Source organism: Oncorhynchus tshawytscha, linkage group LG10 (assembly GCF_018296145.1).
Source record: "Oncorhynchus tshawytscha isolate Ot180627B linkage group LG10, Otsh_v2.0, whole genome shotgun sequence".
Classification (NCBI taxonomy): Eukaryota; Metazoa; Chordata; class Actinopteri; order Salmoniformes; family Salmonidae; genus Oncorhynchus; species Oncorhynchus tshawytscha.
In genome coordinates this window covers 67,059,929-67,291,421 of record NC_056438.1, presented here as the reverse complement: position 1 = coordinate 67,291,421, position 231,493 = coordinate 67,059,929, and the positions used below count along the sequence as shown (strand labels likewise).

General features: G+C 41.9%; 9 protein-coding genes and 1 long non-coding RNA gene across 32 annotated transcripts; 6 read left to right on the top strand and 4 right to left on the bottom strand.

The window, feature by feature from the left end:
- Positions 1–295: 295 nt before the first annotated feature.
- On the top strand, positions 296–6,814 carry LOC112260759 (TOX high mobility group box family member 4-A). 8 transcript variants are annotated; one of them, XM_042328885.1, is made up of 10 exons: positions 384–404; positions 2,362–2,421; positions 2,492–2,557; positions 2,698–2,991; positions 3,103–3,357; positions 3,496–3,843; positions 4,516–4,596; positions 4,755–5,525; positions 5,618–5,794; positions 5,923–6,814. In XM_042328885.1, exons 1-10 carry the CDS (start codon positions 399–401, stop codon positions 6,178–6,180), a joined length of 2,316 nt encoding a protein of 771 aa, XP_042184819.1. In that variant the 5' UTR covers positions 384–398; the 3' UTR covers positions 6,181–6,814. The 8 variants fall into 8 exon arrangements, with proteins under 8 accessions (XP_024291860.1, XP_024291859.1, XP_042184819.1 ...); XM_042328884.1 differs by having other exon boundaries at positions 2,695–2,991; XM_024436092.2 differs by lacking the exon at positions 2,362–2,421 and having other exon boundaries at positions 296–404.
- A 6,430-nt stretch (positions 6,815–13,244) lies between these two features.
- On the bottom strand, positions 13,245–17,037 carry LOC112260756 (zinc finger protein 540). The gene is made up of 4 exons (XM_024436083.2): positions 16,633–17,037; positions 15,667–15,806; positions 15,162–15,246; positions 13,245–15,029 (listed from the first exon to the last, which is right to left on the bottom strand). Exons 1-4 carry the CDS (start codon positions 16,895–16,897, stop codon positions 13,933–13,935), a joined length of 1,587 nt encoding a protein of 528 aa, XP_024291851.1. The 5' UTR covers positions 16,898–17,037; the 3' UTR covers positions 13,245–13,932.
- A 671-nt stretch (positions 17,038–17,708) lies between these two features.
- On the bottom strand, positions 17,709–33,777 carry LOC112260755 (calsequestrin-1-like). The gene is made up of 11 exons (XM_042328896.1): positions 33,384–33,777; positions 25,091–25,184; positions 24,282–24,382; positions 24,007–24,118; positions 21,503–21,576; positions 21,265–21,395; positions 20,543–20,588; positions 19,491–19,545; positions 19,266–19,366; positions 19,061–19,135; positions 17,709–18,689 (listed from the first exon to the last, which is right to left on the bottom strand). Exons 1-11 carry the CDS (start codon positions 33,618–33,620, stop codon positions 18,489–18,491), a joined length of 1,227 nt encoding a protein of 408 aa, XP_042184830.1. The 5' UTR covers positions 33,621–33,777; the 3' UTR covers positions 17,709–18,488.
- Positions 33,778–45,185: 11,408 nt separating this feature from the next.
- LOC112260754 (DDB1- and CUL4-associated factor 8) lies at positions 45,186–56,936 on the top strand. Of its 3 annotated transcripts, none has more exons than XM_024436080.1 (13): positions 45,186–45,246; positions 46,076–46,146; positions 46,306–46,395; positions 46,648–47,279; positions 47,455–47,595; positions 47,785–47,879; positions 48,077–48,187; positions 48,279–48,409; positions 48,656–48,763; positions 48,911–49,041; positions 49,217–49,336; positions 49,468–49,584; positions 54,120–56,936. In XM_024436080.1, exons 1-13 carry the CDS (start codon positions 45,191–45,193, stop codon positions 54,225–54,227), a joined length of 1,911 nt encoding a protein of 636 aa, XP_024291848.1. In that variant the 5' UTR covers positions 45,186–45,190; the 3' UTR covers positions 54,228–56,936. The 3 variants fall into 3 exon arrangements, with proteins under 3 accessions (XP_024291848.1, XP_024291849.1, XP_024291850.1); XM_024436081.2 differs by having other exon boundaries at positions 45,193–45,452; XM_024436082.2 differs by lacking the exon at positions 46,076–46,146 and having other exon boundaries at positions 45,193–45,452.
- Positions 56,937–57,703: 767 nt separating this feature from the next.
- On the top strand, positions 57,704–85,409 carry LOC112260753 (complement factor B). 4 transcript variants are annotated; one of them, XM_024436077.2, is made up of 18 exons: positions 57,704–57,869; positions 58,211–58,414; positions 61,308–61,493; positions 62,186–62,359; positions 62,479–62,571; positions 62,697–62,839; positions 63,245–63,377; positions 63,525–63,650; positions 66,600–66,695; positions 75,040–75,177; positions 75,285–75,394; positions 75,513–75,636; positions 79,027–79,168; positions 79,251–79,327; positions 82,340–82,440; positions 83,997–84,120; positions 84,350–84,399; positions 84,689–85,409. In XM_024436077.2, exons 1-18 carry the CDS (start codon positions 57,812–57,814, stop codon positions 84,866–84,868), a joined length of 2,259 nt encoding a protein of 752 aa, XP_024291845.1. In that variant the 5' UTR covers positions 57,704–57,811; the 3' UTR covers positions 84,869–85,409. The 4 variants fall into 4 exon arrangements, with proteins under 4 accessions (XP_024291845.1, XP_024291844.1, XP_024291846.1 ...); XM_024436076.2 differs by having other exon boundaries at positions 58,208–58,414; XM_024436078.2 differs by lacking the exon at positions 63,525–63,650 and having other exon boundaries at positions 58,208–58,414.
- Positions 85,410–92,807: 7,398 nt separating this feature from the next.
- Positions 92,808–142,342, top strand: LOC112260752 (complement C3). The gene is made up of 40 exons (XM_024436074.1): positions 92,808–92,911; positions 97,566–97,743; positions 99,203–99,365; positions 99,649–99,719; positions 103,191–103,282; positions 104,760–104,845; positions 104,963–105,050; positions 106,318–106,429; positions 107,780–107,903; positions 108,418–108,533; positions 110,614–110,967; positions 111,062–111,259; positions 116,462–116,623; positions 116,708–116,834; positions 117,043–117,117; positions 117,203–117,397; positions 117,544–117,658; positions 118,055–118,143; positions 126,117–126,256; positions 128,407–128,613; positions 128,719–128,779; positions 129,396–129,476; positions 133,487–133,690; positions 134,087–134,165; positions 134,560–134,716; positions 134,933–135,025; positions 135,393–135,555; positions 136,753–136,910; positions 137,065–137,238; positions 137,345–137,404; positions 137,569–137,653; positions 137,805–137,862; positions 138,213–138,300; positions 138,451–138,540; positions 139,072–139,183; positions 139,829–139,918; positions 140,530–140,610; positions 141,662–141,748; positions 141,864–142,005; positions 142,110–142,342. The coding sequence occupies exons 1-40, from the start codon at positions 92,841–92,843 to the stop codon at positions 142,213–142,215; spliced, it is 4,932 nt and encodes a 1,643-aa protein (XP_024291842.1). The 5' UTR covers positions 92,808–92,840; the 3' UTR covers positions 142,216–142,342.
- A 15,659-nt stretch (positions 142,343–158,001) lies between these two features.
- Positions 158,002–163,272, top strand: LOC112260750 (heterogeneous nuclear ribonucleoprotein C). 6 transcript variants are annotated; one of them, XR_002955049.2, is made up of 10 exons: positions 158,002–158,147; positions 159,854–160,024; positions 160,920–161,185; positions 161,391–161,475; positions 161,587–161,637; positions 161,756–161,913; positions 162,124–162,237; positions 162,417–162,553; positions 162,656–162,886; positions 163,053–163,272. XR_002955049.2 is itself a non-coding variant. In XM_024436071.2 (10 exons), the coding sequence occupies exons 3-10, from the start codon at positions 160,020–160,022 to the stop codon at positions 162,755–162,757; spliced, it is 918 nt and encodes a 305-aa protein (XP_024291839.1). In that variant the 5' UTR covers positions 158,003–158,147; positions 159,333–159,448; positions 159,854–160,019; the 3' UTR covers positions 162,758–163,272. The 6 variants fall into 6 exon arrangements, 5 of the variants coding, with proteins under 5 accessions (XP_024291840.1, XP_024291838.1, XP_024291839.1 ...); XM_024436071.2 differs by adding an exon at positions 159,333–159,448 and having other exon boundaries at positions 158,003–158,147; positions 162,656–163,272; XM_024436072.2 differs by having other exon boundaries at positions 161,391–161,463; positions 162,656–163,272.
- A 1,537-nt stretch (positions 163,273–164,809) lies between these two features.
- Positions 164,810–187,412, bottom strand: LOC112260748 (putative ferric-chelate reductase 1). Of its 2 annotated transcripts, none has more exons than XM_024436069.2 (7): positions 187,332–187,412; positions 167,560–167,660; positions 165,935–166,141; positions 165,645–165,749; positions 165,421–165,559; positions 165,196–165,318; positions 164,810–165,064 (listed from the first exon to the last, which is right to left on the bottom strand). In XM_024436069.2, the coding sequence occupies exons 2-7, from the start codon at positions 167,656–167,658 to the stop codon at positions 165,021–165,023; spliced, it is 717 nt and encodes a 238-aa protein (XP_024291837.1). In that variant the 5' UTR covers positions 167,659–167,660; positions 187,332–187,412; the 3' UTR covers positions 164,810–165,020. The 2 variants fall into 2 exon arrangements, with proteins under 2 accessions (XP_024291837.1, XP_024291836.1); XM_024436068.2 differs by lacking the exon at positions 187,332–187,412 and adding an exon at positions 167,855–168,009.
- LOC112260749 lies at positions 167,586–170,395 on the top strand. The gene is made up of 4 exons (XR_002955048.2): positions 167,586–167,675; positions 167,970–167,996; positions 169,777–169,917; positions 170,078–170,395. It is a non-coding gene; the product is annotated as an uncharacterized LOC112260749 (long non-coding RNA).
- Positions 187,413–207,718: 20,306 nt separating the features above from the next.
- On the bottom strand, positions 207,719–224,980 carry apol1 (apolipoprotein L, 1). Of its 5 annotated transcripts, none has more exons than XM_024436063.2 (16): positions 224,195–224,980; positions 220,652–220,729; positions 220,484–220,545; positions 220,294–220,347; positions 218,622–218,687; positions 218,198–218,266; positions 218,060–218,119; positions 211,621–211,701; positions 211,452–211,505; positions 211,258–211,374; positions 210,617–210,676; positions 210,379–210,435; positions 209,612–209,686; positions 209,394–209,433; positions 209,258–209,309; positions 207,719–209,116 (listed from the first exon to the last, which is right to left on the bottom strand). In XM_024436063.2, the coding sequence occupies exons 4-16, from the start codon at positions 220,327–220,329 to the stop codon at positions 208,213–208,215; spliced, it is 1,671 nt and encodes a 556-aa protein (XP_024291831.1). In that variant the 5' UTR covers positions 220,330–220,347; positions 220,484–220,545; positions 220,652–220,729; positions 224,195–224,980; the 3' UTR covers positions 207,719–208,212. The 5 variants fall into 5 exon arrangements, with proteins under 5 accessions (XP_024291831.1, XP_024291830.1, XP_042184822.1 ...); XM_024436062.2 differs by having other exon boundaries at positions 209,394–209,436; positions 224,195–224,979; XM_042328888.1 differs by lacking the exon at positions 220,294–220,347 and having other exon boundaries at positions 209,394–209,436; positions 224,195–224,962.
- Positions 224,981–231,493: the final 6,513 nt, after the last annotated feature.

The following is a 231,493-nucleotide window of genomic DNA, read 5'->3' as shown; positions in this document are numbered from 1 at the left end:
TCATGTGCTATAGTTGCAAGTACTGGTATGTATTAGCTCTACTGAATATTCACCCACCCATTACGTTATGTTGAATTATGTTGGGCAATATTTGTTGGGGTTACTTTAAATGGGCAACTCGTTCTTCAAGATGACAATGAAAATAGTGAATAAAGTATATATTTTTTTGAACAACCCCCTTATTGTTCTATTTTACTTAATTTGATTGTGAATTGTGTGTTCTAAATAAATAGCATTCTTATGGTATGTTTTGTTATCAAATACATTATTACCGATGATAACCAGTAAATAAGGCCAACGGAATCTAAGTGACGTCATTTCCCCGAATCAAGGAAACCCGGAAACCAAGTGTGTCAACTAAAACAATTAGAAAATAAGTGGACCGATGTAGTGCGAGGATGGAGGTAAGAGAGAGGATAAGAAGCGTAGGAATTTGTAAAAATGTTTTTACTGAAGATTGAGTGTGATTAAGTCTACTGAACGCCTTGATATTTTGTACCGTCTTTCCACTTTTAATAGCCTTCAGTCTATGCTAAGAATTAGCCACGCCAGGTAGCTTGTTAACCAAAACTTCCCCAACACTCATTTTTGACACGTCCATCATGCTGGTTGTCATTTGTAAAGCTGATAAACAACTATCACAGCTGTTATCACACCACGTTTTTACTATGACAATATTTAGCTAAGTACAGTAGTTATAGCCTCCCTGTAAACAAGGATGTATTCATTACGCCTATACTTAGGCAAAACTTTTTCGAAACCTATTCAGTCTGTTGGTGTAAATTAGGTGGTTTCCAGTTTCCACTATCACACCAATCCATTCCTTCATAATCCACGAGGGGGTGTACAGTCCTTTTAGGACAATGGTGACATAATTCCAAATTTACCTCTATCCCAACTTCCTAGACATGTTGGATAGGTCTCAGCAGAGTTATATATCGACGTCCAGTAGAGTGAGATTTGACGATAGACGTTCCCTTGATATTTTACTATCAAACTATTTATTGAGAGAATCCCGTCTGCTATCAAGAGCGTCGAGTCACTTACTCACTGGACAATGGGTGAAATACCAGTGTACAATCGCAGCAGCAAGATTGGTGACCTGTTGCCACAAGAAAAGGGCAATTTATTTCATCTTTACCTAAATACCTATTTGTTTATTTCCCCCTTTTGTACTTTAACTATTTGCACATCATTATAACACTATATAGACACATGACATTTGAAATGTACTTTTCTTTTGGAACTTGTGAGCGTAATGTTTACTGTACATTTTTGTTTATTTCACTTGCTTTTGCAATGTTTACATGTTTTCCATGCTAATGTGGCCCTTTGAATTTAAATGTATACTTTTGAGGAGATGGTAAATGTATGCGTCCGCAGTGTGCCGAGCATTCTGGAACAAGGAGAGCTCTCCTTCAATTAGTGAATAGCAGTCAATTGGGCACTAGCTCAAAAACCAAACATTAGCAATAATTTCGTCAAGAAGTACAACAATTCAAATCTTTTCCGACATATAAATAACTATTTAAATAACTTGTTCTCTGTGATATCGTATAGCTTTGGAATCGTAACATTACGTACGTTCGAGGAAAATAAATAAGCAGGTTTCTCGAAACCCTGATTTTGAGAAGCGATGGCGTGGCGATTAGCTTTGCAACCGTGTTGACGCAGCATGACAACGTGAACGCGATTGGTCTACAGGCTGCTTGGTTATGCGTTCTATTCATTGACCAATGGGATTCCTTTCTCCTCCTTTTTCTAATATATCTGCCTAAAATTAGTGGTCGAGCTCGCTGAGTAGGGACCGAATGAACCCTATCAACGTGATTTTGACACATTGCTTATAGCTAGCTAAATATCACCCGGGCACATTTAGGTTCTTATGGGGAACAAAGATTGTTCCCATAATTAGTTAAAAATGACAGCAAACGTGAGCTAAATCGGAATGATTCCCTGGAAGCTATCATTAGCATTGTTGGCTAGCCTGCCAGCTAGTTAAGTACTTTAAATTAATTTCGTCAAATACTTAATTAGCTCTCTGATAATGCTGAACAAATCCTTTACTTGCAATGTAATTTTGTAAATCAAAGTTACCTAGCTAACATTTATCAGCTTACATATATTGATGTACAGCTAGTGGTTAGCAAGCTAGCACACCAGTTAAAGTGAGGCGATTGATTCGTCTCCTTTGGCATGATGGTGCTCTCTAGCTAGTTTGGAGTTCTTATTATAGCTCAGTGGCTAGGAGACTGCATCACAAAGAGCTCACCACTCTTGGTTGTTAAATTGCACAATTTTGATTGGTCTGTCACGATGGATCTTCATTTTTACTCTGACCTCTCTGATGGCACCGATCAGAATGCCGACCAGGAGTTCTTGGAAGCACAGGGTTATAATGGATACGACCCAGTTAACAAGGTATGGGGCCTATTTCTAAACAAAAAAGAGAGACTATTCACACAACATGAAAACAATGTGTGTTTTGCAGTTTCCGGGAGGCAGTGATACTTACCTCACCATCTCTGGGGCAGGTCATCCTTTTCTCTCCTCTGAGGTGGGTGTCATGATCCTCAAAGCCTGCACACATTCCGCAATGCGTATTATTCACATTGTGCAGTGTATTCACACTGAAAATGTTCATGTAATCGATTTGTCCCATTAACAGTTGTCCTTCTCCTTCTCTCTGTTTAGCAGACATTCCATACCCCCAGTCTTGGAGATGAAGTGTTTGAGATCCCTCCCATCTCCCTGGACCAGGACTCGGCCCTCAGTGTGGGGGACGAGGTGTCCCATTTTGGGGAACTATCGGGGGGAGCAGGGGGTCCTTCTGGGGTTGGAAGCCTGGCGAGGAATGCTGTGGTGGGGGGCAATGACCCCTCCTTTGCCTCCACCTATGTGAACCCAAACTCTCAGGGCCTGGAGCACCTGAGTCTTAGGGTGATGAGCCAGTCTGGAGGGGGGGCCCTGCTCAGCTCAACACTGGGGGTGGTAAGTGGTGTACTTATGAATACTACTAGAAGACTTTCTGCATCAATAATGTTTTTTTTTCAAATTGTAATCCTTTAAGATTTGTGAGAACTCCTGTCTTTGTCTCTCTAGGAACTTGGCCACTCAATTGGCTCCCATTTCAGCAGCTCCTCTCCAATGACCATTGATGTCCCACTTGGTGACATGAATCATGGCCTATTGGGACACAATCAGCTAACCACTATTGATCAATCAGAGTTGAGTGCCCAGCTTGGGCTTGGTCTTCATGGCGGGAACATTCTGTCCTGTTCCAAGTCCCCTGACCAGCTGTCTGCCACGCCTTCTCCAGCAGGCTCCCTCCAGGATGATGACATGGATGACTTCAGGGTGAGTGTCTGTTTGTATGTTTATTTATATGTATAGGACTTGTTGGTTTGTCATGTGTTGCTGAAGTCTTGCTATGTCAACTGATCTGGCCTTGTATCTTTCCCTGTCTCTCTGTCCACTGGTCCCACTGTCACCCAGAAGAGTGTGCTGGTTGACTCTCCAATGTCCCTGTCGGTCTCCCCTGCAATTCTCTCCCACCTCTCCACCATGCCAGGCTCTGCCCCCATGCTCTCCATCTCCCCTGCATTAGTGAGGCGCGGCGGGGGAAAGCCGGCCATGGTGGCCGCTACGGCAGGGCCTGGAGGAGGGAAGAAGGGAAAGAAGAAGAAAGACCCCAACGAGCCCCAGAAACCCGTCTCTGCGTACGCCCTGTTCTTCAGGGACACCCAGGCTGCCATCAAGGGCCAGAACCCCAATGCCACATTTGGAGAGGTGTCCAAGATCGTAGCCTCCATGTGGGACAGCCTTGGGGAAGAGCAGAAACAGGTATACAATACACACTTTTACTAAAAGATATACCGTAAAACTTCAATGAATAGCCAAGGTGCTTATTTACAGGGGTGGCAGGTAGCCTAGTGGTTAGAGCGTTGGGCCAGGTTGCTGGATCGAATCCCGAGCTGACACACATTCTGCCCCTGAACAAGGCTGTTAACCCACTGTTCCCCAGTAGGCCGTCATTGTAAATAAAATAAAAATTCTTAACTGACTTGCCTGATTAAATAAAGGTTAAATAACAAAAATGAAAAATGTATTAGTCTATTTTCTAAACGCACACAGCTTATTCGTTGCGCTTTGTGCCCCCTGTAGTTGAGCCGAGCATGTCAAACCACACAGCTGTCTGATCCATGGCAATGATGTTGCTTTCCTTTATCATCTTTTGCCAATCTTTACGTTACACACTGCAGGAAACTCGTAAACAATTCATTTGAACCCGGCGTTTATTTGAAACAGGAATTTATTTGTTGAAATGACGGGGCTGATGCCCGGCTATTAAAAGGGACAGGCGGCTATTTGAGACTGCGTTTCATGGGAGTTTTACGGGACACTTAAAACAATTGAAGGACATTGTGGATAAAAGGATATACTGTAATTCATGTAAACAGGATTGGTGTTTACTCTTGTCTTCATCTACATAATTATACCCTCCATCACTATTAGGTGTATAAGAGGAAGACGGAAGCAGCGAAAAATGAGTATTTGAAGGCATTAGCAGCTTACAGAGCCAATCAGCTCTCACAGGTAAAATCTCTAGGCCTGTCTTTGCTTAGAAATCGTGTGACTGTAGCCATGACAATGTTATGTTGAAAATATTGTCATTTCTCAAATGTAATATACTCTAATCTCACCAATTCAATTAATTATATATATATATCTATTTTTTACTGTGTTCTCTTTAGCCCTCTATTGAGATGATGGACACGGCCTCTTCACCACCACCTCCAGTGCCTGAGCCAGTGAATGTGGCCCTCCTGGCTCCCACCCGCCCCTCCCGCCTCCCCCAGCACAACCCTGACCAGAATACCATCACCAACATCTGCACCTCCAACATCATTCTGGACGTCCCCCAGGTCACCACACGCTCCCGCACAGGGGCTCACAAGCCCCTCACCCTGGGCCCCACAGCCACCCCGACCCTGATCCCAAACATCACAGCCACCCTGACCCCCACCATCACCAAGATCATCATCTCCAAACAGATGCTCCAGGCCGGGGCTCAGCTCCACCAGATCCCCACCTCCATGGTGACTGTGCTCCCTGGCGGTGTGCGCACCCTGCTGCCCTCAGCCCCACGCCAGCCCCCACCTCTGCAGCAGATGCAGCATGCCCCTCCTCCCCCGCGGCTCCAGCAGATGGTACACTCCCCAGCCCCGCCTCCCCTCCAGGCCAAGCCCAGAGGAAGTGCTGGACCTGGGATTCCTGTGTCCATCACCGCGACACCTCCCCCTCCACTACAGATCACGATAGTCCCTGCTTCTTTGCAAGCAGACGCATCCTTGCCCATTATTGTTACGACAACAGCAACCGCCAACTCAATTTGTGTCACCAATTCCACTGTTCCTACATCTGCTTACTCCACCCCTACAGTGGCTCTGCAATTGGCAAAGTCCACTGACTTGACGGCCAGTGCAGATGAGGATGCGGTTACGGAAGAGTTCACGTCAGGAGAGGTAGGCTGAGGTTTTTCTTTGTAAATTGACCCAATGTGCATGTTAAATATGCTTGGTGTTTCAATCATCAACTTTTCCCCATTTTTCTTCAGATGGAAATGGAGTTCAATGTGTCTCCAGGTGCCACTGATGTGGCTTCTGGCCCTCTGACTATGTGTGTGCGCGCAGGATGCACCAATCCTGCAATAGAGAGCACGGACTGGGACAAAGAGTACTGCAGCAATGAATGTGTCGCCACTCACTGCAGGTGTGTGGGTTTGTATTTAAATGTATGTGTTCCTTTATTTCTGTGAGGAAGGTTGATGTTGTTTTTGGGACATTTAAATGAAAGTGGTATTGGAGTAGAAAAGGGAACATGTTAACTGACTTAAACACTTGTCTCCTTTCTCTCCTTCAGGGATATCTTCATGGCCTGGTGCTCCATCAGGAATCACAACACCATGGTTGTCAAGTAAAGACCAGCATTACCCAGACAAAGGGAGGAATGTGTCTTGTTGGGTTGAGTGATAACAGGCCTACTACGGTAGACCAATTGGGGCGAGAGGAAAATATGGAGTTCGGATGGGAAAAGAAAAGCACAGTGTACCACGAAGCGATCCATTGGAAATCATTTATGAACATTACACATGGGATTCATTTACAAATTCATGGATAGTTGAGACAGTGGCCGAGATGTTTTTATGTTTTATTGTTTGGACGTGCATACCTTTTAACAGGTCTAAGTCACACTGATAGTGTTGGAAGAGGATGTAGCCCATATGAAGGGACCTAAAGTCATAGTGGGATTCCAAAGGGTTCTATTCCAGAGGGTACATTGGAACATAGTGCCACTAGTTGTGACAAAGCTCCATTTGATAGGTTCATTGAAATCAGGTTTGACAGAGAGAAATTAGGATACAATATTTTTTTGTGAGCCATGGCAGCCAAAAGCTTAATGAAGTGTGCTATCTTAACTATTTGGATAAACATATATTTGATACCCACCTTTTTTTTTCTGGTTACCTTTAGGTCCTTGAAAAACATTTGTCAGTCTCTCTTCTTTTTAGAGAAACAGAATCAGGAATATACAAAACATTTCAGTGAAACTGAAAATATGTGATTTGGAGTAGTGTATCATACAATTCTCTTGTTTTCTTTTTACATTTAGTTTAGTGCCCTCTAGGGCCAATACTCTTACTTTTTCATTACTGTGAAGGAAATGTTCACTGTGTCCGTGGTGAGTAAACATCAGCAGAAATCAAGGTCAATTTGTTTTTACATTTTTAATAAAAGAGCGATGAAGATATGGAGCTCAAACTCTGGTCTCATTTATTGTGAGTAGCGGTGAATAGTGTGTTTCAGTGCTAAAGGGGATGCTTCAATCAAATCAGACAACAGACAGCATTTCAGTAAGTCATTTCTGCGCCTCACTGTATAATGCATTTCCTTAATACATCCTTTACAATAGACAATAAGCAATAGTTAAATACACCGATATTTGTACATAAACAAAACATTAAATCAAAATACTATGGAGTCATGTCAACATTGTAATATAAAAGAAACCTGAGACAACGGTACATTTGGTTCAGTGCTTGGTAAATAGTGTCATAAACCTCATTTACACCTTGTGCTAACGTGTTCTGTGATCTGATCAAGTTTTGTCGCTTGTATTATTAAAAGGTGTCTCTTATCCTTCCGCTGTGTCCACATTGTGACCAGATTAGCTGGTGCATCCCTGTATGCAAAATATTTGACAGATATTCTTTCAAAATCATGCATTTCTTTTAAGACAATCGCTTACAGTATGCCATTAGTCCAGCGCTTCCCAAACTCAGTCCCGGGGACCCCAATGGGTGCACAATTAGCTTTTTGCCCTAGCACTACACAACTGATTCAAATAATCAAGTTTTGATTATTTGAATCAGCTGTGTAGTGCTAGGGCAAAAAGCTAATTGGGGTCCCCAGGACTGAGTTTGGGGAACACTGCGTTCGTCAATGGTGCTTCCTGTCACCAATTTTAAAGGCCTGTATAATGATTTAAATGGTTTGACAATCATATGTTTACACTTGATATTGATGGGCTCCCGACTGGCGTAGCAGTCTAAGGCACTGCATCTCAGTGCAAGAGGCGTCATTACAGTTCCTGGTTCGAATCCAGGCTGAATCACATCTGGCAGTGATTGGGAGTCCCATAGGGCGGCGCAAATCTGGCCAGAGTAGGCATTCATTGTAAATAAGAATTTGTTCTTAACTGACTAGGCTAGTTAAAATGAAGGTTAAATAAAATATCCAGACAATGGGTTCTTGACTACCTCTGGAGGTTGTCAGGAAGATCAGATCACCATGTTATCTACACCGCTCTAAAAATGTGAGCACAATCAGAATGTGGGCAAGATCAGGACAAAGGGCACATGTTAGCACCAGGTAGAAGCAGGGCTAAAGTAGGACCACTTCCGGGTCTCTATAATTGTGACTCTACTGGGAGGATCTATGCGGTAGAGGCTGAATCCAAGTCACAGTCTGGCTGAACTGGTGTAGCTGGGTCAGTTTCATACCCACTTGAGAAAAAGTGGAAGGTGAACCAAAAGTGATGGTTCCCTTCCCAAAGTCTACCACCATCTGTTGCCCTTCAGGGAATTGGCGATCTCCCTCTTCATGTTGTGGTAGGCAAACTGATTGACCTTGTGTATGATGTTCCAGGATTCATTTTTGAGGCCAAAAGTGAGGCCCTAGCATTAAATGCTCTGGTAGGACACAACTATATCCCAGTAGCTCACGGCCTCCACCTCCCAGTAATGTCTCCCAGAGGAGTAGCACTGGGTGGTGAGAACCTCAGGTGCTTTGTCAAAGTGGGGGAGGGACAGTTTCTAACCCTACTCTCCACAGACTGGAGGTCAGTGTTGGAAAAAGTACCCAATTCTCATACACGAGTAAAAGTAAAGTTACCTGAATAGAAAATGACTCAAGTAGAGGTGAAAGTCACCCAGGAAAATACTACTTGAGTAAAAGTCTAGAAGTATTTGGTTTTAAATATATTTAAGAGCTCTGAGACAGGATTGTGTCGAGGCACAGATCTGGGGAAGGTTACCAAATTTTTTTTGCAGTATTTAAGGTCCCCAAGAACACAGTGGCCTCCATCATTCTTAAATATAAGAAATTTGGAACCACCAAGACTCTTCCTAGGGCTGGCTGCCCGGCCAAACTGAGCAATCGGGGAGAAGGACCTTGGTCAGGGAGGTGACTAAGAATCCGATGGTCACTCTGACAGAGCTCTAGAGTTCCTCTGTAGAGATGAGAGAACCTTCCAGAAGGACAACCATCTCTGCAGCACTCCACCAAATCAGGCTTTTATGGAAGAGTGGCCAGATGGAAGCCACTCCTCAGAAAAAGGCACCTAAAGACTCTCAGACCATGAGAAACAAGATTCTCTGGTCTCATGAAACCAAGATGGAACTCTTGGGCCTGAATGCCAAGTATCACTTCTGGAGGAAACCTGGTACCATCCCTACAGTGAAGCATGGTGGTGGCAGCATCATGCTGTGGGGATGTTTTTCAGTGGCAAGGACTGGGAGACTTGTCAGGATCGAGGCAAAGATGAACGGAGCAAAGCACAAAGAGATCCTTGATGAAACCATGATCCAGAGCGCTCAGGACCTCAGACTGGGGCATAGGTTCACCTTCCAACAGGACAACGACAAGTCTCTGAATGTCCTTGAATGGCCCAGCCAGAGCCCAGACTTGAACCAGATCAAACATCTCTGGAGAGACCTGAAAATAGCTGTGCAGCTACGCTCCCCATCCAACCCAACAGAGCTTGAGAGGATCTGCAGAGAAGAATGTGAAAAACTCCCCAAATACAGGTGACTTGAGGCTGTAATCGCTGACAAAGGTGCTTCAACAAAGTACTGAGTAAAGGGTCTGAATACTTATGTAAATGTACTATCAGTGTATGGTATTTTTTTTAAATATAAATAAGCAACATTTTCTAAAATACTGTTTTTGCTTTGTCATTATGGGGTATTGTGTGTAGATTGATGAGTGGGGTGGAAAGCAATGTTATCAATTTTAGGATAAGGCTGTAACCTAACAAAATGTGGTCTGAAAGGGGTCTTAATACTTTCCGAAGGTACTGTATGTGCACTATTTCTATGATTCCCGTTCTGAAGCTTCGTTTTTGCGTCTTTTACTTTCGGTTTATGTACATCAACGAGCTGACAATACAATATTTTTGGTTATGGAAAATATATTTCACAGCAGTTTAGATGGTACAATGATTGTCTACACTTTACTTGCTTATTTTGTCACACAAACTGAAATTTGGCAAACTATTACAATTTTAGCAACCAGGAAATGGTGGAGCGATTTCTACATAGTGCATCTTTAATCAAATGGATAGTCATGACAGTCATACCAAGGCAACCAAACCAATCCAGTGACAGATATATCTAGACACAAGACAGAAGTCTTGGCAAAAGTAATAAACCAGAACAGTGAACAAAGAGAGGAGCACCTTCAGGTTTTCTCTTTAGCCCTCTGTGATGTTAGCCAGGGGTAGCATAGCATTCCTGGACCCCAATGATGGCCCCGCAGTATGAGCAGTGGAAGGGCATATCCGAGGCAAAGTCTATCACACCCTCCAGACACACCATACAGTAGCTGTGCCCACAGGGCAGCTGGCGCCAGTCCTTATGGCACACTGGGCATATCAGCATCACCTCCAGCTGGGTTCTCCTTGAGGGAGGAATGGTACATTTATTGTCCATCTTGCTCCCTTCCTGTTGTTCAAAGACGATTGGAGCAGAAGGCAGAAATGTGGAGTGTAATCCCAGAGGGTTTAAGGAAAGGAAGTCTCTCTGCAGTCTGCTGTGGGTGGAGTTCAAAGTTGCCTGTTTCAATGGTAGCCACATGCTGAAGTGAATGGCATGTTAACACAGTAGGTAATGAGCCCTGGGAAGGTCTGTGCAACTAAATCAAACAAAATAACCTCCCTATAAGGTCGTCCGTGCGGCCTTGCCTGTGTGTATTTCTCTGGGAGAGTCTCAGTTGGATACTCCTCACATCCTCTGTCCTTGCCTCCTTCTAAAAACCAATTGGAGAAGGTCCGAGTGGAGAGACCTCTGCCTTTCTCATCCAATGAGTTTTGAAGAGGCGGGGAGAGAGGACGCAAGGAGTGTGAAATTGAGATTCTCCCTCTCTCGGTGTGCAATTCAAGCATTCAAAACTGAAAGCAAAGCTCACTCATATGTTGCAAAATGCATGACACTGGCTGTATTTCTGTATTTCGAAAGTAATACATCTTGAAAACTTATCGCTGACATACAAAACATTGGGACTATATCAACAATGAACTAATGAAACAAATACCTAAAGATCATTTTTGGGTGGAATTTTCCTTTAACCCTTACCATTTTAAACTTCAACGGGGCAGGGATGTCCCAAGGAAACCGGATAGCAAGGACCAGTTCTGACATCTTTGCGGCTGGAAGTTTTGAATATGCTATAAAATAGAATATGCTACTGTAACATACATGAACTTTTGGAACAAAGGGAACAGAGACTGACACATCAGAAGTGTCTGGTTGTGTGAATGTTTAAAAGTCATTAGTCAAACCAAAAATACAGGTGTTGTCTTATTGCCAGACAAAGGGCCAACTTGTGGCTGTGATTGTGTAACAATCAGGAATTCCCACAAGATTACTACAGTACTTACCAAAATCCATATAATAAAACACAGACCTTTGATTAGTATTTTCACGCAGATTACAAAAACTCTTTTCCAGTAAAACATGTTTTTTTTAATTGGATCACAGATTACAGCATTTTGGGTTAGAATTGAATACAATTAGTTGACAAAAAAAGCTATGAAGTAATATATTTCTAATATCTTCAGAAAATAAGCCAGAGACATCAGCTATAATTGCATAATACATATGAAATAACTTCGCACTACACATTAAAAGGAAACATCATACTTCCCATTTTGAACTAAGTCATGTGTTTTTAGAGAAACTTCCCTACTTCTATAAAGGAAAAAGTAAGGAGGATGTTTACCTGACAAACACAGCAGTACGGATAAAAAAGAATGAGAGAAAGTTGCTGCATTACTAAAGTATTTGGCATAATGGTTTAGTAAGAGTTAGAGATAAAAGTATCAAACTTCACACCCATCTCTAAAACAATTTATAAACAAAGATACAAAAGGAACAATCTGTTGGTATTTACAACAAAGTGATGATATGTATCATGAACACAGATCGTGGTCTGAAAATAATCTCAAACTAATCTCAGCCCAGATCCCTTGTGTTTTGTAAAGACCTAGAGACAGTTTTCCAGACCCAGATTAAAGGAATAATTTTGGCATTGGAGTCTCATCTACTTCCCCAGAGTTAGATGAACTGATGGATACCATTTTTACATCTCTGCATATACAGTTGAAGTCAGAAGTTTACATACACCATAGCCAAATACATTTAAACTCAGTTTATCACAACTCCTGACATTAAATCCTAGTAAAAATTCTGCCTTAGGTCAGTTAGGATCAACACTTCATTTTAAGAATGTGAAATGTCAGGATAATTAGTAGAGAAAACTATTTATTTCAGATTTGATTTCTTTCATCACATTCCCAGTGGGTCAGAAGTTTGAGCGGTATGACGGCTGCGTGGATCCATGGTGTTTATACTTGAGTACTATCGTTTGTACAGATGAACGTGGTACCTTCAGCCGTCTGGCTCCCAAGGATGAACCAGACTTGTGGAGGTCTACAATTTTTTCCTGAGGTCTTGGCTGATTTCTTTTGATTTTCCCATTATGTCAAGCAAAGAGGCACGGAGTTTGAAGGTAGGCCTTGAAATACATCCACATGTCCACCTCTAATTGACTCAAATTATGTCAATTAGCCTATCAGAAACGTCTAAAGTCATGACATTTTCTGGAATTTTCCAAGCTGTTTAAATGCACAGTCAACTTATTATATGTAAATTTCTGACCCACTGGAATTGTGATACAGTGAATTATAAGTGAAATAATCTGTCTGAAAACAATTGTTGGAAAAATTACTTGTCAAGCACAAAGTATATATCCTAACTGACTACAGTTTGTTAACAATACATTTGTGGAGTGGTTGACAAAATAGTTTTAATGACTCCAACTGTATATACAAAATGTGGACATCCCTTCAAATCAGTGGATTTGGCTATTTCAGCCACACGTGTATAAAATCAAGAACACCGCCATGCAATCTCAATAGACAAACATTGGCCTTACTGAAGAGCTCAGTGACTTTCAACATGGTACCGTCATAGGATGCCACCTTTCCAGCAAGTCAATTTGTCAAATTTCTGCCGTACTAGAGCTGCCCCGGTCAACTATATGTTCTTATATTATGAAGTGGAAACATCTAGGAGCAACAACGGCTCAGCCGCGAAGTGGTAGGCCACAAAAGCTCACAGAATGGGACCGCCGAAGCATGTAAAAAAATCACCTGTTCTCAGTTGCAACACTCACTACAGAGTTCCAAACTGCATCTGGAAGTAACGTCAGCACAAGAACTGTTAGTCGGGAGCTTCATGAAATGGGTTTCCATGGCCGAGCAGCCGCACACAAGCCTAAGATCACCATGTGCAATGCCAAGCGTTGGCTGGAGTGGTGTAAAGCTCACCACCATTGGACTCTGGAGCTGTGGAAATGCGTTCTCTGTAGTGATGAATCACGCTTCGCGATCTGGCAGTCCGACAGACGAATGTGGGTTTGGCGGATGCCAGGAGAACGCTACCTGCCCCAATGCATAGTGCCAACTGTAAAGTTTGACCATCTCATTCCGATATCAACGAGCAGGTGTCCACATACTTTTGGTCATGTGTTGTAGTTTCGCAAGCCAATTCTAACTAGCGTTAGAGCAATGACCAGAAATCTATGTTATCTACTAGCATACTAGCAGTTACTATAGACTTCCAGTCATTGTGCTAGTTAGCAACTTCCTTCAAACTGAATGCAGAGTCATAATAATGGTATCCATGAGTTCATCTGACTCTCTGGAAGTAGATAAAAGGGCTTCATTGCCAAAATCCCAAAGAGTCTCTTTAAGCCTAGTCCAGCATGCGCAATAGAAAAACTCCATTGAAATAACTTTTTGGTTTAAAATTAAGCATAATCTGTGTCTGGAAAACAGGCCCTTACCGTATTAGAACATTATGGCTGTCAACAACATCAGTGTCCACTGAAGCTTACACTGATGATCATTCTGGACAATCCAAACCTGATTGCAATTTACCATCATAGCACCTTATCAAAAATAACCAACATGGTTGGTTATAATGAGAAATGGACATTCAGTAGTTTCAGTTAGAGGTAGGACAGTTTTGTAAGGTGGCCTACAAAAGGCTGCTCATGCTTTTAGCACAGTTGTCTTTCGCCGGAAAATGTGCTATTTCGCTGTCGCTCCCAAGTGATCAATGCTGTGTTTCTCAAGATTCCGGAAGATTCTGAAGCTCTTGGAGCAGAAGGAGCAGGTGAAAGGTCTCTCACCAGTGTGAAAGCGCAGATGAGCCTTCAGATTGTCCCTGAGACGAAAGCTCTTCCCACACTTGGGGCAGCTGTGAGGTCTCTGCCCTGTATGGAACCGTTCGTGCCTGCGGAGGCTTTTCCGCAGGGCGAACGTTTTGGAGCACTGGGAGCAGGAGTAGGGCTTCTCACCGGTGTGGAAGCGCTCATGCCTCCTCAGGATCTTCCTGCGCTTGAAGCGCTTCCCACAGATCTTGCAGCCATGGACACGGCTTGAGGAGAGGACCCCTTGCAGCCGCCAGACACCGTTCCCACATTGAGTGAAGCAGCAGAGGCGTCGGCCCGTGTGGAGGCCTTGGTGGGTCTTGAGGTCCTTTGGTATGGGGAACCTCTTGTTGTCATGACAGTTGCTACCATTAGCCTTCTTCCCTCCAGAGTTCTTTCTTCCGGGCACCAAAAGCAGGTTCACCAGCTGGACAGAGCAAGGCCTCGTCAACTTCTGCTCCAAGGAGGTCTGGTCCAGCTTGAAGTCCACCATCTTCTTCTTTGTCTGGTCCAGCTTGAAGTCCACCTTCTTCTTCTTTGTCTGGTCCAGCTTGAAGTTTACCTTCTTCTTCTTTGTCTGGTCCAGCTTGAAGTTCACCTTCTTCTTCTTTGTCTGGTCCAGCTTGACATCCACCTTTTTCTTCATTAGAGCAGAGGGAGCGTTTGTTACACCCATAAATTTCAACTTACTCTTAGCCTGTACAGGAACCAAAGCCCCATCTGAGGAGGATGGGCTGTAGGCTGTTCCTTTGGCGGTGCTGTAACTGGCCTGCTGGGGCTCCATCTGGGTAGGCTTTTCTTTACATGTAGGCTGTCGTGTTATGTCCTCCTCTGCCTTTGGAACCATTTTGCTGATGACTTTATTCTCACATTCTATGTTGATTCCATTCTCAGTTTCTGTCTTGAGGGGCTGGGGTTTCTGCTTAGTTGGGGAGCTTTGAACAGGAACATAAAGGTGGATTGGATCCACAGTGGCTGGAGGACAGAAAATAAAATAGTTGTTAAATAGTACCCTCAACCCTTTATATACAAAGAGTTTATAGCAAATATATTTCAGTGTCTATAGCTTCACTACTACCTTATAGAATTTTTTTTTTTTTTTTTTACCAGAATAGATCACTTGTTCTTCTTCTGGCTCAGTGGTTGTTGAAGATTTTTTTTCCAGACTAATCCCCTCCACCATCTCCACAACCTGATGACAGATGACAAGCCAAAAAGACAACTACTTAGGTTCTGTAATACAGGTGTCAGCTAATCAAATTAGGGTGAAGCCTACAAGTCAAAAGGGCATTAGTCCTAGTAACAAACACCTTATGGTTCACAATGAAGCCCTTTATCTACTTACCCACAGTCAGATGAATTTGTGGATACTATTTTTATGTCTCTACATCCAGCATGAAGGATGTTTGAGGTAGTTTTGTGAGCCAATGCTAATCAGCATTAGCACAATGACTGGAAGTCTATGGTAACAGCTAGCATGCTAGTTAGCAACTTCCTTCAAAATGCACATAAAGACATAAATTATACGAGTTCATCTGACTCGAAGGAAGTAGATAAAGGACTTCATTGCCAAAATCACAATGTATCCCTTTAACCCAAACAACTCACTGACCTTCTCTTCTAGAACAGAGCACTTGAGTTCAGCAGGCTGATTAGCCTTCAGCAGGGGGATACGATGTGCAGGAACCTCCTCCTCATTGCTCCCATTCAAAGAACCACTGCCTCCCTCCAAGGACAAGCACTGTTTTGGGTCTGGAGAATGCATGGGAAAGGGGAGGGGTAAAAAGCAAAGCATACAAACATTCCATTTGTTAGACAGCATGGTGCAGATCAGTACTGACAATAATAACAATAAAGAGATTAAACAAATCAGTAATTGTGTATTTCTTTGTTATTTTTTGCCTCCAAAATGTTGTTTGTTGACATAAGTCATAAAAAGTCATACAATTTTTTTTTTTAAGGATTTCAACAGTCACATTCAGAGAGAAAGATGATAAGAGTCATAATGCATACTAAACCGTGTGTATTTACTCAAATTTGGAAAGTTTAACATATGGCTCTCGTGAGAACACGATTGTATACTTGCTTCAAAGTATCCAGAATAACTGTTTGTTGAGATTGTGAACAACGTTTCACTGCACTCTCTGCAGAGCAACCATGTTTGCTACAGGACAATGAGACCCGATGTTTTAATTTAAAAAATGTATTCCAAACAAAAACGATTGACTTCAAACCATACAACTCTATGCACAATGGCTACTTTGAACAATTTACAGAGTAAATACATAAACTGTGCAGATGCAGTCTGGTAACAGAATTATGGTAAAATGTCCGTTTTCATTCTGTTTACCCAACTTTATCTGCACAAGTTCTTCCTTGTAAATGTATTTTTGTATAATTGTCAGTGGAAATAGTTAAAATTAGTATTTGTGCATTGAGTTGTATGGTTTGCTAAACTTTGAAATCAATGTTTTTTGTTTGGTATACATGTTAATCTGGAAAACATAGAATTTCTGCGTAAATCCGTTACCATGGATTTACCAGTGTAATGAAGTACTACTAACGTTAGCTAACATACTTTCATGTAGCTCTAAGGACGTTGTTGTTTCCTCATCCACTTGAACTCCGATACTGCGAAGACATTTTTTGCTAGACTTTTTTACAGCGTCCACTGTTTGGAAGGTTTCATTTTGTTCACTCCGCCCTTCAATGAGAATAGTGGTTCCCGAAGCAAGGAAGCGACTCTCGAACAGTTTCGTTATTTCCACCACCGCCACCTTTGCAAGTGAATCCAAAACAGACGCAATCTGGGTTTCAAAATTCACATCTTCGGAAACAGACATGGTGACAGCTAATAGTGAGCGCGCGGTAAGAAATCGAACTAAAATCGAACAAATGTTAAAACCAAAAAGCTTAACATGGCGAGATATTAAACTGTGTTTATCATCAACCACATGGTCTGAGAAACCGGGGGCGTGTCTCTGACGTTGAATGAAAAAAAAGTACCTGTTTCCACAAGTTACCACAGCCACAAAGTATATCGTAAAAATAAATTAACTTTTCATTTAAGGTTAGGCATAAGATTAGCAGTGTGGTTAAGGTTAGGTTTAAAATCACATTTTAAGAAGATAAATTGTAGAAATGGGCGGGGTTTAGTATTTGGTGGCTGTGCTAACTAGTGACGACCACACGTACGCTTAGCGTCTTGTGCCAAATACATTCTATTTCCGGGGAAAGCGTGGTGCGTAATATGGTAATATCTCATTAAGTAATATGGGGGAAAATAAAATAATGCTAACAGTGAGAGATAATTGTTGTTATTATCTTATCTGAGTTTTATGGTACACACACACAGTATTGTACAACTAACTAAATCCTATTTTCCCTAACTCCTAAACCTAACCCATACTCTTACCCTAACCATAACCTTAACCCATAAACCTAACTCTAAAACGAACCCTGGCTCCTAACACTAATTCTAACCTTAACCCTAAACCCTAGAAATAGCATTTGACCTTGTGGGAACTAACATAATGTCCCCAGTTGGTCAAATGTATGTTTGTTTACTATTATTGTGGGGACTTCTGGTCCCCACAAGAATAGTTAAACATGTCCACACACACACAATAATCCAGATCACAAGTCGTTTTCAAGTCTTTTTCCAAGCTGTCATTTATTTTAAGCCTTTACAGTATGTTTAAGTTTTCTTGTTTAAAAAAAATGAATACTGTTGTTATATTTCTTTGTCAGTAGAAAACATCCATGTGATTTACAGCACATTTCAGTGCACAAGAAGAAAAAAAGCTTACCAACTAAAGTTACAATAATTCAACAGAGTAGGTTGGTATGACCCATGACCTGTATGTAGGAAAAACCTGCTTGCACCCTTGGATTTGACAAGTTAGGAGAGGGATGAACATTTAATCTAGAGAAAATAAAACAAAAATAAAATACATTCAGACGACAAGTTTACAGATGGACTCAGACTTAAAATGCATCAACAAAGTAACCCCTCTATTTTTTTGAAATATTAAAATCAGAAGCATCAGGTGTTTTAAGATTTAGTGCTAATGATTATCCAATAGTTGTATTTTGAAAGTATTATATTCACAATTGATTTTTTTTGTATCCTTTTCATAATGTATGGATGGCAAAGTTACAGGTGTGGTGTGAATACAAAAAATGGGGCTCTGAGAAAGTACTGTCTTTTATGGATTCAAAGCAAAGTGAAAAAAATGAAACAATATTTTGACAAGATGCTCTGAGCAAGGATGTTGAAAACATGAGGATGTCCATTTGAGCAGACATATTTAACTTAATGAAGTGTTACAACAGAGGACAAGGACAAGTTGAGGAAGGGGATGATGTGATTGGACAATTCTATTATATTGGACAGATTTAGACATAGGCCAGTGAAATGATGAGATCAACAATTTACTCATCATCATCATCATCGTCGTCGTCGTCTTCATCATCATCGTCGTCGTCGTCTTCATCATCATCGTCGTCATCGTCATCATCATCATCGTCATCTGGATCAATTTCATCTGAAAGAACATCTTCAATCCATTCCTCAAGCTCATCTGCGCTTGGTAGGTCGTCATCATTGTCGATCTCCATCCATACACTGTCAGCCTATAGAGAGACAAAAAGCAATTCAGTGCCAAAGATAGACGATTGAATGTTTTTTAATGCTAGTGGATCCATAGAAATAGAATTAATAGAACGGGTGTCCCCATTCAAGTCAGTGAAAGCATAATGGGTGCACTGCCGGCCATTGCGAGTGTACCCATAGCAGCAAAGCAGGAAATGTACCCATCAATCTGTGCTGTAATTTGTTGAATCTACTGAACAACACATTGACATTACAAAAAAATACATTCAGAGTGTACGCATGAGTTTACCAGTTAAATTGCCAGCGTTAGAGGTTCCAAGCCTGTTCTATTCATTCTATTTCTATGTGTAGAACCTCATGACTCCTCATACATGACAGAAACATTACTCACATCTTCAACATCCACAACACCGATCTGGGGAGAGCCCAGGTCAATTCCAAAGGTCTTCTCCCAGTATGGGACAAGCTAAAGAGGATGGATAATATTCCAGGAAGAAATCAACAGCAATCAGAATCTCATATCACTATCCCCCATATTTCATGTGGGAAATTGGATAGATGGATTATATTGTATTGATAAGTGACCATGATTTTACCAGCGGGAAGTCATCTGGATCAATCCAGACAATGCTGAGGTTGGGATTATCATTGTGCTCCTCTGCTACTTCCTTTAGGATTTCCAGGAACTCAAAACCATCTTGGAAGTCAAAGGTCAAGTGTCAAATGTACATAAAGCCTTATGAAACCCCTCTTGCTGACAATGGTTCCCTCCTCCCCCACCCAGCCCTATTGACTCATTAGCTTCCCCTTTGGTTCTGTACCTGGATCATCCTCTTCTGCGAATGCAATGATGTGCTCACCATCGATGTCATCCTCCTAAGAAAAGACAGACTCCTTAAATGTACTAACACCAGGTAAGAAAACTGGGATGGGGAATATAGACTACCTACAAGTCTATTTCCATCCTTGTTTGCACATTTAGGCCACATAAATACTCTGAACAAAAATATAAGCACAACATGTAAAATGTTGGTCCCATGTTTCATGAGCTGAAAAAAAATCCCAGAAATGTTTCATATGCAAAAAAGCGTATTTCTCTCAAATGTTGTGCACAAATTTGTCTACATCCCTATTAGTGATAATTTCTTCTTTGCCAAGATAATCCATCCACTTGACAGATGTGGCATATCATGAAGCTGATTAAACAGCATGATCATTACACAGGTGCACCTTGTGCTGTGGACAATAAAAGGTCACTTTAGAATGTGCAGTTTTGTCACACAAAACAATGCCACAGATGTCTCAAGTTTTGAGGGAGCATGCAATTGGCATGCTGACTGCAGGAATATCCACCAGAGCTGTTGCCAGAGAATGTAATGTTAATTTATCTAGCATACACTGGCTCCAACGTTGTTTTAGAGAATTTGGCACTACGTCCAACCGGCCTCAAAACTGCAGACCACGTGTAACCACGCCAGCCCAGGAGCTCCACATCTGGCTTGTCTGTAATAAAGCTCTTTTGTGGGGAAAAACATATTGTGATTGGCTGAGCCTGGCTCCCTATGCCATCCAAGGCCGCCCCATGGCTGCACCCCTATCCAGTCATGTGAAATACATAGATTAGGGCCTAATGAATTTATTTCAATTGACTGATTTCCTTATATGAACTGTAACTCAGTAAAATCTTTGAAATTGTTCCATGTTGCGTTTATATTTTTGTTCAGCATGTTGCATTTATATTTTTGTTCAGCATGTTGCGTTTACATTTTTGTTCAGTATACTTAATAAAAATTGGGGAGGCATGCTTACTAAGAAGACATCATCCATTTTGTTTTGTAGGGTGATTTTTATGGTAATAGTTGGTATAACTTACCCAGATCTCATACATGTTATCAGGCTCCATCTTCCTCAGGGTTGGTCTATAAAGAAATAGGACGTCAGATATTTATTTATTGTTCATTGAGCAAGGTTACACTTTTTAAACTTTGTGTCTTACTTTAATGGGAATAGCCAGTTAAGAGTAATTAACACAATGCTTAGCATATTTATATGTTTTCCCTTTCTGTAATACACATGACTTCCAGAGACCTATTTGCAACACTCATTTGTGTACGTACGGGTTGATGGTCACTAGACTTGTTACTGACTGTTATGGGTTGTTCTCATATCGTTTGATAGGGATTGACGCCGGAGCTACTCAAGGTACAAGGAACAAGGACACACTGATTAGTACTGTATTGATGACATTATGAACACTCTGTGATTCTGTAGGAGAAAAGTTACTGTCTTTTGTTTTGACTTTGTACAAGCCTCTTGGGCTGATGTTTAGAGAACATTTAGTCCTGTTAGATTAGAATGTAAAGGGGCCCGTCTCCAACAGTCCCGATTATACATTTTTTCTGGAGGTGTCTCCCTGTTGCAACTGTTGATTTTGATTGATATTATCAACGACTGCCCTCCTTTTGGATCACCTGAAAATTCAATTTACACCTAGTTATAGGGCTTTTACAAGTCAAATCACAAAGCCAGGAAAGAACACCTGACCCATCTCATTATGTATATCGCCATTCTGACCACTGTGGCCATGAATCTCACCTGTCGTGATCCTCAATGTACTCGACAAGCTCCTCCTCTGTGTAGGGCTTTCCGGGGATAAGTATGGGTTCATCTATAAAGGGTTCATAGAAGTCCACCTCATTCATCTTCAGGCCCAGATCCTTGGCAACCTGGAATACAGAGGATTGAATTGAAGGAACAATGGGATACTTTTAAAGGAGAGTAGAGCTCCAGTGTAATTTTGAGGATGTAGTTGTTAGTGGGTACGGTTCTTCACCTTGGGAGTGAATGTAGCGAAGAACTTGATGTGTGGATGGAACTCCTCAGCCGCGTCCACATAGGCCAAATAATCTGAAATGTTACAGGCATTTGTTAAGACCTTAGTAAAATCTAGATTTTTTGTTGTTGACAAATACACTGTTAATACACTGTTTTATCCATAAAATGTACACATAACTTATAATATACAGTAAAAACACAGAAATAAAATGTTTTAAATAAACTGGGATATGCTTAACACCCCGGCAGTCCTACAATCTGAACTATATGCCCTCAATCTCACACAAATCATCAAAGAACCCACCAGGTACAACCCTAAATCTGTAAACAAGGGCACCCTCATAGATGTTATCCTGACCAACTGGCCCTCCAAATACACCTCTGCTGTCTTCAACCAGGATCTCAGCAATCACTGCCTCATTGCCTGTATCCGCTACGGGTCCACAGTCAAACGACCACCCTTCATCACTGTCAAACGCTCCCTAAAACACTTCTGCCAGCAGGCCTTTCTAATCGACCTGGCCCGGGTATACTGGAAGGATATTGACCTCATCCCGTCAGTTGAGGATGCCTGGTCATTCTTTAAAAGTAACTTCCTCACCATCATAGATAAGCATGCTCCGTTCAAAAATTGCAGAACTAAGAACAGATATAGCCCTTGGTTCACACCAGACCTGACTGCCCTCGACCAGCACAAAAACATCCTGTGGCGGACTGCAATAGCATCGAATAGTCCCCAGAATATGCAACTGTTCAGGGAAGTCAGGAACCAATACACGCAGTCAGTCAGGAAAGCAAAGGCCAGCTTCTTCAAGCAGAAATTTGCATCCTATAGCTCTAACTCCAAAAAGTTCTGGGACACTGTAAAGTCCATGGAGAACAAGAGCACCTCCTCCCAGCTGCCCACTGCACTGAGGCTAGGTAACACGGTCACCACCGATAAATCCATGATAATCGAAAACTTCAACAATCATTTCTCAATGGCTGGCCATGCCTTCCTCCTGGCTACTCCAACCCCGGCCAACAGCTCCGACCCCCTACCCCCCCACAGCTACTCGCCCAAGCCTCCCCAGCTTCTCCTTTACCCAAATCCAGATAGCAGATGTTCTGAAAGAGCTGCAAAGACAGAGTTCAGTGTGTCAAATCGGAGGGCATGTTGTCCGGTCCTCTGGCAGGCTCTATGGGGGTGCCACAAGGTTCAATTCTCGGGCCGACTCTTTTCTCTGTATATATCAATGATGCTGCGGGCGATTCTCTGATCCACCTCTATGCAGACGACACCATTCTGTATACTTCTGGCCCTTCCTTGGACACTGTGCTATCTAACCTCCAAACGAGCTTCAATGCCATACAACACTCCTTCCGTGGCCTCCAACTGCTCTTAAACGCTAGTAAAACCACATGTATGCTTTTCAACCGTTCGCTGCCTGCACCCGCACGCCCGACTAGCATCACCACCCTGGATGGTTCCGACCTAGAATATGTGGACATCTATAAGTACCTAGGTGTCTGGCTAGACTGTAATCTCTCCTTCCAGACTCATATCAAACATCTCCAATCTAAAATCAAATCTAGAGTCGGCTTTCTATTCCGCAACAAAGCCTCCTTCACTCACGCCTCCAAACTTACCCTAGTAAAACTGACTATCCTCCTCGACTTCGGCAATGTCATCTACAAAATAGCTTCCAATACTCTACTCAGCAAACTGGATGCAGTTTATCACAGAGCCATCTGTTTTGTTACTAAAGCACCTTATACCACCCACCACTGCGACCTGTATGCTCTAGTCGGCTGGCCCTCGCTACATATACAGACCCACTGGCTCCAGGTCATCTACAAGTCCATGCTAGGTAAAGCTCCGCCTTATCTCAGTTCACTGGTCACGAAGGCAACACCCACCCGTAGCACGCGCTCCAGCAAGTGTATCTCACTGATCATCCCTAAAGCCAACACCTCATTTGGCTGCCTTTCCTTCCAGTTCTCTGCTGCCTGTGACTAGAACGAATTGCAAAAATCGCTGAAGTTGGAGACTTTTATCTCCCTCACCAACTTCAAACATCTGCTATCTGAGCAGCTAACCGACCACTGCAGCTGTACATAGTCCATCGGTAAATAGCCCACCCAATTTACCTACCTTATCCCCATACTGTTTTTATTTATTTACTTTTCTGCTCTTTTGCACACCAGTATCTCTACCTGCACATGACCAGTTGATCATTTATCACTCCAGTGTTAATCTGCAAAATTGTAATTATTCGCCTACCTCCTCATGCCTTTTGCACACAATGTATATAGACTCTTTTTTCTTTTTTCTACTGTGTTATTGACTTGTTTATTGTTTACTCCATGTGTAACTCTGTGTTGTTGTCTGTTCACACTGCTATGCTTTATCTTGGCCAGGTCGCAGTTGTAAATGAGAACTTGTTCTCAACTAGCCTACCTGGTTAAATAAAGGTGAAATAAAATAAATAAATAAATAAATAATACATTATATATTCTTACGTTCAGACTTTTCACTCTTAAAGTAGCCAACCAGTTTGATATCCTCCTCAATGTTATGGAAACCTTTAACCTCCGGATCGTTCTCAATGATCTCAACTGGGTCTTCAAGAACCTTGAACAGAGTAAAAGAAGGATGGATGGAGAGAGGAAGATCATGGTGTGGGAAAAGAGAGTGAAACAGTACAGAATATATTAGTAGTGGATAAATAGTCTGTTTCCTACAAATTGCAGCCAGGTAAAAGAGAGCATAAATAGATTACATTACTCTCACATACATCATAGATGAACTCCACAATTGTGTCTGCAGCAAGCTCCCCATCGTACTCAATGATCTCGTTCTCGGTGAAAATGTAGATGCTGTCGGCCTCCTCAAGTCCTGAGGAGACAACAGAATTTCAACTCAGGGCTTACATATCCAGTCATACCCGGGAATCCACTAGAGGTCAGGCTTGCTCATAGGTTGCCTTAGCACAGTGACACAATATATCTCCATCTCAAAAGTGTAGTGGCTTCTCCTTGTTTCCTTTACTTCATCATCACTGAGGTATTAAAAAGGTGATGTCTCAGTGGGCAATGGGCGTCCAGCATATTGCTTTCTCCTATAATATATTTCCTAATTCTGGGAGAGTGTAAGTCTCAGTGACCCCCTCCTTCAAAATAACCTTTTTGAAAAACAGTACTCCGCAAAACTGTCATCTTAAGAGTGAGGTATCTTAGTCAGCAGCCTGTCGAAGTGTGACCCGCACAGCAGCTCGTGCACATAAACAAGTAGAAATGGGAAATAGTGTTCTGCAGCGCTCTCCACAGGGGAAATAATCTACATTGATAGTTGCAGAGGAAGGAGACAAGACAAGGAGAGGAATCCACGTATGACTATTGAGATGCATCCATTGAGACCGGTCAAGCAGTTTACTCCACTGAGCACATACCTGGTCAGTGGTGATGTCTAGATTAGATTGTGACACTTTGACAAATGGATCATGTTTAAAGATGGTGACAATTTCACCATAAATGGCCTCAGAACTATAAATAATCCTGTGAATCTTGAATATCTGTAATAGTGTCTATTTCTGTGCGTATTTACCTAGTTTCTTAGCAACAACACTGCCCTTCTTCTCATCAACAAGGCCAAATCCAATATCCTCATCGTCAAGGTCATCAAGTACCTGAGCTGCAAGCTGTGAAAAAAAAAACACTTTCACATAACTGAAAACACAGGAGCAGCCTTATGCCTAAGCAGGAATGTCTTCTGTATGTACGAAGAACTTATAAGGACTTTTGGGGAGTTTGTTTTTAAGTTTATTTATGAGTATTCTGTAAGGAAATTGACATGCATTCACTTCACCCTCAGCTTTGTGGGTTTGCTGGAGGGACAGGTGTCATTCTCAGTGCACTGTGTACGCACTAAAGCAAACAGAAATGTTGTTGTTTTATTTCACACATTTTCATTCAGTTCCTCCACCATAAAAGCCTGGGACTCAGAGCGCTGTCCATGCACTTTCTAAATCTGTGTGAAACTTGACCCTTATAACTGACAACCGGCTCAACCAATGATGTCGCCACATCCATGGCCTGCTTATGAAGGGGGTGGGATAACAGTTCTGCTGACTGCGTTGGGGTAACTGGGTGATTGGATAGCAACAGGTGCAACCCTGCTTTCACATATCTCTTCTAGCACTTCATCAAGGAGGTGCAGGCACCCAAACATACATACACAGAGACACACAAACTGACATGAAGGATAAGTTATCAGTGCTTCTGTGCAGTTAATTTTATTGCATAGCAAAATCCCATAACCAGGCTGTCATGTTCCACACCATGGCAATGATGATAGCTGGCACTGATGGTAGGCCTAAAGATCCTAGCCAGAAACCACAGGATGCAAGCAATAGTGGCCCCTGCTTTATGTCTTGGTGTGCAGTTTGATATTATGTACCTTTTGGGGGAATGTTTATTTGTGATTAACTGTAAAACAGCGGCCCAAATGTCAGAGGTGAATTATTATACTGTATTATAATAGCAGGCTGTCCCAGGAAAGCTGATTTTTAGCTAAAGTCCCCACTATTTACTTGTCAGATTAATAGGTTTTTCCTCATAGACACTTCCCACTGTGTACAAACTGGTTTAAGCAAATTTGTTTCCATGTCATTTCAACAACAAAAAATTCAATCTGATGACGTTGAATCAACGTGGAAAATTGCATGAATTTAGGAACTTTTAGGTTTTTTTCACCCAACCTAAATTCAATGACATGGTTTGACTTTTTGGTGTTTTCACTTTGAATTCATGTTAGTTGACAACTCAATCAAATATCAATCAAAACTACACGCTGAACTGACGTCTGTGCACAGTGAGTTATGTGTCCATATTTGTCATGTGGGGAGTGGTATTCATATGAAGAGGTTCTAAGGGGGTCAGGATCTAGATCGGCCTGTTAAATAGATTGAGGGCTAAACTCAGCTAAAGGCTTTAAGCCAAACAGACTACTACAGCTATATAAGGTTGCTGTTTGGGGGCAAGTGTTGTGAAGCGGGCAGGTTTGTTGCCTGAGTGCAAGGGGAGAGTTTGCTTCGTGACAAATCAGGGGAGGGAGGAGCACATACTGTACATCTAAATGAGATGACATGCTATCCTCATCTATCTCATTGCCTGACCTAGATTATACCATAGAAATAGAATGAATAGAATGGGTGTCTCCATTCAAGTCGATGATGGCATAATGGGTGGACTGGCATCAATTCATGAGATAGCCCACTGCAAAGGACATGAGGCTCAGCCTTTCATAAATATGTGGGACTGACTCATAAATGATATGTAAAATCTGATATGGACAGTGTTGTATAACAGTCTCATCGGTTGTTCCCTACAAATGCTGTTTTGAATTCAAAATAAATTCTACCTACACACTGAAGAAGGCTGCAAAGCCGGATGTAGTGATTTTTTTCTCTCAAAACGAAGTACGTTTTATGAGACATCTTTTTGAGTGCAGACCCATTACACCTTTTGTTTGTCCTAATTTACAGGTTTTTTACCAAGCTACTGGGAGAGCGCGATGGTTCTCTTTTGATTAGCCATTGAGAGTGTACCCATAGCAGCAAAGCAGGAAGAAAAAGCAGGAAGTGTACCCATCAATCTGTGCTACGATTTGTTGAATCAACTCAACTGACACTACAAAAAAATGAATTCCATTCCATGAGCCACATCAGTTAGCATCATTTGAATGCAGTGGAGGCTCCTCAGATGAAGAAGGGGAGGACCATCCTCCTCACTGAATTTCATAAAAATAGTGAAACATTAAAAAAAGTTAAAATTTTTAGATAAAACCATATGCATGTCACCAAATAATTGATTAAACACACTGTTTTGCAATTAAGGTCTACAGTAGCCTCAACAGTACTCTCTGGGGTAGCTCCATGGTGTAGCTGGAGGACAACTAGTTTCCTTCCTCCTCTGGGTACATTGACTTCAATACAAAACCTAGGAGGCTCATGGTTCTCACCATCTTCCATAGACTTACACAGTAATTATGACAACATTCAGAGGACGTCCTCCAACATTTCAGAGTTCTTGCAGCATGAACTGACATGTTGTCCACCCAATCAAATGATCAGAGAACGAATCTGAAAGCATAAGCTACAACTAGCTAGCACTGCAGTGCATAAAATGGGATGAGTAGGTGACTCAATTAGAGAGAGACAATAGTTGAACAGTTTTGAATAAATAAATATTCAAAATGAAGGAGACACAAGAGATAGAGAGAGAGCTAGCTATATTTTGTTGTATACATTTTTCCACTTCAAGATGCACTATGTTGAAGTCGCTCTGCCATTTCCTTCTTGCTAAAAGACTAATAGTTCACTTAATTTCAGTTTGTAACAAAACAAGTATAGTGTAGAGAATGTACCATCTAAACCGCTGTGAAATAGTTAGCTAGCTAGCTAGTTTAGCCTACTGAGACACACGGCTCAAACAGAGGGATGCTATGTTAACTAGCTATGGCTTTCCAACACTGGAACTCTTCCAAGTCAAGGTAAACTTTTGGTTTTATTAATCTATTTCCACAGGGGCCTGTATAGCTTGCTGTACATTGTACTGCATGATTGTATCGGGTTTACTAACACGTTAGTTTTAGTAGCTATGGTGACAATGATGTAGGCCAGCATTTCCCAAACTCAATCCCTGGGAGCCCAAGGGTTGCACGTGTTTTTTTCCCTAGCACTGCACAGCTGATTCAAATTACCAAAGCTTGATGATTAGTTGATTATTTGAATCAACTGTGTAGTGCTAGAGCAAAAACCAAAACGTGCACCCCTTGGGGTCCCGAGGACTGAGTTTGGGAAACCCTGATGTAAGCTGTGTGTAGCGGTTATGGTATGAAGGTTTGGCTTGGAAAGTTTTTTTTTGCCTCGTCACAGAATAGCGTGTAGCTGCGAGAAGGAATTATACAATGAGCAAAGAGATCATGCTGTTTGTATGTGGCTGTTATGAAAGTGAGCTGTGGTTGGGGGTGATCATGGGTGTATTCATTTAGCCGATTCTGTAAAAATGAATCTTAAACGGAAGCAAACGAAACAGAGTGCTGATAAACATACCTGAACTTGTCCAATAGAAACACTTGTTTGCAACTGTTTGGACTAATGATTACAGCCTAGATCAGCTAGATACAGGCAAGAGTGTGCAAGGTGGTATTGAATAGGCACACAATGTGCTTACTTAAGTCCGATTTGGATATATTTGGCAGTTTTTGCTGCATAACATGTAGAAGTTGTCCCTTTTCAGGTTTAGAAGAAGTGATTAGTTAGAATAGAAGCTGATTAGAATAGCTAGCTTATATTAATCGTTTATGGTAGTCAATTTTGTTTTTTAATTTTAACTCTTTACCACATCTATTGCGAGTGTACACATCAGTTTACCAGTCAAATTGCCAGGGTTAGAGGTTCCAAGCCCGTTCTATTCATTCTATGTAATATACTCTCTCTCTCTCTCTCTTTCTCTGCAATAGACCAAAACAGAGTGCAGAGTGCACATTAATTTCACATAATGTCATGGCACTACTACCTTTCAAATAGCAACACAGCACTTTAGGATACACAAACATCCACAACAGCAGCACTTGATAAATATAGACCCATAGCCACACCAACCAAGGACTATTTTGGCAAGGTGCTGGTGACGCTCAAGTCTCTAGGATCCGCTGACAGGTACAGTACTGCAGCCGTCTGTCAGTCATCCCAGGTCAGTCAGCCGACACCGCAGTACTGGGGCCTGAACCTCCTGGTCTAGGCCTCAATGTCCCATAACATACAGAGGAGGGGGCAGGCAAGCATTCTCAGATGATGATTAATATATCATTAATCAAAACACCCTGCTGAGTAGACATATGTCTCTCACACACACGGACCTACATACATGCACACATGTCGGACCTACATACACACATGCACACATGTACTCCTATACACCCACATGCACACACGCAAGTGGATGTGTTCGTTTCCTGAAGCGTTTGTTTCCAACCTGGGAACCTGGTCATGGCAAAATTCTACAATAGACTTTGGTATATTTGTTCGTTATTCATTTCCCAGGTGATTAAATTAGTTAAAGTAAACCATACAACTCCTTAAGAGGCACCAGTCCCAAAATAGCTCTTCAGGCTTTCAGAGCTGTGTTGTGTTTCTCTTCAGGGAATCCGGAAGATGTAGTCCAAAGTGGTTAAATTGTAGTCCTAAGAATTTGGGCCAGTCCTGGCAGAGCTGGATTTGAGAGGATTAGCTCATTGGCCATCTGAAGAGCATTTATATTTCTTTATAAACCACCAGTCATTCACACCCCTTTGTCTTCAGTTTCAGGCCATCCAGGGGTACCTATGGGTTTCACTGCTGAATGAGATAACCTTTGTGCCTCCTGAGAAGGCTACTGATTTCACTGGAGATCAAGAACCGTTATCCCCTTTCAAGGGTGAGAGAGTGCAGGGGTTTAAGATTGAACAATGTAGTTAATTCGAAATGTAGGTTGTCACTTGCTTTGGTGCCAAAACTAATCAAAAAAGTGTCTATGAAATCACACAATGCACACATTCTTGTGATCCATATTGCTCAGATATGAGTGAATGAGGAATAGCTGCACATCTCTCACTGAACGTATGGAATTGTGTTGACAGTAGGCCTATGTGGAGTTCTCTAAGTAACAGATTTACAATGGAGTGGTGTAGCCATTGAAATGCAATGTACACATTTTATTTCTATGGGTGAATTATTCTTCTATGTACAGAGCTGTAGTCTGAAGCAGACCTACGGTGTAACTCTGTCAGACACTGTTGAAATGAGGCGATGACGCGTCTAAATGATCATGCTATGGATGTAACCCTCTCACCAGGCTGAACGGGACTGTTCTGCAGCTGAACGTCTTGAGTGACAGGATGGAGCTTTAACCTTTGACCTTTAGCCTATCGTGAGGGGTTATTGGGATGGCATGTTGGCTGGTAGGAAGGCCAGTTGGAAATCAGGGAGAAGAAAAAGGGCAGTTGAGTGTGTGATGGATGTAGCGAGGGGCGTACTTCAAAGAACCGGGTCATATAAACAGACACACACAACACACCCATGGCGACACACACATATCAACATGGACATATGGCCATGTACACACACATATGGATTTACTCCACACACCCTATTACAATCAATACAAGAAATGTAGGACATTTCTGATAGAAGTTAGGAAGTTAGAAAAGATTATCCTTATGGATTGTAAAATCAGATCAGTCAACGAGCTGATGACTTGGGGTCCTGCTACTTCTGTCCATGTCATGTTTGAGTCATAAATGGTTGACAGTACAGATAGCAAGTCGAACACCTGCTATCTGTACTGTCAACCATTTGCCAGGACTGGTGATGGGATCCCGTGTCCTCACGACTCAGCACTTTGCATGTGAAGAATGCTGTCTCACACCTCCTCCATGCCACAGGCACGTGACAAATGTTTTTGTCTCAGTTGTCAGTATTTCTTATGTCTCTGCACTAATTCCTGCCCCACGCCATTCCTTAAAGACAGACCCATCCCTGCCATCTCCCATTTCATCTAAGACCACAAAATCATGAGTCAGTCTTAAAACAATACACCCCAGGGATATTTCCAGCAACCCAGAGATTTCTGGAACAGCAGGTGAGTCAACACAGTACTCCTACAGTCCCCTCCAGGCACTAGCGCTTATTTAGCAATTTATAGTATCAGCTGATTATTAATTTATGTTACTATCTCATGTCTGCCTCTACCCATTTACCCCAATGACCAAATTCATTCACTAAAAAGCCTTTCAAATTCAGTAAACTGTCCAATCCATGCAATAGTCGGACCCTTTCAGCTTTTGCTTCTTATATATTGCCTTGAACATCTTAATTTAATCATTGTCTCTGTTGTGGCATGTTTCAAAGGCCACATTTGAGTTGCCTTACCCTTAACAACAACACTTAGTTACCTGTAAATACTGTCTGTATCCACGTAGCCCCTTAATACACACTATCATGCCTCATCCAGTTGATTCATTATAGCAGTGATGGTGCATCCCTACCCAGGCACTGTGTGTCCCACTTCTAACTCGCAGTTACCCATCCCCTTTCCTCACCATCCCCCACTCAGTTGCCCGAGTCCTTCCAGTCCCCTGACCCAGTCCTCTCAGTCCCCTGACCCAGTCCTCTCACTCCCCTGACCCAGTCCTCTCAGTCCCCTGACCCAGTCCTCTCACTCCCCTGACCCAGTCCTCTCAGTCCCCTGAGTCCCCTGACCCAGTCCTCTCACTCCCCTGACCCACCCAGTCCCCTGACCCAGTCCTCTCAGTCCCCTGACCCAGTCCTCTCACTCCCCTGACCCAGTCCTCTCACTCCCCTGACCCAGTCCTCTCAGTCCCCTGACCCAGTCCTCTCAGTCCCCTGACCCAGTCCTCTCACTCCCCTGACCCAGTCCTCTCAGTCCCCTGACCCAGTCCCCTGACCCAGTCCTCTGACCCAGTCCTCTCAGTCCCCTGACCCAGTCCTCTCAGTCCCCTGACCCAGTCCTCTCAGTCCCCCCAGTCCCCAGTCCCCTGACCCAGTCCTCTCACTCCCCTGACCCAGTCCTCTCAGTCCCCTGACCCAGTCCTCTCAGTCCCCCCTGACCCAGTCCTCTCAGTCCCCCCCTGACCCAGTCCTCTCAGTCCCCTGACCCCTGACCCAGTCCTCTCAGTCCCCTGACCCAGTCCTCTCACTCCCCTGACCCAGACCCAGTCCTCTCAGTCCCCTGACCCAGTCCTCTCAGTCCCCTGACCCAGTCCTCTCAGTCCCCTGACCCAGTCCTCTGACAGTCCCCCCCTGACCCAGTCCTCTCAGTCCCCTGACCCAGTCCTCTCAGTCCCCTGACCCAGTCCTCTCAGTCCCCTGACCCAGTCCTCTCAGTCCCCTGACCCAGTCCTCTCAGTCCCCTGACCCAGTCCTCTCAGTCCCCTGACCCAGTCCTCTCCCCTGACCCAGTCAGTCCCCTGACCCAGTCCTCTCAGTCCCCCCAGTCCTCTCAGTCCCCTGACCCAGTCCTCTCAGTCCCCTGACCCAGTCCCTCACTGACCCAGTCCTCTCACCCAGTCCTCTCAGTCCCCTGACCCAGTCCTCTCACTCCCCTGACCCAGTCCTCTCAGTCCCCTGACCCAGTCCTCTCAGTCCCCTGACCCAGTCCTCTCAGTGCCCTGACCCAGTCCTCTCAGTCCCAAGACTCAGTCCTCCCCACAAGAGATTGGTGACACCTTAATTGGGGAGGAAAGGCTTGTGGTAATGGCTGGAGCGGAATCAGTAGAACGGTATCAAATACATAAAACACATGGTTTGATGCCATTCTAGCCGCTCTGTTCCAGCCATTATTATAAGCCGTTCTCCCCTCAGCAGCCTCCACTGGTCCTCCCAGCCCCCTGACTGTCCTCCCAGTCCCTTGACCCAGTCCTCCCAGTCCCCTGACCCAGTCCTCCTAGTCCCCTGACCCAGTCCTCCCAGTCCCCTGACCCAGTCCTCCCAGTCCCCTGACCCAGTCCTCCCAGTCCCCTGACCCAGTCCTCCTAGTCCCCTGACCCAGTCCTCCCAGTCCCCTGACTGTCCTCCCAGTCCCCTGACCCAGTCCTCCCAGTCCCCTGACCCAGTCCTCCTAGTCCCCTGACCCAGTCCTCCCAGCCCCCTGACCAAGTCCTCCAAGAACCCCTTAACCTCCTAGACCCATGACCCAGTCCTCCCACCCCCCTGACCCAGTCCTCCCAGTCCCCTGACCCAGTCCTCCTAGTCCCCTGACCCAGTCCTCCCAGCCTCCTGTCACCTGACCCAGACCTCCTAGTCCCCTGACCAACTCCTCCTTGCCCCGTGACCCACCTCCAGGGCCAGTTCCTCGATTTCAAACTGTTTCTGGGCAACGGCATCGGATCCGGGATGCTCATGGTAGTACAGAACCATCACATTATGCGTCTTCATCACAGACTTGTAGTTCTTGGTAGTCAGCTCGATGACCCGGTCCATCCCATCGTACTCAGGGAAGTCCAAACCCTGCTCACCCCATGACAGTCCCCCGCAAGACAGAAGGACTGCCATAAGCACCCAGCTCCAATTCATGTTTCTTTGCTTATTTGGAAATTAATTGTAGTTTCAGTGAGTTAAAATGTAAATATTTTCTTAAGAATGAGGAAGGACTTCCGATCCCCACCATCCAGAGCAGAGCAAGACCAACTCCTCACACGTGGAGCTGGAAACAGGGCAGAGAGAGCAAGAGGGGGTGGGCTCAATTATGGATGTAGGTGTGTGTGTGTGTGTGTGTGGGGGTGTGTGTGTGTGTGTGTGTGTGTGTGTGTGTGTGTGTGTGTGTGTGTGTGTGTGTGTGTGTGTGTGTGTGTGTGTGTGTGGTGTGTGTGTGTGTGGGGGGGGGGCATTTCGGGCTGGACCATTTTTAGCTCAGTGCGCTTGTTTAACTTGTTTTGTTTTGTTTTGCACAAAATTATCATTATATGGCTGTGCACAAAATTATCATTATATGGCTGTGCACAAAATTATCATTATATGTGTGTGAATGTGGCAAAGAAGGTGGGTGGGAAGTAGAGTGGCTGGCGAGGTGACAGGGCTGACGAGAGTAAGACACAGATCCTGTGTGTGTGTGTGTGTGTGTGTGTGTGTGTGTGTGTGTGTGTGTGTGTGTGTGTGTGTGTGTGTGTGTGTGTGTGTGTGCTAGTTTTCATGGGTGTGTGTCTGCATCTGCGTGTTTGTGTGTTGGGTTAAAAGAAGGCGGAGTCAGAGAGGAATAACAGACTGCCCCCACCTCTCCTTCAGTGAAGAAGAGGACGGTGGGAGACAGAGGCGATGGTTTCAAATAGAAAGAGCAAGAGATCGATTGACAGCCCATTGGAAAAATTATGAGAGACTAGAAATGATGGGCGGGGGGATGGGCACAGATAGTCCTGGAACACTTTCCCCATACTTAGTTTGGATGGACTCCGATCCTGGCGAAAAATAATAGATTTAGGATAATGAGGGGACATGTTTGGAGGGGTGCTGGTCTAGTTTACTGCTCTTAGCACTGCCCGGTGATAGAATGTGGCACGAGGTCACACAGGGACAGGGGGACAGGGGCGAGAGATGAGAGTGACGCTTCTGGTTTGGTTTCACTAGAGTTACAGTACATAGGTCAGTTGGCCTGCCCTAGTCTTCACTCAATGATAACAGACATAGTTTTACCATTGTGAAAGAATTTTCATTTGTTTGCGCTCTGTGAATTTGTCGACTTGCAAGTGTGTGTGTGTGTGTCTGTGTGTGTGTGTTGCCTGTGATATAACTTTACAAATTGAAAGGGGAGAAGTGAATTATAAATAAAAGTCTCCTACATGATCTCCCCCTCTGTATTCAGTGACAAGCAGTGCTAATTCCTATTTAGTCACCCCCACCCTACCAGCTCTTGTAGAGGGAAATGAGGGGGAGAGGGATGTAGAGATGGCATATGTGTACTGTAAGGGGACAAGGTGACAAGGGGAGTGTTGACTGAGATGACAAGCATATTTGGTGTCATTGACTGTAGAAAATTAATGTTTGCTTAACCCATGGCCTGTTGTGTTTCATTTGTCTCTGTATCGGAGAGAAAGAGAGGGAGAGTGTTTAGTGAGGAGCTGTCAAATTAATACTTACACAATACGACTTTTGTAAGCATTATGTATTTCAAACAACTGTGGAATCCTATCCTAATGTGTCTTTCTGGGTGTTAGTTGTACAGGAGAAAAACAATATTTTAGCTACATGGGCCAAGTGTGGTTGATGCGTAAACTCATGCAACTGAAACGCACTGCCTACTCTTAGGCAACAGCAGCCTCTAGTGGTGTAATATGGCATGGCAGCAAATATGTGCAGTAATTTGGAGCAAAGCAGCCTCTCAGGATCGCTAGTTTCTCCAGCCTATGGACTGTTTTGAAATTATTGCTTTGATTGATGTTTTGATACATTTGGCACATTTACCATTGTGTTGTAAACAGAAACTGAAGACTTGGATTTAATTTAAGAACCTTTATTTTGGTCAGCAATTAACATAGAACAGATCAAAATTGGTTAAACTATTTTTAATATACACACACACACACACACACACACACAGTATATCACAAAAGTGAGTACACCCCTCACATTTTTGTAAATATTTGAGTGTATCTTTTCATGTGACAACACTGAAGAAATGACACTTTGCTACAATGTAAAGTAGTGAGTGTACAGCTTGTATAACAGTGTAAATTTGCTGTCCCCTCAAAAATAACTCACACAGCCATTAATATCTAAACCGCTGGCAACAAAAGTGAGTACACCCCTAAGTGAAAATGTCCAAATTGGGCCCACACTGTCAATATTTTGTGTGGCCACCATCATTTTCCAGCACTGCCTTAACCCTCTTGGGCATGGAGTTCACCAGAGCTTCACAGGTTGCCACTGGAGTCCTCTTCCACTCCTCCATGACGACATCACGGAGCTGAAGGATGTTAGAGACCTTGCACTCCTCCACCTTCCGTTTGAGGATGTCCCACAGATGCTCAATAGGGTTTAGGTCTGGAGACATGCTTGGCCAGTCCATCACCTTTACCCTCAGATTCTTTAGCAAGGCAGTGGTCGTCTTGGAGGTGTGGTTCAGTAATCCATGTCCTTAGTCTGCTTGTCTTCAGCAAACTGTTTGCAGGCTTTCTTGTGCATCATCTTTTGAAGAGGCTTCCTTCTGGGACGACAGCCATGCAGACCAATTTGATGCAGTGTACAGAGTATGGTCTGAGCACTGACAGGCTGACCACCCACCCCTTCAACCTCTGCAGCAATGCTGGCAGCACTCATACGTCTATTTCCCAAAGACAACCTCTGGATATGACGCTGAGCACGTGCACTCAACTTCTTTGGTCGACCATGGCGAGGCCTGTTCTGAGTGGAACCTGTCCAGTTAAACCACTGTATGGTCTTGGCCACCGTGCTGCAGCTCAGTTTCAGGGTCTTGGCAATCTTCTTATAGCCCAGGACATCTTTATGTAGAGCAACAATTCTTTATTTCAGATCCTCAGAGTTCTTTGCCATGAGGTGCGATGTTGAACTTCCAGTGACCAGTCAGTATGAGGGAGTGTGAGAGCGATGACACCAAATTTAACACACCTGCTCCCCATTCACACCTGAGACCTTGTAACACTAACGAGTCACATGACACCGGGGAGGGAAAATGGCTAATTGGGCCCAATTTGGACATTTTCACTTAGGGGTGTACTCACTTTTGTTGCCAGCGGTTTAGACATTAATGGCTGTGTGTTGAGTTATTTTGAGGGGACAGCAAATTTACACTGTTATACAAGCTGTACACTCACTACTTTACATTGTAGCAAAGTGTCATTTCTTCAGAGTTGTCACATGAAAAGACATACTCAAATATTTACAAAAATGTGAGGGATGTACTCGCTTTTGTGATATACTGTATATACACAGGACCAGTCAAAAGTTTGGGCACACCTCCTCATTCAAGGGTTTTCTTTATTTTTACTATTTTCTACATTGTAGAATAATAGTGAAGACATCAAAACTATGAAATAACACACATTTTTCTACAATGTAGAAAATAGTAAAAATATAGAAAAATCCTGGAATGAGTAGGTGTGTCCAAACTTTTGACTGGTACAATATATATATATATATAAACAGGTGGGGCTCTGTTCCACCTGCCCTGAATGACTGTTCGCCACCAAAACTTAACAAGAACTTGCACTTGACTTGCAGATGTTGTCATAGGTGCAATGAAATGCTAATGTTTCAAGCTCCAACAATGGAACAATATCTAGCAATACAATTACAATACACCCATAATCTAAAATATATTTTTTTAAAGAACAAAAAATGTAAACATCAGAACGAGCAATATCAGAAGGAGCAAAGTCAGAATTCTGATTTATTTTAATTTTAAGTATAATGTTTTTAAATTGCATTTATTTGCATCCTCATTAGCCAACCCCAATGGAATCCAAATATACAGTGCATTCGGAAAGGATTCAGATTCCTTGACTTTTTCCACATTTTGTTACATAACAGCTTTCATCTAAAAATTATTAAATTGTTTTTTTTTCCCTTAACACATTTACATAAGTATTCAGACCCTTTACGCACTACTCTGCTGAAGCACCTTTGGCAGCGATTACATTCTCCAGTCTTCTTGGGTATGACTCTACAAGCTTGGCACACCTGTATTTGGGGAGTTTCTCCCATTCTTCTCTGCAGATCCTCTCAAGCTCTGTCAGGTTGGATGGGTAGTGTCGCTGCACAGCTATTTTCAGGTCTCTCCAGATATGTTCGATCAGGTTCAAGACCGGGCTCTGGCGAGGACATTCAGAGACTTGCCCCGAAGCCACACCTGCGCTGTCTCGGCTGTGTGCTTAAGGTCGTTGTCCTGTTGGAAGGTGAACCTTCGCCCCAGTCTGAGGTCCTGAGCGCTCTGGAGCAGGTTTTCATCAAGGATCTCTCTGCTCTTTTTTCTGTTAATCTTTCCCTCGATCCTGACCAGTCTCCCAGTCCCTGCTTCCGAAAAACATCCCCACAGCATGATGCTGCCACCACCATGTTTCACCATAGGGATGGTGCCAGGTTTCCTCCAGATGTTAAGCTTGGCATACAGGCCAAATAGTTCCATTTCGGTTTCTTCAGACCAGAGAATCTTGTTTCTCATGGTCTGAGAGTCCTTTAGGTGCCTGTTGGCAAACTCCAAGAGTGCTGTCATGGGCCTTTTACTGAGGAGTGACTTCCGTCTGGCCACCCTACCTTAAAGGCCTGATTGGTAGAGTGCTGCAGAGATGTTTTTTTTCCGGTCACAACTTGTAGACTTGTTTACGTGTTTACGTGCTGCTGTGAGGTTTGTTGCTAACGTTTCTTTGCTACCTGCCAACTTTACGGTTTTTACTTTTTAATTACCATTTCATTTTTTTTTTCTCCCCTCGCTCAACTTTTTCATTCAACTTTTTCACCCTGGACGCTTTATCTGGACATAGTTCTTTATGACCTCCACCAAGCTGAAGCTAAATAGTAACATTAACATTATGCCTTCTAACGGCAGTCGCTGTACTCATAATATACAGGAGAACGATCGGCTTATGGCGATGATAGCCATGCTGCAAGCCCAGCTTCAGACACAATCGTTAGGCAAGGGTAATTTAAGTGTAGGAAAGGATGAAACAACGTCTGTGCCATCAATAAGTACAGATCGTAGTAAAAATCCCCTCGCACAGTCCCCGCAACCAGACAATGTACTCATGGCTTCTGGGAGGAAATGCTGTAGGAATGCTCAACCGTTGTCGCTCATTCAGCCTACAGAAACTTTCAACCGGTTCTCCCCATTAAGCAACAAGTCGGAGTCAGGAGCCGTCTCTGGTCTCTCCTCCACCCGTTACGGGGTCTGAGACGCCGAAGCCTCCAACCATTAGCTCTGACAAATTGAACACCCTAGTCATTGGCGACTCCATTACCCGTAGGATTAGACTTAAAAATAATCTTCCAGCGACCACACACTGTTTACCAGGGGGCAGGGCTACCGACGTGAAGGCTAATCTGAAGATGGTGCTGGCTAAGGCTAAACCTGGTGAGTGTAGATGGTATAGGGATATTGTTATCCACGTCGGCACCAACGATGTTGGATGAAACAGTCAGAGGTCACCAAGCGCAACATAGCTTCAGTGTGTAAATCGTCTAGAAAGATGTGTCGCATCGAGTAATTGTCTCTGGCCCCCTCCCAGTTAGGGGGAGTGATGAGCTCTACAGCAGTCTCACAACCCAATCGCTGGTTGAAAACTGTTTTCTGCCCCTCCCAAAAGATAGAATTTGTAGATAAGGCCCTCTTTCTGGGACACACCCACAAACAATACCGAGCCTGGCCTGCTGAACGGACTCCATCCTAGCTGGAGGGGTGCTCTCATCTATGAACATAGACAGGGCTCTAACTCCTCTAGCTCCACAATAAGATAGGGTGCAGGCCAGGCAGCAGGCTGTTAGCCACCCTGCCAGCTTAGTGTAGTCAGCTCAGCTACCCCCATTGAGACCGTGTCTGTGCCTCGATATAGGTTGGGCAAAATTAAACATGGCGGTGTTCGCTTTAGCAATCTCACTGGAATAAAGAGAGAGGTTGTGATATCTCACATCTCAAAATAGGGCTACTTAATGTTAGATCCCTCACTTCCAAGGAAGTTATAGTCGGTGAACTAATCACTGATCATAATCTTGACGTGATTGGCCTGTCTGAAACATGGCTTAAGCCTGATGAATTTACTGTGTTAAATGAGGCCTCTCCTCCAGGTTATACGTGTGACCGTATCCCCTAGGCATCCCGATAGCAAATTTCAATTTACCCCCCAAAAATGACTGCGTTTTCATCTTTTGAGCTTCTAGTCATGAAATGTATACAGCCTACTCAATCACTCTTTATAGCTACTGTTTTACAAGCCTCGGGGCCATATACAGCGTTCCTCACTGAGTTCCCTGAATTCCTATCTGACCTTGTAGTCATGGCAGATAATATTCACATTTTTGGTGACTTTAATATTCACATGGAAAAGTCCACAGACCTACTCCAAAAGGCTTTCGGAGCCATCATCGACTCAGTGGGTTTTGTCCAACATGTCTCCGGACCTACTCACTGCCACAGTCATACTCTGGACCTAGTTTTGTCTGTGGAATAAATATTGTGGATCTTAATGTTTTTCATCATAATCCTGGACTATCGGACCACCATTTAATTACATTTGCAATCGCAACAAATAATCTGCTCAGACCCCAAACCAAAGATCATCAAAAGCCGTGCTATAAATTCTCGGACAACACAAAGATTCCTTCCAGACTCCGTCCAACTACCCAAGGATGTCAGAATACAACAATCGGTGAACCACCTAACTGAGGAACTAAATTTAACCTTGCATAATACCCTAGATGCAGTTGCACCCTTAAAAACAAAAAACATTTGTCATAAGAAACTAGCTCCCTGGTATACAGAAAATACCCGAGCCCTAAAGCAAGCTTCCAGAAAATTGGAACGGAAATGGAGCTACACCAAACTGGAAGTCTTCCGACTGGCTTGGAAAGACAGTACGGTGCAGTATCGAAGAGCACTCACTGCTGCTCGATCATCCTATTTTTTCAAATTAATTGAGGAGAATAAGAACACCCCCCCAAATTTGATACTGTCGCAAAGCTAACTAAAAAACAGCATTCCCCAAGAGAGGATGGCTTTCACTTCAGCAGTGATAAACTTATTTGATGAAAATATCATGATCATTAGATAGCAAATTACGGACTCCGCTTTAAAGCTCAGTTGTCCTGAGTCTACACAACACTGCCAGGACCTAGGATCAAGGGAGAAACTCAAGTTTTTTAATACTATATCTCTTGACACATTGATGAAAATAGTCTTGGCCTCTTAACGTTCAGGTTGCATACAGGACCCTATTCAAATCAAATTTATTTACAGTGCCTTGCGAAAGTATTCGGCCCCCTTGAACTTTGCGACCTTTTGCCACATTTCAGGCTTCAAACATAAAGATATAAAACTGTATTTTTTTGTGAAGAATCAACAACAAGTGGGACACAATCATGAAGTGGAACGACATTTATTGGATATTTCAAACTTTTTTAACAAATCAAAAACGGAAAAATTGGGCGTGCAAAATTACTCAGCCCCCTTAAGTTAATACTTTGTAGCGCCACCTTTTGCTGCGATTACAGCTGTAAGTCGCAACCTACAAAGCATTACATGGGTTTTCTCCTACCCATCTTTCTGATTTGATCCTGCTGTACATACCTACACATACGCCACGGTCACAAGATGCAGGCCTCCTTATTGTCCCTAGAATTTCTAAGCAAACAGCTGGAGGCAGGGCTTTCTCCTATAGAGCTCCATTTTTATGGGATGGTCTGCCTACCCATGTGAGAGACGCAGACTCGGTCTCAACCTTTAAGTCTTTATTGCAGACTCATCTCTTCAGTAGGTCCATTGATTGAGTGTAGTCTGGCCTAGGGATGTGAACGGAAAGGCACTGGGGCACGATCCGCCCTTGCTGTCTCTGCCTGGCTGGATCCCCTCTCTCCACTGGGATTATCTGCCTCTAACCCTATTACAGGGGCTGAGTCACTGGCTTACTGGTGCTCTTCCATGCCGTCCTTAGGAGGGGTGTGTCACTTGAGTGGGTTGAGTCACTGACGTGACCTTCCTGTCCAGGTTGGTGCCCACCTCGGGTTCTTGCCATGGGGGAGATCTTTGTGGGCCTTGTCTCAGGGTAGTAGGTTGGTGGTTGAAGATATCCCTCTAGGGGAGTGGGGGCTGTGCTTTGGCAAAGTGGGTGGGGTTATATCCTGCCTGTTTGGACAGGGCCACAGTGTCTCCCGAACCCTCCTGTCTCAGCCTCCAGTATTTATGCTGCAATAGTTTGTGTCGGGGGTCTGTTATATCTGGAGTATTTCTCCCGTCTTATCCGGTGTCCTGTGTGAATTGAAGTATGCTCCCTCTAATTCACCTTTTCTACAGTATATGAAGTGGTAAAGCAGTATTTAAATGTTATTGAAGTTACCAGTGTTCAATGAAGAGCTCCAAAAGTTTTGGGACAATGAAACGTTTTGTTGTTTACATATACGTGAATTGGTCTCAATACTTTTGGTCCCATAAAATGGGGGGAACTATGTACGCAAAGTGCTGTAATTCATAAATGGTTCACCCAATATGAATGGAAACATCCTCAAATTAAAGCTGACAGTCTGCACTTTAACCTCATAGTCATTGTATAATTTAAAATCCAAAGTGCTGGAGTACAGAGGAGTACATTTGGAAATTTCAACACATTCATGTTTCTTATCAAAAGAAGTACAGCCAGTCTCTCCTCTACCTTTTGCCAAGAGAGACTGGCATGCATAGTATTGATATTACCCCTCTGATTACACTGAAGAGCAAGATATGCCTATCTCCACCTTTTACATAGATGCTAACAGGGTGAATAGGCCGTGGCTCGAGTGGCTGAGGTCCTTGATGATTTTCTTAGACTTTCTGTGACACCAGGTACTGTAGATGTTCTGGAGGGCATGCAGTGTGCGCCCGATGATGTGTTATGCTGACCACACCACCCTCTGGAGATCCCTGTGGCTGCGGGTATTGCAGTTGCCATACCAGGTGGTGATACAGCCTGACAGAATACATCTGTAGAAGTTTGTGAGGCCACATTTCTTCAGCCTCCTGAAGTTGTCAGTGTGAAGGGACCATTTCAGGTCGAGGAACTTGAAACTTCTGACCATCTCCACTGCGGCCCCATCGATTTGGATGGGGGCATGCTCTCTCTGCTGTCTCCTGTAGTCCACGATCAGCTCCTTTGTTTTGTTGACGTTGATGGAGAGGTTATTTTCCTGGCATCGCTCAGCCATGGCTCTCATCTCTTCCCTCTCGTCGTTGTTGGTAATTAGGCATACCACTGTTGTGTCTTCAGCAAACTTGACGATGGAGCTGAGCCAGAGCCCTGAGCTTAATGATGAGCTGGAGGGCACTATGATGTTGAATGCTATTCTTACATAGGTACCCCCCACCCCTTCTGTAATTTCCTTCAAAGTTACACACGCAGTTCACAGAATGCAATTGCATTATTCAGCCACTCGAGGTCACCCTTGACCTGTTTACAACAGAGAGGAGAAGCTCAGAGTCCTGTTCCATCTACCCCCTTGGGGTGTGCCGTGGCAGAGATCTTTGTGGGCTATACTCAGCCTTGTCTCAGGATGGTAAGTTGGTGGTTGAAGATATCCCTCTAGTGGTGTGGGGGCTGTGCTTTGGCAAAGTGGGTGGGGTTATATCCTTCCTGTTTGGCCCTGTCCGGGGGTGTCCTCGGATGGAGCCACAGTGTCTCCTGACCCCTCCTGTCTCAGCCTCCAGTATTTATGCTGCAGTAGTTTATGTGTCGGGGGGCTAGGGTCAGTTTGTTATATTTGGAGTACTTCTTCTGTCCTATTCGGTGTCCTGTGTGAATTTAAGTGTGCTCTCTCTAATTCTCTCTTTTTCTCTTTCTTTCTCTCTCTCGGAGGACCTGAGCCCTAGGACCATGACTCAGGACTACCTGACATGATGACTCCTTGCTGTCCCCAATCCACCTGGCTGTGCTGCTGCTCCAGTTTCAACTGTTCTGCCTTATTATTTTTGGACCATGCTGGTCATTTATGAACATTTGAACATCTTGGCCATGTTCTGTTATAATCTCCACCCGGCACAGCCAGAAGAGGACTGGCCACCCCACATAGCCTGGTTCCTCTCTAGGTTTCTTCCTAGGTTTTGGCCTTTCTAGGGAGTTTTTCCTAGCCACCGTGCTTCTACACCTGCATTGCTTGCTGTTTGGGGTTTTAGGCTGGGTTTCTGTACAGCACTTTGAGATATCAGCTGATGTACGAAGGGCTATATAAATACATTTGATTTGATTTGATTTGATCCACCACTCTCATTGAGCGGATTTAATTAAGCTGACTCGGGTTATACAAGGCTATGGCCTCATGTGAACGGGCGAAGCTGGTGAGGAAGGTTCGCCCTGCACAAATCTAACAGCAATCTGTGCCGCTCTGTCATGTTGTCAACAAGGTAGCATGATGCATCATTCAGAAATGTACAACATCTCTTTTCCATAAAATCCTAACCTTTTCCTAACCTCAACCTAATTATCCTATCCTGCAAAGTTAATTATCCTAACCTGCTGTGTTAGTTCTTCTAACATGCTATGTAAAATCATTTCAGACACAACCCTAGATGCCATTAGTTACCGAGAAACCATCAGTGTCACCACACATGTTCCAGAATGCAATCACTTCACCCGATGCAAACTAATCGAATAACCTCAATCTTCTCCGCCGCCTTAGACTGTTCATTTAAAGGTTGGTGGTTTGAAATCACCCAGGCCCGAAAGCTTTTCCGAGTTATTAAATTGTAATAATAAATGACATAACAATTGATAGGGTATAATTGGTATGTGGATCAATCAATCATGCGTAATACGATGCCATTTTGAGTGTCCTACAGGTGGGAAACAATTTTCACCTAACTTCACTTTTTTACATTGTAATGGGAATTTTAATGTTTGTTGCTTTTCTTATAACTAATTTCTGTGTTCTATTCATGTGCTGTTCTATAAACCAATTTCTGTGTTCATGCAAGTGGCTGACTGAATGAATCCTCCCTATCAGTAGCTGCAATTTGGCAGTACGCCCAGACCTTGTTTTGAGAACGAAAGATATCTCAGTTTCAAGGTCTCAGCTGAGAGAGAAGAAGCCTCTTGAGCTATTGGTCTGCCACATGTTATGAACCTGTATTGGTCGGTCACATGAATGAAACAAAATGGTAATGCTTAATTAATTATGCTAAATCATGCAAATATAGCTTGTCTGTTATAGCCGTGTACAAGGCAACTGCTGGGACTGCCCAGGGAGAGCTCCTGATTGACATGTGTACTATGGTACATTGAGTTGGTTGGAACCTCTCCAGCGCGCTGACAAATAAACAATGATTCATTTCAGATTGACTTTGAGTGTCCCTGTGTAAGAATTTCCACAACAACATATTCACAATATTTACATTAGATGACACGGTACATTATTTATATACAGACCCACATTTCCGGAGAGAGAAATCCTTCGCCGGAAAAGGAATGACCGAAAAACAGAAGCTGAACCGTCAAAACATAAACAGAGCTAGCACACACTCGTGAGCGCACATAGTCTTTAATTTGACTGTTTCTTTTGACACGCATTCTTCATGTCGTGTGTTTTTACTCCAATATTTTCTATAGCTATAGCTAGCTAAGTAACGTTAGTATAGTAGGTTGAAGACAGTAAATCTGCGCCGAAGATTAGAACAAACGACGTACTGTAGCTAGCTACGCTCGTTGGGCCTACGACTTGTAGTTAGAGGTAACAGCTTTAGCTAGCATGCCAGCCATTGCTGTTTACTTCTTTTAACTGGCGTGAAATTGGTCAAACTCCTGAACAAAGTTTAACTAAATGTACCAAAATGTGTACATTTGCTAATCCAATCAACTAACAGAATAAGTAGTTAACATTATCTCTACAGCAGAATGGACATGGTGGCCAGTCAGCTGTTTTGACTTTTGTTAAATGTCAGTGTTGCTGCAGCAGCTAGCTAAGATTAGTTGGACAGCTAACGTTAGCTAGCTAACTTGCTTCCAATTCCAAACTACAGGCTGCAAGTCCTATGTTAGCTAACTAGAGACTGGCAGCTAGTGTCATGTGTTAGTGTGCACTCGATTTAATTTAGTTGCTGATATGTTAGCTAACTAGGTTGGCTAGTTTGCAAGATTTCCAATCATACGGTGACTTGAGAACATAATTCGTTCATCAGTCACAACTAGCTGACTTGTTGAGTGACATGTCATGCTACCTTGCTTTAATGAAGGCCATGTCAGTTGTTTGGACATATTGCAATTACTGGCAATCTATATGTATTATTATTATTTGGAGTCTTCAAAAGCAGCTGGTAGACTAATTCATTTGACCCTGCCTCGGTTTCATTCCAGGCTCTCCTCCTGTCCACACGAAGAGAGAAGCAGGATGGCTGAGGCAGATGGTAAATCCAGTGAGCTTAATGGTGAGGGATCACGTAGGCCTCACTGATCACCCAGGCCTCACTGTTGCCGACTGGGAATACGAACATACACTGTTGTACTACTACTAGTATGCCACACTACCAGAGCCAGCTACGAAAGACTAATGTGAATGTGTGGCCATATCTGTGTGTGTTTGTCAGGTGGGTCTGAGGAGCCAGATCCAGGAGAGGACCAGCGTGGGGAGGGAGATGCTTCCACAGCCACAGAGGAGCAGTCTGACTCTCAAGCAGGTAATCAATCATAGACTCAAACCAGAGGGACAGGCTGGCTCTCAAGCAGTTAATCATAGACTCAAACCAGTGCAGTATAAGAGAACTGTTGCTGTCATAGTCCAACATGTAGCCACAACACACAGGACACCATAACTGTGACATTATACACTCTACAAACAATTTGTTTTACAGTGGATAAGTTTCCTCCCTGCTTCTTGACAGTAGTGATTTTTTTGTCAATGTGTGACAACTTCCTCATCTTTCCCTCAGCTCCCAAAAAGGCAGAAGACAGAGCTAAGGACAAGCCAATGCCAGATGCAGAGGGTGAGAGGGTGCCTGGCGAGGGAGAGGAGGAGGAAGACACGGACAGCGTGGACGGCAGCGGCCTCTACTCCCTGAACGAGGAAGGGGAGCGAGATGGTGAGGGGGGTAGAAGAGAGCTAGTGAAGGAGAGAGATGCAGGTAAGAGGGCCGCCAGAAAGAGGAACCGCCCGAGCGGTGGCACCGCTCACCACTCCTCCAGCTCTGAAGTGGAGGATGATGAGGAGGAGGAAGAGCAAGAAGAGGAAGACGAGCAGGCCATGGACGTGTGGCTGGGGGCGGAGCTGCGTGATCTCGGCAAGCCATCATGGCGGGCGGTGCCCTCCCTGCGGTTGAGGGAGATTGGCCGGGGCTCGCACCAGTTTGTGAGACGTGTATGTGGCGCACGGGGGCTGGTCCAGAGGCTGGAGCTACAAGGGCGCCTGGAGAGACACACCGGCTGTGTGAACACCCTGCACTTCAACCCCTCAGGCACACGCCTGGCCTCTGGCAGTGATGACCTACGAGTGGTGGTGTGGGACTGGGCACGTCGTCGGGCTGAGCTGGAGTTTGACAGTGGGCATAAGAGCAATGTCTTTCAGGTGAGGAGGAGAGCACAATCAGGCTAGGTGAGGGTGAGACCGTAGAAAGGAGGGGAACACTTCTGGTGTTGTTGACACCCATTGAGAAACCATGTGAAAAATATGAAAGGAAAGCTAGAAATATGGTTCAGGACCTTTTTGAGAGATGTTGAAATGTACCTTTCTTCCTCCAAAGGCCAAGTTTCTTCCCCACAGTGGAGATTCAACTCTGGCCATGTGTGCCCGGGACGGTCAGATTAGAGTGGCTGAGCTCTCTGCCATGCAACGCTGCAAGAACACCAAGAGAGTGGCTCAGCATAAAGGGGCAGCACACAAGGTATGGTTGTATCGTGTTAATGAGTCTGGCTACTGGTCTTACTGGCCTGACTTTGGCGGCGTCTCAAACGACACCCTTTTCTCCATACTGTGGGGAATGGGTTGTCATTTAAGATGCGGCAGTTCTAAGCCTTTTTTAGCTGAAAGCTGAGTTGATTTAAGTATGTTGTGTTTACTCTGTGTGTGTCAGCTGGCCCTGGAGCCAGACTCTCCCTGCTGTTTTCTGTCGGCTGGAGAGGATGCCGTGGTGTTTGGCATCGACCTTCGCCTCGACCGGCCTGCCAAGTGAGTGACATCACATGTCTGTCTGATATGCAAGTGTTCACGTCATTACTGCAAGATCGCCTGGATGTTACTGTACTAAGGCCATTTGTTTTTCCTGATCATGTGACCAGTCTGGGATAAACTTAAGTCCCAATGTAGAACATAACAGCCTTTTAACCCTTTTCTACTATTTGTTTCCTCTTTTCCTTTTCTCTCAGTAAGCTGGTGGTGGTGAAGGAGGGGGATAAGAAAGTGGGGTTGTATACCATCTTTGTGAATCCTGTCAACACACATCACTTTGCTGTGGGAGGGAGAGATCAGTATGTCAGGTTAGACTCAAATCCCTCTTGTGTCCGTAAAGCAGAAGAAGTGCATTGTCTTGGATTGTCTTTTACCTCTCCTCACCTTCTATCTCTGTAGGATCTATGATCAGAGGAAGATAAATGAGAATGTTAATAATGGCGTACTGAAGAAGTTCTGTCCATCTCACCTGGTGTCCAGCGAGTCCAAAACTAACATTACCTGCTTACTGTACAGTCACGATGGAACAGGTAAAACACAAGGACTCGAGCACACTTTTATTCGAAGTCCGAGTTCCTCTGGCTCTTGCTGTTATGACTGTCCTCATGTTTGTCCTCCCCATCAGTGACCAGGGATAGAAATGCCATGAATAGAGCAGAGGTGATTCCTTATTCTACATATGAGAGGAATGCTTTGTTCTACATAGAAATAGCCTATCTCTATGTTCCAAAATTTGTGTCCAGCTGAATGCGTCCCATGTCTGTCAATCTCTTCAGAGCTCCTGACTAGTTACAATGATGAGGACATCTACTTGTTTGACTCCAGCTACAGTGATGGTGCAGATTATTGCAGGCGATACAAGGGCCATCGTAACAACGCTACAGGTACTGAGTTAAAAGGGGAATGAATGATTATGAACTAGTCAATTATAAGTAACACGAACACTTGTGTTTTACCATGCTATAACTGTGACTTCCAGTATAATACTCTCTCTCTGTCTCTTTCCCTCCCTGTATTTTTCCATCTCACAGTGAAGGGGGTTAACTTCTATGGTCCTAGCAGTGAGTTTGTGATCAGTGGCAGCGATTGTGGACACATCTACCTGTGGGACAAGGTCTCAGCTCGCATAGTCCAGTTCATGGAGGGAGACAGAGGAGGAGTGGTGAGAGGGAGAGATGGTGTGGGTGGGAAGATGTATGATGGCCAAATGAAATGGCTTGATAATGGGCAGGTGCAAGTAAAACCCTTAAATGAAATTGAACACTATCAGTTTCACAGTTTTATGCTCACTCACTAATCTGTCTGTCCTTTGACTCTATCTCAACTTCTTCTCCAAGGTGAACTGCCTAGAGCCCCACCCTCACCTTCCAGGTCTGGCCACCAGTGGTCTGGATCATGATGTTAAACTTTGGGCCCCCACTGCCGAGAACCCCACAGGGCTCAAGGGCCTCAAAGATGTACGGTGGTTCATACCATTGATTCCACACACACAAACCTCAACATATCCCAAACATCCCACGGCATATAGGCTTGGATTCTGCATACCAAAGCTGTGAGTTTTGATGTGACTGGTGTTGTGGTCGTTCAGGTGATGAAGAAGAACAAGCGTGAGCGTGACGAGGACACTGTTCGACATGGAGATCAGTACGACACACAGCTCCTGTGGTTCCTCATGAGACACATGAGAAACAGACGGTCCCAGAGGGTGAGTGGAACACACCATAACACTGTAAGGGGTGTGTATGCTAGAGCCAGACCGATATGTGATTTTTGGATCCGATTTTAGTGGAAATATTTACCGATAACTAATATCTATTTTTATTAATATCACTGGATAGCACCAAAAATATGATTTTATTTTTGAATGAAAAACTGTTACTCTTGTGAAAGGAGGATGAACTGCACTGATTCCAGCTAAAAATTAGCCTCTGAAGACTGAGCTGCCTCATGCTATCCAGCTGGAAAACGAAATACCCATACATTGACAATGTGTGCTATCAAGCTTCAGTATGTGTTAATCGATTGTAGGGCTGTAGCTACTGAATTCTGTTGTCACTTGAAAGGAAAAGCATAAAGGGCTGTAACGTTGTAACGTTAACACTACTACAGAATTGAACATTCTTAGCTCGGCACTTGCTTTACATTTGGGCATAGCATCCATTGTTTGTCACGTCGCCAACACCCTACTATTACATATAACTGTATATGGCCAGTGCTAATTTTGGTCAGTTTGAGCTGACAAGCTTCTATCTTCTTAGCACTGACTAGAAGCAGTAACAGTTAGTTCACAGTTGTTCACTCTCTCTGACTGATGTAGTTTCGTTGGCTGATAGTGTCCTGTCTTGCTGTAGCGCTCCAAGGCATGATAGCTATGAAATGATTAACAGAGTACCGCTTGCTATAAGGCAACAAAAAAACTGCAAAAATATATACAGTTTAACTGTAGTTATACTTATCATTATGAAGGCAATTAAGTTCTAAAAATGACACAGCAATGCATTTGTGGAGATAGTAGATATTTTATAAAACTACAATTTATTTAGAAATAATCAGGGTAAAGCAATGAATGGAAAAATTGATTTGGCAAAATTATGTACTAATGTGATAGGCTACAGAATCCTTCACCTACATGGAATGATGATTAGAGGGCCTAAGATCAAACAAGCAGTTATTCTTCATATTTCTGAATGAAACAAGGCAGGGATTACAGAAGGAATATAGACAGTAATAATAAAAGTAACATACAGGTTACATGTTGAAGTTTAAATCAGGGAAAGAGGTGAGCTGGATACTCTTAGGTATTTCCTGTCTGGAACCGACAGTCTAAAGGGACCTCTCCATGCTGTAGAGTCCAAAACAAAGGAGTCAGAAGTCCAGTAAGTCCCCACAGGGGGTAGTGCTTGAATGATTCTGTAGTTCAGAAATGACAATAACCATATGGCTGGTTTACGGTCTGAACAAAAGGAGTGGTATTCACATATTCTGTTTATAGTCCTGGACAGGAAGAGGTGAGGTGTCTCGTCAGCAGAGCTGTGATTGGCTCAGGTGGCTCAGGTGAGGGAATAATTCCTGGGACCGGGTCAGCCCCCATTCATCGACTGCATTGTTTTGTGACTTATGGCAGGGCATGAGTTAATAAATTTTCTACATAAATGGAGGGGACTTTGTACACTCGTAACGTCTTCCACTGCCTTTGTGAAGACTGTGATTCCACAGATACCAAACGGTATACTTTTCCGTGGACGAATGAGGGTAATACCTGTTAATTGTCAGAAAAGCATATCGTACACATTGTAAAATTCAGTCTTATTACACACGCATCTCAACACTTTTAACCATGTCATTTTCAGTCCGTTTAAATCAAAATCAAATCAAATCAAAATTTTTATTTGTCACATACACATGGTTAGCAGATGTTAATGCGAGTGTAGCGAAATGCATTGTTTCATTGAGGAAATAAGAGTTTGTCACTGGGTGCTCTCCATTTTTCTTAATAGAAAAGTCGTTTGGTTGAGTCTTATTCTTCAGTGTTCATTGGGACCCTGCTGGGTCTCTGTCTCCAACAGGCCGTCTCAGTACCATTCAATTAAACTTACCACACGTGACCTGATAGGAACTTTGGTGTAGACTAGAGGTGTGAGATAAGCAAAAGAGGGGAAGGATGACTCCTGCTGGGAGCTTGTTATGAGTGCTCCCCTCCTTTGTTCTCTGGCCAGTGATGAGGCCCTTGTGTATTCTCGTTGGCGTGGATGTTAATTTGACGCTCCTCTACATCGTCCCCTGTTGGCCATCCTTTGAGGGCTGGACTGTTGAAGCTGATGGACAAATGGATCAGAGCATCAACAGCATTTGACATCACCTTTTCTTCTCCCCACATTTGATATGAGCTTGTAAATGTATATTTAATCAAGGTAGAAGAAAGACATGAACCTAATGAGTGGGTCTTTAAAATAATTAAATCCTATTCAAGGTAATTATAGTTGATTCTAGGTTGTCATTTATGAGCAACACTAAATGGGTTCTTGGTTGTAAGCTGTGAGGAGGGTAGGGGACCTAAAGAAATAAGGGTGGTTAACCGGTGTCTCAGTCTGCCCAAAATCTACATTACTGAGGACAGGTTTAGGCGTGTTGATAAAGATGTTATCAATGAGGGGTTTAGCGGAAAACAGTGGAAGCTGTCTGTTCAATGTCTAGAAAGGAAAAGGGCTAATCCCTCACACTTATTAGAAAACCTATCTCTCGCCTCAGAGTTGACATGGATTGGAGTCACTGCATTCTGAATTCCTTCAGTGAATTTACGCACGCTTACCATCTGTACTTGGGAGTTGTCATGGGTCCTAACCAATGATGTGTATAAACCCTGGATGACTGACAGGGGGCGCTGTATTAAAGCCACAGGGCTGCCATCTTGGCGGCACTCAATTGTAATAAAAATTTAAAAAATCATATTTTGGAAGCTATAGAAATGCATTAATGTCTACATTAGTTTTTGACATGTTTGTTCTACAGACACCTTAATTAATGCATACGTTTAAAATATATTATGTGAGCTAAACATAAAAAATAAAACATTTTCCTGAAGGTATTTTCTTTTTAGTACTAATGTTACTGTTCTCACTACAACAACAAAATAAATGCATGTAATTTTGTCCTTTAACATTTAATTGAAATACTGTAGAATTCCATTCTTTCCCTTGGAGGACTGCTCATACTAGGGAGTGCCAATATGGCCAACCGGCACCTTCAATACAGCATCAGCAATCCAGGGTTTATATACGTCATTGGTCCTACCTCGACAAATTCTGACAGGGAACTTTGAGTGCTGAATGCAGGTTGACTACGAGGAACGTACCCTCAAGTTTTATGAAAAAGATTAAAAGATAACACACAACCATGAATTATTTTATGCCTAACCAATACGATTCTGAGTCTACCTAAAATGCAGTTCACCCCGCTGGAATTCTTTCTGAGTTGCTTTGTAAAGAGGCTGTAACTGGTTAAAATGGGCAGCAAACTATGCAGCTTTTGCCTCTTTAGGGACATCTTGCGTCATCTGGCCAATGGTCTCTTAAGTCGTTCCTGAGAGGCTATACCCCTGCAAGAGTTGCATGTACACATAAAAGAGCTTGTTGGCTCTGGAAAATGCAAATACAAAATGATGAATGGTTCTGCATTGGGTGTATACTGTAAATACAAAGGGATTTATGGCCTTGGAAAAGGTGTGCACCAATTAAATTGGGTGGCAGTAAGAAATCACTAATTGAGTTCCAGTCAGATGGTTGAAATCAAAAAGGGAAATTAGATCAATGTAAATAACTAAGACTCATATGGAATGCGCAGAGATTAGTATTTACTTAAAGTCTACGCCTACAGACTGGGAAAAGAGTGGGTTATTAATCATATGGGTGAACCTTAACCCTGGGGCAAATTGGGTGACAAGTGGAGGTTGTGTAGTCTGTAATGCATAGGTTTTGATCACTAACAATGTTAATATGCTCCTGAAACAAAAACAGTACGCATAACTTATTAAAGAGCAGGGCACTTTCAGACATAATAGTGTTAGATTTTCACCTAATGTAATTGTCAATCTAAAGGATGGCTCAAGGTCAAGTTACGCTAGTATGGACAATTGAGGTAGAGCAGTGTCATTTATAGTAGCAGAAAACCATTAGCAATACCAGTGGACCTCAAATATTAATTGGGTAAAACAATTTTACACCTAATTCAAAGAGAACGTTATCAAAGTCACAGCTTATCACTTACTACTAGCACATAGTAATTATGACTCGGTCTACTGAAGTCTCGGGGAGGGAGTTTTTCACTCAATTTGCAAGGGGTCTGAAACATCATCAGTAGCATCACACCCCAAGGGAAAACTTTTAAGTAATAGCGTTAGCTTATTCAACACCAAAGCAACCATTTGAATTGTTAAAGCAAGTCAAATCTTATGCAGTTTACACACACAAAAATGATTAAGGGTGACTAACTTCTAGGGTAAAACCTTAACACGTCACAAGAAAAATGTAATGAGCCTACACTCTGGTAGGAGGTGAGTGGCTGAGACTGGGAGGGAGGATGCTCCTCTGCACCACCCACCAGGTCTCTTCCAGTAATCAAACCAGAACATCTCTCTCCCCCCTCTCTTTCTCCAGGAGTATCTACAGGGAATATTGTGTTGAGCGTTCTGTCTCTCTTTCTCCCGCTTTATTTCTTTCCCTCTTTCTTTTCTCTATTTCCTAGACACGTCGGGAGGGTGCAGAGGGAGACACTGATGAGTCATGGAGCTCTCCAGATTCCTCTGATGAAGAGGATGGAGGGCCAGACCACGTCCAGTGCATGTCCTCCTGAGCCAAAGAAATATACAAGCCAGCCACACACACACACACTGCATTGCCCTGGTATTGATGCATATATGCAGGCACTATTGGCTCACACATGAACACTGAGACCATGAAGTAACAGTAAAAAGGTACACACACACACACACACAGACACACACAGAGACATACATACATACATACAAACAACTGAAAGGGAGTGTGACTAGTATAGACAGACACACAACCTCACTTCTAATCAGACAGGGAGTGATTGTAGGCAATTGTGTTCATGAACAGTCTGAGGGGAGGGGGCTGATACACTCTCAACCCTGATTTTGTTCTAACCTGTGTTCTAGGGAGGCTGATGAGTGCTCACAACCAGTAAGACTCATCTACACCCACACTTATGCTCTGCCAAGCCAGAGAACATAAGAACTTCAACATCACACACATCTCACAATCAGTTGTCCGTCATCTGCAATGCAGACGTTACCCCCCTCTCTTTCCCCTCTACTTTTCTGTTGGGGGATTTGAAGAAAGGGGTTGATGTACCTTCAGACCTTTTGATCAACCCTAAAATGTGATTCATTCAGTTTTTTTTTTTCAAGGGCCAAACCAGAGCCCCTAACAACCTCTCTAGGGTTAGCCTCAGAACATCTGCATGTGGTCAATCAGCTTAGCCTGCAGATGGCTCATACCTGGTGACTGCATCCCTTATACTCTGCTGTGGTTTTTTTCACTCTCCCTCAGCCCAACGCCTTCCAACCCCCCCCCATACCTCCCATCCCACGCTACTGAGTGCACTTTAATCAGGGATGTTTGGGTTTTATAGACAAAGTGTGCGCTTGGGGGGCCAACCATGCATTGTTATGAAACATTGGCTACGTTGGCTCCCCAGAACACCTCAGTAAAGTAAAGGTGCGTTGTAAAATGAGAGAGGTATTTGACTAGTTGTTTAGTTTGGGATATGCACTTAGCAGGAGTGTCTTGAACAGAGCTCCAGTTGAAAGATTCCCTTTCCTTCCATCAACTTAACCCCCTCCCTCCTTCACACTCCTCCTGGACGAGTACCCTGACCTAAGCCTCTACCTCCCTAAAGGCCTTCCCACGCTGTACGTCAAAATCTGTATTTTACCATTATTACATGTCACACTGTGCGATGTTACCAAATTAAAATCTTGATATCAACCTGGCCAGATTGTACAATTTGCTTCAGTTTTGTCGTCACATTCTGCGATTGGCTATTACAACTGCAGCAGTGTATTTGATCTGTGCATGTGCCAGCACCAGCAGCGCAAGCCTCCCAAGCATATTCTGAGAAAATTAAAGTATGCAACTTAGAAATATATGTCTGAATTCAGAATCAAATAGGCTTCCCAAAAATAACATGGTCGTTGTGGTGGAACTTTTATTTTGATTGGCGATTTTTAGCATTTATCAAAATCCCATCAAGTAGCCTGGTTTCAGATGTCATGTAAACAAGATAATTAGGGAAATCGTTCTTGCAAAGCATGTAAATGTTTAAATCAAACTATTATATTAATCTGACTTAATGTGTGCATAATCAGTGTCAGCCATGTTCTTATTAGTCGTAACACCAGCCACACAACACGATAAAGGCCCAACATTTCTGACACGGCTAGAACTTTGTCGAGCCATAGACACTGAACGACCCAAGATATCCGACAATTGTTTACGACCGAAGAATTTGACCACGATGTGGATAATTTGGCTGTGATGGCAATATCGTGGCATAAGACGGCTGAAATCATAGTCTGTGCGAGCCTTAACCCATCTTTCTCTGAGAGTACACGTTATTGTGCTGGAGGGCTGCTCAGGAACACCTGAATGGTCTCATTGTGTATATATACAGTATGTCCAAAAGGATTCTCACTTTTCTGTTTGAGGAGCCCTGAATATACATGCATCCACGGCTCATGCCAGCTAGCAGTCTCTGCCAGAGTTCATACTCCGAAAAGGAGAAGTGGGGGTTTGATCAGTCTTTGGAGATCAAAGCATCTGGGTAGCAGTGCTGATCTTGGATCTGTTCATATAATCTTATTCATTAAGATCTGAAACTGATCCTGGATCAGCACTCTTTGAGATGCTTTGTGGATACGGCCCAGATGTAAAGACTGCTGTTTGGCTCTCTTTGAACTTTGTGGGATTTAAGAAGCCGTTCGTCAATCTGTATTTGAGGCCATCTGCCCTGTCAGACCTTCCGGGGGGACAGGAGGGAGGATCGATCTGCTTGCCAGTTGTTTTTGTTTGAGAGCGATAAAGTCCATCTTTTTCTCTTTTTGTATGAGATTATATATGTTTGATGAATTCATGTACATATATTAAAACTGTATAGAAATAATCTTTAGCAATGTTTGACTTAAGAAAATGTTAAAATATTGGATTGATATTGATGCAGAGGTTTATTATATATGAGGACGAAGTACTTTTAAAATGAAGATACGAAGATGGCTTTAGTTTTAGTTTTTCTTCTGTAAATGACATCCCCAATTGTTACAGTATATCGGTAGGATTCAGTTAAACAATGAATCAAGTTTGGTTCGTTCTCATTTTCAATTTACAATTTTCTCTCTCCCGCTCCCTGTTTTTATTTGTTCTTGTATATATATTTAGGCTTTTGATCAATGATTTATCCCACTGCTGCCTAATATTGTGTTCTACCGGTTCAGTTGGAAACATGTATGATTTGTGCAATAAACAGAAGACTGTCCCTTGATATTTTGACATTGGTTGTTTTTAATTTGATCAGGCTCTGTTATCCAACAACTGAAGACACTTTTGAAAATATTATTTTAATGTATGATTTTAATGAGTTATATTTTTTCATTATCCTGTCCTTGTTTATTACTTATTTTGTTTTATGATGTGAAGCACTGTTACTTCTTTTGAAAAGCACTATATAAATAAAGTTAACTAGGAAGGAACTCAATTATTTAGAGTGAAACTATAGAATTTCACACAAAAAATGCTTACGTTACACATGATTGTATAGTGGCCTAAGCCTGCCCGAGGTATGGGGAACCGAACAAGTATGGATATATGATAGACGACCTGGCTTCCAGTAAGGTTTGTCTGTGTGCTTTAGCCATTTCTTCTAACTTCTGTTATTTGTTGAACAGTGGAGGAGTTGCCTAACGCACAAACTGATCTGGCTAGTGGGCTAGAGACTACCCACATACTTGCTCAAACAGAAATCCACACACCCTTCAGCAAACCACTGGCTCTTTCTTGTCAGCAAGATAAAGACACAAATTAAGAAAATATTTGAATCAATATCTTCTTCACTGATGAATACCTGGGAGACTATGTTGGCAAATAACTATGGGTCATTACCTTGTCTCAGAGCTCTCCTTTTACCGTAAAAGCAAATCCATGAGTGATGGGTCTGAGCCAATGTCAAGTTTATTGCTGTGTGTATGTTTAACAGTGGCCTAGTTAAACAGTGACCATATTATTGATATAAGTGTTTGCTACCTTTTTGATTCTCAGCATACAACCTCAGGCTCTATATTTATGCCAACAAACAACGCACATTCCCAAATGCTCAACTCTAAACCTTGTCTCAACTACTGCAACTCTTAAGACACAGGGATGAGACCTGAAATGTTGACTTTGATATACTCCTTAATTCTCTGCATTGTCAGCACTGGTAAGTCCTTGGTATATGTTTGTATTTATGTTAGGCTGTCTTACTCCTTAAGGTGTTGAGCAATATAATCATACTTTGATAGAAAATAAAATTGAGCAATAGTGTGTATATGACTATTAGTAAAGGCAAGAGTGACAGTTGTTTTTACCTGAACCCTGCTTTGCCTCAGACCTGTACAGAGCCATAGATACGTGTCTTTATGCTGTACCTATAATGTTATGTTCAAACTATATTGCAAACTTCTGCCAATTACTCAAGCACACACCCTCATGTCTCTCTCTCTCTCTCTCTCTCTCTCTCTCTCTCTCTCTCTCTCTCTCTCTCTCTCTCTCTCTCAGTAGTCTCGTCTGGAGTTTCTGTCTGCAGTACTGATGGCATGTCCATTCGAGGAGGGGAGTACAGTCTCTCAAATGGATCAAATGTGGGCAGTGAACTTTTGTACCACTGTCCTGATGGTTATTACCCTTACCCCAAACTTATGCACAGATGCCTGGGCCATAATCGCTGGTCCCCAAGCCCCAGTCGACAAGGCAGTGAGTGCAGGGGTGAGTATGGTGAATTGATGTTCAATTTGGAAAACTTAATTCTGTACTCAGATCTTTCTGCTGTTCAAGATAACACACAACGTAGCACCTCCACCCCTGAAAAGGTCCACCACCCTTGCCCAATCTGCCTTGTCATTCAAAGCAACAAAGAAATGGAATGGCCTTCCCTCCTCTCTGAAAGCGTGTAGTAGCTTCCAAGCCTGTCTGAGGCAAAACATGATAAAGTCCAATCAGACATGCTCACATTGATTTAAACCTAAAAGGTCACTGACTGGTTTTTATGCAACAGAAGACACATTAAAATCAGACGACTCACTGGACAGACGTTTTACATTTTCAAATCAAATGTTTGTACCTCCAATAAGTATGTTATGCTCGGTTTACAAATGCAACAATGGTATGGTTAATTAAGACAGAAATAATGTACTGCGACTGTCTAGCAATCCAAAGATTGCATGTTCGAGTCTTGTTGGGGACAACTAACAATTTAGCTAATCCTTCCCCTAACCCAGGTTTTCCAAACTCGGTCCCGAGGACCTCAAGGGGTGCAGATTCTATCATTAATTTTTCATTGTTTTAATCGGCTGTGCAGTGCTAGGGAAAAAAAACAAATGTGCACCCCTTGGGATCCCCAGGACCAAGTTTGGGGAATGCTGCCCTAATGTAACATTATATATCATACTATACAGACGGAATAACATTTATGTACCAAATAAAGTTGATTAGGTAGTTGTTACTGACAAGAAGCACATGGCTGAGCATTTTAATCACCACTTCATTAAGTCAGGATTTCTATTGGACTTAGCCATGCCTCCTTGCCCATCCAACATTTCCTCATCTCCCACCCCTTCTAATGTGACTAGCCCCGATGCTCCTCCCTCTTTTCCCCCTGCCCCGCAACAAAGTTTCTCCCTGCAAGCGATCACTGAGTCCAAGGTGCTAAAGGAGCTCCTTAAACTTGACCCCAAAAAACATCTGGACTAGATGGTTTAGACCCTTCCTTCTTTACGGTTGCTGCCCATATAATCGCCAATCCTATCTCTGACCTTTTTTAACCTGTCTCTCCTCTCTAGGGAGGTTTCCATTGCTTGGACGGCAGCCACGGTTCGTCCTTTATTTAAAGAGATAGATAAAGCTGATCGTAACTGTTATATGCCTATTTCTATTTTGCCCTGTTTATCAAAAGTGTTTTAAAAACAATTATCAATTGACTGAATTTCTTGATGTCTATAGTATTCTCTTTGGTATGCAATCTGGTTTCCCTTCAGGTTAAGGATGTGTCACTGCAACCTTAAAGGTCCTCAATGATGTCACCATTGCCCTTGGTTCTAAGCAATGTTCTGCTGCTATTTTTATTGACTTGGCCAAAGCTTTTGATACGGTAGACCATTCCATTCTTGTGGGTTGGCTAAGGAGTATTGGTGTCTCTGAGGGGTCTTTGGCCTGGTTTGTTAACTATCTCTCTCAAAGAGTGCAGTGTATAAAGTCAGAACATCTGCTATCTCACATCAACAACATAGCTCAGGCAGTAGGAAGCTCTCTCATCCATTTATATGCAGATGCTAGTCTTATACTCAGCTGGCCCCTCCCCAGATTTTGTGTTAAATGCTCTACAACAAAGCTTTCTTGGTGTGCAACAAGCTTTCTCTTCCCTTAACCCTTGTCTGAACACCTCCAAAACAAAGGTCATGTGGTTTGGTAAGAGGACTGCCTCTCTCCCCACAGGTGTGATTACTACCTCCTGAGGGTTTAGAGCTTGAGGGAGTCACCTCATACAAGTACTTGGGAGTATGGCTAGACGGTACACTGTCCTTCTCTCAGCACATATCAAAGCTGCAGGCTAAAGTTAAATTTAGACTTGGTTTCATCTATCGTAATCACTCCTTTTTCACCCCAGGTACCAAACTAACCATGATTCAGAAGTCCATCCTACCCATGCTAGATTACGGAGACGTAATTTATAGATTGGCTAGATCGTGCGGCTAGATGTTCTTTACCATTCGGCCGTCAGATTTGCCACCAATGCTCCTTATAGGACACATCGCTGGACTCTATACTCTTCTTCTTTACTCTTCTGTAAACTGTAAGACCCACTGTTTGATGCCTATTTATAAAACCCTCTTAGGCCTCACTCCCCCCTATCTGAGATATCTACTGCAGCCCTCATCCTCCACAACCCTCTTAGGCCTCACTCCCCCCTATCTGAGATATCTACTGCAGCCCTCATCCTCCACAACCCTCTTAGGCCTCACTCCCCCCTATCTGAGATATCTACTGCAGCCCTCATCCTCCACAAACAACACCCGTTCTGCCAGTCACGTTCTGTTAATGGTCCCCAAAGCGCACACATCCCTGGGTTGCTCCTCTTTTCAGTTAGTTGCTGCTAGCGACTGGAACGAGCTGCAACAAACCCTCAAACTGGACAGGTTTATCTCAATCTCTTAATTCAAAGACTCAATCATGGACACTCTTACTGACAGTTGTGGCTGCCTTGCGTGATATTTTGTTGTCTCTACCTTCTTGCCCTTTGTGCTGTTGTCTGTGCCCAATAATGTTTGTACCCTGTTTTTTTGTTGCTGCCATGTTGTGTTGCTACCATACTGTGTTGTCATGTGTTGCTGCCATGCTGTTGCTGCCATGCTGTTGTTGCCATGCTGTTGTTGTTGTTGTCTTAGGTCTCTCTTTATGTAGTATTGTCTCTCTTGTCGTGATGTGTGTTTTGTCCTACATTTTTATTTCTTTTATTTTTAATCCCAGCCCCCGTCCCCTTCAGGGGGCCTTTTGGTAGGCCATCATTGTAAATCAGAATTTGTTTTTAACTGACTTTCCTAGTTAAATTTTTTACAAATTACGAATATTCACTAATATTCTCCCTCTATCTCGCTCACAACAGTCATGACATGCCCTGATCCCAGTGAGCTGAGAAATGGTGAGGTGTCTCCTGTCCTATTGCAGTATGTTGTTGGGGCCCAGACCACTTATGAATGCCATGATGGTTACGCTTTCGCCGGCTCCGCCTCCAGAGTCTGCCAGAGTAATGGGAAGTGGAGTGGTGACACGCCTATCTGTGATCATGGCTGTAAGTGAAAAGATCTCTTTGGTCCAACCTCTTACAAATCCCTTTACCAACCCCCAGAGATCCTGAAAGGCCCTGTGCAGTCAAAAACATTTTCCTGTATTTTATGTATATTTCCACACTATTATGTTGGAATAACACTGAAATTGTGAAAATGATGATGATGCCCTTTTAATGTAATTGTTGATTGACAAAACCACCTGATATTTCTGCCTGTTTTGGTGGGATGGAGTTTTGGCCTTCCATGGTGACATCACCATGTGGTAAATTACTTAATAGACCAATAAGAAAGAGAGTTCCAAACCTCTCTGCCAATAACAACACATTTTTAGTTTTCCCCTCCCCACTCAGACCACTCCCAGACAGAAATTGCTCTTTGCTAAGAAGCTATTTTAGTTTAATTTTGACCATTTCAATTGAAAACAATCACAGTAAGGTACTTATTTCTTACAGAGAAATGTCTTTGTAATGAGATAAAAATGGCTGCATCGGGCCTTTAAGGGTTGATTAGGTCATGAGGACTGGAAGACATAGGGGACGTATGCATGTCACATGTAGAGTTGTCTGTGTTCCAAATGGCACAGAGCGTTAGTCTATTGGAATAATGTGTTTTCTAAAGGTAAAGTTTTTGTATGTAAAGGTAATTCCATTGTCCATTGTTTCCTTATCTTACTCCACCTTATCCCACACCCTAGCTGGACATTGCCGTGACCCTGGCGTTCCCCCGGGGGCCAAGCGCAATGGAAATATGCTTGATATAGGTGACCGGGTGATCTATCAATGTTCTTTAGGACTGATGCTGCTGGGATCGAAGGAGAGGATATGCCTGGAGGGTGGAGACTGGTCAGGAACTGAGCCTGTCTGTTACAGTGAGGAACCATAAACCCATCCCTCACATTGTCAATAAACCCATGTAACACATAATACACATATGCAGTTAGAAGCAGCTAAACTAGATACGTAGAGTTTGAACATTTACATTTTACAGGTAAAAACTACTACGACACCCCAGAGGAGGTGTCCAAGTACTTCTCTACATCCCTCGAGAATCGTCTGGCACTATCTGGCCTGGATGACAATAGTGAGTTGCCAAGACCCATATGTAGTGAACGACATTGTTCCTCTTTTTGTTTTGTTTTATACACCCCGTGCTACATTTGTTTTGCTTTTAAATCTGAACCATGCAAATTGAATATTGTCATACAGCTGATGGGCAGCAAGTACAAAGGTCCATCCAGATGAGGCAGGGAGGCAAGCTCCACATCTACATTGCTCTGGATAATTCAGGGAGCATAAGCAGAGATAAGTTTACTGTGGCCAAAGACTGTGTTAAAGCCCTCATCAACCAGGTACAGTATTACTAGTATTAAGACAAACGGACAGCTCAGATCTGTTGTACAATCTTTACACTACATTTAGGGCCCTATTCAGACTTGAGGTAAGTTTACTTAACATGGATTTAAGTAATAAAATGTTGACTTGAGTCCATGTTTTATTGACTTATGTCCATGTTAAGTCTACTTATCTCAAGTCTGATTAGGGCCCTTAGTAATATATAATAATATATGCCATTTAGCAGATGCTTTTATCCAAAGCGACTTAGTCATGCGTGCAATACTTTTCTTTCAAGTAACACTATTGCAGTACAAATGGTCAGTTATGTGTTTTGATATCAAGAAACTTTTGTTTTGTTATGCTTTGGTTGTGTTTCTTTTCTCTCTCACACTTCCTCCTCTACATTTTTGACTGGGCAGATATCTTTTTTTGAAGTCATCCCGAGGTACGGAATTCTGACCTTTGCTTCTGAGGTCAATGAGATTGTTGATATCTTCTCTCCTTCCTCACACTCAGACATGGTTTTACAGAATTTAAATAATGTCACCTATGGTAAGAACACGGTTTTTATTATTTGACCATCACAATCTACAGTATGTAAATAAATGATGTATTATTGTTTTTTTTCTTTTGTGTCTGACTGGCAAACATGTTAGTGGCAATGCATAGATCTCAGAGTAAGATTTCCTCCTTCAACAGGTAAATTAAATGGTACTGGAAGTAACCTCTCAAGGGTATTTAAAAAAATCCTTGAAAAGATGGCTGTCTTTAAGGAACGAAATGAGCTTGAAGATACACAGCAGGCCATTATTATGTTTACAGATGGTAATGTTGTTGTGTGTGTGTATTTGGTTTTACTATCCTTGTGGGGAACATAAGTCCTCACAGTTAGTGGGGACATTTCCCGGTCCCCACAAGAAAACATGATATTTTAGGCTTAGGTGTTAGGTTTAGGGTTACACTTAGGGTAAGTTGTTAATTGTTTGGGGTTTAGGGTTACACTTAGGGTAAGTTGTTAATCGTTTGGGGTTAGGTTTAGGGTTACACTTAGGGTAAGTTGTTAATTGTTTGGGGTTTAGGGTTACACTTAGGGTAAGTTGTTAATTGTTTGGGGTTTAGGGTTACACTTAGGGTAAGTTGTTAATTGTTTGGGGTTTAGGGTTACACTTAGGGTAAGTTGTTAATTGTTTGGGGTTAGGTTTAGGGTTACACTTAGGGTAAGTTGTTAATTGTTTAGGGTTACACTTAGGGTAAGTTGTTAATTGTTTGGGGTTTAGGGTTACACTTAGGGTAAGTTGTTAATTGTTTGGGGTTAGGTTTAGGGTTACACTTAGGCTAAGTTGTTAATTGTTTGGGGTTTAGGGTTACACTTAGGGTAAGTTGTTACACTTAGGGTAAGTTGTTAATTGTTTGGGGTTAGGTTTAGGGTTACACTTAGGCTAAGTTGTTAATTGTTTGGGGTTTAGGGTTACACTTAGGGTAAGTTGTTAATTGTTTGGGGTTTAGGGTTACACTTAGGGTAAGTTGTTAATTGTTTGGGGTTAGGTTTAGGGTTACACTTAGGGTAAGTTGTTAATTGTTTGGGGTTTAGGGTTACACTTAGGGTAAGTTGTTAATTGTTTGGGGTTTAGGGTTACACTTAGGGTAAGTTGTTAATTGTTTGGGGTTAGGTTTAGGGTTACACTTAGGGTAAGTTGTTAATTGTTTGGGGTTAGGTTTAGGGTTACACTTAGGGTAAGTTGTTAATTATTTGGGGTTAGGTTTAGGGTTACACTTAGGGTAAGTTGTTAATTGTTTGGGGTTAGGTTTAGGGTTACACTTAGGGTAAGTTGTTAATTGTTTGGGGTTTAGGGTTACACTTAGGGTAAGTTGTTAATTGTTTGGGGTTTAGGGTTACACTTAGGGTAAGTTGTTAATTGTTTGGGGTTAGGTTTAGGGTTACACTTAGGGTAAGTTGTTAATTGTTTGGGGTTAGGTTTAGGGTTACACTTAGGGTAAGTTGTTAATTGTTTGGGGTTAGGTTTAGGGTTACACTTAGGGTAAGTTGTTAATTGTTTGGGGTTTACGGTTACACTTAGGGTAAGTTGTTAATTGTTTGGGGTTTAGGGTTACACTTAGGGTAAGTTGTTAATTGTTTGGGGTTAGGTTTAGGGTTACACTTAGGGTAAGTTGTTAATTGTTTGGGGTTAGGTTTAGGGTTAAGGAAAATAGGATTTTGAATGGGGCTCAATTGATTGGTCCCCACAAGGAAAGTAAAACAAATGTGTGTGTGTGTGTGTGTGTGTGTACAGGTGTGTGTGGTGTGTGTGTGTGTACAGGTGTGTGTGTGTGTGTGTGTGTGTGTGTGTGTGTGTGTGTGTGTGTGTGTGTGTGTGTGTGTGTGTGTGTGTGTGTGTGTGTGTGTGTGTGTGTGTGTGTGTGTGTGTGTGTGTGTGTGTGCACTGTACCAGTCAAAAGTTTGGACACACCTACTCATTCAAGACTTTTTATTTTTTATTATTTTCTACATCGTAGAATTATAGTGAGGACATCAAAACTATGAAATAACACATATGGAATCATGTAGTAACCAAACAAGTGTTAACCAAATCAAAATATATTTTATATTTCAGATTCTTCAAAGTAGCCACCCTTTGCCTTAATGACAGCTTTGCACACTCTTGGCCTTCTTTCAACCAGCTTCATGATGTAGTCACCTGGAATGCATTTTTATTAACAGGTGTGCCTTGTTAAAAGTTCATTTGTGGAAGTTATTTCCTTGTTAATGTGTTTGAGCCAATCAGTTGTGTTGTGACAAGGTAAGGGTGGTATACAGAAGATAGCCCTATTTGGTAAAATACCAAGTCCATATTATGGCAAGAACAGCTCAAATAAGCAAGAGAAACAAGAGTCCATCATTACTTTAAGACATGGTCAGTCAATACGGAAAATTTCAAGAACTTTGAAAGTTTCTTCAAGTGCAGTCGCAAAAACCGTCAAACGCTATGATGAAACTGTCTCTCATGAGGACCGCCACAGGAAAAGAAGACCCAGAGTTACCTCTACTGCGGAGGATAAGTTCATTAGGGTTTCCAGCCTCAGAAATTGCAGCCCAAATAAATTCTTCACAGAGTTCAAGTAACAGACACATCTCAACATCAACTGTTCAGAGGATACTGTGTGAATCAGGCCTCCATGCTCGAATTGCTGCAAAGAAACCACTACTAAAGGACACCATTAAGAAGAGACTTCTTATCATTTGTTTTTTCAACAATGAGCCAACACACCTCCAGGTGTAATTGCTGTAAGGGGTATTTGACCAAGAAGGAGAGTGATAGAGTGCTATATCAGATGACTTGGCCTCCAATCACCCGACCTCAACCCAATTGAGATTGTTTGGGATGAGTTGGACCGCAGAGTGAAGGAAAATAAACCAACAAGTGCTCAGCATATGTGGGAACTCCTTCAAGACTGTTGGAAAAGCATTCCAGGTGAAGCTGGTTGAGAGAATGCCAAGAGTGTGCAAAGCTGCTATCAAGGCAAATGGTGGCTGCTTTGAAGAATCTCAAATATAAAATATATTTTGATTTAACACTTTATGATTTCTGCATAATTCCATATGTGTTTTATAGTTTTGATGTCTTCACTATTAATTTACAATGTAGAAAAGGGTAAAAATAAAGAAAAACCCTTGAATGAGTAGGTGTGTCCACATTTTTGACTGGTACTGCATGTGTGAATGTATAATACAATTCAAGGTAGATTTAATGTATTTAATCCTCGCCATTCCTGCAGGAAAGACTAACATGGGGGGAAGTGCAGAGCCCACTGTTATCAGGATTAGGAACCTGATGGAAGGAATACATGGCGAAGACTGGCAGACATATCTGGGTAAGATTAACTGCTGAACACTCTTGTTATAAATGTGCTCTATTCACCTTATGTAGGCCCGCCCACTTGACCCAGTTCTTGATCGAACGATTTTGTCTTTCAAACAAGCAAAGCCAAACAAGCAAAACCATTGTTACGGTGCCTTCAGAAAGTATTCACACCGCTTGACTTTTTCCACATTTTGTTGTTGTTACAAAGTTGGATTATCTATGGATTGAATTGTCATTTTTTGGTCAACAATCTACACAAAATACTCTTGTCATGAAAAATAATAAGAGTGTATCTTGATTGGATAAGTATACAACACCCTGATTCAATACATATTAGAATCACCTTTGGCTGCAATTACAGCTGTGAGACTTTCTGGGTCAATCTTTCCACACCTGGATTGTGCAAAATTAACCCATTATTCTTTTCAAAATTCTTCAAGCTCTGTCAAATTGGTTGTTGTTGTATTTTCAGGTCTTGCCATAGATTTTCAAGCAGATTTAAGTCAAAACTGTAACTCGAACAAAACTAACTCAAACATTCCCTGTCTTCTTGGTAAGCAACTCCAGTGTAGATGTGGGCTTGGGCTTTAGGCTATTGGCCTGCTGAAAGCTGAATTCATCTCCCAGTGTCTGCTGGAAAGCGGACGGAACCCGATTTCCCTCTAGAATTTTTCCAGCGTTTAGCTCCATATATATATTTTTTATCTTGAAAAACACCTCAGTCCTTAATGATTACAAGCATACCCATCACATGATGCAGCCACCACTATGCTTGAAAATATGGAGAGTGGTACTCAGTAATGTGTTGTATTGGATTTTCCCTAAACATAACACTTTGCTTTCAGGACAGAAAGTTAATTGCTTTGCCACATTATTTGCACTATTACTTTAATGCCTTGTTGCAAACAGGATGCATGTTTTGGAATATTTTTTAACCTGCACAGGCTTCCTTTTCATTCTCAGTTAGATTAGTGTTGTGGAATAACTACAATGTTGTAAATCCATCCTCAATTTTCTCCTATCACAGCCATTAAACTCTCTCACTCCCATGGTGAAATCCCTAAGCAATTTCCTGCCTCTCCAGCAACTGAATTAGGAAGGACACCTTTTGTCTTTGTAGTGACTGGGTGTATTTATACATCATCCAAAGTGAAATGAATCACTTCACCGTGCTTTAAGGTCGATGTCCGCGCCCCCGCAGAAATCTAATTAGCACAATAAAACAATCCCCATAAAAATATGTCAGTTTAAGATAGTTATCTGCATTGCATGCGTCTCAATCCACCGCATCCACCTATGTCACACTTCTGCGTCTGCTGTGAAAGGTGACAGAGAAAGAGGGTGTTTGTCAGACTATGAGTCATCCCAAAAATCGGTGTTCTCACAAAATCTGTATCGGGACTCTCACGAACACGATGGTGTTCTCCGTGTTCGCCTACGACCACCACAAGCTACTCGTCTGAAGTCGGTACAGCCGATTTGCTAACTTCTGTCTGTATTGTAATGTGAGCAAAGTTGAGACTCTCACGAACGTGTCGGTTGTTTTGCTCTAAGACACCCACAGGCCTCACAAGGCTTGTCTTAAAGTCCCCTGGTACCAGTTGAATGGAAGTACAGTGCCTTCGGAAAGTATTCAGACACCTTGATTTTTTCCATATTTTGTTACAACCTTATTCTTAAATTAAATTATTTTTTTCAGCAGTCTACAATACCCCATAATGGTAATCAAGCCTACCACTGTTTTGTTGTCCGCAAACTTGATGATTGAGTTGGAGGCGTGCGTGGCCACGCAGTCGTGGGTGAACAGGGAGTACAGGAGAGGGCTCAGAACGCACCCTTGTGGGGCCCCAGTGTTGAGCATCAGCGAGGTGGGGATGTTGTTACCTACCCTCACCACCAGGGGGCGGCCCGTCAGGAAGTCCAGTACCTAGTTGCACAGGGCGGGGTCGAGACCCAGGGTCTCGAGCTTGATGACGAGTTTGGAGGGTACTATGGTGTTAAATGCTGAGCTGTAGTCGATGAACAGCATTCTCACATAGGTATTCCTCTTGTCCAGATGGGTTAGGGCAGTGTGCAGTGTGGTTGAGATTGCATCGTCTGTGGACCTATTTGGGCGGTAAGCAAATTGGAGTGGGTCTAGGGTGTCAGGTAGGGTGGAGGTGATATGGTCCTTGACTAGTCTCTCAAGCACTTCATGATGAGTGCTACGGGGCGGTAGTCGTTTAGCTCAGTTACCTTAGCTTTCTTGGGAACAGGAACAATGGTGGCCCTCTTGAAGCATGTGGGAACAGCAGACTGGGATAGGGATTGATTGAATATGTCCGTAAACACACCAGCCAGCTGGTCTGCGCATGCTCTGAGGGAGCGGCTGGGGATGCCGTCTGGGCCTGCAGCCTTGCGAGGGTTAACACGTTTAAATGTTTTACTCACCTCGGCTGCAGTGAAGGAGAGTCCGCATGTTTTGGTTGCAGGCCATGTCAGTGGCACTGTATTGTCCTCAAAGCGGGCAAAAAAGTTATTTAGTCTGCCTGGGAGCAAGACATCCTGGTCCGTGACTGAGCTGGTTTTCTTTTTGTAATCCATGATTGACTGTAGACCCTGCCACATACCTCTTGTTTCTGAGCCGTTGAATTGCGATTCTACTTTGTCTCTATACTGACGCTTAGCTTGTTTGATTGCCTTGCGGAGGGAATAGCTACACTGTTTGTATTCGGTCATGTTTCCGGTCACCTTGCCCTGATTAAAAGCAGTGGTTCGGGCTTTCAGTTTCACGCGAATGCTGCCATCAATCCACGGTTTCTGGTTTGGGAATGTTTTAATCGTTGCTATGGGAACGACATCTTCAACGCACGTTCTAATGAACTCGCTCACCGAATCAGCGTATTCGTCAATGTTGTTGTTTGACGCAATACGAAACATATCCCAGTCCACGTGATGGAAGCAGTCTTGGAGCGTGGAAGTCTTGGAGCATGGAATCAGATTGTTCGGACCAGCGTTGAACAGACCTGAACAAATCCTCAGCACGGGAGCTTCTTGTTTTAGCTTCTGTCTGTAGGCAGGGAGCAACAAAATGGAGTCGTGGTCAGCTTTTCCGAAAGGAGGGCGGGGGAGGGCGTTATATGCGTCGCGGAAGTTAGAATAGCAATGATCCAAGGTTTTACCAGCCCTGGTTGCGCAATCGATATGCTGATACAATTTAGGGAGTCTTGTTTTCAGATTAGCCTTGTTAAAATCCCCAGCTGGGATCCATTCCGTTGTCCTGGGTGAAAAGCAGAACACAGGATCCGCTTCGCGAAAGTCATATTCTTGGTCGTACTGATGGTGAGTTGACGTTGCTCTTATATTCAGTAGTTCTTCCCGACTGTATGTAATGAAACCTAAGATGACCTGGGGTACCAATGTAAAAAATAACACATAAAAAAACAAAAAACTGCATAGTTTCCTAGGAACGCGAAGCGAGGCGGCCATCTCTCTCGGCGCCGGAAGAGAGGTCCAGTGGTGGAAAAACAACCCAATTGTCATACTTGAGTAAAAGTAAAGATACCTTAATTAAAAATGACTCAAGTATAAATTAAAGTCACCCAGTAAAATACTACTTGAGTAAAAGTTAAGTATTAAAAAATATATATATGCTTAAGTATCAAAAGTAAATGTAATTGCTAAAATATACTTAAGTATCTAAATAATTTCAAATAACTTATATTAAGCAAACCAGACAGCACGTTTTCTTGTTTTTTTAAACATTTACAGATAATCAGGGGCACACCAACACTCGGACATGATTTACAAACAAAACATTTGTGTTTAGTGTGTCTGCTAGATCAGAGGCAGTAGGGTTGACCATGGATTTTCTCTTTAAGAGACCATTTTCCTGTTTACCTAAGCATTCAAAATGTAATGTGTACTTTTGTGTGTCAGGGAAGATGTATGGAGTAAAAAGTACATTATTTTCTTTAGTAATGCAGTGGAGTAAATGTGAAAGTTGTCAGAAATATAAATAGTAAAGTAAAATACAGATACCCCCCAAAAAACTACTTAAGTAGTACTTTAAAGTATTTTACTTAAAACCTCTTACAGCTACCCCCCTACTTTGTGCAATTTCCGCCTGAAGACATACCCAAATCTAACAGCCTGTAGCTCAGGCACAGAACCAAGGATATGCATATTCTTGGTACCATTTGAAAGAAAACACTCTAAAGTTTGTGTAAATGTGAATTGAATATGTAGGAGAATATAACACAATAGATCTGGTTTAGATAAAAGAATGAAAAAAAACATATGTTTTTTTATTTTTATTTTTGTATCATCTTTAAAATGAACAAGATAAAACAAACATTCAGATAGGATGATGGGGACAATTTCAGTGAATAATATAAGAGGGCAGCAGTACTTGTGCAAAGTGTCAGAATGATAACTTCCAAAATGAGTGTGCTACATGACATTTATCATGAAATCACCCAGGTGTCCCACACAAGTAGCCCAAATGTACCCAAGTGGCCAAATTTGTGAAGGTATACATTTCGAAACAAATAACTATATACAAAATACCAAAATGGTATTCTAACACACCCCCAAAAAAAAAAAAAAAAAAAAAAAATGGGTAAAAAAAACGATTGATTCAAAAATATATGAAAAAATATATATATATACATTTACAAAATAACATGGGTAACTATTTACACACTTTCAATATTTGGAAGACCCTCAGTCCTCTATCAAATCAAATATTTTTATATAGCCCCAGCCTAAAACCCCAAACAGCAAGCAATGCAGGTGTAGAAGCACGGTGGCTAGGAAAAACTCCCTAGAAAGGCAAAAACCTAGGAAGAAACCTAGAGAGGAACCAGGCTATGAGGGGTGGCCAGTCCTCTTCTGGCTGTGCCGGGTGGAGATCACAGTGGTTGTAGAGGGTGCAACAGGACAGCACCTCGAGTAAAAATGAACAGTTTAGGGTTCCATAGCCGCAGCCAGAACAGTTGAAACTGGAACAGCAGCAAGGCCAGGTGGACTGGGGACAGCAAGGAGTCATCATGCCAGGTAGTCCTGACGCATGGTCCTAGGGCTCAGGTCCTCCGAGAGAGAGAAAGAGAGAACTAGAGAGAGCATTCTTAAATTCACACAGGACACCGGATAAGACAGAAGAAGTACTCCAGATATAACAAACTGACCCTAACCCCCCTGACACATAAACTACTGCAGCATAAATACTGGAGGCAGGAGGGGTCAGGAGACACTGTGGCCCCATCCGATGAGACCCCCGGACAGGGCCAAACAGAAAGGATATAACCCCACCCACTTTGCCAAAGTTCTACATAATATTGTGCTGCTGATGCCAGGTGCCATAGCAGTCTCTTTCTGCTGTAAAGCAGAGGGTCACCAAGCATGTGGCGCAGGTGATGGGGGACTTAATTTTGCAAAGAACACTGACGCCTCCATGCTCTGCCCTTTTGGCCCTGAGGCACATCCATGCCTGCAGAAATACATTTGGGCAGATGAACACCACTTGTGGCAGGAGCTGGATGAACCAGCTTCAGTGGGGGATGGAAAGCTTGGCCCTGGGGGCTGCCATTCGGAGTCACTGTCACTGTGAAAGAAAATGTTCAGTTAGAATAGTTTCACATATGAGCCCTGGTATAATAACAGGTATAATAAACATATATATATATATAGAGTACAGGGGGAACATAAGGTTGAATATATTATTATGACCTGCTAGATCTGTCTCTTTTATATTATGACATTTCAGCTAGATCTACTGTCTCTATTATATTATGACAGACCAGCTAGATCTACTGTCTTTATTATATTACAACAGACCAGCTGTATCTACTGTCTCCATTTCACTTTGGCCATTGATGTGGGCCTGCCCTCCCCTCAACAGCCTCAAATAGGCTATTTCTTGTGGGTTGGGCTGGGGCGGCAGACACACGCATCTCACATTTCATGACATTACATGTTTATATATTGCTTCTAAAATAAAATAAAAATCACAAATAATATTTTATATTATTAATTTCAAACAAGGGCATTAGCATAATAAGAACTTACCAGTCCAAAACGATGTCCTCTCCGGTTTAAAAAATATTCCTCCACAATCGCTAAATGAATCGTTCTACAACAATCTCTGTCTCACTTTCCAATCAATTTATTCTAAAATTGTGTGTACATCTGTATATCTAGACTTAGATTTAGCTTTCCCTGACTTAGTCGCCATACTGATTGATATATAAACAGCTGAATCTGTGCGTTTACCAAACATTGCAGTGCGTAATATGTGTTTCTCCTTCCGGTATGAAACTTCAATAGCAAATGACTCTCTTTACGCTGGAGCTTACTACATGGGTTGGTCTTGCAACACATAAACATGACCTATTGCCGTTTACCTCAGCTCATTGGCTATCTACCCAGCTAGATTTCAAGACGATCAGTGGTCATTGGGTTAAAAGACAGTCAATCAACGAAACAGTGGTCAAATCATTGGTGCACAATGATGTCATGACTTGTTGTCTTCAAATCAGTTTCTTTCAGTCAATACATCCCGGGAAATGGTCCATCAAGTTTGATTGTGTTACAAACAAACCAGTTGATTGCAGTGAAACCAAACATGACTGGAAAAGTCACGTTCTGTGTGGGTTATTTACCTGGAATGTGTCGTCGAAAATGGAATGAGACGGAATTCACAACACAAGCGGTTCACAAAATGTTTCGTGTTAGGCAATAAAAACGGATTTTATCAAACAAAAGATCATTCATTGTGTAACAATGAGCATTGGAATTGCAAACAAAGACCGTCAAAGGTAAACAATTTATTTTAATGCAGTTTGTGAATATGTTACGCCTGTGCTGGTTGAAATTGTTGTTTTTTATGGGGCTCTATGCTCAGATAATCGCATCGTATTCTTTCGCAGTAAATCCTTTTAAAGATCTGACAACGCAGTTGGATTAGCAAGATTCTAGGTTTTCGATACATGTGGGACACTTGTATTTTCATGAATGTTTGATATGACTATTTATGTAGCGATCACCGTATGTTGTGGAATTTCAGCCCGCTAGCAGGTTCCGTGCGCAGAGAGGTTAAGTACTTTACACCACTGATAAGGTACCACAGTTAGTTGACAGTGCATGTCAGAGCAAAAACCAAGCCATGAGTTCGAAGGAATTGTCCGTAGAGCTCTGAGACAGGACTGCGTCGAGGCACAGATCTGCGGAAGGGTACCGAAAAATGTTACCAAGAACACAGTGGCCTCAGTCATTCTTAAATGAAAGACGTTTGGAACCACCAAGATACTTCCTAGATCTGGCCGCCTGGCCAAACTGAGCAATCGGGGGAGAAGGGCCTTAGTCAATTTCATTTACAGTGAGGGAAAAAAGTATTTGATCCCCTGCTGATTTTGTACGTTTGCCCACTGACAAAGAAATGACCAGTCTATCATTTTAATTGTAGGTTTATTTGAACAGTGAGAAACAGAATAACAAAAACAAAATCCAGAACAACGCATGTCAAAAATGTTATAAATGGATTTGCATTTTAATGAGGGAAATAAGTATTTGACCCCTCTGCACGGTAGGCAATTAAAGTCACAGTTATGAAAACTTAGTACACCAAAGAGGCCTTTCTACTGACTCTGAAAAACACCAAAAGACTATAAATGACTATTGTAGCTGGAAACAGCTAATTTTTTATGGAATATCTACATAGGCGAACAAATGCCCATTATCAGCAACCATCAATCCTTTGTTCCAATGGCACATTATGTTAGCTAATTATTATTGTAACATTCTTTTTTTAAAACTTTTTTAATTTAATTTAATTTTTACCCCTTTCTCCCCAATTTCGTGCTATCCAATTGTTAGTAATTACTATCTTGTCTCATTGCTACAACTCCCGTACGGGCTCGGGAGAGACGAAGGTCGAAAGCCATGCGTCCTCCGAAACAACCCAACCAAACCGCACTGCTTCTTAACACAGCGCGCATCCAACCCGGAAGCTAGCCGCACCAATGTGTCGGAGGAAACACTGTGTACCTGGCGACCTTGGTTAGCGTGCACTCTGCCCGGCCCGCCACAGGAGTTGCTGGTGCGCGATGAGACAAGGATATCCCTACCGGCCAAACCCTCCCTAACCCGGACGACGCTTGGCCAATTGTGCGTCGCCCCACGGACCTCATGGGAACATGGCCAAATGTCCTTAGGACATCCCCTGTTTGCTGGGTACAATGTAGTCGGGCAGGACCTCAACCAATGTGAATACTTAAACTCAAGGAGAAATGTTTTAAAAAGATCAACACACAGGAAATAAGAGGCGAAGGACACGTGTCGTAGATATCATAAGCTGTCTGTCACTTTTCTTTCAGATATTTATGTTTTCGGTGTGGGGGCAGAAATTAACGAGGAGGAAATCAACAAGTTGGTGTCGAAGAAGAGTTCAGAAAAGCATTTCTACAAACTAAGAGATGACACCAAACTGACATCCTTGTTCAAGATGATTATAGGTCAGTGTAGGATTGCATGGGTGTATATGTAGTGTGTACAGATTTAATCTGTGCACCTTGGTGTACAGGATCATAGGTGTGTTTTTTCTCTCTCTGCTTCTCTATAGATGAGAGTAACAGTGTAGACCTGTGTGGTCTATCCTGGGACCGTGATGGTGATGATTCCACTACATCCAAACGGCAAGAATACCCTTGGGTAGTCACAATCTCTGTCTTGGTGAGTCAATTAATAACAAATAGATCTTAGAGAAACATTTTACATGAAAGAGGAACTACTATACGGCTACTGTGTAGGCATGCTACAGTATTTATCTATTTCTCCTTCTTCCATTCAGGTCAGAAATGAGCATAGCTCTTGCATGGGTGCCCTTGTTACGCCTAGATTTGTCCTTACAGCTGCTCACTGTTTCAGGGATAAGCAGATAGATATGATTAAAGTGAAGGTCTTCGACCAGGAAGGTACTGTGCTTCTCTGAACTTCTCTGGGCAATGTGTACAATGTACAATTCAATAATGGTGCCGGAGGGGAGGGCTGCCGTTTTACAGGCTCCTAACCAACTGCTATGTTTTTTCCCCGCATTGCTGTAAACTCATTTTGTACATAATGTTGTTGCTGCCATCTCTTATGACCGAAAAGAGCTTCTGGACATCAGTACAGCGGTTACTCTCCTCAAACTGGACGAATACCTTTTCTTTAATGAGTCGGACGCGGAGGATATACTGCTTTGTCGAGACAAGGACCAAATCTGCATCATCAGCAAGAAGAAAAGACAGAGAAAAGGGGGAGGAGGGCGGGCCTTGTAAGAATTTGCAGATGAGTAGGTAAACCACCACTACCCTCTAAATTTATTGGCCAACGTGCAATCATTGGAAAACCAACTGGACGATCTACCATTGACTATCCTACCAACGGGACATTAAAAACTGTAATATCTTATGTTTCACTGATACTTGGCTGAACGACGATGCGGATAATATGGAGCTGGCTGCTTTCTCTGTGTTTCGGCAGGACAGAGCAGCTACGTCTGGTAAGACGATGGGGGCGGGAGTGTAAGTTTCTGTTGGTCAATAACTGCTGGTGCGCGATGTCTAATATTAAAGACGTTTTGAGGTATTGCATACCTGAGGTAGAATACCTCATGATAAGCTGTAGACCACACTATCTACCAAGAGAGTTTATATTATATTATATTATTCGTAGCTGTCTATTTACCACCACAACCGATGCTGGCGCAAAGACCGCACTCAACGAACTGTATAAGGCCATAAGCAGATAAGAAAATGCTCATCCAGAAGCGGCGCTCCTAGTGGCCGGGGACTTTAATGCAGGCAAATTTAAATCCGTTTTACCAGCATATCACATATGCAACCAGAGGAAGAAAAACTCTAGACCACCTTTACTCCAAACACAGAGATGCATACAAAGATTTCCCTCGCCCCCCCATTAAGGCAAATGTGACCATAATTCTATCCTCCAGATTCCTGCTTACAAAAACTAAAGCAGGAAGTATAAGTGACTCGCTCAATATGGAAGTTGTCAGATGACACGGGTGCTACGCTACAGGACTGTTTTTTTAGCGCAGGCTGGAATATGTTCCGGGATTCATCCAATGGCATTGAGGAGTATACCACCTCAGTCACCGGCTTCATCAATAAGTGCATTGACGACGTTGTCCCCACAGTGATCATACGTACATTTCCCAACCAGAAGCCATGGATTACAGGCAACATCCGCACTGAGCTAAAGGCTAGAGCTGCCGCTTCCGGACGCTTACAAGAAATCCTGCTATGCCGTCAGGTGAACCGTCAAACAGGCCAAGCGTCAGAACAGGACTGAGATTGAATGGCTTTGACGCTCGCCGGATGTGGCAGGGCTTGAGAACTATTACGGACTACAAAGGAAAACCCAGCCACGAGCTGCCCAGTGACGCAAGCCTACCAGATGAGCTAAATGCCTTTTATGCTCGCTTTGAGGCAAGCAACACTGAAGCATGCATGAGAGCACCAGCTGTTCTGGACGACTGTGTGATCACGCTCTCCGTAGCCGATGTGAGCAAGACCCCATAAACAAGTCAACATTCACAAAACTGTGGTGCCAGACGGATTACCTGGACCTGTACTCAAAGTATGCGTGGACCAACTGGCAAGTGTCTAAACTGATATTTTCAACCTCTCCCTGGCAGCGTCTGTAATACCTACATGTTTTAAACAGACCATCGTCCATGTGCCCAAGAAAGCGAAGGTAACCTGCCTAAATTATTACCCCCTGTGAAGCACTCACGTCTGTAGTGCTTTGAATGGCTGGTCATGGCTCACATCAACACCATCATGCCAGAAACCCTAGACCCACTCCAAGTCGCATATGGCACCAACAGATCCACAGATGACAGAGTCTCAATCACACTCCACACTGCCCTTTCCCACCTGGACAAAAGGAACGCCTATGTGAGAATTATTTTCATTGACTACAGCTCAGCGTTCAACACCATAGTGCCCTCAAAGCTTATTACTAATCTAAGGACCCTGGGACTAAACACCTCCCTCTGCAACTGGATCATAGACTTCCTGACATGCCTCCCCAGGGGGTAAGGGTAGGCAACAACACATCTGCCAGGCTGATCCTGGCAGATGGGGCCCCTCAGTGGTGCGTGCTTAGTCCCCTCCTGTACTCCCTGATCACCCACGACTGTGTGGCCAAGCACGACTCCAACACCATCATTAAGTTTGCTGACGACACAACAGTGGTAGGCCTGATCACCGACAACAACGAGACAGTCTTTATTGGGAGGAGGTCAGAGACCTGGTGCCAGGACAACAACCTGTCTCTCAATGTGAGCAAGAGAAAGGAGCTGATTGTGGACTACAGGCAAAGGAGGGGCCGAACAGGCCCCCATAATCGACGGGCTATAGTGGAGCAGCTCGAGAGTTTCAAGGTACTTGGTGTCCACATCACCAACAAACTATCATGGTCCAAACACACCAAGACAGTTGTAAAGAGGGCACAACAACACCTTTTTCCCCTCAGAAGACTGAAACGATTTGGCATAGGTCCCCAGACCCTCAAAACGTTCTACAGCTGCACCATCAGAGCATCCTGACCAGCTGCATCACCGCCAGGTATGGCAACTGCTCGGCATCTGACCGTAAGGCGTAACAGAGGGTAGTATGACCCAGTACATCACTGGGCCAAGTTTCCTGACATTCAGGACCTATATACTAGGCGGTGTCAGAGGAAGGCCCCAAAAATTGTCAAAGACTCCAGTCACCCAAGTCATAGACATTTCTCTATGCTACCACACGGCAAGTGGTACCAGAGCGCCAAGTCTAGGACCAAAAGGCTCCTTAACAGCTTTCACCCCCAAGCCAGAAGACTGCTGATCAACTAATCAAATGGCCACCCGGACTATTTACATTGATCCCCTCCCCCCTCCCCAATTTGTTTTTACACTGCTACTACTCTCTGTTTATTATCTATGCATAGTCACTTTACAAATTACCTCGACTAACCTGTACCCCCACATATTGACTCGGTACCGGTATTTCCTGTATATAGCCTCGTTATTGTTATGTACATTTCTTGTGTTACTTTTTGATGAATAGCTTTGTAAAAAATATTTTATAACTCTATTTCTTGAACTGCATTGTTGGTTAAGGGCTTGTAAGTAAGCATTTCACGGTAAGGTTGTTGTATTCTGCGCATGTGACAAATAAAATTAGATTTGATTTGATAATTCATTGTAATGCATTTCAATTCAATTGTAGCTTATTCTCTGATGCCTTGATTTCATCACATGGTCCTTTGTGAGGCAAACACCTGACTAATAAGATCATATTTGTCTGTTGATTCAGAAATGACGTTGGAGCAGAAACCTATAATTCATCCAGATTATGATGTCATTAAGAAGAAGGACAAAGGGGTTTCAGAGTTTTATGACTACGATGTGGCACTCTTGAAGTTGAGTAGTGATGTCCAAATGTCTAAATATATCAGGTAAGTCAGGACATGGCAAACCCAAAATATGTCATGGTTTATGAGGACAGAGGACACTGAGAAATGTAGCTGTATTTTGCAGGCCCATCTGTATTCCTTGTACTATATCCTCCATCCGTGCGTCAGGTCTCCATACATCAACAACCTGTAAGGCACAAGGTGAGTGACAGAATTTATCTAATGAATGTAAGTGTGTCATAACTACCCAAACATAAGCACACAAAATATGTGCAGAAACTATTTATAGCGCCAATTATCAATAAGCAGAGGCTGCGCAACCATTTTGAACCGTCCCATCCAACCCCCACAGGACACCTCTTTCCTTTTTTGTTTTTTAAATAAATAGATTAATTCATATAAATACAAATCTGTTTTCACGTCAATACATGGGGTTCATTATTAGACTACTTAACATGATTTACATATTTAATAGTGTCAATGGACAACTTGTTGGCCAGCTTCTTCTTTTTAATTCCGTTTATAGTTGTTTAAACAATGTTTGAGGGGACAAAAAGTATTTTTGTCTTCCAAATCTTATTGTTCACAATGCGTATTATTGTCCACCATAGATCTTTAGTACGCCTCTTTCCCATAGACAAACAACCATAGTATAACATTCTGCTCATGTGTTTCTTTATGCACACATTTCTTTACATAGCTCCTGCTCACCCTCCCCCTCACTTCTTGTTTCTCATTTTACTCGCACTGTTTTTAACCCTTCCTATCATCTTTAAATTCTTGGGGGTCTTGATTGTTGACCAATGACCAGTCATCAGCATTGGCATGCAAAAGCAGGCTCACATATCCAGACGGATCGAAATTTACTTGGGGCAGGGGTGGTCCAAAATAGGGGAGGATTGTCTAACTTTTGTTTTTACTTTGGGAAGGGTTGTGTGATGTTTTTTATTGGGCACATGGGACGATATTGCGTTTTTTCCCTGGTTTACGTTACCTCTTTTGCCGGTTTTACTATATAATTTCTTCCATCCTATCCAAATTTCTCGATCCAACATTAATAGTAACATTGATTGGAGATTCTCTGAACTCTTTGGCCTGAATTCCAAGTGTCACTTCTGGAGGAAACCTGGCACCATCCCTATGGTGAAGCATGGTGGTAGCAGCATCATGCTGTGGGGATGTTTTTCAGCGGCAGGGACTGGGAGACTAGTCAGGATCGAGGGAAATGTGAATGAGCGCTCAGACTTTAGACTGGGGTTAAGGTTCACCTCCCAACAGGACAACAGCCCTGAGCACACAGCCAAGACAACGCAGGAGTGGCTTTAGGACAATCAAATTTATTTATGAAGCCCTTCTTACATCAGCTGATGTCACAAAGTGCTGTACAGAAACCCAGCCTAAAACCCCAAACCGCAAGCAATGCAGGTGTAGAAGCACGGTGGCTAGGAAAAACTCCCTAGAAAGGCCATAACCTAGGAAGAAACCTAGAGGAATCAGGCTATGAGGGGTGGCCAGTCCTCTTCTGGCTGTGCTGTGTGGAGATTATAACAGAACATGGCCAAGATGTTCAAATGTTCATAGATGACCAGCAGGGTCAAATAATAATAATCACAGTGGTTGTCGAGGGTGCAACAGGTCATCACCTCAAGAGTAAATGTCAGTTGGCTTTTCATAGCCGATCATTCAGAGTATCTCTACCACTCCTGCTGTCTCTAGAGAGTAGAAAACAGCAGGTCTGGGACAGGTAGCACGTCTGGTGAACAGGTCAGGGTACCATAGCCGCAGGCAGAACAGTTGAAACTGGAGCAGCAGCATGGCCAGGTGGACTGGGGACAGCAAGGAGTCATCAGGCCAGGTAGTCCTGAGGCATGGTCCTAGGGCTCAGGTCCTCTGAGAGAGAGAAAGAAAGAAAGAGGGAGAAAGAGAGAGCATACTTAAATTCACACGGGACACCGGATAAGATAGGAGAAATACTCCAGATATAACAGACTGACCCTATCCCCCTGACACATAAACTACTGCAGCATAAATAATGGAGGAGACAGGAGGGGTCGGGAGACACTGTGGCCCTGTCTGACGTTAACCCCGGACAGGGCCAAACAGGCAGGATATAACCCCACCCACTTTGCCAAAGCACAGCCCCCGCACCACTAAAGGGATATCGTCAACCACCAACTTACCACCATGAGACAAGGCTGACTATAGCCCTGTCATCTCCTCAGTGTTGGGGGCTCCTTAATCCTTCTTTGGGTTGTGTGCCTTGTTGCTATGCATTTTGCTTACATAACAACCTAAACTAGCCTACATGCAGGGTTTGTACTTTCTAATGTAATCCGTTACAGTTACTAGTTACCTGACACAAATTCTAATCAGTATCTTTTGGATTACCCAAACTAGTAATGTAATCTGATTAATTTCAGTTACTTTTGGATTACTTTCCCCTAAAGAGGCAATAGAAGAACACAAAAAGGATTCATCAAACGCATTTGCAGTGTCATCATAGTGGTTTCAGGTGGAACAAACTTAAAAGTGCACCTTTATTTTAACACTGAATTTAATTTAATTGAGAAAACAAAGGTTGCATAATGTATATTTTCCCCGCAAAAATGCTTTCTGAATTTTAAAGTAATCCAAGAAGTAATCATATACTTTTTCAAAAGTATCTGTAATCTGATTAAAATGTTTTTGCTGGTAACGTAACAATTACAGTTACAGGTTTTTTTGTAAACAGATTAACAGTGCCTACATGTAGCCCAGCCCTGTCTGCAAATTGCATTGGGGCAGAACAATCTGCGATTTAACAATAAATAACATACAATTGTTAGTTCGCTTCTCAGTGACCAAGCAACACTGCACTATTTGATGGACAGCATATCATTGAAATTCGCCAGAGTAGCCTACTGTTCCACCTCTGTGCAACATGTCAATCATGTTGTTTCTTATCAACAAAGGTCGTTTATAGTTAGAACAGACTAAGAAGTTTGTACAACATGTCAACGTTTTTACAGCAGACAAAGAGATCATTGCCATGGGAGGTGAGGGGAACAGGAAAGAGGGGGAAGCAGCAGTGGAGGGATCAGCAGCTACGTATAAAATTGTGTCCATAAAGCAGCACATGCTCAGAAAGTACGGTTGTTTAGCTATCGTTATTAATGTTCAATGTGCATTTACGGTAGTATGCTATCTAATGGTAGTTGATCTTTCTTTGCCCAGAGGAATTCCTATTGAATCAGAATTCTGTACCTGCCAGATTCATGTCTGAGTGGAAGGGTCAGATGTACGAGAAGGATGTTCAAATCAAATTGAAAGAAAAGGTGAGAATGTTTGTGTGAAAACCTTCTCGCCAGCAGAGAATCATGCTTTGAGATGGCCATGAGCAGGCAAGAACTCAATCAAACATGCCATAGCAATGTTTATGCAGTGTCTAGGCTTACACACTTTCACCCAAATACATGTAGTTACTTTTTATTCATAAAGCTGTAAGCATCTGCCTGTGAGGATGGTCTACTTGCTAATACAAGTAGTAGTAAGTCTTGAAAGCACTTTAACCTCTCTAGGGTTTGTGGGACGCTAGCGTCCCATCTGGCCAACATCCAGTGAGGTTGCAGAGCGCCAAATTCAATTACATAAATGCTCATTGTTTAAATTCAGAAAACAAAACATATTTTACATAGGTTTAAAGATTAACTTCTTGTTAAACCAACCACAGTGTCATATTTATAAAATGCTTTTCGGCGAAAGCATACCTAGCCCAGAACATACCTAGCCCAGAACATAGCCCAGTTGACAAATTATTACAAACAGTAACCAGACAAGCAGAAGTGTTACAAAACTCAGAAATAGAGAGAAAATTAATCCCTTACCTTTGATGATCTTCATATGGTGGTAATCAGAAGACATTAATTTACTCAATAAATGTTCCTTTTGTTCGATGAAGTCTCTTTATATCCAGAAACCTCCATTTTGTTAGCGCGGTTTCTTCAGTAATCCACAGTCTCACACTCAGTCAAAACAATCAGACAAAAAAATCTAAAATGTATCCGTAAAGTTCATCAAAACATGTCAAACAATGTTTATATTCTATCCTCAGGTGGTTTTTTAGCCTAAATGATATTTCAACCGGACAATAACGTCATCAATATTTACCTTTTATTTAACTAGGCAAGTAAGTTAAGAACAAATTCTTATTTTCAATGACGGCCTAGGAACAGTGGGTTAACTGCCAGTTCAGGGGCAGAATGACAGATTTGTACCTTGTCAGCTCGGGGGTTTGAACTTGCAACCTTCCGGTTACTAGTCCAACGGTCTAACCACTAGGCTACCCTGCCACCCCGCTCCAAATGTAAACAAGAAATGCACATGCGTCACGTTAGGGTCCACTCGTTCAGACTGGTCTTACTCCCTCATTTATAAGAATACAAGCCTGAAACGATTTCTAAAGACTGTTGACATCTAGTGGAAGCCATAGGAACTGCAAATGGAGACCGAAGTCAATGGATACTGTAATGGCATTGAATAGAAAACTACAAAACTCCCAAAAAACGACTTCCTGAATGGATTTTCTCAGGTTTTCGCCTGCTAAATCAGTTATGTTATACTCACAGACACTATTTTAACAGTTTTGTAAATGTTAGTGTTTTCTATCCAAATCTACCAGTTATATGCATATCATATCTTCTGGGCCCGAGTAGCAGGCCATTTAATTTGGGCATGCTTTTCATCCAAAATTCCGAATGCTGCCCCCTACCCTAGAGAGGTTAAACAATTCCACAATCTGATTCGTCCATGGGCTATAAGAATAAGAGTTACGGAGTGAATACCACAATGATGGGTTCTCTGAACTCTGACAGTCTCGCTTCCTTTTTCACAGAGGGAGAGCTGTATTAAGGATGCAGAGGAAGCTGAGGGCATTACAAACTACAAGGAGGCTGTGACTAAGAACTTCCTGTGTACAGGAGGGACAGAAGACAAAGTTGAGGACATTGCCTGCAAAGGTACATTCAATCAATGTATCAAGGAAATGTATCACTATGGAAACTAAACACAGTATTACAGGAAAATTCTGAATTTTTATACAGTCATTTTTATATTTTCTAGCACATCCCATAGCTGTGTAACCTTTATGAATGGTCATTTACATGTATGGTGTCTCACCTGGCAGTGTGAAAATACAGGTAGGCTATATGACATTGTATTACATGTACAGTATGTGTGCATTTAAAGGTGACTCTGGTGGCGCCCTGTATCTGAAAAATCTAAAACGTCGGATTCAGGTGAGTGTACATTATATAACCTATACTTCCACGTTTAAATACTATGTTTCTTTTATCAGCATGGTGCTGGTTGTATCAAGATAAACAGGAAATTGCACCGGTGACATTCTCGTGAAATGTGCAGAATTAGGTTTCTCTTGAAATGTTGGACCTCTCTAGATGTTTTACGGCCTTTTTAGTTCAAACTCTCAATTTGTGATGTACTACTATTCCTTTGAATGTGTTTTTGGGAGTTAAACTTGGCCACGTTAAAATAACAATGTCTGTAATCAACTTATTTTTGTCTTAGGTGGGTGTGATCAGCTGGGGGGTTAAGGACCTGTGTATGGGTAATATCCCAAAGCCTCTTTCAACTGCAACTACTAGAGATTACCACATTAACCTATTCCGAATGCAGGAGTTCCTCAAGGAGCACCTGGGAGAAAAAAAAGAAGAAACTAATTATGAGCCTTTAAAATTTGTTGACTGATAATCATATGTGTAACTTGCATACATACTTGCTAAATACAGTAGGCCTATATCAACAATTCAAATAGAATGTAGAAGTTGTGCCCATGCAGAAGTTGTGAAGAGTAGTTCGTTATTTTCAGTCAATGTGATTTTGTTTGTATGTTTATTGTAGGAATATGAAATTAATGTCTGCAACGGTTTAGATTTTTACTACAAATGAACATGATTTGGTTTAGTTCAAATGTGTGTTTGTTGACAGTTCAGTCAAATATCTAATGAAAATCTGCCGTCTTTGAACTGTTGTGTAGTTGGTTATGCATCAAAACACAATGATTGTCTTTGGACTTTACTTTGGTCAAGACCCAAAAGATAGTTTTTCGGTAAGGGGCATGTCCTGGTTAATTTTCAACCCAGTCAAGTGTTCCGAGAAATTATTTTGAATTTTGCCAGTGGAGATGACAGTTGTGACAATGATGTTTTGTGTGTCATTGTTAGGTTACAGTGGCTTTTGGGCATGGCATATTTTTTAAATCCAATACATTTTTCATTTTTTATTTCAATCTATGTGGGTACATCTTCTCATTCTAAATCAGGGATGGGCAACTTTGATGGGGGTGGGGGCCACAAATATCTGGCACTCATCATGAGGAGCCACAGTGGTTCGTGGGCTTGCATACCCACATCCATACTCCCCCCTCCACCTTGCGAAAAACATTTTAGCAGCCCCCTCCATCAAATCAAATCAAATTTTATTGGTCACATTCACGTGTTTAGTAGATGTTATTTGGAGGCCCTGCAGTTATGGGCAGTGCAGTTGCCATACCAGGCGGTGATGCAGCACAACAGGATGCTCTCAATTGTTCATCTGTAAAAGTTTGTGAGGGTTTTAGGTGACAAGTCAAATTTCTTCAGCCTCCTGTCTGTGTGGGTGGACCATTTCAGTTTGTAATTTAGTTCAGTTACCTTGCGTTCTTGGTTAATGACAGGGAAGAGAAACATTTTCCGTTTTAAAGTTAATTTCCAATTCTGCACACTTGGCCATGGGGCATAGAGAAAGTTTTTCCATTTTAAAGCAAGTTTTCTGCAATTCTACACATTTTGCCATGCGGCGAAGAGTTAAATGTGTAGTTTTACAGCTAATTTCCTGCAATTCTACACATTTTGCCATAGGTTGGAGGCAAATGTTTGCAGTTTTTAATATGATAACTGATGATCAATGGGTCCCACCCCTGTCGGTAATTCTGCCATGCTTACTACAAGTTTAGATAGCTGGCCGCAAGACTAATTTACCAATCTAAAAATGTTTTGCTGACATGGGCTAAATGAGTGACTGCTGTTGCACAACCGAATTTCGAAATTGCACCTTGTGTATTCTATTATTATTGAATAAAATAAAATGTGTCAAATTGGTCCACGGGTCTACAAAAGGGATAGGCCACCAGTTGCCCATCCCTGTTCTAAATCAAATAATATGGCAGTTGAATTACTCTAAGTCATTATGAGAACATTGTGTCACCAGCAAGATTAGTAACATCAATGATGGGAACACCAATGACAAATCTGCGGTAAATTTAGTAACTCCAACGACACGTTAGATTTAGACATATCAAAATGTCACGACATGATATGAAAGCATGCGATTTATTGGGCTACAGATTAAACAAGTTAGGATGAACTTCACAGGGTGGTGAAAGTGCACAGTGATGAACTGGATGCCCCTTTCAATAAATATCAAGGGTCTTATTCTGGTACCATGAGGATTGATGCTTGGCTGCTGTTTGACAAATAAAAATAATCTCGCACTTTTGTCCATAATAATCTCATCATGTACAGTATACTGCACTGTATCTGCAAACTGTTGGCTATTTAATTTCATTTTTTATTTAACCTTAATTTAACTACGCATGTCAGTTAAGAACAAATTCTTATTTACAATGATGGCCTACTTGTAAAGCCCCCCACCACGGCCAAACCCTCCCCTAACCCGGACAAAGCTGGGCCGATTCTGCGTCACCCTATGGGACTCCCGATCACGGTTGGTTGTGATACAGCCCGGGATCAAACCCGGGTCTGACGTGACGCCTACTAGAACTGCGCTACTCGGGAGCCCCCAAGCACACATGCCAATACCAGAGTTGATACTTTCACTATGCCTACGCACAACATTTTGTGACAGAGCCAGTAGTAACTTTTATTTTTGATACGGCTCATGGGAATTTATGTCCACTACGTATTTACGCACGGACTTTTATCCACAACAAGTCAGTTTGATAGAAACGCAACTCTGATGGGAAAATACACTGTGGTTTTTATGCCGATTTTAGAATAGTGACATGAAAATCTGTCACCAATTCGATGGAAACCTAGCTATAGACGCCCACAAAACAAGCTTGTAAGAATTATACTTAAACTCCCCCTCATACTCATCTGGATATCAAGCATTTTAAGCAGCTTTGCTGGCTATCATTGCTGGCTATCATTGAAGAAAAAAAATGAAAAAATGAAAAAGAGTAGTATTGATTCAACTTGGTCTGGTCCACAGAATTATCAAGGACTAGCCAGCGATTATAATATTCACTGTTTTGAATATAGGAGTCTATCTGGTAAGAACAAATGCCTATATACTGGCGCTGTTGAGTGGAACAAACTACCACAGCAACCAAAAGCCATACCAACCATAAACACTTGTAAAAAATAATGTAGAAAGCATCCTAATGTGTGAACTGTAGAACCTTTTTTTGTCTGTCTGTAATGACTGTATCTATGTAATTGTATATGTATTTATGTAAACAAGTAGGGACCATAATGGAAACTAGTGCCCAACATTATTGTGCAATCCTGGTCACTTAAAAAAAATATTTGTACTCTGTGTAGATATGTATTTTTTAACTGAGACACAAAATCAATCAGTCAATTCAAACTGTGCAACGGCCATTTGATAAATGGAAAAAGACATATGTTACAAAACACCAAAAAGTTGAATGACATTCAGAGATGGTCAAGCCAAGCCTTCAATACTAGGTAGGCCTACTACGTAGGGAGCGATGTATTTTCTGTTTGTCCAGATTGACATAGTCTATTTATTGTGGTGTTGAAAATGCAACACATGACATTGAAGTGCATGAAGTCGGTATGCTTTGTTTATTGGTTGTGTGGTGCATCGGCACAGAAACCTGTTGGTGGAAAATTAGTTGCATATATTTGTAATAATTATACTGAACAAAAATATAAGCGCAACACGTAAATTGTTGGTCCCATGTTTCATGAGGTGAAATAAAACATCCCATACGTACAAAAAGCATATTTCTCTCACATTTTGAACAAAAATTTGTTGACATCCCTGTTAGTGAGCATTTCACCTTTGCCAAGATAATCCATCCACCTGACAGATGTGGCAAATCAAGAAGCCGATTAAGGTGCAACTTGTGCTGGGGACAATAAAATGCCACTCTAAAATGTGCAGTTTTGTCACACAACACAATGCCACAGATGTCTCATGTTCTGAGGGAATGTGTGCAATTGGCATTCTGACTGCAGGAATGTCCATCAGAGCTGTTGCCAGATAATTTATGTAATTTTAGAGAATCAGGCAGTACGTCCAACCGGCCTCACAACTGCAGACCACGTGTAACCATGCCAGCCCAGGACCTCCACATCCGGCTTCTTCCCTTGTGGGATCGTCTGAGACCAGCCAACAGGACAGCTGATGAAACTGGGTTTTCACAACTGCATAATTTCTGCACAAACTGACAGAAATCATCTCAGGGAAGCTCCTCTGCGTGCTTGTCGTCCTCACCAGGGTTTTGACCTGACTGCTGTTCGGCATCGTAACCAACTTCGATAGCCACTGGCATGCTGGAGAAGGGTTCTCTTCACAGATGAATCCCGGTTTCAACGGTACCGGGCAAATGGCAGACAGTGTGTATGGCGTTGTGTCGGTGAGTCGTTTGCTAATGTCAACTTTGTGAACTGAGTGCCCCACTGTGGTGGTGGAGTTATGGTATGGGCAGGCATAGGCTACGAACAGCGAATGCAATTGCATTTTATCTATGGCAATTTGAATGCACAGAGATACCTTGACGAGATCCTGAGGCCCATAGTCAAGCAATTCATCAGCCGCCATCACCTCATGTTTCAGCATGATAATGCATGATAATCCATGTCACAAGGATCTGTGCATAATTCTTGGAAGCTGAAAATGTCCCCAGGTCTTCCATGGCCTGCATATTCAACAGACATGTCACCCATTGAGCAAGTTTGGGATGGTCTGGATCGATGTGTACGTCAGCGTGTTCCACTTCCTGCCAGTTTCCAGCAACTTCGCACAACCATTAAAGAGGAATGGGACAACATTCTACAGGCCACAATCAACAGCCTGATCAACTCTATGCGAAGGAGATGTGTCGTGCTGAATGAGGCAAATGGCGGTCACACCAGATACTGACTGGTTTTCTGATCCACGCCCCTACTTTTTTTGATGGTATCTGTGACAAACAGATTGATATCGGTCTTTCCTTCTCGCTGTTTGTTGTCTGCAGCTGGCTCTGATCATAGTTTAGGCTAATGAAACAGGCAGGGAGAGTGAGCTCGTCCGTGTTGTTCGGCGAACCCAAGTCGATTTCCATGTTTGTAAACACAGGGTTGCTACAGTACAGGGACAGCCGAAGAACCCTTAAAGGTTCTAGATGGCACCTTTTTTTCTAAGAGTGTACTGGCAAGTGACAATATGTCTAAAGATAAGCAGTTAGCTACAATTGCACTGCCTTCAATATTATGGGATGAAGATGTAACATGGCAAATTGATTAACATATTTGTGAGTAAGAACAGAGCTACCCAGCTGGCAATGAGCACTGTTCAGGCAGGCTGCCCTCAAAAGTGATGGTGCGGTGCAGACAACATGCTTTCCATCAGATCCTGCAACCTCTGCTACAAGTAGGTCATATGATTTTGCTTGCTCTGGACACCAGAAAAGTGACATGATATATCCCTAGTTGATAGTGACTGCTAACATAAATAAGTTGCAGCTCCAGTTGCAGTTGTAAAACACAGTTTATTTATCTAGTATATCTTGCCTTTATAAAGTCTCAGTTTATGGCTGTAATGACAGGCTACATTTGCACGGTGATTTGTGCGTGCACACTTGCATGCGCGGGGTAGCAAGTTCTGTACCACTCCTTTTTGAAGGTCTCAGGTCAAAAAGTTTGTATGGTCAAAAAGTCTATATGGTAGCTACAGATGTAGCTACCAGTATTTCATACAATCTATTTTGACTGGAATTGTGTTGGTCATTGTGATTTGGAATTGTGTTGGTAAGTGCAGCATTTATTCCAGTTCAAAAATAGTTTTGTTAAATACTTTACTCATCAGATTGTGTGGCTTTCCCCTCTTGTAATAATTGCTCAACTAGTTTGTGACCACAGTTACAGTTCCGATTAACTTTTTTTTGTTTGAGCACATGCCCCTCAAACGGTCTGTGCATGGCCCTGGACAAAATGGTGTTCTAAGAGGACCTGACTTGTGAGTTATTTTAATAATACCTCTATAAGACTAAAATGTATAATAATAGTAAGAAATGGATTAATCTGATGGTATGAATTATTTGGTGTTCTTTACCAAAATAACAAAACAAACACTTTATTTTTTATTCAATCAACATTTAATAATGCTGATGAAGAAGTAGGAAATGCAATGAAAGATAAGAAGAGACCTGGAGATATTTGACTATTAGGAATGTTACACTCAATCGGTGAGGAAAGTCTTTGTTCTCTATGTGGCCAAGTGTAACGGATGTGAAATAGCTAGCTAGTTAGCGATGGTGCGCGCTAAATAGCGTTTCAATCGGTGACTTCACTTGCTCTGAGACCTTGAAGTAGTGGTTCCCCTTGCTCTGCAAGGGCCGCGGCTTTTGTGGAGCGATGGGTAACGATGCTTCGTGGGTGACTGTTGTTGATGTGTGCAGAGGGTCCCTGGTTCGCGCCCAGGTATGGGCGAGGGGACGGTCTAAAGTTATACTGTTACACAAGGATCAAAGCTTGAAGATAGCTGTTTGTGCATTGGTCCTGAGTTGAATTTCCTCTGTGCTCTTTTCCTCTCCTCAGAGTTTGGGGCTGCTTAATCCTTCTTTGGGTTGTGTCCCTTGTTGCTCTGCATTTTGCTTACATAACAACCTAAACTAGCCTACATGCAGGGTTTGTACTTTCTAATGTAATCCGTTACAGTTACTAGTTAACTGACACAAATTCTTATCAGTAACTTTTGGATAACCCAAACTAGTAATATAATCTGATTAATGTCAGTTACTTTGGATTACTTTCCCCCTAAAGAGGCATTAGAAGAACACAAAAAGGATCTGTGTCATCATAGTGGTTTCAGGTGGAACAAACTTAAATATGCACTTTTTTTTAACACTGAATTTAATTTAATTGATAAAACAAAGGTTGCATAATTAATTTTTTCCCCCGCAAAAATCCTTTCTGAATTTAAAAGTAATCCAAGAAGTAATCATATACTTTTTCAAAAGTATCTGTAATTTGCTGGTAACGTAACAATTACAGTTACAGGTTTTTTTGTAAACAGATTACATTACTCCCCAACAATGCCTACATGTAGCCCAGCCCTGTCTGCAAATTGCATTTGGGGCAGAACAATCTGCGATTTAACAATAAATAACATACAATTGTTAGTTCGCTTCTCAGTGACCAAGCAACACTGCACTATTTGATGGACAGCACATCATTGAAATTCGCCAGAGTAGCCTACTGTTCCACCTCTGTGCAACATGTCAATCATGTTGTTTCTTATCAACAAAGGTCGTTTATAGTTAGAACAGACTAAGAAGTTTGTACAACATGTCAAAGTTTTTACAGCAGACAAAGAGATCATTGCCATGGGAGGTGAGGGGAACAGGAAAGAGGGGGAAGCAGCAGTGGAGGGATCAGCAGCTACGTATAAAATTGTGTCCATAAAGCAGCACATGTTCAGAAAGTACGGTTGTTTAGCTATCGTTATTAATATTCAATGTGCATTTATGGTAGTATGCTATCTAATGGTAGTTGATCTTTCTTTGCCCAGAGGAATTCCTTCCTTCAAATATTATTTAGCCCATGCAGAAGTTGTGAAAAGTTGTGAATTATTTTCAGTATGTGATTTTGTTTGTATGTGTATTGTAGGAATATGAAGCAAATTTCTGCAACAGTTTTAATTTTTTACTACAAATCAACATTAGGATTTGGTTTGTTGACAGCTCAGTCAAATATCTCATTGAAATCTGGCATCTTTGACCTAGTTGATTATGTGTCAAAACACAACAATTGCCTTTGGACTTTGCTTCGGTCAAGAACCAAAATATAGTTTTACGGTAAGAGGCATGTCCTTGTAATCATTATCCCAAGCAAGTATTGCGAGAAATAATTAGGGATTTTGCCAGGGTGAATGACAGTTGTGAAAATGATCTTTTGTGTTTTATAAGCATCTTATTATGTATATACTACTGTGGAAATTGGATAAATACTTCTGTGTCATTGTACATCACGACACTGTACTCAACTTAGTGAAACCCACATTGCAACCAGTTACAAATAGGCCTTATACTGTAAATATAATTATGTTGTCAAATAAACTGTTTACCAGCATACAAAACTAACTTTTCAGTGTGTGTGTGTTAGTGAGAGAGAGAGAGAGAGCTGCTGCATCATTTGGGGGATTTGGATTTGGGATTATACTTTTTGACAATCAAAAGTGATTTTTGCAGTATGCGGTTGATAGAATGAATCCATCAGATTTCATTTTTGAACATTTCATTTTTTTTTGCAATTGTTGAAAATTGGGGGTGCGTGTTTCTGTCTGTCTCAGTCTGGTCCAGGTCATTGTTCCTTTGCTATGGTAAACAGTCGTAGTTTAGGTCCTCACTCCAAGTTAAAAATTAACACTGACTGAGTACATTAGAGGGGACTAGGCACTTCATCTGGACAGTGGTTTCATTGCTGACAACATGGGGTATTCAAAGCTCCTTGCAGCTTTCCTTCTCACCCTCTCCCTCTGCCGTTCATCTCTGGGTCAAACGTAAGTCTCTAAACCTTGTTTTGTCTCTCGGGTAACCGGTTACATGATGACTTAGTTATGATCTTATACATTTCTATAATATATAAAAAACAATGTTTTAAGTGAGAATAGGCATTGGTCAATTTTACACAAGCACCACAATGCCTACCAAAGTTTTCCAGCACACAGCTTTGACCTATTACAGTAGCTATGTTGGTATTGTATTTCAAGCTATGTGTAAGCATGTTGATGAGGATTCAAACCTTCTCAAACAGCCTAATTCATACTCTAAAGATTGATAATGGACTTTACAGTGTCGTGCTATTAAAATTATGTATACCGGTGTGTGTGTGTGTGTATATGTACACACTACATGACCAAAAGTGTGTGGACACCTGCTCATCGAACATTTCATTCCAAAATCATGGGCATTAATGGTCCCCCTTTCGATGTTGGAACATTGCTGTGGGAACTTGCTTCCATTCAGCCACAGGAGCATTAGTGAGGTCGGGCACTGATGTTGGACAATTAGGCCTGGCTCACAGTCACCATTCCAAATCATCCCAAAGGTGTTCGATGGGGTTGAGGTCAGGGATATGTGCAGGCCAGTCAAGTTCTTCCAAACCGATCTCAAAAAAACATTTCTGTATGGATGGGGACATTGCCATGAAGAAACCGGAAAGGGCCTTCCTCAAATTGCTGCCACAAAGTTGGAAGCACAGAATCGTCTAGAATGTCATGCTGTAGCATTAAGATTTACCTTCACTGGAACTAAGGGGCCTAGTCCAAACCATTATTCCTCCTCCACCAAACTTTACAGTTAGCACTATGCATTCGGACAGGTGGCGTTCTCCTGGCATCCGCCAAACACAGATTCGTCCATCGGACTGCCAGATGGTGAAGCGTGATTCATCACTCCAGAGAACGCGTGTCCACTGTCCCAGAGTCCAATAGCGGCGAGCTTTACACCCCTCCAGCCGATGCTTGGCATTGCGCATGGTGATCTTATGCTTGTGTGCAGCTGCCCGTCCATGGAAATCTATTTCATGAAGCTCCCAACTAATAGTTATTGTACTGACATTGCTTCAAATCAAATTTTGTTCGACCAGTGGAGGTGGGCTGCAGAGGTTTTGTGGCAACATCTACAACCAGACTGCTTAGAGACCTGGGAATTAAGGGCCAGAGCCAGCATTCGGAAATCAAAGCTGTATCGGAGGCGGCAGAAGGCAGCAGTCAGTGGCTCTGGATGAAGAGGAAAGACCCCAGCTGGGCCCCGAAGTGAGAGGGCAAGGAGGTGTGCGGTCAACAATGCTTGACTCAGGGAGGAGGACGCCCCTGCCATGCATAGTCCCATGGGATGTTGGCTATCAACAACACGGCAACTCCTATGACTAATTGGGAATGGGACGCAAGCGTAGGATTGATCACCCTGTCGCTGGCCGCCTTTGGGGAGGGTGTATAGTGTGAAAGGCCGAAACACCCTAGGAACCAAAGGTACACTACTGACGATGCGCTCCCCAAATTTCACCACGCTCACTGTTCATTAACTCTTGGAAGTGCTTGCACAAAGGATAGTAACATCTCATCCTGTATTCTTGGAATCTGTCGCATACACATGGTTAGCAGATGTTAATGTGAGTGTAGCGAAATGCTTGTGTTCCTAGTTCCGACCATGCAGTAATATCTAACAAGTAATCTAACCTAACAATTTCACAACAACTAGCTTATACACACAAGTGTAAAGGAATGAATAAGAATATGTAGATAAAAATATATGAATGAGTGATGGCCGAACGGCATAGGCAAGATGCAGTAGATGGTATAGAGTACAGTATATACAGTGCCTTGCGAAAGTATTCGGCCCCCTTGAACTTTGCGACCTTTTGCCACATTTCAGGCTTCAAACATAAAGATATAAAACTGTATTTTTTTCGTGAAGAATCAACAACAAGTGGGACACAATCATGAAGTGGAACGACATTTATTGGATATTTCAAACTTTTTTAACAAATCAAAATCTGAAAATATGGCGTGCAGCGGGGCTGGGACCGTTCCGCGGTTAGGGGAGCAGTCGCTCCGTCACCCTCCTCTCACCATCATTGGAAGTTTGTTGTGCAGCTCATCTCGCGGTCTCTCGTGTGTGGTCTCGCAAGGGGCTGCATGCGGGGGTTCATCGAGGTGGTGTCTGTCGGCGGGCCGAAGGCGGACCGGTGGGGGGTTGGCGGCGGCAACTCTGAACGCACGCCAGGCCCTTATCGCGGATCTCCCCAGCTACGGCGCTCGCCGACCCCACACAATGTAGGTGGGAAGGTCTCCTCTAAGCTCACTAGACTTAAGGCGGAGACTAAACCCATTGCCCCCACAGTGATAAGGCATTGCATGGATCTGGCTCATGCCCTACAACGTGGGGAGAGGCATCTCCAGCTTGTCTGGGAAGGGAGGCCTACATCTGATGTGGGTAGTACCATCCACGCCCATTGATTTGCTGCTGAACCATAAAACGGACGGAAAAAGCCTAGGTTCCCACTGGGCACAGATCACTGAAGCTGGAGACTCTATCTCCCTCACTAGCTTTAAGCACCAGCTGTCAGAGCAGCTCACAGATCACTGCACCTATACATAGCCCATCTGTAAATAGCCCATCCAGCTACCTCATCCAAATACTGTTATTTATTTATTTGCTCCTTTGCACCCCAGTATCTCTACTTACACATTAATATCCTGCACATCTACTATCACTCCAGTCTCTATCACTCCAGTGTTTAATTGCTAAATTGTAATAATTTCGCCACTGTGGCCTATTTATTGCCTTACCTCCCTTATCTTACCTCGACTGTATGTTTTGTTATTCCATGTGTAACTCTGTGTTGTTGTTTGTGTCGCACGGCTTTGCTTTATCTTGGCCAGGTCGCAGTTGTAAATGAGAACTTGTTCTCAACCTGCCTACCTGGTTAAATAAAGGTGAAATAATGTTATTTAAAAACATGTAAAAAGCCTGACTGGGCAAGCAGATGATTGAAAGGGGATGATTATTTTCTGTTGCTTCTTCCGACACCCGGTTGATGGTGCCGCTAGATACTGAGAGGGGTATTTGGTTCTCAAGCTTATAAGTATTGCGCTGGCACTTGATGTCGATTGGGTGTAAAAACCCAGTTAAAGTCTGCTGAAGGTTAGTAGCGGCAACTGATGTCCAGTTTGTAAGACAGAAAAGCCTCTGATGATACCACCGGGTGTTACTCAGGCTGGGGGCAGCACTCAGGTTGTGGAGGTTGGGTTGGGGACTTATGCTCTGAGCGGATAAAAGTTGAAAGGTCACCAGGTGCACAGAGCTTGTTTCAGGTTACCAGGTGCACAAGGAGGCCTCCATCAAGGCGGGGGCACTTAGAGTCCAAGCAAGGGCAGCCGGACTCGGGGGCTGGGGACAGCACTCAGGCCATGGAGGTTGGAGTGGGGACTTAGACTGTGATCAGAAAAATGCAGGCGGGTCACCAGGAGCACAGAGCCTGTTTCGGTCAATGGGGGCCTGCCTGGAGGTCAGGAAGGCCCCAGGGAGAAGGGCCAAGTTAATAGGTGTGTGAGTGACACTGTCCTTCAGGGGGGCAAAGCAGGCAAATTAATGTAAAATCGTGTGAGATGAAAATGGACAAACTGAAGGGTGTGCAATTTGTAGGCCCACTGAGTGTACATTCTGAACCTTGAAGTCAGTAGGTCACATAACCAAGGAGCTATTGAAATTCTAAAGTTTGAAAAATTAATGTAAAAACGTGTGAGATGGAAATGGACAAACTAAAGGGTGTTCAATATAGAATGGTAATCAGTGGACATTCTGAACCTTGTTTGAGGTCATTAGGTCACATGAGCAAGGAGCTATTGAATTTTTTTACTTTGAAAAATGTATGTAAGATTGTGTGAGTTTAAAATTGACAAACTAAAGGGTGTGCAATGTGTAGGCCCACTGAGTGTACATTCTGAACCTTGTTTGAAGTCAGTAGGTCACATGACCAAGGAGCTATTGAAATTCAAATGTAAAAAAAAAGTTTGTACTTTGTTTACGCTCCCTAACTAATTAAACTAGGAATACAAAATGCTGCTCACATTTCCGCATGTTTATTAGCTTTGCAAAGGGAATTAAGGTCCAAATCGTGAAAATATGACCTGTGCAATTTTTCCAACATCATGACACTTATTACACTTATGTGGCTCAAGTGGTTTGAAAGCGCGAATATCCATCTGGCTTTACCTCGGTGTAGTCTCATTCTTATCCAAGGCTAGATATTGAGCTCATTCTGGGCAAAACATTGTCTGACAACCTTAATGCTAAGGACTCTGTTTAAAAATCCGGTATTTGGTTCTCGGTAAAGGACAGAAGGTTCATGAGGAGAGGCGAGGAGTGTGTTGTGTATCTCTAATCAAGTTGATTTGTGAATTGTCATCGAGATTGGTGTCATATTGGTTTAGATATGATGGTAGGGAGATTTGAGCACTGAGCTTCAACCAATGCCTATATTGCTCACCATAAAGCAATACTGAACTGATCATTGGTTTGCAAAAAAAAAATGAATTGACAACATCTGTAAAAATGTCGCAAATATTTAGCTGTTTAAATATTTTATTTCAAGCCTACCTACATTATAAACTATGAGTACTATTTTGGTAATGTGTCCGTTTGTTGCAGGTACATAATGGTGGCCCCAAACATCCTTCGGGTTGGCAGTGAGGAGAACATATACTTGGAGAGCTCAGTGGGTGGTGAGGTGAACCTTATTGTGATGGACTTTCCTTTGAAAAGATCTAAGCTTTATGAAAAAAAACAGATCCTTGGAGACAACAACCAGGCTCTGCATCAGCTAAAGGTAAGATATTTGATTTGGATGAATTTCACATGCTCACAAAACAGACCTAAGCCAAATGTATACCTTACGCAAGTTAACATTTGTGCTGCTGCACACTTTGCATATTTTTGTGGCGCAAGTATGCAGGGAAAACATTTTGTATGGCTGCGTTCTTACATTATGTACTTACATGATGTATACCTTATTATTTTAAATTCCATGCATTGTTTACAGTATATATATATTTTTTTTAACACTTCCCTTCTCTCAAGGTAAGAATACAATTTAGATTGGGGTAAAAATCTAAAACCATCCCTTTAATTGTCCCTGTAAGGCTTTACAGTAAGGCACCCTTTATAAAGGCTTCATACAAGATTTAAAAGTGGTTAATAGATTGTTCACTATTCTCATTTATAGTTTATAAATCAGTTATAAAGCCTTATTACAGTGATTAGCAAACTCCCCAATGGGTGCTCATTTTGGGGTTTTGCCATAGCACTACACAGCTAATTCAGATAATCAAATCGTGATGAGTTGATTATATGAATCAGCTGTGTAGTGGTAGCCCTTTGGTGTCCCCAAAACCGAGGTTGGAGAAACACTGCCTTATTACATATTGTTAAGGTTATTAACAAATGTGTGCTTGTCATTTTGGTCCTTTTGAAATAGGGAGATAAAAGATAATAAAGGGTATGTTACTGTAATTTAATTATACCAATATGTATTCATTAATATAATTCCCTTAATCTATTTTATGAGAATTTGTAAGATTCTTGTTTGCATAAAATAGACGGAGACCAGTCTTTTCAATAATAGGTAACAGAATTATTCTCGGAGCGCGCTGCCACGTTACCACGAGCAACAGTTTATATACAATAACATGACGTCATTTCATTGCTTCTAGAATGAATCCCCTCCTCCCGACCTAGAATCAAGTGAGGTTAAAAGTTCATTCTAACTCACTAACACACTCACAGGTCACCCAACATAACTGAATTAACTTTTGACCCCTCAACATTATCGATCACCACTTAGCTGACAGTTCTAATTAACAGAAAACCTAGGAATGCACTCACCGTCTTATCTAAAACACCCCAGAGCTAAGTTTCGTCAGTTCAACCATAGGTTAACTACCTTATCTGTTTACTTAATCCACAACCCATTTCTTTCTTCCTAGTTGGAATGCTGTTCATTAACTTTAATTACTCCTTGACCGTGTCACACAATCCCTTCTTATGAACTCATATTGTTAATCAGATATAATAAAACAGAGTATAAGTTTACTTAGTTACAGTTCCATTTAAAATGATTTGTTCAGTAATTTAATCATAATTTTCCTAACAGGGTACCTTATGTGTAGTGCTACTGTTACCATTGTGCATTTGGGAAAAATGTTTTGTTAGCTATTAATAATTATCATGCCTTTGAACAAGCTTCACTAACATCCACTCTCTCTCCCTCGCTCTCTCTCTCTTGGAAGCTTGATCAAAAAGACTTCAAAAGCAATGTTAGAGGCAATCAGTATGTGTACCTGACAGCATCATTCAGAGGCAGACAATTGGAGACAGTTGTTTTGGTGTCCTTCCAGGCAGGTTATGTCTTCCTCCAGACAGATAAACCTATCTATAACCCTGGAGAGGCCGGTAAGTATGCAGCAAACCTATCCCATGCCTCATTCAAAGTGCTCCATCATTTTGCATATACAAAATTTGTTTCTTAGTGTATTCAGTTAACAATGGCAGAATGTCTTAACACATACATCACCATATTATTAAGGTGCAATGCATACAAAAAATCATCATAGGCAGTTATGAAGCCTACAAAGGTAATTCATATCCAGAGAGCTTCACATTAGGTTTAATTTTAGACTTTACTTGAATAATCCTCCCATTTGTGCATAATAAAAATGTGGTTTCCCCTTTTCAGTTAAGTACAGGCTATTTGTCACAAACCTTGAAGCAAAGGCAGCAAAAGGTATTGTTGGTGTTGGTTTAAAGGTAAGATAAAATTATGCAATAGCCTACTTTACAGGTATCACATATTTGGAAAAGCACAGTGAAATATAGATCAACACAGAACAATTTTTGAAAAAAATCAGATGAATGTAGGATTATTTTATGAGAGCGATTTTGTAAGTCACTGTTGTTACTTCTAAAATATGTTGAATCAGTTGTTTGGAATTAGAATAACAATTGATTATCTACCTAGCAACTACTTAGCTCTAATCTGATTGGTCAGATGTTTGTTAATTGTTGCAAGAGAAAAGGAAGTAGGGCAGTTAATTCATGACTGTAACAGGGTATTGACTAGATGGTAGTGCTGAGCGATAAATGCTTTTTCAAGTCAGTATGGTTTAGGTTCAATTCAATAAAAAGATCTTGGTTTTCAGTTTCGGTTTAGATTAGTATTTTTTAAATTAAACGCACTATCATTATGTGCGTTGAAATAAATAATTAATAAAAGTCCCATGATGGTAGGGACTGCCCATTACTGCTAATCACTTATTAACCATCATTTATTCACATTATTCTACTGTACTTTTAATCAAATATTTCACTTGTGTATATTACAACTTTTTTTATGACTTTATTTAATTCCAAGTCATCTTATCTCTGTTGAGCTGCTGCCTATGCTGTCTGAAAAATCACTATTTTAGAAGTTCCTCAAAGTAAATAAGGCATACTTGACTGCTAAATGAATATCAATCACTTAGATCATGTATTTTCAGGTAGAGATACCTCACAAAGCAACTGCTCTCTATCCGTCTTGATTTAAGCGTTCTTCTGTCTCCTCTCTGTGTCTGCCCCACACAGACCGGACAAGAAGAAGCGCAATGGATTTTGGTCTTTGTAGTTAATTACCACATTTTTTGCACTAAACTATGGATACTATTAGCCTGTTGGAAACTACAACTCCCTACTACATCGCTCAGATCGGACTTAATCTGATTTACAGTGAGCTCTAAAAGTATTTGGACAGTGACAAATTTTTGGTTGTTTTGGCTCTGTACTCCAGCACTTTGGATTTGAAATTATACATTGACTATGAAGTTAAAGTGCTGACTGTCAGCTTTAATATGAGGGTATTTTCACTCATATCGGGTGAACCGTTTAGTCCCCCCATTTTAGGGGACCAAAAGTATTGGGACAAATTCACTTATGTCTATTATAGTAGTCAAAAGTTTAGTATGTGGTCCCATATTCATAGCATGCAATGATTACATCAAGCTTGTGACTCTACAAACTTGTTGGATGCATTTGCTGTTTGCTTTGGTTGTTTCAGATTATTTTGTGCCCAACAGAAATGAATGGTAAATAATGTAATGTGTCAGTTTTGAGTAACTTTTATTGTAAATAAGAATAGAATGTTTCTCAACACTTCTACATTAATGTGGATGCTACCATGATTACGGAAAGTCCTGAATGAATCGTGAAAAATTATAAGTGAGAAAGTTACAGACCGACAAATATCATACCCCTCAGTTATGCTAACCTCTCACCATTACAAGCAAAACATTTTTTGGGGGTATGATATTTATGCCGGAGTAGCTTTCTCACTCATCACTATTCAAGAATTATCCGTAATTATGGTAGAATCCACGTTAATGTAGAAGTGTTCAGAAGCATTACATTCTCTGGTGGACATCCCTGCAGTCAGCATGCCAATTGCACAACATTTTAGAGAAATACGCGTTTTGTGCGTATGGAAAATGGTACCAGCACCTTACATGTTGAGTTTGTTCAGTGTTACATGAATATCACAACACAATTGTTCTGATCTCTGAACATTTCTGAGCTCATTGTAACTGTCGGCCTACATATACAGTGGGGAGAACAAGTATTTGATACACTGCCGATTTTGCAGGTTTTCCTACTTACAAAGCATGTAGAGGTCTGTAATCTTTTATCATAGGTACACTTCAACTGTGAGAGACGGAATCTAAAACAAAAATCCAGAAAATCACATTGTATGATTTTTAAGTAATTCATTTGCATTTTATTGCATGACATAAGTATTTGATCACCTACCAACCAGTAAGAATTCCGGCTCTCACAGACCTGTTAGTTTTTCTTTAAGAAGCCCTCCTGTTCTCCACTCATTACCTGTATTAACTGCACCTGTTAGAACTCGTTACCTGTATAAAAGACACCTGTCCACACACTAAATCAAATAGACTCCAACCTCTCCACAATGGCCAAGACCAGAGAGGGTGTAAGGACATCAGGGATAAAATTGTAGACCTGCACAAGGCTGGGATGGGCTACAGGACAATAGGCAAGCAGCTTGGTGAGAAGGCAACAACTGTTGGCGCAATTATTAGAAAATGGAAGAAGTTCAAGATTACGGTCAATCATCCTCGGTCTGGGGCTCCATACAAGATCTCACCTCGTGGGGCATCAATGATCACGAGGAAGGTGAGGGATCAGCCCAGAACTACACGGCAGGACCTGGTCAATGACCTGAAGAGAGCTGGGACCACAGTCTCAAAGAAAACCAGTAGTAACACACTACGCCGTCATGGATTAAAATCCTGCAGCGCATGTCCAGGCCCGTCTGAAGTTTGCCAATGATCATCTGGATGATCCAGAGGAGGAATGGGAGAAGGTCATGTGGTCTGATGAGACAACAATAGAGCTTTTTGGTCTAAACTCCACTCGCCGTGTTTGGAGGAAGAAGAAGGATGAGTACAACCCCAAGAACACCATACCAACCGTGAAGCATGGAGGTGGAAACATCATTCTTTGGGGATGCTTTTCTGCAAAGGGGACAGGACGACTGCACTGTATTGAGGGGAGGATAGATGGGACCATGTATCGCGAGGTCTTGGCCAACAACCTCCTTCCCTCAGTAAGAGCATTGAAGATTGTTCGTGGCTGGGTCTTCCAGCATGACAACGACCCGAAACACACAGCCAGGGCAACTAAGGAGTGGCTCCGTAAGAAGCATCTCAAGGTCCTGGAGTGGCCTAGCCAGTTTCCAGACCTGAACCCAATAGAACATCTTTGGAGGGAGCTGAAAGTCCGTATTGCCCAGCGACAGCCCCGAAACCTGAAGGATCTGGAGAAGGTCTGTATGGAGGAGTGGGCCAAAATCCATGCTGCGGTGTGTGCAAACCTGGTCAAGAACTACAGGAAACATATGATCTCTGTAATTGCAAACAAAGGTTTCTGTATCAAATATTAAGTTCTGCTTTTCTGATGTATCAAATACCATGTCATGCAATAAAATGCTAATTAATTACTTAAAAATCATAGAATGTAATTTTCTGGATTTTTGTTTTAGATAAAAATTACAGACCTCTACATGCTTTGTAAGTAGGAAACACTGCCGATTTTGCAGGTTATCAAATAATACTTGTTCTCCCCTCTGTATATTGTTTACCGGATCAGCTGGTGTAAGAATAATTTCAAGGTGCTCCTTAAAATATTTTTATAATGTTCATTATTTTATTTTCTGCTTTTCAACAGAGTGTTGATGGCACTACAATCTCGCAGACCAAAATGAGTCTGAGTGTCAATGGACTTTTTGCCCAACAATTTTTGCTCCCAGATATCATCAAGTAAGATTAATCACCTTTGTGTGTGTCTGTGTGTGTGCGCAGGGTTATAAAGTACTTAAGTAAATATACTTGAAAGTACTCCTTAAGTAGTTTTTTGGGGTATCTGTACTATACTATATATATTTTTGACAACTTTTACTTTTACTCCACTACATTCCTAAAGAAGATAATGTATGTTTTACTAAAATTTTCCCTGACGCCCAAAATCACTTGTTACTTTTCGAATGCTTAGCAGAACAGGAAAATGGTTAAATTCGCACCTTTTCAAGGGAACACCCCTGGTCATCCCTACTGCCTCTGATCTGGCGGACTCACTAAACACAAATGATTTGTTTGTAAATTATGTCTCAGTGTTGGAGTGTGCCCATAGCAGCTATCCGTAAATATATATATATATATATATATATATATTTTTTTTTACAAATTATGCCATCAGTTGTTGAATCTTATGTTCATACAATGTTAAGTTTGCTGAAATTAAATGTAGTTGACAGTGAGAGGATGTTTCCTTTTTTGCTGAGTTTATTTTGCTGGGTGACTTTCACTTTTACTTGAGTCATTTGCTATTAAGCTAACGTGGAATTTTAAGATGGTCATACCAAAGATCATTTAGCTATTATATTTTCAATTTTAAAACCCCTCAAGTTATAAAAAAAATACATAAAAAATTGATTGTATGCAACATGGAATTTGGCATTACTGATATTAGCCAATAGAAACACATTGAATAACAGTCACCACATGGGAAAACAGATAGTCCCCCCCAAAAAAATCTAAAGGAAGTATGTTCTGAAGTATCTTTCCTATATCACAGAGATATAAGATCAGGAAACAAAAAAATATATATTTTTCAAAATATATTTATCCCCTTATTTTAGTGCCTAAAATATCTCCATTTATACTTCCATTCATTTTTAAACTGGTACCTGGACCTTCAGATTAGGCTTGTGGGCGTCCTAGTGCAAAATGGAGAACCCCATCGTGTTCGTGAGAGTCTCGGCTTTCAATAGAGTGGTCATTGTAGGCAAAAGCGTTTGTACGCTACAGATGTGTTCGTGAGAAAAAACGATTTTCGGGATGTCTTATGTTTTGACAAACACCGCTCTAGCTCTGCCACCTTTCACCCCAGATGTGGAAGGGCAATATTAGCGGATGAGATGGATTGAGACGCAACCCATGCAAAAAAAAACATCTCTCACTTAAACAGACAGATTTTTAGGGGGATTTTTTTGTATTATGTTAATTCAATTTCCCGCCGTGCGCGACCATTGTATGCCAATGGTTAAGGGTATCTTTACTTTTACTGAAGTATGACAATTGGGTAAATTTTCCACCAGTGTGTGTGTGTGTCTGTGCACCCATGAATGTGGCCAAAAAGTGTTCCATTTATTTTGTTACTCCACATTGCAAATGTGAAATTAGAAGTGGAACATTATTTACAATGTGTAAATAATCTCATGTATTCTATTCCCTTCAGGGAGGAAGGAACGTGGACCATCGAGGTGAAATTACAGAGTGAACCTGACAGGGTCTTTAACACCTCATTTGATGTGAAGAAACATGGTAAGACATCCATTCAAACACAACAGTATAGATTATCCATCTAACAGCAGGATTTTTTTATTTCATTTTTTACTGTCCGCTGTCATTGTGTCATTGTATTCTTTGTTGTTGTTATAGTATTGCCAACATTTGAGGTCACATTGAAAACCAGGAAGCAGTATTTACATGTTCTGGACAAAGACTTTCAAGTGGATTTAGAAGCTATGTGAGTTTGAAAAACAATATCCAGCCTGGGGTGCTTGATCTGATGCCCTCTGGGAAATGTATTTTATTTGACATTTAATTTAACAGATAGTGAGTGATGATGATAATGGAAGTTTTCTTGGGTTTGATGCTACAAGCTTGGCACACCTGTATTTGGGGAGTTTCTCCCATCCTTCTCTGCAGATCCTCTCAAGCTCTGTCAGGTTGGATGGGGAGCATTGCTGCACAGCTCTTTTCACATCTCTCCAGAGATGTTCGATGTTCGGGCTCAAGTCTAGGTTCTGGCTGGGCCATTCAAGGACATTTAGAGACTTGTCCCGAAGCCACTCCTGCATTGTCTTGGTTGTGTGCTTAGGGTCATTGTCCTGTTGGAAGGTGTACCTTCGCCCCAGTCTGAGGTCCTGAGTTTTCATCAAGGATCTCTCTGTACTTTGCTCCGTTCATCTTTCTCTCGATCCTGACTAGTCTCCCAGTACCTGCCGCAGAAAAACATCCCCACAGGATGATGCTGCCACCACCATGCTTCACCGTAGGGAGGGTGCCAGCTTTCCTCCAGACGTGACGCTTGGCATTCAGACTAAATAGTTCAATCTTGGTTTCATTAGACCTGAGAATCTGGTTTCTCATGGTCTGGGAGTATATTAAGTGCCTTGGCAAACTCCAAGCTATCGTGCCTTTTACTGAGAAGTGGCTTCAGTCTGCCCACTCAAATTAGCAACATTTTTTTTAAACTGTTTGTCATCTTTGTCATCATGGAGTATTGTGTGTTGATTGTTGAGAAAATGTTTATATTTAATCTATTTTAGAATAAGTCTTTAACGTAACTAAATTTGGAAAAGGTCAAGGGGTCTGAATACTTTACGAATGCACTGTACGTTTTATATTTAAATAATCTGGTCAACGGTCATTTCAATTCTTGATATTTACCCCATTGATTTAAAAAATAATAATAAACTTGCCATGAGCTTAGGGCTAGCCACACGACAAACATAATTTGACAAGGTTCCCGTGAATATATTGTAATGACAGTCCACCACAACATAAGCAAAAGTTTCCTGATTAGCAAGGGGTAGTCTGTGTTTAATTTCATTGTGTATTAGAAACACAGTTTGAGATCATTGGGGAGGGAATTTCACCAATGGTTGAATGGGGAATTGGGTTTCCCGGGGAAATGTTGTCTGAGGTTGCAACAGTAACTAAGGGCGGCGGAGCTTAATTAAGCGAAGATTCAATTTCATTTATAACACTGCTACACACTTGTTTCTCAGGTACTTCTCTGGAACGGAGGTTGTAGGCCATGCATATGTCATGTTTGGATATGTGTGCAAAAATGGCACGAAAATCCAGTTATCCACCTTACTACAAAGGCACAAATTACAAGTAAGTTTTTCTTGAACTGTGCTTTACTGATGATGCCCTTACAGCAAAGTTATTATGATCACTGGAATGTTTCCACAAGGTATGTTATGTATTATTTGGCAGCATATTATTGATCAAGTAATTGTACAATCTCTCATCAATTCAAACTCAAATTCAAAGCAGTGACTTAGGGCAGGATTTACAATGCCATGATAAAGTATTGCCCCCTTTCTGATTTTCTGTGTTGTTGCATATTTTGATACGGAATGTTTTCAGATCTTCAACCAAAACCTAATATTAGGTAAAGGGAACATGAGTTTACATATAACACAAAAAAAGTATACTTATTTTATTTATTTAATTAACAAAGATATGCAACACCCAATTTCTCTGTGTGAAAAAGTAATTGCCCCTTTACACTCAATAACTGGTTGTGCCACTTTTAGCTGCAATGACTCCAACCTAACGCTTCCTGTAGTTGTTGATCAGTCTCTCACATCACTGTGGAGGAAATGCAGAAATGCTTTCATGCAGAAATGCTTTAACTCAGAGACATTTGTGGGTTTTCAAGCATGAACTGCTCGTTGGTAGACATTTGGTGAAAACCAAACACTGCATTCCACAGTAAGAACCTCAAACCAACGGACAAGCATGGTGGTGGTAGTGTCATGGTTTGGGGACGGTTTTCTGCCTCAGGACCTGTACGACTTGCCTTAATAGAAGGAACCATGAATTCTGCTCTGTATCAGAGAATTCTGTGGGAGAATGTCAGGCCATCCGTCTGTGAGCTGAAGCGCAGCTGGGTCATGCAGCAAGACAATGATCCAAAGCACCCAATCAAGTCTACATGAAAATAGCTAGAAAGCAACAAATGTAAAGTTTTCGAATGTCCTAGTCAAAGTCCAGACCTAATCCCAATTTAGATGTTGTGGCAGGATTTGAAACGAGCAGTTCATGCTTGAAAACCTACAAATGTCGCTGAGTTACAGCAGTTCTGCATGCAAGAGTGGGCCAAAATTCCACCACAGCCACATGAGACTGATCAACAACTACAGGAAGCGTTAGGTTGCAGTCATTGCAGGTAAAAGTGGCGCAACCAGTTATTGAGTGTAAGGGGGGCAATTAACTTTTTCACACAGGGGAATTGGGTGTTGCATACCTTTTGTTTATTAAATAAATTAAATAAGTATGTAATTGTCCCTTTATCTAATATTGGGTTTTGGTTGAAGATCTGATAAAATGTAATATAAAAAATATGCAAAAGTAGAGAAAATTAGAAAGGGGGAAAATACTTATTCACGGCACTGTACCCTTAGAATACTGATTTGTCGATATTCTACATTTAACCATCTTTTTGATTTTGTCTCTCAGACAGGGACAACCACAGCCATACTGACAGTTGCTGAAATCATTGCTGCCGCTAAAGACGTTAATAGTATTGATGATATCCTTGAATGTTCTCTCTATGCAAGAGCTACTGTCTTCACTAGCTCAGGTGTGGTAATACCTATTGTGAATGCTATATGGATTCATCCATTCATATCCATCAGACCAAGGTCAAATACTTATGCAAAATACTTCAAAATTCTTGAAAGTATTTGAGGTGTGCTTGAATTAGCTTTGTGTGTGCATTTTTGGAGCTACTCTATTGGTTCCATGGAAAACTAAATCAAGCACAGCTCAAGTATTATATAATCATTGTTGTGTGTTCATAATCCCTTTATTACTGTTGCATGTTCAGTTTAATAGATAAAAAACAACAACATGGAAACACTTATTAAGGCCGCATTGGGTGTCTTTGTTTTTGGACGATACATAATTCAAAGAGCATCTTCAATCCAGCCTGTGATGGGCTGTTCTACTAGTGACTTTTACTAGTGATACCCATCTTTTTTTCTGTAAATATACATAAGAGCATTTGGAATGTGTATTTGACCCTAATATCCACAGATTATATTTGTTACATCCCATATAACACCTTGTTTTCTCCTGGTCCGTCTCTTTCCTAGGCAGTGACATTGTAACAGCAGAACTCACAGGCATCAAAGTGGTTAAATCTCCTTACTCAATTTATTTTACCAAATCCTCCAAATTCTTCAAGCCAGGCCTACCATTTAATCTTCATGTAAGTTGCATACGTCACAAGGGTAAACTTTTGTCTTTAGAAAGAAGCAGAATTATACCCTTACCAAGTCCTTAAATGTATATTGTATGTTAACTCTAAAAAATAAAAAATAGAAACAACACATTTACTTATTATATGTCTAGCAAACACTTTACTTGACACCCAGCGTCATAACACGTTATGACACTGTCATAACCATGTTATAATATGTCATAACAGCCTACATGTGTAATTACCTGTTATAATATGGTCATAACACTGTCATTACATATTTAGACCTGTTGTGACATATGTTGCATTATTATATGGCTGGTTATGACACCTACATAAGAGTGTCAAAACCCACAAAACCTACAACTGTAGTTATTTTGTAGCTGGTTATGACACCTATATAAGAATGTCAAAACTCACAAAACCTACCACACAAGTCAAAACATTCCGTTACACCATAGCCTACGTATCAACAGTATGTTTGTTATATATACTTTTTAGAAATTTACCATGTTAAATTATAATTGTAATTGTGCAAACATTGATGTTAGACATGCACCTACCCCAATGCTCTGCTGCTGATGACTGGGATGAATGCAGGAGCAGATTTCAGGAGCAGGACAACAAACCCTCTTTCTGACTGATGACTGATATAGGTCATGTATGTGATAGGCCTATCTGGATTATATGGTTATGATGGTCATAATGCTTCTTGACATTAACATAAAGTGTATTTTCTTAGTCCAAGTAAAAGTGACACATGATGGTCATAATGCTTCATAACAGGGTCATGAAGTTATTTAAAATACAATGAAAAAAGCGTGACTAATCAATTCATTACAACAAAAACTAAAGATTAAAAAGACAAACTTTCAAACAAAAGGGAACTTATTGTCAGGGGAAAAAACAAATTTGAATAACTATGGGTTTTGAGACTTATGTAAGTGTCATAACCAGCCATAAAATAACGCAATCTATGTCACAACAGGTGTAAATATATGAGTCATGACAGTGTTATTGTAACGCTCAATGAGTGAATAGGTGTGGAGTCAGGCGCAGAGAGCAAAGGATGCGGGAAAAACACGCTTTAATGTCCAGAAATAATCACAGGAACAAAAATAGTATACCAAACCAGGTATAACTACAGAACAAAAGTACCCTATCGTGAAAAATAAAAGGACAGCGAGAAACCCAAATGAAAACACTAACCACTCTAACACATACAGATGAACAAGCCCGCACAAACAGAAGCGGGCTGAACGAACTTAAATAACCCCACCCTAACAACCAAACAAGGAACAGGTGAAACCAATTAGACAAAACCAAACGAACACAGAACAAAGGATCGGTGGCAGCTAGTAGACCGGCGACCACGACCGCCGAGCGCCACCCGAACAAGAAGGGGGAGTCACCTTCGGTAATATTCGTGACAGTTATGACCATATTATGACATGGTTATGATCGTGTCACAACTTACACTGGGTGTCAAGTAGTGTGTTACCTATGTTTATTTCTCTTTCAAATATCAAGGAATATATTACTTCCGCAAAAAAATTGTGTTTTCATGCACTTTAATGTTGCTAAAACTTCACTCTGAAAAAGTTAACTTGGAGCATAGTTTTTCTATATTTAAACACATACTGTATACTTTCAGTATATTATTGAAGTATTCCAAATTATTCTACAAATTAGACAGTGTGTGGAATTCTGAAAAACATGCATTTTCAAGATAATCGCTAAATAAGAGAAAGGACACTTATTTGTTATGTATTCTGTGTATGCATAAATAATATTATTCAAAATATTAAAAAGAATACATAAGAACAAAAAATACACTAAAAGTAATCTATCTTAAGACATGAAGTACATATAAACCAAAAAAGTTCAAAAACCCTTATTTAAATAACATTTCATGGACTTTTTATTTAAGCAAAATGATACATTAAAGTACAGTATACATTTTTTTTTATTAACTTCATTTACATAAGGGTAACTCAAACACATTAACACAAACGGTCATGCAACCTTTCTCACACTCATGCCCTCTCAACCCCTGTTAAACACACCCTCTCTCTTTCTCTCTCTCCAGGTGTACCTGACTGACACTTCTGGCTCTCCTGTAAAGGGCATTGAAATAGAGCGTGAGGGACAGAAATACCTCACAGACAGCCACGGAATAGCTGTCATCACCATTAACACTGTTCGCACAGACAAAACAAAAAATGTCCAAGTGACAACCGCTGTCTCTGGTTTACGTGATTCTAGTCACCAGGCACGAAAAGATATCACACTTTTAGCATACGAGACAAAGACAGTCAAAGAGTACATCCACCTTTCTGTGGACAAATCTGTTGTGAAGAAGGATGAGTCCCTCTACGTTGCCGTCAACTTCCTTGGAGAAAATGGGGCCCAGGTTTTTCAACATGATTTCATTTCATACGTGGTAAAACAACTGTAAATTAACTATGTTTTTCTTTATCGTTTTGCAATTCTATATTTTTTATTTTTATTACAGTCTGGTTTAAATGTTATATTAGGTGGTCAGCAAAGGGCGGATCATTGAAATGGGGAAGTGGAATTCAAAGGACAAAGCTCTCCTCAAAGAAACCTTGAAAGTAACTCCAGACATGCTCCCTTCCTTCCGCCTGGTGGCTTTCTACATTGTGCCATTGCAAGGTTATGACGTGGTGGCTGACTCACTGTGGGTGGACGTGGAGGACCAGTGCATGGGACAGGTAAACTCTAAACTATAACTTTTTTAACAATATACAGTGAGCTCCAAAAGTATTGGGACAGTGATGTATTTTTGTTGTTTTGGAATTGAAATGATACAATGACTGAGGTTAAACTGTCAGCTTTAATTTGAGGGTATTTCCATCCATTTCAGATTAACTGTTTAGAAATTACAGACCTTTTGGTACATAGTCCCCTCCATTTTAGTTGGAAGTTTACGTACACTTAGGAGTCATTAAAACTCGTTTTTCAACCACGCCACAAATTTATTGTTAGCAAACTATAGTTTTGGCAAGTCGATTAGGACATCTACTTTGTGCATGACACTAGTAATTATTCCAACAATTGTTTACAGACAGATTATTTAATTTAAAATTCACTGTATCGCAATTCCAGTGGGTCAGAAGTTTACAAATACTAAGTTGACTGTGCCTTTAAACAGTTTGGACAATTCCAGAAAATGATGTCATGGCTTTAGAAGCTTCTGATAGGCTAATTGACATCATTTTAGTAAATTGGGGGTGTACCTGTGGATGTATTTCAAACGTCCGACTTCAACTGTATATTTATATATGTGTATATATATACATGTGTATTAAAGTAGTAAAAAGTTAAGTATTTGGTCCCAAATTCATAGCAAGCAATGACTACATCAAGACTGACTCTACAAATGTGTTGGATGCATTTCCTGTATGTTTTGGTTGTGTTTCAGATTATTTTGTGCCCTATAGAAATTCATGGTAGATAATGAATTGTTTCATTTTGGAGTCACTTTTATTGTAAATAAGAATAGAATAGGTTTCTAAACATTAATCTACATTAATCAGTCTACATTAATGTGGATGCTACCATGATTACGGATAATCCTGTAGGAATCATGAATAATGAGGAGTGAGAAAGAGGAATAAATATCGTACCCCCTGTTGTGTCTTTGGCTATGCCGGATTAAGTGATATGACATGCTATTCTATAAAATAATTTATCTGTAATTAATATCACCTGATTGAGCTAATCATGTAAATATAATTAACTAGAGTCGGGCACCACAAAATAATAAACTCTTAAAGAATTAGTAATATTTTACATCAATAGCAGTCAACATTAATCTTTATCTTACTTCAGTCTCATAATCTGAAAGTTGTAAATTCTTTTATCTGCAAGAACCCTGGCTAACAATTTGAATCAGCAATACAAAATTGGGTTTAATTATTTATTTACTAAATACCTAACTAATCACACAGAATTCACATACACACAATTATTCATAACTTGATTACAAATGACGTCATAAAGGAAAACGGCCCTGGCGGGCGGAACAGATATGACAGCTGGTTACACAAAGGAAAAGGGGCTGGGTTGAGTGAAAGAGCGGGAAAACAGGAACAAAGGCGAAGCTGTGCTATCGTAAATACAGTATCTTATGCATTCTAAATTACCGCCCATTTGGAAAAGGAAAATGCAATAAATATTTACTCTGAGCTGTGCTTCAGTAGGTTGGTGGTAGATGGAAGACCGTGTTGCCAAACCAAGTCCTCTGTCCTTTGAAGAATGTCTCTGGTTGTCAATTGAATACGTTGTAGTAACGTTGTGTGTGATAGACGGGATACTCTGTCTGTTCCTTCCTAACCTGCGTTTGCAGCTGTGGTCGCTAACTCAACAGCTAGGAGGTATCACTTCTGTAGTGAATAAGACTTCAAAAGTTCATACCATTCGCAACCAAAGCTCATGCTGATGTTGGCTTCGTTCTGTAGTTATTATCTGAACCATTCTGACATAGGACCGTAGCCCTCATATCCTCGGAACAGGAAGTTATGTTGTCGTCAAGGGCTTATATAGGAAGGGAGAGGAGGGTTTGTTTGAAAAGTTTTATAGCCCTTGTCCCTTCACAGGGGAGGGCCACTGATTGAGCAGCCCTATCTTATGAAAACCCAAATGTCACATTTTAGAAGCTAAAATCACATTTCATCCCATCACAAATAATTTCATATTCAAACATTTAAATTGAACAACAATTCCATGTGAATCCGATAACTCTGATGTGTAGACTTTCCACTGTAGAGTTTGTCATCTTATCATTGGTGAGAATGACTCAGATGACAACCGAACTGACATCATATTCATTAAGTACCACCGCATATGTTCAATTGTTCGGATTACCAGAATATACAGTGGGGCAAAAAAGTATTTAGTCAGCCACCAATTGTGCAAGTTCTCCCACTTAAAAAGATGAGAGAGGCCTGTCATTTTCATCATAGGTACACTTCAACTATGACAGACAAAATGAGAAGAAAAAAAATCCAGAAAATCACATTGTAGGATTTTTTATGAATTTATTTGCAAATTATGGTGGAAAATAAGTATTTGGTCAATAAACTTTTGTTATCTCAATACTTTGTTATATACCCTTTGTTGGCAATGACAGAGGTCAAACGTTTTCTGTAAATCAAATCAAATCAAAACAAATCAAATTTATTTATATAGCCCTTCGTACATCAGCTGATATCTCAAAGTGCTGTACAGAAACCCAGCCTAAAACCCCAAACAGCAAGCAATGCAGGTGTAGAAGCACGGTGGCTAGGAAAAACTCCCTAGAAAGGCCAAAACCTAGGAAGAAACCTAGAGAGGAACCAGGCTATGTGGGGTGGCCAGTCCTCTTCTGGCTGTGCCGGGTGGAGATTATGACAGAACATGGCCAAGATGTTCAAATGTTCATAAATGACCAGCATGGTCGTATAATAATAAGGCAGAACAGTTGAAACTGGAGCAGCAGCACGGTCAGATGGACTGGGGACAGCAAGGAGTCATCATGTCAGGTAGTCCTGGGGCATGGTCCTAGGGCTCAGGTCCTCCGAGAGAGAGAAAGAAAGAGAGAAGGAGAGAATTAGAGAATTCACACAGGACACTGAATAGGACAGGAGAAGTACTCCAGATATAACAAACTGACCCTAGCCCCCCGACACATAAACTACTGCAGCATAAATACTGGAGGCTGAGACAGGAGGGGTCAGGAGACACTGTGGCCCCATTCGAGGACACCCCCGGACAGGGCCAAACAGGAAGGATATAACCCCACCCACTTTGCCAAAGCACAGCCCCCACACCACTAGAGGCATATCTTCAACCACCAACTTACCATCCTGAGACAAGGCTGAGTATAGCCCCCAAAAGATCTCTGCCATGGCACAACCCAAGGGGGGGCGCCAACCCAGACAGGATGACCACATCAGTGAATCAACCCACTCAGGTGATGCACCCCTTCCAGGGACGGCATGAGAGAGCCCCAGTAAGCCAGTGTAAGTCTTCACAAGGTTTTCACACACTGTTGCTGGTATTTTGGCCCATTCCTCCATGCAGATCTCCTCTAGAGCAATGATGTTTTGGGGCTGTTGCTGGGCAACACGGACTTTCAACTCCCTCCAAAGATTTTCTATGGGGTTGAGATCTGGAGACTGGCTAGGCCACTCCAGGACCTTGAAATGCTTCTTACGAAGCCACTCCATTGCCCGGGCGGTGTGTTTGGGGTCATTGTCATGCTGAAAGACCCAGCCACGTTCATCTTCAATGCCCTTGCTGATAGGAGGTTTTCACTCAAAATCTCACGATACATGGCCCCATTCATTCTTTCCTTTACATGGATCAGTCGTCCTGGTCCCTTTGCAGAAAAACAGCCCCAAAGCATGATGATTCCACCCCCATGCTTGACAGTAGGTATGGTATTTTGTCCTCCAAACACGACTAGTTGAGTTTTTACCAAAAAGTTATATATTGGTTTCATCTGACCATATGACATTCTCCCAATCTTCTTCTGGATCATCCAAATGCTCTCTAGCACACTTCAGACGGGCCTGGACATGTACTGGCTTAAGCAGGGGGACACGTCTGGCACTGCAGAATTTGAGTCCCTGGCTGCGTAGTGTGTTACTGATAGTAGGCTTTGTTACTTTGGCCCCAGCTCTCTGCAGGTCATTTACTAGGTCCCCCCGTGTGGTTCTGGGATTTTTGCTCACCGTTCTTGTGATCATTTTGACCCCACGGAGTGAGATCTTGCGTGGAGCCCCAGATCGAGGGAGATTATCAGTGGTCTTGTATGTCTTCCATTTCCTAATAATTAATTCAAACCAAGCTGCTTACCTATTGCAGATTCAGTCTTCCCAGCTTGGTGCAGGTCTACAATTTTGTTTCTGGTGTCCTTTGACAGCTCTTTGGTCTTGGCCATAGTGGAGTGTCTTTTATACTGATAAGTTCAAACAGGTGCCATTAATACAGGTAACGAGTGGAGGACAGAGGAGCCTCTTAAAGAAGAAGTTACAGGTCTGTGAGACCCAGAAATCTTGCTTGTTTGTAGGTGACCAAATACTTATTTTCCACCATCATTTGCAAATAAATTCATTAAAATTCCTACAATTTTATTTTCTGGATTTTTAAAAATCATTTTGTCATAGTTGAAGTGTACCTATGATGAAAATTACAGGCTTCTCTCATCTTTTTAAGTGGGAGAACTTGCACAATTGGTGGCTGACTAAATACTTTTTAGCCCCACTGTAGTTCATTTCCCCCCACATTCTGACGTTCCCAGAATCTCTATGTTAAACAAGGGTTTTGCAAATGTAACCTTAGTAGGGTAGAGAGAGGGAAAAGGGGGGAGAGGTATTTATGACTGTCATAAACCAACCCCCCAGGCCAACATCATGACACCCTCAAAAAGCTAACCTCACCTGTTATTGTAATGGTGAGAGGTTAGCATGTCTTTGGGGTAGGATATTTGTGCGTCTAGCTTTCTCACTCATCATTATTCACGAAACATTCAGGACTATCCATAATCATTGTAGCATTCACATTAATGTAGAAGTGATTTGAAATATTTATATTATATTCTTATTTACATTATAAGTGACTCCAAAATGACACAATACATTGTTTTCCATTCATTTCTATGGGGGGACTATGTACAAAAAGTGCTGTAATTTCCAAATAGTTTACCCGAAATTTATAAAAAATACCCTCAATTTATAGCCGACAATCTGCACTTTAACCTCATAGCCATTAACCATTTCACATCCAAAGTGCTGGAGTACAGAGCCAAAACAACAACAAAATTGTCACTGTCCCAATACTTTTGGAGTGTACTGTACATTCAATATGTCACATCTAATTTTTTTGTTCTCATTAATGTTCTTTGCATCTGTCCATGTTCTGATTTTTAGCTAAAACTATCCATAAAGAAATCTAATAAACGTCCAGACTTCAGCCCAAGAGAAGAGTTCTCTCTGAACGTGGAGGGAGACCCAGGTGCCAAGGTTGGGCTGGTGGTGGTTGACAAGGCTGCTTACATGCTGAGTAAAAAGGGCAATCTCACGCAGGCCAAGGTGACTCACTGAAATCTTGTTACATTTTTATATTCTGCTGCTTGAACCATTTTGACACGCCCCTTCTATCTCACTTTATTTCAGATCTGGGATGAAGTAGAGAGGAGTGACAAAGGGTGCACAAGGGGAGGGGGGCGAAACAACATGGCAATTTTCTCAGATGCTGGCCTCCTGTTTGTATCCAATCGAGAAAAAACAGCACCTAGACAACGTAGGAGCAATCTGCATAATATTATTTTATATACTATTACTACATTCCAGATAAGCATACGCTTGTTGAGATGCACTGATCACTGCAGCATTTGAATTACTAAGCTACTGGACAAATACTGTAGTTGATGTTCTCTTGGTTTCTTCAATTATGTTAGTTAAGATTAGACCCTTTTATCAGCTTCAGTTGCTTTTCAATCATCTCTTAGGATTCAGTTGTGACACAGAGGTACCTAAAAGGAGGCGACGGGCAGAGTCTTTACAGGAAGCCAAATATGAGCTAGGTGAGTAAGGGCTGATGTAACAGATCATAAATAGAATGAGGGTGAATTAACCGATATAGCTGCGTTATGTTATCTACTTCCCAAGCGAGACAGTATGAAGAGAATGCGAAGAGGTGCTGTCATGATGGCATGATGGACTTTCCCTTGGACTACTCATGTGAGAAGCGCTCGCACTACATCACAGAAGGGCCGAAGTGTGTGGAGGCCTTTCTACGCTGCTGTCAAGGAATCCAGAAAGATAAGATACGCTTCACCACCCCAGAACTGATCCTCGCTCGCAGTAAAAGCATTTTTTCTCTCTTTTTTTCAGTCTGTCTTTGTCTGACATACATTTCATAGGCAAATCGATAGATTGTGTAAATATAAATGTCTATCGAGTTCTCTCACTCTCTTTCTCTTCTTCAATCTTGTTGAATTTTTCTGAAGGAAATGAAGATTTCTTTGATGACGATGATGAGGAGGACATTATTATCCGCTCTAAATTTGATGTCAGCTGGATGTGGACCACCATACTGCTGAGTGATAAAGAAACGCATGCTGGGTAAAGACAACATTTAACAGACAGTAACACATGATTGTTCCTCATGTGTTACTGATTATGTAAAATTGATGGATTTAATCAGGTATGGGTTTCAGAATTTGGGAACCAGATAGGTATCTCACATACTCAAGATCTGACCAACCAAAGATAAGATATTCAAAGGGCTTTCAAATGTAAGCGAAGCCCCAGTTCAATGCAATTGCAAGCAAATGTTCTGTTTTCTATTAGACTACAGCATGATGCATTGTATTCTAATGATGTGGAGGAAGTAGTAGTTTAGATACTTTTGATAATATAATAATAATTTCCCACTGGTTCTGCTAAAGCAATCCCTCACATGTTAAATGCATCCAGCAGATAGAAATGTATATCATTCTCTCTCGCTCCCTTATTCAGTATTGTCACACATGAAAAGACTAACATGGTTCTTCAAGACTCCATCACACAGTGGATGGTCCTCGGTATCAGTACCTCTGAAACCAAAGGTGTGTGGCTCCAAGTACCATCTCAATTTCTAGCATGATAGTACGGTAAACATTTCAGATGGAGACAATGTTTTTTCAATGGGAGTCATCCATTATTGATGAATGACAACCGAGATGATGTCCAAAAAAAATCCACAATATATCTGCCTTTAAAGGGTCAATCTGGTTATGCTACATCCATTTTTGTACTTGGTAAAAAACATATGTATGAAAATACACTAGATTTTTACATGCATTTTTACTTATCTTATTTATCTTTCATTAGCCTAAAAATCAATGGTATGCCTATTTCTAACAATAAAGTAAATTATCATCTCTCAAGGTTTTGATTTAAAATTGTTATTTAGTCACAGCATAAAATAAATGAAATATGAACCACCATGACTACACAAACGTGGACTATATAATACAATTAAATAAACAAGTTATTAAGAACCCAGCAATTATTATTTTCAATTATTACTATTCTCCATGAGAATTAGAGTGAAAAGTGGTTGATCAATCCCCTTAGCCCTCATAGGTAAACATGCCTGTTACATGTTAAGTACACTCAGCGACTTTAAAACATCCAAGTAATAAAATAAACCATCATATCATAAGAGACTATCATATCCATCACATTACCATCCTGCAACCTCTAATCATGGTCACAATGATGTAAAAACAAATAAAAGATGTCAATACCATTGACCCTCTATTCACATATTAACCTTCAAGAGCTAACTTTCTGCTGATTCATTATCTCAATCAGTCTTGACACTGGTTTAAATAGTCTTCCTGCCCTTGACCTAATATGACCCAGAGTACCTTCAACTGCATAAGGAGTAACAGTGTTATGTATTGTTGCAATAGTGGGTCTGTCAACACAGTCAGTGCGTAACTGATCAGATAAGGAATGGTCTGAGTTTGGTAGGTCAGTACGGATATTGTAAGCAGACTGTTCAATTAGCTCACTCAGGACACTGTTACGGTCATGGTCAGATTCTTGAAGACTCTCTGATCGAGGCAGACCTTCCAGCTGCAGTATATCTTCCACAGAATGCAAAGGTGGAATATCCTAAGCATCCAAGGATTGCACATCACCCTCCAGGCTTGTGTCACCTGTTCCTTCAGAAGGCAACTCCGACACCCACACTTTTATTCTGTACTCAGCACCATCATCCACTGCAGTGTCCATGGCAGCTGAGACCACAAGGCCGTCATTCATGTCCTCAGACTCTGTTAATCCAGACATGTCTGTTCCATCATCAACGGCAGCATGGGGAAGAGGAAGAAAGTTGACTGGCATTATCAGGTTGCGATGTACCGTCTTCTCCTGTCCAGTGGAGCTGTTCTGAATCTTAAAAGTGTGCCTATCAGCATTCAATCCAGTGACAAGGTAGACAGTATCCTCCCAACGGTCAGCGAGGTTCCGCTTTCCGCGCTCCCCCTTGTTAGCCAGCAACACTCGATCACAAATCTCCACTGGAGCTCCTCTGACTCTTCTGTCATAGAGGTCAGCATGCCTCTTCAACTGCTTCTTCAACTGCTTCAACTGTTTCGCTTCAACTGCTTAGCCTCTTCAACTGCTTCGCCTGTGCTGTATTCATGGCTTCTTTCAGATCTCTCCTCAAGGACTGAACAAACTGGTCATAGTCGACAACTTCTGGGTTCTCTATGACAGAGCCAAAGACTATGTCAACAGGCAGTCTTGGCTTCCTCCCAAACATTAGCAGGAAAGGTGCAAAGCCTGTGGTCTCATGGATTGTACAATTGTACGCAAACGTGAGGGACTTCAGCGCCTGAGTCCATCTGTGCTTTGCTTTCGTCGGCAGGGCCCGGATCATGTTTCCCAACGTCCTATTCATCCTTTCACAGGACCCATTCCCCATCAGATTGTACGGCATGGTGTGAGACTTCTGAACACCTGCAACACTCAACAGTTCGTCTATTAAAGCACTCTCAAAGTTGGGTCCCTGATCTGAGTGTATACGGCAATGCATCCCGTAGACACAGAAATAGTTGTTCCTCAATTGATGAGCTACAGACTTAGCAGACTGGTTCGGACACAAGAAGGCATGAGCCAATTTGGTAAAGTGATCAGTAACAACGAGCACATCCAGGGACTTGTTTGAAGAATCTTCTGCAGACCAGAAGTCTATGCACACTAGTTCAAGAGGCTCAGTTGTTATTATGCTCTCAAGAGGAGATCTTGCTTCCGGATCAGGAGTCTCGATCACGACGCATCTCCTGCAACACTTCACATATGCTTTAACCTCCCTATCCAGGCCATGCCAGAAGAACCTCTGTCTTGTCAGGTAGACTGTTCTCTGTTGGCCCTGGTGGCCAGCTTCATCATGGACACCCTTCAACAGCGTTCATGGAGGCTGGAACCACATACAGTTACTTTCTCCTCTTTGTAACCACATTCTTCGAAACACGATACAGTACACCCATCTTCATGGTCAACTTGTCCCAATTTCTGAGAAGACACACGACCTCAACACCCTCATGGGCACGCCATCTCCGGGATGGTCGTCTCCCCCTTTTCACAAAGAAGATCACTCTGCTGATCACGTTGTCATCATACTGCTTACTCATCAGTAGGTTGTGTGGCATTCCACATTTTGTTAGGTTACAGCCTTATTGTATTTATAGACATTTTCCCCCTCAATTTGATTGGGTTTGATTGGGTTCAAGTCCGGGCTCTGGCTGGGCCACTCAAGGACATTCAGAGACTTGACCCGAAGCCACTCCTGCGTTGTCTTGGCTCTGTGCTCAGGGTCATTGTCCTGTTCGAAGGTGTTACGAATCCCTTTTGGCCCGACAGTCTAGGGGGGGATGGTAATGAGACCCGTAACATAACTCATGCAATTTATAATAGTGACAAAGTAAAAGTGTGAACGAACAAACCACGACAACTGAAATCTACCGTCAAACTCAGGGTTTATTAATAAACACACGGTAATGGGGGGAGCAGGAAAAGGGGCTGAACTGGACCCAAGGAAAGAAACAATAAGTATTCAAAAACACCCCTAAGCTAGACTAGCCTAATTTAACAGCTAACTAACTAACCAAAAATACAGTGGGTGGTCCGCCCAGTTCTAACTAGTGTATTTAACAAAGTTTACCTACGGGTAGTGTATGCCCATGGGCGACTTGTCTTGGTTCCCCCCTTTTCCCACCAGCAAACAAACAAACACCATAACCAAAAACAATACTCACAGGTGATGACAAAGTGCTATGGAGGTGCTCAAACAAAAGATTGCTCAATACATAAAGAGAGTGAAACAGAGAGATCTACAGACATTGCATTTACAGAGAGATTGAGCTCCACAGCAAACAATTGACAGGGTTTTTAAACAAAGGGAAAGGAACGGTGATATGGTAGGAAACAGGAGGAGGTGTGTCTTCTGATTGATGCTTGATTGGTGACTGATTGGGGAGTGATGATTTTCACCTGTGAGGGGAGAAGGAGAGAAAAGAACACAGGATACATACACACACACACACAGGATACCTGTATCCGTAACAGCTGGTGAACCTTCGCCCCAGTCTGAGGTCCTGAGCACTATGGAGCAGGTTTTCATCAAGGATCCCTCTGTACTTTGCTCCGTTCATCTTTCCCTCGACCCTGACTAGTCTCCCAGTCCCTGCCACTGAAAAACATCCCCACAGCATGATGCCGCCACTACCATGCTTCATTGTACGGATGGTGCCAGGATTCTTGCAGACGTGACGCTTGGCATTCAGGCCAAAGAGTTCAATCTTGTTTTCATCAGACCAGAGAATCTTGTTTCTCATGGTCTGAGAGTCTTTAGGTGTCTTTTGGCAAACTCCAAGCAGGCTGTCATGTGGCGTTTACTGAGGAGTGGCTTCCGTCTGGTCACTCTACCATAAAGGCCTGATTTGTTGGAGTCCTGCAGAGATGGTTGTCCTTCTGGAAGGTTCTCCCATCTCCACAGAGGAACTCGAGAGCTCTGTCAGAGTGACCATCAGGTTCTTCGTCACCTAACTGACCAAGACCCTTCTCCCCCGATTGATCAGTTTGTCCAGGCGGCTAGCTCTAGGAAGAGTCTTGGTGGTTCCAAACTTCTTCCATTTAAGAATGATGAAGGCCACTGTGTTCTTGGGGACCTTGAATTCTCAGAAATGTTTTGGTATCCTTCCCCAGATTTGTGCCTCGACACAATCCTGTCTCGGAGCTCATTGGACCATTCCTTCGACCTCATGGCTTGGTTTTGCTCTGACTTGCAGTGTCAACTGTGGGACCTTATATAGACAGGTGTGTGCCTTTCCAAATCATGTACATTCAATTGAATTTACCACAGGTGGACTCCAATCAAGTTGTAGAAACATCTAAATGAGGTATTCCTTTTTTTTGTTTTTAATACATTTGCCAGAAAAAAACTGTTTTTGCTTGGTCATTATGGGGTGTAGATTGATGAGGATTTATTTTTAATTAATCCATTTTAGAATAAGGCTGTAACGTAACAAAATGTGGAAAAAGTTAAGTGGTCTGAATACTTTCCAAATGCACTGTATATTTCCTTATTGAAGCAATACAATTAGAACAATACTGAATGCAAACATGTTCAACATATTTAGCAAATATGGGTCAGGCTATTTAAAGAATTAGGCTATAGGCCTAACGGACTAACACTGAAATTGGAGTTTATGACAATGCAATACATAAAAGACTGTAAATACACAACTTGAAGCAACCACAGTGGTGTAGTAGAGGGTATACGCATACGCCATATACCTACTTATTTTGCAGTAGTGATAGCATATATACTCTCTTCTTAATCCCCACAATGCGTATCAAAGTAATGTAGGTAAACACTGTATCAATTAATAGGCTGATGGAACAGATCAGAATGTTGAGCTTAAAATGTTGATAAACTATTATTTATTCACATTTTAGGAGCAGCAATGGAAATATCAGTTTGAAATTTAGAAAGAGAGAAGATCTGAAGATGCAACAACTATCATGGGTTGCTAAAATGACTAGGATAATGCCTTTGTCTGCTAGACAATGAAAGAAGGTTGAAAGAAAACCAATAGAACAGGAGAAGGCATATGAGGAAGTCTTTATAAAATAATTTCCTCCATGTTTCTATGGTCGGATTTTGGCTATAGGCTACTTTGAAGCAATGGAAGACATGCCTCATAATATGAACTAAAATGTCCAGGTTTCAAACAACTAAGAAACAGGAAAAATATAACGATGCTAATAATAGGCCTAACCGTCTTCTGGTAGATGAAAAGGCTTTCCCAAAAACCTTCTCAATTAAATGTTAACTTGCTACGAAAGCCTTTTGCAAACTCAATATTATGTGCAGGCACATGCATGGAAAAAGTACTCAATTGTCATACTTTAGTAAAAGTAAAGATACCTTAATAGAAAATAACTCAAGTAAAAGTGAAAGTCACCCAGTAAAATACCACTTGAGTAAAAGACTAAAAGTATTTGGTTTTAAATGTACTTAAGTATCAAAAGTAAATGGAACTGCCTAAATGTACTTAAGTAAAAGTATAAACCATTACAAATTCCATATACAGTGGGGAGAACAAGTATTTGATACACTGCCGATTTTGCAGGTTTTCCTCATTTTTATCATAGGTACACTTCAACTGTGAGAGACGGAATCAAAAACAAAAATCCAGAAAATCACATTGTATGATTGTATGATTTTTAAGTCATTAATTTGCATTTTATTGCATGACATAAGTATTTTATCACCTACCAACCAGTAAGAATTCCGGCTCTCACAGACCTGTTAGTTTTGCTTTAAGAAGCCCTCCTGTTCTCCACTCATTACCTGTATTAACTGCACCTGTTTGAACTCGTTACCTGTATAAAAGACACCTGTCCACACACTTAATCAAATAGACTCCAACCTCTCCACAATGGCCAAGACCAGGGAGCTGTGTAAGGACATCAGGGATCAAATTGTAGACCTGCACAAGGCTGGGATGGGCTACAGGACAATAGGAAAGCAGCTTGGTGAGAAGGCAACAACTATTGGCGCAATTATTAGAAAATGGAAGAAGTTCAAGATAACGGTCAATCACCCTCGGTCTGGGGCTCCTTGCAAGATCTCACCTCGTGGGGCATCAATGATCATGAGGAAGGTGAGGGATCAGCCCAGAACTACACGGCAGGACCTGGTCAATGACCTGAAGAGAGCTGGGACCACAGTCTCAAAGAAAACCATTAGTAACACACTACGCCGTCATGGATTAAAATCCTGCAGCGCACGCAAGGTCCCCCTGCTCAAGCCAGCGCATGTCCAGGCCCGTCTGAAGTTTGCCAATGACCATCTGGATGATCCAGAGGAGGAATGGGAGAAGGTCATGTGGTCTGATGAGACAAAAATAGAGATTTTTGGTCTAAACTCCACTCGCCGTGTTTGGAGGAAGAAGGATGAGTACAACCCCAAGAACACCATCCCAACCGTGAAGCATGGAAGTGGAAACATCATTCTTTGGGGAAGCTTTTCTAAAAAGGTGACAGGACGATTTCACCGTATTGAGGGGAGGATGGATGGGACCATGTATAGCAAGATCTTGGCCAACAACCTCCTTCCCTCAGTAAGAGCATTGAAGATGGTTCGTGGCTGGGTCTTCCAGCATGACAACGACCCGAAACACACAGCCAGGGCAACTAAGGAGTGGCTCCGTAGGAAGCATCTCAAGGTCCTGGAGTGGCCTAGCCAGTCTCCAGACCTGAACCCAGTAGAACATCTTTGGAGGGAGCTGAAAGTCCGTATTGCCCAGCGACAAACACAGGTTTCTGTACCAAATATTAAGTTCTGCTTTTCTGATGTATCAAATACTTATATCATGCAATAAAATTCAAATTAATTACTTAAAAATCATACAATGTGATTTTCTGGATTTTTGTTTTAGATTCCGTCTCTCACAGTTGAAGTGTACCTATGATAAAAAATGACAGACCTCTACATGCTTTGTAAGTAGGAAAACCTGCAAAATCGGCAGTGTATCAAATACTTGTTCTTCCCACTGTATTAAGCAAACCAGATGGCACAAATTGCTTTTTAACATTTTTTGATAGATAGCCTGCGGCACGGCATGCTCCAAAACTCAGACATAATTTATAAACAAGGCATTTATGTTTAGTGAATCCGCCAGATCAGAGGCAGTAGGGATGACCAGGGATGTTCTCTTGATAAGTGTGTGAATTGGACCATTTTCCTGTCAAAATGTAACAAGTTATTTTGGGTGTCAGGGAAAATGTATGGAGTAAAAAGTACAATACCACAAAAAAACTACTTAAGTAGTACTTAAAAATACTTTTACTTAACTTTACTTACTTCTGCTGTGCCAGTGCACAGATAAAACATGATCAAAGGCTCCAAAAACACAACATTTCATCCTTTTAGAAACGTCAATGCACTCAGTATAGTGATGCAGGTATGTAGGTGTTGTACACATGAAATTGTGTCCTTCTGAACTTTATCTGCAATGTTATATTCCATTTTGTTGGAAAGAGTGATACTTTTCCTTGTGCGAGCATGAGTGTGCTTATAGATAGCACGTGCATGCTCGCTCACGGAAAGTATCGCCAGTATTACTCGCTGGTGGGTTGTCTGGGCACTTCTATAACATGCCATTTACATCAGAAATAGAGATTTGGTTAAAAAAAGCTAACTGTCCCTTAAGGTTGCATTTGGGCCTATTTTAATTATGTTTTATTCAGATGTTAATTGCACCACCAAAAACGTAGGTAAATGTTTGCCCGATAGGTTTGAGTTTGAGTTATGATGAAGTAAGACAGTTATACTGCATAAGCTCATGGGAGACTTATGTTATATTTTTCAAGAATCAAAGGATTCATTGAAAAGACCATCAAGCAGTAGAAAATATCACAGGTTGTACAACCCCAGATAACAATTAACAACTTGTTATTTATCATGACATGATCAGTCTGAAACACAGTCGTTAAAACAATATTTTTCTGTTTGCAGGTGTATGTGTAGCAGAACCTGTAGAAATGACTGTTGTAAAGAACTTCTATGTGGACCTGCGCCTACCATACTCTGTTGTAAACAGAGAACAAGTGCAGATCAAAGTAGTTATACACAACTACGATGAAGTGTCTCAAAAGGTAGATGTCTTGTTTGAAGTCGCTTGATCAGTAAGGCAGTCACTTTAGGCCGATGACTATATATACACTGCTCAAAAAAAATAAAGGGAACACTAAAATAACAGGTCCTAGATCTGAATGAATGAAATATTCTTATTAAATAGTTTTTTCTTTAAATAGTTGAATGTGCTGACAACAAAATCACACAAAAATTATCAATGGAAATCAAATTTATCAACCCATGGAGGTCTGGATTTGGAGTAGCACTCAAAATTAAAGTGGAAAACCACACTACAGGCTGATCCAACTTTGATGTAATGTCCTTAAAACAAGTCAAAATGAGGCTCAGTAGTGTGTGTGGCCTCCGCGTGCCTGTATGACCTCCCTACAACGTCTGGGCATGCTCCTGATGAGGTGGCGGATGGTCTCCTGAGGGATCTCCTCCCAGACCTGGGCTAAAGCATCCGCCAACTCCTGGATAGTCTGTGGTGCAATGTGGCGTTGGTGGATGGAGCGAGACATGATGTCCCAGATGTGCTCAATTGGATTCAGGTCTGGGGAACGGGCGGGCCAGTCCATAGCATCAATGCCTTCCTCTTGCAGGAACTGCTGACACACTCCAGCCACATGAAGTCTAGTATTGTCTTGCATTAGGAGGAACCCAGGGCCAACCGCACCAGCATATGGTCTCACAAGGGGTCTGAGGATCTCATCTCGGTACAAAATGGCAGTCAGGCTACCGCTGACGAGCACATGGAGGGCTGTGCGGGCCCCCAAAGAAATGCCACCCCACACCATGACTGACCCAAACCGGTCATGCTGGAGGATGTTGCAGGCAGCAGAACGTTCTCCACGGCGTCTCCAGACTGTCACGTCTGTCACATGTGCTCAGTGTGAACCTGCTTTCATCTGTGAAGCGCACAGGGCGCCAGTGGCGAATTTGCCAATCTTGGTGTTCTCTGGCAAATGAAAAACGTCCTGCACGGTGTTGGGCTGTAAGCACAACCCCCACCTGTGGACGTCGGGCCCTCATACCACCCTCATGGAGTCTGTTTCTGACCGTTTGAGCAGACACATGCACATTTGTGGTCTGCTGGAGGTCATTTTGTAGGGCTCTGGCAGTGCTCCTCCTGCTCCTCCTTGCACAAAGGCGGAGGTAGCGGTCTTGCTGCTGGGTTGTTGCCCTCCTACGGCCTCCTCCACGTCTCCTGATGTACTGGCCTGTCTCCTGGTAGCGCCTCCATGCTCTGGACACTACGCTGACAGACACAGCAAACCTTCTTGCCACAGCCCGCATTGATGTGCCATCCTGGATGAGCTGCACTACCTGAGCCACTTGTGTGGGTTGTAGACTCCGTCTCATGCTACCACTAGAGTGAAAGCACCGCCAGCATTCAAAAGTGACCAAAACATCAGCCAGGAAGCATAGGAACTGAGAAGTGGTCTGTGGTACCCACCTGCAGAACCACTCCTTTATTGGGGGTGTCTTGCTAATTGCCTATAATTTCCACCTGTTGTCTATTCCATTTGCACAACAGCATGTGCAATTTATTGTCACTCAGTGTTGCTTCCTAAGTGGACAGTTTGATTTCACAGAAGTGTGATTGACTTGGAGTTACATTGTGTTGTTTAAGTGTTCCCTTTATTTTTTTGAGCAGTGTGTATATATATATGAATGGACAAAGCCATCGATCACGTGACACCATTCATTCCTACGTGAAGACTCAATAGCGCATTGAAGCCAAATGAATTCAGTTAACGTTAAGATGGTGACATAACATACGCAGTTTGACCTAGTCCAGGAAGTGATGTTGCAGGCCATCTCAGTGCTGCCTCCTCTCATTGAGTAACTCAAGTTGAAGGCCGACTGGGGTAATGCAGAATGCCATTATCAACTGAATGATCCTTATAACTTCTGTATGTGATTTAAAAACAATCCGTTCAAGGACAAACATCTGGTGTATTAGAAGCCATTATTGGTACCATCATTGTCTTCAATTTGTATTTTTACACAGATTGTCATTTTTCCATTCACTATAATGGGGGATCCTATTTACTGCAAACAAGGCCTGCAGCCCGCGGTCGGCGTTGAACTTTCGTGGCTTCAATGAGAGGGGACATTCTCCCCTGATTTAGACACAACTTAAATAACTTCTCATCTCTATTTGTAGGTCACAGTTTTGTTAAAGGCCAGTGAGGATCTGTGCACAGCAACGAATTACAGAGGATCCTACAGGGAAATAATTATTGTGGACAAAAAGTCACAGAAAGTCCTGTACATCACTGTCATTCCCATGAAACCAGGCAAACACCAAATCACTGTAACGGCCCGGAGCGAGTATTATAGAGATGGCATAGAGAAACAACTTCTTGTTGTGGTGAGGCTGCCTGCACCTGCTCGTGATGCTCACAGTATAGTTGAGGACACATAAAATGTTTCTTTAAAATGTTTCTCTCTCTCCCCGTTTCTGCTCATATCATAGCCAGAAGGAGTGGAGATGGCCAAACTAGAGGAAAGGTTGCTGCAACCAGATTTTATGAACGGTTTGGACCAAAACAGCTGTTTAACCTCCATTATATCTTAAAAAATAACATGGCTTAAAGGAGTGGTTCAGAACTTTACAACTTGATGTTAGATGGTTCCTCACCTTGAAAGTATTGTATGGGCGAGAGAAACTGTAATCCATGGTTCGGTTTACTTTAAACAGCCACTACAAAATTCAGCTAACTTCAGCCACTACAAACTAACAATCAATGGAAGTATGGCTAATGTATGTTTTTACATTAAAATGGCCATATCACCTGTAAGTAAGATCAAACCAAATATGGAGTTGATTTGAGTTGATTTCAGGCGATTTGTTCTGAGAAAAAAAACATGCTCAAATGCCTTCATCACATCCATTGATTGTTAGCTTGTGGTGACTAAATTTAACTGAAGTTTGAAGTGGCCGTTTAAAGAAAACCGAACTATGGATTACAAGTTATAAAATCTGAACCACTCCTTTCAAATGTATTAAGGCCATTGTCAAGAATGTGCCAGAATGTCCTCCTGAGATTACACAGAGGCCTAAATCTATCATATCAACAACATTGGTTGATATTATGTAGGTGTGAACATATAATTTGTTATTTTTGTGTTGTTCCCTCTCAAATGAAACAGGGAAGCAGACAGGAAAAGTTGACATTAACCTGAAGAACAAGCTTCCAGAAACAATGTCAAGTACTTACATCACTATAGAAGGTATCCTCAACCTAAAAGATTGCTTATTCTAATAAAAATAAGTGTGTTGTGACTACTATATATTTAAAAGAAAACATTAATGAAACAATCCAATGGTTTTTGATGTTTTGCTGTCAGTGTGTAGCCTGGTGGAACCAGCCTCATCGCTGAATTTACCATTCTGTTTCACTTCATGTATCAGTCTAGCCTTCCTCCAATAGATGGGTATTTGGAATAAGTTAGCAAATGACTGATCAAATCACCATCCTCTCAGAAGCAATGGGTGGGTTTGACAAAATGCCGCGTGGCCAAACACTGTGCTTTGAATTCGGCCGTCCTCTGATTGGTTGATGGTGATCCAATTGCAGACAAGTTTGTTTTGAATAATGCCCCTCATTACAGACGTTGGCTCAAAACAGAAGTAGGCCAGACTGATATGTGAAGAGAAATGGAGTGGTGAAATCCAATCCAATTTTATTTGTCACATGTGCCTAATACAACAGGTGTAGTAGACCTTACAGTGAAATGCTTACTTAGAAGCCCTTAACCAACAATGCAGTTTTAAGAAAATTCCAACAACAACAAAAAGTAAGAGATAAGAGTAACAAATAATTAAAGAGCAGCAGTAAATAACAATAGCAGGGCTATATACAGGGGGTACAGAGTCATAGTCAATGTGCGGGGGCACAGGTGTCGAGGTAATTGAGATGATATGTACATGTAGGTAGAGTTATTAAAGAGACTATCAAATCAAATGTATTTATATAGCCCTTCGGACATCAGCTGATATCTCAAAGTGCTGTACAGAAACCCAGCCTAAAACCCCAAACAGCAAGCAATGCAGGTGTAGAAGCACGGTGGCTAGGAAAAACTCCCTAGAAAGGCCAAAACCTAGGAAGAAACCTAGAGAGGAACCAGGCTATGTGGGGTGGCCAGTCCTCTTCTGGCTGTGCCGGGTGGAGATTGTAAGAGAACATGGCCAAGATGTTCATAAATGACCAGCATGGTCAAATAATAATAATCACAGGCAGAACAGTTGAAACTGGAGCAGCAGCACTGCCAGGTGGACTGGGGACAGCAAGCTTGTTATGCATAGATAATAACAGAGAGTAGTAGCAGCGTTCCGGGAGGGGAGGGGGGCCTATGAAAATAGTCTGGGTAGCCATTTGATTAGCTGTTCAGGTACCGCTTGCCATGCGGTAGCAGAGAGAACAGTCTGATTAAGGTGGCTGGAAACTTTGACAATTCTTAGGGCCTTCCTCTGACACCGCCTGGATTACAGGTCCTGGATGGCAGGAAGCAAGCTTGGCCCCGGTGATGTACTGGGCTGTGCGCACTACCCTCTGTAGTGCCTTGCGGTCGGAGGCCGAGCATTTGCCATACCAGGCAGTGATGCAACCCGTCAGGATGCTCTCGATGGTGCAACTGGAAAACCTTTTGAGGATCTGAGGACCCATGCCAAATCTTTTCAGTCTCCTAAGGGGAATAGGTTTTGTGGTGCCCTCTTAACAACTGTCTTGGTGTGCTTGGACCATGGTAGTTTGTTGATGTGGGTGCCAAGGAACTTGAAGCTCTCAATCTGCTCCACTACAGCCCTGTCGATGAGAATGGGGGCGTGCTCGGTCCTCCTTTTCCTGTAGGCCACAATCATCTCCTTTGTCTTGATCACGTTGAGGGAGAGGTTGTTGTCCTTGCACCACATGTTCAGGTCTCTGACCTACTCCCTATAGGCTGTCTCATCGTTGTCGATGATCAGGCCTACCACTGTTGTCATCAGCAAACTTAATGATGGTGTTGGAGTCATGCCTGGCCGTGCAATCATGAGTGAACAGGGAGTACAGGAGGGGGCTGAGCACGCACCCCTGAGGGGACCCCGTGTTGAGGATCAGCATGGCGGATGTGTTGTTACCTACTCTTACCACCTGGGGGCGGCCCGTCAGGAAGTCCAGGATCCAGTTGCAGAGGGAAGTGTTTAGTCCCAGGGTCCTTGGCTTAGTGATGAGCTTTGAGGGCACTGTGGTGTTGAACGCTGAGCTATAGTCAATGAATAGCATTCTCACATGGGTGTTCCATATGTCCAGGTGTGAAAGGGCAGTGTGGAGTGCAATAGAGATTGCATCATCTGTGGATCTGTTGGTGCGGTATGCAAATTGGAGTGGGTCTAAGGTTTCTGGGATAATGGTGTTGATGTGAGCCATGACCAGCCTTTCAAAGCATTTCATGGTTACAGACATGAGTGCTACGAGTCGGCAGGCTACCTTAGTGTTCTTGGGCACAGGGACTATGGTGGTCTGCTTGAAACATGTTGGTATTACAGACTCGGACAGGGAGAGGTTGAAAATGTCAGTGAAGATACTTGCCAGTTGGTCAATGCATGCTCGGAGTACACATCCTGGTAATCCGTCTGGCCCTGCGGCCTTGTGAATGTTGACCTGTTTGAATGTCTTACTCACATCGGCTGCGGAGAGCGTGATCACGCAGTCATCCGGAACAGCTGCGGCTTTCATGCATGTTTCAGTGTTACTTGCCTCGAAGCGAGCATAGAAGTGATTTAGCTCTTCTGGTAGGCTTGTGTCACTGTGCAGCTCTTGGTTGTGCTTCCCTTTGTAGTCTGTAATAGTTTGCAAGTATGTGTAGTATGGTTCGATCTTACTCCTGTATTGACCCTTTGCCTGTTTAATGGTTCGACGGAGGGCAATGCGGGATTTCTTATAAGCTTCCGGGTTAGAGTCCCTCTCCTTGAAAGCAGCAGCTCTTCCCTTTAGCTCAGTATGAATGTTGCCTGTAATCCATGGCTTCTGGTTGGGGTATGTACGTACAGTCACTGGGGGGACAACGTCCTAAATGCACTTATTAATAAAGCCAGTGACTGATGTGGTGTACTCCTCAATGCCATCGGAAGAATCCTGGAACATATTCCAGTCTGTGCTAGCAAAACAGTCCTGTAGTTTAGCATCTGCTTCATCTGACCTCTTCTTTGACCGAGTCACTGGTGCTTCCTGCTTTAATTTTTGCTTGTAATTTTTGCTTGTACGCATCTCTGTGTGTGGAGTAAATGTGGTCTAGAATTTTTTTTCTCCCTCTGGTTGCACATTTAACATGCTGATAGAAATGAATTAAAACTGATTTAAGTTTCCCTGCATTAAAGTCCCCGGCCACTAGGAGTGTTTTCCTGTTTGCTTATGGCACTATACAGCTCATTGAGCGTGGTTTTAGTGCCAGCATCGGTCTGTGGTGGTATGTAGACAGCTATAAACTCTAGGTATATGATAAGCAGTAGACCACACTACCTCAGGCAAGTGAAACCTTAGATATCGTACACCAGCTGTTGTTTACATATATGCATAGGCCCCCGCGCCTTGTCTTACCAGAGGCTGCTGTTCTGTCCTGCCGATGGAGTATATAACCCGCCAGTTGTATGTTCTTAACGTCGTTGTTCAGCCACGACTCGGTGAAACATAAGATGTTACAGTTTTTAATGTCCCGTTTGGAGGATATACGTGCTTTCAGCTCGTCCCATTTATTTTCCAGCGATTGAACATTAGCTAGCAGGACGGAAGGCAAGGGCAGATTAGCCACTCGTCACCTGATCCTCACAAGGCACCCGGATCTTTTTCCATGAAATCTCAGTTTCCTTCTCCAGCGAATCACAGGGATCTGGGCCTGGTCGGGTGTCTGTAGTAGTATATCCTCTCATCCGACTTGTTGAAGAATAACCCCAAAATCAAATATAAAAAATATAAAAAATAAAAAATAGCATGCTTGGTTGAGAGCCGATAAGACGGCAGCCCTCCCCTCCGGCGCCATTGTGAACGCAGCGATCAGTCTGGTTCTACCAGGCCCAGTGTATATATGACAAAATAATGTACATGTGGGCTAATAAGCATCATCCGGTATAGGCTGCATATATCGGGTAAACCCGATCATTACAATTTTGTAGCTAGCATGAACGGTGTCAAATAGATTACAGTATTTGGAATTTGCCTTTCTAAAACAAGAAAACACAAGTTTAAAATGTTGTCTTGGATTAGGGGACTCCCTGGCAGATACAGTAATCAACTCCATTGGTGGCGCAGTGCTGAGTAAACTCATTAACAAGCCGGGTGGCTGTGTAGAGCAGAACCTGATTTCAATGACTGCCCCCATCATCGCCACACACTACCTGGACCATGCCAATGCCTGGGAGGAGGTGGGAGTGGAGAAGAGAGCTGAGGCGCTTGAATATGTAAAGCTAGGTGAATATACTGTACCATCGAGACATCACCTGCTTTCTTTGGTGGACATGTGTACATGTTATACCCCTGAAACGAGGAAATAGATCACATGGAGATGTAGCTTTGGCTTCAAGTTGCTTGTAATGAGTGAGCTGGGAAGCCCTGTGCTCCCCTATAAGAATTCCTAGGTATAACCAATCGAATGCAGATCAGACATCAATTGAGTACACAGATCGCATTATCAACATTCAGATAAATGAATAGCTTATTACATACTGGTACGCATTATGATTCTCTATTATTATTTTGTTATTATTAAGGTACTTTTAATTCTATCACATATAATCAAATGTCCTTTTCTCTTCCTCTCTTTCTCCAAATATCGCCCCCACTCTCTCATGTTGTTGATTTCCATAGGCTATCGAAAACACCTTAGTTACAAAAACTCTGATGACACGTATTCTCCTTATGAAAATGGTGGAATCCCAAGCACATGGTAAGTTAATTTATCAGTTTCGTCTCACTGGGCCTCAATTGTCATTGGTGTATGCAGTTGCATGAATGGTTGTGTATCATTGTAGATTGCTTTACCTGCATTATGGTGGTTAGTTACAATTGTTAAACACATCAGCCTTCTCTTATGAAACAGAGAGCCACACATCAGCATTCTGATTCCTAAACTTATGAAAATCAACCCTATGGATAATCACATTTTAAAACGACATGATTTTCAAGTTTTTCAGTTATTTTAAGAATGTTAATACAATACAATTTAGTTCTCAAATGTAAGCTCTTACAAACTGAGCCACACAGGACTGCTTACATCAGACTTACTGTATGATATGACTCGTCAGGCTCCAGAATAGACAATACTGTGTCTTGGTCCCCAGGGTGACAGCTTACACTGCCAAGGTGTTTGCAATGGTGTATATGTTTGGGGATGTGGAGGATATTAGAGTGTGCAAACCTTTGAAGTTCCTTGTAAAAAAACAGAACTCTGCAGGAATTTTTCAAGAAGACGCTCCAATCAAAAATTTCATGCTCACAGTAAAGTTGTTTATCTCATTTATACTTTTTGTCCACTATTATAAATATAAAATCATGTCAAGCAAACATGTTTGGTAAATCCCTTTGAAATGTACTATTTGTCCTGTAGACTTTTGTATGTTTCAGGTTATGTAAGCACAAGTTTTAGCACTAATATTGTACTATGTTCAAAGCTATATTTCCTTGACTAAAATCTGTTCTTCCATCTCCACTCAGGGTGGGATACATACGGAAGGAGATGTGGCAACAACTGCTTTTGTTCTGATAGCCATGCAAGAGACCCTCGGGATCTGTAAGGATTATTACACGGTAAATTAGGATAAATAACTTTAAGGGGATGCATTGTTGATGGTTTGAGTAGCCTACGTTTTGACTTAGTGAAAATTAGTATTGATCACTACATTTGTAAGTCTGTGTGATGGTCTGATGAAAAATTAGATCCGTTTTTTTCTGCAGTGGACAATTGGGGCTAAGCTGTAATAGTTGGGTATACGGTAGCGTCAGTGAAGACTAGTGTGCTGCTCAGTAATGTGGACCTCTATTCTGCGATGAATATGGAATTCTGGTTATTGTTACAGATTTAAGAGGTCAAACTGTTAACAAATTATTAGTTATTAATTATTAGTCTCATTACGGTGTCATTCTTCTTCTGTGTGTTTGTGTGTGTTTCTCATAGGGCCTAGATGGAGTCATGAATAAATCCTCAGATTACATATTTAATGCACTTCCTGCTCAATCCAGTCCCTACTCTGTAGCCATATCTTCCTATGCCCTGGCACTGACTAAAAAACCTGAATGGAAAGAGAAAATCTTAAAAGAATTAGATCGAACAAGCACAGGTAATATTTTCAGTGCTAATGTTAGTGTTTCTTTCATCCATTGTTTCCCCCAGTTATCTCTTAAAGCCATTTTACTGTGTTCTCTCAAATACACTGAGTCTACAAAACATTAGGAATACATGTGTAGGCCGTCATTGTAAATAAGAATTTGTTCTTAACAGACTTGCCTAGTTAAATAAAGGTAAAAAATAAATAATAATAATAATTCCATGACATAGACTGACCAGGTGAATGCTATGATCACTTATTGATGTCACTTGTTAAATCCATTTCAATCAGAGTAGATGAAGGTTAAAGAAGAATTTGTAAGCCTTGAGGCAATTAAGACATGGATTGTGTGTGTGAGCCATTCAGAGAGTGAATGACCATGACAAAAGATTTAAGTGCCCCTGAACAGGGTGTGGTAGTGGGTGCCACGCACACTGGTTTGAGTGTCTAGAATTGCAACGCTGCTGGATTTTTCAGGCTCAAGAGTTTCCTGTGTGTATCAAGAATGGTCCATCACCCAAAGTACATTCAGCCAACTTGACACAACTGTGGGAAGCATTGGAGTCAACATGGGCCCGCATCACTGTGGAATGCTTTCGTCCACGCCACGTTGAATTGAAACTGTTCTGAGAGTCAAACAGGGTGCAGCTCAATATTAGGAATATTAGTCTTATTAGTCTTGTCTGTAATGCCTGTTAGTCTTATTAGTCTTGTCTGTAATGCCTGTTAGTCTTTTTAGTCTTGTCTGTAATGCCTTTTAATCTTATTAGTCTTGTCTGTTAGTCTTATTAGTCTTGTCTGTTATGTGTCTGACCGCCGGTAAGACTAGCTGTCGCCATTGGCGTCAACTATTTATTTTTTATTTAACCTTTATTTACCTAGGCAAGTCAGTTAAGAACAAATTCTTATTTATAATGATGGCCTACACCGGCCAAACCCAGACGACGCTGGGCCAATTGTGCGCCTCCCTATGGGACTCCCAATCACGGCCGGTTGTGATACAGCCTGGATTCGAACCAGGGTGTCTGTGGTGACGCCTCTAGCACTGAGATGCAGTGCCTTAGACCGCTACACCACTCAGGAGCCCAATAATGGGGATCCTTAAACATCAAATTCTTATTTCTTTGATATATAATCTCTCTCTGTTAGTAATTTTTCTGTATCTATCAGACTTTCACCCTGTACCTGTCTCTTTCCATCTTTCCTCAGAGGGCACTCATTGGGGTGGAAATGATGATAAAGGGGTGGAGGCAACAGGGTATGCACTTTCAGCACTCGTGACACTGGGTGAGCTTAAGAGATCAGAGGCTGTGAGTGACTGGCTGGTGGCCAAGAGTCAAGCAAATGGCCAATTTGGGAACACACAGGTAACAACACAATATAGACAGAAAATGGTACTACTCATGGAAGGTAACACAGTCTGTCATTTCAATGGTTTACGCTCTTGTCTCCCTCCCCCTCATCCCCACCCCACCCCACTCCCTTCTATCCCCTCTACTTGCTTCGTGTTTCTCTCTCCAGTGCACCATAGTGGTTTTCCAGGCCCTTTCTCTGTTCCAAAAACAGAAGCCTGCCCCACCGGGTAATGACATAAGAGTAAGCCTGTCTGTCAACAGCCCTTTCCACAAGGGCCAAAGCAGCTCTATCGAATGGAATTTAGACCAGAGATCCAGGTTTATGTCACGATCTGAAAGGGTGAGTTACATTGGACTAGCAAACCAATTTGAACAGCACAGGCAAATATGGTGTAGTGGCTTTTGCATTCTAGTGGCTTTATTTTACATGCACTTGATTACTGCAGATACCACAGCTGACGGATTTCACTTTCGAAGCAAAGGGGTCAGGGAGAGCAAAATTAAAGGTGTGTGGATCATTCCAGCTGTATTTGGATATTTGTGCACAATAAATATTTCAGTTAATGTAGTATACTCGATGTGTTTGAATATTCTTCCCATACTCATGATAAAATGTTATTTATGACATACTGTAAGAATTCTGATACTGTCATCATTGTGCTCTTTTCAGGTCCTGACAACATACTACGCCATGCTTGTGAAAGAGCAGTCAGTTTGCAAAGGATTTAACATGAGCCATTCAATAGAAAAGATTAGTATGTTCTTGTTTTTCTGAAGAATAGCTTTACTCAACCCCTTTTGTCCAAGTGTCTTTATGTTATCACTGTTATTTGATCACACCATATTTTAATTACAACCATTTGTTTTGCCAGTACACTTTGGATGTAACTGCTCTGTTTGTTGCAGATGAAGCACAGGCTCCAGACGGTGTTGTCGGTGTCTACAAACTGACCATATGTGTTAGGTGAGAACTAAGGGAAGTTACAGTATACTGTACGTGCATGTACATGTGGATGATATGATCCTGTTAAGTTAGCAGACAGTGGAGAGCAGACAGTAGAGAGGAAAACTACATAATTACACATTTATCTGCAGCCATATACAACATATAGATTGAGAACACACATATTTGAGGATCTCAGAATTTCCCTTGTTGTTCCCTTGTGCATATGCTTACAGTATGTATTGTGGTAGAAGTTTTGGAAGTGACTGATGGGTATCGAAGTACTATATGTAAATGTATTTACAGTAGTGTTAGTGGTGTGGAAGATCTGAATTAACATATTAAATATGTATCTCTCTCTCTAAATGTAGGCCTCTTGAAGGGACCTCCAACAAGATGGCCATTCTGGATGTATCTCTTCCTTCAGGTTTTGTGCCTGACTATAAAAGTCTTAATGAGGTACTGTCATCAAAACAAAGTAGCAGTATGTAGAAAGTATCATTTTCATGTTTAGTATCTACACTATACACAATAAAAGGATATACTCCTTCACTAATTGATCATGGAACTCTGAGCTACAGAACATTCCATATTTTTCTGTGTTTGTAGTTGTTGTCTCGCAGGGACAAGTTGATTCACTTCTACCAACTGGACAAGGAGCTTTCTGATAAAGGATCTCTCATTATTCACATATACGATGTAAGTAATTTTGAAACCTATTGAGAACACTGGCAAAGGTAGAGAGTAAGGGGCATTCTAAGTCAGATAAAAAAACTAAAACTATTCCTTTTTTTTATTAAACAACCTGCGTTAGAACTACAACAACTAAGAAAGCACCATAGAGCATTATGGATGTAAAAATGTGATGTAGTGGCTTGCAAATTGGAAGGTACAGGTTACTTGACCAGGAAAAGCACTGGGCCCTAAGGTAAGACAAGTTTTTCCTGACCTTGTGAACTGATCAGTCGAAAACTTTGTGTCATAACCATAGCCTATACACTGAGTGTACAAAACATTATGAACACCTGCTCTTTCCATGACAGCCTGACCAGGTGAATCCAGGTGAAAGCTATGATCCCTTATTGGTCACTTGTTAAATCCACTTCAATCAGTGTAGATGAAGGGGAGGAGACAGGTTAAAGAAGGATTTTTAAGCCTTGAGACAATATTAGGAAGGTGTTCTTAATGTTTTGTACAGTGAGTGTATGCCTTTTTTTCCATTCTCTTCAGCTATCTCCTAGTCTTAATTCTGATTACTGCGTACCAGTGACTCTGTATCAAGAATTTACTGTGCGCCTTCTACAGCCTTCTTCAATTAGGGTGTATTCCTATTACCAGTCAGGTAAGATCCTTTCAATGTACGGGTTGTCCTTGGTTCGGCCCACCATTGATTTGGGAGTTCAACACAACTGTTTCAAAAAATTCTCTCAATTTCTATTTGAAGTTCTTGTGTCCAACCACTTATGTATCTTTATATTCCCATTTAAAAAAAATTAAAACACTAAGTGGACTGTGTGCCCGCCCCACCAGTCAAAAACCTGGCATGTGCGGCTACTTTCCACCGCACTGATAGAGGACTTTTGAATCCCCTGGAATTTATGTAAAAAATCTTTATTTACAACATCGTGTCAACATTTGAGTCTGATGTAAAATTTAGACTGTACAATTATTAAAGGTGCACTGTGCAGAAATCGCTCTGCCATTCCCTGGTTGCTAAAATTCTAATAGTTTGCCTAATTTCTGTTTATGTGACAAAATATGGAAGTATCAGTGTACCATCTAAACCTCTGTGAAACATATTTTCCATAACCAAAAATATTGTTTTTTCAACTGTTTAAAGCTGGTGTAAAAAACAAATTTGGTTGGGTCGCCCAAAAAAGTTACATATTATAACGTCAATAAAACGCTTTCACTTATAGTCGTACAGCCCAGCAACAGCTATGGAACCTGAACAATATTGACGGAATGATATTCCTCTGTGTTTCAGAAAAGAGCTGCACCAGATTCTACAGCCCCTTTAAGAGTAGCACAGACGAGGACATTATCTGCAGCAAGAATGGATGTGCGTGCATTGACAGTAAGATGCTTATTTCATACCACCACTGTATATTGGTGGATATTTCAGGGATCTACTGTAAGATAACTAATGATTGGCCATTGTTTAGCTATACAACTGTACAAAATTAAATTAGCAACGTAATTGTTTACATTTATTTTATTTAACCTTCATTTAAGTAGGAAAGTCAGTTAAGAACAAATTCTTATTTACAATGACGGCCTACCCCGGCCAAATCCTAACCCAGATGATGCTGGGCCAATTGTGTGCTGCCCTATGGGACTCCCAATCATGGCCGGTTGTAATACAGCCTGGAATTTAACCAGGGTCTGTTGTGACGCGAAACTAGCACTGAGATGTAGTGCCTTAGACCGCTGCGCCACTCGGGAGCCCAAATCATTACTACTAACAATTTTTTTGCAGCCATTCCTTATTTTTATAGTTTCATAAATTTCACGGTGGTGATTATTTTGCTTTTGTAGTATGCACATGTACTATGTTTTCACTTCATGTTTAGCATCTCTGCCTAAGCTTGACTTTTATGTTGCCTGCTTGCCAGTTCTCTTAAGCATTGGGAAACTCTATTGTTTTGTCGCCCCAAGATTGTTTCCAACCTTAATTTTATCTGACAGAAAATTGTCCATCCGTGAAGAAGGCTGAGTCGTTAACAGCTTCTGACCGTGAAGAGGAAGCCTGCGTTGGGACTAACCCTGGTAAAACAGCACTCACATTTCTCTGACTTCCAATAAACCCTTCTGACACATACTACAACCATAGTTGCGGGAAGTAGAAGTGCTGAGGGTGCTGCAGCACTCCCTGATCAATCAGAATAATTTATAGGAAGAAAAACTATAATATATACAGTGGGGCAAAAAAGTATTTAGTCAGCCACCAATTGTGAAAGTTTTCCCACTTAAAAAGATGAGAGAGGCCTGTAATTTTCATCATAGGTGCACTTCAACTATGACAGACAAAATGAGAGAGAAAAAATCCAGAAAATCACATTGTAGGATTTTTTATGAATTTATTTGCAAATTATGGTGGAAAATAAGTATTTGGTCAATAACAAAAGTTTATCTCAATACTTTGTTATATACTCTTTGTTGGCAATGACAGAGGTCAAACGTTTTTCTCATTTTGTCTGTCATAGTTGAAGTGTACCTATGGTGAAAATTACAGGCCTCTCTCATCTTTTTAAGTGGGAGAACTTGCACAATTGGTGGCTGACTAAATACTTTTTGCCCCACTGTATATATATATATATTGTACAGAAGTAGTGCACTAGGTCTTTACTAGTCTTGTATGAGTGGACCTAAATATCCGTCAGCAGCACAGGGAGTGTCACACCCTGGCCATAGAGAGGCTTTTATTCTCTATTTTGGTTAGGCCAGGGTGTGACTAGGGTGGGCATTCTAGTTTCGTTATTGCTATGTTTTCTATTTCTTTGTTTTTGGCCAAGTATGGTTCCCAGTTAGAGGCAGCTGTCTATCGTTGTCTCTGATTGGGAATCATACTTAGGCAGCCTTTTTCCCACCTGTGTTTGGTGGGTAGTTGTTTTCTGTGTAGTTTATTACACCTTACAGAATTGTTTCGGGATTTTCCACTTTGTTATTTCGTTCAAGTGTTATGGTTAATAAAGAATCATGAACACTTCCCACGCGGCCATGACTATACCTACAATAGAATAGGGATAGCCACAGATGTATGTTTACCAAAAAATATTTGGTCAAACCCACTTATTTTCACTCTGTTTTCCGTCTGCAGTTTACAACATTCAAGTAAAACATATAAAAGAGGATGAGAACACCCTGATCAAATATAAAATGGAGATTCAAAAGGCCTATAAACTTGGTAAATATTACAGTTTTTCCCAAAATCATTATTTGTGTTGCCTCGAGAGAATAAAAAAGTAAAGAGAGAGTGATAGAGGAATCATGTAATGAATATTGCTTATGCTGTCTTACAGGGAATGATTTACAAGTGGATGTTAAAACGGAAAGAGATTTCTATGCCCACCGCATGTGCCAGACATCTCTTGGTTTGAAGAAGGATAAATTGTATTTATTCATAGGCAACCCAAAAGACATAATACTGGGTGATGATGACAGGTTAGGATCACAATTAATCTGTTTGATTTGTTTCTTACATTACATGCCACATTTCATTTTGAAATAATGATTTGTTTGATTAAACAATTTCTGTTGTTTTTAAGTTATTCTTATGTCCTGTCGGGAAACACATGGCTGGAAGAATTTGAATCTGGGGGAGAACAGGCGACTTTCCTGAATAAGCTTGAGACGTCTGGCTGCAGCACTTGAACACAGTGGTCCAGTTTGCTGGTTCATCCCACATCTGTGCATGTAGATGACCCACACAGTTAACTTAACTAACTTTGAGACATGATGTTTATCCTATATTGCAAAATAAATGAAAATTAAACTGAAATATGCTATGAATTTTATGAATAATGAATACATTTAATGTAGAACAATAACTAACAGAATTCTACCCTGTCACTGTATGATTGTATGAAATTGATTAGAATCATAAATCTAAATCTGATGTGTGTAGTTCTAGTCAGAATTAGAACTAGGATTTTTGTTCCTATTTAGTATGTCAAATCAAATCAAATCAAATTTTATTTGTCACATACACATGGTTAGCAGATGTTAATGCGAGTGTAGCGAAATGCTTGTGCTTCTAGTTCCGACAATGCAGTAATAACCAACAAGTAATCTAACAAACAATTCCAAAACTACTGTCTTATACACAGTGTAAGGGGATAAAGAATATGTACATAAGGATATATGAATGAGTGATGGTACAGAGCAGCATAGGCAAGATACAGTAGATGGTATCGAGTACAGTATATACATATGAGATGAGTATGTAAACAAAGTGGCATAGTTAAAGTGGCTAGTGATACATGTATTACATAAGGATACAGTCGATGATATAGAGTACAGTATATACGTATGCATATGAGATGAATAATGTAGGGCAAGTGACATTATATAAGGTAGCATTGTTTAAAGTGGCTAGTGATATATTTACATCATTTCCCATCAATTCCCATTATTAAAGTGGCTGGAGTTGAGTCAGTGTCAGTGTGTTGGCAGCAGCCACTCAATGTTAGTGGTGGCTGTTTAACAGTCTGATGGCCTTGAGATAGAAGCTGTTTTTCAGTCTCTCGGTCCCAGCTTTGATACACCTGTACTGACCTCACCTTCTGGATGATAGCGGGGTGAACAGGCAGTGGCTCGGGTGGTTGATGTCCTTGATGATCTTTATGGCCTTCCTGTAACATCGGGTGGTGTAGGTGTCCTGGAGGGCAGGTAGTTTGCCCCCGGTGATGCGTTGTGCAGACCTCACTACCCTCTGGAGAGCCTTACGGTTGAGGGCGGAGCAGTTGCCGTACCAGGCGGTGATACAGCCCGCCAGGATGCTCTCGATTGTGCATCTGTAGAAGTTTGTGAGTGCTTTTGGTGACAAGCCGAATTTCTTCAGCCTCCTGAGGTTGAAGAGGCGCTGCTGCGCCTTCTTCACAATGCTGTCTGTGTGAGTGGACCAATTCAGTTTGTCTGTGATGTGTATGCCGAGGAACTTAAAACTTGCTACCCTCTCCACTACTGTTCCATCGATGTGGATAGGGGGGTGTTCCCTCTGCTGTTTCCTGAAGTCCACAATCATCTCCTTAGCTTTTCTGAAAGGGGGGCGGGGCAGGGTGCAAGTGTGAAACAAATGATAAGAGGAGCTATCGACAGACAAGCTGTACTACTGTGTTCCTTACAGGACATTCTGTCCCCACCCAGGGAGGGGAGAGACCTTGGGCTTGTAGTAGATTGTATAATAGGTGGCAGACAATGTATGAGTAGGAGAAGACTTATGAACTATATTGTCATTGTTTCTGAGAGGAGGAGGGACATTTATGACGAAATGTGAGGTATATAGACCAATGTACAGGAAATTCTAAACTGCTGACTATGGTAGACTACTGGCCTCTGACTGTTTCATTTTAATAAAAACCTTACAAATTCTTAGTAACCGACAGAGTTGTTTAATTGAAGTTCAGTTTATGAACATTGAGAAGATTCTCATAACAAATATCACATTATTATAACAAACATATGTCCTTGTTTTACTTGATCACAATTTATGACATGGTCAGTAGGCTACAAATTAATTACCATTTAGAAAAGGAGAAGTCATGTGTCATACACCAGTTAATACATTTGCACTGTGGGCGTCAATCAATATACTGTGTGCAGTTCACAACCTTTTTCAGAATTTTCAACTGCATGAATGGCGAAAGGGCGGGCCAGCAAGGCAAGTTATTCTGCGTTCACGTGCTAGTCAGAACTAGGAAACTGTAGTTTTGCACATTCCACATTCAACCAGATATCATGTCGGAAAATTCAGAGTTTCCTGGTTCCGACTAGCAAGTGAACGCGTCATAACTCCAGGTAACTCTGGTCCTGGAGAATGGCATAGGTTGACCAGCAAAACTTTTGAGGAACTGAGGACCCATGCCAAATCTTTTCAGTCTCCTGAGGGGGAATAGGTTTTGTTGTGCCCTCTTCATGAGTGTCTTGGTGTGCTTGGACCATGTTAGTCTGTTGGTGATGTGGATGCCAAGGAAGTTGAATCTCTCAACCTGCTCCACTACAGCCCCGTCGATGAGAATGGGGGCATGCTCGGTCCTCCTTTTCCTGTAGGCCACAATCATCTCCTTTGTCTTGATCACGTTGAGGGAGAGGTTGTTGTCCTTGCACCACACGGCCAGGTCTCTGACCTACTCCCTATAGGCTGTCTCATTGTTGTCGGTGATCAGGCCTACCACTGTTGTGTCATCAGCAAACCTAATGATGGTGTTGGAGTCATGCCTGGCCGTGCAATCATGAGAGAACAGGGAGTACAGGAGGGGGCTGAGCATGCACCCCTGAGGGGACCCCGTGTTGAGGATCAGCATGGCGGATGTGTTGTTACCTACCCTTACCACCTGGGGGCGGCCCGTCAGGAAGTCCAGGATCCAGTGGCAGAGGGAGGTGTTTAGTCCCAGGGTCCTTAGCTTAGTGATGAGCATTTGAGGGCACTATGGTGTTGAACGCTGAGCTGTAGTCAATGAATAGCATTCTCACATGGGTGTTCCTTTTGTCCAAGTGGGAAAGGGCAGTGTGGAGTGTAATAGAGATTGCATCATCTGTGGATCTGTTGGTGCGATATGCCAATTGGAGTTGGTCTAGGGTTTCTGGGATAATGGTGTTGATGTGAGGCATGACCAGCCTTTCAACGCATTTCATGGCTACAGACGTGAGTGCTAAGGGTCAGTAGTCATTTAGGCAGGTTTCCTTAGTGTTCTTGGCCACAGGGACTATGGTGGTCTGCTTGAAATATGTTGATATTACAGACTCAGACAGGGAGAGGTTGAAAAAGTGATAGGAATTTTATGAATAATGACTAAACAATATCTACATTTAAATAGAACTGTAACTAATTTAATTCTACCCTGTTTTACAATATCTGATTAATAATGTTAATTCATAAGGAAGGGATTATGTAGCATGAACAAGGAGTAATTAAACATAATAAACACCATTCCAACTTAGTTGGAGAGGTATGTGTGGTGTGTTTGAAGTAAGCAAAGAGGCTCATTAACCTTTGTCTGAACCCACTCAGCTATAACTCTGTGGCAATTAAATAAGACAGCGAGAGCCTCCCTAGGTTTTCGTTATCTGGAACTGTCTACTGAATAGTGATAGATAATGGTGAGACTTCAGAAGTTAATCTTGATGTGTTGTGTGTGTCAGGAGTGGGCTAGTGGGTTGGAATAAACATTTGAACCTGCTTTGTTTTGGTCGAGAGGAGGAGATTCATTCTATAACCAATGAGGTCATGTTTTGGATATAAACTGTTGTTCGTGGTTCAATCTGAGCGCGCTCCGAGAATAAATACTATTATCTCATTTTAATAAGACTGGTCCCTGTCTATTTTATGCAAATAAGAATCTTACAAATTCTTAGAAACAGACAGAATGATTTTAATTAATGAACATATATAGGAATTATGAAATTCCATTGACAATTGGTCCTTTGAGCGGATTTCCAAACCTGACTCTGTGTCCGAAGGTAGTACACCGAAAACCGTGCACCAGCAGGTCTGGACCCGTTATTTAAAGACCTGGCATCTGAATTGAGGTTCAAAGAACAGGCCGGTATATATATATATATATATATATATATATATATATATATATATATCTAAGGTCGACAGAGACAGTGACGGAATCTCATGAACATTGCTTTTCCCAGTCTGCAAGACTACGGTAAATAGTCTTTATTTTCAAATTTGGGGGCAATGATGTAAGTTATCTTTGATTTGGTGTTCTAAAAATGTTTAGGATTTATCCATAATAGGAGCTTCGCTATTCCAAACAGATGTGGTGGGTTACCTGTATGACCAATATACAAGGGTTTGTGTGTGGCAGGTCCAAAATGATCTGAGGTAAGGTGCGCTACCATAAATAAAATAACTTAATAGATCCGGGCTTTGCTAGAGGGTTATTAAGGGTGGGATATAGTAAGTGTTGTTAGATAGGACGGTTGTTTTGTACAAATAGGACAGCCATTAATTCAAAAGACATACCTAAATAAAGTCCTAACCTTTAGTAGGAAATCAGGTGAGGATATAAACTAGGCTTGGTGAGAAGGCAAGGTAATTATATGCGAACGGAATAACTGCACCTATTCAATACTGAAATAAATAATATCCAAAAAAGTAGGAGGGAAACTTAATGTAGCGGAGTGAGATTGGATAAAACAACCCGAGGTTAACTAGGGATGTATGGCCCCTGGGTAATAACTGATAGATGTGCAAGTGAGATCTAATGTCCGATCGATAGCAACGCTATAGATAAAGTTTCCAGGGAAGAGAAACATATAAATCCATACACATAGATTGTAACTAGGTAACGGTAAACAGCACATGCATAGATCATAGAAATATATACACCTAGATTGTGAGAGCGGTAGAAAGTGGGAACACACACATAGAAGGCAAAAAATACATACACATAGATAAGTGATTGATACCATAACTAATAGTAATGGCAAGGATTTATCAAACATGGGTAGTAAATCCTCAAAGGAGGTCCTGGGAGACCAGCGTTTTATGGAACAGACATATAAGAGAAACATAGATTTCTGTCCAAAATGGAGTAAGAAGTATGAATTTGATGGGAGGCTGAATGTTGAAAAACTAGAATTGCTAATAAAACAGATACATAAGGAATGTGGCAATGATGTGAAGAAGCAGAATAAACAGGGGTTGTATACAGTTAGGGTCTGGCTTTTGGAAGCCAGAAAAATAGTAGAGGGGGATAAGAAGAGAAAAAACAAAGAGAGCCAAGATACGCTGCCCTCCGCTCCTGCAGGTGAAAAAGTTAGCCAATTGGGCGGGATTGAGAGTAACAAACTATATCCTTCTCTAGTATAACAAGCATACAGAGGTAATCCTGTTGATTAAATAGTGGTGGTGAGAATACGGCTGGAGGAGCTACGCGCACAACCACCACCCACATATGTGGAGCCTGCTGGAGCCAAAGGAGGGATAATAGAGGTAGAGAAAGTTGAGAAAAGTGGATAGGGTAAGTCAAAAGAAAAAGAGAAAATGTTTAAATTGCAATAATTTAGGACATCTCACCCGGGAGTGTAAAACTCCCTGCAAACATTGTGACAGGTTAGGACATAATCACGAGATTGTGATTTAACTAAGGGGAAGGTCAGGCGCGACAATCGGGAGAAAAAGAGAGAGTCAGAAACAACGAAAGCGAGATTAATGAGAATACTCACTGAGGAAAAGCTTGGGCTTTTAAATTAGGGCTATTTTTGTTGTCTCGGTGCCGGAGTTACGAATACAGATAAATGTAAAGTGGGTTTATTTGCGGAGAGTTTTTAGTTATTCATGTAGCTTTGGTGGTTCAGTGGAAGAATACTCGCCTGCTACACGAGAGGCCTGGGTTCGGTTCCCGGTAAATGCTTTGACTAAAATCTGAGTTTTTGATTGTAATTCAACTATTTGTACGTTTTGCCTAGAAAGATATGGTCGCTAGTGTTTGTAGAAGATATAAATTTAACTTTTTTAATAGATTGTTTAGGTTAAAATTGGGAGACAATTTAAAAAAAACATTTTTTATAATAACGAAATGAATTTCGATGCAAGACGGTGTCTGTTGCCTAAATGATCTGTTTGAATAACGTATTGGGAATGGAGTTGTATTTAAAAATGCTGAACCAAAGAAGAGACAGTTACCTAAATCTAATGAATTCTAAATAATAATGAAGAGACAATTACAATAGATTTGTGCCCATCGAAATGTTCTTATAAATTTAGCGAAGTACATGGTACTTTAACATTTTGGAGTAGGGAAAGTTTGATTTACTTTGACGATAGAATTAAAGCAAAACTCAATCAAAAATAGGGGATATATTTTTGCCTAGAGGCAGGAATAAAAGAGTTAGTTGCTGTGTTGGCTACTAATTTTCAGGGTAAGTTGCTAGAGGTAGGTAGATTTGTTGTGGAAAACGTAAAACTGCGCCATTACGTTGGATACACAATAACGTTACTCAAATTGTATTTCCTGCAGAAATGCAAAATTGACTGGCCCGATGAACTCGGGATGGCCGGGCAGTGATTCTGGTTCCTCTCCATCGCTCGTTAGGGTTGATTTCAGAATGTCACTTTGGTGATGGTACCTCACTGTTTAAACATATTGCAAATGGACAAAAGTCACCAGCAAGTCACAGTCCATCAGTCAATTAGATATCATTCTGACACCAAACTGATACAAACTGACACCACACCCACTTTTTCCAACTCGTTTAGAAGCCAACTATCACATACAGTGCCTTGCAAAAGTATTCAGCCCCCTTGAACTTTGCGACCTTTTGCCACATTTCAGGCTTCAAACTGTTACGGCTTTCTTCTATCTCCTCCTCGGACGAGGAGGTGTAGCAAGGATCGGACCAAAATGCAGCGTGGCTATTGCAATCCATGTTTATTAAAATAATAAAGAAACACGAACTTACAAAAACAATAAACGTAATGTGAAAACCGAAACAGCACTATCTGGTGCAAACACAAAGACAGGAACAATCACCCACAAAATACACAGTGAAACCCCGGCTACCTAAATATGGTTCCCAATCAGAGACAACGAGAATCACCTGACTCTGATTGAGAACCGCCTCAGGCAGCCAAACCTATGCTACACCCCTACTCAGCCGCAATCCCAATGCCTACAAAACCCCAATACGAAACACAACAAAATAAACCCATGTCACACCCTGGTCTGACCAAATATATAACGAAAACACAAAATACTATGTGTGATGCGTGTGTCTGCCGCCCCACCCCAACCCACATGAAATAGCCTATTTGAGGCTGATGAGGGGAGGGCAGGCCCACAACAATGGCCAAAGTGAAATGGAGACAGTAGATACAGCTGGTCTGTTGTAATATAATAAAGACAGTAGATCTAGCTGAAATGTCATAATATAAAAGAGACAGTAGATCTAGCAGGTCATAATAATATATTCAACCTTATGTTCCCTGTACTCTCTCTCTATATATCTGTTTATTATACCTGTTGATACAGGGCTCATATGTGAAACTATTCTAACTGAACATTTTCTTTCACAGTGACACTGACTCCGAATGGGGGTCTTATCCGGTGTCCTGTGTGAATTTAAGTATGCTCTCTCTCTCGGAGGACCTGAGCCCTAGGACCATGCGTCAGGACTACCTGGCATGATGACTCCTTGCTGTCCCCAGTTCACCTGGCCTTGCCGCTGTTCCAGTTTCAACTGTTCTGCCTGCGGCTATGGAAACCTAAACTGTTCATTTTTACTCTTGAGGTGCTGTTTTCGGCTAGGTGAACCAAAAAAGTGTGCTTGCCTTTTCCCTTAAAAGACCTTAGCTTGGAAAACAGCGGCAATATTACAGTTTGTCCATTTTGAGACACCGTAGCCTCAAAATAGTCAGAATTATTCTAAGATAACTCTAGAAATCTGTCATTAATTTTGACATTTTGGCAGAGGAGATCTTAGTTGCTCAATTATACATCTAACTAAGATGTTTGGTGCAGTATTTCTCAATTAAAAAATGTGCATGAAAGTGAGTTGTCTCTCATTGAATAACAACAAACTTTATTGAAGAATCCCTACTGTTGACCAATCACCGACGAAGGGACGTAGACTTCAGCTACCTACTTCGGCGTGCCTCCCCAAAAAATGTGTGCCAAACAGCCGAAAAAAAACTTACCTTTCTCTAAAATGAAGCTCTTCACAAAATAATTTCATAACATATGCAAGAACTCTTTCGAACCGTTTCTGCTGGAAATCATGCGGATGCCTTAAGGCGGAGTTAATACAAGTCTTGGCTTCCGGGGGGAGAAGTGATGAGAGAATGGCGGAGTGAGTTGGTTGTGCGTTGCTAGGTATGTTATTGATCTAGGGTCGGGAAGCATGGAGAGGCCAGAGATAGCCAGACTTGTAAATTGGGCTAGGGAACGGAAGTTGGGTTTTGGAAAAAAAAAGCCATCACTGCGTGCTCTGCAAGCAATACAGCGGATGAAGGCACAGCAAGAGTGTGGTGAACGGATAGATGTGGTTATGGACAGCAAGGAAGAAGGAGAAGATTCGACTGCAAATCAAATCAAATCAAATGTATTTGTCACATACACATGGTTAGCAGATGTTAATGCGAGAGTAGCGAAATGCTTGTGCTTCTAGTTCCGACAATGCAGTAATAACCAACAAGTAATCTAACTAACAATTCCAAAACTACTATCTTATACACACAAGTGTAAAGGGATAAAGAATATGTACATAAAGATATATGAATGAGTGATGGTACAGAGCGGCATAGGCAAGATGCAGTAGATGGTATCGAGTACAGTATATACATATGAGATGAGTATGTAAACAAAGTGGCATAGTTTAAAGTGGCTAGTGATACATGTATTACATAAAGATGCAGTAGATGATATAGAGTACAGTATATACGTATACATATGAGATGAATAATGTAGGGTATGTAAACATTATATTAAGTAGCATTGTTTAAAGTGAATAGTGATATATTTTACATCAATTCCCATCAATTCCCATCAATTCTCGGTCCCAGCTTTGATGCACCTGTACTGACCTCGCCTTCTGGATGATAGCGGGGTGAACAGGCAGTGGCTCGGGTGGTTGTTGTCCTTGATGATCTTTATGGCCTTCCTGTGACATCGGGTGGTGTAGGTGTCCTGGAGGGCAGGTAGTTTGCCCCCTGTGATGCGTTGTGCAGACCTCACTACCCTCTGGAGAGCCTTACGGTTGTGGGCGGAGCAGTTGCCGTACCAGGCGGTGATACAGCCCGACAGGATGCTCTCGATTGTGCATCTGTAGAAGTTTGTGAGTGCTTTTGGTGACAAGCCAAATTTCTTCAGCCTCCTGAGGTTGAAGAGGCGCTGCTGCGCCTTCTTCACGATGCTGTCTGTGTGGGTGGACCAATTCAGTTTGTCTGTGATGTGTACGCCGAGGAACTTAAAACTTACTACCCTCTCCACTACTGTCCCATCGATGTGGATAGGGAGGTGTTCCCTCTGCTGTTTCCTGAAGTCCACAATCATCTCCTTAGTTTTGTTGACGTTGAGTGTGAGGTTATTTTCCTGACACCACACTCCGAGGGCCCTCACCTCCTCCTCCAAATCCAGTACCCAGTTGCACAGGGCGGGGTCGAGACCCAGGGTATGACGAGTTTGGAGGGTACTATGGTGTTAAATGCTGAGCTGTAGTCGATGAACAGCATTCTCACATAGGTATTCCTCTTGTCCAGATGGGTTAGGGCAGTGTGCAGTGTGGTTGAGATTGCATCGTCTGTGGACCTATTTGGGCGGTAAGCAAATTGGAGTGGGTCTAGGGTGTCAGGTAGGGTGGAGGTGATATGGTCCTTGACTAGTCTCTCAAAGCACTTCATGATGACGGAAGTGAGTGCTACGGGGCGGTAGTCGTTTAGCTCAGTTACCTTAGCTTTCTTGGGAACAAGAACAATGGTGGCCGTCTTGAAGCATGTGGGAACAGCAGACTGGGATAAGGATTGATTGAATATGTCCGTAAACACACCAGCCAGCTGGTCTGCGCATGCTCTGGGGATGCTGTCTGGGTCTGCAGCCTTGTGAGGGTTAACACGTTTAAATGTTTTACTCACCTCGGCTGCAGTGAAGGAGAGTCCGCATGTTTTGGTTGTGGGCCGTGTCAGTGGCACTGTATTGTCCTCAAAGCGGGCACAAAAGTTATTCAGTCTGCCTGGGAGCAAGACATCCTGGTCCGTGACTGGGCTGGTTTTCTTTTTGTAATCCGTGATTGACTGTAGACCCTGCCACATACCTCTTGTGTCTGAGCCGTTGAATTGCGATTCTACTTTGTCTCTATACTGATGCTTAGCTTGTTTGATTGCCTTGCGGAGGGAATAGCTACTACCCTCAATTTCACTCACTCTCCCCAAGAGTATAGTCCCTGGAAACATTCCAGAGAGAGACAGTGAAATATCCATTTTCCCGGACAAAACACAAAAACACTTAGTTAGTATTCATTACACTACATCGTTTCAGAAACTCAAACGTGAACTATAAACCAAACCTAATGATAATTCCACTGTATCTCAAATTATTAATCATAAGTTTTAATCAAATCAATGTATATGTATGATACAATGTTTAATTAAGTTAAATCAACTCCTAAAAAAACTTTTAATCAGAAATCTAATAATTTCAACCTGTTGATATAAATTTAGTAAAAACCAATCCTGATTTTTTTTAAACAAATCTAAAATCTTTCTAAAGTTGGCGGTCTCATCAGCGTAAAAATCAAAACAAACTTATTCTCATACTACTCAATCCAGCAATCACCTTTAATGACCTGACATTGTTCCACATAATGGAAACATACTATAATGTTAGACTACATGGACTTTCCTGCTCAAATTAACTGGTGTTACTTAAACAATCAAACCAAGAATCAATAACCATCAGAATCTGTTCTCACAATGTCCTACTCACTCACAACTTTCAGCTTAACTCTCCTATTTCTTTTTCCCCCAGTGGGCAAAAATATAACCCCTCTAATTTCAACGTTTTTCCTTACCTCTATCGTAAGATTAATACCCAAACTTTATAACTTCCTCTTCTCTTTGCTTTTCACACTTATGAAATGTATCCTATTTCTTTAAAAATAACACACGCAGCGCCAAAATTATAACATGCGTCAATCAATCTATAAGAATGAAAATAATTTCGGTAATCACTTCCTATCGCCATCCTCTCCCCGCTATTATTCAGAATTTCTTTAACTTAGGTAACTGTCTTCTCTATTGATACAGTAATTTAAATACGACTCAATTCTCAATACATTATTCCAGCAGATAATTTAGTGAACAGATATCGTCTTGCATCAGAATTCGCTTCGTTATTATTTTAAGTTGAATTAGTCTATCAATTTAACCTAAACAATCTATTGAAAACGTTCAATGTATCCCTTCTATCAATTTGAAACAGACAAGCTATTAAAACGTTCAGTTTATATCTTATACAAACACTAGCGACCATAACTTTCCAGGCAAAACATACAAATAGATTATTTACAATCAAAAACTCAGAATTCAGTCAGTGTAATGACCGGGAATGGAACCCCGGCCTCCCGCGTTGCAGGCGAGAATTCTACCACTGAACCATTAATGCTATGTAAAAAAAAAAACTAAGATTCTCCGCAAATAAACCCATTTTACAAGTAAAATCAAAACACGTCGCTATCGACAATTCCCAGAAGAATAATAGCCCAATTTTAATAGTACAAACGTTACTCCAGCTATGATTCTCAAATTCCAAATGAATATATTAGCAATCAAAGACTAATATCGACAGTTAATGACTAGGAAACAGATATTGCGCCTTTTAATAAAAGTAGATTATGTTTACTTATGCAACGTATTTCAATTACTTTACTACATCACATTAATCACGCAATGATAATTAGTTTGATGGAAAATCTTAGGCTTTGTACGACATTATAAATAAATTACATCGAGATTCCCCCTTAATTCTCTCTAACTTTATTCAGTTTTATTCAATAAATCCCGCAATTTTTCTTATACTGGGAAGAAAAAATATAACATGTTCAGACCTTAAGGGCAGTTAAATTTCAAATGTTTCACCCAGACGGAGATAATCCAATATGTAGTTATATTATATTATATTATAATTTATAGTTACATCGTTAGGGTAAGATAACCAAAAGTGGACACACTCTAAGCAGTTTCTAGAGCTCAATTTCCCAGATTTTGTAGATTATTTTAATAGTGCTTAAAAACTTCATCTTTATCAAATTATCCATTTAAGATACCAACTCAAAACCTACATACGTCTACCAATGGGTGGTTTAAATTGTATCTAATCATTCTCAGCATTACTTTATCAAATCTCTAGTAATTGATTTTACACACATACAATTTATCATAATTTCAAATAATTCACAGAATCCATATAAAACTTAAGAAATCTTAGGTACTCACACAGAACTTTAAGGATCACCCACACAGGATTGGTCAGATGTTCACACAGAACTGGTCAGACGTCCACACAGAACATCAGAACATAAAAAGGTTTGCCAACACAGAGTCAACCCTACCTCGCTCACACAGAACGGTCCGACAACTATTACCTAGTGATGCCATAACAAAATACTCACACAGAGTAACCCAGGGCATACCTGGCTAGCACATTTAAAATAATTGGAATTCACCACCTCTGAGGGTCACTTAGACAATCACACAGACGCACAGAATGAGGTCCTTCTTCCAATAGGGCTTCACCAAGTGCCGTGTTTCACCTAGAATACACAGTCCCCTGGCCCCTCACCCCGACAGACCTCACCAAATCCCCACTGTGATCAATTCAGTGTCAGGAGGGCTCTTGGTCACTCGCAACCGGACAGTGCAGAGTATCTTTTGAGTCCACAAAACCCCCAGATTACTCTCCTCTGACTCGGCCCTGCTTACGCCGCCAAGGTGCCTTCCTTACAAAGGAATTCGCGCTCAGAGTATACGTAACAGTCATAATTACTCACCTTTTTCTTGACAAAAAACTCAGTTCGAGATGTGGTATCCACTCGGCTCGCTTCCTCCTAGATCAAAGGTTGGTCCATCTGCTTCGTTCCCGAAGTGTGGTTTCCCTGAGATCCCAAGTTTAGGGGATCCCTCGTGCACAATTTATTTACCTAGATCGTCAGGAACGGTCGCCGAGTGAAGATTCACATCCCCTCCTCGTCGCCAAATGTCGTGGAAATTTCTCTATTTACCAAATCATGAGAGCAAACCACACACAAGTCAGAGTTAGTTATCACAAAGTCCATCTTTAATTATATGAGCTCTATCACAACCCTGTGACTCTCAGATCAATTCAGTGTCTATCAATGAATTCTCTGAGAGAGTCCCTCACACATTGTTACTGAGATCCTTTATAGCAAAGACACACATATCCAGACAGCATAGGCATAATTTATCGTTCAGCTTTGTCTCCTAAACTAGTAACTTACAAACATATGATGAATATAAAACATCTTACCTATGTTACCAACCAATTCTGATTATTCCCCAACAACTCGCTTAACCTTATATGCGTCGCGGAAGTTAGAATAGCAATGATCCAAGGTTTTACCAGCGCTGGTTGCGCAATCGATATGCTGATAAAATTTAGGGAGTCTTGTTTTCAGATTAGCCTTGTTAAAATCCCCAGCTACAATGAATGCAGCCTCAGGATATGTGGATTCCAGTTTGCAAAGAGTCAAATAAAGTTTGTTCAGAGCCATCGATGTGTCTGCTTGGGGGGGAATATATGCGGCTGTGATTATAATCGAAGAGAATTCCCTTGGTAGATAATGCAGTCGACATTTGATTGTGAGGAATTCTAAATCAGATGAACAGAAGGACTTGAGTTCTGCAGAGGGAAGATGTGTGTTGAGGAAGAATGGCGCCAAGTAAAAACCATATTCTGCTGTCTCTGATGGCTCAGAAAGTGAACCTGACAATAGTGAGGATGAATTACCTGTGGTGGCAGGTTTTCGTCGAAGACCTCAGAATCCGAGCCTTGCCCTGATGATCATGCAAAGGATGATTTGGGCCCAGAGGGAGTGACATTTTTAGAGAAAGTGGATCACTGCGTTTTGGCTGATCCATATGTGGTCTCAGGCTGGATAAAAACAAAGTTGTGTACTGTTAAATAGGTGAAGGTAGCTTGAAGAGGCCTTCTTCCATCCAGAGGGAATGGGTGCTTTGTGTCACGCGATTAGGGACTAGGGACAAGACCTGTGACTTGCTCTCCGGACCAGGGCGCCTTTGAAAGGAGTGATTACTAGAGTGGTGTTAAGTGTTGAGGTGGAGCAACTGAAATTAAAAATGATCTTGTCCTTGATGCCCGCTATTTAGTGAGATGCAGACCTGGTGGGGAGCATTGTAAAAACTGAAAAGACATTGTCTGTCTGTTAAAACGGCCAGCTCATCACCTTTCCAAGACCCCAACTTTCTTTTGGATTTCCTTTTGGAATAAGTTCACGCCAATCATCATAATTTTATTAGCCAATAAGCAGCCTTCTTTCCCAGGACTTAAGGTAATACCCGACCAGGCAGGGCCTCAGGCAGTGTATAGTTTCCATTAAGATGATCAACCTGTTTTTCTCCTGCTTATTTTACCTGCTTAGAAGAAATTGCTTTTCTTGCTGATGTTATTGTGCGTGCAGCTAAATGTAAATGCCAAAATCCTGATGTCTTGTTGTTTGGAGCTAAATAGTGTCTGTTGTAAATATGTACTATTTGTGTTACACTTGCTAGCTTGCGTACTCCTGCTAGCGTTAGCATTAGCATTGTCATCCAGAATGCATTACTATTTAGCATGCGTATTAGCGATTAGCATGTGTTAGCATTTGTCTGTGGTGCTAGGCTATTTTCAGATGTAGATCGCTCATGCTTATGTTTTAAAATGTGTAGATATTTCTACTTTGCTCTATTGTTCCTTGTGCATCTAGCATGTTTTTGGGTCCACATAGCCTGTTTAGTTGTTGACATGCAAATAGGCATATATTTTCCCATGCTGTGCCATAGCCTAAGTTCTCCTCTTTTCATTACAGAACCTCAATTAGTATCAGAGAGAGAGTGGTGTGTGTGTGTGTGTGTGTGTGTGTGTGTGTAACAGTATAACCTCAGACCGTCCCCTCGCCCATACCCGGGCGCGAACCAGGGACCCTCTGCACACATCAACAACAGTCACCCACGAAGTATCGCTCCACAAAAGCCGCGGCCCTTGCAGAGCAAGGGGAACTACTACTTCAATGTCTCAGAGCAAGTGACGTCACTGATTGAAACGCTATTTAGCGCACACCGCTAACTAAGCTAGCCGTTTCACATCCGTTACATGTGGATCTTCATTAAATCCTTGAACTGGAACAACTGCTTTCTCTTGTTCTGAACGGGCACCTGGTGGTGGTTGCTACCGGCCTAATTTTTTTTATTGGTCCTTCGAATTCATAAACAACCCATATTTTACACTGTCCTTTTGAGTTTTGAAGCAGTCTTTACCTGATAAAGTCATGTTAGGATATGTCAGTTATCCAGGGAGAGCATTTGTGCCGAACCCACTAAGATTTTCAAATGCCTAGTTTATGGTCATGTTGCAGAAGTGTGTAGGAGGGAGATTCCGAGATGTGAGAAGTGTGCAGGAGGGCATGGGACAAAGGAATGTGTAGTATTGGTGGAAAAACTGCGTCAATTGTGGGGGTGTCCTGTGACTCCCCTCCTCTCAGGCTGTCAGCCTAGTGTAGAATCAGTTAGGGGAAAGTAGTGGAATAGGGTAGTGATTTTATTAAATAGTGACATATGTGTATGGTTACTTGGTGGTGCAAGTTTTTCCCTTTAACGTCACAAAAGGTAAGGTGATTCAATACACACTACCGCACAGTAGGTGGCAGCATGCATTAACAAAATTTGCGAACGCCATTATACCGAAGTAGAAGAAGGAGTCTTGGCTACCTCCCCTTTGTTGGGTGCTGCGCCATTTCGTGCAGGGTTGAAAACAGCTTATTTTAGCCGCAAGAAGACGACCGTAGAACTAGCACTAATGACTGATTTAGCTGAAATATAAGCCATTTAAATATTTAAGCTCCCGGTGAGTATTTTTTCCTCTGACTTTGCAGTATCTTTGGAATTTAACTTTTTTTAATGTATTTTTCTATTTGAGCGAGCGGCTAGCTAACTCATTAATGGTTCCATTTCTTAAAGCTAGGTAGATGGCAAGTTGGCCCAACAACAGCCTAGCTAGCAGGATCCCATTACTTTTTATACAGTTTTTGCCAGCTTTTGTTGTCTTGCAAACTGAGTTGTAATAAGCAGAGCTTTTTAAGACAATAACTGCGAAGACTGCTTTCTTTGTGGACGATAACTACAACAGGGCTGCAGTTCTATGTGTTAACTTTGCTGGTTGGCTAACATGTAAGCTAACTAGTTAACCTTGTGGATTTTATCTCTAGCGTGCTAACCTTGTTGAATTCATTTCAATTTTGACCATTTTTGTTGTTAGATATCCATAACATGTTGCACATACGTTTAGGCTTGTGGTGTTTTTATTTTATTTTTGTGATTAGCTGGTTTTGGAGTCCGACTGGTACAGGAACGCTATTTTTGCGGGAATTGTTTTTTTTTTCTGCAAGAAATGCTGGTTGTCCATTGTTAGCGAATAGATTAATGTTATTTTAGGTTCATAACCGTAGAATTAATGTGACCGACGACAGACATTTGTTATTTTTGTTACACTAATTAAAAGTTACTTTATGAATGATGCAGTTATGTACTTTGTCCTTGCTCAGTCTCTTTGCTAGACCCAAAAGCAATATAAAACTAGCTAGGTTTATCTAATATAATACTATAGTCTTTGACTACTAGTTAGCTCGATGGTGCAGATTGAGGTTATTTAGGCTGCCTTGGCACGGTGTGGGCTGGTAAAATTGTTGTTTTTAATGAACCTGATTTAATCAACGTCTAAACAAGTGTTAAAGTTATCAGTAAGTGCCATTCAAAAGCGATTCTAGCTACTAGCATTTACTTTGGAAGTCAGGTGGTGAATCACGAATGTTCAGAGTTGTGGTGCTGTGCCTCAGGCCTCTCCCTGCCAGAGACCCCAGCACTGATTGATTAGCTTGTTAGATGTCACTCATCATTAGGCTACTAATCAAGTTTTAGTTTGGTCTGGTCTCATCTGTGGTGCATGCCTAGTACACTGTCTTTTTTATCTTCACTTCTATCATATCTGCACACTTGAGTTCTATAAAATGAGTCGGGACATTCAACTCTGCAGTGCACAGCTCCCGCCTCCCACACACCACCTCATGCGGTGCTGCTGTAGGCCCATAAGCAGCGTGAGTGTTCTGGTGGCCCCTGTGCAGAACATACACTGCTTGTGAAGTCCTCAAAGTAGGTGTAGTACTACCTTTTAGCAACTCCAAATGTTCATGCAAAACAACATCCCAATGTTATTTCCCTGTGTGCATCACAAATGACTACTCTTATAGTAAATCTGAAAAGACTTGTCAGTGATTACCACATTATCTACTATGACTTATCCCTGTAATGGATGCCTGAACCATAATAACACAATCTATCAACATGTTGATTCATTTGCATAATGTGCAACTACAAGTACTATTGCATCTCTGATTGGCTAGGCTGCTCCTAGTCTTACATCATTTGTCCTCTATAGGATGCCAATAACCCTGTTTTTCCTCTGTATTTGGCACATAACTATGAACTAAACCAACCAGGTAAGACTAATAACTCTGTACAATGTCACTGAGGTGTGATCTCTGTCGCCCGCCTCAGTATAAGTCGTGGGGTGAAGTTCTGCATTCCGAGGGTGCTGCTGGAGTTGTAGTTTTTGCTGAGAGCACCCAAGACACCTGCCCTCACACACTGGCCTTGCCCGCACACACTGGCCTTGCCCTCAGTGTCAAAGAACTGACAGACGACCGCCGTGCACAAAGACGCTATGGAGTGAGTGATTGTTATTTAACCCCCATTGGTTGTTAACACATACTTTTTTGACACACTGGTTGTATGCGGTGCCATTGAGATTCTCACTCCCCAATGTCCAATTGTGCCCAACCTCCTTTGCATATTAGCCTTCCACAAATTACCACATGTGCCACTAATATTATGAGCACCAAATTTCTAATTTGTACACACGTGCCTTTCCCTGCCCGTAGGCTTAGAGCGCTAAATATTAGCCTGGTCCTGTTGCGTGACATCTTTCCTACTCTTAGATGCTTGTTAACTGTGACCCCTGCCCAGATTTGCAATTCAGGCAATATAAAACAAACCCTGCTCCAAAACCTGCATATTGCCCCCTCCACACCATTCTAATATCCTGTTGTCTGAACAGTCAGTGGACACTCATGTGCATCCATTTATTTGTAAAAAATAAATTGTATTGAGTGAGTTTTGGTTTGTATATCAATTGAAGTGTGATGTACAGCCACAAGTATGACGTAATGGTGTTTTTATATATTGTGATGGGTGTTGTCTGATTATTGCTGCTTATTCAGGGTCTTTTTTACAGTAGGACCGTCTGGATTTGCACCAGAGATGATGTACCACCGATATTAAGCATAATTACTATACTACCAACACATGGACATCTGGAGACTTTTTAAGATGCTACACAATCATAAAACAAATCATTTGTGGAGGTGACAGGGCTGGAGCATAAGATGCTTCAAAACTATTTTCGATGTCTTGGTGATGCTGTTGATATAGGACCTGAATAAGGTCAACAACAGTGTTTTATTAGGAACATTCCCTGCCACTCTGTTATTTATATAAAAAGATGGTTGAGTAGTGTTCTTGCAGTGACACCGTTGATAATTGAGATTTCATCTGTCTCCACCAGTCGGTCCCCCACCACCAGTGCCCTGATGGCCAGCAACGTGACCAACAAGACAGACCCTCGCTCGCTCAACTCCCGGGTCTTCATCGGAAACCTCAACACGCTACTGGTCACCAAGACTGACGTGGAGGCCATCTTCAGCAAGTATGGCAAGATCGTGGGCTGTTCTGTGCACAAGGGCTTTGCCTTCGTCCAGTTCGTCAACGAGAGATGCGCCCGGGCTGCCGTAGGGGGTGAGGACGGACGCATGATCGTGGGACAGGTGCTGGGTAAGAACTAAAGCTAGCTTCTGGAGCTGGTGAGCAATGCCTCAAATTGGCCTCAGGGTTCTTTGGGTAATGAACAAAACTGACATTTTAGGGTATGGCATCTTGCCTGTTTGGAGGATAACTGTTTTTAAAGGTGGCTCTTTGTGACTACAGAATATGGATAAAGATTGTATTTCCAAGACTGACTCTGTCCTCTCTTCCTCAGACATTAACTTGGCCGGAGAACCCAAACCCCACAGGTCAAAGACCACAAAGCGCTCTGCGGGAGACATGTACAGGTCCGATTCAATGTAAAGAACCACGTTTTTAAATATCTAATATTAATATGAACATGGTCTTTCCTCCTCTGCCTCTTCCACTGCATGCATGTATCTTTTTGACCACTAATTTTCTCCCCACAGCAGTCCCACATTTGATCTGGACTACGACTTCCAGAGAGATTACTATGACCGGTGAGCCCAGTGCTTTGTCTGTTCCCATATCCTGTTTTAGCTCAAGTTAAATAAACTTAATATGCAAGAGGAATTAGAGTAAATTAAAAAGTTGGTTCATTCATTACTCTATTCTCAGAGTGTACTCGTACCCGTCCCGCGTGCCCCCTCCTCCTCCACCCCTGTCCCGAGCAGTGATCCCATCCAAGCGCCCGCGGGTCAGCATGACTGGAGGGGGTAGCCGCCGCACCAAGGCCAGTTTCTCCTCCAAGAGCAGCCAGAGGGCATCAAGAACAAGTTAGTACCCAGCCCTCTGCTCTAACCACTCAACTGACATACTACTCGTAATACACTTGCGCGCTAGCAGAGTTACAGCACTCTGGTGCAGTTCATGCTGTCAATGCTTAAGATGAATCACGTGGCTAATGACAGTTGTCAAACAGCTTCATTGGGCAGTGTGGTCAAAAAAGCTCTCTAAAACATTTCTTCTCCCGCTTCCTCTTTCAGTGAAAACAGATGACCTGCAGACCATCAAGAAGGAGCTGACGCTGATTAAACACAAAGTAGACTATCTGCTGGAGAGCCTAGGCCGCATGGAGAAGGACCACGGCAAGAAGTCAGGTAGGGTGCAGGAGGGTCACCTGAATCATGTGTTCAAAGTTTAACAAACACATTCATGAGCTAGTTTGTACTGTTTATGTATCTCCGTATTCAGCAGACTTGTATACACAGATGGATTTCATCTTCAACTTTCTTTGACGCCTTTTTATCTGTCTGGTTTGACCTGTTTCTCTGGGCAGAAGGGAAAGGTGCCAAGCCTGAACCTGGAGCGGTGTCCTCACTGCAGCACTCCAGCAACAAGAAGGAGGAGAGCATCAAGAGGGAGAGGGAGAACCAGGAGCTCAACGACTCTGAGGGGGACCTGCTAGAAGAGGAGGTGGGGGGAGAAATGTCATGATGCTGCAAAAGATGAATGGTGGTGTATTTATGCTTATTGGATTGTTTGTACTCACCACCTAATCAATCGTTGGTCTCTCAGGTAAAGAGTCAAGACAGGGATGATGATGACGACGAAGAGGAGGAAGGAGAACATGTGGATGGAGACGATGGTGACAGTGTCAACGGAGATGAGGATTCATAGACAGACGGATGCACACTTGTACAGACAAACACATCCACAACTTCCAGTGGGACCTCCGACTCCTATTTTAATTCCCACACTATGAAATGTCACACCTGCCCCCACTACCACCCTTCCATTGTCCCACAGGTATATATTTTTTCTTGACGCAATTTAGTTTGTCCCCATTTCAGCCCCCTCCTATCATTGTTATACATCTAGCATTGTCCTGCAGCCAATTACATTGGAACTAGCTGTAGGTAGCAAGCAGTAATACGTGATTTGCTGTGCTGCTGTTCCTTTTTTTGACCAGCAGAGAGCAGAAATGGCTGTTTATTCTCTGACCTGAGCCACAAGTCAAATCACCACATTGGCATTACTAATCAAGAGATGACAACTTTAAAGATTGGGTTAAGGTTTGAAGAAACGGGCCCACCTGAGTATGTATGTTCCTTATATTCATGTTATTATTTTTATACTAAGTTGTACTGTAATAAATTGCAATTAAATATTCTGATTAATGCTTTTTACCACCACTATTTGGAGAGGTTACTTTGTTTGGATGTCATGACTGGCCCCGCAAGTGCTTTATCATGGTTACACTCAATGGTCCTCTCCTTGAAATCCAATAATGAGCTTCATGTTTAGTACACATTCAATGCATCTATTGGAGACAAACTGCCTATTTCTGGGCTTTGAGCAATTCATGTTGAAAGAATGCAATCCTTAAAGATATTCAAGTAAATGCAGTGTGATGGCATGTTTTTGGCTACAAAATGCCTCTTAACTTTGGTAAGCTATGTCTGAAATTAACCAGAGGAAGGAGGGTATAAGTATTTATTAAAGGATCCACAAATATGAAATTGGCACAGTATTGTGTTTAGCCGGAAGTTTACACACTTAGGTTGGAGTCATTAAAACTGGTTTTTCAACCACTCCACAAATCTCTTGTTAATAAACTATAGTTTTGGCAAGTCAGGACATCTTTGTGCATAAAAATTGTTATGGCTTTTGGGGGTGTACCTGTGGATGTATTTCAAGGCGTGCCTCTGCTTGACATGGGAAACGTAGACCGACAAGTCTGATTCATCCTTAGGAGCAATTTCCAAACACCTGAAGTTACCACGTTAATCTGTACTTGCGTACCATCGTTTGTATAAACATGAGACCGCTCAGGTAGAAGTGTTCTGTCTCCTAGAGATGAATGTACTTTGAGAAAAGTGCAAATCAATCCGAGAACAGCAAAGATGCTGTTCTGGGTACAAAAGTATCCATAGTAAAACAAGGCCGCTCACCAAGGAAGAAACCACTGCTCCAAAAAAAGCTAAACTACGGTTTGCAACAAAGATCATACTTTTTGGAGAAATGTCCTCTGGTCTGATGAAACAAAACTAGAACTGTTTAGAGGAGAAAGGGGAGGATTGCAAGCTGAAGATTACCATCCCAAACGTGAAGCACGGGGGTGGCAGCATCATGTAAGTGGGGGGACTGGTGCACTTCACAAAATAGATGGCATCATGATGGAAAATTGTGGATATATTGAAGCAACATCTCAAGACAGGAAGTTAAAGCTTGGTCGCAAATGGGTCTTCCAAATGGACAATGACCCTAAGCACACTTCCAAAGTTGTGGCAAAATGGCTTAAGGACAACAAAGTTAAGGTATTGGAGTGGCCATCACAAAGCCCTGACCTCGATCCTATAGAAAATTTGTGGACAGAACTTAGAGTGTGCGAGCAAGGAGGCCTACAAACCTGACTCGGTAACACCAGCTCTGTCAGGAGGAATGAGCCAAAATTCACCCAACTTATTGTGGGAAGCTCGTGGAAGGCTACCCAAAACATTTGACCCAAGTTAAATCATTTAAAAGGCGATGCTACCAAATACTAATTGAGTATGTAAACTTCTGACCCACTGGGAATGTGATGAAAGAAATAAAAGCTGAAATAAATCACTATTATTCACATTCTTAAAATAAAGTGGTGATCCTAATTGACCTAGGATTAAATATTGGGAAAAACTGAGTTTAAATGTATTTGTCTAAGGTGTATGTAGACTTGACTTCAACTGTACATTATGAACCAATTAATTCCTTTTACTATAGCATACATACATTCTAATTGTTTCCTTTCACACACATTTAAGTTACCAGGATCCCACATTAACAGTAGCATTGCACGTAACAGTAATTCATCTGAGATACGGAGTCAATTTTCCTTCAAATATTTAGTGTAAAAGGGTTCTCTTTCCATTGCTGTTGAAGCTGGCTAACCTTCAGGTTCTCTTCAGGAAAGACGATACATCAGCACACTGAGCAGGACCATCACAGCTGAAAGGGAAGTATGGATTGACTGGATGTTATGGACCTGACAGAACACTGGGAAGCACTAGAATAGACATGACCCCACCAGATCTATGGTTGATTAAGGGCAACTTCTAGCTCAAGCCTGATTTGCTTACCTTGGGATGTGAGTGCGCTGCTGCCTGCTGTTGTTGTTGTTGTTGCTGCAACGTTGCTGGTAGGGTCAGCCAGGTTCAACGGTTCATTGGTCAAGCGTATGTTGATGTCACCAATACCCATACCTGAATAAGTAGGGATGAAGCAGAAGGCAGATGTTTAAAAGATAAAATGATTACAGTGAGAGGGGGGTCTGTGCCTGGTTCCAATATCAGGTCAACACTTACCGTTTCTGACATTTCCCACAGCGAGGAAGGTGACGAAGGTGGTGACGTGACTGGTCCTGGTTGTTGCATTAACCGCTGGCAGCATGAATTTACACTTTATGAAAGTCCCATTGACTGAGCCAGTGATGTTTTTCACAATCTGGGAACAAGAAAAAGTGTTACATTTGCCTACAGTCAATAACCAACCTCAATAGTGTCAATTGATTAGATGAAAGCCTCTTCACCCTTTGTGTCAGAGAAATTGTGTTGTTGAGGTTGTTGCGCTGGGCAGAGCAGAAGAAGAAACTGCCATTTCTGTTCTGGGCACAGATAAAAACCATAGACGTTCCCTATTCATAGAAGAGAGGGAGAGCATGGGTTACAGACAATCATCATTACCTCTACTACAACAACAATTTAATGTCCAAAGAAAGGTCCCTTAATGTCTTGTCTTTGGGAAGAAGTCCAAAAAGTAATAATTATGTGGTTATGTTTTCACCTTGTTTTTCTGGTTGTGTGTGCGCGCATGTGTTACCTCTGTCTCGTTGGCAGTCAGTCCTAGAGCAATGTATCCACTGGAGTCCCCAAGGAGCTCAACTGACAGGTCTACTCCATTAGGAGGAGAGGGGGCGGTGGTGACGATGGAAGCGAAGAGGCAGCTTGTTTTTCCTGTAGGATCACATTGTTCTGGGGTCTCTACACACAGCTTAGTCAATCCACAGCCTGTCCGTGTGATATTCACCTGTCAAACCACACACAGCAAATCTAGTTCAGGTTATGCACACACACAAGTTCATTTCAATATCTAAATGTGTGGGCTGTTGACTCATTGACATCATACCAATGACTTCTAAAATCATCGGCCTAACTTTGATTTGGGAGTGAACTATGACTTTAAGTTAGGATCTGGGGCCCGATTCACAATTTTCTTAAGAATAAATTTCTTAACTGACCATTTTTCATAACTATAGACTTAAGAAGAAAGTTAAGCAAAGTTGCTATTCCTCAAACTTATTGGACATGTTCTTAAGGTTTTTCCTAAGTTTCTTCCTATGAAGAAAGTTATGAAATGGGATTTTTGAAAATAATGCTTTAGGATTTCTTATTTGAAATGTACTGAACTTTAGGACAGCTAAACCCTTGTCTTGAGACGACTAGATAATTTTGTAAACATTAACGTTCTCTTGCACCAGATAGAGCTGGCAACCGGGTATTTAAATACAGAAAGAAAACAAATTAAACGTGCATTATCTAGCTAACTAGTAATTAACAATATATTACAATATTCTAAGTGTTAAATAGCTAGCGTTATTTCGTCAATTTGCAAAGAACTTGGCTAAGTTAGCTATGTTGTTGGCTATAATGTCGGGACGCTTGGCTAGCGAAGGTAGCTAGCTACCTAGTTTACCGGTTGCGCAGTCCCTCTACCACCTTCTCCTCCAGCTGGTCCACATTAATGGGCTCTCAGCTCCCTTCTTCTTAGCAGCGGACTTGATGTCGGACCACTTCTTTTTTAAGGCGTCACTGTCCTTTGCCATAACCCCGACAGCATTGAGAGACTCGGCCACTCGCCCATCCTCTCTCTTTTTTGTCTGCATTGACCCCGCAGTTATCAAGTCTCCCCAACAGCAACCTTTTCCTGGCTGTTATTTCCTCCACCATCACTTCAAGCTCGTTTGCTGAAATTTTTATTTTGATGTACAGCAGTTAACGCTAGTCTTCCTATAATGTGTGAAAGATCACGTTTTTTTGGATGCGTGTATAAAAGGGTTCGCGAGCTGGAGACATAAACAAAAACAAATATTCTGGAGATATAAAGCAACAAAAAAAGTAATAAAATGTAAACATCAACACCTATAGTGGGCCAAATCCTATCATTCATTACACATAGGCTTATTTATTAGTTTCAAGCACGCCACTAATGTCAATGCCACATAAGACGATATTTACGAAGTTCTTAAGAAATATATTTACGAAGTTTCTAAGAAAACGACGAATTCCCAAGAACATTTTGAGGAATCGCATTTACGAACTTTCTTATGAACTTCTTCTTTTTTTTTTTTTTCAGCAGCTTCTTAATTTTTTTCGTAAGTAATGTTTTGTGAATCCGGCCCCTGGTCCATAAACGTGTTGCTGGAAAGAGTAGATTGAGAACCTTACCTCCGTATTATTGGCATACGAGAGATGTCCGTTTCCACTAACACCTGGTGCCAGGCAGCCCATCACCATAGAGGCCACAAAGAGAAGTCCTCGGTCCATTCCTACATGGGAACATGGTAAATGGTGGAGAAAATAGAACAATTATCAGAAATAAAATGTTTTACATAACTTTAAAAACACTCATTGTTATCTTTTCTGAAGGTAGAGAAATACATTTGTCATATTTTAAGAAGCCATCAACCAAATGTTTTAAATCTAAATGCAGAGTATTCTTAAATACAAATACAAGACTCACTTGGTCCTGTACTTAGTAAGTTTATCCTTTAGTCAATACACTGTCTCAGCGGGATTAATACTTTCTAAATTCTGTAATATGTTTTTTACTCCTTATCTACATGTTCCTGTGGAAGGAGGCAGGGCGTGGATTACCGGTAAAGGTGTGTTACCATGCAATGGAATAATACTGTATGAATTCAGAAATTCAGTTCCTCATTTGCCCTGTCACATTGTGTATTTACAAGAAGGAAACTATTAGTCTAGACCAGTGGTTCTCAGTCCTGGTCCTATGGACCCAAAGGGCTGCACATTATGTTTTTTCCTTAGCACTACACATCTTATTCAAATCATCAACTCATCATCAAGCTTTGATGATTTGAATCAGCTGTGTAGTGCTAAGGCAAAGGACAAGGTTTGAGAACCACTGGTCTAGACCAATTGTTGACAAAAGATCTGGTCTGATTGGTCAAAAGACCAATTATTGGTGTAAGTGGTGTAAGCAAACTTAGAGAACTAGTGGGCTAAGTACTGATGTCAATTCAATTCTTCAACTGACCAACCCTATATTGATAGATACAAACCTACATGCATCCTCTCCATTAGGCTTGGGCGGTATAACAATGAGTTATTTTGAAATCACACATAGAAGGAAATAATGTGCGATTAAAAAGAAACCGGTCTGATAATCAAGTCAAATCAAATGTTGTTTGTCACATTCTCTAAATACAACAGGTGTTATACATTACAGTGAAACGCTTACTTACAAGCCCTTAACTAACAATGCAGTTTTAAGAAAAATAAGATTTAAGAAAATATTTACTAAACAAACTAAAGTAAAAAGAAAGAAAGTAACACAAAATAACAAGGCTATATACAGGGGGTACTTGCTGTATGGGATGAAAACGAGACAACTTTTCAGTCTGAGCAACTGTAGGCTACTAAAATGAGCAGATGCATACAGCCTATGTTCGCTGTCCATTTGGTCAGGGTAAACTAATTGGTAACGTTATGTATTTATAGTCCATCTGTATTTATAGTCCAGAAAATGTGAATGTGATCAAATTTTGTTTATATCCCAAATCGGGCTGGCTAGGCTGCCAATACGTTTTCAATCCAAAATGATTAACTGGAAAGAATCAATCAACATAATAGTAATGACAGATGTTAGTAAACAATTCTATAAGGCCTACAGTTGCATAGGACTGCATGATACAAACATTCATAAAGCAAACTCAGCCCTCAGTTGATGATCAGGGCGTTTATTCAAATCAAATCAAATGTATTTATATAGCCCTTCGTACATCAGCTGATATCTCAAAGTGCTGTACAGAAACCCAGCCTAAAACCCCAAACAGCAAGCAATGCAGGTGTAGAAGCACGGTGGCTAGGAAAAACTCCCTAGAAAGGCCAAAACCTAGGAAGAAACCTAGAGAGGATCCAGGCTATGTGGGGTGGCCAGTCCTCTTCTGGCTGTGCCGGGTGGAGATTATAACAGACCAAGATGTTCAAATGTTCATAAATGACCAGCATGGTCGAATAATAATAAGGCAGAACAGTTGAAACTGGAGCAGCAGCACAGTCAGGTGGACTGGGGACAGCAAGGAGTCATCATGTCAGGTAGTCCTGGGGCAAGGTCCTAGGGCTCAGGTCCTCCGAGAGAGAAAAAGAAAGAAAGAATTAGAGAGAGCATATGTGGGGTGGCCAGTCCTCTTCTGGCTGTGCCTGGTGGAGATTATAAGTGAACATGGCCAAGATGTTCAAATATTCAAGAATGTTTCTTGGGCTACTTTGATGTATTAAGTGGGCGAGATGCCAACTCTTGTGTTTAACTTCACAGAGAAACTTGTTCAAACCTATGATGGAGCAGCTGTAATGGAATATATCTGATATTTTTTATTTATATCTGATATTTTTTATTTTTTATTTTTTATTTATTTTAAGTCCCCTGCTGTTCCCTGATTTTAAGAGGTGATGACCAGTCCACTCTACTACCATTGTCAACTCTGTCCTGACATGAACTTAAGCCACGTCTCATGTGCCCGCTCATCCACTGGCACGTTGCATGTTTCCTCTCCAAGCACTGTGAGTACCCCTGTCAATTTTCTCTCATTACTCTATGTAGAGTCAATCACATATACACTTACATTATTACACATCAATGATTTTACTCTTTGCTTGGACTAACTCATTCTTTGTTCTTTTGCCTAACTTTGTAGTGTGTTGTTGTTTTTTGTCTTCCCAGGCAAATCCTGCATTGAAGTCAAGCCTGTGAACACCTCAACTCATGCCTCATACACTCATTCAACTGTGTAGCTAGCCCTCTCATTCCCAATCCCCATAATATTGTACTATACATATCTTTATTAAATGCTTCAGGTTAAAATAACTATTTTGATGATTTTTGATACACATTTTGACATCTCTGTGCGCTCAGCGCCTATATCGTGGGTCTCCCATCCTCCTCAATTTTTCAAGTCACCAGCCTCCATTGGTGCAGGAGTACAGGTTAGTTGAGGTAATTGAGGTAATGTGTACATGTATGTAGGGGTAAAGTGACTGCATAAATAATAAACAGCGAGTAGCAGCAGTGTAAAAAAATGGTGTTGGTGATGTGGACACCAAGGAACTTGAAACCTGCTCCACTACCGCCCAGTCGATGTGAATTGGGGCGTGCTCAGTCCTCCTTTTCCCGTAATCCATTATCAGCTCCTTAGTCTTGGTTACGTTGAGCGATAGGTTGTTATTTTGGCACCACCCGGCCAGGTCTCTGACCTCCTCCCTATAGGCTGTCTTATCGGTGATCAGGCCTACCACTGTTGTGCCGTCTACAAACGTAATGATGGTGTTGGAGATGTGCCTGGCCATGCAGTCATGGGTGAACAGGGAGTACAGGAGGGGACTGAGCACGCACCCCTGGGGGGCTCCAGTGTTGAGGATCAGCGTGACAGATGTGTTGCTACCTACCCTCACCACCTGGGGGCGGCCCGTCAGGAAGTCCAGGATCCAGTTGCAGAGGGAGGTGTTTAGTCCCAGGGTCCTTAGCTTAGTGATGAGCTTTGAGGGCACTATGGTGTTGAACGCTGAGCTGTAGTCAATGAATAGCATTCTCACATAGGCGTTCCTTTTGTCCAGGTGGGAAAGGGCAGTGTGGAGTGCAATAGAGATAGCATCATCTGTGGATCTGTTTGGGCGATATGCAAATTGGAGTGGGTCTATGGTTTCTAGGATAATGGTGTTGATGTGAGCCATTACCAGCCTTTCAAAGCACTAGATGGCTACGGACACGAGTGCTACGGGTCTGTAGTCATTTAGGCAGGTTGCCTTCGTGTTCTTGGGCACAGAGACTATGGTGGTCTGCTTGAAACATGTTGGTATTACAGACTCAATCAAGGACATGTTGAAAATGTCAGTGAAGACACCTGCCAGTTGGTCAGCACACGTCCTGATCGCGACGATCAGTCAGCGTTTCCTTTTCAGCAGACTGTCTGGTTCACTTCCTTTACCTGATTTTCATATGAAATGCACACATTTAATTATTAACCTGCATATCGCGAAGCTCATTCTTTTAAAGGTATAGTATTTTACCCAGGTCTTGGCCAGTGTGAACTATAGCAAACATAGACAACACAAACAATCAAGCAGAATAATAGCTAAAAGCACTAAATGCTTCATTCTTCAAACATGGTTTTACTGGTTGTGTTCCACATTTTCTGGGTTTGATGTCAACAGTAAAACCCATCGTCATGCCATGGAAAGAGAGGGAGAGAGAAAGAAGGGACTTTTGGTCTGCATTCTTGAATCAAGTCCACTTGGATTCGTTCCACCTGAGAGCAGGTAATCATAACAGGGATCATGGGACAAAAAAACAAAACACAATCAGCTCCAGTTACTGACGCAGGTTCAGTTGACACACCTTCCTGGCTGTAGTTCATCATTTGTTACATGGTATCCTTTAAATTCTTTATAGGTTGCATTGTGTTTCTGGTGAAACCTACAGTATACTTCCTCCTGTTGTGAAACAGCTTCCCCTTAAACTTTTATTGGGTTCATTACCAGCAGGTTAAACTCAGGTAAAAATAACTACACATACTCAAGTTACGCTGGACAACTTTTCTGCTCAGATGCTGATTGAAAACCAGATACAAAAGGGGATCAACAATCAAACTTTATTGATTGATTGATTGTAGCCTCTGCAGCTAATGCATGAAGTTATCGCTATTATTACTAAGGGCTATAGCACGATAAAAGTTTAAAGACAATATTCAGCGTTTGCGGAGACTGCATTCTTTGTAGTCCTAAACGCTGCATATCTCAACTCGATACATTTTCCTTACATTTCAATTGCGATATAGTGTAGAAGATCACTGGGGGAGGCAGGCCCACCCAATCAGATTGAGCAAAACGCATTTTTGGGGGGTGTTTTTACCTAAACATGTAAACACCGTCAGATAGAATTAATAGCAAGCAGTACACTGGAATGACATACAGATTAACTGGAATAACATTCCCTCTCATGGGATGGATGGCCAAAAAATAACTAACTGAAAGCCACACCCCCAACAACCCACAAATATGATCGCATTGAGGCATACAGTGAACTCCAAAAGTAATGGTATAATGACACATTGGTTAATTTGGCTCTTTACTCCAGCGCTTTGGATTTCAAATGATACAGTGATGAGGTTAAAGTGCAGACTGTCTGCTTTAATTTGAGGGTATTTTCATCCCATTTCATGGGCTGGTGGCCCTAAGCGACCGCTGATGTTGCATATGTCTGGAATCGACCCTGCAAACAAGACAGCTCATAATCCAGTGCCTGTATAACAGTCAACAAACATATAATGCCTTCAGAAAGTATTCACACCCCTTGACTTTTTACTAATTTTGTTATGTTCCAAAGTGGGATTAAAATTGTAATTTTTTTTGTCAACAATCCACACACAATACTCTAATGTCAAAGTGGAAGAAGTATTCTATGTTTTAATTTTTTTAGTAATGAAAAATAAAACACATATATCTTGATTAGATAAATATTCAACCCCCTGAGTGAATACATGTTACCATCACCTTTGGCAACAATTACAGCTGTGAGGGTTTTTGTGTAAATCTCTAAGAGCTTTTCATACCTGGAATGTACAATATTTACCTACTATTCTTTTAAAAATTCTTCCAAGTTATTTCAAGTCGATTGAAGTTTTTGTGTACTGTTGTGTATATTAAGTATATTCATGTGTATATGGATGTGACATTTTAATGTGTTTCTTGTATTTTGATATTTGTCGTGTTATACAGGGCTCATCTGAAAAAGAGACCTCCAGTACTACAACTCTGTCGCCCTCAAGTGGTAAGAGCATGGCTGTATCTGCTTTAGTTTTAAGCCGTATACTAAAGTACAGCGAGCATTTTTAGATAATTTCAGTGTGGCAAAAACAAATTATGTTAGAAGTTAGCTCTATTCTTTTTCAGAAACCAACACCTCAAAAAACATAAACCTATGTTAATGGAATTTACATTTTAGTAATTTAGCAGACACTCTTATCCAGAGTGACTTACAGGAGCAATTAGGGTTAAGTGCTTTGCTCAAGGGCACATCGACAGATTTTCCACCTAGTCTGCTCAGGGATTCGAATCAGAGACCTTTTGATTGCCAGGCCAATACTCTTAACCTCTAGGCTACATGCTGCCCACATGTGAATGTTACCCATGTATCAGTAACCATTAAATAAAGAACAAATTTAGGAGTTCAGTGGCAACAACATTGCTATAAACACACCAAAAGTAATTTGAGGCCAGCATTCAAATTGTGCAAAAAACACCTGAGTTTGCGACACACTGATCTCTGACATTGGAAAAGTGGTCATGGCAAACATTTAAACAGAGAAAGAAAACCTTGAGGATATTCACATGAGCAGCAAGCATTGTTCTTTAAAGTGATTTGAGTCCGTTTGAATCCACTACCAGTTTTCAGACAGAGATATATTTTAATACAACAATCTCTACAATGACCTTGTTTAAAAAAATCACTTTAAAAAAGTTTAATGACAAATGTGTATAAAAGGCACCATTTGAAGTTCCATTGCTCTAGTTTCAAAGAAGGAGCAAATATTAGCAACACAATGACTGGCTTTTGATTTGTCCCCCAAATAAATAATCTAAAAACCAAACACCATGTCAATCCATTTTAGAATACTTAATCACATTTTCAGTAGTTAATAATGCAGACGAGAGCCTTGGCCGAGAGGCTTTTGCTCAGCATCGCCCTCTCCCCTGTCCCTTTCGCCCTCTCCCCTGTCCCTTGCATCACCCAGTCTCCTCTCCCTTTCAGCATCACCCAGTCTCCTGTCCCTTTCAGCATCACCAAGTCTCTTGTCCCTTTCAGCATCACCCAGGCTCCTGTCCCTTTGTCCCCGCTGTTCCATAAGGTGTATTTTTACCTGCTTTTTAAATCTGATTCTATTGCTTGCATCAGCTACCTGATGTGGAATAAAGTTCCATGTAGTCATGGCTCGCCTCCCATAGTCTGTTCTGGACTTGGGGACTGTGAAGAGACCTCTGGTGGCATGTCTTGTGGGGTATACATGGGTGCTCGGTACCTTCAGCTTGTCAACACCTCTTACGAAAACAAGTAATGATAATGTCAATCTCTCTTCCACTCATAGCCATGAGAGATTGATATGCATGTCATTAATGTTAGCTCTCCGTGTACTTTTAAGGGCCAGCCGTGCTGCACTGTTCTGATCCAACTGACATTTTCCCAAGTACCTGACCACACTACTAGATTGAGCAAAGCAAATTGTTTTATTTGGGGGGGGGGGGTTTACCTAAACATGCAAACACCGTCAGATAGAATTAATAGCAAGTACAGTGGAATGACATACAGATTAACTGGCTATTTAAATCTGATTATATTGCTTGCATCAGTTACCTGATGTGGAATAAAGTTCCATGTAGTCATGGCTCGCCTCCCATAGTCTGTTCTGGACTTGGGGACTGTGAAGAGACCTCTGGTGGCATGTCTTGTGGGGTATACATGGAACAGTAGTCCAGGTGTGACAAAACCAGGGCCTGTAGGACCTGCCTTGTTGATAGTGTTGTGACGAATGCAGAGCAATGCTTTATTGTGGACCGACTTCTCCCCATCTTAGCTACTGTTGTATAAAAATGTTTTGACCATGACAGTTTACAATCCATGGTAACTCTAAGCAGTTTAGTCACCTGAACTTGCTCAATTTCCACATTATTCATTATGAGATGTAGTTGAGGTTTAGGGTTTAGTGAATGATTTGTCCCAAATATAATGCTTTTCGTTTTGGAAATATTTAGGACTAAGTTATTCCTTGCTACCCATTCCGAAACTAACTGCAGCTCTTTGTTAAGTGTTGCAGTCATTTCAGTCGCTGTAGCAGCTGACATGTATAGTGTTGAGTCATCCACATACATAGACACACTGGCCTTACTCAAAGCCAGTGGCATGTAGTTTAGTAAAGATTGAAAAAAGCAAGGGGCCTAAACAGCTACCCTAGGGAATTCCTGCTTCTACCTGGATTATGTTTGAGAGGCTTCCATTAAAAAAAGTAACTCTTTATCCACATTATAGCAGGGGATGTAAAGCCATAACACATCAGTTTTTCCAGCAGCAGACTATGATCAATAATGTCAAAAGCTGCACTGAAGTTTAACAAGACAGCCCTCACAATCATTTTATCTTAGCCAATCATCAGTCATTTGTGCAAATAAAATTTTATTTGTCACATGCACCGAATACAGGTGTAGACCTTACAGTGAAATGCTTAATTACGAGCCCCTAACCAACAATGCAATGAATAAAAATATGGATAGAAATAAGAAATAAAAGTAACAAGTAATTATAGAGCAGCAGTAAAATAACAATAGTGAGACTATATACATGGGGGTACTGGTACAGAGTCAATGTGCAGGGGCCGGTTAGTTACATGTAGGTAGAGTTATTAAAGTGACTATGCATAGATGATAACAACAGAGAGTAGCATCGGTGTAAAAAGGGGGGGGGGCAATGCAAATTGTCTGGATAGCCATTGGATTAGGTGTTCAGGAGTCTTATGGCTTGTGGGTAGAAGCTGTTTAGAAGCCTCTTGGACATAGACTTGGTGCTCCGGTACCGCTTGCCGGGCGGTAGCAGAGCGAACAGTCTATGACTTGGGTGGCTGGAGTCTTTGACAATTTTTTGGGGGGCCTTCCTCTGACTGGTATAGAGGTCATGGAAGTGCTGTGCTTGTTGAGTGTCCTTCCCTACATACATGCTGAAAGTATGTTGTCAATTTGTTTACTGTGAAATAGCATTGTATCTGGTCAAACACAATTTTTCCAGACGTTTAGTAAGGGTTGGTAACAGGCTGATTGGTCGGCTATATGAGCCAGTAAAGGGGGCTTTACTATTCTTGGGTAGTGGAATGACTGGAATTCCCTCCAGGCCTGGGGGCATGCACTTTTCTAGTAGGCTTAAATTAAAGATTGGGCAATATCGTCCGCTAATATCCTCAGTAATTTTCCATCCAGGTGGTCAGACCCCGGTGGTTTGTCATTGTTGATAGACAACAATAATTGTTTCACCTCTTCCACGTGGACTTTTTGTATTTATTTTTTTACTTCACCTTTATTTAACCAGGTAGGCTAGTTGAGAACAAGTTCTCATTTACAACTGCGACCTGGCCAAGATAAAGCATAGCAGTGTGAACAGACAACAACACAGAGTTACACATGGAGTAAACAATAAACAAATCAATAACACTGTAGAAAAAAAAGAAAGAGTCTATATACATTGTGTGTAAAAGGCATGAGGAGGTAGGCGAATAATTACAATTTAGCAGATTAACACTGGAGTGATAAATGATCAGATGGTCATGTGCAGGTAGAGATACTGGTGTGCAAAAGAGCAGAAAAGTAAATAAATAAAAACAGTATGGGGATGAGGTAGGTAAATTGGGTGGGCTATTTACTGATGGACTATATACAGCTGCAGCGATCGGTTAGCTGCTCAGATAGCAGATGTTTAAAGTTGGTGAGGGAGATGAAAGTCTCCAACTGTAGCGATTTTTGCAATTCGTTCCAGTCACAGGCAGCAGAGAACTGTAAGGAAAGGCAGCCAAATGATGTGTTGGCTTTAGGGATGATCAGTGAGATACACCTGCTGGAGCGCGTGCTATGGGAGGGTGTTGCCATCGTGACCAGTGAACTGAGATAAGGTGGAGCTTTACCTAGCATAGACTTGTAGATGACCTGGAGCCACTGGGTCTGGCGACGAATATGTAGCGAGGGCTAGCCGACTAGAGCATACATAATCTACGTGCTTTAGTAACAAAACGGATGGCACTGTGATAAACTGCATCCAGTTTGCTGAGTAGAGTATTGGAAGCTATTTTGTAGATGACATCGCTGAAGTCGAGGATCGGTAGGATAGTCAGTTTTACTAGGGTAAGTTTGGCGGCGTGAGTGAAGGAGGCATTTTTGCGAAATAGAAAGCCGACTCTAGATTTGATTTTAGATTGGAGATGTTCGATATGAGTCTGGAAGGAGAGTTTACAGCCTAGCCAGACACCTAGGTACTTAAAGATGTCCACATATTCTAGGTCGGAATCATCCAATGTGCTGATGCTAGTCGGGCGTGCGGGTGCAGGCAGCGAACTTTTGAAAAGCATGCATTTGGTTTTACTAGCGTTTAAGAGCAGTTGGAGGCCACGGAAGGAGTGTTGTATAGCATTGAAGCTCGTTTGGAGGTTAGATAGCACAGTGTCCAAGGAAGGGCCAGAAGTATACAGAATGGTGTCGTCTGCGTAAAGGTGGATCAGGGAATCGCCGCAGCAAGAGCAACATCATTGATATATACAGAGAAAAGAGTCGGCCCGAGAATTGAACCCTGTGGCACCCCCATAGAGACTGCCAGAGGACCGGACAACATGCCCTCCGATTTGACACACTGACCTCTGTCTGGTGAACCAGGCAAGGCAGTCATTAGAAAAACCGAGGCTACTGAGTCTGCCGATAAGAATATGGTGATTGACAGAGTCGAAAGCCTTGGTCAGGTTGATGAAGACGGCTGCACAGTACTGTCTTTTATCACTGGCAGTTATGATATCGTTTAGTACCTTGAGCGTGGCTGAGGTGCACCCGTGACTGGCTCGGAAACCAGATTGCACAGCGGAGAAGGTACGGTGGGATTCGAGATGGTCAGTGATCTGTTTGTTGACTTGGCTTTCGAAGACCTTAGATAGGCAGGGCAGGATGGATATACAATATACAGTGGGGCAAAAAAGTATTTAGTCAGCCACCAATTGTGCAAGTTCTCCCACTTAAAAAGATGAGAGAGGCCTGTAATTTTCATCATAGGTACACTTCAACTATGAGAGACAAAATGAGAAGAAAAAAAATCCAGAAAATCACATTGTAGGATTTTTTATGACAGGATACAGGATGCAAATTTCTGCTTGAAAAATCTGGCCTTTGCTTTCCTGACTGACTGCGTGTATTGGTTCCTGACTTCCCTGAACAGTTGCATATTGCGGGGACTATTCGATGCAATTGCAGTCCGCCACAGGATGTTTTTGTGCTGGTCGAGGGCAGTCAGGTCTGGAGTGAACCAAGGGCTATATCTGTTCTTAGTTCTGCATTTTCTGAATAGAGCATGCTTATCTAAGATGGTGAGGAAGTTATTTTTAAAGAATGACCAGGCATCCTCAACTGACGGAATGAGGTATCCCTCCAGTATACCCGGGCCAGGTTGATTAGAAAGGCCTGCTCGCAGAAGTGTTTTAGGGAGTGTTTGACAGTGATGAGGGGTGGTCGTTTGACCGGGTACACGTAGCGGATACAGGCAATGAGGCAGTGATCGCTGAGATCCTGATTGAAGACAGCGGAGGTGTATTTGGAGGGCCAGTTGGTCAGGATAACGTCTATGAGGGTGCCCTTGTTTATAGATTTAGGGTTGTACCTGGTGGGTTATATGATGATTTGTATGAGATTGAGGGCATCGAGCTTAGATTTTAGGACAGCCGGGGTGTTAAGCATATCCAGTTTAGGTCACCTAACAGAACAAACTCTGAAGCTAGATGGGGGGCGATCAATTCACAAATGGTGTCCAGGGCACAGCTGGGAGCTGAGGGGGGTCGGTAGCAGGCGGCAACAGTGAGAGACTTATTTCTGGAGAGATTCATTTTTAAAATTAGAAGTTCTAACTGTTTGGGTATGGAAAGTATGACATTACTTTGCAGGCATCTCTGCAGTAGACTGCAACTCCTCCCCCTTTGGCAGTTCTATCTTGACGGAAAATGTTATAGTTGGGTATGGAAATCTCCAAATTTTTGGTGGCCTTCCTAAGCCAGGATTCAGACACAGCAAGGACATCAGGGTTGGCAGAGTGTGCTAAAGCCGTGAGTAAAACAAACTTAGGGAGGAGGCTTCTGATGTTGACATGCATGAAACCAAGGCTTTTTCAATCACAGAAGTCAACAAATGAGGGTGCCTGGAGACATGCAGGGCCTGGGTTTACCTCCACATCACCCGTGGAACAGAGGAGGTGTAGGATGAGGGTGCGGCTAAAGGCTATCAAAACCGTTCGCCTAGAGCGTTGGGGACAAATAATAAAAGGAGCAGATTTCTGGGCGTGGTAGAATATATTCAGGGCATAATGCGCAGACAGGGGTATGGTGGGGTGCAGGTACAGTGGAGGTAAGCCCAGGCACTGGGTGATGATAAGAGAGGTTGTATCTCTGGACATGCTGGTGGTAATGGATGAGGTCACCGCATGTGTGGGAGGTGGGACAAAGGAGGTATCAGAGGTATGAAGAGTGGAACTATGGGCTCCATTGTAAACTAAAACAATGATAACTAACCTGAACAACAGTATACAAGGCATATTGACATTTGAGAGAGACATACAGCGAGGCATAAAGTAATCGCAGGTGTTGATTGGGAGAGCTAGCTAAAACAACAGGTGAGACAACAGCTAATCAGCTAACACAACAACAGCAGGTAAAATGGCGATGACTAGGCAGAGAGGGTCGGATTAACTACACACAGAGCCTGAGTTTGCGGCTGGGGCCAACAGATAAAAAATAAATAAACAGAATGGAGTACCGTGATTAATGGACAGTCCAGCAGGCATCAGCTATGTAGCCAAGTATCATAGTGTCCAGGGGGCAGCAGTAGATGGAACAGGGAAGCCGCCACTACGCTAGCACGCGGGCGATACAGCGTTTAAAGTTAGTAGCCCGGGGCTAGTAGGAGCGTCTGCTCCGACGGAGGCTGGTTGAAGGAACAGCGGATGGAGTATTTGTCGGCAGACCAGTCGTGGTGGTGCAGCGGGGCGCCATGTCGACAGAGAATCCAAGCCAGATGGCGAAAGAGGTATTGTAGAATTTAGTTTGCTAGCCGGGAGATGCGCCTGGCTCACGGCTAACTGGTGCTAGCTTCGTGGCAGTGGCGTTAGCCACTATAGCCAATCGGTAGCAATGGTGATCCGGTGCCAAGGTCCAGAGTTTACAGCAAGGATCCGGTGGAGTATTGGGCTCTTGCCGTGTATGAGTGGGGTTCGGGTGAACAGCTGAGTAGGCCGGGAGGTGGGCCTCAGGGATAGCTTCGGTACTAGGTGCCACGGTGAGCTAGCTAGCTACAAGCTAGCTGTGAAGATCAGAAGTAGTGGTCCAGGGATTATGGCAGGAATCCGACGTTGTTGTGGAGAGACAGTCCGATACTGGTAGACTAGCAAGTATTATCCAGGCTAAAAACAGGGCTGGTATCTGTGCAGAAGGTAAAAGCCGCTAGCAGTGGCTAGCAATCGCTAAATAGCTTGTAGCTGATTAGCTGGTTAGCTTCTGGAGGTTCTTGAATGTGTTCTAAAATTGAAAAAAAATAGCGATTCCGTATCACATTGGGTGAGGCAGGTTACCGGAAGGTATAATCTAATTAAAAATCGATAAGAGAATGAAAATAAATTGAAATATATATACAAAAAAATACGAAAAAATACAAAAGTACACGAGAGGACAAACAAACACGTCTTCACTGCTACGCCATCTTGGTTCCACTTTACGGAATTCAAAAGTACAATTCTTGTCTTTCATAATTTGCTCAGATATAAATCCCCTATCAGTCTCTGCTCTCCAGTTCTTAACCCCTCTCTCTATCTCCCCCTTTTCAGTCTTACTCCTTTTCACCTGTTTATTTTGTTTTGCTCCCTCGTTTCAGGTCTTTACTGTGTCTTATCCCAGAGCAATCTCTGGTATTTCGTCTCTACTGCTACCTCTATCCCTCTCACTCCTCCTCTGGTTTTGCTCTTTGTCACTTTTGCTGCCATGCCTGCTTGCTTTCCTTGTATCTATCTTTTTTTCAGAAGTATTCCTCACTACCACCTCTTGTTTCTTAGGGCCTGATTCCGTCAGATCCACTTTAACCAAAATCTGTATAGCTGATGTTTGATGGTATCTGAGGTGGAACTGCTTTAGAGCTGTCAAATCCACAAGCAGCTCCCAGGGTCACGCCCTGGCCTTAGTTATCTTTGTTTTCTTTATTATTTTGGTTAGGTCAGGGTGTGACATGGGGGATTTATGTGTTTGTCTTGTCTAGGGGTTTTGTAAGTTTATGGGGCTGTGTCCTTTCTAGGTAAATTGTATGTCTATAGTTGCCTAGATTGGTTCTTAATTAGAGGCAGCTGTCTATCGTTGTCTCTGATTGGGAACCTGTTAAGGGATTTTTTATCAATAATGACTAATTATGTATACATTTCAATCAGGAATGACTAATCAGAATACTATTATGTTACTGTATAGATGTATGAATTTTCTTTTAACCCTAGAACTGAATATAATGTGTGTACATATAATCAAGAAGTAGAACAATGACTGTCTGTTCCTTGGTAGAAATGAATGAACTTATAGCCAGACTGGCTAGAATGCTTATCTACACAGGCAGACCTTGGCTTGCGTTATAAATTATCTTAGTAGGGAGAGACGATGTGGGAAGGCTTGAGAACTATACAGCCATTGTACTGCTGGTTGATGAGACGGGGTGTTAAGAAAACTAATGACGGCATTTTCAGTTTATAATCTGTGGTAAACTGTATCATGTTCAGTACTCCCGAGAATAAACGCAGCTGGTTGATTTTTTGAGACTGGTCTCTGTCCATTTTATGCAAATAAGAGTCTTACAAATTCTTAGGAATTGACAGAGTGTTTCATTTTAATTGGGTATTAAAACATAGAGGAATATAATTCCTGTAACAGAACCATATTTAGGCAGCCATATTCTGTGGGTACTTTGTGGGTGATTGTTTCTGTGTCTGTGTTTATTTCACCACACGGTACTGTTTCGGTTTGGTATTTGTACGTCCTCGTTTATTGTTTTGTATTTCATTAGTGTTCAGTGCTTGTCTTATTAAAATCGTCATGAACACGTACCACGCCGCATCTTGGTCCGATCCTTACTCCTCTTCAGACGAAGAGGAGGAAATCAGCCGTGACACCCGGCTTTATACCTCAAGCAGACATTGCCATTGGCAGTACAGAGTCGCATTAAGAGAAATCACATGCAGCCTTGTTTATAAATTCAAACACTGGAATGTGAGATGTAATCTACACTTCAGTTAGGCTGAAAGAAATCCTCATTATTTTGTTATTATCTCATTATTTTCAATTTGAGCATCATTATTTCTATATAGCCTACACTTTCTTCTTGCTGTGCATCTTTCTTTGCTGTTTCTACTCTCTGTTCCTTTCTCAGACAGACCCTTCTCTTTAATCCTCGCTACCATTATTCTCACCTTTTACATTGGTGTCTCCACTCTCACGTCCCCTCTTTCTCCAACTCCAACAGTCTCACACAACTTCAACTTCATTATTTCATTTTTAGTCCCCGTCTTCTCAAATCAAATTGTATTTATCACATGCTTCGTAAACAACAGGTGCTGACTAACAGTGAAATGCTTACTTATGGGCCCTTCCCAACAATGCAGAGAAAGAAAATAGAGAAATAATCAAAAGTAATAACCCTTCTTAATGACTATTGTTCTCCTTTTTACTTTCCTTTTCTTCCTAACTCTTATCTACCACCTTATTGGTCTTATTCCCTTTTTATTTTCCCCCTGGACCTTCTTGTCCAACTTTTGGTCAAGCTGAGCTAGTCTAACTGGGTCTGACTCCCGGCCATCATCCATCTTCACATCCTCCTCCTCCAGCTTGATTCCATTCCTGGTCTTCTGCAGCTGGGTTTTCACGTTGTTCAGCTCCAATAACCCATCCTGCAGGTCCTTGCACAGCTCTTGGATCTTGGTGGCAAACTTGGCGCGGGTGGACATGACGAGCGCAGTGACGCTGACGGCCTGGGCAGCTTTGGCCACAACCAGAGCCTGCACGGTGCTGATGAACTTGTCTGTGTTGATCATCAGGGCCTTCCGAGCCTGCCCCCACCCCTCCTTTATCACATGCTTAATGTAGTGGTTCAGAGCCTTCTTGGCTGTACTCTGTGTACTTTTCAAAGTTCCACTCCCACATAGTTTCCTATCCCAGTCTGCTGTCCCCACATGCTTCAGAATGGCCACCATTGTTCCTGTACCCAAGAAGGCAAAGATAACGGAATTAAATTACTTCCGCCCCGGCATGTCATCATGAAGTGCTTTGAGAGTAGTCAAGGATCATATCACCTCCACCTTACCTGTCACCCTGTCACCCTTTTTGAGGATTCCACGGAATAAAACCTTTTTTCCTTTTAGGAGAATACAGTTGTCCTGACCAGGTCAGGTTACAGGAGACCACAACCCTACAGACTATCTCTCAATCCCAACAGAGGAGGAGAGATCTAGGGGTCTGAAGATTTGGGGGCTTTATGACCCCTCACGCTCCTGAGAAAATCTCAGGCCACAGACAAATTCCTTTGTCCTGTTACTATGGACCAGCCTCAGAACATTAAACATGAAATAAAGGGACTTTGGAACAATGGTTTCCGTCAGCCACAATGGTGGTCATGACGATAGATGGAATATGAAAATGGTCATTTTTGTTTTGTTATTAAAGGTTAATAGATGACGTTATTACGAAAACATTGTAATGTGAGTTTTCCTAGTATATGTTTGATGTTTATACATTGTACGTTGTATGGGAAATATCCAAATCAAAGAGAATGTTTTGGGGAAGATGAAATGTTAAGTTAGTTGTCTAAAATTGGATTTGAATACAATCTAGACCATGCCTCATTAACTTGGTACGCCCAGAGAATTGCCCTAAAGGCGGTTACGCCCACTTCTGACCCAAGGGTATAAAACCTGTGAGTATAGAATTTACAGACAAGACTACGTGACCCAAGCTGCAGCAAGGTCTAAAAAGTCAACGAACCCAGAACGCAATGCAAGTTTGAAGACAAAGAAATCCTTTTCTACCCAAGCTATGGATGAGTAGCTGTGTCTAAGTTGGTGAATTCAAGTTGAACCACCTATCCTCCATCTCCCATCGAATCATGGTATCTAAAGGGCTTCGTTTCTATGCTGTGAGCTCTGAGCAACAGAGCTGTCTGTCCTCAGAAGATCCCTTCCAGAGCAAAGGGTGAGGGAACAGACTCCTAAGCAAAAAGGACACTGACATCGGGAGGACGCTCAGAGAGGTGCGTCATCGAACAGCTGAAGTAGTGCGTCATCGAACAGCTGAAGGCCTACGCAGAGAATCCTCAGAGATCATCCCCACGTAATTACATCATTATATTCTGACCCCAGCGGCAGTTTGGGGGCAAGGCTAGGGTTAGAATAGCATAGCTGACAAATTCACCCAAATGTATATTTCTCGTGTACTTTCTTTTTTCTCTCTCTTTTGAAATCCCCATTGTGGGTAACACGCGCCATAGCGTGTTGGCCCATTATACTAAGTTCTAATCAATAGCCTATAATGTGTTTTGTCTATGTGTATCTTTTATCATCATTTTAGCTTTTTAGTAAGTAAATATTCAACTAAGATGGGTGTGGTACAAACTCATTGGTGAGACCCGGGTCCGTGCAGATTCACGGGCTATACGACGTTCAGAACGAGATTGGTAGAGGCAACTGGTTAATTAGCGGCTGTTGTAAAATCGAAATTCTTTGAGTTCATTTGGGAAATAGAAACTAGTTTTCCCATGGTGCCCCAGGTTAATGAGTTAATAATTGCTTGATTCAGTTAATCACGCAATTAGAAACTTTAATCATTTGATGAACAACAGTTGTCACATTAACTAATACAACGTCACGACACAGTGTAATTTGAATCACCATTTTAATGAGTATAAACATGTATACTTATGTCATGTGCATAATGATGACAATCATTTCTGACCCAGGTGGTTTTTTCGAAGTCTAATTGCAGTAACTCTGCCACCTTAAGGTTGTTGTTGTTAGACAGACTGTGATTGCTGGCTGAGAGTTCACTATGTGCAGAGAGGTTTTTCCTGGAACACAAAACAGTAGAGCAGTTATAAAATGAACAGACTCTTACTGTAAGTAACTAAAGCAAACAAACATTTGTTTTACAGATGATCTTAGACTCACCTTTTACTGAGGATTCCACTAAACATCCCTCTTTCTCCACATGTATACTCATGTTCATAATTATTAGAATCTTTCCATGCAGAAGACACAAGTGTTTTTAAAAAAAGTCTAATGCAGTTACTCTGCCTCACCTTAGGGTTGTTGTCAGATTGACTGTTGTTGCTGGCTGACAGCTCACTGTGTAATGACTGCTTTTCCTGAACAACAGTTACCTTAAAACCTGTTGAGGATCTTGAGTCCCAATTGGGAACCAGCCCTCCCACCGTCAGCTGGAATGTGGCGCATGGAACGCAAAAAATATTCTTAACAATATTTAACCTCCACACATTAACAAGTCCAATAGCTCAAATGAAAGATAAACAACTTGTTTATCTAGCCAGCAAGTCAGATTTCTAAAATGTTTTACGGCGAAAACATAGCACATATTTATGTCAAACCACCACCGAAGACACACCGAAGACCAAGCTAATTTCCATAGCCAAATTCCACAAAATATGCAATCACCAAACGCAGGATTAAAATAAAAATAATTTCACTAACCTTTTGAAATCTTCATCAGATGACAGTAATATAACATGTTACACAGTACATTTGTTTTTTTCAATAATATGCTATATATATCCATAAATCTGTTTACAATGACGGCATCTTCAAAAAAATGCTACTCAAATGTCCGGAGAAATGACGATAGCTCCAGCATATGCCGTCAGCTAACATAGAATACACAACATAAACTTAGACTAAATATGCATGTTCTACATATGTATAGAAAGATACACTTCTTCTAAATGCAATCGCTGTGTTACTTTTATTTTTAACGTTACAGATTTCGTTCACTAGGCTATAATATGAGTCGGCGCTCAGGAATTAGCATTTTGGCTCCTCTACTTCGGAGTCCACAGAAACCCATAATAAACACATAAATATTCCCTTACCTTTGCTGTTCTTCCATCAGTAGACCTGGAAGGGTTTATACTTACCAAAAACAGCTTTAGTTTGGAAGTCTGTGTCTTTCGGTGATCAAACACGACACATTTCGGTTGAAATGCAGCCAAAAAGTAAAGTGGGTGCGCACCAAAACGTCGAAATTACATATTATATGTCGACTAAACTTGTCAAACTATGTTCAGAACACAGCATTAGCATGTTATCTAGCTTCACAGCAATTCTCAGGACGAAGAGAAACACACGAGTCGTTTAATCAATCTTGGAACAAAGACAGAGCGCGCATGAGAGTAGCCTGTTTTCTCGCGTGACCGAAAGGTTTCGGCCCACCAAAACCCTCGTGAGCGGGAGATTCTCACAATGAGAAGCCCCATTGAAAGCAGACATCGCGCTGAAGAGATAGAAACTGTTCCCAGGACTGTAAGCGCTTGGGAAGGGTGGGGGCGATGACGTCAAAGTTGGGCCAACTTTTATGATGACAAGAGAGAGTTTGGGAGAATGAGTGCCCTGAGAGTTCTGCTTTACATAGAGACATAATTTAAACGGTTTTAGAAGCTTTAGAGTGTTTTCTATTCAATAATAATTTTTATATGCATATATTAGCAATTTTTGACAGATTTTTTTTCTGTTTACTATGGGCACCCAATCACCCCAAAGGGGGCAGTAATCAGCCCTATCTTTAACAGGTTTTAATTAACAACAGTGCTTCAATTTAAGGTGCCTCCTTCTAGTAGTTGCTGGCTGATAGTTCATTGTGCAATGTTTGGTTGTCCTGAGAAACAGATCGAGACACCTATTTGGCCAGTGAGAATGCATAATAACATTTGCTATGGGGTACATGCTATTCAAGTCAGCATATTTATAGGTAGGTTGGTAACAAAATGGTGCCGAAAGAAATGGCAGCAGTTTTATGGGCGCCCAACCAATTGTGCTATTATGTACATTTGTACATAATGTTTCTGCAACCGTATCTTACGGCAAAAAAGAGCTTCTGGATATCAGGACAGCGATCACTCACCTCGGATTAGACAAATATTTTTTCTTCAGCAAGCAGGGCGCACAGGACAATCTCCGAACACCCGACAAGACCAACATCCCAGTTATTTGCAAACGGAAGAGACGCAGGTACAGAGGACACAGAGCGGGATGCCTCGTACGGATCCGCAGAAGGCGAGTGGAAAGCTGCCGTTACCGTCAATATTACTCGCTAACATGCAATCATTAGACCATAAATTAGACGAGGTACGATCACGAATATCCTACCAACTGGACATCAAAAACTGTAATATCCTGTGTTTCACGGAATTGTGGCTGAATGATGACATGGATATTCAGCTAGCGGGATATACGATGCACCGGCAAGATAGAACAGCACACTCTGGTAAGACGGGGGAGGGGGAGAGGGGGGCGGCGGTCTGTGCATATTTGTTAACAACAGCTGGTGCATGAAATCTGAGGAAGTCTCTCGATTTTGCTCGCCTGGAGTAGAGTATCTTGTGATAAATTGCAGACCACACTACTTAGACCAGACTGCCTAGAGAGTTTTTAGATATACTTTTCATGGCTGTTTGGTGAGGGGAAAAAAGTATTTGATCCCCTGATGATTTTGTACGTTTGCCCACTGACAAAGAAATGATCAGTCTATAATTTTAATGGTAGGTTTATTTGAACAGTGAGAGACAGAATAACAACAACAAAAATCCAGAAAAACACATGTAAAAAATGTTAGAAATTGATTTCCATTTTAATGAGGGAAATAAGTATTTCCCTTTCCGATTGTTTGGGGCATCTGGAAAAAAAGCATGTCCGGAGAAGACAAGGTGAGCACTACCATCAGTCCTGTGTCATGCCAACAGTAAAGCATCCTGAGAGCATTCATGTGTGGGGTTGCTTCTCAGCTAAGGGAATGGGCTGACTCACAATTTTGCCTAAGAACACAGCCATGAATAAATAATGGTACCAACATATCCTCTGAGAGCAACTTCTCCCAACCATCCAGGAACAGTTTGGTGACGAACAATGCCTTTTCCAGCATGATGGAGCACCTTGCCATAAGGAAAAAGTGATAGCTAGGTGGCTCGGGGAACAAAACATCAATATTTCTTGTCCATGGCCAGGAAACTCCCCAGACCTTAATCCCATTGAGAACTTGTGGTCAATCCTCAAGAGGCGGGTGGACAAACAAAAACCCACAAATTCTTACAAACTCCAAGCATTGATTATGCAAGAATGGGCTGCCATCAGTCAGGATGTGGCCCAGAAGTTAATTGACATTATGCCAGGGCGGATTGCAGAGGTCTTGAAAAAGAAGGGTCAACATTGCAAATATTGACTCTTTGCATCAACTTCATGTAATTGTCAATAAAATCCTTTGACACTTATGAAATGCTTGTAATTATCTTCAGTATTCCATAGTAACATCTGACAAAAATATCTAAAGACACTGAAGCAGCAAACTTTGTGAAAATTTATATTTGTGTCATTCTCAAAACTTTTGGCCACGACTGTACATACTACCTCAATCAGCCCGACTAACCGGTGCCTTTATGTAGCCTTGCGACTGTTATAGCCTCGCTACTGTTATTTTTTCACTGTCTTTTTACTGTTGTTTTTATTTCTTTACTTACCTATTGTTCACCTAATACATATTTTGCACTGTTGGTTAGAGCCTGTAAGTAAGCATTTCACTGTAAGGTCTACACCTGTTGATTTCGGCGCACGTGACAAACTTTGATTTGATCTTACGAGTCACGTGTCATTCTCCAGAAGAGGTGTGCCCACTCGAGGAGGTTTGGGGGATTGTTTTAGGATTTCACTGGAACGTCTTCCTCATTGACATCAGAACGGTTCAGGTTGTCAACTATTTATATGGTAATATCAATAATACTGGAGTCGAGCTTCAATGCCATACAACACTCCTTCCGTGGCCTCCAACTGCTCTTAAACGCTAGTAAAACCAAATGCATGCTTTTCAAACGTTCGCTGCCCTCACCCGCCCGTCCGACCAGCATCACCAACATGGATGGTTCTGACCTAGAATATGTGGACAACTATGAATACCTAGGTGTCTGGCTAGACTGTAAACTCTCCTTCCATACTCATATTAAACATCTACAATCCAAAATCAAATCTAGAATCGGCTTTCTATTTCGCAACAAAGCCTCCTTCACTCACGCCGCCAAACTTACCCTAGTAAAACTGACTATCCTACCAATCCTCGACTTCGGCGATGTCATCTACAAAATTGCTTCCAATACTCTACTCAGCAAACTGGATGCAGTCTATCACAGTGCCATCCATTTAGTTACCAAATCACCTTATACCACCCACCACTGCGACCTGTATGCTCTAGTCGGCTGGAACCCTCGCTACATATTCATCGCCAGACCCACTGGCTCCAGGTCATCTATAAGTCTATGCTAGGTAAAGCTCCGCCTTATCTCAGCTCACTGGTCACGATAACTACACCCACCCATAGCACACGTTCCAACAGGTATATCTCACTGAGCATCCCCAAAGCCAACACCTCATTTGGCCGCCTTTCCTTCCAGTTCTCTGCTGCCAGTGACTGGAACAAATTGCAAACATCGTTGAAGCTGGAGACTTATATTTCCCTCACCAACTTTAAACATAAGCTATCTGAGCAGCTAACCGATCGCTGCAGCTGTACATAGTCCATCTGTAAATAGCCCACCCAATCTACCTACCTCATCCCCATACTGTTTTTGTTTACTTTTCTGTTCTTTTGCACACCAGTATCTCTACTTGCACATCATCATCTGCTCATGTATCACTCCAGTGTTAATCTGCTAAATTGTAATTCTTCGCTACTATGGCCTATTTATTGCCTATCTCCTCATGCCTTTTGCACACACTGTTATTAGACTCTTTTTTTTACTGTGTCATCGACTTGTTTGTGTTATTGGCTTGTTTATTGTTTATTCCATGTTATTCCAAATCAAATCAAATTTTATTTGTCACGTACACATGGTTAGCAGATGTTAATGCGAGTGTAGCGAAATGCTTGTGCTTCTAGTTCAGACAATGCAGTAATAACCAACAAGTAATCTAGCTAACAATTCCAAAACTACTACCTTATAGACACAAGTGTAAGGGGATAAAGAATATGTACATAAAGATATATGAATGGGTGATGGTACAGAGCGGCATAGGCAAGATACAGTAGATGGTATTGAGTGCAGTATATACATATGAGAAGAGTATGTAAACGTGGCATAGTTAAAGTGGCTAGTGATACATGTGTTACATAAAGATGCAGTAGATGATATAGATTACAGTATATACATGTGAGATGAATAATGTAGGGTATGTAAACATATTAGGTAGCATTGTTTAAAGTGGCTAGTGATATATTTTACATCATTTCCCATCAATTCCCATTATTAAAGTGGCTGGAGTTGAGTCAGTGTCAGTGTCAGTGTGTTGGCAGCAGCCACTCAATGTTAGTGGTGGCTGTTTAACAGTCTGAGCCGAGGAACTTAAAACTTACTACCCTCTCCACTGCTGTCCCATCGATGTGGATAGGGGGGTGTTCCCTCTGCTGTTTCCGGAAGTCCACAATCATCTCCTTAGTTTTGTTGACGTTGAGTGTGAGGTTATTTTCCTGACACCACACTCCGAGGGCCCTCACCTCCTCCCTGTAGGCCGTCTCGTCGTTGTTGGTAATCAAGCCTACCACTGTTGTGTCATCCGCAAACTTGATGATTGAGTTGGAGGCGTGCGTGGCCACGCAGTCGTGGGTGAACAGGGAGTACAGGAGAGGGCTCAGAATGCACCCTTGTGGGGCCCCAGTGTTGAGGATCAGCGGGGTGGAAATGTTGTTGCCTACCCTCACCACCTGGGGGCGGCCCGTCAGGAAGTCCAGTACCCAGTTGCACAGGGCGGGGTCGAGACCCAGGGTCTCGAGCTTGATGACGAGCTTGGAGGGCACTATGGTGTTAAATGCCGAGCTGTAGTCGATGAACAGCATTCTCACATAGGTATTCCTCTTGTCCAGATGGGTTAGGGCAGTGAGCAGTGTGGTTGAGATTGCATCGTCTGTGGACCTATTTGGGCGGTAAGCAAATTGGAGTGGGTCTAGGGTGTCAGGTAGGGTGGAGGTGATATGGTACTTGACTAGTCTCTCAAAGCAATTCATGATGACGGAAGTGAGTGCTACGGGGCGGTAGTCGTTTAGCTCAGTTACCTTAGCTTTCTTGGGAACAGGAACAATGGTGGCCCTCTTGAAGCATGTGGGAACAACAGACTGGGATAGGGATTGATTGAATATGTCCGTAAACACACCAGCCAGCTGGTCTGCGCATGCTCTGAGGGCGCGGCTGGGGATGCCGTCTGGGCCTGCAGCCTTGCGAGGGTTGACACGTTGAAATGTTTTCCTCACGTCGGCTGCAGTGAAGGAGAGTCAGCATGTTTTAGTTGCGGGCCGTGTCAGTGGCACTGTATTGTCCTCAAAGCGGGCAAAAAAGTTATTTAGTCTGCCTGGGAGCAAGACATCCTGGTCCGTGATGGGGCTGGTTTTCTTTTTGTAATCCGTGATTGACTGTAGACCCTGCCACATACCTCTTGTGTCTGAGCCGTTGAATTGAGATTCTACTTTGTCTCTATACTGACGCTTAGCTTGTTTGATTGCCTTGCGGAGGGAATAGTTACACTGTTTGTATTCGGTCATGTTTCAAACTTTCAGTTTCACGCGAATGCTGCCATCAATCCACAGTTTCTGGTTTGGGAATGTTTTAATCGTTGCTATGGGAACGACATATTCAACGCACGTTCTAATGAACTCGCTCACCGAATCAGCGTATTCGTCAATGTTGTTGTCTGACGCAATACGAAACATATCCCAGTCCACGTGATGGAAGCAGTCTTGGAGTGTGGAATCAGATTGGTCGGACCAGCATTGAACAGACCTCAGCGTGGGAGCTTCTTGTTTTAGCTTCTGTCTGTAGGCAGGGATCAACAAAATGAGTCGTGGTCAGCTTTTCCGAAAGGAGGGCGGGGCAGGGCCTTATATGCGTGTTAGTGAGGAAGTTAGAATAGCAGTGATCCAAGGTTTTTCCAGCCCTGGTTGGGCAATCGATATGCTGATAAAATTTAGGGAGTATTTAGGGAGTCTTGTTTTCAGATTAGCCTTGTTAAAATCCCCAGCTACAATGAATGCAGCCTCTGGATAAATGGATTCCAGTTTGCAAAGAGTCAAATAAAGTTCGTTCAGAGCCATCGATGTGTCTGCTTGGGGGGGAATATATACGGCTGTGATTATAATCGAAGAGAATTCCCTTGGTAGATAATGCAGTCGACATTTGATTGTGAGGAATTCTAAATCAGGTGAACAGAAGGACTTGAGTTCCTGTATGTTGTTATGATCACACCACGTCACGTTAACCATGAAGCATACGCCCCCGCCCCTCTTCTTACCAGAAAGATGTTTGTTTCTGTCTGCGCGATGCGTGGAGAAACCAGTTGGCTGCACCGACTCCGATAGCATCTCTCCAGTGAGCCATGTTTCCGTGAAGCAAAGAACGTTACAGTCTCTGATGTCCCTCTGGAATGCTACCCTTGCTCGGATTTCATCAACCTTGTTGTCTAGAGACTGGACATTGGCGAGAAGAATGCTAGGGAGTGGTGCACGATGTGCCCGTCTCCGGAGTCTGACCAGAAGACCGCTCCGTTTCCCCCTTTTACGAAGTCGTTTTTTTGGGTCGCCGGCTGGGATCCATTCCGTTGTCCTGGGTGAAAGGCAGAACACAGGATCCGCTTCGCGAAAGTCAAGTTATTGTTTACTCCATGTTATTCCATGTGTAACTCTGTGTTGTTGTCTGTGTCACACTGCTTTGCTTTATCTTGGCCAGGTCGCAGTTGTAAATGAGAACTTGTTCTCAACTAGCCTACCTGGGTAAATACATTTAAAAGTCCATCTTTTTACTGAACAGGTGAATAGTTCAACTCTGTATCACCTTAATGTTGTTGTTTTCAGAGAGACTGTCATTTCTGGCTGAGAGTTTACTGTGTAATGACTGCTGGTCCTGTATGACAACAGAAGATAGTTTGGAACAAATTACAGGCAACACAACGATCAAATGATGTTACCTGCACAGTGACCATTTAATTATGAATCGGTTCGCTTTACAGTTCATTGATATAAAATCAAGTTTAATGGACTCATGAAAGCACCTTTTCCTTTGTTCTTACATTCAGTTCACACGTTTAGAAATCATATCATACAGGGCTACTTCACCTCTACTTCTTGAGATGGTTCTGTTCAAGTTTGGAAGACTTCTTGAACATTCCACTGAAGATGCCTTCTTTCTCCTGAAACATGCAGAGGGCCGTTTACACAGAACATCAACAGGAAGTTATCAGAGAATCAAATAAGTAGAGTTTAAAGCTAGAATCCTTAGTTGCTACATCCATTATCAGACTTATAAATTAATGATACAGTGGGGAGAACAAGTATTTGATAACCTGCAAAATCGTCAGTGTTTCCTACTTACAAAGCATGTAGAGGTCTGTAATTTTTATCATAGGTACACTTCAGAATCTAAAACAAAAATCCAGAAAATCACATTGTATGATTTTTAAGTAATTAATTAGCATTTTATTGCATGACATAAGTATTTGATACAGCAGAAAAGCAGAACTTAATATTTGGTACAGAAACCTTTGTTTGCAGTTACAGAGATCATACGTTTCCTGTAGTTCTTGACCAGGTTTGCACACACTGCAGCAGGGATTTTGGCCCATTCCTCCATACAGACCTTCTCCAGATCCTTCAGGTTTCACGGCTGTCGCTGGGCAATACGGACTTTCAGCTCCCTCCAAAGATGTTCTATTGGGTTCAGGGCTGGAGACTGGCTAGGCCACTCCAGGACCTTGAGATGCTTCTTACGGAGCCACTCCTTATTTGCCCTGGCTGTGTGTTTCGGGTCGTTGTCATGCTGGAAGACCCAGCCACGACCCATCTTTAATGCTCTTACTGAGGGAAGGAGGTTGTTGGCCAAGATCTCACGATACATGGCCCCATCCATCCTCCCCTCAATACGGTGCAGTCGTCCTGTCCCCTTTGCAGAAAAGCATCCCCAAAGAATGATGTTTCCACCTCCATGCTTCACAGTTGGAATGGTGTTCTTGGGGTTGGACTCATCCTTCTTCTCCCTCCAAACACGGCGAGTGGAGTTTAGACCAAAATCTCTATTTTTGTCTCATCAGACCACATGACCTTCTCCCATTCCTCCTCTGGATCATCCAGATGGTCATTTGCAAACTTCAGACAGGCTTGGACATGCGCTGGCTTGAGCAGGGGGACATTGCGTGCGCTGCAGGATTTTAATCCATGACGGCGTAGTGTGTTACTAATGGTTTTCTTTGAGACTGTGGTCCCAGCTCTCTTCAGGTCATTGACCAGGTCCTCCCGTGTAGTTCTGGGCTGATCCCTCACCTTCCTCATGATCATTGATGCCCCACGAGGTGAGATCTTTTATGGAGCCCCAGACCGAGGGTGATTGACCGTCATCTTGAACTTCTTCCATTTTCTAATAATTGCACCAACAGTTGTTGCCTTCTCACCAAGCTGCATTCCTATTGTCCTGTAGCCCTTCCCAGCCTTGTGCAGGTCTGCAATTTTACCCCTGATATCCCTACACAGCTCTCTGGTCTTGGCCATTGTGGAGAGGTTGGAGTCTGTTTGATTGAGTGTGTGGACAGGTGTCTTTTATACAGGTAACGAGTTCAAACAGGTGCAGTTAATACAGGTAATGAGTGGAGAACAGGAGGGTTTCTTAAAGAAAAACTAATAGGTCTGTGAGAGCAGGAATTCTTACTGGTTGGTAGGTGATCAAATACTCATGTCATGCAATAAAATGCAAATTAATTACTTAAAAATCATACAATGTGATTTTCTGGATTTTTGTTTTAGATTCCATCTCTCACAGTTGAAGTGTACTACCTATGATAAAAATTACAGACCTCTACATGCTTTGTAAGTAGGAAAACCTGCAAAATCGGCAGTGTATCAAATACTTGTTCTCCCCACTGGACTTCAGGAAACAGCAGAGGGAACACCCCCCCATCCACATCGATGGAACAGTAGTGGAGAGGGTAGCAAGTTAAGTTCCTCGGCATACACATCACAGACAAACTGAATTGGTCCACTCACACAGACAGCATCGTGAGGAAGGCGCAGCAGCGCCTCTTCAACCTCAGGAGGCTGAAGAAATTCGGCTTGTCACCAAAAGCACTCACAAACTTCTACAGATGCACAATCGAGAGCATCCTGGCGGGCTGTATCACCGCCTGGTATGGCAACTGCACCGCCCTCAACCGTAAGGCTCTCCAGAGGGTAGTGAGGTCTGCACAACGCATCACCGGGGCAAACTACCTGCCCTCCAGGACACCTACACCACCCGATGCTACAGGAAGGCCATAAAGATCATCAAGGACATCAACCACCCGAGCCACTGCCTGTTCACCCCGCTGCCATCCAGAAGGCGAGGTCAGTACAGGTGCATCAAAGCTGGGACCGAGAGACTGAAAAACAGCTTCTATCTCAAGGCCATCAGACTGTTAAACAGCCACCACTAACATTGAGTGGCTACTGCCAACACACTGTCAATGACACTGACTCTACTCCAGCCACTTTAATCATGGGAATCGATGGGAAATGATGTAAATATATCACTAGCCACTTTAAACAATGCTACCTTATATAATGTTACTTACCCTACATTGTTCATCTCATATGCATACGTTGATACTGTACTCTATATCATCGACTGCATCCTTATGTAATACATGTATCACTAGCCACTTTAACTATGCCACTTGGTTTACATACTTATCTCATATGTATATACTGTACTCGATATCATCTACTGTATCTTGCCTATGCTGCTCTGTACCATCACTCATTCATATATCCTTATGTACATATTCTTTATCCCCTTACACTGTGTATGACAGTAGTTTTTTTTTGGAATTGTTAGTTAGATTACTTGCTCGTTATTACTGCATTGTCGGAACTAGAAGCACAAGCATTTCGCTACACTCGCATTAACATCTGCTAACCATGTGTATGTGACAAATAAAATTTGATTTGATTTGATTATATACCCATTGATTCTTGAATAATATAACCTCCTTCACTTCGTACGGTCTAGTCCACCTGGGTTCCAGCCACTTTCTCTTGTGGACTTTAACCCTCACCCAGTCACCAACCTTTACCTTCAGTGGTGGCGTGTCCCCCGGCAGCTCCCCCTCCTGGACCTTGTGAACCTGGGTAGAGAGTGCTGCAGAGAGAACCGTCAGTTTTTTCACATAATTAGACATTACAATTTGTTGTACATCAAGGGCGGGCATATAACCTCCCTCCCTTGGTGGACCAGGCATGACTCTTCCAGTCATTATCTCATGAGGAGAGAGATGGGTGCCTGCTCCTGGTGAGGCTCTCATGGCCATCAACGCCAGAGGCAGGGCTTCAACCCATGTCAACTTGGAACCTGCACACACTTTAGCTATCTTAGCTTTCAGCTTTTGGTTTGACGTTCCACCAGACCTTGAGATTGGGGCCTGTACACAGATCCAAATCTGTGGGTTATGCCAAATCTTTCTTCCACCTGTCTCAGGTGTTTGTTACTGAAATGTGAGCCATTTGTCAAATTTGATTTGTCTTGGGATGCCATACCTGGGTATTAGTTTGGTTTGTAGCCACTTAACGACTGACCTAGCATCCCCCTTTGCTGTTGGTATTGCTTCTACCCATTTGGAGAACCTATCTACCATAACTAGGAGATAGCGTTTGCCTTTAGATACATTGTCGGGGCCCATGTCGGTGTAGTCTATACTAATGTCCTGAAAACATGCATTAGGTACTGGGTATGAGCCCATTGGTGTTTGATATGGTTTCTTTGGGTTGTGGCTGTCACAAACATTGCATTCGTCATAAAATAAGTCACGCCCCCACCCTCGCACAGAAAGATTTTATCAGTAATGTGGTGGCAGTTACGTGTGTGCCTCTCCGGCATGTAATTTGAATTTGTTCAGTGATTTATTTAGGTATTCTCTAGAAATGATTCGGCAATTTCCTTTTGGATTAGTATATTAGTGAATTTAGGCGGTTCTAGTACAAATGTCAGAGTAATTCTATCTCTTTAGGAAATACCGATAGAATTTAGAAAAACCAAAAATCGTTCAGCGAATTATTTAAATACTTTCTCCAAATAATTCAGCAATCACCTTCTGGGACAATATATCAGAAAATTCAGGCGATTCTATAACAATTGTCAGAACAATTTTAACACTTTAGGCAATACCAGCAGAATTGGGAAACTGAAAATCGGTGTATAGCCCGGCGGCTGTCAATCAAAGCGGCACAGTGTTTCGACTACTAGTTGGCTAGACTAGCAGTGCGAGTACATAAAAACCCAGTTACGTAACACAGCCACGGCGGTTACTCCGCAACAAACGTTTCTTTCAATTTAATTTCCCCGGTCTCAAGATCGTGGAACGTCAAACCTGGTTCATATATTTTCTCAATACTACATTCATTCGTACGAAATTCACATTGAATTTCCAACATCCATAATTGTGTCCTTTACATGTTAAAACACAGCCACTATTTAACGTCACCTCTATACACAACCCAATATATATATAATTAGGACAGTTTTCTATGCAGATTTCAGAACAAATAGGGTCCCGAAGGAATTTAACACATTGGTCAATCACAATTCACACATTCCTATTAAAATAACTCAGTATAGGCCAATTAATAAAAAATAAAAACAAGCAAAACAAGATCTCTTTGATCAATGCCTTAGGTTCTTATGTAAAAAATAATTTGGCAACGATTCATACTCATGCTCAGTACTTTCTGATCAAAATTTGGTTTAGACTATAATACAATATGCAGATTTCGATTTAACAGGCTCTGCTTACCTTTTAAGTAGAGCGCTCTGATCAGGTTTCCTGAGGCAAGACGAATGGTTGATGGTTTCCTGTACTACCGATCACTCTTCCGTCTGATTTTGAGCCGCTGATTTGTCTCACCTCTCACACTAACTTATCATAGATCGAATTCAGGAATAACCATCCTCTGCTACCAAGTTTGTTAGTGTTCAATTACTGGAGAGTTGAGACCAAATCACGGACGCTGGACAGAGTGGATTTCAGTTGTAACAAAAGGCAGTTTACTAAGGTCAAAGATATCTTGTCTGCCGTTTTACCGTGCACGGACCTATTCGCATAACTCAGTAGGGAGTTAGGTGAAAAAGGGACCTAGACATTGGTTACAGCAGATTTTATACATGGAATATGTAGGTGGAGTCTTGTCGTGTTGGTCTACTGAATGGTCCCGAAGGGTTGGAGGCGGACCTGCTCTAGCCAGAGCAGGAGCCCCATTGGTGCACAGCAGAGTCTTCTGCTCTGAGCACCCGACCAATAGAGGGGGGGTGAGGTGTGTGTGTTTATGCAAGAAGGTATTTGTGTGTCAGGGGATCGTGAGGCAGGACAACAGAGAGGGGGCAGTTTTATGGCTGGGTGTATGTGTTCGTGCGATGGAATGTCTGTGTTTCCTGGGGTCGTGAGACAAAAGAGCTGAGGGGGGCTGGGTGTGTGAGCTGGTTCCTGTTTTAGCAGGGGTACGTAAAATGACTTGAGTCAGGCGGTTTAGTTTGGCGCTGTATAATATATGAGCTATGTGTATGAATACATATATATATATATATATATATATATATATGACGTGTATGTTTGGTGGGAAGTTGATGGAATATTCTCATAACCGCCAGAAAACTGGACACATGAATGTTCTTGCATGCAAATTCGATCGTGGAATGTTCTTACTGGAGAGGGTCACTGCAGACCCCATGGATCGTGTGTCTGTGACAGACCATCAAAGTTTCGACGCACATATTGATAGAGGTGTGTTGGAGACGTTCTTCAGAACCTCCAATATCAACTGGCGGCGGCGGCAGCCTCGACCAGTTGGATCAGGATGGCAAATGACAGACGACTAGGTTCAACAATGCAAAACGTTATGTTTGGCGTAAAAGCAACACAGCTCATCACCCTGAACACACCATCCCCACTGTCAAACATGGTGGTGGCAGCATCATGGTTTGGGCCTGCTTTTCTTCAGCAGGGACAGGGACGATGGTTAAAATTGATGGGAAGATGGATGGAGCCAAATACAGGACCATTCTGGAAGAAAACCTGATGGAGTCTGCAAAAGACCTGAGACTGGGACGGAGATTTGTCTTCCAACAAGACAATGATCCAAAACATAAAGCAAAATCTACAATGGAATGGTTCAAAAATAAACATATCCAGGTGTTAGAATGGCCAAGTCAAAGTCCAGACCTGAATCCAATCGAGAATCTTTGGAAAGAACTGAAAACTGCTGTTCACAAATGCTCTCCATCCAACCTCACTGAGCTCGAGCTGTTTTGCAAGGAGGAATGGGAAAAAATTTCAGTCTCTCGATGTGCAAAACTGATAGAGACATACCCCAAGCGACTTACAGCTGTAATCGCAGCAAAAGGTGGCGCTACAAAGTATTAACTTAAGGGGCTGAATAATTTTGCACGCCCAATTTTTCAGTTTTTGATTTGTTAAAAAAGTTTGAAATATCCAATAAATGTCGTTCCACTTCATGATTGTGTCCCACTTATTGATTCTTCACAAAAAAATACAGTTTTATATCTTTATGTTTGAAGCCTGAAATGTGGCAAAAGGTCGCAAAGTTCAAGGGGGCCGAATACTTTCGCAAGGCACTGTATATATATAGCTCTGGAAAAAAATGAAGAGACCACTGCAAAATGATCAGTTTCTCTGGTTTTACTATTTATAGGTATGTGTTTGGGTAGAATGAACATTTTAGTTTTATTCTATAAACTACTAACAGCATTTCTGCCAAATTCCAAATAAAAATCTTGTCACGTAGAGCATTTATTTTCAGAAAATGACAACTGGTCAAAATAACAAAAAGATGCAGTGTTGTCAGAACTCAAACTTTTTTTCGAAAGAAAAGTTTGTATTCATTTTAAAACAATACAATACTAATGTTTTAACTTAGGAAGAGTTCAGAAATCAATATTTGGTGGAAAACCCCTGATTTTTCAAATCACAGCTTTCATGCTTCTTGGCATGCTCTCCACCAGTCTTTCACATTGATGTTGGGTGACTTTATGCCACTCCTGGCGCAAAAATTAAAGCAGCTTGGTCTTGTTTGATGGCTTGTGACCATCCATCTTCCTCTTGATCACATTCCAGAGGTGTTCAGATCTGGAGATTGGGCTGGCCCTGACAGGGTCTTGATCTGGTGGTCCTCCATCCACACCTTGATTGACCTGGCTGTGTGGCATGGAGCATTGTCCTACTGGAAAAACCAATCTTCAGAATTGGGGAACATTGTCAGAGGAGAAGGAAGCAACTTTTCTTCCAGGACAAACTTGTACGTGGCTTGATTCATATGTCCTTCACAAAGACAAATCTTCCCGATTCCAGCCTTGCTGAAGCACCCCCAGGCCATCATAGATCCTCCACCAAATTTGACAGTGGGTACGAGACCTGGAGAGTCCTACAAGCCACAGTGTCTCGCACCCACTGTGAAATTTGGTGGAGGATCGGTGATGTTCTGGGGGTGCAGATCTGGAATAAAGTGAGATAGAAGAAGGGTGTAAAAATGGTTCAAGCTGCAGAATATAAAAATGTAACAAGATTTCAGTGAGTCACCTTGGCCTGCCTGAGATTGCCCTTTTTACTCAGCATGTAGCAGCCTTGTCAACTACCACCAGCCCAACCTTGGCACCTGGGTCTCCTTCCACGTTCAGAGAGAACTCTTCTCCTGGGCGAAGGTCTCAACATCTATTTTTTATGGATATATTTAGCAAAAAATCTTAACATGGACAGATGTAAAGAACGTTATTGAAAAAAATCTAAATGTGATGTGGAATATATACACTGAGCATACAAAACATTAAGAAAACCCGCTCTTTCCATGACATAGACTGACCAGGGGAATCTAGATGAAAGCTATGATCCCTTATTGATGTCACTTGTTAAAACCTCTTGATGCTACCCATCCCGGATCCGGGATCTTGACTACTACTCAAGCTCATTACCATAACGAGCCACAGTGTGGATGAAGGGGAGGAGACAGGTTACAGATTGATTTTTAAGTCTTGAGACATGGATTGTGTATGTATGCCATTCACAGGGTGAATGGGCAAGACAAAATATTTAAGTGCCTTTGAACAGGGTATGGTAGTAGGTGCTAGGCACAATGATGTGTCAAGAACTGCACCACAGTTGGGTTTTTCATGCTCAACTGTTTCCCATGTGTATCAAGAATGGTTCACCACCCAAAGGACATCTAGCCAACTTGACACAACTGTGGGACGCATTGGAATCAACATGGGCCGTCATCCCTTTGGAACGCTTTCGACACCTTGTAGAGTCCATGCCCTGACGAATTGAGGCTGTTCTGAGGGCAAAAGTGGGTGCAACGCAATAATGTGTTCCTAATGTTTTGTACACTCAGTGTACACTGGAGTTTCTTATCAAGACAACATTGAATGTTACAGAGTGGACTAGTTACAGTTTTTACATAAATTTACTTGAAAATCTATGGAAAGACTTAAATGGTTGTCGAGCAATGATAAACAACCAATTTGACAGAGCTTGAATTTTAAAAATAATGTGAAAATATTGTACAATCCAGGTGTGCAAAGCTCTTAGAGATGTACCCAGAAAGACTCACAGCTGTATTTGCTGCCAAATGTGATTCTAACATGTATTGATTCAAGGGTGTGAAAACTTATGTAAGGAAGAGGTTTCTGTATTTTATTTTTTTTAAATTAAAAAATACTGAAACATGTTTTCACTTTGTCAATGTGGGGTTGTGTGTGTAAATAGGTGATACGTTTTTTAAAATCCGTTTTGAATTCAGGCTGTAACACAAAATGTGAAATAGCTCAAGGGGGATGAATACTTTCTGAAGGCAATGTATGTAGTTTGAGAAAAGAGATATCTATGTAAAGTGTTGATTTTATGCAATTCGTCATTACTGAACAGTCGCTGATGCTACCTGTCAGTGTGAATCATTTGCCATATTTCCCCCCTTTCAGGGATATAACGTTACAATTGTATAGCTAATAGGCTATGTTTTTGTAGGTGAATGAACCTACAGCAGCCAAGGTGATAATGGCTGGGGTCATTTTGCTTGTTTTTACTGTTCTCCAAATAGCATTTAAGTTCCAACTTCAACTTTTAAAAAATGACCTGTGTCCCTTCCGGACCTCACTAAAACTCAAACCCCTGTTATGGCCCTGTGTTCATGCAAACCTTTCTCACACTCATGCGCTCTCAACCTGTTAAACACACCCTCTCTCTTTCTCTCTCTCCAGGTGTATCTGACTGACACTTCTGGCTCTCCTGTAAAGGGTATTGAAACAGAGAGTGAGGGACAGAAATACCTCACAGACAACCACAGAATAGCTGTCATCACCATTAACACTGTTCGCACAGATCCCCAAAAAACATGTAGTGAAAACTGCTGTCTGATTTACGCCGGGGTGTGAATACTTATGTAAAAGAGATATTTCTGTTTTTCCTTTTTACAGAGTTAGGAAGGACGCCTGTATCTTTGCAGTAACTGGGTGTATTGATGCACCATCCAAAGTGTAATTAATAACGTCACCATGCTCAAAGGGATATCCAATGTCTGCATTAATTTTCTTTTAACCCATATACCTATAGGAGCCCTTCTTTGCGAGGCATTGGAAAACCTCCCTGGTCTATGTAGTTGAATCGGTGTTTGAAATTCACTGCTCGACTGAGGGACCTTACAGCTAATTGTATGTGTGTGGAACAGAGATGAGGGTACTCATTACAAAAATCATGTTAGACCCTTATTGCATAAAGAGTCTATGAAACTTAAGCACATTTTTACTCCTAAACTTATTTAGTCTTGTCATAACAAAGGGGTTGAATACTTATTGACTCATTATGGGGTAGTGTGTGTAGGCCAGTGACACAAAATCTCAATTTCATCCATTTAAAATTCAGGCCGTAACAACAAAATGTGGAGAAATTCAAGATGTGTCCAATCGTGTCCAGGTCAGTGTCAGTCGGGATGAGGATGCTGCTGTAGAAACTGTACTGTGCTTCTGATCAAATGTTCTGTTAAACATAGGTCTGGCCTTAACATAGATTTGTAGAATCAAAACAAAGAGATAGGTGGTTGTATTCTTTGACTTACAGTTGAAGTCAGAAGTTTACATACACTAAGTTGACTGTGCCTTTAAAGAGCTTGGAAAATTCCAGAAAATTGTCATGATTTTAGAAGCTTCTGATAGGCTAATTGACATCATTTGATTCAATTGGAAGTGTACCTTTGAATGTATTTCAAGGCCTACCTTCAAACTCAGTGTGTCTTTGCTTGACATCATGGGAAAATCAAAAAGAAATCAGCCAAGACCTAAAAAAAAAAAAAATGGTAGACCTCCACAAGTCTGCTTCATCTTTGGGAGCAATTTCCAAATGCCTAAAAGGTACCACGTTCATCTGTTCAAACAATAGTACGCAAGTATAAATACCATGGGACTACACAGCCATCCTACCGCTCAGGAAAGAGACGCGTTCTGTCTCCTAGAGATGCAAAAAGTGCAAATCAATCCCCGAACAGCCTCAAAAGGACCTTGTGAAGATGCTGGAAGAAACAGGTACAAAAGTATCTATATCCACAGTAAAACGAGTCCTATATCGACATGACCTGAAAGGCTGCTCAGCAAGGAAGAAGCCACTGCTCCAAAACCGCCATAAAAAAGCCAGACTATGGTTTGCAACCGCACATGGGGACAAAGATCGTACTTTTTGGAGAAATGTCCTCTGGTCTGATGAAACAAAAATAGAACTGTTTGGTCATAATGATAAACCTGTGTTTTGGAGGAAAAAGGGGGAGGCTTGCAAGCTGAAGAACACCATCCCAACCGTGAAGCACGGGGGTGGCAGCATCATGTTGTGGTGGTCCTTTTGCTGCAGTAAGGACTGGTGCACTTCACAAAATAGATTGCATCATGAGGCAGGAAAATTTATGTGGATATATTGAAGCAACATCTCAAGACATCAGTCAGAAAGTTAAAGCATGGTCACAAATGGGTCTTCCAAATTGACAATGACCCCAAGCATACTTCCAGAGTTGTGACAAAATGGCTTAAGGACAACAAAGTCAAGGTATTGGAGTGGCCATCACAAAGCCCAGACTTTAATCCTATAGAACATTTTTGGGCAGAACTGAAAAAGCGTGTGCGAGCAAGGAGGCCTACGAACAGGTCTCAGTTACACCATCTCCGTCAGGAGGAATGGGCCAAAATTCACCCAACTTATTGTGGGAAGCTTGTGGAAAGGTACCTGAAACATTTGACCCAAGTTAAACAATTTAAAAGGCAATTCTACCAAATACACTCAATTAGTATGTAAACTTCTGCCCCACTGGGAATGTGATGAAAGAAATAAAAGCTGAAATACATAATTCTCTACTATTATGCTGACAGTTAACATTCTTAAAATAAAGTGGTGATCCTAACGGACCTAAGATGGTGAATTTTTACGAGGATTAACTGTCAGGAATTGTGAGAAACTGAGTTTAAATGTATTTGGCTTAGCTGTATGTAAACTTCCGACTTCAACCATACATGTCCCCTTTCCCTGCAGCCACTAAATCAATGGCTTATCTTTTTTACAATCTTTGCCTTTCAAGTCCAACACAGAGATATACACACTGCCTTCCACCTTGCTACAGAAAACATTGCTAGAGAGGACAATTTGATAAATGAGCTTGGCCACTTGTTGAACAAATACAGTATCTAAGGCATGACACAGCAGCAGAGGCAGAACGAGGGAAATGTCTGCCACCCCGTTCCTTAAAATTAAACAGATTCAACTGTATAATACGTAAGTTTATTAGCAACTTATTACATTTCATATATACTATTTAGATAAATACTACATTGCAAAACAAAAATTGTTACTAAAATTGACCAATGAAAAATTCTCTGACCCTGCCCTTTGTAAGAGGCATCTCCAGTTTGCCAGTGAGTAAAAGAGAAAGAGGGCGAGATCACTTATCCAGCATCAGTACCACACACAAGTGAAGGAGACAGGGGAGACACAGGAACTGAATTGCATAGCAGCTGAGAACTTTCCAGTCTAAGACAGGAAAATAGAATAATCCTAAAGTGAGACTTAATATAAATGAGTAAGGCACTACTCAGTAATAGAACATTCCTAAAATAAAAGTTAGACTTAATTAAAAACCTGAATGTTTCAATATAAATTAATATTCCCCCGAACAGACCTAAAAATGAAGCAATGCAATAAGCAATGTTTTCTTTGGAATAAAATCGTGACAAAACCCCTACCCCACAGTGCCTTCGGAAAGTATTCAGACCCCTGGACTTTTTCCAAATTTTGTTACGTTACAGCCTTATTCTAAAATTGATTCAATAAAACAAATTCCTCAGAAATCTACACAGAATACCCCATAATGACGAAGTGAAAACAGGTTTATACATTTTTGCTAATTTATTAAAAACAAAATACCTTGTTTACATAAGTATTCAGACTCAGACCCTTTGCTATGAGAATCGAAATTAAGCTCAGGTGAATGGTGTTTCCGTTGATCATACTTGACATGTTTCTACAACTTTGAGTACACCTGTGTTAAATTAAATTGATTTGACATAATTTGGAAAGGCACACACCTGCCTATATAAGGTCCCACCATAGACGGTGCATGTCAGAGCAAAAACCAAGCCACGAGGTCGAAGGAATTGTCCGTAGAGCTCCGAGACAGGATTGTGTTGAGGCACAGATCTGGTGAAGGATACCAAAAATATTCTGCAGCATTGAAGGTCCCCAAGAAATCAAATTGTATTGTTCACATACACATATTTAGCAGATGTTATGGCAGGTGTAGCGAAAGTGCTTTCTAAACAGTTGCCTCCATCTTTCTTAAATGGAACCACCAAGACTCTTCCTACAGCTGGCTGCCCTGCCAAACGGAGCAATCGGGGGAGAAGGACCTTGGTCAGGGAGGTGACCAAGAACCCGATGGTCACTCCGACAGTGCTCTAGAGTTCCTCTGTGGAGATAGGAGAACCTTCCAGAAGGACAACCATCTCTGCAGCACTCCACCAAATCAGGCTTTTATGGAAGAGTGGCCAGATGGAAGCCACCACTCAGTAAAAGGCACATGACAGCCCGCTTGTAGTTTGCCTAAAGGCACCTAAAGACTCTCAGACTATGAGAAACAAGATTCTCTGGTCTGATGAAACCAAGATTGAACTCTTTGGCCTGAATGCCAAGCATCACGTCTGGAAGACACCTGGCACCATACCTACGGTGAAGCATGGTGGTGGCAGCATCATGCTGTGGGAATGTTTTTCAGCAGCAGGGACTGGGAGACTAGTCAGGATCAAGGCAAAGATGTACGGCGCAAAGTACAGAGAGATCCTTAATGAAACACTGTTCCAGAACACTCAGGACCTCAGACTGGGGCAAAGGTTCACCTTCCAACAGGACAATGAACCTAAGCACACAGCCAAGACAACGCAGGATTGGCTTCGGGACAAGTCTCTGAATGTCCTTGAGTGGCCCCGCCAGAGCTCGGACTTGAACTCGATCGAACGTCTCTGGAGAGACCTAAAATAGCTGTGCAGCCATGCTCCCCATCCAACCTGACAGAGCTTGAGAGGATCTGCAACTCCCCAAATACAGGTGTGCCAAGCTTGTAGCGTCACACCCAAGAAGACTCAAGGCTGTAATTGCTCCTGAAGGTGCTTCAACAAAGTACTGAGTAAAGGGTCTGAATACTTGCAATGTTTTATATTTTTAATAAATTAGCAAAATGTTCTAAAAACCTTTTTTTGCTTTGTCATTATGGGGTATTGTGTGTAGATTAAGGGGAAAAAACTAATCAATTTTAGAATAAGGCTGTAATGTAACAAAATGTGGAAAAAGTGGTCTGAATACTTTCTGAAGGCACTGTATGCTTAAACAAATCAAAATATATTTAATCACTTTTTTGGTTACTACATGATTCCATGTGTTATTTCATAGTTTTGATGCATTCACTATTATTCTACAATAATAGAATTCAGTAAAAATAAAGAAAAACCCTTGAATGAGTAGGTGTGTCCAAACCTTTGACTGGTACTGTATGTATAGTACCATAGGTATGTACAAAGATTGTGTGTGTGTATCTATCAAAAATCGAAACCATCAAAATATTTGCCTGAACTTTAAAATATTACATTTTGCTTTTTACATTAGTCTGTATTAGAAAATATAGACACAACGATCCCTTCCATAATGTGTATGAGAATGTATTTGTAATATTAAAAAAAAAAAACATATTTCTATCTGTGAACTGTTTCCTGCCCCCATGAACAAACTGATTTAACTTTCAACCCTTACTTTTCATAAAGTCCTGTAGATAATATTGTTGAGACAATGCGCACAACTACAATACAACTCTTTGGGGCAAGACAAGGGAAAATGTGGACATGAGCTCGTTATACAATATACTATTTTGCTAGATTTTACAGAGGTAAGTTTTAATAACAGTTCTTAACCCAAGCCAGTGATGACTGGAGATATCATCTGGTTCTATTTTTGCAGTCTAAAAAAAATGTTTCAGGCATGGGAGCTTGTGCTATGAAAGAGAGACTGGGGAATCAGAGCCTCAACGTTGCTACTAGTAGTGTTAATGCTGACAGGATGTGTCGTTGTAGAGATGGGTTGGAAATACAGTTTAGGATTTTTCTGGTCTTATGGCTGTTATTTGAAGTATTGCTGTTATCAACATTGCTTTTGTTGATAGAGGTTTAATAGTTGTTAATATCGTCATCAGAGATGTCTCTTTTTTTGCTGTAATTGGTATTATCTGTGTTTTGGGTGTTGGTCTCATTGGTGTTGCCTGGATCTGAGGACTGCAGCTCAACCCGTATGCCATTGAGCTCCACCAGTCCATCATGCAGCTGGGTCGCCACCTCCCTGATCTTGGCTGCAAACTCTGACTTGGCTCCCTTCTTCAGCTCCTTGGAGTCCTTAGCCACAAAGTAGATGTCCATGCCCACAAAGAGGCCGGTGAGCACTCCGGTGGCCATGCTGGCAATCTGGACAGCTCTGGCAGCGGTGCTGCCCGCCACGTTGGCTATCTGCACCACACGCATCATCTCATTGGCATTAATGAGGATGGCCTTCCCGGCCATGGCACCATCCTCGTAGATGTTGTTGAGGCCCGGGAAGTCGCGGTTGTACGCATGCTTCTTCATCTTCAGCAGGTCGAACCTGCGCAGACTCTCAATCCCCTGCTTGATGAACAGCATGCACTTGTTGATGTCGGTTATCTTCTCCTGATAGTCCGTCACGATGGCCTCCACCTTCTTGCGGTCCATGGAGTTGTTGACCGTGTTGGAGATTCCGGCTCCAGCCGTGGTGAGGCCGCCCGCCGTGGCCACGCCCAGCCCCACCGCCGTGACAATCAGAGAGGTTCCGAAGGTGACGGGGGCCAGGGCGAGGCCTACAATGGTACATACGCCTCCTACCGCGCTGGTGGAACCACCAGTGATTTGGGCGATCTTAGTCTTCTTGTTGAAACAGTCGAGGGCGTCTGCAATGCTGTTAAGGTCAATGACGTGCTGCCACAGGCTCTCTGCACGCTCTGAGAACAGCTTGTTGAACACACGGATACCTTTCTGCACCTTCTCAGCTGTCACTGCAAACACCCTGGAAAACAAGTTCAGATTAATTAGTATTATCCATGCTTACTTACTATAGTATGATTTACCCATTTACCAGCTTTATAACATGGCTGTTCTATACAGCTGCACACACATAAGGTAACACCCAACATAAGGAATCACTTACTTGGCCTCCTCTTTCTCAGTCATGTCATGCTCTTGAGGCATGTCTTCCCACTCTGCAGCAAAAGAGAAAGGGCTTCATTTGGATCAAGTTTAAGGAATACCCCTACGCCAGTACTGTGTGTATGTTTCGGACTCACGCTCCACTGTGCTCCACCACTCCATCAGGCCATCCATATTCTGCTGAGACACACATTTTCCTAAATCAGCTTCAGAAAGTCATACTTTTCAATCAAAAATCTATTTAAAATCAAATGCACAACTCCATGGCAGTTAGAGGAAACCAAGAGTGAAAAGTAAATCTGTGGGTATTTAAGAGCACAGATTGATATTATTAACATTGTTTACAGAAACCAACCTGCTGCTCTGGCTCCGCTGGATTAATACGGAATACCTCCAATTGGTCGAATAATGATTTATTTCCACCTTTGTTCTAAGAGGGCAGGGGTGATAAATGACATGCTGTTATCTATACATTCTACACACTAAAGAAAAGTAGAACATTTCTTGGCAAACCAATGATTTTGCTGCCAGTGTAGCAACCAAGATATAGAGACAATTAATCAGAGATCAGATTCACAGGCCAGAACTGAGAAAATACGTGGTCTGTTTCAGATTTCAAGTTGCGATTTTGGATTTCAGTTCCTTTCTCTGCTGTTTTGCAGAAGTGGAGCATCTAAAATCTTCCAGGGTTCAAAGAAACAGGAAGCAGGGGAACAAGTTTAGGCAAATAGCAATCTAATCAATTCACAATGCAAAGTAAGGGGTGAGGTGGTGTGGCTGGGTGTTTGGTAGGTAGAGATAAAAAGAACAGAAGATTAAAAAATATTTAAAAAATCTTAGTTGGGAGTCAGAGAATACCATGTGGGAAAATCCTTCCAGTGACCAAGAAAAAAAAGAGCTAGTCATCTAATAGACCTCATGTGACAGCCATTTTGCAATCCTGGGCCACTTTACAGTCTGTTAGCTGTGGCAGTCAAGCAATCACATACACAAACAAAACCTCAGGAGTGACGGTTGTACAGTAGATATCCAATAAAACAGCACGGGTCTGAACAGCACGGGTCTGAATAGCACAGCATCTGGCAGAACAATGTTAGTAGGAGTGTCAGGGTGCAGAGCTACCTCTGTTGAGTCACTGACTGAAACTCCCTGCTGGGGTTCACGCTTCTTGGTTTTACCCTGAAACAAACAATAATCAAATATAACAACTTTTACACTAGAGGACTATAACAGTTATCCCACAACGGAACCATAATATGCATATTGTAAACCATAGTTAACACCTGGAGGAAGGGAACTACAATGTACAATGGGAGATCAACAGATGTGTGTGCATGAAAATAGGAGGTTTGAACGTTACCTTGCCTCCAGCACTGCGTGGCATGAAAGGATTGTGTCTCGTGGGTTCTCGCATCTTGGCCTAAGAACAATAGAATGCAAATCAATACATTAACACAAATGGCAAGTAAAGGGAAGTGTTAATTTGGTTCACCTAGTGGTTAGAGTGTTGGACTAGTAACCGAAAGGTTGCAAGTTCAAATCCCTGAGCTGACAAGGTACAAATCTGTCGTTCTGCCCCTGAACAAGCCAGTTAAACCCATTGTTCCTAGGCCGTCATTGAAAATAAGAATGTTCTTAACTGACTTGCCTAGTTAAAAAGGTAAAATAAAAAAAACATTTAAAAAAAACTCATAGTGTCTGTTAGAAACATGGTGAGAAAATCTGGAAAACACCAGCATTTAATCATGGAATAATCTTAACTGAATTGAAGTGAAACCCTGATATTTGCATGAACACAGCAAGGATAGAGTACTGTGCCCATATTCCTAAAGCGTATCAGAGTATGAGTGCTTATCTAGGATCAGGACCCCACCTGTCAATATAATCATTACGGTCTAAAAGCCCAAACTAATCCTAGATCAGCGCTCCTACTCCGAGAAGCTTTGTGGATACAGGTCGAGGTCTAGGGGGATGTAGAATATAAGATGAAAACAAACTTACTGATGTGGTATCTGTAAGTTTAACCACGGCCTCTTCTTCATCCTTGTCCTCTCCCTCCTCTTTTACCACCGGGAAGAGAGATTCACCCTCTTTAAGGCATTCATCATCACATTGGTCCTAGAAAATAAATTACAGATAAGGAGTGTGCATGTATTTGCGTGTGTGTGTGTGCGAGCGTATGTGCATGCGCTTACCAGATTGTCTTTTTTTGTATTTTGCTGACCACGTCTGGCTGGTCTGTTTATCTCCTGGAAACATAAGACAAAATCCTCCTATATGAGCCACCATGACACAGGATAACTGATAGATACAGATCATTTAGATATGATTATAAATCCTGACCAGTCAATCATCCAAGCCTACCTCTTCTGTGGGTCTAGGAGGAACCACTGGAGTTTCAGCAGTTTTCCCTTTCCTCTCACTCTGCATCATATTACGGTTAGCCTGAAATAGTCAGAAGGATGAATATAGTCACCATCTGAATTGTGCATTAATTAAACAGATACCGGTACACTACATATACAGAGGGGTCAGAAATGATTGACATCCTTGATGAAGATGAGCAGTAATAACTGTATAAAATAAACAATTCAAATACTGAGCTATATTGTATGCTCCATTATATTTTATACTAAAACAATTGCTCAGAGAAAGACTGTGTTAACAAGTAATACTTGTTTTTTCTCAAAAAGGGTAGGGGTCAAAATTGACACCCCTAAATAATCTTAGAATTGAAGTCGTCAAAAGTTTAGCATTTGGTCCTAGAATGCAATGACAACATCAAGCTTGGATGCATTTGCAGTTTATTTTAGTTGGGTTTCAGATTTAGTGCCCAATAGAAATTAATGGTATATAATGTAGTGTGTCATTAGAGTCATTTTTATTGTAAATAAGAATATAATATGTTTCTAAATTCATTAATGTGAATTAGGGATGACCCCAATTAGTCAACGGGTCGATAGGTTGTTGGTCGACCAAGATTTTCTTTTGTCAAGTAGTAGCGCATATATATATATACACACACACACACAACACACACACACACACACACACACTGCTCAAAAAAATAAAAGGAACACTAAAATAACACATCCTAGATCTGAATGAATGAAATATTCTTATTTTCTTTACATAGTTGAATGTGCTGACAACAAAATTACACAAAAATGAGCAATGGAAATCAAATGTATCAACCCATGGAGGTCTGGATTTAAAGTGGAAAACCACACTACAGGCTGATCCAACTGATGTAATGTCCTTAAAACAAGTCAAAATGAGGCTCAGTAGTGTGTGTGGCCTCCACGTGCCTGTATGACATCCCTACAACGCCTGGGCATGCTCCTGATGAGGTGGCGGATGGTCTCCTGAGGGATCTCCTCCCAGACCTGGACTACAGCATCCGCCAACTCCTGGACAGTCTGTGGTGTAAACGTGGCGTTGGTGGATGGAGCGAGACATGATGTCCCAGATGTGCTCAATTGGATTCAGGTCTGGGGAACGGGCGGGCCAGTCCATAGCATCAATGCCTTCCTCTTGCAGGAACTGCTGACACACTCCAGCCACATGAGGTCTAGCATTGTCTTGCATTAGGAGGAACCCAGGGCCAACCGCACCAGCATATGGTCTCACAAGGGGTCGGAGGATCTCATCTCGGTACCTAATGGCAGTCAGGCTACCTCTGGCGAACACATGGAGGGCTGTGCAGCCCCCCAAAGAAATGCCACCCCACACCATGACTGACCCACCGCCAAACCGGTCATGCTGGAGGATGTTGCAGGCAGCAGAACGTTCTCCACGGCGTCTCCAGACTGTCACGTCTGTCACATGTGCTCAGTGTGAACCTGCTTTCATCTGTGAAGAGCACAGGGCGCCAGTGGCGAATTTGCCAATCTTGGTGTTCTCTGGCAAATGCCAAACGTCCTGCACGGTGTTGGGCTGTAAGCACAACCCCCACCTGTGGACGTCGGGCCCTCATACCACCCTCATGGAGTCTGTTTCTGACCGTTTGAGCAGACACATGCACATTTGTGGTCTGCTGGAGGTCATTTTGCAGGGCTCTGGCAGTGCGCCTCCTGCTCCTCCTGCTCCTCCTTGCACAAAGGCGGAGGTAGCGGTCCTGCTGCTAGGTTGTTGCACTCCTACGGCCTCCTCCACGTCTCCTGATGTACTGGCCTGTCTCCTGGTAGCGCCTTCATGCTCTGGACACTACGCTGACAGACACAGCAAACTTATTTTCCACCATAATTTGCAAATAAATTCATTAAAAATCCTACAATGTGATTTTTTCTCTCATTTTGTCTCTCATATAGTTGAAGTGTACCTATGATTCAAATTACAGGCCTCTCTCATCGTTTTAAGTTGGAGAACTTGCACAATTGGTGGCTGACTATTGCCCCACTGTATGTACATATACACACACCAAAAAAATAAATGTCCCTTTTTCAGGACAAGGTCTTTCAAAGATACTTCGTAAAAATCCAAATAACTTCACAGATCTTCATTGTAAAGGGTTTAAGCACTGTTTCCTATGCTTGAACCATAAACATGAACCTGTGGAACAGTCGTTAAGACACTAACAGTTTACAGACAGTAGGCAATTAAAAAGTCACAGTTCTGAAAACTTATGACACTAAAAGAGGCTCATCCTGAGCTGACCCTCTAGCATGACAATGCCACCAGCCATACTGCTCGTTCTGTGTATGATAGGAATGTCTGTGTATGATAGCAATGCCTGCAAGATAGGAATGTCAGTGTTCTGCCATGGCCAGCGAAAAGCCCGGATCTCAATCCCATTGCGCACGTCTGGGATCTGATGGATCGGAGGGTGAAGGCTAGGGCCATTCACCCCAGAAATGTCCAGGAACTTGCAGGTGCCTTGGTGGAAGAGTAGGGAAACATCTCACGGCAAGAACTGGTAAATCTGGTGTAGTCCATGAGGAGGAGATACACTGCAGTACTTAATGCAGCTGGTGGCCACACCAGATACTGACTGTTAATTTGATTTTGACCACCCCTTTGCTCAGGGACACATTATTCCATATCTGTTAGTTACATGTCTGTGGAACTTGTTCAGTTTGTGTCTCAGTTGTTGAATCTTATGTTCATACAAATATTTATACATGTTAAGTTTGCTGAAAATAAAACAGTTGACAGTGACAGGTTGGAGTCATTAAAACTCATTTTTCAACCACTCCAAACATCTCTTGTTGACAAACAATAGTTTTGGTAAGTTGGTTAGGACATTACTTTGTGCATGACAAGTCATTTTTCCAAAAATGGTTTACAGACAGATTATTTCACTGTATCAATTCCAGTGGGTCAGAAGTTTACATACACTAAGTTGACTGTGCCTTTAAACAGCTTGGACAATTCCAGAAAATTAGGTCATGGCTTTAGAAGCTTCTGATGGGCTAATTCACATCATTTGAGTCAATTGGAGGTGTACCTGTGGATGTATTTCAAGGCCTACCTTCAAACTCAGTGCCTCTTTGCTTGACATCATGGGAAAATCTAAAGAAATCAGCCAAGACCTCAGAAATAAATTGTAGAGCTCCACAAGTCTGGTTCATCCTTGGGAGCAATTTCCAAACACCTGAAGGTACCACGTTCATCTGTACAAAAAAATAGTACGCAAGTATAAACACCATGGGAACACACAGCTGTCATACCACTCAGGAAGGAGACGTGTTCTGTCTCCTAGATATGAACATAATTTGGTGCGAAAAGTGCAAATCAATCCCAGAACAGCAAAGGACCTTGTTACTTTCAGCATCTTCACAGGTACAGATGTATCTATATCCACAGTCAAACGAGTACTATGTCGACATAACCTGAAAGGCCACTCAGCAAAGAAAATCCACTACTTCAAATCCGCCATAAAAAAGCCAGACTACGGTATGCAACTGCACATGTTGACAAAGATCGTACTTTTTTGAGAAATGTCCTTTGGTCTGATGAAACAAAAATAGAACTGTTTGGTCATAATGACCATCGTTATGTTTGGAGGGAAAAGGGGGAGGCTTGCAAGCCAAAGAATACCATCCCAACCGTGAAGCACGGGGGTGGCAGCATCATGTTGTGGGGATCCTTTTGCTGCAGTAGGGACTGGTGCACTTCACAAATAGATGGCATCATGAGGCAGGAAAATGATGTTGATATATTGAAGCAACACCTCAAGACATCAGTCAGGAAGTTAAAGCTTGGTCGCAAATGGGTCTTCCAAATGGACAACGACCCCAAGCATACTTCCAAAGTTGTGGCAAAACGGCTTAAGGACAACAAAGTTAAGGTATTGGAGTGGCCATCACAAAGCCCTGACTTCAATCCTATAGAACATTTGTGCGCAGAACTGAAAAAGCATGTGCGAGCAAGGAGGCTTACAAACCTGACTCAGTTACACCAGCCCTGTCAGGAGGAACTTATTGTGGGAAGCTTGTGGAAGCCTACACCGAAACATTTGACCCAAGTTAAACAATTGAAAGGCAATGCTATCAAATACTAATTGAGTGTATGTAAACTTCTGACCCACTGGGAATATGAATAAATAAATAAAAGCTTAAATACATTTAAACTATTATTCTGACATTTCACATTCTTAAAATAAAGTGATCCTAACTGACCTAGGAGTGTGCAAAGCTGTCAACGCAAAGGGTGGCTACTTTGAAGAATCTCAAATATAAAATATGTTGATTTGTTTAACACTTTTGTTTACTACATGATTCCATATGTATTATTTCATAGTTTTGATGTCTTCACTATTATTCTACAATATAGAAAATAGTAAAAACAAAGAAAAACCATTGACTGGTACTGTACGTATTCAGACCCTTTGCCTATGAGACTCGAACTTGAGCTCAGGTGCATCCTGTTTCCATTGATCATGCTTGGGATGTTTCTACAACTTGGTGTCCACCTGTGGTAAATTCAATTGATTGGACATCATTTGGAAAGGCACACACCTGTCTAAATAAAAGGTCCCACCATTGACAGTTCATGTCAGAGCAAAAACCAAGCCATGAGGTCGAAGGAATAGTCTGTAGAGCTCAGAGAGAGGATTTTGTCGAGGCACAGATCTGGGGAAGGGTACCAAAAAATGTCTACAGCATTGAAGGTCACCAAAAACACAGTTTCTGCCATCTTTCTTAAATGGAAGAAGTTTGGAACCACAGAGACTCTACCTAGAGTTGGCTACCTGGCCAAACTGAGCAATCGGGGGAGAAGAGCCTTGGTCAGGGAGGTGGCCAAGAACTCAATGGTCACTGACAGAGTTCGAGTTCCTCTGTGGAGACGGGAGAACCTTCCAGAAGGACAACCATCCCTGCAGCACTCCACCATTCAGGCCTTTATGGTAGTGGCCAGACGGAAGCCACTCCTCAGTAAAAGGCACATGACAGCCCGCTTGGAGTTTGACTACCCTTAGAAGTAGGCCTGTAGGCTACCTGGCCTGCTCGCAAATGTAGGAATAGGAATGTGCCCATTTGGGGATCTGATAGTATTTCTGATTGGCTGTAGAGCTTCTCAAAGTAATGTTTTCTTCAATGTCATGCTCCGATCCAGTGGAAACGTCATCAAACAGACCTACCTGATAACTTATCAGTGCTTGACTTGGACAAATAGGTTCCGGTTCTCATTTTTGGTGCTGGTACTGTTTAAGTACAGGAACTCCACAATACTTTTGAGATAATATTCTATAAGAGGAACAGAAGCTCAAGCAGTAGAGCATTTGAGGTGTCGGTACTCAGCTCTAGTGAGCTCCTGCACAAGTCAAGCACTGCTTCATATCCCTTGCGTAAATAGCCTACAGCTGTGTCTGTCCTGAGCTCACTGGCACAGAAACTGAGCGCCCAGAATATTTTATACAATGTTGCAAGTTCGTTGCAAGGCAAGCATTGGGCCAGACCAAAGTGAATACAATGTTTCAAGTTGGTTGCAGACAGGCCATGCGTAGCCAATGTGATTTATAGGTTATTTATTTTTTAAATCAGAATATTTTCTACTTGCAGGCTGCAATGTTTTTATTTGTTGTCTTTATATAGGCACATTTTTTTTACATAGTTGGCAATGGCAATAGGAGTCACTTTAGGTTATCATTTTTATTCAAATTTGGATAGAATTTTGAATAATCACATGACAGATATGAAGACGTTATTATAAAACACTGTTCCACAAAAATGTGCTTATGAAAACCACAACTGGCACACAGATAGGTAGAAATAGTAAGATAAATTGGCATGCCACATGAGAAAGGTTGCCGACTCCTCATTTAGCCTATTACCGACAACTTCAGGAGAGTAATGGCAGAATCTGCAAAAGCCAGCAGGAGAGGGATGAGAATGGTTTGGTCAAATGTATGTTTTTCTTCGGCTTATCTAGCTAGATCTCTGGCTCCCGAGTCATTTGTGTTTTATTTCATTAAAAAAGCATTAGACAAGCTCAATGCATATAGTTGATTTGATTAAAACACAGTGTCTATATAGGGGAAAATACTCATAAATTTTTTTTTTTTAAATTGGCGAATCGAACAGATGACTTTCAGGCGACTAAGTATTTATTTTTTGGTCCAGGACAGCCCTAATGTGGATGCTTCAATGATTATGGATAATCCTGAATGAATCACGAATAATTATTAGTGAATAGTTACAAGAGGATCAAAGATCATACCCCCAAGACATGCTAACCTCCCCATGTTAATGGTGAGAGGTTAGCAAGTCTTGGAAGTATGATCTTTGACCCTCAAATTAAATTAAGACCCCACTATAGATAACACACATCCAAAAATGAACATGACTGGTGTAAACCATACCTGATTGTCATTCGTCTCCCTCTTCTTCAGTCTGTCATGTAAGGCTGTATCCTTCAGCTCCTGTGGAGAGGTGACAGACAACCTCAGTAGAGATATATAAAACATTTGACATACGGTAAGGAGGAGCAGTTTGCCTACTTCTTCAGTGGGTCTGGGAGGAACTGCCGGCTGTGTTTCAGTTCTCTCCTTCCTCTCTCTCTGGATCACCTGACAAGGACACTCACAGTCAATCACCGTTCTGTTCCTGTGACTTTGTGGGAGTTAGAAGCAAAGGCTGGTGGGAACTTTAGGAAAAGGTGGAGACAAGGAAGAGAGAGGACTTTCGAAAGAGAGAAGCAACTTTGATTGTGTGTATGGCCTTGATCTTCTATCCTTCCCACAAGGATAGTAAAACAAAGAACATTTCCAATGTCCCCACAATCACAAAGGCTATTTTCAGTTATGTTTAGAATTATGGTTAGCGGTTAGGTTTAGGGTAAATAAGATTTAGAATGGAAATCAATTTTAGGTCTCCGCTAGGATAGTAGAACAAGTGTGTGGGGTATAAATGTAACAAACTCACTGTTTTTTGCTTTTCCTCTTCCTGCCTCTCCTTGTCCCTGAGTAACTTTGCATCTTCATTGTCCTTCTGAACAAGGAAAGACATTGTTATTTTAAAGGGATCATCCTTCTCACCATATTGATTAACATCTCTGCAGCATCACCACTTGCACTGAACTCAAAACCACCAACACAAACCGCCACTATCACGACTTTGAAAACATCACGCCATCATAATCCTAACGAACATTTCACAAAAATCATAATCATTGATACAAGCACCACCACCAACAGTTTAATTCATTGTAATTTTTACTGTAGTTAAAGAGCAGAATGGATTCATTTTTTATATGGCTCCATTGGTAATTCTGACAGAAATGACATGCAATACGACTTGAATTACATAATGAAACAGGAACAGTAACAGATGAACAGGGCCGTACATAGGAATGTCTGTGGTTGGGAAGCTTTTCTGCGGTGGCAGGTGGCTCTTCAACATCTGATCCTGGTTCCTTATATACAGTGCCTTCAGAAATTATTCATAACCCTCGACTTACTCCACATTTTATTGTGTTACAGCCTGAATTCAAAATGGATTAAACATTTATATTTAATATATATATATATACAAAAACGCATCATGACAAAGTGAAAACATGTTTTTAGAAATGTTACCTAATTTATTGAAAATGAAAAAGAAATATAATTTACATAAGTATTCACACCCCTGAGTAAATACATGTTAGAGTCACCTTTGGCAGTGATTACAGCTGTGAATCTTTCTGGGTAAGTCTCTAAGAGACTTGCACACATGGATTGTACAATATTTGACCATTATTATTTTCAAAGTTCTTCAAGTTCTGTTAAATTGGTTGATTATTGCTAGACAATCATTTAAAGTCTTGCCATAGTTTTTCAAGCAGATTTATGTCAAAACTAACTCTGCCACTCAAACATTCACTGTCTTCTTGGTAAGCAACTCCACTGTAGATTTGGCCTTGTGTTTTAGGTTATTATCCTGCTGAAAAGTAAATGTATCTCCCAGTGTCTGGTGGAAAGCAGACAACCAGGTTTCCTCTAGGATTTTGCCTGTGCTTAGCTCCATTCCATTTCTTTGTTTATCCTGAAAAAACTCCCCTGCCCTTAACGATTACAAGCATACCAGTAACATGATGCAGCCACCATTATGCTTGAAAATATGGAGAGCGGTACTCAGTAATGTATTGTATTTAATTTGCCCCAAACATAAGACTTCGTATTCAGGACAAAAAGTTAGTTGACACATTTTTGTGACCACCAGATGCATATCTGTATCCCCAGTCATGTGAAATCTATGGATTCGGGCCTAATTTATTTATTTAAATGGACCAATTTCCTTATATAAACTGTAACTCAGTAAAATCATAGAAATTGTTGCATTTATATTTTGTTCAGTATGTTTGTTCTCGGGCTGTAGATGTTGCCACCATATTCAGCTCAAACTATCAGTCTCAAGCATCGTTATAAATGTAATTACTCTATCGTCATAGTTCAAACTGTCATATGATAGTGAAAGAAAATAAGCACAACCTATGGAAAAACCACATGAATTTCATGCGAAATCATGTGATTTTCTACAAGTGAAATCTATTTTTTTCTGGAGGGATCTTATTAGTGTAATCTCATTGGCTAGTACAACAGCTATGATGTCTTACTTTGGGAGTTGATTTAAAAGGATTCAGCTTGTTCATGGCTCCAACCAGTTTGTTCTGACAGATAAAGACAAAAAATAAATTAAAAGCTGCTTATTATTTGCTGGGGGTGTTATATGAAGCGATCCAAATGCAACCTAGTTGCATGCAAAACAAATTGGAGGCAAGTTGCATTGTGTAACACCAGCCTCACCTTTGAGGTCTTGTCTGAGAGTGTCACTGCTGGCTGACAGATCACTGTGTAGATAGATTATCCTGAAACAAAGAAAGGGACACATGTTTTACAGTTAAGTACATTCTGAGTTGAGATTCCATATTGATGAATAAAGAGTACAGCAACAAATTCGACCAAAATGTTTACCTCTTTGGTTTTAGAGTGTTTTTCAGAAGAGGTGAGATTCTCCTTTGATCCTGATGGGTTTTCAGCCTTCTAGTTTTCCTGCAATTAAAGATGCCATCAATATCATTAAAAAAAGTATAAATATTGATAGCACTATCACCTGCACAGGTCCTGAGCATTCTGCTGGTGTAGAGGATCCCAGTAAATTTGTTGTTCTTCCTGGTAAATAGTGTGTGTGTGTATGTGTGTGTGTGTGTGGGGGGGGACTGCCCTCTTTCTACACTAGGCTGCTCATTGTGGATTAATTCAGAGGATTTAGAAAAATACACAGAAGGATTGGTCAATGGTTATGGTTCTTGTATTAAAGAAAACCTATTGTAGCGAATTTGGGGGTAGCCCAAACCGGGTCTCGAGCCCGGTTTGTCAAGCCAACACCTTAACCGTTATGCCAAGAGGTCTTGATGAGATTGCGAGGTGTTGGGTTGGCCACTACATTATACTCTCTTCCTTTGGGAAAGAATGTCGCCGCGTTTCAATACTATACCAAGTCCCTCGTGTGCACGCCTCTCCGATGGCCTAACGGGCACCCTCCCACTTCCGACACCAGTGTAGTGAATTTGCGGGGTAGCCCCGACCAGGACTCGAACCCAGGTCCAGCAACAATTAACCCCTTGAAGAGGCCGCTAGGAGTTGGATTGTTCGTATCAATATGTAGGCCACTCAGTTTCACCATAATTTAACTCTCTCTCTCAAAAAAAAAAACTTGCCCATGGTTGGCTCAGTGTGAACTACAATTCCGACGCTAAGTTTTATCGTTTAGAAAAACACGTTAATCGTAGCTTGCAAAGCGGTTTTCGAAACATATGATGATATGCCCCTTATCTTTCACATTCATAACAGCGAGAAATAATTTAAAATAAAAATACACACTTACTGTAGCAGTTTTGCACAGATCCATATGCTCTGTGTGCCTCCAGTTGATGAACTACACTCCCTCCCCAGTTACAGTGCATTCAGAAAGTATTCAGACCCCTTGACATTATCCACATTTTGTTACAGCCTTATTTTAAAATTATTTTAATTTTTTTCCTCAATCTACACACACTACCCCATTAACGACAAAGCGAAAACAGTTTTAAAAATTGTTTTGCAAATGTATTACAAAAAAACAGAAATACCTTAAGTATTCAGACCCTTTGCTATGAGACTCGAAATTGAGCTCAGGTGCAACTGTTTTCAATTGATTATGCTTGAAATGTTTGGAGTCCACCTGGGGTAAATTCAATTGATCAGACATGATTTGGAAAGGAACACACCTGTCTATATAAAGGTCCCACAATTGACAGTGCATGTCAGAGAAAAAAAACAAGCCATGAGGCTGAAGGAATTGTCCGTAGAGCTCCGAGACAGGATTGTGTTGAAGCACAAATCTGGCGAAAGGTATCAAAAGAAATCTGCAGCATTGAAAGTCCCCACAGTGGCCTCCATCATTATTAAATGGAAGAAGTTTGAATCACCAAGACTCTTCCTAGAGCTAGCCGCCGGCCAAACTGAGCAATCGGGGGAGAAGGGCCTTGGTCAGGGAACCCGATGGTCACTCTGACAGAGTTCCAGAATTCCTCAGTGGAGATGTGAGAACTTTCCAGAAGGACAATCATCTCTGTAGCACCAATCAGGCATCTATGTTAGTGGTCAGATGGAAGCCACTCCTCAGTAAAAAAAAGGCACATGACTGCCCACTTGGAGTTTGCCAAAAGGCACCTAAAGGACTCTCAGACCATGAGAAACAAGATTATCAGGTCTGATGAAATCAAGATTGAACTCTTTGGCCTGAATGCCAAGCGTCACATCTGGAGGAAACCTGGCACCATCCCTACAGTGTAGCATGGTAGTGGCAGCATCATGCTGTGGGGATTTTCAGTGGCAGGGACTGGGAGACTAGTCAGGATCAAGGCAAAAATGAACAGATTAAAGTTTTAAAAATTAAATAAATTAAAAAAAAAAAAAGACTACTCCAGAGCACTTAGGACCTCAGACTGGGGCAAAGGTTCACCTTCCATCAGGAGGACAACTTTAAGGAAACAGCCAAGAGAATGCAGGAGTGGCTTCGGGACATGTCTTGGAATGTCCTTGAGAGGCCCAGCCAGAGCCCGGATTTGAACCTGATCAAACATGTCTGGAGTGACCTGAAAATAGCTGTGCAGCGACAGTACCCATCCAAGCTGATACAGATTGAGAGGATCTGCAGAGAAGAATGGGAAGCTCCCCAAATACAGGTGTGCCAAGCTTGTAGCGTCATACCCAGGAAGAATCGAGGCTGTAATCGCTGCCAAAGATGCTTCCACAAAGTACTGAGTAAATGGTCTGAATACCTATGTAAATGTGATTTCAGTTTTTTTATACATTTTCTAGAAACCTATTTTTTCTTTGTCATTATGGGGTATTGTGTGTAGATTGATGATAAATAAAAACTTTAATCCATTTTAGAATAAGGCAAGGGGTCTGAATATTTTCCGAACGCACTGTATGCTTACACACAGATGTTCCGAGCACGCTAGATGGCTGCCACGCGTAGCAACATGGACACGCGTAGCAACATGGAGATATGGCTGTGCGGAAACCCTAAATGTTGTCTTAATATACCCTCTTTTTCCGATAAGAAAAATACATTCCTTATGTTTCCAAAACCGTACCGTAATTTGCGTTACCTTTTAGAGAAGGCATCGGGGCTCTTAAAAGACCCACGATAAGTAGATGATTAAACTCAAAAGATTTAGGATGGAGTTGAGAAGCAACTACTGAAGCTCCGACATAACAATTTTGTTTTTAAAAAGAAACAACTGGTTTCAGCACCCATAGAATAGCCCCCAATGACGGAAGACAGAGTGGACTACCTGTGCTAATTAGCTATCTGCGTCTCTGAACACCTGTGTGTAAACGGAAGACTGTCGACACTAAAAAATACTGACGGCTGCAAAAAAAAATTCAACTATGTATTTTTTTGTTTAGTGTAGCTGTACCTGCCATGATTATTATAATTTGTCAAATGTTATTTTGTTTTTAGTACAAGGAAAATTGTAAACCCATGTGGGCTGGGCACTGGTAGGTGTATGACGCTTAATAAAATCATATAAATAAACCGTGTGTATTTTGCGTTTGTGAAATGGTTTTAATGTGCTAGGAAAGTCGAGGGATTTGTGTTCATAGAACTGTAAGGCAATTGAGAATCGATTCATGTTTAGATTGAGTATTTAGCGGGTTTGGCTTCCAGAGGCATTTCGCCTATAAACGGAACATTTAATGCCCTTTGATGATAAGGAGTAACTTTAGGCTTCTTTAGTGCATTATTGGGGTATGATGGGCTAACCATGACTTCTCCCTCACACTCCAAATCCACAATGGCATCGCCCTTTCCGATCCTGTCAACACAAATGTTAACTATCTCTATTATACAGGAGCAATTTATGGTAAGTTTAAAAATGTACACCATTGTTGCGAACACCACAGATCAAAACATCACTTAAACGTATAATCAAAACCGTTTCAACATGATTCGACGCTTACCATTACAACTGCCTACTGGTTGTTTGTCTGTGATCTTCAAGCAATATACGCGTTGAAAGCCTTTTTCGATCGTAAAAGAAGTTGCTGTGGTTGCTGAAATGTAGGCTGTGCTGAATAGTTGTTCTTCGGTTTATTAGACTAGCAGTTGACTTGATTCTTTACCAGTTGTTGAACTTTTCTTTCTAGGGTGTAACACTAGCTAAAGTGTGTTACGTCACATATGTAATAATAACTATGTTCGCTTCCATTACTTCTTCTTTAAGGTTTATGGCAGAGTACACCCAAAAATGTGTATTGCTGCCACCTAATGTGCGGGATGAAAACAAAAAGATCCCAAAATTGGGAACATTCTTGGAAATATCCATACAAACTACCAACAAAAACACACAAAAAAATGGGTGACATCTTCCATTGCCAATACCCCTTGGAGATCTTCCGCTGTGAACTCCTGAAGTACTAGATACTTTTCAAGCTGCAGCCACAATGATGTCCAACTTCTTCGTAATTTGTGCCATACAGTAAAGAACAGTTGCAATGAATGCTCCAAAATCCACCTTTTTAACCCACAGCGTATCCGTTTCTCTTGTTTGACACAAAAAGCGACCTTGGCTACAGTCCAAACAGGGTTGTTTTCTCCCCCTCTGCTCTCGTACTAGCCAGTTTCCCTCGGGGGAATCCCTGTCGCAACCGGATGCAGTTTGATTGCCATTTTAAGTGGAGGTCCAATTCACCAACGTTACCCCCTTGGCCCTCAATTTAGCTCGAGGGAGCAGGTAAAGAACTTTGATCACTTGTGGGGTTGATCTGACACACAATTCAATGTAAACTGTAGTCACGTGTCATACTCCGGTGGCCGCAAAGTCACATTTAATCAACATGGCTGCATTTTAGTCATGTCAGATAAAATTACGATGCTAGCTTGCTAAAAAATGTTTTTAGATTAAATTGATTGTAGCGTTTGCAAATTGGCTTAGTCTCATACTGAGGAGCCTATAAAACATAGCTAGCTTCATCGACATGTTTTTTGGAATTCTGACATTTATTGGAATAAATGAGCAAACTGAAACTAGCTAGCCAGCTATGTGTAACTGTAACTCCCTGACAGGAGTGCAGGCTAGCTAGGTTAGCTTGCTAAGTACATTAATAGCTTCAGGTTGGTTGTTTTTAGCCTCAATTTCAAGATTTTCACCAAGGACGTTGATCAGGCCTGCACAACGTTCAGGAGGAATTTTGGACCAGACATCTTTACAAAACTGTTTCAGTTCAGCAATATTATTCTTAGGATGTCTTTTATGAACCGCTCTCGAGGTCATGCCACAGCATTTTAAATCGGGTTGAGGTCAGAACTCTGACTGGGCCACTCCAGAAGGCGTATTTTCTTCTTTTGAAGCAATTATGTTGTTGATTTACTTCTGTGTTTTGGGTCATTGTCCTGTTGCATCAACTAACTTCTGTTGAGCTTCAATTGGCGGACAGATAGGCCTACATTCTCCTGCAAAATGTCTTGGTAAACTTTGGAATTCATTTTCCGTCAATGATAGCAAGCTGTCCAGGCCCTGAGGCAGCCCCAAACCATGATGCTCCATCCACCATACTTTACAGTTGGGATAAGGTTTTAATGTTGGTGTGCTCTGCCTTTTTTTCTCCACACATAGTGTTTTGTGTTCCTTCCAAAAACTCAACTTTTGTGTAATCTGCCCACAGAATATTTTGCCAGAAGCGCTGTGGAACATTCAATTGCTCTTTTGCAGTTTTTTTTGGACAGCAGTGGCTTCTTCCGTGGTTACGGCCACTCCTAGGGAGAGTAGCAACAGTGCTGAACTTTATCCATTTATAGACAATTTGTCTTTCCGTGGACTGATAAACATCAAGGCTTTTAGAGATACTTTTGTAACCCTTTCCAGCTTTATGCAAGTCAACAATTCTTAATCTTAGGTCTTCTGAGATCTCTTTTGTTCGAGGCATGGTTCATCAGGCAATGCTTCTTGTGAATAGCAAACTCAAATTTTGTGAGTGTTTTTAATCGGGCAGGGCAGCTCTAACCAACATCTCCAATCTTGTCTCATTGATTGGACTCCAGGTTAGCTGACTCCTGACTCCAATTAGCTTTTGGAAAAATAATTAGACTAGGGGTTCACATACTTTTTCTAACCTACACTGTGAATGTTTAAATTCTGTATTCAATATAGACAAGAAAATACAATAATTTGTGTGTTGTTAGTTTAAGCACATTGTGTTTGTCTATTGTTGTGACTAAGATGAAGCTCAGATCAAATTTTATGACTAATTTATGCAGAAATCCAGGTAATTCCAGGGTTCACATACTTTTTCTTGCCACTGTATTTGTCAATAACAGCTGGTGCGCGATGTCCAATATTAAGGAAGTCTCGAGGTATTGCTCGCCTGAGGTAGAGTACCTCATGATAAGCTGTAGACCACATTATCTACTAAGAGTGTTTTCATCTATATTTTTCGTAGCCATCTATTTACCACCACAAACCGATGCTGGCACTAAGACTGCACTCAAGAACCTGTATAAGGCAAGCGAGCAAGAAAATGATCATCTAGAAGCGGCGCTCCTAGTGGCCAGGGACTTTAATGCAGGCAAACTTAAATCCGTTTTGCCTAATTTATTTCAGCATGCCACGTGCAACTAGATGAAAAAAAAACTTGATCACCTTTACTCCACACACAGAGACGCGTAAAGCTCTTCCTCGCCCTCCATTTGGCAAATCTGACCATAATTATATCCTCCTAATTCCTGTTTACAAGCAAAAACTAAAGCAGGAAGTCTCAGTGACTCACTCAATACGGGAGTGGTCAGATGACGCAGATGCTACGCTACAGGACTGTTTTGCTAGTAAAGACAGGAATATGTTCCGGGATTCATCCAATGGCATTGAGGAGTATACCACCTCAGTCACCAGCATCATCAATAAGTGCATTGATGACGTCGTCCTCACAGTGACCGTATGTACATATCCCAAACAGAAGCCATGTATACAGGCAACATCCGCACCAAGCTAAAGGCTAGAGCTGCCACTTTCAAGGAGCGGGACACTAATCCGGACGATATTAAGAAATCAGATGCCCTCAGACGAACAATCAAACGGGCAAAGTGTCAATACAGGACTAAGATTGAATCCTGAGAGCACCAAGGCAAGGCAGCAGCTACTCTTCCTGGGGTCCGGCAAAATTAAGGCAGTTATACAATTTTAAAAACATTACAATACATTAATTACAGAATTCACAACACACTATGTGTGTGCTTTCAGGCCCATACTCTATCCATACTCTACATGATCACATATCTACAATGCAAAATCCATGTGTACATGTGTGTATAGTGCGTATCTCTGGTGGGATGTCTTGTGGGGTATGCATGGGTGACCGTGCTAATATTTTAAACATACAGGTTGGTAACTTCAGCTTGTCAACACCTCTTACAAAAACAAGTAATGAGGAAGTCAATCTCTCTTCCACTTTTAGCCATGAGAGATTGACATGCATGTCATTAATGTTAGCTCTCCGTGTACTTTTATTGGCCAGCCATGCTGCCCTGTTCTGAGCCAACTGATATTTTCCCAAGTCCCTCATTGTGGCACCTGACCACACGACTGAACAGTAGTCCAGGTGCGATAAAACCAGGGCCTGTAGGACCTTCCTTGTTGATAGTGTTGTTAAGGCAGAGCAACGCTTTATTATAGACAGACTTCTCCCCATCTTAGCTACTGTTGTTTCAATATGTTTTGACCATGACAGTTTACAATCCAGGGTAACTCCAAGCTGTTTAGTCACCTGAACTTGCTCAATTTCCACATGATTCATTACGAGATGTAATTGAGATTTAGGGTTTAGTGAGTGATTTGTTCCAATACAATGCTTTTAGTTTTGGAAATAGGACTAATTTAGGACTAATGTCACATTCTGACCTTAGTTCTTTTGTTATGTCTTTGTTTTAGTATGGTCAGGGTGTGAGTTGGGTGGGTTGTCTATGTTCCTTTTTCTATGTGGTGTTTTTGTGTTTGGCCTGGTATGGTTCTCAATCAGAGGCAGGTGTCGTTAGTTGTCTCTGATTGAGAATCATACATAGGTAGCCTTTTCCCACCTGTGTGGTGTGGGTGATTATTTTCTGTTGAGTGTTTGTATTCTGCACCAGACAGAACTGTTTCATTTGTGCACTTAGTTGTTTTTGTTCAGTGTTCAATTTCTTTATTAAAAATATGGACACTTGCTGCGCATTGGTCCTCCAATCCTTCCTACTACATCTCATCAGAGGAGGAAAAAGACCATTACAACTAACTTATTCCTTGCTACCCATTCCGAAACTAACTGCAGCTCTTTGTTATTAAGTGTTGCAGTCTTTTAGTAGCTGACGTGTATGGCATTGAGTCATCCGCATACATAGACACGTGCTGTAGTAGCTGACGTGTATGGCATTGAGTCATCTGCCTACATAGACACAGTGGCCTTACTCAAAGCCTGTGGCATGTCGTTAGTAAAGATTGCCTTTTTCAATGGGCCTAAACAGCTACCTTGAAGAATTCATGATTCTACATGGATTATGTTTGAGATGCTTCCGTTAAGAACACCCTCTGTGTTCTATTCAACAAGTAACTCTTTATTGACATTATAGCAGGGTGTGTAAAGCCATGACACATCAGTTTTTCTTGCAGCAAACTATGATCGATAATGTCAAAAGCTGCACTGAAGTCTAACAGCCCTCACAATCATTTTATCATCAATTTCTCTCAGACAATCATCAGTCATTTGTGTATGTGCTGTGTTTGTTGAGTGTCCTTCCCTATATGTGAGAAAGTCTTTTGTCAATTTGTTTACTGTGAAATAGCATTGTATCTGGTCAAACACAATTAATTTCCCCGAAGTTCACCAAGGGTTGGTAACAGGCTGATTGGTCGGCTATTTGAGCCAGTAAGGGGGGCTTTACTATTCTTGGGTAGTAGAATGACTTCAGCTTTCCTCTAGGCCTGAGGGCACACACTTTCTAGTAGGCTTAAATTGAAGATGTGGCAAATAAGAGCGGGAATATCGTCTGCTATTATCCTCAGTCATTTTCCATCCAGATTGTCAGAGTCCTTTGGCTTGTCATTTTTGATAGACAACAATCATTTTTTCACCTCTTCCACACTGACTTTACGGAATTCAAAAGTACAATTGTTGTCTTTCATCATTTGGTTGGATATACTTGGATGTGTAGTGCCAGCGTTTGTTGCTGGCATGACATCCCTCCGTTTGTTTATCTTGCCAAGGAAAAAGTCATTAAAGTAGTTGGCAAGATCAGTGGGTTTTGTGATAAATGAGCCATCTGATTCAATGAATGATGAAGCCGAGTTGGCTTTTTTCCCCAAAATGTCTTTTAAGGTGCTCTAAAGCTTTTTACTGGAGTGCGTAACTGGCTGCAGGGAAGTCAGGCGCAGGAGAGCAGAAATTGATAGCAAACGGAGCCCTTTATTGAGGCGAACAAAACACGGCACTCAGAAAACTAAACACACATGGGTTACAATAACCCGGCGTAAACCAGCCTGGAGTACACATACATTTACACATAACGATTCCACACACAGACATGGGGGGAAACAGAGGCTTATATGCAAGACGAGTAATGAGGGAATGCAAACCAGGTATGCGGAAAAACAAGACAAAACAAATGGAAAATGAAAGGTGGATCGGCGGTGGCTAGATGGCCGGTGACGTCAACCACCGAACGCCGCCCGAACAAGGAGAGGGACCGACCTCGGCGGAAGTCGTGACATTTACTATCATTCTTTATATCTTTTATCTTTGTTTCATAGTATTGTTTATTTTTAGTTTTATTTAGCTTAGTCACATGATTTCTTAATTTGCCAGTTAGTTGGGCTGCCAGACTTTTTTGCCTCATTGGGCTGCCAGACCTTTCTGCCTCATCCCTCTCAACCACACAGTTTTTCAATTCCTCGTCAATCCAAGGGGATTTAACAGTTTTTACAGTCATTTTCTTAATGGGTGCGTGCTTATTAGTAACTGGAATAAGCTATTTCATAAATGTGTCAAGTGCAGCGTCTGGTTGCTCCTCATTACACAGCACAGACCAGCAAATATTCTTTACATCATCAACATATAAATCACTACAAAACTTATTGTATGACCTCTTATACACTATATTAGGCCCAGCCTTTGGAACTTTGGTTTTCCTAGATATGCCTATTATATTGTGATCACGCTGTCCATAGCCGATGTGAGCAAGACCTTTAAACAGGTCAACATTCACAAGGCCGCGGGGCTTACGGATAACCAGGACGTGTACTCAGAGCATGCACGGACCAACTGGCAAGTGCATTCACTGACATTTTCAACTTCTCCCTGACAGAGACTGTAATACCTACAAGTTTCAAGCAGACCATAGTGTATGCAGACCACCATACTCCCATAGCCCAAGAAAGTGATGGTAACCTGCCTAAATGACTACCGCCTGGTAGCACTCACATCTGTAGCCATGAAGTGCTTTGAAAGGCTGATCATGGCTCACATCAACACTATCAACCCGGAAACCCTAGACCCACTCCAATTCACATACCGCCCCAACAGATCCAAAGACAACACAATCTCAAAAGCACTCCACACTTTCCCACCAAAGGAACACCTACAGTATGTGAGAATGCTGTTAATTGACTACAGCTCAGCGTTCAACTCCATAGAGCCCAAAAAGCTCATCACTAAGCTAAGGACCCTGGGACTAGAGTCACCTCCCTCTGCAACTGGATCCTGGACTTCCTGACTGGCCGCCCCCAGGTGGTAAGTGTAGGCAACAACACATCTCCCATGCTGATCCTTAACATGGTGGCCCCTCAGGGGTGCGTGCTTAGTCCCCTTCTGTACTCCCTGTTCACCTACGATTGTGTGGCCAAGCACAACTCCAACACCATCATTAAGTTTACTGACAACACAACGGTGGTAGGCCTGATTACTGACAACGATGCAACAGCCAGAGGTCAGAGACCTGGCAGTGTGGTGTCAGGACAACAACCTCTCCAACAACGTGAGCAAGACAAAGGAGACGTGGACTACAGGAAAAGGAGGCCCGAACACGCCCCCATTCACATCAATGGGGCTGTAGTGGATCGGGTCGAGAGTTAAAAGTTCCTTGATGTCCACATCACCAACAAACTATCATGGTCCAAACAAACCAAAAAAGTTGTGAAGAGGGCATGACAACGCCTTTTCCCCCTCCAGGAGACTGAAAAGATTTGGTATGTGTCCCCAGATCCTCAAAAAGATCTATAGCTGCACCAGTGAGAGCAT

What these genes read in the sequence shown, in the direction of transcription:
- apol1 (XM_024436062.2), bottom strand. Translation starts at nt 220,329, where the DNA reads ATGAACAAGCTGAATCCTTTTAAATCAACTCCCAAA. An exon ending in CTTTTAAATCAACTCCCAAA is followed by an intron (nt 218,688 to 220,293) that starts GTAAGACATCAT and finishes TTCCTTGTTCAG; the next exon opens with AAGGACAATGAAGATGCAAA. An exon ending in ATACAAAAAAAGACAATCTG is followed by an intron (nt 211,375 to 211,451) that starts GTAAGCGCATGC and finishes TTTATTTTCTAG; the next exon opens with GACCAATGTGATGATGAATG.
- LOC112260753 (XM_024436076.2), top strand. Translation starts at nt 57,812, where the DNA reads ATGAGACCTGAAATGTTGACTTTGATATACTCCTTAATTCTCTGCATT. An exon ending in AACTGAGCCTGTCTGTTACA is followed by an intron (nt 62,360 to 62,478) that starts GTGAGGAACCAT and finishes TACATTTTACAG; the next exon opens with GTAAAAACTACTACGACACC. An exon ending in ATCTAAAACGTCGGATTCAG is followed by an intron (nt 84,400 to 84,688) that starts GTGAGTGTACAT and finishes TTTTTGTCTTAG; the next exon opens with GTGGGTGTGATCAGCTGGGG.
- LOC112260759 (XM_024436088.2), top strand. Translation starts at nt 2,317, where the DNA reads ATGGATCTTCATTTTTACTCTGACCTCTCTGATGGCACCGATCAGAAT. An exon ending in GATACGACCCAGTTAACAAG is followed by an intron (nt 2,422 to 2,491) that starts GTATGGGGCCTA and finishes TGTGTTTTGCAG; the next exon opens with TTTCCGGGAGGCAGTGATAC. An exon ending in TTGGGGAAGAGCAGAAACAG is followed by an intron (nt 3,844 to 4,515) that starts GTATACAATACA and finishes CATCACTATTAG; the next exon opens with GTGTATAAGAGGAAGACGGA.
- LOC112260750 (XM_024436070.2), top strand. An exon ending in ATGTACAGGTCCGATTCAAT is followed by an intron (nt 161,476 to 161,586) that starts GTAAAGAACCAC and finishes TTCTCCCCACAG; the next exon opens with CAGTCCCACATTTGATCTGG. An exon ending in GGACCACGGCAAGAAGTCAG is followed by an intron (nt 162,238 to 162,416) that starts GTAGGGTGCAGG and finishes TTCTCTGGGCAG; the next exon opens with AAGGGAAAGGTGCCAAGCCT.
- LOC112260754 (XM_024436080.1), top strand. Translation starts at nt 45,191, where the DNA reads ATGACCGAAAAACAGAAGCTGAACCGTCAAAACATAAACAGAGCTAGC. An exon ending in GCAGTCTGACTCTCAAGCAG is followed by an intron (nt 46,396 to 46,647) that starts GTAATCAATCAT and finishes TCTTTCCCTCAG; the next exon opens with CTCCCAAAAAGGCAGAAGAC. An exon ending in ATAAAGGGGCAGCACACAAG is followed by an intron (nt 47,596 to 47,784) that starts GTATGGTTGTAT and finishes TGTGTGTGTCAG; the next exon opens with CTGGCCCTGGAGCCAGACTC.
- LOC112260755 (XM_042328896.1), bottom strand. Translation starts at nt 33,620, where the DNA reads ATGAATTGGAGCTGGGTGCTTATGGCAGTCCTTCTGTCTTGCGGGGGA. An exon ending in TACATTGAGGATCACGACAG is followed by an intron (nt 20,589 to 21,264) that starts GTGAGATTCATG and finishes ATTTCTTTATAG; the next exon opens with ACCAACCCTGAGGAAGATGG. An exon ending in GTGTTGTGGATGTTGAAGAT is followed by an intron (nt 18,690 to 19,060) that starts GTGAGTAATGTT and finishes GTCTCTCTATAG; the next exon opens with GCTGACAGTGTATGGATGGA.
- LOC112260756 (XM_024436083.2), bottom strand. Translation starts at nt 16,897, where the DNA reads ATGTCTGTTTCCGAAGATGTGAATTTTGAAACCCAGATTGCGTCTGTT. An exon ending in GTCCTTAGAGCTACATGAAA is followed by an intron (nt 15,807 to 16,632) that starts GTATGTTAGCTA and finishes TGCATTCTCCAG; the next exon opens with ACCCAAAACAGTGCTTGTCC. An exon ending in GCTCTGTTCTAGAAGAGAAG is followed by an intron (nt 15,247 to 15,666) that starts GTCAGTGAGTTG and finishes ATCTGTCATCAG; the next exon opens with GTTGTGGAGATGGTGGAGGG.
- LOC112260752 (XM_024436074.1), top strand. Translation starts at nt 92,841, where the DNA reads ATGGGGTATTCAAAGCTCCTTGCAGCTTTCCTTCTCACCCTCTCCCTC. An exon ending in CAAGTGGATTTAGAAGCTAT is followed by an intron (nt 105,051 to 106,317) that starts GTGAGTTTGAAA and finishes CTTGTTTCTCAG; the next exon opens with GTACTTCTCTGGAACGGAGG. An exon ending in TACTGTCTTCACTAGCTCAG is followed by an intron (nt 107,904 to 108,417) that starts GTGTGGTAATAC and finishes TCTCTTTCCTAG; the next exon opens with GCAGTGACATTGTAACAGCA.
- LOC112260748 (XM_024436069.2), bottom strand. Translation starts at nt 167,658, where the DNA reads ATGGACCGAGGACTTCTCTTTGTGGCCTCTATGGTGATGGGCTGCCTG. An exon ending in CGTATGCCAATAATACGGAG is followed by an intron (nt 166,142 to 167,559) that starts GTAAGGTTCTCA and finishes GTGGTTTGACAG; the next exon opens with GTGAATATCACACGGACAGG. An exon ending in TGTGGGAAATGTCAGAAACG is followed by an intron (nt 165,319 to 165,420) that starts GTAAGTGTTGAC and finishes CTACTTATTCAG; the next exon opens with GTATGGGTATTGGTGACATC.